The 230,013-nt window shown below is 56.7% G+C and overlaps 78 protein-coding genes and 1 non-coding gene across 79 annotated transcripts; 38 read left to right on the top strand and 41 right to left on the bottom strand.

Annotated features, from left to right (window-relative positions):
* The first annotated feature begins 4,234 nt into the window (after window positions 1-4,234).
* On the top strand, window positions 4,235-5,745 carry P884DRAFT_323880 (uncharacterized protein). The gene is made up of 3 exons (XM_069445454.1): window positions 4,235-5,153; window positions 5,234-5,491; window positions 5,560-5,745. The coding sequence occupies exons 1-3, from the start codon at window positions 4,334-4,336 to the stop codon at window positions 5,643-5,645; spliced, it is 1,164 nt and encodes a 387-aa protein (XP_069298020.1). The 5' UTR covers window positions 4,235-4,333; the 3' UTR covers window positions 5,646-5,745.
* Window positions 5,746-5,748: 3 nt separating this feature from the next.
* Window positions 5,749-6,599, bottom strand: P884DRAFT_258592 (uncharacterized protein). The gene has a single exon (XM_069441254.1). The coding sequence runs from the start codon at window positions 6,296-6,298 to the stop codon at window positions 5,846-5,848; it is 453 nt and encodes a 150-aa protein (XP_069298021.1). The 5' UTR covers window positions 6,299-6,599; the 3' UTR covers window positions 5,749-5,845.
* A 4,493-nt stretch (window positions 6,600-11,092) lies between these two features.
* P884DRAFT_258593 (uncharacterized protein) lies at window positions 11,093-12,389 on the top strand. The gene has a single exon (XM_069441255.1). The coding sequence runs from the start codon at window positions 11,577-11,579 to the stop codon at window positions 11,808-11,810; it is 234 nt and encodes a 77-aa protein (XP_069298022.1). The 5' UTR covers window positions 11,093-11,576; the 3' UTR covers window positions 11,811-12,389.
* A 901-nt stretch (window positions 12,390-13,290) lies between these two features.
* P884DRAFT_329121 (uncharacterized protein) lies at window positions 13,291-14,628 on the bottom strand. The gene is made up of 5 exons (XM_069445621.1): window positions 14,442-14,628; window positions 14,315-14,367; window positions 14,157-14,230; window positions 13,758-14,092; window positions 13,291-13,693 (listed from the first exon to the last, which is right to left on the bottom strand). Exons 1-5 carry the CDS (start codon window positions 14,491-14,493, stop codon window positions 13,683-13,685), a joined length of 525 nt encoding a protein of 174 aa, XP_069298023.1. The 5' UTR covers window positions 14,494-14,628; the 3' UTR covers window positions 13,291-13,682.
* A 670-nt stretch (window positions 14,629-15,298) lies between these two features.
* On the top strand, window positions 15,299-18,216 carry P884DRAFT_291542 (EPL1-like protein). Its single transcript, XM_069444106.1, has 4 exons — window positions 15,299-15,624; window positions 15,736-16,506; window positions 16,563-17,385; window positions 17,711-18,216. The coding sequence occupies exons 1-4, from the start codon at window positions 15,478-15,480 to the stop codon at window positions 17,776-17,778; spliced, it is 1,809 nt and encodes a 602-aa protein (XP_069298024.1). The 5' UTR covers window positions 15,299-15,477; the 3' UTR covers window positions 17,779-18,216.
* A 1,001-nt stretch (window positions 18,217-19,217) lies between these two features.
* Window positions 19,218-20,558, top strand: P884DRAFT_284462 (glycoprotease family-domain-containing protein; the record flags this gene model as incomplete). The annotated part of the gene is made up of 1 exon (XM_069443714.1): window positions 19,218-20,558. Exon 1 carries the CDS (start codon window positions 19,476-19,478, stop codon window positions 20,556-20,558), a length of 1,083 nt encoding a protein of 360 aa, XP_069298025.1. The 5' UTR covers window positions 19,218-19,475.
* Window positions 20,552-22,679, bottom strand: P884DRAFT_241808 (carbohydrate-binding module family 48 protein). The gene is made up of 3 exons (XM_069440241.1): window positions 21,632-22,679; window positions 20,966-21,545; window positions 20,552-20,845 (listed from the first exon to the last, which is right to left on the bottom strand). The coding sequence occupies exons 1-3, from the start codon at window positions 22,402-22,404 to the stop codon at window positions 20,804-20,806; spliced, it is 1,395 nt and encodes a 464-aa protein (XP_069298026.1). The 5' UTR covers window positions 22,405-22,679; the 3' UTR covers window positions 20,552-20,803.
* Window positions 22,680-23,170: 491 nt separating this feature from the next.
* Window positions 23,171-23,752, top strand: P884DRAFT_198742 (Spt4/RpoE2 zinc finger-domain-containing protein; the record flags this gene model as incomplete). Its single annotated transcript, XM_069438171.1, has 3 exons — window positions 23,171-23,251; window positions 23,344-23,597; window positions 23,722-23,752. The coding sequence occupies 3 exons, from the start codon at window positions 23,171-23,173 to the stop codon at window positions 23,750-23,752; spliced, it is 366 nt and encodes a 121-aa protein (XP_069298027.1).
* A 275-nt stretch (window positions 23,753-24,027) lies between these two features.
* Window positions 24,028-25,258, bottom strand: P884DRAFT_258603 (domain of Kin17 curved DNA-binding protein-domain-containing protein). The gene has a single exon (XM_069441256.1). The coding sequence runs from the start codon at window positions 25,096-25,098 to the stop codon at window positions 24,037-24,039; it is 1,062 nt and encodes a 353-aa protein (XP_069298028.1). The 5' UTR covers window positions 25,099-25,258; the 3' UTR covers window positions 24,028-24,036.
* A 616-nt stretch (window positions 25,259-25,874) lies between these two features.
* P884DRAFT_277006 (Aspartate/glutamate/uridylate kinase) lies at window positions 25,875-27,821 on the bottom strand (the record flags this gene model as incomplete). The annotated part of the gene is made up of 5 exons (XM_069443029.1): window positions 25,875-25,972; window positions 26,058-26,982; window positions 27,048-27,372; window positions 27,554-27,634; window positions 27,712-27,821. The coding sequence occupies 5 exons, from the start codon at window positions 27,819-27,821 to the stop codon at window positions 25,875-25,877; spliced, it is 1,539 nt and encodes a 512-aa protein (XP_069298029.1).
* Window positions 27,822-30,848: 3,027 nt separating this feature from the next.
* Window positions 30,849-33,047, bottom strand: P884DRAFT_277007 (P-loop containing nucleoside triphosphate hydrolase protein; the record flags this gene model as incomplete). Its single annotated transcript, XM_069443030.1, has 1 exon — window positions 30,849-33,047. One exon carries the CDS (start codon window positions 33,045-33,047, stop codon window positions 30,849-30,851), a length of 2,199 nt encoding a protein of 732 aa, XP_069298030.1.
* Window positions 33,048-34,108: 1,061 nt separating this feature from the next.
* Window positions 34,109-35,529, bottom strand: P884DRAFT_198935 (RNA polymerase II-binding domain-containing protein; the record flags this gene model as incomplete). The annotated part of the gene is made up of 4 exons (XM_069438196.1): window positions 34,109-34,950; window positions 35,015-35,215; window positions 35,270-35,361; window positions 35,432-35,529. 4 exons carry the CDS (start codon window positions 35,527-35,529, stop codon window positions 34,109-34,111), a joined length of 1,233 nt encoding a protein of 410 aa, XP_069298031.1.
* A 632-nt stretch (window positions 35,530-36,161) lies between these two features.
* On the top strand, window positions 36,162-37,322 carry P884DRAFT_222250 (clathrin light chain). Its single transcript, XM_069439516.1, has 3 exons — window positions 36,162-36,315; window positions 36,372-36,595; window positions 36,655-37,322. The coding sequence occupies exons 1-3, from the start codon at window positions 36,273-36,275 to the stop codon at window positions 37,105-37,107; spliced, it is 720 nt and encodes a 239-aa protein (XP_069298032.1). The 5' UTR covers window positions 36,162-36,272; the 3' UTR covers window positions 37,108-37,322.
* A 1-nt stretch (window position 37,323) lies between these two features.
* P884DRAFT_258609 (uncharacterized protein) lies at window positions 37,324-38,298 on the bottom strand. Its single transcript, XM_069441257.1, has 4 exons — window positions 38,064-38,298; window positions 37,821-37,905; window positions 37,600-37,660; window positions 37,324-37,524 (listed from the first exon to the last, which is right to left on the bottom strand). Exons 1-4 carry the CDS (start codon window positions 38,222-38,224, stop codon window positions 37,466-37,468), a joined length of 366 nt encoding a protein of 121 aa, XP_069298033.1. The 5' UTR covers window positions 38,225-38,298; the 3' UTR covers window positions 37,324-37,465.
* A 293-nt stretch (window positions 38,299-38,591) lies between these two features.
* On the bottom strand, window positions 38,592-40,158 carry P884DRAFT_241830 (t-SNARE). The gene is made up of 3 exons (XM_069440242.1): window positions 39,956-40,158; window positions 39,333-39,892; window positions 38,592-39,272 (listed from the first exon to the last, which is right to left on the bottom strand). Exons 1-3 carry the CDS (start codon window positions 39,976-39,978, stop codon window positions 38,791-38,793), a joined length of 1,065 nt encoding a protein of 354 aa, XP_069298034.1. The 5' UTR covers window positions 39,979-40,158; the 3' UTR covers window positions 38,592-38,790.
* Window positions 40,159-40,520: 362 nt separating this feature from the next.
* P884DRAFT_258612 (calmodulin) lies at window positions 40,521-41,624 on the top strand. The gene is made up of 7 exons (XM_069441258.1): window positions 40,521-40,616; window positions 40,729-40,785; window positions 40,858-40,873; window positions 41,001-41,126; window positions 41,191-41,261; window positions 41,314-41,455; window positions 41,509-41,624. The coding sequence occupies exons 1-7, from the start codon at window positions 40,614-40,616 to the stop codon at window positions 41,541-41,543; spliced, it is 450 nt and encodes a 149-aa protein (XP_069298035.1). The 5' UTR covers window positions 40,521-40,613; the 3' UTR covers window positions 41,544-41,624.
* A 601-nt stretch (window positions 41,625-42,225) lies between these two features.
* Window positions 42,226-45,838, top strand: P884DRAFT_222260 (adaptin N terminal region-domain-containing protein). Its single transcript, XM_069439517.1, has 5 exons — window positions 42,226-42,646; window positions 42,738-42,861; window positions 42,928-43,116; window positions 43,190-45,299; window positions 45,366-45,838. Exons 1-5 carry the CDS (start codon window positions 42,637-42,639, stop codon window positions 45,450-45,452), a joined length of 2,520 nt encoding a protein of 839 aa, XP_069298036.1. The 5' UTR covers window positions 42,226-42,636; the 3' UTR covers window positions 45,453-45,838.
* Window positions 45,839-45,929: 91 nt separating this feature from the next.
* P884DRAFT_241839 (uncharacterized protein) lies at window positions 45,930-47,449 on the top strand. The gene is made up of 2 exons (XM_069440243.1): window positions 45,930-46,411; window positions 46,468-47,449. The coding sequence occupies exons 1-2, from the start codon at window positions 46,211-46,213 to the stop codon at window positions 47,284-47,286; spliced, it is 1,020 nt and encodes a 339-aa protein (XP_069298037.1). The 5' UTR covers window positions 45,930-46,210; the 3' UTR covers window positions 47,287-47,449.
* Window positions 47,450-47,474: 25 nt separating this feature from the next.
* On the bottom strand, window positions 47,475-50,218 carry P884DRAFT_258616 (ABC1 family-domain-containing protein). Its single transcript, XM_069441259.1, has one exon. The coding sequence runs from the start codon at window positions 50,013-50,015 to the stop codon at window positions 47,556-47,558; it is 2,460 nt and encodes an 819-aa protein (XP_069298038.1). The 5' UTR covers window positions 50,016-50,218; the 3' UTR covers window positions 47,475-47,555.
* A 326-nt stretch (window positions 50,219-50,544) lies between these two features.
* P884DRAFT_284475 (nuclear protein DGCR14) lies at window positions 50,545-52,692 on the bottom strand (the record flags this gene model as incomplete). The annotated part of the gene is made up of 2 exons (XM_069443715.1): window positions 50,545-52,119; window positions 52,639-52,692. 2 exons carry the CDS (start codon window positions 52,690-52,692, stop codon window positions 50,686-50,688), a joined length of 1,488 nt encoding a protein of 495 aa, XP_069298039.1. The 3' UTR covers window positions 50,545-50,685.
* A 1,021-nt stretch (window positions 52,693-53,713) lies between these two features.
* Window positions 53,714-56,429, top strand: P884DRAFT_291555 (Hus1-like protein-domain-containing protein; the record flags this gene model as incomplete). The annotated part of the gene is made up of 4 exons (XM_069444107.1): window positions 53,714-54,583; window positions 54,808-54,893; window positions 55,100-55,182; window positions 55,257-56,429. The coding sequence occupies 4 exons, from the start codon at window positions 53,714-53,716 to the stop codon at window positions 56,327-56,329; spliced, it is 2,112 nt and encodes a 703-aa protein (XP_069298040.1). The 3' UTR covers window positions 56,330-56,429.
* A 204-nt stretch (window positions 56,430-56,633) lies between these two features.
* Window positions 56,634-63,535, bottom strand: P884DRAFT_222271 (Sec23-binding domain of Sec16-domain-containing protein). The gene is made up of 3 exons (XM_069439518.1): window positions 63,419-63,535; window positions 57,803-63,251; window positions 56,634-57,736 (listed from the first exon to the last, which is right to left on the bottom strand). The coding sequence occupies exons 2-3, from the start codon at window positions 63,165-63,167 to the stop codon at window positions 57,120-57,122; spliced, it is 5,982 nt and encodes a 1,993-aa protein (XP_069298041.1). The 5' UTR covers window positions 63,168-63,251; window positions 63,419-63,535; the 3' UTR covers window positions 56,634-57,119.
* Window positions 63,536-64,111: 576 nt separating this feature from the next.
* On the top strand, window positions 64,112-68,912 carry P884DRAFT_241848 (uncharacterized protein). Its single transcript, XM_069440244.1, has 3 exons — window positions 64,112-67,892; window positions 68,022-68,431; window positions 68,529-68,912. Exons 1-3 carry the CDS (start codon window positions 64,404-64,406, stop codon window positions 68,644-68,646), a joined length of 4,017 nt encoding a protein of 1,338 aa, XP_069298042.1. The 5' UTR covers window positions 64,112-64,403; the 3' UTR covers window positions 68,647-68,912.
* On the bottom strand, window positions 68,913-70,022 carry P884DRAFT_258626 (uncharacterized protein). The gene has a single exon (XM_069441260.1). It carries the CDS (start codon window positions 69,886-69,888, stop codon window positions 68,962-68,964), a length of 927 nt encoding a protein of 308 aa, XP_069298043.1. The 5' UTR covers window positions 69,889-70,022; the 3' UTR covers window positions 68,913-68,961.
* A 1,069-nt stretch (window positions 70,023-71,091) lies between these two features.
* Window positions 71,092-72,290, bottom strand: P884DRAFT_277021 (Sucrase/ferredoxin-like-domain-containing protein; the record flags this gene model as incomplete). Its single annotated transcript, XM_069443031.1, has 2 exons — window positions 71,092-71,787; window positions 71,937-72,290. 2 exons carry the CDS (start codon window positions 72,288-72,290, stop codon window positions 71,092-71,094), a joined length of 1,050 nt encoding a protein of 349 aa, XP_069298044.1.
* Window positions 72,291-72,755: 465 nt separating this feature from the next.
* On the top strand, window positions 72,756-74,363 carry P884DRAFT_241854 (S-adenosyl-L-methionine-dependent methyltransferase; the record flags this gene model as incomplete). Its single annotated transcript, XM_069440245.1, has 3 exons — window positions 72,756-72,814; window positions 72,915-73,203; window positions 73,376-74,363. Exons 2-3 carry the CDS (start codon window positions 72,923-72,925, stop codon window positions 74,361-74,363), a joined length of 1,269 nt encoding a protein of 422 aa, XP_069298045.1. The 5' UTR covers window positions 72,756-72,814; window positions 72,915-72,922.
* Window positions 74,364-74,560: 197 nt separating this feature from the next.
* Window positions 74,561-77,512, bottom strand: P884DRAFT_199023 (uncharacterized protein; the record flags this gene model as incomplete). The annotated part of the gene is made up of 1 exon (XM_069438206.1): window positions 74,561-77,512. One exon carries the CDS (start codon window positions 77,510-77,512, stop codon window positions 74,561-74,563), a length of 2,952 nt encoding a protein of 983 aa, XP_069298046.1.
* A 1,086-nt stretch (window positions 77,513-78,598) lies between these two features.
* P884DRAFT_258631 (uncharacterized protein) lies at window positions 78,599-79,208 on the bottom strand. The gene has a single exon (XM_069441261.1). The coding sequence runs from the start codon at window positions 78,963-78,965 to the stop codon at window positions 78,657-78,659; it is 309 nt and encodes a 102-aa protein (XP_069298048.1). The 5' UTR covers window positions 78,966-79,208; the 3' UTR covers window positions 78,599-78,656.
* On the top strand, window positions 78,599-81,103 carry P884DRAFT_241858 (amino acid permease-domain-containing protein; the record flags this gene model as incomplete). Its single annotated transcript, XM_069440246.1, has 2 exons — window positions 78,599-80,119; window positions 80,240-81,103. Exons 1-2 carry the CDS (start codon window positions 78,983-78,985, stop codon window positions 81,101-81,103), a joined length of 2,001 nt encoding a protein of 666 aa, XP_069298047.1. The 5' UTR covers window positions 78,599-78,982.
* Window positions 81,104-81,515: 412 nt separating this feature from the next.
* Window positions 81,516-83,997, bottom strand: P884DRAFT_258634 (formate dehydrogenase). The gene is made up of 4 exons (XM_069441262.1): window positions 83,790-83,997; window positions 83,538-83,585; window positions 82,863-83,017; window positions 81,516-82,709 (listed from the first exon to the last, which is right to left on the bottom strand). Exons 1-4 carry the CDS (start codon window positions 83,790-83,792, stop codon window positions 81,812-81,814), a joined length of 1,104 nt encoding a protein of 367 aa, XP_069298049.1. The 5' UTR covers window positions 83,793-83,997; the 3' UTR covers window positions 81,516-81,811.
* A 1,799-nt stretch (window positions 83,998-85,796) lies between these two features.
* P884DRAFT_284485 (uncharacterized protein) lies at window positions 85,797-91,205 on the bottom strand (the record flags this gene model as incomplete). Its single annotated transcript, XM_069443716.1, has 2 exons — window positions 85,797-85,977; window positions 86,071-91,205. 2 exons carry the CDS (start codon window positions 91,203-91,205, stop codon window positions 85,797-85,799), a joined length of 5,316 nt encoding a protein of 1,771 aa, XP_069298050.1.
* Window positions 91,194-91,491, top strand: P884DRAFT_258636 (uncharacterized protein). Its single transcript, XM_069441263.1, has one exon. It carries the CDS (start codon window positions 91,204-91,206, stop codon window positions 91,396-91,398), a length of 195 nt encoding a protein of 64 aa, XP_069298051.1. The 5' UTR covers window positions 91,194-91,203; the 3' UTR covers window positions 91,399-91,491.
* A 275-nt stretch (window positions 91,492-91,766) lies between these two features.
* On the bottom strand, window positions 91,767-92,835 carry P884DRAFT_258637 (kinase phosphorylation protein-domain-containing protein). Its single transcript, XM_069441264.1, has one exon. It carries the CDS (start codon window positions 92,729-92,731, stop codon window positions 91,970-91,972), a length of 762 nt encoding a protein of 253 aa, XP_069298052.1. The 5' UTR covers window positions 92,732-92,835; the 3' UTR covers window positions 91,767-91,969.
* Window positions 92,836-93,075: 240 nt separating this feature from the next.
* On the top strand, window positions 93,076-94,364 carry P884DRAFT_222293 (MED6 mediator subfamily complex component-domain-containing protein). The gene is made up of 2 exons (XM_069439519.1): window positions 93,076-93,592; window positions 93,666-94,364. Exons 1-2 carry the CDS (start codon window positions 93,158-93,160, stop codon window positions 94,182-94,184), a joined length of 954 nt encoding a protein of 317 aa, XP_069298053.1. The 5' UTR covers window positions 93,076-93,157; the 3' UTR covers window positions 94,185-94,364.
* Window positions 94,365-94,366: 2 nt separating this feature from the next.
* Window positions 94,367-98,752, bottom strand: P884DRAFT_329150 (P-loop containing nucleoside triphosphate hydrolase protein). The gene is made up of 3 exons (XM_069445622.1): window positions 94,923-98,752; window positions 94,735-94,844; window positions 94,367-94,487 (listed from the first exon to the last, which is right to left on the bottom strand). The coding sequence occupies exons 1-2, from the start codon at window positions 98,504-98,506 to the stop codon at window positions 94,781-94,783; spliced, it is 3,648 nt and encodes a 1,215-aa protein (XP_069298054.1). The 5' UTR covers window positions 98,507-98,752; the 3' UTR covers window positions 94,367-94,487; window positions 94,735-94,780.
* Window positions 98,753-99,010: 258 nt separating this feature from the next.
* Window positions 99,011-99,671, top strand: P884DRAFT_241872 (uncharacterized protein). The gene is made up of 2 exons (XM_069440247.1): window positions 99,011-99,203; window positions 99,264-99,671. Exons 1-2 carry the CDS (start codon window positions 99,048-99,050, stop codon window positions 99,552-99,554), a joined length of 447 nt encoding a protein of 148 aa, XP_069298055.1. The 5' UTR covers window positions 99,011-99,047; the 3' UTR covers window positions 99,555-99,671.
* A 314-nt stretch (window positions 99,672-99,985) lies between these two features.
* Window positions 99,986-100,923, top strand: P884DRAFT_269155 (60S ribosomal protein uL15; the record flags this gene model as incomplete). Its single annotated transcript, XM_069442252.1, has 8 exons — window positions 99,986-99,988; window positions 100,042-100,080; window positions 100,144-100,160; window positions 100,217-100,271; window positions 100,325-100,352; window positions 100,485-100,520; window positions 100,582-100,749; window positions 100,820-100,923. The coding sequence occupies 8 exons, from the start codon at window positions 99,986-99,988 to the stop codon at window positions 100,921-100,923; spliced, it is 450 nt and encodes a 149-aa protein (XP_069298056.1).
* Window positions 100,924-102,187: 1,264 nt separating this feature from the next.
* P884DRAFT_199171 (Metallo-dependent phosphatase-like protein) lies at window positions 102,188-104,038 on the bottom strand (the record flags this gene model as incomplete). The annotated part of the gene is made up of 3 exons (XM_069438215.1): window positions 102,188-103,114; window positions 103,178-103,767; window positions 103,861-104,038. The coding sequence occupies 3 exons, from the start codon at window positions 104,036-104,038 to the stop codon at window positions 102,188-102,190; spliced, it is 1,695 nt and encodes a 564-aa protein (XP_069298057.1).
* Window positions 104,039-106,210: 2,172 nt separating this feature from the next.
* On the bottom strand, window positions 106,211-107,336 carry P884DRAFT_198483 (uncharacterized protein; the record flags this gene model as incomplete). The annotated part of the gene is made up of 3 exons (XM_069438143.1): window positions 106,211-106,325; window positions 106,460-106,985; window positions 107,087-107,336. 3 exons carry the CDS (start codon window positions 107,334-107,336, stop codon window positions 106,211-106,213), a joined length of 891 nt encoding a protein of 296 aa, XP_069298058.1.
* A 964-nt stretch (window positions 107,337-108,300) lies between these two features.
* Window positions 108,301-113,250, bottom strand: P884DRAFT_198920 (PhoD-like phosphatase-domain-containing protein; the record flags this gene model as incomplete). Its single annotated transcript, XM_069438194.1, has 8 exons — window positions 108,301-108,380; window positions 108,489-108,560; window positions 108,693-109,296; window positions 109,359-109,542; window positions 111,103-111,279; window positions 111,444-113,044; window positions 113,098-113,109; window positions 113,173-113,250. 8 exons carry the CDS (start codon window positions 113,248-113,250, stop codon window positions 108,301-108,303), a joined length of 2,808 nt encoding a protein of 935 aa, XP_069298059.1.
* A 1,546-nt stretch (window positions 113,251-114,796) lies between these two features.
* P884DRAFT_241886 (emp24/gp25L/p24 family/GOLD-domain-containing protein) lies at window positions 114,797-115,943 on the top strand. Its single transcript, XM_069440248.1, has 3 exons — window positions 114,797-115,029; window positions 115,112-115,300; window positions 115,373-115,943. The coding sequence occupies exons 1-3, from the start codon at window positions 114,877-114,879 to the stop codon at window positions 115,661-115,663; spliced, it is 633 nt and encodes a 210-aa protein (XP_069298060.1). The 5' UTR covers window positions 114,797-114,876; the 3' UTR covers window positions 115,664-115,943.
* A 392-nt stretch (window positions 115,944-116,335) lies between these two features.
* P884DRAFT_277035 (SKIP/SNW domain-containing protein) lies at window positions 116,336-118,313 on the top strand (the record flags this gene model as incomplete). The annotated part of the gene is made up of 5 exons (XM_069443032.1): window positions 116,336-116,476; window positions 116,540-117,044; window positions 117,107-117,174; window positions 117,241-117,298; window positions 117,367-118,313. 5 exons carry the CDS (start codon window positions 116,336-116,338, stop codon window positions 118,311-118,313), a joined length of 1,719 nt encoding a protein of 572 aa, XP_069298061.1.
* A 1,690-nt stretch (window positions 118,314-120,003) lies between these two features.
* Window positions 120,004-121,777, top strand: P884DRAFT_199150 (glycoside hydrolase family 16 protein; the record flags this gene model as incomplete). The annotated part of the gene is made up of 6 exons (XM_069438213.1): window positions 120,004-120,244; window positions 120,350-120,403; window positions 120,483-120,529; window positions 120,637-120,836; window positions 121,044-121,564; window positions 121,680-121,777. 6 exons carry the CDS (start codon window positions 120,004-120,006, stop codon window positions 121,775-121,777), a joined length of 1,161 nt encoding a protein of 386 aa, XP_069298062.1.
* Window positions 121,778-122,221: 444 nt separating this feature from the next.
* Window positions 122,222-123,175, bottom strand: P884DRAFT_198863 (Tim17/Tim22/Tim23/Pmp24 family-domain-containing protein; the record flags this gene model as incomplete). The annotated part of the gene is made up of 3 exons (XM_069438186.1): window positions 122,222-122,608; window positions 122,759-122,854; window positions 123,014-123,175. The coding sequence occupies 3 exons, from the start codon at window positions 123,173-123,175 to the stop codon at window positions 122,222-122,224; spliced, it is 645 nt and encodes a 214-aa protein (XP_069298063.1).
* Window positions 123,176-124,282: 1,107 nt separating this feature from the next.
* Window positions 124,283-128,715, bottom strand: P884DRAFT_258655 (uncharacterized protein). Its single transcript, XM_069441265.1, has 9 exons — window positions 128,391-128,715; window positions 128,017-128,173; window positions 127,812-127,959; window positions 127,294-127,756; window positions 126,296-127,238; window positions 125,587-126,236; window positions 125,368-125,525; window positions 124,884-125,310; window positions 124,283-124,827 (listed from the first exon to the last, which is right to left on the bottom strand). Exons 1-9 carry the CDS (start codon window positions 128,391-128,393, stop codon window positions 124,333-124,335), a joined length of 3,444 nt encoding a protein of 1,147 aa, XP_069298064.1. The 5' UTR covers window positions 128,394-128,715; the 3' UTR covers window positions 124,283-124,332.
* Window positions 128,716-129,936: 1,221 nt separating this feature from the next.
* On the top strand, window positions 129,937-131,464 carry P884DRAFT_277039 (branched-chain alpha-ketoacid dehydrogenase kinase; the record flags this gene model as incomplete). The annotated part of the gene is made up of 4 exons (XM_069443033.1): window positions 129,937-129,995; window positions 130,077-130,196; window positions 130,261-130,543; window positions 130,610-131,464. 4 exons carry the CDS (start codon window positions 129,937-129,939, stop codon window positions 131,462-131,464), a joined length of 1,317 nt encoding a protein of 438 aa, XP_069298065.1.
* A 167-nt stretch (window positions 131,465-131,631) lies between these two features.
* Window positions 131,632-133,406, bottom strand: P884DRAFT_241904 (Septin-domain-containing protein; the record flags this gene model as incomplete). Its single annotated transcript, XM_069440249.1, has 4 exons — window positions 131,632-132,629; window positions 132,691-133,001; window positions 133,075-133,237; window positions 133,302-133,406. The coding sequence occupies 4 exons, from the start codon at window positions 133,404-133,406 to the stop codon at window positions 132,051-132,053; spliced, it is 1,158 nt and encodes a 385-aa protein (XP_069298066.1). The 3' UTR covers window positions 131,632-132,050.
* Window positions 133,407-133,942: 536 nt separating this feature from the next.
* Window positions 133,943-136,715, top strand: P884DRAFT_198542 (WD40-repeat-containing domain protein; the record flags this gene model as incomplete). The annotated part of the gene is made up of 2 exons (XM_069438153.1): window positions 133,943-134,073; window positions 134,144-136,715. The coding sequence occupies 2 exons, from the start codon at window positions 133,943-133,945 to the stop codon at window positions 136,713-136,715; spliced, it is 2,703 nt and encodes a 900-aa protein (XP_069298067.1).
* Window positions 136,679-139,347, bottom strand: P884DRAFT_329164 (uncharacterized protein). The gene is made up of 7 exons (XM_069445624.1): window positions 139,019-139,347; window positions 138,675-138,953; window positions 138,524-138,565; window positions 137,671-138,446; window positions 137,276-137,475; window positions 136,968-137,197; window positions 136,679-136,888 (listed from the first exon to the last, which is right to left on the bottom strand). Exons 2-7 carry the CDS (start codon window positions 138,885-138,887, stop codon window positions 136,871-136,873), a joined length of 1,479 nt encoding a protein of 492 aa, XP_069298068.1. The 5' UTR covers window positions 138,888-138,953; window positions 139,019-139,347; the 3' UTR covers window positions 136,679-136,870.
* Window positions 139,348-140,062: 715 nt separating this feature from the next.
* Window positions 140,063-143,989, bottom strand: P884DRAFT_128463 (Endonuclease/exonuclease/phosphatase). Its single transcript, XM_069437190.1, has 2 exons — window positions 143,849-143,989; window positions 140,063-143,736 (listed from the first exon to the last, which is right to left on the bottom strand). Exons 1-2 carry the CDS (start codon window positions 143,888-143,890, stop codon window positions 140,248-140,250), a joined length of 3,531 nt encoding a protein of 1,176 aa, XP_069298069.1. The 5' UTR covers window positions 143,891-143,989; the 3' UTR covers window positions 140,063-140,247.
* Window positions 143,990-145,233: 1,244 nt separating this feature from the next.
* On the top strand, window positions 145,234-145,859 carry P884DRAFT_299157 (uncharacterized protein; the record flags this gene model as incomplete). The annotated part of the gene is made up of 4 exons (XM_069444671.1): window positions 145,234-145,242; window positions 145,318-145,331; window positions 145,397-145,422; window positions 145,513-145,859. The coding sequence occupies 4 exons, from the start codon at window positions 145,234-145,236 to the stop codon at window positions 145,857-145,859; spliced, it is 396 nt and encodes a 131-aa protein (XP_069298070.1).
* A 706-nt stretch (window positions 145,860-146,565) lies between these two features.
* P884DRAFT_269169 (uncharacterized protein) lies at window positions 146,566-147,980 on the top strand (the record flags this gene model as incomplete). Its single annotated transcript, XM_069442253.1, has 3 exons — window positions 146,566-146,715; window positions 146,785-147,669; window positions 147,822-147,980. The coding sequence occupies 3 exons, from the start codon at window positions 146,566-146,568 to the stop codon at window positions 147,978-147,980; spliced, it is 1,194 nt and encodes a 397-aa protein (XP_069298071.1).
* Window positions 147,981-149,556: 1,576 nt separating this feature from the next.
* On the bottom strand, window positions 149,557-151,859 carry P884DRAFT_199063 (phosphatase 2A regulatory B subunit-domain-containing protein; the record flags this gene model as incomplete). The annotated part of the gene is made up of 5 exons (XM_069438209.1): window positions 149,557-149,953; window positions 150,012-150,310; window positions 150,400-151,356; window positions 151,418-151,774; window positions 151,836-151,859. 5 exons carry the CDS (start codon window positions 151,857-151,859, stop codon window positions 149,557-149,559), a joined length of 2,034 nt encoding a protein of 677 aa, XP_069298072.1.
* Window positions 151,860-153,663: 1,804 nt separating this feature from the next.
* Window positions 153,664-156,377, top strand: P884DRAFT_222348 (RNA polymerase III transcription factor IIIC subunit-domain-containing protein). The gene is made up of 3 exons (XM_069439520.1): window positions 153,664-154,049; window positions 154,110-154,452; window positions 154,508-156,377. Exons 1-3 carry the CDS (start codon window positions 153,900-153,902, stop codon window positions 156,355-156,357), a joined length of 2,343 nt encoding a protein of 780 aa, XP_069298073.1. The 5' UTR covers window positions 153,664-153,899; the 3' UTR covers window positions 156,358-156,377.
* A 745-nt stretch (window positions 156,378-157,122) lies between these two features.
* P884DRAFT_198810 (BCS1 N terminal-domain-containing protein) lies at window positions 157,123-159,339 on the bottom strand (the record flags this gene model as incomplete). The annotated part of the gene is made up of 1 exon (XM_069438179.1): window positions 157,123-159,339. The coding sequence occupies one exon, from the start codon at window positions 159,337-159,339 to the stop codon at window positions 157,123-157,125; it is 2,217 nt and encodes a 738-aa protein (XP_069298074.1).
* A 2,363-nt stretch (window positions 159,340-161,702) lies between these two features.
* On the bottom strand, window positions 161,703-163,910 carry P884DRAFT_198633 (asparaginase-domain-containing protein; the record flags this gene model as incomplete). Its single annotated transcript, XM_069438162.1, has 3 exons — window positions 161,703-162,319; window positions 162,506-163,543; window positions 163,721-163,910. The coding sequence occupies 3 exons, from the start codon at window positions 163,908-163,910 to the stop codon at window positions 161,703-161,705; spliced, it is 1,845 nt and encodes a 614-aa protein (XP_069298075.1).
* Window positions 163,911-165,587: 1,677 nt separating this feature from the next.
* On the top strand, window positions 165,588-167,107 carry P884DRAFT_241932 (nucleosome assembly protein). The gene is made up of 3 exons (XM_069440250.1): window positions 165,588-165,684; window positions 165,756-166,538; window positions 166,605-167,107. The coding sequence occupies exons 1-3, from the start codon at window positions 165,597-165,599 to the stop codon at window positions 166,733-166,735; spliced, it is 1,002 nt and encodes a 333-aa protein (XP_069298076.1). The 5' UTR covers window positions 165,588-165,596; the 3' UTR covers window positions 166,736-167,107.
* Window positions 167,108-168,027: 920 nt separating this feature from the next.
* On the top strand, window positions 168,028-169,556 carry P884DRAFT_198504 (glycoside hydrolase family 76 protein; the record flags this gene model as incomplete). Its single annotated transcript, XM_069438146.1, has 3 exons — window positions 168,028-168,109; window positions 168,173-168,219; window positions 168,291-169,556. The coding sequence occupies 3 exons, from the start codon at window positions 168,028-168,030 to the stop codon at window positions 169,554-169,556; spliced, it is 1,395 nt and encodes a 464-aa protein (XP_069298077.1).
* Window positions 169,557-170,360: 804 nt separating this feature from the next.
* Window positions 170,361-172,992, top strand: P884DRAFT_222362 (Dak1 domain-containing protein). The gene is made up of 2 exons (XM_069439521.1): window positions 170,361-172,159; window positions 172,235-172,992. Exons 1-2 carry the CDS (start codon window positions 170,830-170,832, stop codon window positions 172,732-172,734), a joined length of 1,830 nt encoding a protein of 609 aa, XP_069298078.1. The 5' UTR covers window positions 170,361-170,829; the 3' UTR covers window positions 172,735-172,992.
* Window positions 172,993-173,371: 379 nt separating this feature from the next.
* On the top strand, window positions 173,372-174,960 carry P884DRAFT_199032 (mitochondrial 37S ribosomal protein mS47; the record flags this gene model as incomplete). Its single annotated transcript, XM_069438208.1, has 2 exons — window positions 173,372-173,422; window positions 173,581-174,960. The coding sequence occupies 2 exons, from the start codon at window positions 173,372-173,374 to the stop codon at window positions 174,958-174,960; spliced, it is 1,431 nt and encodes a 476-aa protein (XP_069298079.1).
* Window positions 174,961-175,541: 581 nt separating this feature from the next.
* On the bottom strand, window positions 175,542-178,609 carry P884DRAFT_284511 (uncharacterized protein). The gene is made up of 2 exons (XM_069443717.1): window positions 177,852-178,609; window positions 175,542-177,795 (listed from the first exon to the last, which is right to left on the bottom strand). Exons 1-2 carry the CDS (start codon window positions 178,423-178,425, stop codon window positions 175,598-175,600), a joined length of 2,772 nt encoding a protein of 923 aa, XP_069298080.1. The 5' UTR covers window positions 178,426-178,609; the 3' UTR covers window positions 175,542-175,597.
* Window positions 178,610-179,309: 700 nt separating this feature from the next.
* On the top strand, window positions 179,310-180,866 carry P884DRAFT_291590 (uncharacterized protein; the record flags this gene model as incomplete). The annotated part of the gene is made up of 6 exons (XM_069444108.1): window positions 179,310-179,654; window positions 179,810-179,902; window positions 179,943-180,237; window positions 180,355-180,446; window positions 180,517-180,618; window positions 180,801-180,866. The coding sequence occupies exons 1-6, from the start codon at window positions 179,523-179,525 to the stop codon at window positions 180,864-180,866; spliced, it is 780 nt and encodes a 259-aa protein (XP_069298081.1). The 5' UTR covers window positions 179,310-179,522.
* Window positions 180,867-183,409: 2,543 nt separating this feature from the next.
* Window positions 183,410-184,689, top strand: P884DRAFT_269179 (uncharacterized protein; the record flags this gene model as incomplete). Its single annotated transcript, XM_069442254.1, has 3 exons — window positions 183,410-183,923; window positions 183,954-184,166; window positions 184,409-184,689. 3 exons carry the CDS (start codon window positions 183,410-183,412, stop codon window positions 184,687-184,689), a joined length of 1,008 nt encoding a protein of 335 aa, XP_069298082.1.
* Window positions 184,690-185,251: 562 nt separating this feature from the next.
* On the bottom strand, window positions 185,252-186,932 carry P884DRAFT_291592 (uncharacterized protein). The gene is made up of 4 exons (XM_069444109.1): window positions 186,483-186,932; window positions 186,302-186,392; window positions 185,767-186,181; window positions 185,252-185,648 (listed from the first exon to the last, which is right to left on the bottom strand). Exons 1-4 carry the CDS (start codon window positions 186,511-186,513, stop codon window positions 185,514-185,516), a joined length of 672 nt encoding a protein of 223 aa, XP_069298083.1. The 5' UTR covers window positions 186,514-186,932; the 3' UTR covers window positions 185,252-185,513.
* A 33-nt stretch (window positions 186,933-186,965) lies between these two features.
* Window positions 186,966-187,354, bottom strand: P884DRAFT_269181 (uncharacterized protein; the record flags this gene model as incomplete). The annotated part of the gene is made up of 2 exons (XM_069442255.1): window positions 186,966-187,159; window positions 187,222-187,354. 2 exons carry the CDS (start codon window positions 187,352-187,354, stop codon window positions 186,966-186,968), a joined length of 327 nt encoding a protein of 108 aa, XP_069298084.1.
* Window positions 187,355-188,221: 867 nt separating this feature from the next.
* On the top strand, window positions 188,222-189,403 carry P884DRAFT_299172 (CobW/HypB/UreG, nucleotide-binding domain-containing protein; the record flags this gene model as incomplete). Its single annotated transcript, XM_069444672.1, has 1 exon — window positions 188,222-189,403. One exon carries the CDS (start codon window positions 188,222-188,224, stop codon window positions 189,401-189,403), a length of 1,182 nt encoding a protein of 393 aa, XP_069298085.1.
* Window positions 189,404-192,089: 2,686 nt separating this feature from the next.
* Window positions 192,090-195,923, bottom strand: P884DRAFT_198560 (amino acid permease-domain-containing protein; the record flags this gene model as incomplete). The annotated part of the gene is made up of 4 exons (XM_069438156.1): window positions 192,090-193,624; window positions 193,676-194,684; window positions 194,738-195,723; window positions 195,779-195,923. The coding sequence occupies 4 exons, from the start codon at window positions 195,921-195,923 to the stop codon at window positions 192,090-192,092; spliced, it is 3,675 nt and encodes a 1,224-aa protein (XP_069298086.1).
* Window positions 195,924-197,478: 1,555 nt separating this feature from the next.
* Window positions 197,479-199,812, top strand: P884DRAFT_199290 (transmembrane amino acid transporter protein-domain-containing protein; the record flags this gene model as incomplete). The annotated part of the gene is made up of 2 exons (XM_069438221.1): window positions 197,479-199,539; window positions 199,636-199,812. The coding sequence occupies 2 exons, from the start codon at window positions 197,479-197,481 to the stop codon at window positions 199,810-199,812; spliced, it is 2,238 nt and encodes a 745-aa protein (XP_069298087.1).
* A 1,074-nt stretch (window positions 199,813-200,886) lies between these two features.
* P884DRAFT_258694 (DNA-directed RNA polymerase) lies at window positions 200,887-202,309 on the top strand. Its single transcript, XM_069441266.1, has 4 exons — window positions 200,887-201,045; window positions 201,707-201,765; window positions 201,827-201,937; window positions 202,033-202,309. The coding sequence occupies exons 1-4, from the start codon at window positions 201,029-201,031 to the stop codon at window positions 202,272-202,274; spliced, it is 429 nt and encodes a 142-aa protein (XP_069298088.1). The 5' UTR covers window positions 200,887-201,028; the 3' UTR covers window positions 202,275-202,309.
* A 398-nt stretch (window positions 202,310-202,707) lies between these two features.
* On the bottom strand, window positions 202,708-203,529 carry P884DRAFT_329185 (uncharacterized protein; the record flags this gene model as incomplete). Its single annotated transcript, XM_069445625.1, has 6 exons — window positions 202,708-202,952; window positions 203,014-203,077; window positions 203,155-203,182; window positions 203,255-203,293; window positions 203,377-203,433; window positions 203,505-203,529. 6 exons carry the CDS (start codon window positions 203,527-203,529, stop codon window positions 202,908-202,910), a joined length of 258 nt encoding a protein of 85 aa, XP_069298089.1. The 3' UTR covers window positions 202,708-202,907.
* A 684-nt stretch (window positions 203,530-204,213) lies between these two features.
* P884DRAFT_198979 (ribonuclease H-like domain-containing protein) lies at window positions 204,214-205,829 on the top strand (the record flags this gene model as incomplete). Its single annotated transcript, XM_069438200.1, has 2 exons — window positions 204,214-205,285; window positions 205,339-205,829. 2 exons carry the CDS (start codon window positions 204,214-204,216, stop codon window positions 205,827-205,829), a joined length of 1,563 nt encoding a protein of 520 aa, XP_069298090.1.
* A 1,061-nt stretch (window positions 205,830-206,890) lies between these two features.
* Window positions 206,891-208,263, bottom strand: P884DRAFT_258700 (WD40-repeat-containing domain protein). Its single transcript, XM_069441267.1, has one exon. It carries the CDS (start codon window positions 208,210-208,212, stop codon window positions 206,908-206,910), a length of 1,305 nt encoding a protein of 434 aa, XP_069298091.1. The 5' UTR covers window positions 208,213-208,263; the 3' UTR covers window positions 206,891-206,907.
* Window positions 208,264-208,786: 523 nt separating this feature from the next.
* P884DRAFT_t77 lies at window positions 208,787-208,858 on the bottom strand. The gene has a single exon. It is a non-coding gene; the product is annotated as a tRNA-Thr (tRNA).
* Window positions 208,859-209,074: 216 nt separating this feature from the next.
* P884DRAFT_198800 (DNA polymerase alpha/epsilon subunit B-domain-containing protein) lies at window positions 209,075-210,783 on the top strand (the record flags this gene model as incomplete). Its single annotated transcript, XM_069438178.1, has 4 exons — window positions 209,075-209,124; window positions 209,183-209,492; window positions 209,555-210,482; window positions 210,566-210,783. The coding sequence occupies 4 exons, from the start codon at window positions 209,075-209,077 to the stop codon at window positions 210,781-210,783; spliced, it is 1,506 nt and encodes a 501-aa protein (XP_069298092.1).
* A 611-nt stretch (window positions 210,784-211,394) lies between these two features.
* On the bottom strand, window positions 211,395-213,251 carry P884DRAFT_277060 (uncharacterized protein; the record flags this gene model as incomplete). The annotated part of the gene is made up of 1 exon (XM_069443034.1): window positions 211,395-213,251. One exon carries the CDS (start codon window positions 213,249-213,251, stop codon window positions 211,395-211,397), a length of 1,857 nt encoding a protein of 618 aa, XP_069298093.1.
* A 1,500-nt stretch (window positions 213,252-214,751) lies between these two features.
* P884DRAFT_128863 (uncharacterized protein) lies at window positions 214,752-215,477 on the top strand. Its single transcript, XM_069437192.1, has 3 exons — window positions 214,752-214,784; window positions 214,846-215,384; window positions 215,471-215,477. Exon 2 carries the CDS (start codon window positions 214,860-214,862, stop codon window positions 215,160-215,162), a length of 303 nt encoding a protein of 100 aa, XP_069298094.1. The 5' UTR covers window positions 214,752-214,784; window positions 214,846-214,859; the 3' UTR covers window positions 215,163-215,384; window positions 215,471-215,477.
* Window positions 215,478-215,673: 196 nt separating this feature from the next.
* P884DRAFT_198839 (tryptophan synthase beta subunit-like PLP-dependent enzyme) lies at window positions 215,674-217,013 on the top strand (the record flags this gene model as incomplete). The annotated part of the gene is made up of 3 exons (XM_069438183.1): window positions 215,674-215,813; window positions 215,867-215,988; window positions 216,196-217,013. The coding sequence occupies 3 exons, from the start codon at window positions 215,674-215,676 to the stop codon at window positions 217,011-217,013; spliced, it is 1,080 nt and encodes a 359-aa protein (XP_069298095.1).
* Window positions 217,014-217,062: 49 nt separating this feature from the next.
* Window positions 217,063-218,353, bottom strand: P884DRAFT_128850 (GNAT domain-containing protein). The gene is made up of 3 exons (XM_069437191.1): window positions 217,995-218,353; window positions 217,851-217,930; window positions 217,063-217,741 (listed from the first exon to the last, which is right to left on the bottom strand). Exons 1-3 carry the CDS (start codon window positions 218,128-218,130, stop codon window positions 217,112-217,114), a joined length of 846 nt encoding a protein of 281 aa, XP_069298096.1. The 5' UTR covers window positions 218,131-218,353; the 3' UTR covers window positions 217,063-217,111.
* Window positions 218,354-218,357: 4 nt separating this feature from the next.
* P884DRAFT_299183 (tRNA synthetases class I (M)-domain-containing protein) lies at window positions 218,358-220,357 on the bottom strand (the record flags this gene model as incomplete). The annotated part of the gene is made up of 3 exons (XM_069444673.1): window positions 218,358-218,747; window positions 218,809-220,088; window positions 220,156-220,357. The coding sequence occupies 3 exons, from the start codon at window positions 220,355-220,357 to the stop codon at window positions 218,358-218,360; spliced, it is 1,872 nt and encodes a 623-aa protein (XP_069298097.1).
* Window positions 220,358-230,013: the final 9,656 nt, after the last annotated feature.

Genomic DNA, 230,013 nt, shown 5'->3' on the forward strand with positions numbered 1-230,013 from the left:
AAGAGGTCCCGGCTGCCTTGTAGTCACATCCCCAGATGTTGCTTGCTGTCGTTTACTGCACCGCCGGTCGCTCTTCGCGGCCGAAATAAGTCGCAGTCCCTGAAAAAGGCATATGTACTGTGCCTAGGGAGTAACGTAGATCAGGTACCTTACGTTCGGAATACAGTACAACCGGTACAAGTAGGTGCGCACCCGAACCGGTAAGACAGTCACACATTTTGCAGGGTGTGAACGGGAGTGTTGCAGCTGCGGCTCGATCCTTCGGTGTTTTGTCGTGCAGTCCAAGACCGCCCTGTCCTAGCAGGTCCGCGCGCACCGCCACGCCCAAGCGGCCGGCAAGACCGTGCTGCCCTTTCTCCGGGCGACGGCTCCGACGGAGCTAGACCATGCTAACCTGCAGTCCAAGCAGCCAGCCGAATAAACGAGACGTAAGCCGATGGCAAGCGCATGTTGAGGTCATCCCCAGATGGTAAGCGGGCGGGTTGCGATGCGGAATGCACAGTTCTTGTAGTAAGTACATTCCAGGCTCGCCCTGCCTGTTTAGCGTTATCTCTGTTCGGGACGCAGGCGGATGGGGAGGGTCGGATAGCTATTAACTAGTAGAAAATGGTCAAGGGGCATAGCTATCCGCACCGTACCAGTGAATGGAGGGCGATGATGGCTGATGTCCAACGTCCAACCTACCCCACACGCTCACAGCCGGCTAATATCATCCTCATCAACTCGGCAAGTTGTTCCAGAAACTGCGTTCAGTTGCTCTCTGATTCGCGGGCATCGGGGCTATTGAAACCGGGTCTTGATCCTGGTCGTGGCGACGCAGCCCACTTGGTGCACGGACGGCGATCGACGTGCAGCATTGGACATCTTCGACGATGCGCCTCCACGCGTCAACTACCCTGGCTGACCCCCTGGCTCGAGCTTGGCAGGCTCAACCTCTCAACGACCAGGATCCGGGATGTTGAGACGGCCCTCCTTCATCGAACCAAGACGTGTCGACCAAGGCGCTGCGGCGCTTTGTATGTACCTGCAGTGTACATCCGTACTCGTCCTTGCGTCGGCGGTCAATCAAGCAAACAAGGTCGGTCTCCCCTGCCCGCACCGAAGCCGTCCATGAAACACTCTCCAGCAACCCTTTCCCATGGGTGACTGGCGAGTCATTTGCAACTCATGCTCTCCAGTCCGAACCAGAGGCATCAATCCTTCCATGTCAGCATTGGGTAATTAGCCTTGAGGAGCAGCTAACGAGAGGGAAGCAATGATTTTGACCGAAAAAACTGCACCTACCTGCCGTTGATCATCCGACCCACTTCCCAGCAAACCGTTCCCGTCTTCGAGTGCTCTGCCACCAACGAACCAGCAGGCATGGCGAATGGAGACGTCAGAATGCAGTACGAATCCGTGGAAAGTGCAACAACCAGGGTTTAAATATAAAAAAAAATCCAAGAGATGCGTAAGCTACCTTAGGAACAGCAATCGACATGAGGAAGCCCAGGTTCGCCCGCGCGTTCCAGCCCCCTTCCGGACCCAAGGTTCGCTGGGGCCCAATGGTTAGTTAAGTACCTTTCCTACCTCGAGCCGACCAAGGTTGCATGGAGATGGTGCGCAGAGCTCTGGTCTGTGTGCGAGGTTTGAATGACGTTCGAGCCCACCATTACGGGCAAACAGAGGATTCAAAACAGGAAAGAGCACCATTTCGCCCACGCGTTGCTTCTCGCCAATGCGCGTCCAAAACGATACCCGGCATGTCAAAAAAAACCGGAAGCCGATGAGACAACCTACTCGTACTGTGAGTAGGCGCTCTCCTCTACCGTTTCGCCGTCAGTCAATCTGGGGTTTTTGAGACTCATCTAGGTACCTGCCAAAAATACCTCCTGCCTTAGGTTATTTTTGCTCTCGGCCTCCTTCCGAGTTCATAGCAGTCACTTCCTGGGGAGGGTGGCGCATTATGCGCCATGTGCTCCTTCCTCGCTTGTGGACTCGAGCTCTCCAATCCGTTCAAGCCAGAAGAAGCGCTAGCTCGCCTCGTGCACCTTTGAGTACTTTGAGGTGGATGGAAGTCTCGGCGAAGCCCGGCCCTTGGCGCCTTACCCTTGTCTCCATTCAACCTTTTTGCTCTCAGTCACACATCATTCTCTCGCGCCACGAGACCTCGCCCGATCGGGCGGGCCTGCAACCAACCGCACATTCATGGCCGAACACATGGGGGGGGGGGCAAGTCGAGACAGGTCCAGTGTTTTCCAAGACAACACTGCGGAGAAGAGCGGCCAAGCCACTGAAGCTTTAGCATGCTGAAAGTCACAACGCCGTAATCTGGAAGATACCCGCCACGCTCACCTGGCTTGATTGCTCGGTTTTGATTGATCCGTGGGGCTCGGTGCGGCCCAGGCCAGAGTACCACACAGAGAACGTTGGGGACAGAGACAAGCTACCCGGACCGTTTACGGAAGTGTCTCGCGACAGCTCTTCCCCCCCTTCAAAGGCCTGGTTCGCATGCCGTCAGCTCCCATGGCCATTCATTCGCCGTTCTTTCGGTTTCTGTCCTCCAAGGCAAAGGTGCGGAGCCCAGAAGGTGTCTAAGGAGCGAAAGCTTTGCTTTCCAGCAGCGTGCATGTACATACATGTGTGTGCATCCATGTACGGATTACAGTACATACACGCCCGGCGGGAAATCTATACACGGCATCTCGGCCTCTCGTGCCAGATTATCTAGATCGCCAAACGCTCCCCGATCTCGACACAGGCGCGCCGCAGACACACATCAACAATTCTGCAGGCCTGCCGGCCGCAGATCCACCCGCCCCTCGCGTCAGTCAGCGATCCGGTCCTGTGGGCGCATGGCGTCGCCCTTGTGTGGGGAGGGGGGCGTCGCCGTAGATCTCTCGACCCTGCTTGCGTTCAACGCACCCCTAGGGCCACACACACTCCCATGTCTGAGCCAAGCAGCAGCCACACTGGTCAGGTACATGCACGTAACTCCGACAACTAAATGCTCGGTCCTGTGGAGTAGTACCCAATGTTCCTCCGGCATCGACCTTAAAGACTAATTGGAGGAATACCGTTTCCCATTGGTAGTCTTCATGTACACTACCGGCCGCTGGTGGGCTGCATCCATCTTCTCCCACGATCGTCAACTTGCTTTCGTCCTGCACTGGCATTTCAGCCATTGTCCAGGATAGCTGGCCAACAAGCGCATCTCGCCTGGGGGGCTCAGAGCCCTCAAGCCGTTGGCCCTACGCTAACCTGGAGCCTTACGCTGTCGTGCGCACGAGACCACCTGGTTGTGGACAGAGTTGTCATCGAGATCCGCATCGCGTTGGCGACCTGAGAGCGAGGGCTCTTACTCTGCACCAACTCGCCAGAAGATCTTGGGGTATAAGTGAGCAAACCGGTGCCCGGCCCGCTCTCAAGACGGCGGTCCCCTGTCTTCGACATTTCCGTCGCCCCAAAAACTCTTCCATTGCCAGCCCCCGAGCAGACAAACGCCACAAGCATCTCACTGCCCGATTTCGTATAGGGATTTGGGCGCGCCGGCAAAGTGTCTGGTTATGCGCCGGCGTGTAGACCGAATCATATCTGCCACCGCTTCTCCTGGTCTTCCGAGCTTCCTGAAGCCTCTACATACCGGTCGGACAGGGCCGCAGATTTGTCTGAGCGCAAAGGCCTTCCGGCTGCTTTGGGCTCTGGCTATAGGATCGCCGCTAGCCTGTCTCGGTGTTGCTGCTGAGCGAGTCGTTCATCTTGGCCTCCGCACACAACCCTAATCGAACGACCGCGATCAAGTCCCTCTAGATCTTGGTTGGCTTTCGTCATCCCCACTTTTGAGTCCCAAGGCCAGATCTCCTAGCAGGCGGGATCCTTGCGAAAGCGACCTTCGAAGCTCGGAAGACCCCGTTTGTCACTTCTGCGCCAGTCATCGACGTTGGAGAAAAAGCACGCACGAGGCGACAACGAACGCTGGAAGACGAACAGCGACGCTGCAGCGCGACCACTCCTGCAGAAACCGCGTGCATTTCTCCCCGTTAAAACGCCCGACGTGTGTGCTGGAGGTTCTGTGTCGGAACGTTTGGCCTCTGCGTAGCGCCGGCTGCCTTTTCGCCTCCCAACAGTTCGGTGCGGTCCGGGAGGCCCAAGCATCGCCGCATTCCGATAACTGCTCGACCCGCCGGGCCTGTCCGCGAAGTCATCGACGACGCAAGCCTTTCAGGAGGTGTCCGTTCCCTTCTTAGACTGCCAACGGGCCCGAGGTTCTCGCGTCGCAGTTCTGCTCCATACCAGGTGGATTGGGCGTCTCCGGTTGCAGGGCGGTCATTTTTCTTTCGAAACCTGAGGGGGGATGGACGACAACAGAGGCCAGAGGAGGCAGATTGAACCGCCCATCTACTCCGCTTCTGGTGGCTCATCACGGCATCACCCATCGCTGCACGAGCAGCCACAGCAGCAAAGACGGCCCTTCCCGGGCGCTCAGGGGGAGAGGTTTAGGCCAGCGCCCATCAACACATCACCATCGGGTGCGGCGCGGGGGATAGGCGGTTCAGCTGGGTACAGCGGGTACTATCAGGATGCGTCGGGTACAAGCTTTCCGGCGACGGCGATGCCCCAAGGAGCGATGGGTTACCACCACTCCAACGCCGAATACGGGCAGCCGGACTCGCGGCAGACCCAGAGCTTCGGCGGCACGTACCCCCCGGCAATGATGTACCACGTACAGCAAACGGGAGGGCCACAGAGCGCCACCGTGTACGATGCGAGTCAACAGTTTTCATCCCGGCAGCCTGCAGGCTTGCCGATGATGGCGACCGATGTCGCGGGTCCTTACTTCTCAAGCGAGCCAACCACCGCGGCTGCCACGTCTAACCTGCAGGGCCAGTCGGGCTCTTCCAGTGCACCTCAAGTATATCAGCAGTCGGGAATGCACGGCTATTCGACCGGAGGCATGGGCGCCATCGGAGGGATGGCTGCGCAAACGACTCCCGCCACTGACGTGAGAATGGAGGAAGAGTACCCCGCCGGCACCGGCCTCGACGATGCTTACCTCAGCTACCAAACGGCGCTGAAGGAAATCTTCCAAAACATTCGGAACGGCGTGCTCGCGACTGCCAGCGAGTCGCTCCTTAACATATCCGATTGGCTGCTTTCGCATGTTGTGGAGTTGGGTAAGTTTGCAGCAAGGCATGCCTCCACAAGAAGGTTGGAGTATCTTCTTACTAACACGACCATTTGTGTCATGTTTCAGGCCTCACTTCCGACGATCAGAGTCTGCATAGCGGGCGGATCAAGTTGTGGAACGATTTCAATCACGCCTGGCTGGCCATGTTTCAGCGACAGAAAGAGATGATGGAATCCGGGCAGCAAATACAGCGCCCACAGAGCCTCATCTCACGAGAAGGACTCCAGAAGATGGGCAAGGATCTGGTCAGGCTCTGTGACAGCGTGGAGAGGCACGGCCTGGTTGATTACCAGTACGGGGTATGGGAAGAACAGATTATCGACAGTAGGTTCCTCTGCCATGGTTATCGCCATACCGGCGTGGCGTCTTGTTGCTAACGAATGTTGTGACAGTACTCGAGGAGTGTTTGGACCTCTACGAGGCTTCTAACGCACCGGGCGGCCCCAGCGAGGGGAGCTCCACCAATCGTCGTCGCTGAGACGCAATATATATCACGGAATTATCCTGACCGACCGGCCTCTTGCCTTGGCTGGCTTTTTCGTAGCGGGACGAGGACACCATTGACGGCCACCCGCTTGTGTCTTGTCCATTATCGTTATACTTTGTTTTATTTCGCCTTCCCCCCCCTTTTTTTTTTCCCTTCTTCTTTTTCCTTCTTCCCTCCTCGACCATTCTTCGCTACGTCTCGAACCAACTTGCCCCAGCAAGGACCTGGAAGGCTCGGATGTTTGGGGAATCAACAGAGGTTTCGCTCATGCGGCCTTTTCCTTTCTGCATGAGGCTTTCCCTACTCTGGACTCGAGTGGATGGCAAAGGGCGACTGGAAGGTTTAACGGCGTCCCGGGCATAAAGGGGCAGCAGGGTTTTCGGGCAACTGCCCCGCCCTAGACGGCGAAAAGGGGATTCCATTTTGCTGGTTCTGGCGTTTTCGGTGTACCAGCTTGTTTTTTTCACTCGAAAAGGAAGGGGAAAGCAAGGGATGTGCTGAACATACGCTGAAATGTCACCACTCCCGTGTAGGGCCCTCATTCCACGGTGAGGAGAGGAAGATCGGCATGAGGCCAGAGGACATATCCGATTGGCGACTGCCAGAGAGCCCAGCGGGGCTGTGGACATGAGAGAGACGAGCATGACCGGACCACGTTGTACATGAAGAGGTAGGCATGGGGTCACAAAGACTGGTTATAGGATGGCTACACGGCACGGGTTGGGTTCGGAAAAGCAAAAGGAGAGCAAGAAAAATTGGCTGGCCTGACTGTTTCGCTTCACTGGATGCGCTTGTACTGTACAGTACCATTTCATGTACATGTACATAGTCCTTTTTCTCTCTCCCATAGACTGTAAGGTAACTCGCCGGTTTTCCGGCAGTGTGCTCACGCACACACAGGTTGCCAGTAGGGAGGCACAGAGAGGCAATATACATACTTACTCCGTATCTAATGCAAGCATCTGCGAGGAGGCGGAGGTGAGTCAGGGGTCACAGAATCGAGGGTCGTACAGGAGCGGGATGCGATGCAGGTCGCGGCAGTACCCGATTCCTGCACTTAGTGTAGGTAGGGTAATTACCTGATGTAGGTATGGATTACATACAGTCCAAAGCTCGTACACTGCTATACGATAATATTACACCCGGTATATACGTACATACAATTCCAGGATGCGCTGGTTGGATCCCAACGGCTGAAGAGACCCTGGCCTGGCTGAATGCCATTGTGTTCTTCCGGAACAAATAAGTGTCGATTGGACACTCCAAAAAGGCAATGAATACAGCGGAAGCGGCTCTTGATAGGGGTCGGTGGCCACCGGCAAGACGTCGGCAGCTGAAAGGAAAAAGAGAAGAAACGGGAAGCAGAGGCAAAATTGGCTGTTCCGGGGGCGCACTCGGCGTTATCTCCGCCAGCTGATGAATCCGCGCATGTGTCGCGACTGTATGTCCACCACTCTACAACTTCCACATCGAGGTCGGCCGATGTCAGATGCCGAATGCAGGTGCAAGTTTTTTTGTTTTCTGGTTTTTTTTTTTTTTTTTTTTTTTTTTTTTTGGGGGGGGGGGGGGAGCGCCTTTCGATTTACCAACTGCGGCCGGCCAATCAGGAGCTATAAGACCGCCAAGTCGACCTCGCTAACCACTCTATTGGGAGCCAATGAGGCCGCACGTTTACCCTTTTATTCTTTTTCTTTCCTTGATGTTCCCCTTGCTCTCCCGGTTACCATCGTAGCACACCACCACCTTTTCAAAAAGTACCAAGTAGTGCACATACAGTGTAGTGCAACTGAGGCATACGCTCGTCTCGAGCAGTACTGGTACTCCGTGATATGCATGTATGTGAGGTCACAGAGAGAGAATATGGGAAAGAAACGTTGGTCGTGATCTCCGCTTCTAAGACATGCTACGTTCATGGTATGTAACCTATTATAAGAAATGCACACTCCTTATTACTACGTAGTACATTGTTACGCGGGCTCCACGATCTCGCCGTTCACCGGTCGCACTACATCCACTCCTTCTACACTACCAAGTACACTCCTCTACTATCCGCTAGAACTCCCCTCTCCTCTTCCCTCCGGCTCACCTTAGACAAGAATCAGATGCGGTGCGAACGAACGAAAGGTCGCCGTCATGTTGATGTGCGGGACCTTCCCGGTTTGGAAACCCTTGCATGGAGGATCGAGGGTGACCAACCATGTGCTGTGAGACACAGCCAGGTGCCATGGTCTGTGACGTGTATGATATACAGAATACATCGGTGTGCGTATTTGTGTAAGTTGCTTGTAATCCGTATGTACTCTGTAGGTGCAATGTAACGCGCAGATCGTCTCTTCTCTCGGCCGTGTGGTGGGGAATGACAGCGTGTCACGACCGAGAAGACCCTCTGCCGCCTCCGTACCTAAGGTATCTATCTCCGTGTGTGGTGGGATTGCACGTTTCCGGGATGCAACAAAGGCAAGAAGGCCGAGGGGGACACAAAGGCCAAAAGCTGGGATTTTTTATGGTGTCACCCTTGGTCGGGCCTGCCATGGAGCGAGATCAGAACGCCTGGGGAGGGAAGTAACTACCCAACTTGGGGCGAATATCCGGCGTATTCTGAAGAGAATTTAACCCGAGCCTTTCGCTTCTCGAACTCGCAACTACCTATGTACAGTACACTGCACTTACATACCAAAGTTAGAGTCTACAGCCATCCTGGTAGAGTGCCTTTAATGTAACTACTCCGTGCTCAAGTGCACTACAAAGTACTTGTACACCAAAAGAGAGCAAAACGGCGGGGAGGGCCGGCGCCGTGGATCATGCGTCCCCACTCCGCCTTTCCCCGATTCGCGATAACGTAATCCATACCCTGCTCGCGCGGCTACCCTGCTCGCGCACCAATACCAGGGACATCCAAGACTTCAATTTCCACTAATTTCCACCAATTTGAACAGCAATTCGAACAGCAATTCGAATAGCAATTTGATCAGCAATTTGCAGCCACTTTAATAGCCTTTCAGCTAGCAATTCGAATAGTAGTATTTTCCATCAAACTACCGGTTTATCGTCTTTAAATACTATAGCAATTATTGCTGACCGACAGATAGAACGCGTAAAACGCGAGGCATCTATTGCCCTGGCTATTAACGCCCTAAACGCCAAAAAAGTCTATAGTATTCGATAAGCCGCAAAGCTCTTTAACGTTCCTGCTTCCACCTTACATGATCACTTTACCAGCAAGAGAAAGAAAAACAAGGTCTCTAAATAACATCTTTAACGCCTTATACTAGCCGAAGAGAAGGCCGTTGTTAAGGTAGTCTACTAGCTTGATACTTAGGGCTAGCCGATGACTATCTCTGCCCTCGAGAGCCTGGCTATCTAGTTCCTTACTAGAAAAGGCGATAATGAGCCTCTTGGCAAGTGCTAGTACTATAACTTTATAGTATGATACCTAGAGTTAAAGGTATGACGAAGCTATAACCTTGACTAAGCCTAGAAGGATACGCTTAATAATAAGGTTCTAGTAGAGTGGTTTGACCTATTCTAGAATATCTGATTAAAGTATACTATAGCCGATAACGATATCTATAATATAGATAAGAAGAGGTGTATAAAGGGGATTAGTAATACCTATAAGGTTATCCTCCTATATAAAGAACTCGAAGCCTTTTCTATCTAGCCTAGTAACTATAAATAGGTCTTGATCATTAAGTATATCTTAGCTAATAGATATTCTCTCCTATCGTTTATTATCTTTAAAGGTATATAGATTTAATACTTATAGGTTAATGACAAAGTTAACAAGGATATCACTATCTATATATCTCTAAATAGGTAGATAGATTATAAGATTACCCTTAAATAGATCAAGTACTTTAATACCTATATAATACCTTATATATATAGTAAATATTACCTATTTCTTCTTAATAGCTATAATAGTTATATCTTAATAGAGTTTATGGAATACTATATTACCTATAATATTATTACCCTCTACTTACTACTATATATAATATATATCTTATAACCTCTTGACATTAGCATCTTTAGCCTACTTATAAAGATATATTATATAGCTGTTAATAAGGGTACTTTTTTTAATACTAGTTACATCGATAACCTCTAGTTCCTTTATATATATTAGTAAATACAAAAGACGATTCTAAAGAATATCCCTAGTATATAGTATAGGGCTAGCTTAATTCCTTTCTACCTAGAGAAAATCCTTGGCTACTACCATCTAAAGACTCCCCCGTTTATAAGCTTTACTAATAAGAATAGGCAATCTATTAAGGTTATAGTTTTAGGGGACCTAGCTACTAAAGTTAACGACCTTATTAAATAAATCTCTTAGCTTTACGACACTCCTCTAAAACGCCAGGTTACTACTTTAAAGGAGGACTTCCTAGCCTTACATACTAACAATATCACTCTAGCTATACTTAACCAGGAGCTTGTTAATAAAAGCAAAGATAGACGGACGAAGAAGACCAAGAAGTACTTTAGCTAGGCTAGGGTACTAACGGTATAGGAGATTTAGGAACAGAAGTAGGAAAGGGAGGAAAAGGAAGCTATTAAATAGAAGGAAAAGGAACGGCGTATAGTACTATGTAGAGTTATAAACTTTGTCAAGTTGGTCTAGAAGGAATATAAGATAGATAAGAGCTTATTTAAGTAATTAGGACTTGTTCAAGTTGATAGATAGACGTAACACCAAGGAAATCATCACCAGATTGAATTAAACTATACTGCCTGGCTGTTTGGCTATTGGAATTGTTATTGCCTAGATATTTCTCCTGTTTAGGGGTAAATTGGGTGGCGGTTTGGGTGGAGATTTGGCTGTGCGAGCAGGGTAGCCGCGCGAGCAGGGTATGGATTACATTACGCTCTCTCCAATCAAACGGTACGTCCTTCTGGCCTTGCTACCAATAGTTATACATACTAACCTTACGCACAAGTGTTGTACAATACGGTACGAACACGCAGCCCCGATCGCATTGTCACGCGGTTGCGGCTGAAGCCCGTCATGTCACACACGCCAACCCCGGCACGCGAACCCCGGCAACACGCACCCTGCTCCGCTGGGCTGAGTCTTCGGGTCAGGCGGGAGCTCGGGGCTGTGAGATGAGATGGGCCGCGAAAGGGATTCGCCGATCGGGCTTTTCCACGTGTGGTCATGAATACTACGCTAGGTGCGTGTCTAGAGGGTTCCTGGCATCTCGTGCATTTCCGTGCCTTCTTTTTCTTTCGGTTTCTCGATGCGGCTTGTTCCATGCACCTCGTACCATCCAAGCACCTTAACCCAGTTACTTGCATGTAGTTATTACTTATTAGCTATGTACTTATGTATGCTAGTCTAGACTTGGAGCCCTCACCGACCAAGAGGCGCCTTCCCCTCTTCCCCCCCGGTAGATTGGGCACCGGTAAGGTAGTAAGTAGCCGGTTCGAGGCACTTGCAGCTTGACCGAGTCCCCTTCGTGCGTGTTTGGGGACGGAAAAGGCAGGAGCACTCCGCTCTTCACCGCTGGTCTTCTGACCATCGACCGCTCCTGCCCGCTTGCGAGAGACCCGGGTACCTCTGTCCTACCGACTCTTTCTTTAATACAAGAAAAAAAAACCGAGTCCCTGCTCTCCCTCATTCAATCGCAATGTCGAAGCACCGAGTGTGGTGTGTGATCATAGACAGCAAGAGAGGAATACCTGGGAGGGATACACCACATACCGTAGCCTCCTGCTGTTGCATCCCCAGCTCTACAGCGGCAAATAAGTGATCAAAATCGAAGGCGACACACATCCCGCAAGGTCCGCGCTTTCTTTTCTATTTCCTACAGTGCTATCCCTTCCTTTCTTTGTTTTCAGTTCTCCCAGAATGAAGCTAAGGCGAGACTTCGTTTCTATACACTATGATTGTATGTATATGAGCTAGGACATTCTGCCATGGCCCCAAGTATTTGTTACATCTCTCTTCCTCAGTGTATCTCCCTTTTTTTCTTTCTTTCATATTCTTCTGCGTTGGCTGTGGAACTGAGTAGGAAAAGTTGGCACTATGATCACCCCGTCCATGACCAATTCATGAGGATGTCGCAGCCAAAGTCCGACCAGCATCGTTCCAGACTAGACCTTGGGCTTGTCTCAACCCCTGAGCGAGTTTCCCTCCGTCAACGACAATAACAGGAAGACCTTGCTACAGCTCGATGGCTGCAAATGACTACAGCTCGGACAGGCTGCAAGATACGACACCACAGCGGTATTCGCGCCATGGGCGGCACTCCTGGACCTACTGGTACGGGTCTGCAGAAGTGGTGATATGATGCGTTGTTTCTTCCAAGTGCCGGAGTCACTTGGGGATGCTGTCTAAATACATGTCGACCCCTGGCTCATCACCCCTGTTGGTGGGCCAGTCGAATCTGACCCACTCACTGACAGCTAGATGCTGTAACAGAACTGGTGAAGATATCCTGATCCGAGACTCAATACAGAAACTCAAGGGAGAGATAATTATCGAGCAAGGAAATGACCACTCAGGCTCTGTAGAGGCAGAAAATGGATGTACTATCTAAATATAATGGAAAACAAAAGTCATTGATATTGTGGGCGAAAGGAACGGACAGCCACAAATCTGCTCAGCCAGTGACATGAGTCTGATCCACGAGAACGAGAAATATATATATATATATATATATATTGAAATTGTGGGGTGGCTCTGGATAAACCTGAAACTCGGGGGAGACTTGGGCGTTTCCAAATGAAGGGCTAAGGAGGGAGGGGGTGAGGGAACAAAAAGGAGTTGGTTCGACTTTGTAGGACGACGATCAGAACCTACACAGGACCCTCAGTTGATTCTAGATAGGGTGTATCGGAAGGCGAGCTCCTTGTTGAAGTGCTATAGAGCATTTAAACTAGTGTGTTATTAACCATAACATTCATCGGTATAAACTACCAAGAGTATCCCAAGACTTAATGAGACGGCATGCTCTCGACTGAAAACAGCAAACTTCGTGCACTACCATGCCACACATGTTACGACCACCTTCAGACCATCCCATACATTCAGGTCTGTGAGTCAGCTCGGTCTACAAGGCCAGCGTCTGGTTGCGCCCCGTTCGAGATGGTTGCCGATGGCTGAGCACCGTGCGGAGGGGCAAACAAACGCTTGCGGGACCACGGAACGGACTTCTCGAAGCGCTTTATGCTCAAGGTGAACCAGAGCTCTCAGGGCCATAATATGGATGAGAGACGAGCACAGGCAACGGCAAGCCAAAGTCCCCGAATATTTAGGTATTGTCACCGAACCAACCCCGTTGACTCGTAGTAGCTGCTGCAGCGGTCGTTGCGAAGGCAATCAAGAGAGAATTGTTTGTATGGCTGTGGTCGTCTCATCGAGGGCAGAAAGCAGAGAAATGAAGGGGGAAGAAAAGAGGAACAGTAGCGAGCTCCCACAGCTCCTGTCTATATCCTCCTCCTCGTGCCGGTCCCCCGTTGGAACTTGGCTCAAGTGTAAACACAAACATATCATTTGAAACCAACCAGGCCCTGGTAAGACTCAGGCACGGGTTAAGCGGCAGAAGAGAACTCGGATCCGTCAAAGTACTAGGCACGAACCGGCAAAAAAAAAAAAAAAAAAAAGATTGTATGGGCCAACATGGGCCCGCGCTCTGAGCAACATATTGACAGAAAGACAGGTAGTGCCCCCCAGGCTGCACGGCGAGCCTGTGAGGCGAATGGGACAGAACCAACCGAGCATGTTCCAGGCGATTTTGCGCAACCTGAGAAAACTCGACCATAGAGGACATTGAGCGGATCACTCTACGCTAAATCAACCACGCGGGGTGAGTGAGGTTGGAAAAAGGTGGCACGAGGGAGCCGGGAGAGCTTGTGCAAAAAGAGCAGCCAGAAGACCGGTATCTTTAAGTCGTCGAACACCCAGCTTCCGAGGCGTATCTCATTAGACGAGGTTCTATGGTTATTCTCCCGACATATACATCTTGACAACGTGGAAAAGGGAGGGTCATCATGCTCGTATTCATCTCGTTGCTCATCGCCCTAGAATTGATCTTTGCCAGACAGTTAGCGACCCAGGTCATGCAATAGAGACATGCTTCGAGAATTAGAACCCACCCAGAGTCATGCTCATGCTGACATCGGTCGCTTCCACCACGGCGGCAAACTCCTCGAAGCTAATCTTGCCGTCATTGTCCTTGTCCGCCTCCATGATGGTCTTGTCGACAATCTGCTGCAGCTGCTGGTCTTTGAGGTTGTTGCCCACCATCATCTTGAGCACGATGAAGAGCTCCCCGTTGCTGATGTAGCCGTCGCGGTCGATATCGTACACCTTGAACGCGAACCGCAGCTTCTGCTCCTTGTTGCCCTTGCTGCTGAAGGCGCTCAGCCCGGACACAAACTCCTGGAAATCGACGTCTCCACCGCCGTCCTCGTCAAAGATGGCTATCATTCTGGGAGGCCCATGTCAGCCCACGGCTCTGAGGGCACCGCAGTGCGTCACTGGAGATATGGTACCTCGTTGCCAGCGGGTTCGAGGATATTTGCGGCAGGCTGAGGAACTCTTCGCGCTCGATCGTGCCCGAGTTGTCCTGGGGCCGAAGTGTCAGCACCAAGTCGCCCCTCCCTGCCTCCCTATCCCTCACGAGGGCTCCCGGGGTTCAAATATATCACACCTTATCCAGCTTCATGAACCTCTTCCGTAGTCTGTCAACCTCCTCCCTGTCGACTGCCCTTCCAGAAAACACAACCGGTCAGCCAAACCGAAGCGTCATGCCGACAGCGTAACCAAGAGAATCGCACAGTTCGACCCTTGGACAATGTTGTCCAGCACCGCGCTCGTTGTGTTCCCCATCTTCTCGACTCTTGTGCGTCAATCGATTCCGTGCTCCGGTTTCTAAGCTGGGCGTGTTGGACTCGTTCGGGAAGCGGAGGTAAGTGCAAGCTTCGCAGGCGAAAGGCGTCTTGGGCGGATAATGTCAAATGCGGTGCTTGCAAGAGAGAAAAAAAAACTGCACGTGGTTTCGCTTGGTCCTCTGACTATACTGTTCAGGCGTCGCCAAGAGTCGCGATACCAGAACGGCGACTATTGGGCAAGGCTGCGGCGGAGGCGGTAGCGGAGTCGGCTTTTAGTCTCGCGGTTGCAGCCAACAGCGGGGTGTTTGGCGGGGAAAGGAATGGGTGTCGCACAGTGAAGGTCTCCGCCGCAGTTCTGGACCTCCACCAGCCACGTTCTTCTCCCTCCATGTGGCTAGTGCACACAGGGCCGATATGAGAACGAAGTTGTTGACGGGTTGCTGCACACAAGGTAGTTACTGACTTGGCGCTCCATGCACACGGTTTGCACATTGACTTGGGCATCAAAATAGTAGCGCATAACAATTTTTGACATGTGCAGCAGTCCCATAATTGTGGTAATGGTCCGGGCTTCCAGTCGCGATCGAAGCAGGAAAACCATCTGCCTACGGAGCACTGCGCCTCGAGACTTGCTTGTCTGTCTTGGTGCGGCATGAGAGGCGGGAGTGAGTTGCTGGGCGCTGTTTGCGTATCGGGCAGGCCAGATTGTGTGGGGCGCGCCCCCCTTTAGGGGAGAGAAAGGGGACCAATCGCTCGAAACAGCGTCGCTGGAACCTGCCGGGAAACGCAAACTCTGCAGAGGCACCGCAACAACGTCAGTTCATCAAGAGACGGGACTTTGGCCATCAAAACCTCAACCACAACGCCCGTTTTGCATCAAAAAACTCGACAGATCGATCTTGCATGGCATCTTGCATGACATAAGGATTTTATTTTTGGGGTTTCCCCAGGCTATTCGCCAAACTTACCTCACCAAGCAGCCATGGCGACCCGCAAGGTCCGATACAAGAAACTGAGCGTGAAAACGCCCCTGGCCGTGCTCAGAGAGGACCAAATCGACCCGGCCGAGTACGAGTCACTCACAAATGAAGCTCAAATCGCGACAGGAGTCGAGCAAGCCGAGGAAAATGTGAGTTGATATGTGGCATCACCGCGTCGAGTCACGTGCATGTGCACGTGACTTTGTCTTCGACAGCACAACAAGATCCAGGAAGGGTTGATACTGACCTTGATCTCTTAGGAATACCATCTCCAGGCTGTCCTCAAGAGCGAAGGGGTCGCCGCCGATAAGGAGATTCCCGTACCACCTCCTCAGGAGAGTACTTTGAACTATGATGAGCTCTATACTCGCCCCTTCTCCAAGACGTCGTCATACATCCGCTTCTCCCAGACTGTGGAGGAATCCATAGGATGTACGTATGATATGACGGAGGAGGATGATGAATTCCTCAAGTTATACAACCAGAAGCGACCACCTTCGGCTCAGCTCTCTGAAGATGACTTTGAGAGGATCATGGAGGTGTATGAGGACACCTCCTATATCAAGGCTCCCTTCGCTTCGATAGACCAGACCATAGTTCCGTACGAGGAGATGCTCCAGGGCTTGCAGGATCTTGACAAGGCAAAGATCATGCCTCACGCCAAGGAGATCTATGAGTATTGGAAATCCCGGCGGCTAGCGCTGAACAATCAGCCCCTTCACCCGACGCTCAAGTTTGAGAGGCATCAGGAAAGCGATGACACTGATCCGTATGTCTGCTTCCGGCGTCGTGAGGTCCGCCAGACGCGGAAAACGCGAGCTCGGGACGTTCAGAGTGCGGATAAGCTCAAGCGCTTGCGGAAGGAACTTGAGGAGGGCCGGCAATTGGTCTTGGCCGCGCACAACCGCGAGCTTCTCAAAGCCGAGATGCTCAAGGCAGATCGCGCCATTTTTGAGGTCCGAGGCCGACTCAAGGAGCTCAAAGTCCGGTTGGGCATCAAGACCGACGACGAGGACCTCATCAACCAGAAGGTCAGGACCCCGGATTTTGCCCGCCCCCATGTCGCGATTGTGCTGACGCCTCGCAGCCGCAAAAGAGGAAGGCCCCCGAAGCCCCTGCAGTGCAACGGCCACCGCCGCCAACACAGCTCCGTATCGCTGCCAGGGCGGATGGCCGATCTGCCGAGGGCGATCTCTCGCTCCTTGCTGATCGCTTGGCTGAGAAGGAGAATGAGCTCCGTGCCGATATCGAGAAGAAGGTGCAGAGTCATAATGAATGGAATCGCAACCATCTCGACCTCACACGAGGCCCGCTCTCGCCGGTCCATGGGCCAAGACAGGCCCCAAGCTTTAGGCCAGCTAAGACGCAGTATCTGATGACGCCACCAGCGTCTGCGTCGTCTGATTCACTGGAGGATCCCACACCCATGTCTCTGGATAAGCCACAGAACCCCCCGGCGCCCTTTAATTTCCGTGGCATAGCCCGGGATGAGGAGTCGAGGAAAAACCCTCCGGCGTATCGCCGTCGGATCGGCCGGCTCAACCGGCTATGGATCGACCGTCGCGGGATGGCCAGTCCACCGCGCGATGTCAGTGAGGAGGTGCTGGACCGGTGGAAGTATGATCAGTCGTCGGATGACGAGGAATATCCGCCAACCTATGAGGTTGATCCTTTTGACATCAATGCGCTCAGATTCCGCGCTTCAATCCCTCTCCCTCCGTGGATGATGGCTAGGGCGGCGGTCCCGAGCACCCGAATACCATTGCCACCACCTCAACAACCACACCCGCCGCAACAGCTGCAGCAAGCACAGCAAGTGCAGCAAGCGCAGCCGCAAGTGCAGCAACCACCCCCACAGCCACAACCAACCGTATCGCAGCCGCAGCCACAACCGCCGGCTCAAGCCCAGAGTACGTCATAAAGATGGGACTGAAACGGCCGGCCGTTTATGCTTTCCCCCCTGGTTGTAGTCCGCTGCCGAAGTGCGGCCGGACATTGGCAAGAAGAAAACGAAATTCTTGTCCTGTATACCATCAACACCCCGATGACTGCATTTTAGCGATAGGATTCCGGTAGAAGAAGGATCGGGCCCGGCGAGGCGTTTTGGTGGAGGGGTTTCGTGTCGATGATTATGTCAGGCGAAGAAAGCCATGTATATATGATTGCTGATCGTCGGGCAGTGCGCCGTGAGCACCAGCGGCAGCGCTTCTCGGGCTGTGAAAATTTGAGCAACAGCTCTTTGGACGCATTTCTCGCTCTCCGTTGAGTTGCTCAATGTCGGGGAAGAGGTTGCCGTCGCATAGCAAGCTGTCCCTCGCGGAAGCGGCGCCATTTTGGCGGTGCTAGAAGCCGTGTTGATTGCCACAGAATGTTGTCGGAGAACAACCTAGCCCGGCATATTCGACGCGGCCGGTACACGGCAAGAGAGGGGGAAGTGGCGGTTCTCGGGCGTAACCGGTAAGGCAGGAGTGCGGTGCAGACCTCGTGCATCTCCGACTTCATGCCGGTGACGATATGATCAGGTAGCTGAAGACGTATGCCCCTGGCGGTGTGCTGCCAGTGTTCGGTCTTCATGTGCTTCATGCGCGGGAAGAAGTTCCCGAAAGTAAAAGTGGGTCTTCCGATCGAATGGTAGCTGCGCTGAGGTGAAGCACAAAAGAGCAGCGGGAAGCGCAGGAAGGCTCACGACGCATGTGCCGGACAAGAGAGAAGTCGGGGAGCCGAGAATCTCCGCATTGCCTTCATCGCCGAAAGCGTAGAGATAATGTGGTTATCCCCATACCACGGCTGACCCCCCCCCCCCCTGGCGCGCGCGGCGGTGCCGCCGAGTCACCCTGAGACAGGGGATAGACCTGGGCCTCCGTAGCATCCGTTATCACAACTGGCCCTCTGCTGATTCCTGTGTTCGGGGGCGAGGACAGCCGCCTCCATCACCGGAGTAGACGTCACGCGCTGCCTGTGCCAGGTGCAAGACAGACTTTGCATGTGCGCCGGCTGTCCGTGACGACAGGACGGCTTGCCAGGGTCCTAACGGCCGTATGCCTCATGTCCCTTTTGTCAACAGAATTCGACAATCGACGACGCGAGTGGTGATTCCAATTGATTTTTGGTTGGGCCAATGCGGCGTTCCCTGAGAAGACGACACTGAATTAGTCTCTCGAAGCCGAGCACCGGAAGCCCTCCGCCCTGATCGGACGTCGCTTCGGGGCACATGTTCAGCCAACGGAGCAAGAACGCATAACATACATTGACGGCGTTTAAAGGCAAGACTGCGAGTTTCCGATGCTAGTCTTCTCCCGGATCCATGGGTTGCGGGAAGGGCTGGCGTCGGTAGGTACTGGCATTGGACCCCGATGGCTGGCAGCATGAATGTGCCGCTTCTTGAGGGAATATTTCCGAGGGGTTGGTCTCGAGCTCGCAGAAAAAGAGGATTCGGAGCCCAGAGCTCGACCAGGAGCTCTATCCAGACGGGGTCTATGGTAGGAGGAAGAGATTGACGCAGAGACGAAGGGGAGGAATTGTGTACGGTATTGCTCGTTGAGTGGGGGTGTCTGAAGGAAGAATACCTACCTTAGCCCCAAAAGACCGTGCCGCTCCACGATGCGGCTTGGTGGAGCCGAGGCGCCAATCACCGAAGGCAAGTCGGGTGACCTGTGCACGGGTCAGCTTAGTTAACTCCTGAACCCTGGATTTTTAGCAAATCGACCCCTCCCCGTCCCGATGGGAATGCATGCCCCGCTGACGAAATCAGTGGGCAAGACGACCGAACCTTACCCCCTGAGCCAGCAAATCGATATCAGATCATCGCGAACGACGCAGGACGCGACGACGCCGCACTCAATTCACATACCCAGACTCGCGTTCGAAACCAACATCGTCGTTACGACCTCACCAATAACCCGAAAGGAGCAACCCCGTCGACGACCGTTTGTTCAACCCCTCATTCTCACACACTTATACGCACACAACACACACACACACACACACACACACACACAATATGGCTAGCGACATCGCGAGAAAGAAGCGGCGTATAGCCCTCGGCTGCGAGGGGTCCGCCAACAAGCTCGGCATCGGCGTGATCCTGCACGAGGGCGACCTGGCGTCGCCCAAGTCGACGGTGCTGTCCAACGTGCGGCACACCTTCGTCTCCCCGCCGGGGACGGGGTTCCTGCCCAAGGACACGGCGCGGCACCACCGCGCCTTCTTCGTGCGCGTCGCGAAGCAGGCCCTGGCCGACGCGGGCGTCGGCCCCGACGAGATCGACTGCGTCTGCTACACGCGGGGGCCGGGGATGGGGGCGCCGCTGACGTCGGTCGCGGCGGCGGCGCGCACGCTCGCGCTGCTCTGGGGCAAGCCGCTGGTGGGCGTCAACCACTGCGTCGGCCACATCGAGATGGGGCGGGCCATCACGGGCGCCGACCACCCCGTGGTGCTGTACGTCTCCGGCGGCAACACGCAGGTGATCGCGTACGCGGAGCAGCGCTACCGCATCTTTGGCGAGACGCTCGACATCGCCGTGGGCAACTGCCTCGACCGTTTCGCGCGCGCGCTCGCCATCAGCAACGACCCGGCCCCGGGGTACAACATCGAGCAGCTGGCCAAGCGAGGGGGCAGGGTGTTGCTGGACCTGCCGTACGCGGTGAAGGGGATGGACTGCTCCTTCAGCGGCATCCTGACGCGCGCGGAGGAGCTGGCGGCGCAGATGAAGGCCGGCGTGGGCAAGGGTCCCGACGGGGAGCCGTTCACGGCGGCAGACCTCTGTTTCAGTCTGCAGGAGACCGTGTTCGCGATGCTGGTGGAGATCACAGAGCGGGCCATGGCGCACGTGGGGAGTAACCAGGTGCTCATCGTGGGCGGCGTGGGGTGCAATGAGCGGCTCCAGGAGATGATGGGTCTCATGGCGGCCGACCGTGGCGGGAGCGTCTATGCGACGGACGAGCGTTTCTGTATAGACAATGGTATCATGATAGCGCATGCCGGCTTGCTGGCGTACGAGACGGGGTTCAGCACCCCGGTCGAGGATAGCACGTGTACACAGCGCTTTAGGACAGACGAGGTGCTCGTCAAATGGAGGAAGTAATATGCTTTCTCATTGAACATCTAACGTAATCGTGACATTGCGCGAGGGACTCTTTAAGTCTCCCGCAGCACTTGCTCCATAATAACTCCTAAAAGCCAGGCGTAGCCATGTCGCCGTTGTAAAATCATGCGCTCGTCAAAACCAAAGATACCACCAATCCCGGGATAGGCATCACCCGTGTGCTCACAATACTTCTCTGCGTCACTCTAGACCGTGACTTCTCGAAGGCCACTGAAGCTCCAGGTTCATTCTGTCGCTGTGGGCTTGTACAAGATCGTCGTAACGTACTGCCCGTTTCGTCAGCCTCGGCATGTGACAATTGGCGAAAGCCATAAAAAAAAAGAGAAAGAAAAAGAAGAAAAAAAAAGAGGGAGGGAGGGAGGGCGGGAGCCACTATGAGGACTTACTTTGCTCTTGTATCTCGTCGTTGCCGAAACCGCCAGTACGTTGTTCTTGATACTGCTTGTGGCAAGGTGGTTCAGAACCGTGTGGTTCGGTTGGGTCAGGACGCTATTATCGTCCTTTCTCTGCGTGGCCGCATTCAAAATGGGTTTGCTCAGGAACCCCGGAAGACCAGGCGGGCTCGGCAACTTCTCGGTGGCGAGAACCGCATGGTGATACTGGGGGGAATCCTCGGGCTGGTCCAAGTCGAGGAGGTATTTGGGAATCTTTTGCTGGAACTGATCGGCCGGGGGAACTTTCCTGAGCCGCGATGCGGGTACCTGACCGTCTTTCCCGGCCGGGGCCTCTTCTTCTTGTGCCCGTTGCGGCGGCGCAGTCTTGTCTCTGGTTGCCGCATCCTTGGCCGCCGGGGCGGGCCGCACATCGTCGGGACTGACCTCGATGTAGTTGACCAAGTTGTTACCAAAATCAACCGTGGTGGGGTAATCCGGTGCCGTTTGCATCTGGCCATCGACGAGAAATCGGATGTGGTGCGTTCCGGGGAGGATGTTGATCGTGGCCGCAAAGACGCCCGGTTGGCCCTCCCTGCGGTAGACATCTCCGCGTCAGCAACCCAGGGCTCGCCGGGTGTGTTGCCTTATCGTCTGGCAGACCAACGCCGCGATACTTACACTGGATGCAACCTGGTCTTGCGGTTCCACTGAAAGATGGTACCCGTGACGTAGACCTTGTCGCCGCCGTGGCGCCATTCCAGCCTCGTCGGAACGGTGGGCCTCGTTTTGTCGACCAGCAGCTCCTCGGCGTCGTCCTCCTCCGGCGCCGAAGTGTCGCTCAGGCTGGACGTGGGGTGGCCGAGTGCGGCATTGTTGAGGCCTTCAACATCGTCGATCGGCTCGGTGACGTCTGTGGGCGCGAGGATGGGCGATCCCGGGGTGTGGACCTCCTCTTCGATGGGGAGCGGCAGACGTGGGGGGCGCGTCAGGTACGACACGTCCTGCAAGCTGCTATGCGGCATCGCTGCGGTTTCGTAGCCGCCGTCTTCGGAGCGCGGGGATCGCGGGGATGAGGACTGGATGTTCGAGTTGGGAACGGCTACGGGCTTGGCAGGCGCATGGCAGGGGTCGGCCTTCCCCTGCTTGACCTCGACGGGTTTCGCGGAGCTCGCGGAGCTGGCGGCGGTGGTGGACGAGGAAGCGGTCGAAGAGCCGATGGCTAGGGGCTGCAGCGGCTTTGGCCGGCTGGCCACGCTGCTGTTGCTGCTCGACGGCGGTTGGACAGCGCCCTGAGCCTGGGTGAGCGAGGGTTCTGGCGGGGCAGCAACACGGAGGCCCTGCACCGGAATGGGGTTTTTGTTTTCGCGCCTCACCGGCCGGTCATGCTGCGAGTGCGTCTGTGACGATGATGACTGGCTCGCGGGTTTAGACGTCGAGGGGCTGTTGCCCATTTTTCAATTCACTTGGGCGTTCGTCTGATGGGATCTCTCATACACTCCGCGCGGACAGGACAAAATGGAAACAGTGTGCTGAAATGCGAGTGGGGGAGGGGAAAGGGGGATGGTCTCTGTGTGTTTTCTTAGTTCATGGTCTAGATGGTTTGTATGTAAATTGATGGGTGGAAGACTAGGACTTTGGCCAGAGGGATAGCCAGGCGCATTTGCAGAGAGCCTGTCTTCAATTCAGGACAGCTGTTTGGTAAGAGGGAAAGAATTGCACGGAGTCCCAGGATGTTTCTGATGAACACGGGGGAAAGCCTGTCCTTCTCTCTCTTTCCTTCTCTCGATCCGTCAGACGGAATCCCGCCCCCACTCCGAGTTTCTGTGCTCCGTGCCATCCCTGGTACCAAACGCGTTCACTGCAGCTCTTGGCTTTTTGGCTCTCGGCTCGGTTCGCATCAGCCTCACCTCAATACAGGTTAACTAAAGGTAACTAGTTACAAGTTATCGTTCATATCTTACCTAGTACACCCACATACAAGTACGGACGTACGTCCGTATACTTCAGAACCAGCCGCCGCCCCCTGTCTCACTGAAAGCCAAATCATTCAAAAGGCAAGCCAAATTTGGTCGACAACGAAGCCGGTTCTTTGCGCCCATCCTTCTTGCGCTCTCCTTTGGGCTCCCTGGTTCTCTGACAAGTCGCCAAAAGAAAAAGAAAAAAAAAAATTACGAGATACGCTCTTTTTGCCACAAGACACGGCACTGTACATAGACAATGTCGGAGAACTACGTCGCGCCAGCGCAACAGCGTTACCTGCGCGCCTGCATGGTCTGCTCGATAGTCATGACCTACGCTGTAAGTCCGCCTGCCTCCCCTCCCTCCTTCCCTCCCTCCATACCCAGATCGGGGGGGCTCTTTCAAGAGACTGACAAAGAGGTTTTCGGCAGCGCTTTCGCGACGAAGGCTGCCCGAACTGCGAGGAGTTCCTCCACCTGCAAGGGTCGCCGGACCAGATCGAGAGCTGCACGTCGCAGGTGTTTGAGGGGCTCATCTCGCTTGCCGACCCGAGCAAGTCGTGGGTGGCAAAGTGGCAGCGGCTAGACAAGTACGTGCGCGGCGTGTACGCGACCAAGGTGTCGGGCCAGCTGCCCGATGACGTGCGGACCACCCTCGAGGAAGAGTACCGCATCACGTATATTCTGTAGGTTAACCCCTTCCTTCCTCCCCCCCTTCCTCTCTCTCTCTCTCCATTGCGCGTTTCGTCTCGTCCTTCTTTCGAGAGGGGCAAAAAGGTCGGGCAGGGTTTCGCTGACAGTTCCCGCTAGACGCGACGGCAGCGCGACGGAGGCGGACTAGGCATCAGTTCGGCAGGCTGTCCCGAGGAGCGAGCTGGCATTGCGCGACGGAGTTTGGGAGTTGGGGTTCACAAAGGGAAGAGAAAAAATTTGGGTTTTTGGTAATTCCCAACTAGCATGTTTTATCAACGTTGAAATGCATGATGCTCTCAGAGCTCTGGTATCATAACAAACCCTCCCAAGATACAGTTGAGCCTTCCCCCGTCCAAACGCCAAAGAATGCTTGCTATACAACCATCCCGACCCCCCCCCCCCCCCCCCCCCCCAAAAAAAAAAATCCAAGTATTAGAACCTAGGCCTCTTGTTCGGAGGTCCGCTGCCGGCCTCGCGCGCTCGTTTTTCTTTGCGTTCGAGCTCCTCCTTCATGATCCTCTCCGCCTCGCTCATCTTCTTTGGTTGAGGGGCGATGACCTTCTTGGGCGCGCCGGCAAGGGCATTCTTGAATACGTTCTTGGGTTGCGGCTTGGCCCCGAGCTTCAAGGACACCGGTTTTGCAGCGGCGTTCGTCTCGGCCGGCTTGGCATCCTCTCCCACCCCCTTGTCCGCCGCGGGCGCCGGCGCCGGCGCCTCCTCCGCATTGCCGGGCCCGTCTGTGGCTTTCGCATCGTCCCCTCCCGGATCCTTCGCGCCCGGCGCGGGGGCAGCGCCCCCATTCTCCGATGGCGCCGTGCTCTTCCCCGGCGGCTTCGCCCCGGCGAAGCTCAGCTTGATCTTCTCTCCCTCCTCCCGCTTCAGCTCCTTTCCCTCGCCCTCGTCCGCCCCTGCCCCGTCCGGGCCGAGCAACCCCCTCGCCTCGGCATCCTTGCGGGCCCGCCGGATCTGCTCCCTCAGCATCATCTGCTCCCGCTCCTCGTCGCCCTTGTCCTGCATCTCCTTCCTCCTGACGGCCTCCCTCCGCCGCATGGCCTCGGGCGAGTCGTCGATCCACGCGATGAAGATGCCGTCCTCCTTCTCCTCGGCGCGGACGATGCCCTCGCGCGCAATGTACTTGACAAAGTCGGTCAGCGAGTGCCAGCGGGTGGCGTTGAGGTGGACGTGGTCGCGCCGCGCGATGATCTCCTGGTAGAACTTGTTGGCGTGGATGCTCTTCTCGCCGTGCGCCGTCTTGAGCTGTCTGATGAACTCGTTCAGGAACTGCCGGCTGTACTCGTCCTGAACCGCCTTGAAGTTCTGCCCGGCCTCGAGCGCCCGCCGCATGTGGCTCTCGGACTGGCAGTGCATCTTGAACGCGTTCTCGTCGCGGCACGCCTTCTCGCAGATCTGGCAGTACCAGCGCAGGCGCGTCAGGCCCTTTTGTTTCATCTTGTTGGAGATGTATTTGGTCGAGCCCGGCTCGGCTTTGCCCATGGTGGATTAATTGAAGTGGCTCGCTGCGCGGAGCCGAGCGAACAACACGATCGGTTTCTGGATGATTTTGTTGACAAAGGAGGGGGGGGGGGTGAGGTTGCGACGGGGCAGTCGGCAGAGAAAAGAAACGAGCCGTGGTGATAGACGGGCAGCTGTCACGATGCGGCTGCGAAAAGGGAAGTGCAAGGTACCAAGTAGGACGAAGTAGTAGTCGACAATAACCAGTGGGTCGCTGATCAGAAACTTGGGGGCCTGCTGATGTTATCAATTAACTTAGCCGCCACCGTGATTGGCAGCAATTCAACCCTAACCCTGCGTTGAGAGAGTGGTCTGGGCCCCATCCCTAGAGTAAGATACTCTGAGAATCCGTCCTCTTTCTCCGGTTGCAGGCACGTGTAATGTGTTGCTGCTATGATAAGGGTCTCGTCTATTCAGAAAATCCGGAATGAGAGAATCTACCTATATACAATTCGAAATGTATGCAGCATGCCATGCGGTGAGTACTTCGAGCCCCCGCTCTCTAGATTCCGCCTTCTTTCCATATCACGCCCGCTGAAAAAAAGAAGAAATGCCCTTTTCCCGCCGCAATTGGATCCCCCAATGTCCTTGCTGTAAGAATTCTATGCCAACTCAGGAAAAAAAATCCCTTCCTGCAACGACCGACGTGGAATGGAGCAATATCTCCTTCCGTGAAAGCCGTTTGGCGGCGACCCAAGCAGGGCGACCGCAAAGCCTGCCTCATCTATTCCAGGTTTTCTTTCTTGTTCTTTTACTTTTTACTCGAGGAAGGTAAAGAGATTCGTGTGCAGGATGTTCATAGCCCTCTCTGCATCACGAGCGTCGATGACGCACGAGATATTGATCTCACTGGCGCCTAAACACATAGAGGAAAAAAAAAAAAAGGAGTTAGCATGTCACCCCAGGTGCTGGGCATCTGTAGCAGTGCAACTACAACGTACCTTGGGAGATCATCTCCAAGTTAATCTGGTGCTGGCCCAGCGTCGAGAACATCTTGCCGGCAATGCCGACCATGTTCTTCATCTCGGCGCCGACCAGGCTGAGGATGGTCATGTCGTGCAGCACGCTGACCTCGCCGCACTCGGCGCGGAGCTGCTCGACCGCCTTGTCGAAGTTTCCAAACTCAGAAGTGGCGGTATGGACGGCGATCGAGACGTGCACCTCGCTGGTGGAGATGAGGTCGACCGAGATGCGCTGCTGGCTGAGGATGGAGAAGACGCGGGCCAGGAACATATGCGCTATAGCCCGCTTATTGGAGTGGATGTTGATGATGGAGATCTTGTCCTTGACGGTGACGGCGGTCGGCCGCTTCGGCTTCTTCCGCAATGCTGGGTCCGACGGCTGTCGGGCCCGCTGGATGCGCTGGTCTGCGGCCAGCAGGGGATCCGGCTTCACGATGGTGCCCTCGCCCCGGGGGTTCTTGACGTTCTTGATGCGGATCGGGATCGGAGGGACCGCCTTGATGACCTGGTCCATGGTCAGGTGGTGAATCACCTCGGAACCGTAAAAGGTCAGCTCTGAAGCCTCGGCAGGCGTGATGGACGGGATGAGCCTGGCTGTCGGGACCTTGGTAGGGTCGGCGGTGAAGATGCCGTCCACTTCCTTCCAGATCTGCAGCTCCTCGGCCTTCAAGCCCACCGCCACCAGAGACGCACACAGATCTGTATAACCGCGGCCAATGTCACCGTCCAATAGGCTCCCGGGGACGTTGCCAAAGAAGCCGGTCACTACGGGCACCCTGTCCTCGCAGGCGATGACCTTCTTGCAAATGATCTCGGAGACGTGCTTGTAAAAGCTGGCATCCAGACGGCCCGGGCTGTCGTTGTGGATGATATCGGCCAAGTCAATGTATTGAGCGTCCACCCCCTATTGATTTTGGCGCCCGGAAGTTAGCATCATGACTAGGCGAAAGGTTTTGGAAAACAACGCACCCTGTCTTTTAGGAGACATGTCATGAACCTGCAACTCAGCTTCTCGCCGAAACTGACGACCCTGTCCTTGGCCCGGGAGTTGATCTCGAGGTTGAATCTTCTGGCGGCCTCGAGGTAGTCAACCAAGAGATGGCATTCCATCTCAGTGTCCGCCTTGAGGAGGGAGCTCAACTGCGGGTCCCGGATGAAGGAGTCGGCGGCAGCAACGTGGTCGAGGCGGATCTCGTGCACAATGTGCTTGGCCTCTCCCAACAATTCATCCTGAGCATCGTGATCACTAGCAGCGGCCGTGATTGCTCGCAGCTTGTTATACACCTCGAGGAGCCTGCAGAAACCGGTCACGCAGTCAGTCACCCGACAGTTGGCGGAATTGATCTTCAGAGAGAAGAGAAAGGGGGAGGCGGTTTGGGAGTCGTGGGAATGGCAAGGCTTGGTTGCCCCCTGTGGTACGTTGAGGGGTGGTTGGAAAGGCGGGACGGGAGGTGAAGCACAAGGGAATGACTCACCTGCTCGTGGTGCCCGTCGCCTTTTTGCCGGTGCTCCGCGCCGAACACACGACTACCACCCTGTGATTCTCGACATAATTCCTGCACGCCCTGGGGTCAGCTCGTTCTTGTTGGAGTCCCCTCAGCCGGGGAATCAACAAAGGACAAAATGTTGGTACCTGACGATATCCTCCGCGATCTTGTCGGGGAATTTTCCCACGCTTGTGCCTCCGAACTTCTGGACAACCCAACCGCGGTCGCTGCGGTTCTTCAACGGCGGGCAGGCCATCTCCGGGTTATTCACAGACAACGGTGGACTCATTGGCTCGGATGGGTGAAAGGCCGTTGGTTTGGACGGAGTACGGGGGGAAAGGGTAAGGAGGAAGGGATATGAAAAGTGGCCGATGTGATGCGGCGGGTAGCGGTTCGTATAGGAGAGAGCAGAATGAGATAGGATGAGAGGGTCCAATGCCTCCTATGTTCCCTCCCGCAAGAGAACAATGGCCTGCCGTCGGATGATGTCGATAGTCGAGGTCGCAATGGGTTCGGTTGGACGGCGAAGCAAACTAGACAAACCGGGGCAGGGTGCTCCCCTTTTCAAGAGGGCAGTTGCAGACCGAGACAGGGCCAATTCCTCGGAATCAAGGGGCCCGACTGCCCACGCAAGCACTCCGAACAAGGCTCGGTCTGGCAACGACGGTGTTTCCCTCTTTGAGACGAGACGCAGGTCGTGGCAGCGGGATGTTGCTCAAGAAGAGAGTGAATTTCGCGAGTGTGTTCGTGGGGGAGCGAGTCGGCGGGCGGCCGTCTCAAGCCACTGACAAGCCAGAATGGAGGGGTACCGAGGGTGTTGCGTGGGGAAAGAAGAGGCGCGCAAAGCAACGAAACAGCCGCAGTGTAGGGAGGGCCTGGAAAAAGAGAGCAAGACTACCAGGCGTGTGTCTGGTGTCTGTTGAAGGCACCAAGACCCCAATATACTAACCCACCCGAGCCCGCGCGCCTTGTTCGAGTCACCCAATGCCCAAATCGCCTAAACCGGAGGCAAGGTTTTCCACTCAGTCTTGCTCATCGCCAGATCCCTGTCTGTGTTGCAACGGTGGGGCAGGGTGCGGTGGTGGGGTTCGACCTCGGACTTGCACGCCACTGTGGAGTGCATGACACGGGTGGTGGTACTGTAATCCGTACCTACCTTACTATGTATGTGCGGATTACTACTTGGACTCTACTATGTATAATTTGCACATACGTACCAGCGTAAGGAAGGTACTGTACCTACCTGTTAGCTCCTGTCGGGTCTTCCGTACACTACTACACTGGTTTGCACGCTACAGAGTACCCTACCCTTCGTAGGGACGGACCACACCCGGGCGCCGCGGCCCGTCACTTTGCAGCAGTAACTGCTGCTCACGTATGCTAGCAGACTCGGAAGCAACGGTAGACGCGGAGCCTCCATCACTTTCCACCATGACCGCTTAACCCACGTGTCATGCTTCTTTTTAAGAGAAAGCATTGGTACGCCTCGTAAGGAAAGTTGGTCCCCATTTGGTGAGACCCTGCAGTGACTCAAGCTCAAACGGCCTCGAAGTCCCCTGGCCTGTGCGACCCTGGCGGGATGGATCTGAAGTCGGGGGCGGGTAGTGTAGCAACCCGCAGCCCCGACTAACTCGCGCTTCTTCCGAGAAACGTGCTTCTGACGATATTAGTGTGCTCCGTAGTAGTGTACCTTGAAAAATACCGAACTATCCGTATAGCCGACGGATCGCGAATTACAGCACTTGATCCTGTAAGCAGTATGTATGTACAGCACAGTTCCTGTTCTTTTTCGACGGCCGCTCAACGACCTCGACAGAAGCGCGCTCATTTAAAAGTTAGAAAAAGAATTTGATTCAGTTATGAAATGGCAAGAAAAAAAAAGGAGAAAACAAAACTGCCAAGCGTCACTACTTGGTAAAGCGCAGCCCATGCTCACCGAACCTCCCTTTCCCCGCCCCTCTTTCCGTTTTTTTCCAAACCGGTCCTTGACCTTTGCACTCCCGCTGCATCACCGAGCCACGCACGCACACACACACAGAGAGAGAACGCGGGATGTTCTTCGCGTGCGCCCTGCCTCCGCGCGGGTAGACAACCCCGCCAAGCCACACCGCCCCAGCCCGGTGCTCCCCCAGAGGTGGGAGATGCTCCGTTCCCACATGGCAGTGGGACAACCTACTCGTACACATTTACCTTGCGATGCCGACCGGGGAAGCTGAATCCCGCCCGCTCTCCCCCTATTCCGATCATGCCTACGTAGCGAGGTCGGGAGGTCGCGAGGTCGCGAGGTCGCGTGCCCCAAGCAGGAAAGGAGTGAGTATACGGAGTAGTGTAATCTGCAAGCACCGGCTTGAAACCACATAACCAAGCTGGATGCTCGCCCTCTCCGCGCTCCCCGGGATTTGTCCCGTCATCACGGCCCCGCAGGCACATTAATTAGGTAACCCCCTCTCTTGGATCTGTCTTGGAGCTTGATCCCACGCATTCATATAACTTGGCGTTTTGCTTTTTTTTTTTTTTTTTTGGTTTTTTTGGGGAGGGGGATTACGAGGTGGTGGCTGGATTGAAATTGACAAGCCGGACATGGCGAGGTGTTGGGAACTCAGCTACCTATACAAATAGTATGCTGGGGCGGACGCGCAGACATTTATGTCTGATTGCATATGCATTACATACATGTACAGTACAGTAGGGGTCGATAAGTGACCCTGCAATGGCGTGCCCGAATGTTGTGTTTCTGTAAGATGGTTGTGTATGTGACTTGGCCATTTATTCTCCTCCCAAAGCCCCAGGGGTAGGGCAGCCAGCCTTCCAAGGACAAGAGCCCAAAAAAAAAAAAAAAAAAAAAAAAAAACTCTCTGGTTGCTTCTCCAACGCCATATTCCTCCGTTTTCCCTGTTCGAGTGGGGATTCTTCACCCTCGAAGGAGATGAGACTCTATATGTACAACACATACCGACGAAATGACAAAGTCACCTCACCCCGCCATGCGCCCATGTGTACAGCTCTAGACTGCCCAGGTGCCCAGAGAGAGAAACAAGCCGCCAAAACGGCGAGTAGATGGGCAAGCTCGGTAACGGGAATGAAAATTCCACGACGTCGAGATCGAGACAAACCCTCCTCCCTCCCTCAACCCCCCCAGTCGTACTATACTTTTTTTTTCTTCCTCTTCTTCCCACCGAGATGACGGGGCACTGCTAACCCACCCGCCCTCAAGGGCAACAACACCAGGCGGCTGAAGATCCGGGCTTGAATCACAAAAGACCGTTACGCTTCCTCAAGCCCTCTATTCTTCCCGCTTCGCTTCCTCCTCCTCCTCCTTCTTCTTCTTCTCTTTTTCTTCGGCCGTCTCCCTCTCACTCCGCTCTTCCTCCTCTTCCTCCTCCCGATATTCCTCCTCCTCCTCCTCCTCCTCCTCCTCGCGGCGGCGCAACTCTTCCTCGATCTCCTCCCTCTCCAAGATCCTGCCCCCGGCACTCGGAGGCCTGTGTTCCGGCGGGGCGTCGCCGCCGCTCAGCTGCCACTCCATCAGCTTGCTGAAGGCGCTGTTCTTGTCCGCGCTGAGCTCCGCGTAGCTGCCGACCTCGGCGACGGTGCCCTCGCTGGAGAGCACGATGATGCGGTCGGAGCGCTTGATGGTCGAGAGGCGGTGGGCGATGGAGATGGTGGTGCGGCGGCGGCCCTGGAGGAGCGCGGCGAGCGCCGCGTTGACGAGCGTCTCGGACTCGGCGTCGAGCGCCGACGTCGCCTCGTCCAGCAGCAGGATGTCCGGGTCCTTGAGGAGCGCCCGCGCGATCGCGATGCGCTGCTTCTGCCCGCCCGACAGCTGCGCCCCGCGCGGCCCGACCTGCGTCTCGAGCCCGTCGGGGAAGTCGCTGATGAAGCCGCAGTTGGCCTTCTTGGCCGCCGCCACGATCTCGGCCCGGCTGGCCTCGGGCTTGCCGTAGGCAATGTTCTCGGCGATGGTGCCCGAGAAGAGGACGGGCTCCTGCGCCACCATGCCGATGCGCCGCCGGAGCGACTTGACGTTCATCTTGGAGATGTCGACGCCGTCGATGGTGATGGTCCCGCTGGTCGGGTTGTAGAAGCGCAGGAGCAGCGAGGCCACGGTCGACTTGCCGCCGCCCGAGGGCCCCACGATGCAGACGTTGGCCCCCGACGGGATCTCGAAGTCGAGGTCGTTGAAGATGGTCACCGCCGGCCGCGTCGGGTAGGCGAAGCTGACGTTGGAGAACTTGATGGGGCCCTGGGCCGAGGCTACCTTCATGCCCGTGGTCTGGTGGATCGTCGGCTTGCGGTCCTGGAGCTCGAACAGACGGCTGGCGGCGCCCACCCCCTTCATAAGTTCCGAGTAGAACCCGCTGAGCCCGAAGAGGCTGGAGCCCGCAAAGACGGTGTACATCATGAACGAGGTCAGGTCGCCGACGGACATGGACCCGGACCGGACGAGGTTGCCTCCCACGATCAGCATGGCCAGGACGGTCATGTTGCCGCCCCAGCTGGTCGAGGCGAAGAAGGTGCCCGAGATGAAGGCCTCCTTCCGGCCGAGCGAGAAGACCTTCCTGACCTGGTTGCTGTACCGGTGGATCTCCTGGACCTCGCCGGCGAAGGCCTGGCTCGTCTTGACGTTGCCCAGGCGCTCTTCGGCGATCTTGCTCATGGTGCCGAGGTTCTTCTGGATCTGCCTGCTCAGCTGCCGGATGCTGCGCCCGTACAGGAACGCGCCGATGGCCATCGGCGGCACCATGACGAAGATGACGGACGTCAGCTTCGGGCTCAGCCAGGCCATCATGACGAAGCCGGCCGCACCGCTGACCAGCGCCCGCAGGCCGTCAGACAGGTTCTGCGTGATGCTCTTGCCGACGACGACCGTGTCCGAGCTCAGGCGCGAGATCAGGTCGCCGACCCTATTGGCGTCGAAGAACTCGGCGTCCTGCACGTACGTGCGGCGGTACAGCTGGGTGCGCAGCCGCGCCACGACGCGCTCGCCCACGATGCGGAGCAGTATTATGCGCCCAAAGTTGGCCGACGCGCCGATGGTCAGGACCGCAGCTAGGCCGTAGAAGAACTGCCGAAGGGTGACTCCGAAGATCTTGGCTTCGTCGATCGAGCCCTGGGTGGAGATATCCATGATCCTGCCCACGGAGAAGGGGATCGACATGGTGACGGCCGAGGAGATGAGGAGCAGCACAAAGGCGGCACTCAACCACTTGATCTCGGGCCGGGCGATCTTGATGAGCCTCCAGACTTCGGACAAGCCGGGCTTGCCCCGCGCGCCAACGCCTTCCTTAGAGAGCCGCGCGCTCATGTTGATCTGGGCGGCCTTGGCCGCCTTCTCGCTCCTGTGGAAGTCGCGGGCTTCGAGAGGCTCGGCGTCAACCTCCTCCTCTTTCGGATCCGTCGTAGCTGGCGCATTTTTATTGCCGGCTGTGACTCCCACCCCCCTCAAGCCCCCTTTCTCCTGCTGGAGAGTCGAGCGCGTCATCGAGAGGTATCGAAGCGCGCTGGCCGGCGACGCCCATCTGGGCTGTCCCTGCCATTGCCGGGGCCCGGCAGGCAGACGCGACGTAGTGCTTACGGGGGCGGTGGACGGCGGCGTCCGGGGTATCGAAGGGGTCTTCCGGGCCCCGAAGCCGGAAGAGAAGGTGCGGGTGGTCGGTCGGCATGTGATGGCGAGGGTCGTGGCGGGGAGAGGAACAGCAGCGGCTACGGCGGCCGCTGGTATGCTCGCATGGCCGAGGCCGCGTTGCGGGAGCAGCGTGGCGCGGCGCATCGCCACAGCTGCCGCTCCCGAGACCATGACGATCTATATCGCTGCTTGTCGCACTGTCGCAGACTCGGGTTATATTTTTCTTTTGGCGAGCTATTTCGGGATGCGGAATGCTCGGAGGGTTGTCATGTCGCTGTTGCACAGGTCAATGCATAAATTGTCCGGAAACCCATGCCAGCGCCGTGGCGTGTGCTCGTCGCCGGAAAGCAATGGAAAAGAGTGAGTGTGAAACGCGCGCAGAGAGAAAAATCGCCGGTCCGAGCCATGAAGGTCCGCCGGAGCTTCGGCCAAGGCACTGATCTCTGGACCCGCCTTGTTCTGGGCGAATCGGGAACCCTTTCAGGTGCAAATCGCCGAGCCTCCGTCACCTGCGGCCGATCCAGCCGCTTGCGGTTTGGGGACGTGCTTTTTTTTTTGCCCTCGTGGTCCACAGCGCTCAGTAAGTAGAACCCGGCTTGGCGACACAGGACAGCTGCGAACCCCTGCATATCAGCACTCCCAGCCAACGAGCCAACACCAAAAAAAGGGGAATCGAGTTCTGATCCAGCACAGTTTGTCCTCCTGAACAGCTAAACACCCGAAGAATATAATCAGCTCACGGAGTGAGCTTAGGCACAACCATAGTCCATCTGAATGCTTCGTTCACAACTCGAATCGTGAAAATAGAGAGAGCTGAGCCACGGCGGCACGCTCACCACCTCACCACAAAGTTCAACAAACAGGCCCATCATGCAAGCGATTAAACCCTTTTCACAATTTCCATACCAAGCCACTGGTCAATGACTTTCCTTCCTCAGCATCTCCTTAACGTCTGCATCGATCCCATCATCACCGCCCAAGTCTGGAAACTCGTCCGATGGTGCCTCGATTTTGCGTTTTTTATTTCCATTCAGAGGCACGGCCTGGTATTGAGAAGCGACGTTTGAAAGCATCTCCAGGTCTGGAGCAGAGGTAGAGAACGCAGGCTGTGTATTCCCGGAGGCCGGTGCACTGTGGAAGGGTACAGACTGGTGCTGACCATTTGCTGCCTCATGACCAGCGGACGAAGAAGTCCCGTAGAAATCGTCGCCATGGTCCTGCACGTGGGGAGGCGTGAGCGCCTCGACCTGTGGGCGGTCAGGCTCTGGGACGGGACTGTTGCCTCGGGTCGACTGCTCCTCGCCGGCCGAGGAGAGACCACCGATAATAGCCATTTCCACTGCCTGCTTCTTCTGCTCGACCTCAGTCCGTCTCCCGCTCAGCTGCATCATCTGCTTCTCATCGGCGTCAAGGGCTTCGCGGTTCGTTGCAAGGATCTTTTCAAGCTCCTTGATCAAATCCTTGCGCGCCCGAATGCATTGTGTGACAGCCCCTTCGGCACTGGCTAGTGTCTTCAATAGGCCACTAAGTCGCGCCGCCTGAACTGGGAGGGCTGCCACGGTAGTGCTGGGATCGGCCAGCTTCTCGTAGTCGGAATTGGCCGTGTTGAGCGCGCTTTTCATGGGCGGGATGGCTTTAGCGATAGCCTGCTGCGGTGCAACCAGAGGAGTGAGCTCTGAGGGGATCGGCGGTCCCGCGGAACTGAATGCATGACCGCCGAAGCCACCAACGTTAGCTCCCGGGCGCGTCTTGTCGATCTCTGTAGCATGGATGTTGGTATGAGCAGCGCAACAGACTCCGCTCTGAACGTTCGAAGGACTCACCGGCCAATTTGTTTTCCAAATCCTGCAGGATGTCTCTGTCGAAGATGCTGCGCTCTTTCCACACCTCCACAACCCTGCGCAGCTTCCCTTGGACATCGGCTGGCGCACCCTTGTATGCCACCGCCGTGGCGTCAGCAATGAAGGGGGAAAAAGCGTTAAGGAAGTCATCCTTATGCCGAGCCTTGGATTGCTGCGTAACCTCTGGTGAGGGGTCAGTAATGGCACAGTTATGGCCATGATAAAAGAAACACGAACCGTTGGCAAGATATATCATGTTAAGCCTCTTGGAGCTTGGTAGATCCTTCAGCTTCGTCAGCCACAGATGCACCGTCTGGGATGCATGTCGTCTATAATAGCATCAGACATGGTTAGCTGCAAACGAACATCTTAGCGACTCGCGAACATGTGAGTTCTTACCGATGGAACATGATCCATTGCGCTGTGGTGGCAATGCTCTCGTGGCTCTCGTTCAGCGCCGAGAGCTTGGAGAGCACGGCATCATCCGTGTAGGCCATGCTCGGCGGCTGAGGCGAAGGCCCAGCACAATGCTAAATGTGCAATTGGATGGTTGGACTCGAGCTGGCAAACCGGACAAGCTCCGGGTCGATGGCTGATTGGGTTGACAATGATGAATCTGGCAGCGATGGTGGGAATGGTCGCGATGCTTGTTTATGTGCAGAAGCTCACTAAAATTACGATCGCAGATTGTTTGTCCAGTGTTGACAGTAATGGACAGCTGTAGGAGCCTTTGTCGGCTTTTTGCAATTTTAAACTCGCAAACTGGATGCCACAGCTTGGACCAAGCAGGTCAAATACAATGTTGTCTTAGGAAATCCTCCCGCCTCTAGTTGCCCTGTTCAGTGCGGAGACCGAGCAGATGCAGTGAAGCGATGCGTGGTCATTTCAAGTTTGTTTGGCAAAAGTGGAAGGCGGGAAGTTGAAAGGTAAGAAGCTGCTGGATTGGGAGCTTGTCAAGTTGCAGCGGGCGCTGTTTAAGCTCCAGCTGGCTCGGATAGGTGCATGTCTCACTTCATATCCCTTCGATATTGCGATAACTTGTATCTTACCCTTCAGCGTTGCACCACCTCATCTCAAGTGGCCAAGGGGCCCGCGCATGGAGCCCAGCACCCTGGCGCGATTCAAGGCACCCTTCGGATTTCCTTGATCCCCCCCCCCATTCAACACCTGCACGAACCTCACAATATTATTTCGGGACCACATATTCTCGTGCAGAAATATCGAGTCCTCGACAATCAAAATGGCTGACCGATTCCCTTCGTTGGAGGATTTCGACTCTGGTGGTAAGTCGAGGGCATTCCGTCGCCGCTGAGTGGCAGGCTCTAAACCTTGCGGGCAGCCCAGACCGACATCAAGGACACATCAGACGCACCGTCTGCGGCCAATTTCCTCGAACGAGAGAAAGCGATTCTCGGTGACGACGCCAACCAGTTCGCGACAGTTGAGGATGCCGGTTTCGACGACGGCGACAACGACCTTCTAGGCGGCGGCGGCGGCGTCAGCTCGCCCGGCAACAACGCCGCGTTCGAGTCCCAGTTCCCGGACATTACCAGCTCCAACGAGGTATGCGACCTGTGCCGATCGCTCGTAATGGGCCTGGTTCTAATCGCGCCGTCTTCCAGGGAGTTGCACCCGGCGGCACCATTACAGGGGGCCCGTCAGTTAGCTATAACTCGGGCTACAAGACCTCCGCCGATGAGGAGGAGGAGCCTGAGGTGATCAGGCAGTGGCGCGAGAAGCGGGACGCCCAGATTGCCAAGCGAGCCGAACAATTCGCCCGTCAGCGGGAGGAGACGATTCGGGAAGCCCAGCGTAACATTGACGACTTCTACGAAAACTACAACAACAAAAAGGAAAAGATGATTGCGCAGACCCGCAAGGAGGCCGAGCAGTTCCTGGCTAACCGCGAGGACACTACGTCGGGCGGCACCAGCTGGGAGCGCATTGCCAAGCTGGTCGACGTGAGCGGGAAGGGCGCAAAGGGCGGTGCGGCTGGCTCGGGCAAGGAGCGGTTCCGGGAGCTGCTCATCAGCCTGCGGAAGGACGAGAGGGCACCCGGCGCAACGGGGTATTAGATACCAGGCAGAGAATGACCGGCGAGATGAGATACACGGCGACGGTGTCTTCGAACCAAGCCATCGCCGCTACAATCATGACAATGACCATCATCAGAATCACTCTTAATGTACTTTTAGACGGTGGCCTTTCGATTCGTAAGCAGGGCTTCGGATACTTGACAGTGCGGGCGTCAGAGGGGCCATAGTTTGCACGCAGAGTGCACAAAGGGAACACCGGTGAGGCGGACGTTAAATTCTTTCAAGTCCCATAAACAAACCACAACGTTCTGTGGCTGCTTCTATATCTCAGCTTCACCCTACATGTACAAGCCACCGCTACATCTATCTCCCTTGCTTGCTTAGGAACCGCCGAGGCTTAGTCGCTGAACCAGGTGTTCTTGCCGAAAATCCTGCGGCCCATGGCGTACATGGTGGCTGCAAATCCAGCAACGGTCAGCAGTATGCTCCTCGAGACGATGGATGAGATCGGTTTGTGTGGCGAAATCATACCGGCAGTGGTTCCCCAAAGGAGGATGTTGTAGGGCGTCAGAAACAAGCTGCTGCGAGGGTTCTGTGTGCCGTCCGTCAGCCAAACGCTCCGAGTCCGTCCCCTAATTTGCCGCCACAATCTGGATGTGATATTCGCATCTGATCGCACCCTTCCCTATCCACTCTCCTCCCCGCTACGACAGTCCGAGGCACCAGCGGGGGGCGGGGGGGGGACAACTCACAATCCTCCAAATGCGCGTATGCGCCTTGTACGCCTGCTGGTAGAACTTCTGCTGCTCATGCACCTTGTTGGGGGCGTTGATGAGACTATTGGACGAAGCAAGAACCTCCAGTTAGCATCCGGTCGAAGATGATCGTACGATATGCGCGGTAAATCAAGGCCTCCCGATGAACGGGCTGACTGCGTTCAATGGCCCAGGGGCTGGAGCTCTGGGATATATAGTGCTCAGAAAATCGCTTCTTACCCCATTTTGAATGTGTGGAGCGGAGATGCAGTCGGCGTGGTCTGGTCGTTGGTGTTGGGAAAGGACAGAGGTAGTGGTGATGATGCCGGTTGTGTTTGCTTGTGAGGTGAGCGTTGGCCCGAGCCGGGCGAGTTCGTCACTTCAGATTGGCCAATGCTCATAATGACTAAGCAGGCATTTTCGTGGTGCGATGCCAAGCAGTTTTGGAGCTGCAACCCTGGTGAGGCCCACTTCACAAAGCAGGCCAGAGAGCCAAGCTTGAGGGTTGACGGAGGAAACTGTACTACGGAGACATGGGGTAGAGAGCACTTGAGAATTGTAGGAGGGCCAGGCAATGGAGTAGAAGCCAAGTTACAACTGTAACTATATGTGGAAAGAAACGACACATCTCTCGCATCTCGGCTTAGGTGATCCTCGAATCACCCGTTAGAATGCTCAGAACCGGCGTGACACAGTCCCTCTCCTGTCTCTTTTTGGGAGCCTCATTGCTACCAAGATCTAGATGGTATGTATGTAGTGTACAGGGTTAAAAAAAATAAGAATCTCGAACCGTAAAACCTCACCATTCTCCCGTAGAGTTCCTCTACCCCGCTGTGCGAGTTCCACATACACCACGCTCTCGTACACGCTCCAAGATCCACAAGCTCTGCATGATGTGGCCATGCTCTTGGTGGCCGATTTCAAACAATTAACTCGTCTGCCTCGCTCCACCCCAGGTGAGAGATTGTCACCTGTCCTCGACCGCTGTGGCCCCGTGTTTCTTCGGTTTGATAACCAGCAATATAATCATCGCGGCAATTATCAGCAGCAGGAGGAAAATGATCTTCCTCTTAGTCGTCTTCTTCTGGTACCCCTCCGCGGTTTTAATCTCTTTCTCGGCTTCCTTCACATCGCTGGCCATACGCTCCACATTATAGTCAATTCGGTCTAGCATAGTGCCCTGGTCAATAACCATGGTCTGCAACTCGCGAAAAAGATCGGAGAGTTCAATGATGCCCTGCGCAATCTCCTCGATCTGTCTCTCGCGCTGCGATATGACGGCGTCATTCGAATGAAGCAGTTGTTGGTGAGCCGGTGCCTGGAGTGCTGACTGCGAATAGCTTCTGTCTGCGTCGGATTCGAGAATTGACGGGTCGGCATAGCTACCCCCAGCCAGTGGGGTGGTAGAACGTTCAATGGGGTTTGCCAATCCTGCCATACTCCTGAGTTCTGCGCGATTAGAACGTTAGCGCTCTGCTTAGTCAAAACAATCGTATAGTGTCCCCTTACTCTTAAGGTATGCGCTCTGCTTTTTGCGAAACCCAGCGCTCGCCTCCTGAACCCTGGTCGCTAGGTTGACCTTGATGTTCTTCGCCATGGTCTCTTCAGCGCGGGTCATCTGGCCACTTGCCTTGCCTTCGCGCACCATCTGCCCAATCCGCTGGATGCATCTGTTGCATTCGTGGAAGCCGCGCGTGATGTCCTGCGTCAGCCGCTCAATCTCGCCCTCCTCAGCCTTCTTGGTTTCTTCGTCGTTGAACCCGGGGAGGACATGCTTTTGATGCAGCCTCTCCAGCTTCTGGCTTTTGCTCGCGATGTCCGCAAGTAACTCTGTCACCTCGTCCGACACGTCGGCCCAGCGGGGAGGGAGCCGATCCATCTCGATGACTGCATCGCCATCATCCACGTCGTAGGCGCCTGAGGATAAGAGTCCTCGCCGGTCATCGTCTGCCGAAAATAGGACCCACGTGCTCGCGCCGCTGCCGCCGAAGCGGTCGCCCGCGCTGGATGGTCCATACCGGTTGCGCTGAGTTGGGTGGTGGGCGTAGGACTGCCGGTACGAGATATAGCTAACGCGGGGAAAGTCAGCTGCACTGTGGAGAGAAAATGTCTTCCGAGATGGAGGGTCCTACAGGTTCGTGCGGTCTCGCCACATGGCGGACGCCGGAAGGGGGGAGAGATCCCCTCAGTCCGCTCCGGAAGCAGGTGAAGGAGAGGTCGAGTCGTGTGCTTTCTGCCGGAGGCTGGTACAGAACGGCATCACATTGTAATTGTTACCGCTATGCGCCAGCTGTATGGGTGGCTCCAGTCGCGGCGGACAACGCGGGCACTGTACTTGTGGGCGGCCGATGGCGAGAGCGATGATGAAGGAACAAGCGTTAGTTACAAAGTTACTTAGTACATGCCAGGTACTCCGTCGGCACGGCCTCTCACACGTCGCGAGGGACCAGACAGCTGCAGACAGCTGTGGGGTGCAACTCCTAATTGTGGACCCAATGGGATGCCTTGGGCTTGGCTGGAACCTCTGATGCGAGAAAACAACCAGTCAGTGCCAAGGATGAGAGACCCTGCAACAGCAGCCTCCTCCTCCTCCCCACCCCCCGGCCCTGTTCTGGGTCTGGGACTAATGCCCCGCATCCCCTTGAAATCTCCAGGCTGTGCCTTCAAACGTCACAACCCAGTTCAGCGACACCGCTACCCAAGCCATCACCACAAGTTTTTCTGCCAAGATCTGCAGCAGGCCCGCGATCGAATCCTCTCTCTTACTCAACCCTACGCGTAACAATCATCATGGTCAGTTAAAGCGAAGCTCACGATGTTATCGCGAGGGAGTCCCACGACCGATGGGGTGATTAGGTTACGGTAATGTCAGGACGTGGCGAGCTGACGGCGTCTTTGATCACAGGCGGACTCTCTTACCGAAGAGCAGGTCTCTGAGTTTAAGGAGGCTTTCTCCCTCTTTGTAAGTTGATGCTCGCCCGTTCTTATTAGCTTGTTCTCTGTGGCGCCCCGATGCTGACTGGCCCCGGTGTAGGACAAAGACGGTGATGGTGAGTGTGCCCGCCTTTTCCGAACGCCCGCCCACCCGCCGCATGCTCGTTTGCATACGACAACGACTCCCAAGACAAGCAGCGGTGGCACTTGACGCCATACGGGAGGGTTGCTAAAGGTGCACAGGACAAATCACAACCAAGGAACTGGGCACTGTCATGCGCTCGCTTGGTCAGAACCCTTCCGAGTCAGAGCTGCAGGACATGATCAACGAGGTGGACGCCGACAACAATGGCACGATTGACTTCCCCGGTATGCACCACCTCCTCTCACACCCTCCCCCCCCATCGCGATACAAGTGGCTGACGGCTACTAGAGTTCCTCACCATGATGGCAAGGAAGATGAAGGACACCGACTCTGAAGAGGAGATCCGCGAAGCTTTCAAGGTGCGATGGTCAGGCATTGAGTCCCTGAGTCTTGCCTAACCGTTGCCTGCAGGTGTTTGATCGCGACAACAACGGCTTCATCTCGGCGGCCGAGTTGCGCCACGTCATGACCTCCATCGGTGAGAAGCTGACTGACGATGAGGTCGACGAGATGATTCGCGAGGCCGACCAGGACGGCGACGGCCGTATTGATTGTGCGTACCATGCTTCCAACAAAGGTTGTGAGCGCCTGCTGATACCATTCCAGACAACGAGTTTGTGCAACTCATGATGCAGAAGTAAATGGCGCATCCGGGCCATCACACAAACCGTCAACCCCATGCAGATCAACAACTCTCCCTTCCAGTTTGCGTTTTTTTTTTTTCGTTCTGGATCCAACCTAGGTAGCTCAAAGCAGCGTTCTGCGGAGGGTTTTGTTAAAAGCGCACTGCTTTCTCGCTCTCATCGAGCTGGCTATCCAGCGCGTACGTAATTGACTAGCAGTCGCTGGAAGCCGTGCTTCTCGACAGCGAGTTGACAAAGTATTCGCCCGTTGCATTCAATGTGTTGCCAACTGTAACATGAACCTGTGTCCGAGCACCCCAGTTCCAGCGGCAAAGGTTGTTCTGCCAGATCCTCCCGCCCGACCGTTCAAAATTGTAGCGTCAACCCTCTCGTGTATGCAGGTGGATTGTGGCAGTGCTGAAACTAGTGGTAGTGTGTGTGCACCTGCACAACACACTAGTTGCTGACCTCTCTCCTTCCGCCTTTATGATTTTGATTTTCATGCAGCCCTACAGGGATGGCGCTGCTGCTTGGCTGCAGGGGGTTTTGGCCAACTTGCGTAGGGCTGAGCTGTATCGCAGCGAGAAATAAGGAGACCCGGTCAAAATAAACAGCACCGCAATCAAGATATCTCGCGCTTTTGCCTAAATAACTTGATATGCCGCAAAAGAGGATGGAGGGAACAGTTGATAAAGACGTAGGGTCATTGGGAGTATCCAAGGGAAGCGATAGCGGCGACGTCAAATAAAACAGTGAACCTTCAAGAGTCGGATATCCAGGTTGCATCTCGCAATTGACCACCGGCAGTCGAGAAGTCGATGGGCTTTGTGACCTGGAAACCGAGCAACGGGCGCGGGGAGCTCCGTCAAAGTGAAGGGTTAGGGTTAGTCTTTTCTGCCTCAGGCCTCAATGCTGCCGAAGCTTGGGCGGTCTCAGCGCCGTTCAGGAGCGACCACGGTGCCACCTCGCAGCCATAGTTTCAGGGTCAATGATGCGGGCAGAGGTCGACGGTTGATTTAACTCGCCCACAGCTCCTCCCCCGACAACCGGCCTCGAATCTCAGGTCATAACCTGTCCCTTCGCCCCGCAGAGGGCCTTGACGCATTCCATCATGACCTCCCGTGAGTTCTTTCGCTTCTCGATTGTCGATCGACCCGTCGGGACAGACGAATCGCGGCGACGGCAATAGCTGACCACCCCGCTACCCCACAGTCAAGCAGTTCATTCGCAATGTGCGTGCCGCAAAGACGATTGCCGACGAGAGGGCTGTTATTCAAAAGGAGAGCGCGGCCATTCGGGCGAGCTTCAGGGAAGAGAGCGCAGACCATGGCGTGAGGTACTCGCGAAGCGACAGAGGAAGCCCCGTGAAGGCATGCAGGTGCTGACCGCCTCCTTTTTGCAGGCGCAACAATGTGGCCAAGCTCCTCTACCTTTTTACCCTCGGCGAGCGAACACACTTTGGCCAGATCGAGTGCCTGAAGCTCTTGGCCTCGCCTCGCTTCGCCGACAAGCGGCTAGGACATCTCGCGACGAGCTTGCTGCTCGATGAGAACCAAGAGGTCCTGACTTTGGTCACCAACTCTCTGAAAAAGTGCGACACTGTTGGAAGGGCAGCTGGGGCGTATGTGTCTCGGGGAATTGCTTACTGACTCGGGGGGCGTTAGTGACCTGTCTCATTCGAACCAATACGTCGTCGGCCTCGCGCTCTGTACCCTAGGTAACATCGCCTCGGTCGAAATGTCGAGAGACCTGTTCAGCGAGATCGAGAGCCTCATATCCACGGCGAATCCCTACATTCGACGGAAAGCCGCTCTCTGTGCCATGCGGATATGCAGAAAGGTCCCGGACTTACAGGAGCACTTCATCGAGAAGGCGGCGGCGCTGCTCTCGGACCGCAATCACGGCGTGCTGCTTTGCGGTATTACCCTGGTCACCAGCCTTTGCGAAGCCGACGAGGACGAGGGCGGGGAGCTAGGCGTCGTCGACAAGTTCAAGCAATTCGTACCTGTGCTCGTGAGGACGCTGAAGGGCTTGGCCTCCTCGGGCTACGCGCCGGAGCATGATGTCACCGGGATTACCGACCCCTTCTTGCAGGTCAAGATTCTGCGTCTTCTCAGGGTGCTGGCCCGCGGGGATGCCCAGGTTACGGAGCAGATCAACGACATCCTGGCGCAAGTTGCGACCAACACAGATTCGTCCAAGAACGTCGGAAACTCGATCCTCTACGAAGCTGTGCGGACCATTCTAGACATTGAGGCAGACGCGGGGCTTCGGGTTCTTGGTGTCAACATCCTCGGCAAGTTCCTGACCAACAAAGACAACAACATCCGCTACGTCGCCCTGAACACGCTTGTCAAGGTGGTGGCTATTGACACCAATGCCGTGCAACGGCACCGCAACACAATCCTGGAGTGCCTGAGGGACCCGGATATCAGCATCAGGAGGAGGGCTCTGGATCTCAGCTTCACGCTGATCAACGAGAGCAACGTCAGGGTGCTGATCCGCGAGCTGTTGGCGTTCCTGGAGGTGGCTGATAACGAGTTCAAGCCGACCATGACCAGCCAGATCGGTATTGCCGCTGACCGCTATGCGCCCAACAAGCGGTGGCACTTTGACACGATGCTCCGCGTGGTGACTCTAGCGGGCAACTACGTCAAGGAACCTATCCTCTCATCTTTCGTCCGCCTCATTGCCACCACCCCCGAACTACAGACATATGCGGTGCAGAAGTTGTATGCCAACCTCAAGAAGGACATCACCCAAGAGAGCTTGACACAAGCCGGTGCCTGGTGCATAGGCGAGTACGGTGAAGCTCTGCTGCGGGGTGGCCGGTATGAGGAAGAAGAACTGGTGCAGGAGGTCAAAGAGCACGAGATTGTCGACCTGTTTTCGACAATTCTCAACAGCAGCTATGCCTCGCAAGTCACTACCGAGTACATTATCACGGCGCTAGTCAAGCTTACGACGCGACTATCGGATGCGGCCCAGATCGAGAGGATACGGCGCATCCTGCAGAATCACCAGACCAGTCTGGATGTCGAGGTTCAGCAACGCGCCGTGGAGTTTGGCAACCTCTTTTCGTACGACCAGATTCGCCGAGGCGTGTTGGAGAAGATGCCGCCGCCGCAGATCAAGGAGGAGTCCCGCGTGCTGGGCGAGGCGGCTAAGAAGACAAACAAGGCGGCGAACCGGAAGTCCAAGGTCATCAAACCAAAGGAGGAGGATCTCCTCTTCGACCTAATGGGCGAGAGCAGCGGCCCCGCGCCGCCGCCGGTCAACGGCACCGGCAATGCCGACTTGCTCGCAGACATCCTCGGTGGAACCAGCTCACCGCCTCCCGCTACCACATCGCCTCCCCCAGGTCAGTCAAACGTGGCGTCCATCATGGATCTCTTTTCGCAAGGCCCCGCCTCCACGCCTTCCCCAGCGCAGAGTGCCGCCGCGCATGCCCCTCCCAGCGCCGACCTCTTCTCGGCAACTGCATCGCCGCCTCCCCAACCTGGCCCTGCTGCTGCGGTCGCCACAGCCCCCGGATATCCCTGCTATGACAGTAACGGCTTGGTCGTGACCATCCAGACACAAAGAAACGCCGAGGGCATCATTCAGGCCACTGCCCGGTTCCGAAACTCGTCTGCCGCGGGGCAGCTGTCGAACGTTGGACTTCAGGCGGCCGTACCAAAGTCGCAGAAGCTGCAGCTGCTGAGCATCTCATCCTCAGAGCTTGCGGTTGGGGCCGAGGCGACGCAGTTGATGAGGGTTGCGGGATGCAAAGGAGTAAGTGTTGACAGTGATCTGATTAGTGTGGGTATCGATGTGCTGACTCGATTGTGCTACGCGCAGCCCCTGCGTCTTCGTTTGAGGATAGGGTATTCCCACCCTACGGCAGGACAGGTCATGGACGTTGTCAACTGGACGGAGCCGTCGTAATGCCCTTGAGCGTGCTACGTGGGGGACGATCGGATAAGCTGGATGGTATGTTTTTTGGAGCATCGTGGGTCAAAAGCCGGCTTGTCTAGGTATACCGCTTTAAAAAGTTTCATGGTGCGGCGCCTCTGGTGAGCACTCGGCTGAGCAGTGAGCCTTCAGACGTTGGTTGGTATGAATCCGTTTCAAGCTGAATGAGCCGCAGCTTGTCACGGTCTACGCTGTTCTGTTCCATGGCGATAAATAATGGACGACGCGAGTAGAGTGCTTCTCTGTTCCTGTCTAAGATAACATTAGTGGTGGTTTTGTGCCTGCGCTTGACACCTGACAGTCAGTTAGTTTTAACGTGCATTTCAGGATATGTACGCAGTGCATACAACGTACGGTACGTATAACTACATAGTATACGTCCGTAGATGAGTGGTTGTGTTAATTACTCCATAGTGGAAGACATGCAAGCAGAAGTGGGGCCGTTGCTCACTGACAATTTGTTCCCCAAAATTCATAGCACTTTTGTTACTGCTGAACTGCGCTTCCCTACTGCGTAGCTCCCGCGGCAAGCTCCGGGATTTTCCAATTCAGAGATTGACAAGCAGAGTTCTTGGAGAGTCGAGATCACCACACAACAACACTCGAAGCCTCCAGATTCAAATATTTTTTTTCTTTTTTTTATCTGCATCCGTTGACATCCAGCCAATTTTCTAGCTGGCTCCTTTCACCATTGCCAGGTCTAACGACGCAGGTCTATCACACATTTCACAATGTCTGCAGTCAAACGGAAGATGCCGCCCGCCAGTCTGCTCCAGCGGAGAGTGAGGCCAAGATATGAGCCAGAGCCCGATTCTGATCTCGAAGACAATGCTATCGAATATTCCAGCGAGGACGGCGCAGGTTCTTCCGGATCGGATGGGGAGCACGACGAGGACCTCAGTGACGACGGTTCCAGGAGTGGCAGCGATGAGGTGAGCCTGGGCATGCTCGTTCTCTGGTATCGGTGCGCCTAACTGATTTTGTCTAGCGGAGTTCAAGTTCCGAGTCTGGATCTGAAGGCAGTGAAGAGGACGAGGAAGGGGAGGAAGGGGAGGAAGAGGAAGAGGACCCGCAGATTGACGCGTCGCAGTTGTCGTTTGGTGCCCTCGCCAAGGCGCAGGCTGCCTTGGATTCTGCGTCGAAACGACAGCGCGAGGCAGGGGCGGAGAAGGACAAGGAGGACGAGGGATACGGGCATCCGTCTAAGTCGGGCTCTATCAAGAAGCCCGAGAAGCGATCCAGCAAGCACGCGCCCGTCGAGATGTCGAGCAAAAAGCCCGTCTCTCGCAAGCGCGACTTCCTCACGGTCACGGCAGAGATCAAGAAGCCGCAGCCGCGCGACCCGCGGTTCATGCCCCTCGGGCCCTCGGCAGCCCCGGGCCGCCGCAACAGCAGCACGATCGACGAGATCAAGGCGCGCAAGGCGTACGCGTTCCTGGACGAGTACCGCGAGTCGGAGATGCAGCAGCTGCGGGAGGCCATCAAGAAGACCAAGGACGCGGCGCAGAGGGAGAAGCTGGAGCGGGCGCTCATGTCGATGGAGAGCCGCAAGAAGGCGCAGGAGCGCAAGGACCTCGAGCGGGCCGTCCTCGAGGAGCATCGCAAGCGGGAGAAGGAGCTGGTCAAGCAGGGCAAGAAGCCCTTCTACCTGAAGCGGTCGGAGCAGAAGAAGCGCGCGCTGGTGCAGCAGTTCCGGGGCATGAAGAAGAAACAGGTGGACAAGGTGATTGAGCGGCGGCGGAAGAAGCTTGCCAGCAAGGAGAAGAAGCTTCTGCCGACGACGAGGAGAACTGCCGAAGACAGGTAATGCAGCCAAGGCAGGTGTGTGCTGCTGCTGCTGCGTCAAAAATCTTCCATCGCAACATATAAGCGGTCCCCGTGAATCCCTCTTACTGCGTAATGGTACATAACCATGTTTCCGTCTATTTTGACAGTTACAACTCTACAGCAGGGCGGTGGGTTCGATATATATATATATATATATATATATATGTACACGGTATTATTCACATTGCAATTACAAATAACTCAAAAACAGATAGGGCGGTTCCCTCCCCTCCTCCCTAATTAACCCCGTCATATCTGGATATACCCGGTCTTGGCCAGGGCCTCCTCGAACAGCTCCCTACACCTGACCCGGCTGCCCAGACGGGCGCACAAGAGGAACGCCCCGCTCAGCTTCCGGTGCAGGCTATAGGTCTCCTCGGGGGGCGGCGCCAGGCGCTCGCGGATCATGACGGGGATCTGGGCCTTGACGCGCTCGGTGATGGTCTGGTCGCGGAAGTCGTAGACGTCCGGGGCGTCGCGCAGGAAGGGCTCGGCCAGGGTCAGCACGCTAGTGACGTGGGCGTCGAGCATGGCCCTGCTCTCGTGGCCCGTCAGGTAGCCGAGCTGCTCGCTCAGGTCCTTGACGGCGGCGCGGTCGGCGCGCGACGCGGCCTCGAGCAGGCGGACGTAGAGGGTGACGAAGCGCTCCGGGTACTCGCGCGAGGCGCCGAAGTCGAGCAGCTCCAGCTTGCCGGTCCCCGCGTTGTATAGGAAGTTGGTCCAGTTGGGGTCCGTCTGCATGAAGCGGAACTCGGTGATCTCGCGCAGGCAGAGGCGCAGGATCTGCGTGCCGATCCAGTCGCGCTGCGCCTGCGTGAAGGAGGCGATCCGCGTCACGGCGGTGCCGTCCATGAACTCCATGGTCAGCACGTGCGGGCCGCTGGCCTCGCGGTAGACGCGCGGGACCGAGAAGACGGATTCCTCTTTCGAAGGCGAGGAAGAAGAAGACGAAGAAGAGGGGCGGGTGAGGAGGAGGTCACGGTAGCGTTCGGCGCACTCGGCCTCGCGGGTGTAGTCGCACTCCCAGGCCAGCTCCGTCCGGGCGTTGTCGATGGTCTTGTCGAGGTACAGGCCCTTGGGCAGGAGCTTGGTGGCGGCGAGAAGGATGGCGAGGTTGTCGAGGTCCGAGTTGATCGAGTCGGCCACGCCGGGGAACTGGATCTTGACGGCGACGCGGGCCCCGCTGGACTTGAGGGTCGCGCGGTGGACCTGGCCGATGGAGGCCGCGGCGATCGGCTTGTCCTCGAACTCGCGAAAGAGGTCGCGCCAGTTCTCGCCCAGGTTGGCCGCCAGGACGCGGTCCCGCTGCCAGCCGGGCATGTAGTCGGCGCGGTCTTGGACTCGCTGCAGGACCTCCTGGATGGGAGCCGGGAGCATCTTGGCGTCCTGGAAGCTCATCATCTGCCCGAGCTTGAGGGCGGCGCCGCGCATCCGGGAGAGCTTGGCTACCAGCCGCTCCATATTGGCCGCGTTGAGCATCACCGGGCCCGAGCCACCGCCGCCGATGGCCCGGCTGAGGCCCTCTCCTATCGCGCCCGCAAACATGCCTGCCGCGAGGCCGCCGTAGTTCCAGAGCCGGCCGATCCGGGTGGAGGGAACGGCCGACTCGCGGAGCTGGTAGGCGGCAGCAGCGCCCGAGGAGAGAGGGTTTGGCTTGGCCAGGTCCGAGATGATGCTCGCGTCTTCTTGGGAAGGTGGTTTCTTTTCGGCGGCTTCAGGGGCCCAGCTTGCCGGAGCTTCCTCTGCTGATCTTGCTCCATGCCCCGTTGTCTCGGCTTGACTTTTTGCAGGGTCAACTTGGAACGGTGACTCGGGTGCCTTCCCGTTTTCCTCCGGTACCTCGTCTATTGTCGCAGGATTGCCTGCGGCTTGTTCTGGCGCCGGGGGAGACACCCGTTCCGGATGTGGTGTTGGCGGCGCGGTCACTTCCTGCTCTCTTCTTCCCTCGTGATCCTCGGTCCCTCTAGCGTTCTCCGCGAGAGATCCGCTAGTTGCATCGACAGACGCGGCCGGCTTTCGAACTTCATCCTCCTCTTTTTCCTCCATCTCCTTCAAAACTTCCAGGATCTGCGATCCTTCTTTAGTCCGGAAATGGCTAAGATCGATCCCGGGTATGCCCACCGCGGGCTTCTTCAACAGTTGTGGAGGCCGCTTCGGAGGCACAAAGCCCTGCTTTAAAAGCGCGATGCCACCGTCCGCCCACGGGGCAGGCTTAAACTCGGAGCTCCCTCCGCTTGCCTGCCGCGCTTCACCTCTCCGGCCCTCCGCCGCTTGCCCAATTCCACCCTCTTGGCCGCGAGTCTCAACCTTACCCTCTGACCCCGTAGCCGACACAGAACTCGTCTCGGCGTCCGGCCTTGCAACGGGCGTCTCGTCAACCCGCAGCCCCGGCCCCCCCGCGGCCCGCTCTCCTTCCGCCCCTTGACCGCTCCCTGCCCCGGCTTCGGCTTCCTGTCGTGGCTGCTGCTGCTGCTGTTGCTGCTCCGCCGTTGCCGCTGGTTCCGGACTCTGGGCCTGCTGCTGACCCTCCCGGGCACGTGCCGGTTCCCGGCCTTGCGTTTGCCTCCTCCCCAGGACGGCCCCGACAACGTCGGACCCGCGGCTGTACCTCTCCACCTGTCTGGCTCTCAGCGCCACGTGCTTGCTCGCCACGGCACGCGACGCGCTCGCGACGGCGGCGAGGTCGACGAGCAGGTGCGCGAAGCCCATGCCGAATACCTTTTATTTTTCTCTCTCTCTCTCTTTTTTTTTTCTTTTCCTACCCCTGACGTGACACAAATGGTCGGGATGCTGAGTTCCTATTTGTTACGCCGTGGAGGATTCCATCCCGCGGTGAACTAATGGAAACGATTGACGAGGTATTTGGAAAGTCAGGCGCGGCGAGTTGCAATACTGTGCAGGTAACTACCGGGCTGAGCCGGGTGGATGCGGTCCCGTTGCTTGCCGTGGCGCGCAGGTCGCAGCCGAGGGAGCAAACCGCAAATTTTTGGGAGCAGGGGCCCCTGCTAGCGCCGGGAGCGACCCGAGCTGGCGGGATGGGATAGGGCTGATCTTGGTGGGGGGCCAGTCCGCAATGTAATGTACACTACTATGTACACTAATTAGGCACACTACCAATCCCTTCACTAGCGTAGCCTGCTTTGTCGTTTGTGTGGGTTCCAAAGTCCCTGACGCCCAGGAAAACCTTGGGAGATATGTCAAAAAGGGAGACGTCAGGGTGCTGATTCGAAGCAAAAATCCAATTTTTTTTTGCTCTCGACTACAACGTTGCTTTCCACTGTCTACAGATTCCGGGTATCATGATAATATGTGTATGTGTAAAACAAAACAGCCGCTCTAGCTTTCCTCGCGCCTGGGTGACACCAGGACTCCCTACTCCCTACTTTGCCCCGCCTCTCAATCGTGAGCTCTTTGCTCGAGGTGTTGTTGCCTTTGGCGTGAAGCTCACGGAATTTCCAAACGGGGACTCCGCATTTCTCCTTTCTGATCCGCCAATCTTGCCCCATAACCTCTGCGCCGCCGGCGTCAACCCTCCAGACACTCTCGGACTGCTCGGAAACTTGGGTACCGGCGCGCGCTCCACGTTCCCCGTGAACCCCAGCCGTGCCGACGTCCGCTTCGACTGCGAGATCTTGTCGACCATGCGGTGATGCAGCAGCTCCCGCTTCCTCCACTCCTGGAGCTTGAACGGATTCGGCGTCGTGTCCCCGGCGCTGAGCTCGATCAGCGGCTGCTGCTTGTCCCGCCGCCGCTCCGGCTCCGGCTCGGGCTCCTCGTCGTCCACGAACGCGTACCCGTTCACCCTGGGCGTCTCTCCGCCACCGGCCCCGGCCACGCTCGACTCTGCATCGCACGGCCGCCTGTTGCCCGCGATGGCGCTGCGGATCTCCGACAGCGAGGGCGACGCGGCCCTCGACCGGTCCTCGCCCCCGCCACCCTCGTCCGAGGCGGCGGCGGCGGCGGGCCCCCCGGGCCGCGGCGCCCGCGTGTTCTCGTACACGATCTGCTTCGGCGGGGCCCTGCTCTCGGCCTGGGCGCGCTCCGCGACCGTCTGCAGCCGGCGGCCGCGCCAGCCGTCCTCCACCCCGTCCGGCACAAACATCAGCTCGTTGTGGGGCTTGGCGCCGTTCCAGTGGTCCGGCACCGCGGGCCGCTCGGCGGCGTCCTTGTCCGCGATGGCGAGCCGGTCGCGGGCGAAGCCGTCGTCGCGCAGCGCGCCGGCCCCGCGCCGGGCGAGCAGCTTGGCCTCGACTTCCTTCTGCTTGAGCTGCTGCTTGGACGGGAGCTTGTTCCCCGTCCAGAGCCAGGCGTACTTCTGGACCCGTTTCTGGTTCTGCTTGTCGAGCAGTCTGTAGAAGGACTCGTTGTCTTCGGAGGTGTACTTGGATTGGAACGTCGCTAGGGAGACGTTTATGTCTATCGCCGGTTTTGTGGAGGAGGTCCCCGCGGTGGCGGCGGAAGCGGCCGAGGCTGGCGTCTCGCCGACAAAGTTGACCGGCGTGCGACCTGCTGCGGTCGTTGCCTGACGGAGCGGCGTCCCGAGCGTTCGTCGTCGTCCCGGCGCCATGACTTGCCGGAGACGCCGGCTAGCGCTTTCGATCCATTCTTCGTCTTTTGATTCGAGTGCATCGAGGTATTCCTTCTGTATCTCGCTCTCGAGAAGGCCTGGGAAGAAGTCGCGGGCGATGATGTGGGAGAGGGCCTCGGTGTAGGTCTCTTCGTCGAGCACGCGCTTCGGCCGTTGGATGCGTTTCGCTGGTGGCGGCGGTGGCATCAGCTCCGTGTCGGTCCGTTTGCGGACGAGCGCCGTCGTCTGATCGTTCGTGGAATCCATGGCCCCTGTTGGGTGTTGAATCCGGGGAGGGCGGAATGTTTGGTGAGGTCGAGAGTCGTTCCAACTAGGAACTTGGTTAGTTTGGGGGCGATTGTCGCCTTGCTCGGCAAGGTTGTAATGTATCTGTAATCTGTACGGAGTACACAAGTACGGATTACTTGCGTACATACAGTACGAGTCCGTGCGGATTACTGTCCGCTAAATCTGAGAGAGCGCTAACATTCGGGATTAACTACGGATTAGTTACTCTGCACGGAGAGTGTAGTGTGAGTGTGGGGCCCGGCCAGTGCTTCAAGTTAACGATACCTCCCGTGATTCCTTATCTTCCTTTCCTCAGTTCTTGCCTCTTGTTTCGTTCTTATTTTGCGTATGAAATCTGGCCAGGCGGGTCGCGAGACAAACGTTCTCTCCTGAAAGCTTATTCTGACCAGACTCTTGTCTTCACGGCCGGGTGTGTTCAACATCACTGCGTGCGTGACCACGAAAATGGGTGGGCACATTTGTTGGCGGCCCCAGTCTAGGCAGGGCAGCTTCCACATGCGGCCCAGTCATGTTTGCTTACCTCTCGGCATCTCTGAGTGCGGTCACGCAATAACTACACAACAAGGACCGGAGATGCGACTTCCTGTACCCAAGAATGGATTTCGGCAAAATCGTTGCGATGAGGTGGCTGCCAATGCAATCTTGCTTTCAGCCGTGCTGGGAGGCATCCATCCGATAAGTGTCCACCGCAAATCCCGTCCTCAATAAATGTTAGCCAAACTGTGGAATGTGTTCAGATACCGGGGCTATGTCCCCATGTTCTCAGGTTTGAGTCACTGCACAGTAGGCATAACATCAACAGCACGCTCACCCCGGCCGTCTATCCCCGCACGGAGGCCTGGCCGAACGGCCATGGCGTGGTCAGCCTCCCTGGCTTCCTGAAGCACCTGCCCGGAGCGATTGGACAAGATATGGCCTCTTGCTTTGGAAACGATTTGGCTTCGCTACGTGCACACCCAACCCAGCTCTTGCATGACTGATTGGGGAAGATCCCCGGCAGCCACTTGCAGCCTAGAATAGCCCTTATCGTAAAGCTGCCTCCTCTTCGGCGGAAGCTTTGGCGCGGGGTCCAAAGGCTCTTTTGTTTGCAACATTCCGAACTTTATTTCCCTCTGCGTCCCAGTGCTGCAGTTAGTTTTACCTCTTAGCTATCGGCTCCTTCCACTCACTCTCCCAGCTCAACCCTCACCCCCTCGAAGCTCGCTCACCTCGTCCACCACTTTACGCTCCGCATCTCTACTGTCTTCTTGTTCGTCAGGTCTCCTGAGCACACCAATACCCCTCCTCTGCCCTCCCGTTCCCTTCCTCACCAGCCACCTCCTTCCCCCCCCCCCCCCAAAAAAAAAAAAAAACAAGAAACGGTTTTCTTTCTCTCCCTCCCCTCCCACTCCCGGCGCCGTAAAACGGGCCAGCCAGCTGCCCTCCTAAACTCTGGATCACCGGATATCTTGCGAAACAGCGCAGCTAAAGCTGCCACGGACACAGCGACTTGTATTCACCCACCCTCTTGTCGTCCGCTCAGGTCAGGTCCATGTCCGACACCAGCGGCCCGCTATTTCAGCGGCCCAGTCTCTCGATTGTCCACCACCTCTTTCGAGTCCCCCTTCTCCCCGCCATCGCGGCAAAGCACGTTGTCACCTTTGCGCTTACCACCCTTGTCGCCTTCGCTATGGGTCGGACAGTACGAGGCCGATCCGACGTCAAACGACACCTAAACCCCTCGACATCGGAGAAGCAACACTCGGCCATCCAGATCGAGGATCGAATATGTCTCATCTGCCAGGAAATCGTTGGCACCCGCAACGTCGAGGGCATCAAGGAGGGATTCAGCATGCTGCCTTGCGGCCACCGCTTCGGCAGCTACTGTATCAAGCGCTACCTCGGCCTGACCGCTGACGAGGAGCCGCTGTGCCCCATCTGCCGGCATGTCGCGTACCACGACGCCTGCGGCCATCCCGTTCTCCCGTTTCTCCTCAAGTCCGACGGCACGCACCCCGACCTCATCACGGACGAATCGGGCAAGGTACGCCCGCCAAATAGCAGCGCCGAGGCGTTAGCGGCGCCCTGCGAGTACTGCCGGCTACCACAAGAGCAAGCGGAGCGGACGGTTGGGAAGTTGGCCGCCCGCCTGTCCTCGATCAGGAAGCCGCTGCGCTGGCTCCGCGACATGGTGCCATTTGCACCCAAATGGAGACTCCGACTCCTCCTTGCCGGTAGCGAGGACTCGAGCGAGGCGGAGGAACGCCCATCCAGCACCGGGGAGCGACCATTGACACGCCAGGAGATACGCTCCAGGAGAAGAACCCCCGTCAACAACGGAGTTTGGGAAGGGCCATGGGTCGACGTTCAGACCCGGGACGTGGAGTGGGAGAAGTGGTGGATGGCTCAGTCCCCTCGCGGGGTCTGAGTTCCGTCGCTATCGAGCCAAATCTTTCCGGCATCTCATTCTCGGTATCACACATCCTCTAATTGAGCATGATATGGATGACATCTACACTAGATTTTTTTTCTTTTTCTTTTCTCGCAACGGGCATGGGCAGCCAATACCACGGATGGTGGAGGATGTTTGGGGCCGCAGATCGGTGGGGGCTCCCACTTCACTACACTACACCACACTACTATGAGTACTGGGAGGGTGGGGTCGCGGGACAGTCGTGCCACGAGTGCCCGAGCAAGGTTCCCCGCATTGGCGCGGGGATTGCCGGTGGAAGGTACGAAACCTGTTTCCTCGTGGTAATTTACGCAGCAAGGTACAGAAATGCAGGCTGGAGTCTTGTGTAATTTTCGGCCAGTTACGGTACATTACATACATACACGAAGGTTTCTGCAGCTCAACCGCATCTGGTGGATGCGGTGGGGGGCGGGGTTGCACTTTACGCGAGCAACGCGACTCGACACGCTTAACGGCAAAGGCAAGAATATCTCATCGACATGATCGAAGGCTGCAAATCAACAAGATGCGCTTCAAGACCGATCTCAAGAATGTGAGGACGTTTTCAAGTAAGCTACTTTACTGCGTCACGTAACGAACCTCGTCTAATTTTTCACCTTCTTTTTTTTTCCTCCGCCCTCAGAGCTCACGGCAGCCCTGAACTCGCTCGAGAAGATCGCATGGGTTCGCCTCGATGATGACACGGTCCGCTTCACCGTGATTCCCGACACGGGATCCCAAGTGTGGGCGTCCCTCTCGGTGGACTTGATATTCGATAACTACCACATCCAATCCGCCGAGGTCAACAACACCATCAACCTTGAACTGCCCCTCGGGCCCCTGCAACGGGCCCTCAAATCCGCCATCGGCAGCAGCTATGCCAACTTGCGCCTCACAAAACGGGACGGCATCCCGATGCTGTCCATGACTATCCACACCATGACCAAAGACAGCGTCCATGACGCCCGCGGTTTCGGCGGCGGCATACCCGGCGCTGCAGCAGCAGGAGCAGGAGCAGGAGCAGGAGCAGGAGGAGGGCGGCACCAGGATGGCGACCCGTTCGCCGACCCGGACGTGTTCGCGCAAGAGTCCCTCGAGCTCACCATGAAGCGCGAGCGCGAAAAGATCATCACCCAGGACATACCCGTGCGGGTCCTGCACCCGGACACGGTGGAGACCATCATGCAGCCCAAGGTGCGCGAGCCGGACGTGCACATCCAGCTCCCGCCCCTACTCCAGCTGAAGGCCATCTCGGACCGCTTCACCAAGCTCGCCCTGACCGCCTCCTCCTCCTCCTCCTCCTCGCACGGCACGGCCACCCGCGGCGGCGGCGGCGCCGCCGCCTCGAATCCGAAACTGACCCTCTCGGCCAACATGCACGGCTCCCTCCGGCTGCGCCTGGCCACCGACACGCTCGACATCACCTCGGTCTGGAACGGGCTCGAGAACCCGGAGCTGGACCCGGCGCAGCTGGCCGTGCCGCTCGAGGAGCACCCGTCCACCCGCTTCCGCGAGGCCGGCCCGGACAAGTGGGCCACCGTCCGCGTCGACGGCCGCGACTGGAGCCGCGTGCTCAGCGTCGGCCGCCTCGAGGGCCGCGTCATCGCCTGCTTCGCCGACGACCACGCCCTGATCCTCTACGTGTACGTGCCCCATGCCGACGACATCGGGGCCGAAGACGTCGTGACCTATTATGTTTCGAGTTATAGTGCTTGAAATTTGCATTGGGAAAGGTGGGGGGCCGCCTAAGCCGTCGTTGGGCTCTTTTCATTCTCTGCTGCTCTTGTGTTAGGCTGGAGGACTTGGAAGAGAGAAGGGGGGTTGGGGGGGGGGGGGGGGGGGGGGAGCTGGTCTGGCGTTCATCTGGTTGGCTTCAGAGGAGAGAGGCATCTCGATTGGGGTCATGTGCTTGGGCGGGAGCCATTCGACATGGCGCAAATCTAACCTATTTTGCTCAGACCAGGCAGGGCTTTGAGACGGCACAGTCCGCGAAATCGATACTGTTTACAGCTCTTTTTTTCTTCTTCTTCTTCTTCTGCGTTCCGTCGTTGGTGTTTGTGTGATGGTTAACTCTCCTCCTTCTTCCCAAGATCGAGCTGTCCACCTCGCAAGAGATCGTGCACAGTCCGGAGAGAACGTTGATTGAATTTGATCGAACCCCTTAGCTTTATATGCTCATCGACGTGTTGCGGCGTCGATGAAAAAACAAGGCCACCGCGCCTCATCATGTTGAGATTCATCCGTTCGCTAAATGCTCGAGACAGAGTCTTCCACCGTTGCCAAGGAGAAACGAAAAAAAGAAAAAAAAAATTAAACCAGGTAAGCCATCATCTGCCTCAAGACGACAGCGCCCTGGCATGAGGGCATCAGTAATTACGTATACATCGTAAGTTATACAGTATCATCGTCTTGCCTCGACCCCTTCTCCCCAACCCCCCCAATCCTTTCAAACTCCCGATAGCGTGCACAGTCATATCTCTCTCCCTCTGGTCTCCTCGTTCTTCCTTTACGACTTCCCCATGACATCCACATATCTCGCCCCCTTCCTCGCCTTCTTCGCGGCCCCCGGCTTCCTCGGTCCCGCAGCACCCAGCAGGTCATCGATGCTGTTGGAGTTGCTCAGGCTGGTCGGCGGCCTCGACGGCGGGGCGCCCTGACCCAGCGGCGGGGCACTAGCCGTGCTGCTGCTGGACGCCGACCGTAGCATGGCCGCCGGTCCCGGCGGCGGGGGGCCGGCAGGGGCACCATTGCCGGTTGGCCCGCGGCTCGCGGCGCGCGGCGGACCCGTGGGCGGGGAAGGGGCGCTCGCGCGGCCGGCTGCTTCTGTTGACGAGGAGGGAGGAGACGCCGGGCTGGCGCTAACGGAGCGCTGGGCGGTTCCTGGTGCTGCCCTGGGCGGCGGGGGTGTCGCCTTCTTGGCCGCGTCTTCGGGCCCGGCGTTCTTGTTGACCCAGCGCTTGAGCTCGGGGTCGTAGTAGAACGAGTTGGCCTCGCCGAGCTTGGCGCGGATGGGCTTGTTGGGGCTGGAGCTCTGTCCGGCCGCGTCCTTCTTCGCGCCGACACCGAACCAGGAGGTGAAGCCCCACCCCTTTTTGGTCTGTTTGGCTGCTTCGGCCCGTTTGGCTTGGGTCGGGGGGTCAGTACGGTCCGAGATTGCGCTCCGGCACGACGTTATATATATAGACTTACCATCTTCTTCGGCAACCTTGCGGATCAACTCTTCGTTCTCACGGTCCTTTTCCTCCTTTGTCTTCTCGGCAGGCCGCGGAATGGGGAAGTCATCCTCGTCGTCGTACATGATGCCCTTCTTCTTGGGCTTCGGCTTCGACTCCTCGTCAGACCCGGCATCCTCGTTTGAGGGTTCCGGGTCGGGCTCGTACGAAGGCGGTTCGTAGCTATACGGCTGGTACGAGGGCGGCTCGTAGGTGCTGCTGTTGCCATTGGCAGCTTCTTCGGATGTGCCGCTCTTGTCCTCGGCGGGCGCCTCGTAGGGAGTAAGCGACGGGGGCTCGTACCCATACGAAGGGGCCGGATATCCCGATGATTCGGGAGATTGGGCAGACGCATCGTCGGGTTCCTTGTCAGGCGATTCGCCGTTGACAGCGGCGCCCGGATAACCAATAGGCTGCGGCGGCGCCGGTTGAGAGGCCGGGCTGTACGGCGACTGTTGCGGGGGACTACTAGACCCGGCGACACCTTGAGGTGTGTACATGGCAGCTGGCGAGCCGCTCCGGACCGGACTGTAACTGCCCGTGCGCCCGGACTGCAGTTCCAAAGACCGCCTGGGCACCTCGAACGAGCTTCTGTTGAGCTCGCTCGACGTCCGCTCCATGGAGGACCGGGGCGCATACGCCGAAGTGGAAGGTCTGCTGTTAGAGGCCGGACACTGCGGCGCGCCGGGTGCATATCGAGACGCAGCCCTGGTTGGTGGCGCGGAAGCCGGCACTGGCCCGTTAGGAAGAGCTGCCGGGATGCCGTAACTCGGAACCACGGCGCCAAACGTCTCCAGATTGTTCGTCGAAGGCGACCGACTGATGGCTGGCGTACCCCCGGCGACACGCGCGAACGGACCGGGTTCGGCCTCTCCGGACGTCCCCTGGCCAGAGGTGTCATCCTCCCCGGAGACGAACTTGTTAAACTTGCTCCACACCGTGTCGGACACCTTGTTCATGGTTGGCTTGGGGATCCAGGAACCGGAATCCTCCTTTGGAGCCTGCTTGAGGCGCCTCATGAGGTCCTCGACTGCATTCTCCAGGATGGGATGGTGATACGGAGACCTCTTTGTCTGAGCGGTAATCGCGGCAGCGATCGCATCACAGTACTGCAACGCCTTGTCCCGGAACCCATACTCGGCCAGAGCCAGGGCGTGCTCGAGCTTGTAAGCTGCCAGGTGCGGGTTCGTGACGGGCACGGGCGAGCCGCCTGCCAGGCTTTGGCCGTACTCGTAGACCTCGCTCAGCAGCAGGGGCTCGATCTCTTTGGTGAACTGCTCAGCCTGCTTCTTATGATCGGAGCCGACGAGGACGAAGTGAGATGCCGGATCATCGAGACCGCCAAAGACGGTGAAGCTGCGCGCAAACATGAAGCAGATGTGGGCGGCCTCTGCCCTCCCATAGCCGGAGAGGAGGATGCCGAGGGAGTGGATTGCGCGGACGTCGTTGAGGCTCCTGTTGCTGAGGATGAGGCTGAGGGTCTCCCGCCACTTGTCCAGGCCTTCCAGAGCATCCTTTGAGGGGCCGGATGCCGGATTGGTGGCCATGAGCTGAAGCCCGGCGCGTGCGTGGCTCGGGACGAGCTCGTCTACGCTCTCCTCGTGGTTTCCGGAAAGAACTCCGTACAAGGCAGCGAGCGATTCGTTGTTGTGTCCCGGGATATTAACCTCTTTCTTCACAAACTCCTGAGCGACCTGCCTGTACAGGTTCGGCGCGAGCGCGTTCGAGATGAGGAGGGCATGGCCCCATAAGCGCTGGTCAGCCGCAGCCCAGACGGCCTTCTCGTGTTCGCCAACCAGAAGATGACGGCGGATCTGCTCGAGCGTCGAGGAGCCGACCCCCTCGGCTTGCACCTCGGACGGAGCGGAACCGGCAGCCAGGCCAAAGGCGGCGCCACCGCTTGCGAACGGCGTCGCGCTGTTTTCTGGGCCCTCGAGTCCGGGGGTTAGGATGTCACGGACGGCTTTATCGACCGCAGGATTTCCTTCGAGCACACCATCGTGCTCAACAAAAACACGGAGGATCTTCCAGAGCAGCACCCGCTCGACCGCGCGCTTCTGATCGTGGGACAGATTCGTCTGGAAGGAGAAACTGGTGGGCAGGCTTCGTTCCAAGCTCTCAATGCCGGCCGTCAGCCAAGCGATGGTCTCCTTCTTTTTCGACTTGCCCTTGAGAGGCCCGGGGAACTTTGCGAGCCGTTCCTCTAGGGGTAGGATATCCTTGATGTTCTGGACTTTGACATCACCGGGGCTACGGACAACGGCAGGAATGCTCTGGTTCATACCGTACCGAGGCACCTCCTTGGGGAACATGGTCACAAAGGTGCCACCGACGCCCCAGGAGATGATGGGCGCCCCGCGCCACCGCTGAAGCGGGTCATGCTCACGACCATCCGTCGGGGGGATCACGTTCAAATTCATTGATGCACCCCTAGGGCGACGATAGGTCGTGTTGGCGGTTGTGGCTGGGGCAGCCGCTGGGGCGGCCGCCGGGGCAACGGGAGCAAAGGCTTGCGGCGGCGTCGCGGCAGATTGCGCAACTTCACGCGGCGAGGTCGGGTCGTTCACGGAAGACGGTCGAGGAATCGGCTCGCCAGACTTCGCACCTCGGTTGCCATACAGGGATCCGGGGCTCTGGGTCTGGGAGCGAGGAGGCGGGACAAATTCATACGGTGGCGCCAGAGGGCTGTAGGCCGAGGCGGCGCGTTTGGGAGGTGACAGCACGGCTTGTCCGGAGGGACCTGGAGGCGGAGGCGTCTGCCTGGCTCCTTGGGGCGGCGGCGCGTATCTGGAAACGGGCGGCGATGCTGGATAGGGCGGCGCCCGGTTCTCGAGCGCCCCTTGGGCCTCCTTAGGGGCTTCCTCTTCCTCGACCTCCCTCGTAGGGGGCAGGGACGGCACTCTTTGGAGCCGATACTCGTGCAAGGAACTGCTGCTCCGTCTCTCACCCAGGTTGCCCTCGGGCTGGCTGACTGGTGCATGAGACCTCGACCTCTCATGCGTAATCTCGAACTGGGCAAGCGGACTCGATGTACGAGGTTGATGAGGCAACATCACTGGTCCTGGAGTCGCGGGGGCTGGTGCATACCCGGCGGTCGGCGGCCGTGAGGCTGGCGGGGCTGGGGAATATCGGTTGGTCGCAGGAGCTGGAACGGGACCGTTAGGGTGTGGCGCTCCAGGAGGCGCCGGGGAATAACGGGTCGACGCTACCGGAGGTGCCGCGGGAACGGGGGCAGGGCTCGAGCTCAAGGGAGCATATGGGTTTACGCGGGGCGGCGCAACCAGCTCCGGAATGCCCGGCCCAGAGCCGCCGGGAGCCGACGACCCACGAGGAGGAGGAGGAGGAGGCATTGGATGAGAAGTGACTGACGGGGGAGCGGACGGCAGCGGGACGCCGTAGGAACTTGGCTGCGTCGGTGACGGCGTACTCTTTTGGCTTTGCCGGGATGCGGGACGTGGCTTGGTGGTTATGGGAAGATCCTCAAAGAAGCTCTCGCTCTCGGTCTTACGCCCACTTGGGGGTCCTCGCGACGAGTGGCTCGATGCCGGGCGTGCCATGCCGGGCGGCGGGCCACCACTTGGGGGGGGCGGCGGCGTGGAAGAGTGCATGCTTGCGCTCCTGGGGGGCGGCGGAATGGGCGCGGGCGAGCCAGGTGCCGACGTATTGCGCTGAAGGGGCTGAGCACTGGTACGTCTCTTCGGGACTTTGACAACCTCCATTGGGAGGTCATAGGGCGACGTATAACCGCCTTTGGACTTGTCCACAAAGCTTTGCGCTTTCTTTTCTGTGGGCAAGGGAGGTGGTGCAGCGCCATAGCCAGACTGCATCGGGGTCGGCGGAGCGGTTGACGGGGCGATATAGGATGCCGGCGCAGGAGGCTGGACTGCTGGTGCTTGCGCCGCCGGGACGTAGGGGTTCGCTGGCGTCAGGGGCGAAGCCGCAGGCAGGTAAGGATTCGGCGGCGGGGCGGTTACCGCCGGAGTCTGAGACTGAGGCAGATACCGGTTGTTGACCGCCTGCGTGCCACCATAGCTAGGAGTTGTTGGCACCTTCGCCGAGGAGGTTGTGGCTGGCTGGCTTTGATCCGGCTGCTCAGTTTCCGAGTCTTCGAGTAAACCCTCATCGTCGCTGCCGAGGAAAGCTGACGCATCCACCTCGTTAGGCCCGGCGCCGTCGTCCGGCAGAAAGCCCTCCTCGTCATCATCGCCAAACATAGCCCTCCATTTCTCGTCAAGGTTCTCCTCCTCCTCCTGCGCCTCTGGTTCGTCTCGCGGTTTCTCTGGGCTCTGCGCTGGTAACTCCTCGTTGGACTCTTTCGGCTGAGGAGGGCTGTCGTTTTCGGTTTGTGATTCCTCGGCGGTCTCATCCAGGTGCGTAAAGCTCGTGCCGGCGGATTCCACGTCGACGGATTTCAGTACATCCATCGTGGATTTCCGCTGTACTGGAGCAGGCTGCGAGTCGTCGTCGCCGCCGCCGCCGCCTTGAGTGGCCCCCTCAGCGCGGACATTGCTGAAGAAGTCGTCCTTTTCGTCATCCGCTTCTTGCGCAAACAGGTCGTGCCCCGCCGCGCCCGGGCTCTGCGGTGCCCCATCCTGCTGGGCAGACGAGACCAATGGTATCCCCTCCTCAAAGCGGGCCTCCTCTTCAGATGGGGCAGCGGTGCTCTCCCCAAGATGCTGGCGTTCGGCAGTACCGCCTCCGGTCTCTTGTGCCCCAGCATCACCCTGCGATGTCCCGGTTGTGGCATCAGGGAGCGGCTCGTCCTCGCGAGTCTCTTCCTTGACCTCGCGGATCAGGTCCTCGGCAGAAGAGAAGGAGATGGGTTGTCCTAGCTCGCGCGGGGTCTCGGTCTGTCGGCTCTCTGGAGGAGACACAGGCGGGAAGGAATTTGTGCGATTGCTCTCGGGCATGAACTTGAAAGGATCGCTGTCGGTCCGGGAGAGGGTCCATTCGGCGTCGTCATCGTCGTTCCAATTCACCTCGTGCGCCACAGTCCGGGTGAAGGACATTGTGCTGAAGTGCTTGGAAGCCGTGCTCGACTCGTCTGGGAGAGCATCGTCGGCGGATTCGGTCGGGGTTGCTTGTTCAGTCTGTTCTGGGGTCTCGGCGCTCGCGGCCGGCGCTTTCGTGGTGTCAGCTAACCAGTCGTCGCCGGCCCCATCATCCTGAAACCAATCCTGAGATGCTTCGCCGGTCGCATCTGGCTGTGCCGTGTTCTCCGCATTACTCGGTTCCTGCGCAGGGCTAGACGCGGTTTCTTCGGCTCGACTCTGAGGCAAGTCGGCGGTCGAGTTCGGCATCATCGCGGGATGCCATGTCGGGTTCGGCGCATCGGACACCATCGTGTCCCGATTGAAGGGTCGCGCAGGTGGAAAATCAGGTGTGCCGCTGCGCTCTCAGACGAACAGAGAGAAGAAAAAAAGGAACTAAAAACAAGAGATAAGAGGGCGACAAAAGTTTAACGATCAGCAGCCATTTCCTTCTGACCAGGGGTTCGAAGATCAAGACCCGGGGCGGGTGCGAGATCACATCGACTGACCCCTGTCACGGTTCCCAACATGGAAAAGGGGCGAAAAAAAAAATGTGGACGTACATAGTAATACAAACACGGACGAGCAGGCGAACAAGAAATGTCTAATGACGAGGCATCTTGAATCGGGGCCGGAAATATGCAGTACTCGAACAATGGGTTCCCGGAGCAGTCGCAAAGTTGCAAGTTGCAAGTTGGCAACTTGAGTGTGGTCGATGACGGGATCGCCCAGAAGGGGTAGTTACTACCGAAGCGGCGCTGCACATGGCACAGCCGAAAGGGCAACAACGTACTGTAATCCGTACCTGTGTATGTAATGCTGCAGGGAGCTGCATTGACAGAGCTAATCTTAGCGTGGCGGATGCTGTTAGGGCGGTAGCCAGAAATCAGTCGTAACGAGCGCAAAGAGTACGTGATATCACGCCGCTAAACTAACAGATAAGGGACCGCCGAGGCCCCGACACAGCTCCATCTGTTAGTGAATAACTACATGCACTACTACTCCGTACCAGATTATGTAGTTAAAGGTACGAAGTACCTCCGTAGCGGCTCCATCGAACCTGGGCCCTTGTCATCCCGCCTGCGACCTGCGACCTTCAACCGGCACCCAGCAACCGGCAACCAAAGGACGCGCATGCAGGCTTGGTCAAGACCTCTCCGCTTGCGACAGACACGACAGCTGGGCTGTCTTTGAGCGCTCGGGCATGCAGCTGTATCTCTCGCCAGCAGCCAAGAACTAGGCTCGAGAACCAAAGGAAAAAAAAAAAAGAAAGAGAAAAAAAGAAAAAAAAAAGAGAGAGAGAGAGAGAGAAGAAACAGAAATTATCAAGGAACCGGTTTCGCATCCTCTTCTTGCACGGTACCTCATCGACGGCCAAGCGCACGCGGCGACTTTGCTCGCATGCCATGTGCACACCGTGATTCCAGACGCTCACACGAGACAGGGTAACGGGAAGGAAAGGATTAGGGAGCGACAGCGACGCACATTCAACAACGCTTGGTTGCATCATCATCCTGAGAGAGGGCCCTTTCTGGCCGCCGATGCGGGATGCGTTCCTCGACGACCCATCCCCCAGCGAAGCCGCCAGACTCGCCGGCCGACGACTCCGACACCGATCTTGAGCTCGATCTCGAAGAGCTCGACCCCCAGACCGTCTCCGGATCCGACCAGCCGAGGAGGAGAGGTCTCTTGGGCCAGCCGCGCCAGCTCCCCGAAGAGCGAGCACCCAGGATCGCCCTGCGCACGCTGCGGATGGGCGGGCTACGACGCGGCGCCAGACGCAACGGGTACGGCGAGCTAGGCCGCAGCCATGCCGGGGGCGCGGGGGGCGCCGAGGACGCCCAGGAGCTGCTTCGGGACGGGTACGGAGGCGATCGGCGGTATTCCGACGCCAGCGCCGCCGGAGGGGACGATGCGCCGCTGCTGAGCGAGCCCGGCCGGAGCTCCAGCAAGCGGCGGGGCTCCTTCGCCGGCGACAGGCTACGCCGAGTCGGCCTGCGGCTGCCCAGTTTCCTGTCCGGCAAGCCCGCGAACCACGACAACCCGGACGAGGAGCTCGACAAGGAGGAAGACGACCCGTCATCGTCGAGGCTAGTTGCCGTCGGCTCGTCCCAATCGACGCGCTTCCCGCCAAACATCATCTCCAATGCCAAATACACGGCCTGGAGCTTCCTGCCCGTTACGCTCTACAACGAGTTCTCTTTCTTCTTCAACATGTACTTCCTCCTGGTGGCCCTGTCCCAGGCCATTCCGGCATTGCGCATCGGCTACCTCTCGACCTACGTTGCGCCGCTGGCATTCGTCTTGGTTATCACACTCGGCAAGGAGGCGTACGACGATATCGAGAGGCGGAGGAGGGACAACGAGGCGAATTCTGAGGAATATACAGTGTTGCAGTTCGAGGAACCCGGGAGGGCGGCTGTGGCGGGTGCGGGTGCGGGTGCGGGTGCGGGTGCGGGTGCCCGCCTCCGGACAAGGAAATCGACGCTGACGTCCGCGCGGAGAGGGCCCAAGCGCAATGGGGCGGACGCAGGCAGGCTCTCGGATATCCAAGAAGAGGAGGAGCAGACCGAGGGAGACGGGCCTCGGAAGCCGCGGGGATGCGTCGTGTCCGAAGTCAGCAAGAAGTCGCGAGATCTCCGAGTGGGCGACGTTCTCAAGCTCAGCAGAGGCGACCGCGTGCCTTCTGATGTGATCATTCTGAAATGCCTGTCGAACGACCCGGCTGCGCAGAAAGCCGAGGAGGGGCCGGTCCCTCAGGAAGAACCGCTGCTGCTCGACCATGCAGCTGAAACCGCGAGAGGCGGTGCAGCGACCGGGACGGTTGATGAGGAGAATTCCGGGGCTGCCGAGGGGGGCTCAAACGGGGAGACGTTCATCAGGACAGACCAGCTCGACGGCGAAACGGACTGGAAGCTGCGGCTGGCGTCTCCGCTCTCCCAGAACCTCGCGACCGAGGAGTTCGTCCGTCTCCGCGTCACTGGCGGCAAGCCCGATAAGAAAGTGAACGAATTCATCGGTTCTCTAGAACTACTCCCCTCGCGACAAGACGCCATGAGCACCGCCACCTTCTCCCCGACCGACGACGACGAGGGCGTCAAGGCGGTGTCTCTGTCCATCGACAACACGGCGTGGGCAAATACCGTCATCGCATCACATGCCACGACCCTGGCGGTCATCGTCTACACGGGGCCGCAGACCCGTTCTGCGCTGTCCACGGCGCCATCCCGTTCCAAGACGGGCCTCTTGGAGTACGAGATCAACTCGCTCACAAAGATCCTCTGCTTCCTCACCCTGGCCCTGTCCGTCATCCTCGTCGCCCTCGAAGGGTTCAGCAACACCGAGGGCAACGTCTGGTACGTCAAGATCACGAGGTTTCTGGTCCTGTTTTCGACCATTGTCCCCATCAGCCTGCGGGTGAACCTCGACATGGGCAAGAGCGTCTACTCCTGGCTCATCCAGAGAGACCCGGGCATCCCCGGCGCCGTCGTCAGGACGAGCACCATCCCGGAGGACCTCGGGCGGATAGAGTACCTCCTCAGCGACAAGACGGGTACGTTGACCCAGAACGAGATGGAGATGAAAAAGATCCACGTCGGCACCGTGTCGTACGCCAACGACGCCATGGACGAAGTCTCGGCCTACGTGAGGCAGGGCCTCCACCTCCCCCCCCACTCGGCCGATGGCCGGGCGCTGGTGACGCCCTCGACGTCTCTGACCTCGGGCGCGAACGTGGGCGCGACGAGGACGCGCCGCGAGATCGGGTCTCGGGTCCGCGATGTGGTTCTCGCCCTCGCGCTGTGCCACAACGTGACGCCCGCCACCGAGGCGGACGACGCGGGCCGGCTGGTGAACTCGTACCAGGCCAGCTCGCCAGACGAGATCGCCATTGTCCGCTGGACGGAGTCGGTCGGCCTGCGGCTGGCCTCGCGCGACCGCAAGAGCATGGTCCTCGAGTCTACCGAGGCGGGCCGGCCCGTGGTCAAGGTCCGCATCTTGGACATCTTCCCGTTCACGTCCGAGGGCAAGCGCATGGGCATCATCGTGCAGTTCTACGAGAGGCTGGATGAGCCCGGCGTCCCGGGCCCGACCTCGGGCGAGATCTGGTTCTATCAGAAGGGCGCCGACACCGTCATGAGCTCCATCGTCGCGGCGAACGACTGGCTGGACGAGGAGACGGCGAACATGGCGCGCGAGGGCCTCCGGACGCTCGTCGTGGGGAGGAAGCGGCTGTCGGCGGCCGAGTACCGGGAGTTCTCGGCCAGGTACCACGAGGCGTCCCTGGCGATCAGCGGCCGCGAGGCCGGCATGCAGGCGGTCGTGTCCCGGTACCTCGAGCGCGACCTGGAGCTCCTCGGCGTCACCGGCGTCGAGGACAAGCTGCAGAAGGACGTCAAGCCGTCCCTGGAGCTGCTCCGCAACGCCGGCATCAAGATCTGGATGCTGACCGGAGACAAGGTGGAGACGGCGCGCTGCGTGGCCGTCAGCTCCAAGCTGGTGGCCCGGGGCCAGTACATCCACACGGTGGCCAAGCTGCGGCGCAAGGACGCGGCGCAGGAGAACCTCGACCTCCTGCGCAGCAAGACCGACTCGTGCCTGCTCATCGACGGCGAGAGCCTGGGCATGTACCTGACCCACTACCGGACCGAGTTCGTCTCGGTCGCGGTCCAGCTCCCGACCGTGGTGGCGTGCCGGTGCTCGCCGACGCAGAAGGCCGAGGTGGCCCGGCTCATCCGGGAGCACACCAAGAAGCGGGTGTGCTGCATCGGCGACGGCGGCAACGACGTGTCCATGATCCAGGCCGCCGACGTCGGCGTCGGCATCGTCGGCAAGGAGGGCCGCCAGGCCAGCCTCGCCGCCGACTTCTCCATCGAGCAGTTCTTCCACCTGACCAAGCTGCTCGTCTGGCACGGCCGCAACAGCTACAAGCGCAGCGCCAAGCTGGCCCAGTTTGTCATCCACCGCGGCCTCATCATCGCCGTGTGCCAGACCATGTACAGCATCGCGCTGAACTTTGAGCCCGAGGGCCTCTACAAGGTTAGTTTATAATCTCTTTTATATTATTCTTTTTTCTCTTCTTTTTTTTTCTTATATCCCACGTCCTTTGACCCTCCCCTCCCCTTCCTTTTTCATATCTTAGAATTGTCTGACGTGCCACGATCCCAGGATTGGCTCATGGTGGGCTACGCGACGGTGTATACGGCCATGCCGGTCCTCTCGCTGGTGCTCGACAAGGACGTGGACGAGAACCTGGCCAACCTGTACCCGGAGCTGTACAAGGAGCTGACGTCGGGCCGGTCGCTGTCGTACCGCACCTTCTTCGTCTGGGTGTTCGTCTCGGTCTACCAGGGCTGCCTCATCCAGGGCCTGTCGCAGCTGCTGACCGAGGTGGACGGCCCCCGCATGGTGGCCGTCAGCTACACGGCCCTGGTGCTCAACGAGCTGCTGATGGTGGCCATCGAGATCACGACGTGGCACTGGGTCATGGTGGCGTCCATCGTGGGGACTTTCTTGCTCTTTGTCGGGTCGGTCCCGTTCCTGGGCGGCTATTTCGACCTGGCTTTCTTGTCGGCCCTGTAAGTGGTGTCTTCCTCCCTTGCCCAGAGAGCGAGAGCCGGCGGCGAGTGTTGTTTGCTGGACCTGGTTGCGCTAACTCACCGTGATATCTAATAGGGGCTTCTATTGGCGGGTAGCTGCCATCTTGGCCATGTCCCTGATTCCCACGTACGCGGCCAAGGTGATACAGCGGACCATGAAGCCGCCCTCGTACCGGAAGGTTCAGGGGATTTGAGCCTTGGGGGAGGGACGGGGAAAGCATGAAATGGCGTTTTTCTTTTCTTTTTTTTCCCGGGGTGTTTCGTATGCAAAACTACGTCTATCTAGCATTAACCTGGATTTCTTCTTGTTTGGACCTCCCGCCGTCCCTGCTCGCGACGATCATGTACGCTCCGGGGCTGGCTGTGACTTTGGCAGGCCGCGACAAGATCCAGTTGGAGCCAAGATGCCGCCCATTGGCCCTTTGGTTGGTTTGTATGTGTATGTGCATGATTATTCTCTCGTGTCATTCATTGTGTACATATATAAACGGGGTATTATATTCTATGCTTTACATCTTCAAAACGAGCCAATCGTCTCCCAGGCTCGGGTATTTCTTGGTCAGATCGTTAAAGAGGCCTGTAACCGGGCCTTGACGCTGACGCCCATCGTGCCACACCTTGACGCCCGCGAGGTGCGCGATGAAACCGTCCGGTCCAGAGATCATCAAGAGGTTCTTACCGCCCTGGACGGGATTGCCGTCGGCGTCCTTGCACCGGCACGACTGGCCGCCGGTGCCAACGAGAGGATCCCGCTCGTCTGACGAGACTAATCTCCTGGCCGAATGGTAGGCGCAGGCATCGGAGACGGCGGCGGCGGCGGCGGCGGCGGCGGCGGCGGCAGCGCCATCCTTGTTGGGGCTTACACCCCTGCCGGCTGACCACAACCCTCCCCAAGCAGGGGTGCGAGCCAGTCCGGAGGGCCGCGTTGACGCTCCCGTCGCGCGGGCGACGGTGCCGGCGTTGATGAAGGACCCTTCCTCGTCGACGGTGCACGAGTACCGGAACCGGTGCTCGCCGTACCTCCTCCGGAACGCCTCGAGCAGTTCGAGCACGGGGCCCTGCGGGCCCTGCGGGCTCTCGGCGCCGCACCCGACGCAATCCTCCCTCCGCCGGTTCGCCCACACGACCTCCATCTCGACGCGGGGGTCGTCCAGCACGGCGCTGGCGGCCTGCAGCGCGGGCGCGATCCCGGTCCCGCCGGCCAAGAACACCACCTTCTTCTTCTCCTCCTCCTTCTTCTTATTCTTCTGCTCCTCCTCCTCTTTCGTCTTCCTCTCCGCCCCGTCGCCGCCCGGCCCGTCCCCGTCCTCGTCGCCACCACCCGCAGCCAGCCCCAGCCGCGCGCGGAGGTCGAAGGCGAGGCGGGGACCCCTCAGCTCGATCTCGTCGCCGACGCGCAGCCGCGCCAGGTACCCGGACACCTCGCCGCCGGGCATGCGGCGGACGTAGAAGCGCAGCTCGGCCGGGTCCCGCTCGCCGTGGTCGGAAGCCGGGCCGTCGGATGCTGCTGCTGCTGCTGCTTCTGGAGGAGGAGGAGGAGGAGGAGGAGGAGGAGGAGGAGGGAGCGGGGTGTACTCGCGCGCGACCATGCACTCGGGCTGCTTGACCTCGACGGCCCAGAGGCCGTGGCGCCAGGCGTCGGCGACGACCTGCCGGGCGCGGGCGGGGTCGCTGGGCCGGACGGTCAGGACGAAGGCGGTCGGGGAGACCTGCTCGCGGGCGGTGATGGTGAAGGGGGTGAAGGTGGTCGGGTTGAGGCAGGCGGGCTTGCCGCTGTCGTCGCCGTCGCCGGCGATGGCGCTACCCTCGACGATTTTGATGGCCGGGGTGAAGACGGCGAGGAGGGCGAGGGTGATGAGGATCTCGGTCCTCCAGTTGATCCTGCTCTTGAACCGCTGAAATCTCTCGCGGAAGGTCCCGCGGGGTGGACTGGGGGGTGGACTCCCGCGAGGCGGGACTGTATTGTTGGAAACGGGAGGTCCCTGTTTGGGGGCCTCCTTGTGGTTTGGTTGAGGAGACTGGGACTTTGGCGGTGGTGTTGGCGGGGTGGGTTTGGATTTGGCGATCCTGATCGGCGGAGGAGACCGGCGGTGGTGAGGCAGGGTGATGTGGAAGGACCGGTGTTGAATGCGCCGAGTGGTGAGAGTTGACCCGCTCGACGAGGACCGACCGAGACCAAAATCCCCCGCGGCCATGGACGGCGGCCGCGCCCGAAGACGGACCATTGTTTGGCTCATTGGGACTCGTCTTCGACGGTGGCGTTGCGCCGACCTTTGTTTGAATGCTTGCACTCACGACACCTTTTTTTTTTGTTTATTTATTTTTTGGTACGGATCCGTGATGAGCGAGGGATCCGTATGTATTCACGAATGAATCTAGTTATGAATTACTGGCGAATCAATCAACGGAGATTTTTGGTTGGCTGAATCCGAAATCATTGGGCAGTGTGAATCGGGATGCAATTAAGCAATATCTTGTTCCGCGCGCCCCGTCAATGGCAAGCCAAGACTCCGTCCCTGTAAGTTAGCTAGTTAAGCCTGGACTCTCCCTCTCCGAGATGATGATCGCGTTTTCCATTCTATGTTGTCTTTGTTTTATTTTTTTCTTTCTTTTCCTGGTGCACAAGTATGCGCTGCCGTCTATAGCCTCAAGATCTGCCCGTCCTGCCGGATACCCCCCCGGAAGAGCTCCTCAATCACCGTCCCCTTCAAGATGGTCTCCGTCACGATGCCCTCGACGTGCGCCGGCTCAACTCGGCCGTACCATATCCCGTGGCCGGCCAGAGGGTGCGGTCGCCCGTCCTCAGTCGTCAAGGTCGGCGGTAGATACACGATCACATTCCCCGCATACTTGTGACCGCCGATGTGGCTGATCAACCCGACGCGGGCCGCGCGCTCCCTCCCCGATGCCTCCCCTTCGACATCCAGGGCCCCCTTCAGTACCTCGACCCCCTTCTCGGGCAGCCTCTTCTCGAACTCGCCCCTCAACAGGGGCCCGTAGATGCCGCAGCGCCGGTCCCGGCCGCCGTGCCCGCAGATCAGGACCACGACCTCGCGCACGTCACGCACCCCCCACAGCAGGCTCTGGTAGGCGGGCTTGCGCAGCAGCCTGTCGCGGTGGATGGGCGACAGGCCGTCGTGCATCGGGTGCAGCGCCTCGGGTTGCAGGTAGCCGCGCACGAGGGCCTCGACGCTGTCGAACGAGACGCGCGGCAGGAAGGGCACGTACTTGAACTGCGGGAGGATGTAGACGGAGCTGGTCTGCAGCTCGGGCCGCTGCTTCGGGGCCGGCGAGGAGGGGAAGGACGAGGCGAGGATCGAGATGTTGTGGAAGGGCTGGCGGTGTGGCAGGGGTCAGCCGAGCACGACAACGACAGGGGAGAAGGAGGAGGGTAGGAGGAAGAGGTGACGAAGAAAGATAATAAAAAATAAAAAATAAAAAATAAAAAATAAAATAAAAAGAGGAGCGTGGAGCCGCTACGTACATCATTGAACTTTCCTCTGGGCCCGACCAGCTCGCGCAAGTCAGCCACCAGGTTATCCCCCGCGTCGTCTTCCTCGATGCGAGACGGCCAGTCGTCCTTGCCTGTGCAAACCAGCACGTGCTGGGCATAGTTGGATATCGAGCCGTTGAGGGGTGCATCACGGTCAATGGCGAAGCCCTCCGGGAGCGCCGGGGGCGGGGCGCATGCGCATGTCGGCGCGGGGCAGGTCGGCGTGGTCGGGAAGGGCGGAGGAGAGGTCTTGGTTGCGAGTGCCCTCGGGCTCTGCGGGCGCCGCCGCGCGGTGGCCGATGTGGATCGAATGCATGCTCGCGCGAAGAGCCTATGGACTATCATGGCGGACGAGGATGCGGGGAACGCCTCGAATGGCAGCTAGGCCAGAGGGTGTGGATAGAGTTCATGGCGTCGGCGACAGGGAGCAGATCCTATTATTGTAGGTCCCGCGCTCGAAAGTCGATTGGACCAGGTCGGCGATTCGCACCGTGATGGTTTTTAAGTCCGAGCAGCCGACGTGCACTAAAAGGATTTGCAGGAGTTAGAACGCTCCTCGGTAGATGAATATAACTACTCCTTACGGATACTCCGTATTGCTTCTTCTCTTGCTCTTTTTGGCTGGACCCGCACGTAGTTAGTTAACTGCAACTTACACATCGCTGAACTTTGGAGACGGTAAGTTCTGAAGTCGCATCACTTTTTTATTTCTTCATATGTTTTCTATACATTCGAAATAATCTTCAGAATTAATATTTTCAATGTGGATTTTTTTTATCCAGGATTGGTTTCAACAAACCTAGATCATACTTTTTTTCCCCCCTCGGACCTTTGATGTTCACCCACTTCTTGACTGGTTAATATTGTTGGTAAGCTAGCCAGCCCTGTTGGAGGTAGCTTGGCTATCTACAGATTTAAGTGTATACATGAACATACAATCAACCTTGACACGCGCTAATTCCGCCACAGGTCCTGGAATGCCTCGAATCCTGCCATCTCTCTTCTGGCAGGCCAGGAAGGAGATATCACCTCTCGCCGCGCAGCTGCTCCCAGCATGCCGCGACCTCGAGTCGGCGGCCCACGAGCTGCGCTGGATTCGGGAGCACGTGCGAGACACCAAGTCGCCCATCCCTAACAAGCTGCGCATGTGGAAGTTGGTCGAGAAGCGGGCAAGTGGCGTCCCGCTGCAGTACGTCCTCGGGACCCAGCCGTTTGGCGATCTCGAGATCAAGTGCCGGCCAGGGGTGCTCATCCCAAGGTGCGTCTTCTCTTGAAGTATAGGGAAAAAAGAAGAAGAAGAAGAAAAGAAGAAGAAGAGAAGAAGAAGAAGAGAAGAAGGAGAAGAAGAAGAAGGGAAAAGAAAAGAATAAGAATAAAAAAAAAGTAAACTTGGATTACCTACCACACGTGCTCACACAACTCCCCGTCAGACCCGAAACGGAGGCCTACACCCTACACCTGGCCTCCCTCCTCTCCCACTCCCAACACCCCCCGCCCAAATCCCTCTCCATCCTCGACCTCTGCACCGGCACGGGCTGCATCCCCCTCCTCCTCCTGCACTCCCTCCTCGCGGCCCCTTCCACAAGAAACATCCCGATCGACATCCACGGGGTCGACATCTCCCCGCGCGCCGTCCGCCTCGCCCGCGAGAACCAGGCCCACAACACCGCCGTCCTCCGCCTCCTCCCGCGACCGGCCTCATCATCGCCCTCGCCCTCGTCCTCGTCACCGTCGGGCGCCGGCCCCCGCTACACCCTCGACTTCGCCCGCCACGACATCTTCTCCCCCGCCCTCGTCCCCGCCGTCCGCCAGAGACTGCGACTGCGACTGCGAGACCGGGACCGGGAAGGGGAAGGGGAAGGGGAGCAAGGCGGCGACGAGCAGCCAGGAGGAGGGGCGCTCGACCTGCTCGTCTCCAACCCGCCGTACATCTCCCCCTCCGACTTTGCCGCCTCCACCGCCCGCGCCGTGCGCAACCACGAGCCGCGCCCGGCCCTCGTTCCCGACTTCCACCATCACCACCACCACCTCCTCCTCCTCCACCGGCAGTCCCCGGAGGCCGGCGACCGGCGTCCGTATCCGTATCCGTATCCGTATCGGTGCCGGCCCGAGGACGTCTTCTACGCGCGGCTGCGCGAGATCGCGGCCGCCCTGCGGCCCCGGAGGGTGCTGATGGAGGTGGGCGGGTGGGACCAGGCCCGGAGGGTCGTCGGGCTCCTCTTTACCAGCGGCGACGCCGGTGCTGAGACCGCCGAGACGGGGGATCCCGAGGGCGGCGGCGGCCTGGAGGGATACGAGGTCGAGATCTGGCGGGACGAGCCGGCCGCCGGCGATCGGGGGGAAAGGGTCCAGCTCGCGGGGAGAGAGGTCGTCGTGAGGGGCGTGGGGAACGGGAGGGCGGTGTATCTGTATCGTTGATTATTAAGTCAAGTCGAATGCGTATGAGCGTCACTGGTCGGTACCGGGATATATACGACACGGGACACACGGGAAAGCAGTCCCAAGGATATACGTAGATGTATCTGTATAGATGTACATACATACAATTCTTGGTCTACATGGGATCTATCGACACTACACGGAGTTGTTGTTTGTACAGAGGGTAAACCTGGTAGTTATAATACAAAGTTCACAAGCTTGCCGTTCTTGATGACAATCACCTTCTTAGCCCGCGAGACGTCGGTGCCCCTGTTGACCAGCCGAGCCTGGCCCTCCTTCGTCTTCAATATCTCCCCCACGATCCACTCCTTCAGCTCCTCCCCGGCCAGCCCGCTCGGCGGCGTCGGAATGTCCACGCTAACCCGCACCTTGCCGTTCACCTGCACCGCGCAGGCCTGCTTCCTCGGCCGCATCGCCTCCAGCTCCAGCGTGCCGTCCACGACGGGGAAGCTCGCCTTGCCCGGCCCGCGGAACATGGACCCGCCGCCGCCGCCGTTCCCCTCGGGCCGCTGCAGCCCCAGCAGGCTCCAGCACTCCTCGGCGAAGGCGGGCGTGATGGGGGCCATCATGCGCACCAGGGCTGACAGGGCCTGCCTCTGGATCCCCTCGCTCATCGCCCCGGCCCTGTCCTGGATCGTGTTGGTCAGGCTCATGAGGTCCGAGACGACCGTGTTGAGCGCGTACACCTTCTCGTACGACGCCGTGACGGACGCGATCGTCCGCTGCACCTCCCGCCACACGGCCACGTCGGCGTCCCACTGCGCCTGCGCCTGCGCGCCCATGCCGTCCGGCCGGCCGGCCGTCTCCTCAAAGTAACTCCTCGGCGTGGGGAGGGCGGCGCCGCCCGGCGGGGCCGGTCCCAGTCGGACCACCAGGTCGTGGACGCGGCCCAGCCAGCGGGTTACGCCGACGATCTTGTCGCCGTCCCATTCGAGGATCTCGCTGACGGGCGCCTGGAAGAGCATGTGCGCACGCGTCGCGTCCGCCCCGTGCTGGGCGATGACGTTGGTCGGGTCGACGCCGTTGTGTTTCGACTTGGACATCTTCTCGAACGTGACCGTGGCCGTCTCGCCGGTGGCGGCCACCTTTGGCCGGAGCGGGTCGCTCAGGTCGACCTCGTCTGGTTTCAGGAACCTGCCGGTTGCCGGGTCGATGTACGTCTTGCCGTGTACCATGCCCTGCGTGATGAGTCTTTGAAACGGCTCGTGCACCTTGTCCGCGGCCTCCGCCTCCGCCTCCCCCCACGACACGAGGGACGAAGTCATGAGGAACTTGTAAACGAACCGGGCGTAGAGCAGGTGCAGGATTGCGTGCTCGATGCCTCCGATGTAGAGGTCGACCGGCAACATGGCCTTGGCCTTCTCGGCCGAGAACGGCGCGTCCTTGTTGTGTGGGTCGATGAAACGCATGTAGTACCAGCTCGAGTCCACAAACGTGTCCATCGTGTCCGTGTCCCGCTTGGCCGGGCCGCTGCACCGGGGACAGGTCGTATTGACCCAATCCTCGAGCGCCTCGAGCGGGTTCCCCGTCTTCTTGCCGGCCCAGTGCTCGTCGACCTCGGGGAGCATGACCGGCAGTTGTTCGTCCGGCACGGGCACGGCTCCGCACGAGTCACAGTGCACGATGGGGATGGGGGTCCCCCAGTACCGCTGACGGCTGATCAGCCAGTCCCGGAGCCGCCACTTCTCGACCGGCTCTGCCAGGCCGGCCTGCTGGAGCATGGACACCAGCATCTCGCCGGTTTCCCTGGACGACTTCCCCTTGTACGGGCCGCTGTGCTCGGTCATGATGCCGTGGTCGATGCACGGCTCGTTCCTCATGGCCGTCGTCGACTCATCCTCGGAAGACGCGAGCACGTACCGAACGGGCTCGTCCGCGTGATGCGTCGTCCAGAACGCATGGTCGCGGACGTCATGGCCCGGCACGCCCATGACGGCTCCTTCGCCGTAGTCGCCGATGACGTAGGGCGCCACGTACACCGGGATGGACTTCTTGGTCGCCTCGGGGGTCTCGTCATGATAGGCCAGCGGGTTGATGGCCCGAATGTGAGGCAGCAGGTACCCGACCTTGGAGTCCGGGGGCAGCCCCGGAAGAGTATCCAGGAAGGCCTGGAGCTCGGGGTCGCGCTCGGCGAGCTTGGTCACGACCGGGTGGGTGGACGCGAGGGCCAGATACTGCACCCCAAAGAGCGTGTCCGGGCGGCTGGTAAAGACCTCGATGGCGGCGTGCATGTCGTGATTGAAGGCCATGATGGGGAACTTGATGGTGGCGCCGGTGGACTTGCCCAGCCAGTTCTTCTGCATGGTCAGCACCCTCTCGGGCCACGCGTCGTTCTTGGCCAGGACCTCGAGATCGCGGAGCAGCGGTTCCCGGAAGTCGGAGATGCGGAGGAACCACTGCTTCAGCTTCCTCTTCTCGACCTTGGCACCAGACCGCCAGGAGCACCCATTGGCGTCCACCTGCTCGTTGGCAAGCACCGTCTTGTCGACGGGGTCGTAGTTGACCTCGGCCTCGGCCTGGTATGCGAGTCCTCGCTCATGCAGGAGGAGGAAGATCTTTTGGGTGTGCTTGTAGAAGCTGGGGTCGCAGGTGGACAGCTCGCAGGACCAGTCCCACGAGCCGTTCATCAGGCCCAATTGCTCCTTCATCTTGGCGATGTTTGCTCGAGTCCACGTGGCCGGGTTGATGCCCCGTTCGATGGCCGCGTTCTCGGCGGGCAGCCCGAAGGCGTCCCAGCCCATGGGCAGCAGGACGTTGCTGCCCCGGAGCGAATGAAACCTGGCGACTACATCGGCGATAGTGTAGACGCGGAGATGGCCCAAGTGCAGGTATCCCGACGGATAGGGGAACATGGGAAGAACATATTTTCTCTGGGCGCCGTCCTTGGTCTCGCGGGCCGAGTCCGGTAGTGAAGCCCACTTCTCGCGCCACTTAGAGTCTAGAGCAGGGAGGTCCAGCTTGGCCTGAGCGAGTATGCGAGCAGTGGCGCCGAACGCTCGAGAAGGAACCCGCGGTCGCCAACATGGTGTTGATGAAGCGACGAGACCGTGAGCTAGCGCTGGTCTGAGATGGAGAGCGCCCAATTGGGGCAGGCAGCGGCCGATCGACCTCGTATGGATTAGCGGCATGGTAAATTTACATTGTTGAATTACTGCCGAGTGAAGCTGTATCCCGTCAAGCCATCACGGCCGAGTCCGTCATGCTGTAAGTGACACACGCCTTGTGTTCGAGTATGTAGCGAGGTGGGCCGATCTGCTCCAAACTCGAGAGCTTCCGAGCTTTCAATGGATGCTGGGGTTCAATGGCCAAGCTTCAGTGGGTCGAAATGGTACGGTAGTGTACGGAGTAATGGTACATACATACACTGTAATCCGTATTGAGGTAATTTCGGCCAAGATGATGGATCTTTCAGGAGAAGGGTCTCTCGGCTGAATCCGAGATCTCGCCCACATTTGGGAATACCCCCTCCACGTACCGCCTCGTCGTGTCGATGTCACTGAACGCGGTTTATTAGTTGTTGCAACCAAGGGAAGTTGATGGTTCGCCGAGCACATGGATGGGCGAGCAGCATGATGCGATCTCAGCTGGGGCTCAAGAGCACAGCACTGGTTACAGAAGAGTAGATGATGCTCCTGCAACCGTCGGGTTATTTACGTACCAGGCACTCTCTTCTCCATGATAATCCCTTTTGATTGCCAACACTAGTGCACAAAGCACGGAGTAGTGGGTGTTGGCCTATGGAGCATTGCCAGGTGACGTTCGGAGGAGGAAAGTGCGGTCGGAAGCATGGAAGGTTAAACTCAATTTAGCTTGTGCCCTTGGTAACCGAAGTTAGGTTGGGAACTGCCGATTGAAGGCGCAGGGTGCACTTGAAAACAAAGCTTTCCGTGGATGTACGGATTGTATTCCGTATTCAGCCCTTCAAGCCACCCACGCACCTTGACAGTTTCCATACGTTTTCTTGAGGCGCCGACGGAGTACAGATTATGTATCACTAGTATCAGGTCTGTAATGACCATCAAGAGCGTCTCGCTTGCCGGGGTGCTGTGGGTCTCGCAGAACCAAGGCCTCAGTGCCTGCCAAGGTTCACGGCCGTCCCAAATCGAGAATCAACACACTCCTTTCCTCGCTTTTTCTTCGACCCGGCCGCACGGTTTCAATCTTTATACAATCAGGCCGTCGGCGGCTCTAGTTTTGAATTGAGAAACCACAGATTTTTTTTTTTTTAATTAGCATACGGGACGTCGGCGCGGTCTCGTCTCGGTCTAGAAATCAAATACATCGAAACAGCGAATCGTCGACGCCAAACCCCCGTCTCGATCTCGACCAACCGCATCCCCACCGAATCTGCGCCGCCCAGGGATAGGATTCGTAACCACGGGAACTGGCATGATTTACACCTTCTCGGAACGTTAGGCCCATAGTATTCGGTGGCGGCTCAACATTCCATTTTACATTCGGGATCCTTCCCCAGGAACCCCCTTTTATCCTCTTTCCCTCTCCTTTCCCGCGCCCAGCGGCCGAGAGAGAGGGAAAGAAACAAAGAGTGAGAGACAAGGGTGGGGGGAGAAAGAGAGACATAGAGACAAAAGAAAGCAATGCCAACGCTATACTCCAACCTCCCGCCTGCAGGCCGCGATTCCCTCGAGCTCGCCTCGCTCGCCAGCTCCGACCAGGGTTCCACCGCCAGCGACGGCGACGTCTCCTCGCGGCCGAGCATATCCTCCTCGCGGCGCGCCTCCCTCGAGCGCGACGATCCCCTCGACGCCGACAACCCCGCCGCCGCCTACGGCCCCGACGACCATGACGGCGACGCGGCGACCCACGGCCGCGGCCGGCCCGCGCACCACCCCCGCTCCTTCTCCGTCTCGTCCACCTTCGACTTTGCCGCCAACCTCTTCCCGCTCTCGAGCACCGCCGGCATTGCGGGGGCCGGCGGGTACGCCCCGCTCGGCCCTTCCGGACCCTCTGGGGCGGGGGGCTACTATGCCGGGGCGCTGGGCGGCACCAGGGGCCTTGGGGTTGGTGCCGGGGCCGGGGGCGCCGGCGGTCTCGGCGGGTCGCTGGAGAAGCACAAGACGCTGACGTACCTGAACGGGCTGTCGCTGATTGTGGGGCTGATCATCGGGTCCGGCATCTTCTCGTCGCCGAGCCAGGTCAACTCGCACGCCGGGTCGCCCGGCGCTGCCCTGATCGTCTGGCTAGTGGCGGGCATCCTGGCCTGGACGGGGGCGGCGAGCTACGCGGAGCTCGGCGGCGCGATCCCGCTCAACGGCGGGCCGCAGGTGTACCTGTCCAAGATCTTTGGCGAGCTGGCAGGGTTCCTGTTCACCTGGGTAGCCGCGCTGGTGCTCAAGCCCGGCAGCGCCGCCATCATCGCCATCATCATGGGCGAGTACCTGGTGCGGGCCGTGATCGGGGCCGAGGCGGAGACGGTAAACGTCTGGGTCAACAAGTCGGTCGCCCTGGTCGGCTTGGCGCTGGTCACCTTTCTGAACTGCGTCTCGACGCGGCTGGGGACGCGCCTGAACGACATGCTCATGTTTCTAAAGTTTGTTGCATTGCTCGGCGTTACGGTTATCGGGATTGTGGTGGCTGCGACCGGCTTCTCGTCCTCGGGGCAGGCGAACAGGGATTGGAAGGACCACCCGTGGTTCGAGGGCACCAAGATGGATGCGTCGGCGTGGGCCGTGGCGTTGTATGCGGGTCTGTGGGCGTTTGACGGGTGGGATAACGTGAGTTTGTACACCCTTCCCCCCCCCTCCCCCCTCTTTTCACATACACACTCTCTCCAAGCCACTATCACGTCTCGTGTTCAAAACGAAAACTAACGAGATTGGACTGAATAATAAAAGACAAATTACGTAGTAGGCGAGTTCCGCAACCCTAGCCGGGACCTGCCGCGGGTCATCCACACGGCCATGCCGCTCGTGATCACGAGCTATCTCCTGGCCAACATCGCCTACTTCCTCGTCCTCCCGCTCGACACCATCAACTCGACCAACACGGTGGCCGTCATGTTCGGGGCCAAGGTGTTCGGCCCCGCCGGCGCGCTGATCCTCGCCCTGATCGTGTCCGCCTCGTGCCTGGGCGCGCTCAACAGCTCCACCTTCACCAGCAGCCGGCTCGTCTACGTCGCCGGCAAGGAGGGCTACATCCCGTCCCTCTTCGGCCGCCTCGGCGCCGGCACGGGCGTCCCCGCCGGTCCGGAGCTCTCGGCCGGCCCGCGGACGGCGCGGTCCCGGCTCGCCAGCAGGCTGGTCGCCCTCGTCGGGGACGAGGACACGGGCCTGTTCTTCACGCCGATCCCGGCGCTGATCCTCAACGCGCTGCTCACGACCGCCTACATCGCCGTGGGCGAGTTCGGCACGCTCGTCACCTTCTACGGCGTGGCCGGGTACACGTTCTACTTCTTGACCGTCCTGGGCCTGATCGTGCTGCGCGTCCGCGAGCCCAACCTGGAGCGCCCCTACCGCACCTGGATCACCACCCCCATCATCTTCTGCTGCGTCAGCCTGTTCCTGCTGAGCAGGGCCGTCTTCTCACAGCCCCTGCAGACCCTGATCGTGGTGGGGTTCGTCGTCGCCGGCGTGCCCGTGTATTACTGGAGGGTACGGGACCGAGGGCGGGGCCGAGGGCGGGGGCGAGTGGGGAAGAGGGAGCTCGGCGGGAGGGAAGAAGGGAGGAGGCCGTGGTGGAAGTTTTGGCAAAGAAGGTAGTAGCCGGACGCCCGGCGGCGGCGGGCAGCTCTGAATCTTGTTTCAGTCCACGGTCTTGGGCATCGGGCTCATCGGGATGAGAAAGGGCCTTTGCTTCGATATCCATACCCATATATATACACACATAATGGCTCATGTTGGTCCTCTCGCGGGTTTGGCGTGGGAGACAGGATAAAAAGGGTGGGAAACACCAGGGGGGCAAGTATACTGTGCATCTTTCCCGTGCGACTCCGTTTCGGACGCATGGTTATAAACACACAGATGCGGCGCGACACGATACGGCGTCGACATATACCAAAGCTAACTAATAATATTCATGGCCCGCGACCGCGAGCGGGTTGAGCATGACATTTGAATTGTTGGGTATGAAACTTTCAGTTCAGATCAGGCACGTGGGAATCGACGAAGAATCATGAGCCTTCCCAGAGTTGAAGGACCTGTAAAAGCAATGAGAAGAGAATAAGAAAAAAATAAAATTTATGACATTCATGACGCATCAGTACTATGATAGACATAACCCAGTTCTTTTTTCCGGCCATCTCAGAGGAGAAAAGGGTGGACCAACACGCCAATATATCTCCGGACTTGTTGGCTTCGTAGCTTGCCCTCGTGGCCAACCGTTAACCTTCTCTCCCCCCTTTCGTCCGCCAGAGTCGTACTGCAGTTTGTTTGTTTTCTTTGAGACTGAGTTCCATTCTGGCATTATATCTAAGAAGTACTGACTTCCCGCTGGCCGTACGACCTGGTGGCGTACTGGCCATTGTGGACGATGAGGTCCTCCGGGCGGTAGTCGAACCTGCCCGAGAGGTAGCTCTCCAAGATGCGCTTGACGCCGTCGGCGTAGCGCTTCTGGGCGTCAAGGGAAGTGCCGGACATGTGGGGCACCATGGCGTTGCCGCCGCCGAAGGGGTTCTTCGCGGTGCGGAGGGGGTGGTCCGCCGGGGCGGGCTGGGGGAACCAGACGTCGCCGCCGTAGCCGCGCAGGTGGCCGGTGCGGAGGGCCTCGGCGACGTCCTCCTTGACGACGATGGCGCCGCGGGCCGTGTTGACGAGCCAGGAGCCGGGCTTCATCTTGGCGATCAGGTCCTTGTTGAAGAGGCCGCGCGTCTTCTCGTGCAGGGGGCAGTTGATGGTGACGATATCGCACTGGCCCAGCATCTCCTCGAGGTCGAGCACGCGGCGGCAGCCGATCTCCTTCTCTTTCTCGGGCGAGAGGGGCTGGTAGTCGTAGTAGAGCAGCTCCTTGCAGTCAAAGGCCTTGAGGCGGCGCAGGACGCGCTCGCCGATGCGGCCGACGGCGACGGTGCCGACCACCTTGCCCTCGAGGTCGAACTCGTTCTTGGCCGCCTCGGCGACGTCCCAGCGGCCGGCCTCGATCTGCTCATGGGCAGGCACAAAGTTGCGGACCAACACCAGGATGGTCATGACGACGTGCTCGGCCACCGACACCACGTTGGAGCCCGTCACCTCGGCGACCGTGATGCCGCCGTTGGTCTTGTTGGCCGCGTCGAGGTCGACATGGTCCGAGCCGATGCCGGCCGTGACTGCGAGCTTGAGCTTCTTGGCCTTGGCCAGACGCTCGGCGGTGAGGTAGCCGGGATGGAAACTACAGAGAGAAAGCTGTCAGCCTTTTGTTTCTTTTTCATTTTCCTTTCCTTTTTTTTTCAACATTTTTTCCTCTTCTGTTCTTTATCATAATAAATGAAAGAAACAAAAGGAAAAAGCAAAGTAAAATAAAAAGTCAAGCAGGAGGACTCACGGTGTGGTGATGATAATCTCGGCATCAACCAGCTCGCGGTCAAAGGTCGAGTTCTCGCCGTCCTTGTCGGAGGTGGTCACGAGGGTGTGGCCCTGGTCCTCGAGCCACTTGCGGAGGCCGAGCTCATTCTCGGTCGTCCCCAGGAGGCCCGGCACCTGTTGATTGTCGACAGGTTAGCCAACTTCTTCCCTGTCTCTGTTGTCGGCTTTTCTTTGCAGAGCCTCCTCGGCCCTGCCCGCTCGTTATTCCCGTCGGGGTCCGGATGCCGTGCGGGAAGGGGTACCGGTGCGGAATTGCCGCGTTCCGCCCGTCCCCTTCACTCCCTGCCCAACACTACGGGCCGAAGAAGCTGCCAAGACGGATGCTTATCCCGACGCGAACGATGCGAACGATGCGAACGGAATGTTACAACGCAAACAGACGTCCCCACTTTCCCGAACACTCTCCGAGCCGCCCCAGTCTTGGTTCAGTTTGTGACGCAAAACAACCACTCTCTCGCTCCTCGTCTTCCTTTTACTCTCTTTCCCTCTTTCCATACACGGTACCCCGCACTTTCCCAAACGACGACACGGCACTCCGGTATTGACCAGTGCAGTGGCGAATGTGGCAACCCCAACGGGAAAACAGAGCGGTGCGCGGGCCTAGGAAGGAAAGGACATGGGGGGGGGCTCTTACCTGTTGGGCGTGCTTGCCGCCGTCGTAGAGAACAGCCAGAACTTTGACCTTTTCGCGTTGTGTGGTTAGCAAGCGTCTCGTCAGGTGCGTGCCGCCCAGGCCCGCCCGATTTGGCAAGACGCCTGGTGTGCGGGGCACACGGAGGTGTTGATGATGGAGAGCAGGCCGCCAGGGACCCGGGCGTGACAAGGACGGGAGAAGGGAAGAGGTGCGGGAAGAGAACAAGCGGGACGCGGGGCGAGCTGTAAGTACCATTGTGACCGATAGAAGTTATGCTTCTTGGGTTGTGGATTCCCCTGGGAAGTTCTTGGAGTAGCTTGCGGTGAGAGAGCGTTTCTTTGGCCGGACGGGAAAGGTCGTCTCTTTTATAGCACCACTTCCTGTCTATGAGGCGGGGCTGAAGGGGCGCGACGATGCAGCTTGAGAGTTCGGATGACGTGTGGTTTTTCCACAGCGGTGGGGAGCAAATGTCTTGTAAGAAAGCTCAAGATGATATCAAACACGGATGGAGCCGAAGACGACGGGAGCATTCTCGGGGATATTTATGTGTTCCTGTTGCTCTGCCCACTCCTCCTCCCTCCCCGCCTGCGGACGCGGATACTCGTGCCCGGCGATCCCTCGATCCGAACCAGCCTTGGGACAGGAGGTAGCTCGGAGAGTGCAACAAAGCCGAAGCCGTTGAATGCCGTCTACGGTCAAGGGCCTCGAGGGATGGATGCAAAGGTCCAAGTTTGCTGGGGGAGCCGTGCATGTACTGTACAAGTGTACGAAAATGGAAAGACTTGCTTACAGTTGGCAGGGAAGCTCGATTCGTGCAATCATTCTCGGCAATCACATCCCAGCCTAACATTGGCCAATGGCTCGTCCCATTGGCGACCGCATGTCCACTCCCTGCGGGTTGCCATGTGTATGGATTACTGCGTGTGAACGGGGAAGTAAGGTATGTTGCACACATCCTTTACGTCGATTGATGACATGTCCAAGTTGGTTAGGGAGAGGGGATGGAGCAGGAGGAGGAGGAGGAGAGGAGGAGAAGAGGAGGGGACGAGGAGGGTAAGACGCGTGATGAAATTGCAGCTCGACTCTCCAATGGCCGTCCTTGGGCGGATGTGGAGGTTGCTTCGCAGATTGTAGGGCGGCGTTTTGGAGGGGAGGGTTTTCGCCGGTGACGAGACCCCCAGCATTGGAACGGTCCAAGAATGGCGGCTCGACAGCCTGTTGCGTTCGCCACCGAGAAACGCGTTGATGGCAAACATCCGAGCAATCCAACAACGATTCGTGCGGCATCTCGGACTTGTGGCACCTATTGATCGGCCTCGCCCCTCTCCTATCCCTCTTCCCCCCCTCCTCATCACACCACTAGAATTTGTTGGTCCTTTCGGTAATTGTACGATGCAGCCCTGGGTGCTTTGTTCCAATGGTCTCTGGTCTACTCGTACTCGGGAGGACCACAAATGGTTGCACCGGCATCTCGGTGATGGCTCGGCATATGCACCGAGAACCTCGAGGACTCCGCAGTGTGGGTTCGCGCCCTGGTTCAAAGATCTGGAGCGGGGTAATGGTGCCTCTTGAAGTGCAGGAGCATGGCCCATACAAATCAGGCAATAATTGAGCCTCTGGGCAAAATGTCTGGAAAGGGGGGGGGGGGGGTGCTGCTGTTCCGGATCCCAGATCGCGGTGAAGTCTCGGCAGCTACTCGACCGTTGTGTGAAACCGAACGAAGGCCAAAACCATCGTAGCCATCGTAGGCGTTAAGCCCACAACAGACAACAGACGTGAATCAGCAACTGCTCCATCTCTCCGAAACTCTCCATCAACTTGGTCCACTATCATCAACATCCCGAGGAAGCCCGAATCCGAAAACCCGCCCTACCGCATAAGAGTAGCGTAAGCTCCCGTTGACACGTGGGCGCATGCAAACAACGTCTCGGTCCACGGTAGCAGTCTCAAAGCAGACAAGAAGAGGAGAAAAGAGGAAAGCAAAAGAAAAGGCATGCTCCCATCTCCGAATGTATATGCGTTCTCTCTAATGCGATGCAATGCGTCTCCCCGGTCTCAACTGCGCAGTACAATCGAACCAACACCAGATAGACCGACTTCGAAAAAGAGAGGGCGAAGTGGGCATGGCAGGTCGTGTATGAATCGAACAAAAAATCAAGATGTTCCCATGTCATCTAGTGGCCCTTAGGCACCATCCCTCTACACCGCCGCAACCCCCAAACGGACGCGGCCCCTCTAGTTCCAAATCTGCCCAGCTAGTCAAAAGCCAAAGGGCGAGTAAGGCGGCGGCGACTCCGGCACGTCGGGACTTGCCCCATCCGTAGCCGCAGACGGCGGAGCAGTGGCGGCGGCGGCGGCGACCGCGGGACCAGCCGCGCCCGCCATCCAGCCTGCCGCCTTGGCCATCATCTTGGGAAAGTACTGCTGCACAAACGACTCCCTAGCATCAAAACCAATGTTAGCTTACTAGCCTCGCAAATAAATAAACAACCAGAACATCCGGCCGCCGCGGCCGCGGCCGCGGCTAACTCACGTGTAATAGCTGTGCTCCGACCCGTGGACGGACACGAGGTTGTGCGCCAGCTCGTGCGCCACCACGACCCACCACCACGTCGTAGCTTCGACCCTGCCCTGCCCGCTCTGCATCCCCTCCCTGCTGTGCAGCTGCTCCCAGAACCGCAGGTTGCAAAACACGCTCCCGTTGCTGTTGAACGCGATCGTCTTGCCCCTCTCGTCGTAAAAGATGTGCAGCGCCCGGTCGCTCAGCCCGTACACGGCCGCCACGTCCCGCAGCAGCGCCTCGAACCGCGCGATCCCGTCCACGTGCGCCGCCACAAACTGGCCCGAGCCGCCCGGGTGGTCTTTGGACAGGAACACGCGCATGCCGCGCGGTGCTTCCGCGGCGAAGGCGATGTTCTGGGCCGGCGTACTGTCGCAGTACGTCGTCTGTTCCTGCACCACGGTCTGGTGAGGCGGCGCAAAGAGCGTCGACGAATCGTGCGCCCGTGTGGCCTTGATCGCATTGAGGAGGTTTTGCTGGATGGTTGCGGGCGAGGTGACACGGTTGCCGTCATCCGTCGGCTTGGTGCCGCTACCGCCACCCCCGGTCGAGCCAGGCGGTGGAGGAGGGAGGAACTTGTCGAGCTCCGAGTGGGTGGGTGACGGGGGAGTGTCATCAGACGTATCGAACCCCAAGCGGCGGCTAAGGTTTGTGAATAGGCTGCCGCCTTTCTTCGGCCGCTGCTGCTGTGGCGGCGGAAGGCCGGCGCTCGTCGAAGGTTCCGGGGAATCGTCGAAGCTGCCTGGCATGCGGTCGCGCGCTCGCTGGGGGGTCACGGCATCCCGGGGCGGGTCCTCAGCCGCCCATTCCTTCTCGCGCTCCTGGATCCTCCTCTGCTCTGCCTCGAGCGCCCTGCGCCGTTCTTCCTCCACCAGCCGAGCTTCGGCGGCTTTGGCGCGCAGGATCCGGTCGACGTTGTACCCGCGCGCTCGCAGCTCCAGCAAGCCAAGCTTCAGGAAAGGCTCGAAGAAGAAGTAAGCGTGCTGATTAGGGCGCTTCAGCAGGAGTTGACAGATGGCGTGGCCGACTTGGTACATATCTGGCTTCTTCTCCTCGGCGGCGACGTACAGCATCCATCCATTCGCCGTCTGGGAACTGGCCGCTGACCGTTTCTCCTGGTGGGTCTTGGCGTGACCCTTCAGCGACCGCCGCAGGGCGAGCGACGAGACCGTCGTCACTTGCAGGTTCTTTTCCAGCCACTGAGTGTCGTGTTTGATGGCGTCACGCTTGTCCTTTGAGTACTCGTGCAAGAAGAGCTTCGAGCGCTCGAGCACGTGCTTCCGGAGCCACTCGGCGCCACTCTGATCTCGCGTCCGCTGTCCTACCGACAGTTCTTCCCGGACTCTACTGCCCAGTGACTCGGAGCCGAGGGCCATGTAAAAGGCCTCCAAGAGATCATCCTCCGGGGCGCAGAGCAGCGCTTCCTTGAACAGCCGGTAGCTAATGTAATCGTCGAGAATGACAATGCTATCGGCTGTAGCGAGCTGGTAGTGCTTGATCGGAGCATCCTCCTCTTCCGCTGCCTCGGGTTCCTTGTTCTTCCCTGACGACAGTTCCCGGGAGCCGAGCAGCCATGGCGATGCCCGCATTTTCCTGAAAAGCTCTTTGTCCCTCTTGAGAGTCGACATGTCCTCCGCGATCGACCTGAGAAGGTTGAGGTACTTCTCAGGGCTCTGCAGGACACTCAGCAACCGCGCGGGCTCAGTGCAAGCCAGCTGTGCAATCTCATGCTTTGTTGGCTCGATCTTGGCACCGCACTTGAACAAGAAGGCATTTGCGTCACCCCCAAAATCGACAAAGTCAAAGATGTCCTTGTATGTTGATGAACTTCCCAGGTAACACTGAGTAGGCCGGATGTAGACCAGTTTTGACCTGGGCTTGTCGTCGGACCCTTCTCGGCTATCCTGTTGCCTCATCACTGGGATGATAGCAGCATCCCTCAACTTCACCAGGCTATTGTGGCCTAGATCTCCCAGCCGGGTAGCAAAGTACTCAAACAGCTTGATGGCCAGGGTCCGGTCCTGGGGCGGCTTCGCGATAAGTCGCTCCACACAACCTGTAATCGGAGGATCGCGTGCAACGCCAAATTTCGGGGCGTGTTGGTGCAAATCTCGCCTGAGAATGTCATACCCAAGAACAGCCGCCCTCTCATTCGTGTAGCAGGCAGATGGCTGAACCAACTGTTTCTCCTTGCCTTCGACCGGAAGGAAGCACTTCTCTGAGCTGGACAAGTCAAACCCGGTGTATCCATTGAGATGATGATTCCCGACAAAGTAGGCCATGGCGTTCGCTCGAAGCTTGTCATCTGACGACGACATCATGTCCACAAGCTCCGGGACGGTCGGGAACGGACGTAATCCGAGAGCATACAAGAACCGCGCCTCCGGGCTGGTATTCCTGAAACTGCCTGGAGGGCCCGGCCAGTGTAGGATGGGCAGTCCAAGAGACCGTAACGAGTCTTTGGGCTCGTAGAGCTCCGATACCTTGTATAGCCGGCTGGTGCCCTTTGTGGGCTCCATTCCCGGGGGCCCAGCTTCAGCTGGACACAACGGCGATTCTCGGAGCTTCTTCATATCGGCCAGAGGAATGTCATCCTTGACGGAAGCGAGATACTTGATCAGCTGCATATGGCTCCATCTCGCATGCGCGCCATCGCCAGTCGCCGGCGAGGGGCTCAATAATCGTGTGAAGATTGTGTCGAGATCGACAGTCTTTCGCACGCCCAGCGCTGTCAGAAATTTTTCCTTGAGATTCCCGCAGCCCTCGAGCGTCGGGAGGTCGTCAAAGAGCTTCACGGATGGGAAGAACGAGTCCGCAGGCTTCTTCAAGCCCGCCTTGGTGGGCATGATGGTGATATGCTGCACCGCAGAGACGACAGACGCTTTGGAGCTCGAGCTCAAGTTGTCCCAATTCTTCGAAAGAACCGTCAAGACTTGAAGAGCGAACTTGGCCGACTTGGTCAGGTTCTGCTCGTCGGGGCTCCTAGGGGCAGATTCGATCAGGAACCTCAGCCAAGGGACCACGCCCAGAGGTTCCCAGCCTAGAGCTTGGAGCTTGTTTTCCGGAATGTTCGCGGTAAAGGCGATGGGGAGTGTAGTAGGCGGCAATGGCAGACTCGCCGGAATTCTGCCGTTGGGATAGTTCTTGATTGTGCCGAGGGCAATGATATCGCCGGAATCACCACTGTCGGTGATGGTGGCGACGGCGACGTCCAGCAGCCGCTGGACACTGGGAGGGTCAATGTCTCCGTTGTAAGCGCCCTTGGTGATCCACTGGAGGAAGTGGTTGAGCTGGACCTTGTTCAGCGGTTGGGTATTGAGTTCCTGACAGATATCATCGACGGTGATTTCCTTGATGAGTCCGAAATCGATCAGGCGCAAAATGAATGGGTCGTCCTTCATCTCCTTGAGCACAACCGGAATCCCGCCGACGAATTTGGCAATTTCATCAGATGATGTGCGAACCTTCGCCGCCGGGAGCACTCCGCGGGAAGAGAAGACATCAGCGCTAAAAGCCTTAGATGCTACCCAGAAGGCCTCTTCGATGGTCTGAGAGACCAGTGCACTTGGCGTTGAATCCCGGAAAGTGTACGTCTTCAGGATGTGCAGGGCTTCGGGGATGCACTTTTGCACAAGATCCGAGGATATGGCCGCTCCCTTCTTTCCGCTGGCCTCGCACATGTTCCTGAGCTTCTTATCCAGGCACGACATCTCGTCGGTATACGCAAGCCTAGACACGATGCCTGCTGCCCGCAGCATCTCCATGTTCCAGGACCGTACCCAGCGGGCGTTCAGATCTATGGCTTCGCGCTCGACTGTGGGTATGACAGATGGCGCCGATATGTGCATCCCGGCACCGGTTGTCTGCGTAGTCGGGAAACCGATGAAAATACGCCCGCCCGGCTTTTTGCTGGGGAGAACAGAGACAAATACATCAGCGATCTTAGACGCCTGGGTCGACGAGGCCTCCTCGGAGGCGACAGTCTCATCATACGATGAAGTCAAAATGGAGATCTTGGTCTTCTTCGGAGGAGGCTTCTTGGTCGCCCGCTCCAGTTCTGCAGCAAAAGAGGAGGAGATGCGGGTGGCTATCTGGGCCGAGACTACGCGAAGAAAAATGACCGACGTCGACTTGGCCGTAAGATCCTCTGCTATTGCGTCCTGAATCGCCTTTTCTTCCTTGGCGGCTTTGGTTCGAGATGAGGAATAAGACGAGCCTGAAGTAAGCCTAGAAAAGAAGTTCTTCAATGAAGGCAATTCAGTATAGGACTCGTTAGATTTCGTCGCTGATGCCGCGAGCTGCGGCTTCCAGCCAATGACACTCATGAACGTAGCGTCAATCTGTACACTGGTTTGGTCTGCCGAGACGAGTTCCATGAGTCCTTCTTTGGTCCTGGTCTCCAAGTCTCGCGGAATGCTCAAATTCACAGACGGAGACAGCTTCTTGTGCAGCTCCAGAAGCTTCCAGTCGTCGATCCAAAACTCGATGTTTTGCAACGCCACAAATGTCAAGCTGGTCGCGAGGAACTGGCTGACGGAGAGCAAGTTTGGAAGCGGCGTGGTAGTATTCCTGTAGTCGAGCACAAAGGTAGTGTCCGGGCTTCCCTCGCCGGGCGGGAGAGTGACCTTCCTCGTAAATAATGCGTTCCCTTTCCAGTAGAAAGCCATGGCCTCGTCCCCAGAACTGACGAACGGCTCCTCGCAGTCGGCAAAGACACTGTAGAAGCCAACGCCGAACGCGCCGATCTTGGTTTCGTCGGGATTGCCCTCGGCAATCTTCTTCAGCCTCCTCCAGTCCGTCTGGGAAAATGGTTGCCCGTTATTCTGGACGACAAGCCGCCGCAGGGTGTGGTGCGAGATGACATGCTTAACAAGCTCGGACTGGTTGGTTGTTGTTGGGAGCGGAACCTGTGTCGACGGAATCGTTTCCCACTTAATCTTGACCGTTGTAGCCTGCGCATCGGCAGCATTCTGAATGAGCTCTCTAAGGGTTGTCCATTCTCCCGAGTATCGTGCGAGAACCTTGTCGATGAGCGCTCGGGTGTCGACCGTAACCGCCTCTTCGTCCTCACCGCTCAGGGCGGCAGCGCGAAGGCGCGCATAATCCATGGCGATGCCCTGTCCTCCACCAAGGCTACAAATCGATGCGGCACACGATGTTGCGGGAGGTTCGAATGGAAATCCGGAGCGAGAAACGGACCTAGCACTCGAATGCGAGGGAGTCCGGGTTATCGCGTGTTGTGGAGGGGGTGGGGTCCAAATAACTGATGCGGTCAGTGACGGTGGTGAATGTAGAATGTAGAGGAGCTATCCGAATCACCGACAATCCCGTCTCCAAGTTGGCACGTTTCTTTAGCGACAAAATTATATAGAAAGTGCCTTGGATTTAGGAGAATCGTCCTCGAACCTTGACGGTTCCAGGCCGCAGTTGTCAATGCACGCGTTCTTGTACGGATAGGAGGATGGATATGTAACTTCAGTTTGCACGGATTCACGGGTTACAGCGGCCCGCGCTACAGCTTCGTCATCCCTGTCAGCCTTACCAGTGATTTAAGTCACGTTCGGCCAATCATTTGTTACGAATGGCTCAGGAGGAAAGACGCCGTGCGGCACAGGTACAGTACCTGAGGTATGTATGTAAGTACATACATACATACAATACATGCATACGGAGTATACCAGAAGCCTTAAATTACAACAAACAACACTGCATATACACGTGCAGTCAACCGACAACTTCCCCCATAGCCTTGTATTGTTTACGTTGTCAAAATGAAGTCCATGATAATTAACTTGTCGCCTCGACGTAAATAAGCTTGAGTTTGAAATGCATGACTCCTTGCTCCGGAGTACGTTTGCCACCTGCCAACGTCTCAGTCTTGATATCTAGTTCTGCTTCGCCGTCGATCATGGTGTCGGGATCTTTCTGCTCTATCCCAGCTCCTACTCCGACTGTGGCTTCTGCTGTCCCTCCGCCTGTGGTGTCGGTCGCGGCTGCGACTACGGCTACGGTGTCGTCGTTCCTCCCGGTGGCGACCGTACTCCGGACTGCGGCTCCTCCGTCGGGGATAACTGTCCTTTTCATCTCTGTCTAGGCTGTCACGTCTCCTATGCCTACTCCGGCTGCGATCCCTGTGTCTGTCATGGTCGCGCTCTCTGCTTCGATGCCGTCTTCTATGCCGGCGGTCTGAGTCTCTGTGTCGATCTGAGTCTTTTGACCTATCTGTCCGCGGATCTGGCCCTTGGGTTGCCTTCGGGTCTTTGCCGTCCACATTGCCGCGGTTCGGCACCCTTGACCCTTCTACTTCCACGGCATTGGCCCCCGTTGCGTCGCGCGGCTTGATAGGTAACCCCAAGGCTCGTGATATCGCATCCTCTTCGGCTTCCTTGATCTTGCGAATCTCCTCACGGCGCTCACGGGCCGCCTTCTCCTCTTCCGTCTCGTTTGAATTCGCCGCAGTTGGGTCTGCCTTGGCGTACCAGTTCAGGTCGCGCCCTTTAGCCCAGCGCCCAACCGGCGCTTTGAGGCTGTGGCCGAGGTAATTCTCGCGATACTGAGATGTTGCGACATCGTCCCAACTGAAGTTGACGCCGCCGCGGGAACCTGATTTCCGGACGGTCGACAGAAGATCCATGGCCGCCCACTTGTATACGTCGGCACCAGAAGCATAGGAGTGTCGGGTCTCTGATAATCAAGCAAGGCTGTGAAAAAAAAATGTTGGTGTCGCGAAGCGAAGATAAGATCGGATGGTGTTGAGTTTAGAGAAGAGTGCGCGAACAGACTGCAGAGGATCTGGGCGGCGAGTTATTGCCAAGGCGGCTCGCCCCACCCGGCCCCCCCCCACCCCGCTATCGCCCTGTATGGGTGCTGTATCACGCTGCGGTTACTAACAAGCAGAACCCGGACCAGGACTCTCTGGTGGGACCTCTTGTTAAACTCGCTTGGAGCTTCAGCTAGCGATCCGCATCCATTCTTCGATTGAACACACAGCGCTCTCAGACCTGCCAACCTAGGAACGGAGGACCGACTCATAACTCTCTGCGCCTTTTTGACATCACGCATGGCCCTTGATCCAGCACCATATACCGGCCCGCCGCTGGACGAGATCCAATGGCGGGCGCCTCCCGAATTTGAGATGGGCATACACAGCAACAGTGTGCTCTTTTACTTCGCGCAGTCGCCCTTCTACGACAGGACATCGAACAATGAGGTTCTATTCCAGCAAGGCCTCAACAATCCCAATGTTACGCCATATTTGGCCACCCGCGAGCTCTTCGAAGGCCGTCTTAAAACCATGTCTGGGCTCGAGTTTGTCGTTGCCCAGGAGCCAGCCGAAACAGGCCCTGGAGCCGGGACGGGCGTGTGGGTGATCAACAAGCAGACCCGGCGTAAGCAAACGCCCCAGGATGAGATCATTGTACACGGGACATATTTCGTAGTTGGGGAAAACATCTACATGGCGGCAAGTTTCGCGGACATCCTGAGCTCGAGAATTGTAGGCTTCAATTGCCCCTTCCGTATCCCTCTTGTCCCACGCACACACAGACCCCTAACCAAATCGAATACAGGCAGCGATATCGTCTTCGGTTGAAAAAGTCCTGCCTGTCGCCTCCAGCGCGCAATCCTGGTCCCCAGCTCAGGGCCGCGTTTATCCAGCCCCCGGCACCGGCGCGGCCGCCGCAACTACCAAGCAGCGCGAGGCGACTCCCCTCCCAGACACCAACAAAGCCACCACCGATTCGGGCATCAGCCTCCCAAGCTCCCAGCTGATCGAAGAAGCCTTGCTTATCCACGAGCAACACGGCGATCACTACCTAGACGAGAACCCCATCACTGGCAGACCCGGCGATTTCCAGCTGGCCTCCACCGGCCGCAAGCCAGTGAACCTGTCTACCGCGGCGGCCCTTAATTCCAAGAAGGCGGCGGCTCAGATGAGCCTACCAACGCTCAATACCAAGCTGGGTGGCGAGAACCCGCTGACGGCCAAGCCGACCGGGAAGGAGACCAAGAGCCCCAAAACGCCTGGCGGCGGGGGCCTACAGAAGAAGAAGAGGAAGGGAAGCAAGGCGGCGGCGACGCCGCAGTAGGAAAAAAAAACTAGGGGGTATGTCTTGGGTGTTTGAAGTTGGGAATATGGTGTGCTATGGCCGATATTGATGAATTTACAAAGGTTGGGCGTTACGGAGGTATCGGTTTTTGTGTTTATGATACCCTGTGTTCCTTTATGGGACGTTGCGATAATTAAAATCACGTCTCAGAGCGATGACGCGCAGATGGTTGACAGCGTGTTTCCCTTTCGTGACAGTTTCACGACCTATGTGATCATTCGTCTCGAAACGAGTCTTGTTCTTGACCCAGGTCCTCCGAGTCGAGAACGCTACGCCGTATGCCTAGACGCCTGTCAGTCGCCATCACATGAAGAGCTAGAGAGAAGAAAAGCAAACATGGAGAACGAAAGGAAGGTTTGCTTTGGCGGCCTGCTCAGAAAAAAAGAACAATGTAGGTGATAGTTTTGTAATCATGAGTGATTCATAAACAGCCTCTTGAGAGAATTCATCATAACAGACGCCAACTAAGCAGAAGAGATGCAAACAAGGGTTGAACATCCTTCAAGAAGAGAGTAACGCCACAACATACCTTGTACAAGATTGAAGTGGGCAGTCGCCAGGCACCCCCTATGGTTTTACTCAGCCACCCACCCCTTTCCTAACACCCTCTTCTGCTTGATCTTTCGCATAGGCAGGGGCCTAAGTAAACAGTGTCAGCCACATGCCTTTCCGGAAGAGAAAGAATGTGAAAGAAGAACGGAAAAGAACACCACGTACCATCCCAATCCGCCGCCCGTCTCCGCCCTCAAATACGGCACGACCCACACGTCTCTCATCTTCCCGTCATCAGACCCTTGTACTTCTTTGACCGGCTTGCTGTATGTGATCAGCGGCGTGCCCTTAGCGACGTTGGCCAGCTGCGCGCCCGTCAAGTCCGTAAGAGCATGCATCCTCGTCTTGGGTTTCTTTCCGCTGCCGTCGTCCAAGACATTCCCTGCGCGCTGGAGATGTGCATACACGACGTACTCCGGGCACTCCTCTACGCTCAGGTGCGCCAGAGGCGATGACGGGTGGATATACACCAGCTTGTCAGCCGGATCGATTGCTCCCGGATCGCCGGAATCGAGAGGTATGAGCGGGATATACGGCACGTCGATGGCGCGCTGAGGCTTTCGATACATCTCCGGTGGGTTGGGTGCCTTGTCGGCGCGAATCGCCACCTGGTCGACAAAGCCCGCGGCTACCATCTGCTTGAGGGCTTGGATTTGTTGCTGAGTTGGTCGAGGGAGCTTCTCCGGAAGCTTGAAATTCGCAAAGGCGGGCAAGTTTGTCTTGACGAGGTTGGCGAGTTGGGTTTGGAGCTGCATAATTTCCTTGAGGACCTTGTATCGAACAAAGTGACTCTCACACCATTCCTCAGTGGGCTCGTGGGCGAACTCGCCGACTACCTGGAGGATTTTCATGGCATCGGATTTGTCGTCAAGCGAGCAGAAATTTCTGTGCACTGAGTTGAAAGCCTTTCGTATCCTTGCCCGCTTGTCCTCGGCGATAACTTCCTCGTTGGTGCGGAACTCTTCGGTTTGCTCGACAGCGGCCGGGATGGCTTGGTTCTCAGGCACGAAGATCTCGCCCGCAGACAGTCCGGCTATCATGGCGATGGTATATGGAAGGCAATCGTGGAGATGCCCAACCAGTAATATCCGGGCAAAGCGCGGCGCTAAAGGAAAGATAGACATGCTGGCGCCAACTGGCGTGATTTGCCCACTCGGTGAGATCGCCGACAGGTAAGTGAGAAGCCGCTCGGCTTTAACAATACTCTGCCGGTCAGGCGGGGTCGGGAAGGGAAAGTTGACCACGTGTTGGAGGTTCATGGACTTGAGCTGTAGCACGACGCCTTCAATAGGCATACGAAGAAGCTCAGGAGGTGAGAATTCGGGGAAATCCCTCTCGTAGACCGCTGAGGAATATAGCCTCCAGCAGTGACCTGGGCCCGTACGGCCAGCACGGCCGGCTCTTTGCTTTGCGCTTGCCTTGCTGATCCAGTCGATCTCAAAGCTCTGGACGCCGCTCACCGGGTCGTACTTCCGCTCCTTCGACCTTCCGCAGTCGAAGACGTATCGGATGCCCGGAATGGTCAAACTGGTCTCAGCCACGTTAGTAGCCAGAATGACCAGACGGGAGCCTTCAGGAGGTGGTTCGAAGACTTTCATCTGCTCTTTCGTCGGAAGAAGCGAATAGAGCGGCAAGATATGCATCCGCCGTGGGCCCGTCCCGGATTCCTCGTCCTCAAGCTCGAATTCCTTCTCTTCCTCCTCATCGTTATCCGAGCCGGATTCCATCTCGTCGTACTCGTCATGAGCATTCCGGTCCTCCGCCTCGCCAAAGTCGATATCTTCTACTTCAATAGGAGCCTCATTCCCGGAGATACGGACTTTTGGTCCCTCTGCGGTGGTCATCCCACCAAATGCGGCCTTCAGACGCTTGCTCAATCGCGAGATCTCTCCCTGTCCGGTTAGAAAAACAAGCATGCCACCCGGAGGCAGCTTTCGATGCCCTTTGCTGATCTTTCGGAAAGCATCCTCGACATAGTCATGCCGTGTTTTCTTTGCAAAGTGAATTGTAACTTCGTGCTGGCGACCCTCGACCTCAATGACGCGTGGGGGCGTCTTGAACAGCCTTGTATTGTTTGTGAATTCTTCAACCCGGAGTGTCGCGGACATGATAATAATCTTCAAGGGCTTGATTGAAGGGTCTTCCTTCTCCAATTCCGCCCTGAGTTTGACCACTCTGCTGAGGATCGCAATCAGAATGTCGGTGTTCACGCTCCGTTCGTGAGCTTCATCAATGATGATGGCCGAATACTTCCGAAGCGCAAAGTCCTGCGCCACCTCTCGAAGGAGAACACCATCTGTCATGAACTTTATGGCGGTCTTGGGATCCACCGTGCCCTCGAAGCGAATCTGGTAGCCAACAACGTGGGAATAATTTCCTAATTCCTGAGCCACGCGCTTCGACATACTGACGGCTGCCACTCGCCTCGGCTGGGTTACGCCTATCATCCCTGGGGTCGGGCCATCCGGTGCTCCGTATCCCGCCTCGAAGAGAAACTGTGGCACTTGAGTGGTTTTGCCGGAACCTGTAGCGCCACAAATGACAACAACGTCGTTGTTATGAATGGCCTCCATGATCTTCTGCTCTTCTGCAACCACTGGCAAGTTGTAGCGAGCTTCTTGGATCTCAGGATCCCTCGTGACTCCCACAGCGTAGGCCTTTCTGGTGACGTTTGTCGTAGGCTGCAGTTCTATGGGCAGGGGATCTTCCTCGACTGGCCTCGGCGTGAAATTTGCGGGTTTGGGGATATCTATAACCATCGAAGTCGAGTCAATGGGATTGTAGCCCAGCGCTTCATTGCGTTGCTGGTGAGCCCAAGCCTTGAAAGCGGACGACCTCTGTTTGCGGATCTCCTTGGCTGCTTCTTCGTCGTCAGAACCCATGTCGCCCTCCGAGCTCTCCGCGTCGCCATCCGAGCTGCTGTCGTCCGACTCCTCGTCTTCACTGCCGTCGCTTCCTTTGGCACTGGATTCGCCGCTATCCGAGTCTTCATTTGACGCTTCCGAAGGTCCTTCGCTGAAACCATTCCACTCCTCCGAACCTGACTCCTCGTATACCGCGGGTGCTTCGATCGAGAATTTTGTTTTGACTCCTCCACGCTTTTGCCGTTTCGCAAGGATGGGCCGGCCCGATTCGTCGACCTCGAGCGGACGTTTCAAACCAGACCCTAACGTTGCGGGGCCTGGCTGTGTCGGTGCCGGTGGCTGAGAGCTTTCTTCCGGGGCCGATTGTTTTTGGTTCACTTCCGCGTCTTCCTCATCATCACTCTCTGAGTCACTTGACTCTCCCTCTTCCGACCCCTCTCCTTCACTGAGCCTCCGGCGCTGGTAGAGAAGACTCGCCGCTGACTTGTCCAAAGGCAGCCCGGCGTTCTGTTCCCGAAGTGTGCGCCTCAGCGCCTCCCTCTTGGTCTCTTTCGTCTGACCAAGGGACTTGCTGCTGGCGAATAGGCTGGTATCAATCTTGTTTGCAGCAAGTTTGGCAAGCAGTTCCCTGTTTTCATCCTTCTTCAATTTGTTCTCGATGTACTTCTCGAGACGCTTCGCCTTTTTGCTGCTGACCTTGACACCCTGAGGCCTCAACTCCTCACGGAGGCGAGCTTTCTTCTGTTCGGCCTCGAGCTGTTGCGCTGGTGTGATTTCCAAGATATTGGTGTCTGGATTGACATCGTGAGTAGCTCTCTCTTGCGCTCTCTTCCGTTCCAGAACCTTGCGCTTGCGCTCTCGTCGAACGAACTTCTTTGGTGGCATCTTGACTCTCAAAACTCAGACCTCCGCTATCACGAAGCTATCCAGAAGTTGACCGAAAGGATGGATAGGGTATTAACTGTCGATATTCTCAGGAGGAATGGCGTCCGCAGGAGAAGTAGAGTGGTCCAGCATCAACCTCCGCGGTTGACTTTTCTCGATCAGGTTGCGAACACGCCAAGTAACCTTCCAAAGATCAACGACGGACTGGAAATCACCAGGGGGCCATGGTGAAAACTGCCTACGACCTCAACTGTATTCCTGCGGCATGAGGAATTGAAATCTTGTCCGCCCGGCAGAATTATGGCGCTAGTTAAAAGGACTCGGACTGGTAGCGCTAGTTAGTGGCTAGTGGGGCTGAGAGTCCGGTATTGCATACAGTGTTTCTCACAGTGTGCATCTCCAAAGAAGCAGCGGCACCTAGAAGTTGTGATGGAGTACGTCCTTCACCTTCTCACGACCATCAATTAATGACGGGTTCTGTATTGATTGCCCTGACTGTGTGTAGCAGCCACGCTCTCCGACTTCCAAGCTCAGTTTCCGCATGATGGATGAGGACTCTATCCGTGCCGAGCCCTTTCCGGCTCCGTCGAGAAGAATAACAGGAACCGTTAACGGCGTCCCGACAGAAGTCGGGTCACTTATGTTCTCAGACAAGATCATGCTCACCGTTTCCCAAGGTGGACGTCTTGCCCAATGGGTGAGTTCACCATACACTACAGCCAGAAGCTTCCGAGGTCCGACACTAATTTACCAAAAGATTCAGGTGCCACTTTCTGCGCCTTCACCAGCCTCCGTTGACATGGCCCTACCTGGGGCTGGATTGAGTGCGCTTCCTTCGACCCATCTCACTCCCAAGACACTGGTTGGGGTCGGCGGGGAGGGTCGCGAAACTCTCGGTCATCTCTATGCTAGTCAGATTGCCAGCCATCTGACTCTGCGTGACCCCAATGAAAAGAGAACCTTGCTTCTCGGACTAGGCTTAGATAAAGTCGAAAGCGACGGAGAAGCGTTCTATGACTTGCTTGGCTTAGTACTGCAAGTTCTTTAATACTGAAAGACGAGTTTGAGTTCGCTGGTTACGACTGCATCAAATGTAGTAATGTGGGTTGAGGCAGACCTCGGGTTTCTCCCTGAAGACTACTCCGTACGCAGTAGTGATTCCATGATGGCCAACCTGAACCACGCCGGTTCTGGTTGTTGAGGGATGGAATCGACTTGGCGCCGACTAACTGGGGGTGGGGGGTTTTTCTTGCAAGCGAATGAGAGCTTGAGAAGCACTTGACCCTAACCCCGGTAACGAGGTCCGTGCTCTCTCACCCACTGGTTGCGGCTAATTCTCGGATTACCTAAGCTTGACTTTCTGTGCCCACCAAAAATTACCCAGCCCTAAAATCAACGCGGCGGGACCCCGAAAAAGCAGACTTGCGAGCATCACCGTCGAGGAATTCGAGGCTTCATCGACACTAACCAACAGCCACCATGGTATGCCAATTGCTGCCCTTCGATGCGTCAGCAATGCTGACTGACTCTCACAGCCTACCAGGTTCTCTAAGACAAGGAAGCACCGCGGCCATGTATGTTCTTGCCCGTCTCGTTTGCGCTCTTGACGAAAATGCTGACCTACGTTCTTCCCCCAGGTGTCCGCCGGTAAGGGGTATGTCGCGAAGAACCGAACGATCGCATCGAGTTTATATTGACGCAGTGTTTCAGTCGTGTCGGCAAGCACAGGAAGCATCCCGGTGGTCGCGGTATGGCCGGTGGTCAGGTACGGTTGGCAATGACGGATTGTCGATGGGCCAGGGCTAACTCGACGAATAGCACCACCACCGCACCAACCTCGATAAGTGTACGAGACCAGCGCCCTGAAGAAGCAGCTTTGACGTGTTGGTTGGGGGTTACGATGAATTTCGGGCTTCCGCGACATGGTTCTAAGCTTCTACGATGAGACTCGAGCACTCTGGCTAACAACATCGACCAGACCACCCCGGTTACTTCGGCAAGGTTGGCATGAGGCGTACGTACCCAGGCGACTTGAAAATGCTTCAGCAGGGATTTGGGGTTAACTTGTCGGCTAGACTTCCACCTCCTCCGTAACCACTACTGGGCCCCCACCATCAACATCGACAAGCTGTGGTCGCTCGTCCCTGCCGAGACTCGGGAACAGTACCTCAGCGGTGCCAAGACCGATACCGCCCCCGTTATCGACCTCCTGTCCCACGGCTATGCCAAGCTCCTCGGCAAGGGTAAGACCTGAACCCGCATGAGGGGGCGAGCTCGAGGCAGGAGGCATGATTGGACTGACAAGTATTGCAGGCCGTCTCCCCCAGATTCCCTTCGTTGTCCGGACGCGGTACGTCAGCGCGGAGGCGGAGCGCAAGGTGACTGAGGCTGGTGGCGTTGTCGAGCTCGTTGCTTAAGTCGGACACGGTTTCGGTTAAATCAAAGGCTAGCGATTGGCATTTTTCGGTTACGAGGGAAAACCGAATAGAGAACCCAATGACAACGGATCCGACGGTCAGAACGACGTCAGCTATGGATGCTAGGTCCCGGAGTCTGGATTGGTTCCTTGGGGCGGCGGAAAGCACGCCTCGCATTGCAGCATTAGGGAATGGGATGTTTATTCGCATCATCCGGGGGGTTCTGGCCGTCTTGTGTTCCATATCCATCTTGAGGTTCGAGCAACTGAGATCATGGTTCGAAACAAGGACCGGTGAAAGAGGAATCGTCTGCTTCATGGATCCAAGCAAATCAGACCGTGACAATTCTTGTTCGTTTGATGAGGTGCCCTTTGCAACCGACACTCGTTCATACCTCAGATAAAGGGGCTGTGTCGACCCTGACATAAATCACTCTAGATGGACAAAGTTACTGTCCTCAAGTCTTCGAAAAGATTTCTCCCTACCCAGTCAGATTGCGCGCCGTTTTGAGTTCTAGAGACGCTGTGGGTAGCTCTGCATTTGCGCGGCGGAAGTAACAGCCTACGCAGCAGGCAGACTCGAGTTGCGAGAAACTGCAAATGATCAGACGAGTAGGATAATCAGGGAGTCCGGCGCGGTTCTCGTCAGTCAAGTGCATCGTCATAGCGCGTTGATATAGTCCTCGTCACATCAACCATCTTAGGATGTCCGTACCCACCGACGTGATGGTTAACGCTCATGTAATATTCTCCTTCCATAAAAAGAAAAGAAAATAAAGAGGGAAAGTCTACGTTGCCAAGAACGACCGCTCGTTTCAGCAACGCTAGAATCAGCCGTACCAGGTCTGCTCAGAAAGATGGCCCAGTATGGTCACGTCACAGTCATAGACAAGTCATTAACAACAGGATAGGACAAGTCACGGCTGTGTCGAACTCATCCCATTGTTCTCCTCGCTCGCCCGCAAGTGCCCAAGACTGATACGTCTGTCTTGCTACTTATTCAAATCATGGCAAAACCAAGGAGGTATAGGTATCCTCTTTGCTTCATCACCCTGTCCCATATAAAACGCAGGTGAACCAAGCAGCTGCCAATCATCATGTCCCTTCCAAGCATCCCGTGTCTGATTCCTCATCAGTACCCAGCCTCCGGAGACGCAGGCCAGGCGATGTGTTTCCACTACCGTTTACGGTCGCTTGAGTCGTCTGCGCGTCAGCAGGTGCCCAGCAAACGGTTCGGTTCGACATGAGAATGTGAGAAGGGAAACTCACGTGCTCAGCCTCCGCGAAAGCGTCTGCAACTTCTTGTCCTGCTCTGCCTCTCTCGCGGCCCTCTCGAGGGCCTGGGCGCGCTCCTCGTCGTGCTGCTTCTGCACCTCCTCGGAGCTCGGCGGCAGCCGCTCGTTCTGGAGGTCGACCTTGCGGGCGTCCTCGAAGCTGCTGATGGCGTTCTTGATGCCCTCGGCGCCGAGCATGAGGGTGCCGGCGGGCAGGCGGCCGCCCGACACCGTCTTGAGCTCGGTGACGCGCTCCGACTCCTCGCGCAGTACCTGGAACACGCGCGAGAGGCGCCCGATGGCGAGGATCTTGTTCTTGATGGCCCGCCGCTTGAACTCGATGGATTCGGGGTCCTGACCGCTAGCGCTGGAGGCCGAGGGCAAGGACGGAGAGATCGGGCCCGGCGAGGTGGCCGACGAGTCCTCCCTCAGCTCCTCCTCGGAGCACGTGCTGAGGATGGCGATGAGCATGTCGGTGATCTTCTCGCCGACGAAGGGCAGCGACCATGTGAAGACGTCCATGAAGTTGGGGAGCCAGTATGGGTGCGGCGTGCAGTTGAACTGCCGGATGTTCATGACGTTGTTCTCGTACTTGAGCACGGCAGCCTTGTTGTTGTAGACGTCGAGGTAGTTGGGCGCCGAGAAGATGGTCATGACGCTCGGGAAGCCCGTTGTACGCGTCTTACGATACATGCGGTATCCGGCGTCCTGCGCCTCGTGAGCGCGGATGATGGACAGCAGGTTGTTCTTCTCCAGGAAGTGGCAGGCCGCCGGGTAAGAGAAGAAGTACGAGCACCCGCGCACGTGGTTGTGCACGAAGTACTCGGTAGTCTTCTCCTGGCCAAAGTCCTCCAAGGGGTCGGCCCAGAGAATGTCGCACATTAGCCCCTGAGTGGGAGGCTCTCTAAACCGGTCGATCTACGCAGGGGTTAGTTAGCCCAGGCATGGCAAAAAGTGAGTGAAAGTGAAGAGGCCACAAACATTTCTCAGATCATCGAGCGTGTGCAGCTCCGGGCTGAGCCCGCCATGGATGCACAAGAACTGCTTGTTCATGATCGCCGCTAGCGGCAGGCAGCAGAACGACTCCATGCAAGCCTCGTAGACGGCTTCGGAGTACTTGTGCTTGCACTCGAGCTTGAAGGTGAAGTAGTCGGTCAAGTGGCGACATTCATGATTCCCGCGCAGCAGCCAGAGCGTCTTGGGATAGTGGATCTTGAGCGCCCACAGGTACAGCACGCACTCGATACTGAAGTATCCACGGTCGACGTAGTCGCCGAGGAAGAGGTACCTCGTATCGGCCGGGTCGCCGCCAACCTCGAACAGCTTCATAAGGTCGTAGTACTGACCGTGAACGTCGCCACAAACGGTGATGGGGGCGTCCATCTCTAGCAAGTTAGGCTCGGCGCGCAGGAGCTCGGTGCCCTTCCGGATGATCCATAGTGCCTGCTCCTCGGTCAGGCGGCCCTCTCGGTAGAAGTGCTGTTTGAGGAACTGGATATTGGGCTTTTGGTGCGTCTCGTCCTCGAAAAACTGCTCGTTGGTCGGCTTGTACATGGCAGGCGCTTGCACATCTAGAGACGGGGGCGCACAAGCATGGTTAGTTAGCTGGTTGCGTTGAAACCCAACCGCGGGGCGCTCGCGCGCTGGTGTGTAGGCGGCCTTACCTTTGCACACCCGCTCCAATGTGCTGACCTGGGTCCCGTCCTCCATGGTGTGGATGGTGAAGTCGATCTCAGGCAACGGCTTCTTGTGCTGGATCGCGCGGATAGCATTGTCGACCTGCTGCTCCCTTGCGAGGCGCTCGTCGTGCGAGGCCATCGCGTTGCCGGCCTCGTTGTCCATGTCGGCGTTGGGTCTCTTTTTATTTCCCAAGTGAGTTGTGCGGGAGAAGGAGACCAAATCCTTTTGGCGGGCGGCGAGACGTCGTCGGCAGGCTTGGTTGGTTGTTTGGTTGGCGCTTCGTTGATTTTTACTAGGAACGAACGGCTGTCTCGCTGTGTCCCGCAGCGACGAAATTTAGTGCTCGAAGGCCCAACTGCGTCCCAGGCCTTGTCTCAAAGATGACGGTGTCGCCAGATGACCGGATCCCTTGTGTAGGTTAGACACGGGTGCCAGGGCCGTGGCAGGATCGAAGAGCAGGTAGGGCTGAGGGTTGGGGCAGCCGAGCGTCGGGAGGCAATCTTTGGATGTCGGGGACTGAGCTCCAGAACCCGGAGAGCTGCCCTGGGTGGGATGAGCGGGGAGGGGTACTCTTGACGTTTCACCGGCTTGTACGGAGGTACTTCACGCGGTAACTATGACCTTGAAATTTCGCACTACAGGGTCCGTGGGTCATGAAATGGCCTAGTCGAAGATACGAAAAGTTCAGGTCAAGCATGATGAATATCCCCTTTGAAAAGGTGCAAGGTCCTTAGAGCCGGTCTTCGATGCACAAACTTTTTCTCCAGTGCAATAATAAGAGCTAAGGATGAGATACGGGAAAGATTCAGGTGTTGGTCAGATTTTGAAAGAACCGGGGGCAACACAATCTTACCGAAAAATACCATGATGTATGTGTGTTACAAATGGGAGGTGTGTGCTCCTGTACAGTAGTTAACTCGAGGAGGCGGGGCTGAAGAGTCGCATCTTGGTTGACCTGCGAAGACTTCGCTCCAATTGTTGTTTTCCAATCGAAATGAGGAGTTCCCCTCCAGGGTCCTGTCCACCAAATCTTTTTAGCGAGTCTAGACCTCGCAACGCAGTATTTGGTTCTCGATTAGTTACCGTACAGCGGAGGTGTAATCCGTACTGCGGCAGGCCTTCGGGTTTTGACAAACCTTGCGCAAAAGCATGCTGCAACCTCTTCCGTATCCTTTACCCAAACGTATATTTATCTTGCATGTAGCCAAATGTATTCCAAATGCTCCCTATTATTGCGCACTTTTCGTCGGTGACCAGGGTGAACAAAGAAGGGTGCGGCGCATCGTCGGGCAGCCTGCGCCCCGAAGTTGTGTTGTATTGGTGGCAAGGCTTGCCCCTAGGTTAGCTCCATAAGGTATCAATGAGAAAGAATACAGATCCGTAAACTTAGCTTGTAACACAGCGAAATGTTCGATAAACACTCACAACGCTGGCGGCAATTGATTAGTCGGCAGAGCTGACACCAGATTATGCGATCCTGAAAAATCGCCGAGTACTACATGATTTTTTGTCACCGATTTCCATCGCGATGAGGGCAAGAGATGGTCGCATAGCTAAGGTAACTACTCGCAGCACATACCGAGTGTACGGGATCCATACGAGCTACCAAGAATGGCAGTCTTGACCGCCATTTGGAAGGCCGCTAACAACCTAACTTCAAGACGCACTGGTTCATGTTGGGTGGTGGGAATCTGGGAAGCGGGCCGACTCCGGTTGGCAAGGGTCGCGGATGACAGGTATCATATGTTCCGTACAGCCAGCTTGCAGGCTTGAGCAGGCGGCGCAAGCCCAAGGTCCGGTTCAAACATCCAGATGAGAAGTAGGAGCCAGGATGATGCAACAAACTCGGCGGCGCAGTCCGGGAACCAAGCTAGCTGATCGACTACTACGCCAGCATCGGCGTGGCAGTCCCCGAGCGGGCGAACCCGGCCGACTTCTTGCTCGAGCTGGTAGACACCGACTTTCTTCAGCACCTAGAAGAAGAAGAAGCCCCAACCGCCGCTGCTGCTGCCGCCGCTGCCAAGCGCGAGCGCGTGGCGGAACTGGCGAGTCGCTGGGGAGAATCCAGCCACCGGCGGCAGCTCCGCGAAGAGATCGAGTCTGTCGCGGGCCGCGGGTATGCGCCCGCGCCGGGTTTGACGCTGGGCGGCGGCAGTTGCAACCATGCACACTTCGACAAGCATACAATGCTTTGGCTTCCCGGCACAAATGGCGTTTTCCTCTGGTGTGGTCTATCAATCGATCTATGCTTCTCGCAAAAATAAAAGTCCCTCCCTCCATCCAAGACAAGTTGACTCCACAGTCAACTCCGACCTCCTCGGCAACTAGACGCATTTATGGGGCGCAGTATCCACCGTCGACCTTGATGTCCGTCCCCGTCGTGTACGAAGACGCGTCTGATGCCAGGTACAGGTATGCCCCCTTGAGCTCGTTCACATGACCCTCGCGACTACATAACACGCGCACATCGATTGTCAGCAACAGGGGGATGATGAATCCAAAGAAAGGAGGGAGGAAGAGTGGCAGATAGCGAGGAGGAAAAAAAAAAGAGAGAGAGAAAGAGAGAGAGAGAGAGAGACTCACCCCATGGGAATCTTGTCCTTCCAGGCCCTCTTGGTGTCCTCGTTGCAAAAATCGGAGATGCTGGTGACGATGTAACCGGGGCTGACGGAGTTGGCGCGCGCGAAGCCGGCCCACTCGACCGCGAGGCTCCGGCAGAGGTGGATGACGGCGGCCTTGCTGGCGTTGTACGAGGCCTGCAGCTGCGGCACGTTGACGATGTGGCCGCTCATGCTGGCCGTCGCGATGAAGCTGCCCGACGTGAAGGGCGGGTCCAGCGGCCGGGCGTCGTCCCCGAAGGTGGTGCCCTCCCGCTTCTGCCGCCGGAAGTGCTGCCCCGCCGCCCGCGCGCAAAAGTAGGTGCCGTCCACGTTCGTCCTGACCACGGCCGAGTACATGTCGACCGGGCCGTCCAGCATCGGGCCCTCGGTCCACGCGATGCCCGAGTTGGCGACGAAGATGTCCAGCCGGCCGTTGAACTCGCGCACATTAGCGTCGACGGCCGCGGCTACCGTGTCGTACGAGGTGACGTCTACTTGGTACGCTCTGCCTGTAAGGAAAAGGGGGGGGGGGTTAAGAGGTGGGAAAGTAAGCTAGTGTGTTCTTTGCCCGAGCTTGGCGAGGAGAGTCAACAGGTTTGGGCTTGCTTACACTTGACACCGTACTCCTTCTCAATCTCTGCCGCGGCCTGCTCGGCCGGTCCCTTCCTCTTGTTGTACCATATGGCCACGTTGGCGCCGGCCTCGGCGAGGGCCTGGACCACGCCCAGCCCAATGTTGCCCACGCTGGCGCCCGTGACGATGGCGGTCTTGCCCTTGAGAGAGAAGAGGTCGAAGACGCTGTTCGAGGTGGGAGGCGTCGTCGCGTCGTGGACGAACTTTCCGTCTTTCATGTCGGCCATGGTTGTTCGGTAGGTGTCGAGGAAACGAAACGGATGTGGTGCAGAACACGGGGGAGATTGAATTTTGAGACCCCAAGAAATTGGGACGAAGTAAGCGAGGTATCACTGCAGACGATGCTCAATGGAGGGAAGACGGATCACACACGAGCAAGAGCAAAGTACGAGAGGTACATGGCCCTGGACATAAAGGAAGAAGAGAAAAACTTGAAACGGAAAAAACGAAGCCAGAGTTAGAATTACAGAGGGATCAAGTAGGGAAGGGGCATGGGCATGGCCGTGTGAGGCCGACCCAAAGGCGGAGTGTCCCAATATGGACGGGAACCCCTCGCCCCTCCTCTCCCCTCCATCGGCAAGATGATGACATCAGTGGGGCCAGACGTGGGGCTTGCGGGTTTAACTGTCGAAACACCAATCCACCAAGCAATAATGCTATAGTAGTGTAGTGCAGAACGTTTTTCCACGGTTGCATATGTTATCGGCGCCGTAAAGCCGAGAGAGGGATGAGCCTAAGAGGAGAGGTCCGAAAAGGTTGAGTTGGATGTATAGTTGAGGGTAGTCTGAAAAAAATACGGTGAGAGCCCAAAGGGTTGTCAAGTCGCGTTGCGTCTGCACACGAATATCACTCACTCGAACGGGCCTGGTGTAACTGTTACCGCTCCGAGCGCGCGCGCGCGCGAGAGAGAGAGAGAGAGAGACCCAGGCACCCAGAGTTGGCGGGGTAACACTGCGGGGTGCGGTGGATTGTTCGGTGGGGAGACCCTGAAGTTCCAGGTGCAAGAGGGTCGAATCAGCCAAACCGGCCAGGAACCTGCCCCGGAGCGCATTGAAAAGGCGGATTTTCTGCAGTCAAGCTTTCAAGGGCAACCCAGGAGTGCCGAACCGGCCGAACTTTTTGTTGCCCTACCTACCGTACTGCTGCAAGCAAACCACCACGTGTAGTAGCCAGCCGCGTCGAAACAATGCCCTACCCAATTACTCTGTAGAGATTCTCCCGCTCGCTGAGGTTGAGGTTTCCCCATCGGGAGACCCAATCGTCCCTGTTGACTGCGGAGGGAGTTGAAAGTCAGTAAATGCGCGCGGATACACACAGACGCACGCAAAACAAACGGAAATTAAGATCGGTGTTGTTGTTAGGGGTGGGAATGTACTCACTATATGCTCCGCAGATCCTCCTGATACCCTTGAACGCGTTTCGGCCATGGAGGACACGCCAATTGTCAAAGACTATGCATAGTTGAACAGTGTCAGCCCCGCCCGTAGCCGCCTTCACCCTGCAGCCGGGGCCCCCCTCCCCCCCGCCCCCCCCCCTTTGCTGAAAACCAAAACGGTAGGTATAATGGGGTCAGAGAGGCTTACTGACTACCGTGCCGGGGTTCAGCTGGAACCAATACTGCAGCCGCGGCCGGTTGATGATCTCGTTCCATTTGGCGGCCGCCCTGTACCACACCTCGGGCCGGACCTTGTCAAAGGGGACCACTCCTCTGTCATCGTTGTTCCACCGGATCCGATACAGTCCCAAGGACGAGTGCGTCTCGATCACCGGGTAGTTGACGTCGGGCCGGATGGTGATGCCCTTGTTGCCGCTCGCGTGCCACGGCAGCCTGACCTTCCTCAGGACATTGTACGCTTCCCGATCTTCGTCATGGAGGACCCGCGCTGCCTTGAACCCGTCCACCAACACCGACGCGCCGCCGTAGGGCCTCTCGCCATCCGGGCCGCGCTCGTGCGAGAGCATGTGGAAGGCCTGCAGCCCTGCGGGGTCGGTAAAGTAGGTGGTATCGGTGTGCGGCGGCAGTGCCTGATTGGTGTAGGCCGTGTCGGCCATGGCGAGGTCGGGTTTGAAGTCGTAGAAGCCGCCGTAGTGTGTCTGCCGGATGAAGGCGATGCGCTCGAGCAGCTTCCGGGTGTCGTCCGGGTCCTCGTAAGGAACGTGTTTGACGAAACAGAAGCCGTATGTCCTCTGTGACGACAGGTCAGTTGGATCCTGGCCGAGAGGAAACTCTGACCAGGGGAGGAGGGGACACTTGCGATCTTATCGGTCAAGAGGGCGACGCCATGGTCGTTATTATCATCATCCATGACCACGTCATAATCAACCTCCGGAGGCCTCATCTGGATTTCGTCTCCCCAGTATTCCCGCATGGGCTTGTCGGCGCGGTAATCGTAATACATGTAGTGCCGGAGGAAGTCCCAACGATAGACGCTCCTGTGGCCGTCAGACCCTACAGCGCCGTCAGCTCACGCTCATGTCCGTCCTTCCTGAGAGTAAACCGACATTCCAGCCAGACATGGGTGTAATCCGCTTTGACTCTGGTGATATGGATGTCTGGCGGGATCTAGAGCCCAGTCAGCACAAAACGCCAGGTCAACACGACGGTTCGATTCCTTGGGGTACCTTGAAAGTGTCAAAGTTGCGTTGCTTCGTGTCTTGATTGACGCAGTCGGTGCAGCGGCAGTTGTCTCTGCGCGGTGTAGCGACGGTCAGAGACGCGTTTCGCGAGCCTTCTTACTTTCTGCTGCTGCCGCTGCCGCAGGGCCCGTTTGAACTCACCGAAGCCAGATGTTTGGACTGGGCGTGCTCAGTTAGTTTCTGTCGGCCGAAACCGAAATCGCTCCCGGACTCCAACTCACAAGTTGTTGCGACGAACGTTCTGGCCGGAAAACTCCAGGTACGGAGGGAGTTCTATCCAGAGCCCAAAGCGGTTGACCTCGATGGCTCTCTTCCAGTCGGTGGGCTCCCTGTACTCAGCTCCGCTATTGTATCGTTTTGGGAGAACCACCGGGCTGCGGACCACGGGCTGGCCGAGCAGTTGTCTTTGGTCGTCCGTCAGCGTTCCCAATTCCTTTGTTCGGTCCTGTTCAATTCACCCACACGCACAAACACACACAGAGAGAGAATGCGAGTTTGATCTCATGCCCACCAAATGCAGACTCACCTTGTCACGGCCCCGCGTCGAGCGAGAACTGGCCGCACTGCTTGCAGGAGTCTCATTTTTGCACAACGCGTCTAATTACAGTTCCAGCCTTGGGATGGTGAATACGGCAATTATCGCAAAAAAGGCATCATCTGTTGGTCGTAAGTTTTGCGTCGAACGATGACCTGATGAACAATAATACTCGAGACGAGTGCAGGCGGGCGCCCGAGAGATCCACAGCAGCGCAAACGCCAAGACCTGGGGAAACCGCGCGTGGGCCCAGATGACCTCGGTAGAACGGGGTTGTCAGGTGAGGTGCGGTGCGGTTGTAGAGTTAGGTACTCCGTATATTCTGCGCTAAAGAAGAGCCGCAGCGTTGAGGGACGGCTAAAAGAGGAAGTGCGCGTGGGCTTATAACACCGTTGATTGGGTTAGAGGTTCTCAAGTGAAAGGCGGCAGGAAAGGTTTTGACTGATCCATTGAAGATAGGTAGGGTTAGGGTTCGTATCGCCGACAGACAAGACAATCGACAAACAACTGCATCCGTAAGGAACACGAAGACCTCCGCCCGGACGGGACAAACGTTGACGAAAACAGTGTCCCCGGTGGCGCATATTGTGGATGATAACAAGTGTCTTTTGAGTAAAAAAAAAAAAAAGTCGAACACCATGGCTCCAAAAGTTACAACGAGCCTTGGCTAGGGCCTAGGTCATTCTCTGCCCCACATGTGTAGATGTAATCCGTACTTACAAATTGTATATCACTGCCTATTTCCCCCCCCTGACAGTCGGATTCTCTTCATTCCATCCCACTAGCCCACCGGTCAGCAGGCTCATGCACCAATCTTGAACCGGCCCCAAAATGAGCCAGTAGACCTGTCAACCTTGGCCGGGGGCGGAGACAGAACGACCGTGTTCCACACCTCCTCGCCGTCGATGAATAGCCGGTACTTGAGGCTGCTTTGGTCGCTACCTTCCATATTCTCGATCGTTATCGCCCCAAACTTGGAGTTGCCCTTGTAGATGTACCTGCACATACGACAACCGGATCAGCACCAGGAGCAACCACAAGAGGACCAAAAAAAAGGGGGGGGGGGAAGAAAAGATAAAAAAAAGGGAAGGGCAGAGGAAATTGAAAAGGAGGAAAGCAAGGAAGAGAAAGAAAGGAAAAAGGAAGATGTGAGAGCACATACTTGACCATGACATCATCACGGTCCGTCTGGCGGTAGGTCGGGAAGGGGGAGTAGAACTGGTTCAGCGGGCTGGCCGAGAACTCCCAGACGGTGGCGGTCTCGGGCCAGCGGGGGTCGCCCTCGGGGGGCGGGAACTTGGTGGCGGCGAACTCGTGGCGGTCGCCCGAGAGGACGACGACGCCGAGGCCGCGGCTGGCGGCGTCCCACATGGCCTCGAGCACGACGGCGCGCTCGGCGAGGAAGCCGCCCCAGGTGTCGCGCGTGTTGACCGGCCAGTTCTTGGTGAAGGGCACGGACGAGGCCACGATCTTCCACTTGACCCCGCGCGGCTCCGGGCGGCGCAGCCACGCGAGCAGGTCGGCCAGCTGGTCGGGCCCGAGCATCGTCTTGTTGGTCGCCGTGGCCGGGAGCAGCGTGTTGCTCGACCGGAACGAGCGCGTGTCGAGGAGGAAGAAGCTGGCCGGCCCCTGCGTGAACTCGAAGTAGGTCGCGTTCGGCGCGCGCGCGGCGAAGGCCGAGGCCCGCCGGGCGCGCGGCGGGTTGGCGGCCGCGTGGTAGTGGTGGAAGGGGTCGATGGCCGACGTGTAGACGCCCGTCAGGTTCGCGGACCAGTCGTTGAAGATCTCGTGGTCGTCGAGCGCGTGGATCCAGCTGAGGTTCTGCCCGACCGCCGGCCAGTCCGGGGAGGCGTAGACCTGGCGGTACTTCTGGCGGTAGTAGCCCACCGACTTGTCCCAGTAACGCGGCACGTCGGCGTAGATGAAGTCGCCGAGGAAGAGCATGAACTGGGCGTCGAGGGTGGGCAGGACCCTGGCGAGGTGCCGGAGACCCGGGATAGAGAGCGGGTGGTCCAGGGGGTTGTACGGGAAGCGCGGGATGATGCACGAGGTCGACAGGAAGGTGAAGGGGCCGTAGTTGGTCTCCTCCGCGTGTCCGATCGGGGGAGGGGCGGTGAACTCGCCCGAGTGGTTGTTGGAGGTGCGCCACTCGTAGGTCCGCTTCTTGGAGTGCCGCAGCGGGATGGACACGACCGCGGTGTAGTCGGTCTCTTCGGCGGTCCACCTCACGCCGCCGGCGTTCTGCCACAGCGGGTTGTCGAACGGAGGCTGGGGGTCCTTGATGTGCACTTCGACCGTGATGGGCATCTTGGACTGGTCGGGCTCTCGGATCAGCAGCTTCGCCTCGTTCTCCGAGACGTATCCGACTCGCACGAAAGACAAGTCGTCGACGGTATAGGAGCGTTCCCGGAACAGGCGGTCGACGACCAGACCGACACAGAGCCCGTTGAGGAGAAGCGTGGCGAGGGACAAGGCCAGGCTGCGCGGGTTCGGAGCTCCGGTGAGCAGCGTCTTCCAGGGGCTCAGCGGCCTGTCCTCGACCGAAATCGTCTCCTTGACACTGACATCCTCGGCCACAACCTCCCTGCCGCCATGGTTCCGTCTGCCGTCTCCGTCGTTCGGCGTACCTTTGCCTTCCACCGTCGTCTCGGTGACAACCACGTCTACTCTGTCCACAAGCGCGTACTTGGGCTCTTTCCGGTAGCCCAAGACAAAGGCAGGCAGATAGAGTGCAAAAAGGGTAAAGACGATGACAGGGAGGACCTTTTGGCCGTGAGCGAGCAATTCTTTTTGTTCTTTACCGGTGTATAACTCACTGGTACCAACGACTATACATCTGAAATCAGCACCTTATCGGTGTCTTTGGAGTTCGCAGAAGCACGGAGACTCACCCATCTCAGGAAAACGTAAGATAAGGCCCGCAGCCCGATCGAGGCCGCAACCGCGGCCTTGGTCTGCGATGTCGCCATCCGGGCGACGATCCTGGTTTTGCCACAACACAAAAAGCGGGGCAGAGTACGGATTACAATGTCGGATATCGTCTGTGGTGGCCGTTGGGTGGTGTTTACTGTCTGATGGAACTAAGCGGTCTTTCACCGTAGGTAGGTACTGCTAAAAACCAATTCGGATGAAGCAATTGGGAATGAAATGTAGGCTGCAATGGAACCGGCAAATGGCGATCACAATGAGGCGATCAATTTCCCGGAAACGAGAAAACGTGTTTGCGATGCAATGCAGCAGCAGCCTTCGACTCGGTGTGCTCGATTCCTCGCATGACAGGTACTGACGCAACCTGCGACGGCTGCGAAGGCGCTGATGTCACAACCTGGAAACACCCCCGGTTTGTTTCGCCCTGCCCTACGGATACCTAAACAGCATTGCGTTGGGGACAGCAGCGTACGTAAGATACGTAAGGTACGTCACATGTCTGGGCATTACGTGAACATAGGTACCTCCGTACATCTATATATATTTGGTGGGCTCTGATTAAACGCAGATATAAAACTATATGCTGGGTTCATTTCTACCTTGATGAAGGAGCAGAGACCTCCTCGTCGCTATTGACGATATCGGCAGGGTTGACAGAAATGGCGGCCTTGCCAGCGCACCTATGGGTTCCACCTTACCAGTGGTCTGAGTTTATGCGTAGTGCCAACTGGCGTTTCAGCGGGCAACGCTTTAGCTAGGTTGCTGATTGTTTACCGTCAATAATCATTCGCCGTTGATGGAAAGCGGCTTGACGAGACTAGTAATTGGCCTGTTGTAAGCGGATGCCCAGGCTGGGGCTCGGTTTTACCTAAGGGGGTTGCGTTGTCGCTTGCAATTGCCTCACGAACTCCCCGATGCTGAGGTCCCTCGCGCCCCGACCCCTTAACGTGTCCAACCCAGGAGAGATACCTTGCAGAAGATAGCTGCGCGGATGTGCCGTTGCATGGCCCATACTTTCCCAGATCGGACGATTTTCGAGCTGCCCTTCAATACGTCAACCGCCGGGATACCGAGGGGCTGCGATATTGGTCGTCCGTTCTTGATCGATGCGACGCCCTCATAATCTTTCCGGCTGATGATGGCGGCCGCGAAGCGTTTGCGCTGGGCTGTGTGATGGCCATATCTATCCCAGAGTCAAAAGGGTCATTTAAGCAGCAGGCTCAGCCATTACTTCGTCAGCTTCGCATAACGTGGGCAAAAATACGGAGTACGCAGTAGAAGCTCGAGAGTTATCGTATGTACTTCGGTTCTTGATTCGTGTTGGGCTTGCACTTTGTAGAGAACGAACTACGTGATTACGGATTCCATATAGCAATCCGCACAACTGCAGAACCCAGAATACATGTATACGGAATATAGTCAGTGGAGCTACTGGACCAATCGAAAAGGGGCCTGTAATAATCCGTACAGTACCGTACAGGGAATTCAGGGGCCCTTGGCCGGCTTGCACGTGACGAGGCCTAGAGCCGTCCAATCGTGAGCTAGCAGCTCTGAATCCGTGTCTTTTGGACGCCGACGCCGCGACGACTGGTGAGCTGTCCTGAAGCACTGAAGTGCCCTTCCAAACTCCCGCCTTCCCCGACCGCAACTCCGTACCGGTTCGCACGATGCAACTACCGCTCTTCTCGTGCGGCCTCTGGGCCCTTCTGGCCGTACAGGCGACGGCGACGGCCTTGACATACAAGATCGGCGCCAACGAAGAAGCCTGCTTTTACTCTGCAACCCAAAACAAGGACGCGAAGATCGCGTTCTATTTTGCCGTATGTCCGCCGAGCCCCGTGACCGACTCATCTTGCGTCCAGTCAGTCCTTGGTGCAGTTCAGTGCTTACACACCTTTGTAGGTGCAATCAGGCGGCTCGTTCGACATCAACTATAAGGTAACGGGGCCGAACGGGAAGCCCATCATGGAAGGCGAGAAGGAACGGCAGGGCGACTTTGTGTTCACGGCGAAGGATGTCGGTGAATACAAGTTCTGCTTCAACAACGAGATGAGCACCTACACGGAGAAGTTTGTCGATTTCGAGATTTCGGTAGGCACACCCCGATCGCTTTCGCCCGGCAGTCCGTCGCATGCTGATCGCCCAACTTATCTCTTTCTCCAGGTCGAGAACGAGGCCCGCGTGAGCCTGCCGGCGAAGCCAGGTGCCTCCCCAGAGCAGACCAGCTCCCTCGAGGAGTCGCTCTTCAAGATTTCGGGCCAGCTGTCGACCATCACCCGCAACCAGAAGTACTTCCGGACCCGCGAGAACCGCAACTTCAGCACCGTTCGGAGCACGGAAAGGAGGATAATCAACTTCAGCTTGATCCAGATCGCGTTGATTGTTTGCATGGGCGCTCTGCAAGTCTTCATCGTTCGGTTCTTCTTCCAGGGCGCAAGGAAGGGCTATGTATAAAGCGGCAGTTCTGGATGTTATGATATGGGCTCATCGGTTTGGCTGGGCGTAATTCTGCGAGCTGGGCATGTCTTGCATGAAGAGTCGATGTATCATTTCGAATGGCTCACGGTATTACGAGGGATGGCCGGGTAATGTGCTCTTTTCTTTCCGGCGTGAGGACTGGTTCCGAAAACGGGCGCTAGACTTGATGAAAATGCTTTCCGGCGACAACGAATGGCTTCGCAGTGATAATGTCCTACTAGTGCAAATCCTAAAAGGAGCAGCGGCTTCTCCCCATACGTAAGGTACCTTCATACCTTGTGTCGGAGCTCAGGGAGCTCCCCGGGGTGTTTTTTTTTGGGGGGGGGGGGGGGGGTTGGCAGCCCACGGCTCGTTTTAAGTGGGTCATTTCTCGCACTAGCTACGGAGTAGTTATCCGTACGGAGTACTACATAATAGATTGAATTCCGTACGGTTAGTTACATACTTGGTATCTCACGTATGTTACATAACGACCCGATAAGCTTACTGCATTCAGAGCTTTCGAGGCTGTCGCGCCACGATCCAGCCACTGTCGTGACGCCTGCAACTTTTCCAGTTCCAGGCCAAAGATCCCACCTGCAGCCCGTCAACCTGCTGTACACGATCTCCCAACCTCCAACAGCTCCCTGCGAAGACCAACTGCCGGCCATGACTTCGATAGCGACGGGCCTCGCGCGGGCTCTTCCCAAGCCGAAACACAGTTCCGAAAATGAAGAACCGCGGGTTCAGCAGCGCGGCCCGCGGATCGTTGCCGCTGATCAGATCGACGAGACGCAGATTGTCGTGAAGGTTTGTAAACCTGCGCTTTCCGCTCTGCGAGGCAGCGAATTGACCCGTGTCGCCTTCTGCCAGAGAGCCGGCCCACCGCCGTATCCCAACCGATCAGGCTGGCGGCCGCGCGTCCCCGAAGACTTTGGCGATGGCGGCGCGTTCCCCGAGATCCCGGTCGCCCAATACCCGTGGGGGAAGAACGACGGCTCCTCCAAGTCCAACGCGCTGGTCGTGCAGGTGGACGGCGAGGGCAAGGTCGATTACAGCGCCATTGCTCGGCAAGGCCATAGCGCCGACCGGATCATCCACACGTCCTTCAAAGACCTGATTCCCTTGCGACAGCGGGCCGAGGCGGGCGATCTCGACCTGTCGCGACCCAGCCAGCAGGAGGTTACCGAGACGGCCGAGCGCACGAAGAAAGCTCTGGAAGCGCTAGTCAACGGCGCGCTGGCGGCGCAGAAGCCCAAGAATGTGAACGTGGGCGGGAGGAGAGAGCCGACATTTGTGAAGTACACGCCGTCGGCGCAGATGGGGGACAGTTCGAAGAAGCAGGAGAGAATCATAAAGATTGTGGAGAGGCAAAAAGGTATGCAATGCCCCCCCGTGCTCCGAGGCTTGAGGCTGCCGTGCCCAGCTGACTTGCTGCAGATCCCATGGAGCCACCCAAGTTCAAGCACAAGAAGATCCCGAGAGGACCGCCGACTCCTCCCCCACCGGTATGTTGTTCCTCCACACCTCCTCGCGTTTCTGGCCGAACTGTGGATACTGATCTCGGCTCCCAGGTGATGCACTCCCCGCCAAGGAAACTTACCGCAGAGGATCAGGAGGCGTGGCGCATTCGTAAGTTGGATTACGATGTTGACAGGACGGTTCAAATGGGCGCATTGTACGCTAATACTACCGCACAGCACCACCCGTGTCGATGTGGAAGAACCCCAAGGGCTTCACGATCCCGCTCGACAAGAGAATGGCGGCGGACGGCCGTGCTCTGCAAGACGTCCAGATCAACGACAAGTTCGCCCAGTTCTCCGAGGCGCTCTTCATGGCCGACAGGCACGCCAGAGAAGAGGTGCGGCAGCGAGCAATCATGCAGCAGAGGCTAGCAGAGAAGGAGCGGGCCCAGAAGGAGGAGCACCTCCGTCAGCTGGCTCAACAAGCACGAGCCGAGAGGGCCGCCGGTGGGGGTGGCGGGCGGCGTTCACGGTCCGGCTCGTACGGCGGTTCCGATTCCGGTTCGGAAACGGACGAATCGGAGCGCGAGCGGCGCGCGGCGCGCAGGGAGAAGCTGCGGGAGGAAGAGCGCAAGCTGCGGCAGTCGCGCATGGGCGCCGAGCGGCGCGCCCAGGTGCTGGCGCGCGAGATGGACCGCGACATATCCGAGAAGATTGCGCTCGGCTTGGCCAAGCCGACGCAGTCGGCGGAGAGCATGTACGACTCGCGCCTGTTCAACCAGTCGAGCGGCTTCGGCAGCGGGTTCAACGAGGACAACCCGTACGACAAGCCGCTGTTCGCGGCCCAGGAGGCCATCAGCAGCATCTACCGGCCGCGGGCGAACGTGGATGACGACGACGAGGCGGCCGGGGACCAGGAGATGGCGCGCATTCAGAAGGGCAACCGGTTCGGCGAGGCGCTCGGAAGGGGAACCTTCAAGGGCACGGAGGAGGCCGAGGTCAGGGAGGGCCCGGTGCAGTTCGAGAAGGACACGACGGATCCGTTCAATGTGGACAAGTTCTTGTCCGAGGTACAGCAGGAGACGGCGGCGGCGGGGACCTCGTCGTCGAAGCGCGGGTATGGGCTGCAGGAGGAGAGCTCGAGGCAGGCCAAGCGAAGTCGAGTCGACGACGATGATGAATGATGGGACAAGGGAGTGAGAGGGGAAGTGGGAGAAAAGGGGGTCTTGTCCTTTTAAATCTCCAGGCTTCTTACAACATGCGGTTCGGGCACAAGTTGCCCCCGATGGCGGGAACCAGATACAAGAAACGGAATGCACACTTGAACTTGTCGTCAAGAGGTCCAGCGCGACTCTAATAGGAATCAAATTGACTCCTTCCTAATGTCTCAACCACGGAATCCCCGCGCTTGTAGAGTCGAGAATCTCCGGGCTTTGGGTGTGATTTGATGTGGCGTTCTCAGAACTGGCGTTCGCATCACGGATCCCAATGGCGATGGAGACCTCATGTACTGCAAAGTACTCTGTAATGCCGCCAAAACAGAATGGTGCCTCAAACCGCCAAGACTACGAGGTTGGTAGGAAGGTAGGTAGGTAGGTAGCTCTTGCATCGATCTGGTTGCCTCCTCTCCCGGTCTAAAGTTCTGCGGAAGGGGGCGTTGACGACTTTCTACAGCGCCTCATATCTCGGGCGAATCACAACATGCTCTCCTGCTGCGTAGTTACATCAATTTTTTTCAATCATCGTATCATGATTCTGGAGCGTTAAGACGAGTCGTATCATGTAAACCTTTTTTTTTTTTTAAAAAAAAAAAAACTGGAAAAAAAACTCACTTCCCTATAAGGTGTGTTTTTAAAGGACACACAAAGTCAGCAGTCGGTTTGCGATCGAAACTCCCAGCTAGGGCACCAGAGCTGGGCGCCGATAGAGCATCAACCAAGGCTTTTTTAGCAAACATGTGGTGTCATCAGCATATATATATACTGCAAACACTGGCGTTTTCCGCGTCGCTCCGGGTGGGTGGGCCGAGATTCCACTGCACAGCATCGTTCCATTCACATGGCGCACTTGGCCCCCATCGACCATTGCCGGCTTGGCCAGGGAAGGAAGGGCAAAAAAGGAAAGAAAAAAAGAAAGGAATGAAAAAAGGTCAAAAGAAGCACATGCGGATATCCCGGGCTCCATCTACTACCAGTTGAGGAGTTGAGGATTTCGTGGGCATGCAGGGACCTTGTGCCCGAGCCGTGGGAGCCCGGAACTGATACTAATAGAGCACGTCACCATGGGACCCAAACTCCTCCGTCCCCATCACGCATGAGCTTCATCAGCCTGATAACGCCAGTTGTGGCGCAGCTCTGCAGCACTGATTCGTCGACCGTCCCAAGGGAGGTACATCCCGCGTCGTCGGCTCTGATTTCCAGTCTGCATCGTCTTTGTGTGCTCTGTGGGATTCATATTTTGTAAGTGTTGGTGCAGGGGGGAAAAAAAAAAGGGGGGGGGGGGGGGAGGACCGCCCGGAAGATAAGAGATGAGGAGAGATGAGGAGATATGTGGGTACGGCGACAGTGAGACTGTACCCTACCTTACTTGACTACAGAGGATACGAGTCGGCATCAGCGGGCAGGCAGCCCTTGGCCTGGGCCCGTCTTGATGTTGCTGACATGGACCTGCATCGGTGTGCGATGTAATATATAGTATAAGCGCTGCGACCGCCGCATATCGTATCCCGGCCAAGGTTCCCATCGTTTTGGCCTCTCCTGTGCCGAACCCGTAGCAGTGTCAGGAGCTCCAAGTCGGGCTCCCCGCAGCCAATCTCACCATCATCCTGCTCGGGGGGGTTTCGAATCGCCCTTCTGAGCTCCCGAGCGGCCCGAGATGAGGCCGACCAGTCCGGCCATCTCGGCATACGAGATGGCGGGTTACTCATCGTCCCCGTCGCGGTGGAAGCCGGCCAGCTGGACGAGAAGGATATGGCTGATCGTCGGCACGGTCGTCGTGCTAATCGTGGTCGTGGTCGTTGGCGCCGTCGTGGGCGTGAAGGCGACGAGGAACAATGGCGGCGGAAACTCGAGCTATCCCGACTACTTCAAGCTGAACTACACCCTGATTGATACCTGTGAGTCTCGCGTGCGTGTATTGCATGCATGCACACTTTCATGTCGTGGTTGAGATTATCTCAGGGGTTCGTTCAAGAAGAACAAGAGGCTGACAATGTCGGCAGATTCGGGGACTACCTTCTTCGACAAGTTCAACTACTTCCACACTTGGGACCCTGGTACGGTTCCCACAACTCACTTGCAGTTCGAGTAGTAGTAGTAGTACTCGAGAGCTCTAACAACTCTTCTCTTCCACAGCCGGGGGATTTGTCCATTACGTCGATCCGGACTATGCCGGCACATATGTAATCGCTACCCCCTTTTTCTTCTTCCTTTCTCTCTCGTCTTCCCTCCCTTAACCCCTACCCCTACCCCTATCCCTACCCCTACCCGGGACTAAACCTCGGGGCAGAACCTCACCTGGGCAACGTCTTCCACCGCCCTGATCCGCGTCGACACCACTGTCGGACCGGGTTCCGAGCCGGACGCCTCCACCGGCCGCTTCTCCGTCCGTCTCGAGTCCAAGACGCAGTACGGCCCGGGACTGTTCCTCTTCGACGTCAAGCACACCCCGTACGGGTGTGCTACATGGCCAGCCCTCTGGCTCGCCGAGTACGCTCTCTCACTCCTCCTCTTCCCCCTCCCCAACCCCTACTATCATTTCCATTCCCAAAATATTATCATGCGGAGAGCCGAAGGAAATCAAGAAGCAATTCAGAAAAACACAAAAGAAGAAGAAGAAGAAGAAGAAGAAGAAGAAGAAGAAGAAGAAGAAGAAGAAGAAGAAGAAGAAACTGACACTTCTACCCCTAAATCCAGCCCCAACAACTGGCCCGACAACGGCGAGATCGACGTGATGGAGGCCGTCAACCAAGCCGCGACGGGCAACCTCGTCGCCCTGCACACCACCGCCGGCTGCACCATGGCCGACGTCCGGCGCGACATGGCCGGCGCCGCAGCCGCGGAGCAGGCGGACTGCCACAACGCCACCGACTCCAACGCCGGCTGCGCCGTCCGGGGCGCCCCCGCCACCTACGGCCGCGAGTTCAACGAGGCCGGCGGCGGCATCGTCGCGCTCGAGTGGCGCGCCGAGGGCATCCGCGTCTGGGTGTTCCCGAGAGGCGGAAGCGGAAGCGGAAGCGGCGGCGAGAGAGGGCCGGCGGCGCTGCCGGCCGCCGAGGCCGGGGACACCCCGGATCCGAGCGCCTGGGCCCCGCCGCTGGCCGACTTCCCGGCGACCAGCTGCGATGTGGGGAGCCACTTCCGGAACCAGAGCATCATTATCAATATCGACCTGTGTGGCTATCTGACCGAGGCGGTATGGGAGGAGTCTGGGTGTAGTGAGTGACCGAGCCCCTTGTTCTTCCCCTCCCCCCTCCCCCCTCCCCCCCTTTTTTTTTTTTCTTCTTGCCTTCTTGTTGTTGTTATTGACCAACATGCGCTGACGCTGGATAGGTCGTCTGAAGTGCGTCGATTTCGTCGCCAACAACCCTTCGGCGTTCACCAACGCGTATTGGGAGTTTGGCGCCTTTCAAGTCTATAAGGCGCAATGAGAGAGAGAGAGATGGAATAGGAGGCCTCACGTCTTACCCTATGCGTCATGACCGAAAATCTGTAGATGCCCCTGAACCGAGCAAAATAATTGACTCCGTGCCGAATTTCCGTCTTGCCCATCTCGTCATAATCCTCGGCATGCATGGCCCCTGTCCCCTTTCGATACCTTCTATCGTGCCTCGAGAGCTTAAGCGGAGTTGTTTCGCGCCGAACCAATGTCTGCCAGACCGTCTCTATGTGACCCGCTGAACAGCCCACGCTCCAACGTCTAACCAAGCAAACGACTTGCCCAAAAAAACGCCAACGCCATCAAACAAGACAAAAGTGCCGTCCCTCCTAGCAACCAAGATAGCCGGAGAACAACAGGAAAGGCCGCCAAACATATAGTAGCAGTAGTACAGCACCTTCTATCTTCACACCTTCCCCGGATGAAAAAAACGGCTTCAGTCCTCGTCCTTGGGCATCCTCATCCACGCATCGATGGCCGCGCTGAACGCCGCGAAACCGGCGCACCCGACCGCCGCCGCCTGCGGGCCGCCGTTCCGCGCCAAGATGGCGCCCGTCAGACAGCCGGCCGCAACGCCGTTGCCCATGTCGTTCTTGGCCCGGAGCCCCTCGATGCCGCACTCGATGCCGCTGAACAGCGCGCCGACCGCGCCAAAGTTCTTGGCCGTGCTCCACGACCGCGCCCCCATGTCCTTGAACCCGTGCGCCAGCTGTTTCCGCAGGGGCAGCGACGAGATCGTGGTCGCCGCCGACGACCCGGGGACCCCGGGGACGCCCGGCGCCCCCGGCGCTCCCGGCGTGTGGAAGGGGGTATCGTAAGCCATCTGTTGCTCGCAGGACGGACAGAAAGTTAGTTAAAACACGAGAGTCACTCACTCACTCCCACGAGACAGACAAAGGAGGGAAAAGGGGTAACGGGAAAGATGGGAAAGATGGGGAAGAGAAGGAGGGGGGGGGGAGGGGGAGAAACCGACCGAAGCCATGAACATGCCAAACAACCCGCCCAGCGCAAACCCCGCAACACCGCTCATGGCTGTCTTCGCGTAGCACGACTCCATGGCATTCGTGAGCTGTTGCCAAGAGTTTCGAGAAAAAAAAAAACACATCTCGTTAGCAAACCGGGCTCAAGATCAACAAAACAAACAACAACCCCAGCCATTCACACCTCAGGGAGAGCGCCTATAGAGAGAGAGAGAGAGATAGAGAGAGAGAGAGGGTGAGCACCGTACCCATTTGACGTTGGGGTCGTTCGGATCGAACCCCGGCGACGCGGGCGCCCCGGTCCTCCCGCCGACGGACGGGATTCCGGGGACACCGGCGGCACCACCAGCAGAGCCACCCAGACCGCCGAGGCCGCCGCCGAGGCCGCCGCCGCTGCCGGGGAAGTTCATGGTCGTCACGAGACCGTCCGATGTCCCTTGTGTCCTCCTCTCTTCCCTCGCTTGCGAACCGAGAATCGGCAGGAGGAATCCGGCGGCTGGCGTCGTGTCCGCGCTCGGATGGTTTCTATCTCGTTAAGGTAAAAGGACCGGCGAAAAAAAAAAAGGGAGTATCGTTGTTGCTTGTCGGCTCTGCAGAGAGCCGAGTGCTGCGTCTGCAGGGATCGGATGATGGCGATAGATTTGGATGCGGGCGAGGTTATCGGAGACCCGCGCGACCGAGCGAAAAGTTCCTTATCGGCCGCAGACGGCGTTGTTTTTGCCAATTGCCACCGCCTACTCCGTAAGTGAGGTACGTTACCCAGGTGGTAATGTAATATGTGTAATCCGTAATCCGTACGGAATACTTTCGTAAGTGATAATTTGAAAGTGAGCAGAGCTACTCCGTAGTTATCGGTAGTTAGTGTGTATTGACAAGCGCCCCTGTCCAGCATGGATGGATAAAAACGTCTATAACGACTGCTTGCTGGTATGTACATGCATTTAATTCGGCATGACACCCGATAGTGACGGGCACGAACCATGTCCTCTAGTAGCTCGCCAAACTATGCAGGACCTTCTCCCATGTCCATCACAGGCTGTGCTCGTGCATCACCAGGACCTCATTCTCCCCCATACCACACTGAGCGTCTACATACCTCCTGTATCCCTTCAGTTCCAACCTATACCGTACGTCGAAGTTATCCAGGCATAACATAACCCGGAAGAGCAGTAAAGCCCTTCTTGACTCTCTTTCTCTCCTATCCCCTTGAAACCGGAAAAAGAACCAGAGACAAGAGGAACTAACCAGCACATGTAATATCTGAATCCCAACGCTACCACTTTTTTTTTCTTTTTTTTTTTCTTTTTTTTTTTTTGGGGGGGGGGGGGGGGTCAATGATCAACCCGCCTGCCGGGCGCCACGGACATAAGGATACACATGCGGGAAGTTGGAACACTGCCGAAACGAATGCATACCCCGTATATATAAAGCCGATCCGTCTAGCCCTTGAGAAACAGGTCCCCGGCGCCGTTCCGCACCGCCCGTGTCCGGTCGGGATGGTCCAAGCCAAGGGAGTCATCCGGGTTCGCGGCCACCTCCCAGAGGCAGTCGTCTGCGGCGATTTGAGTTAGTGTCGCGTTGCCAACAGCCCGGGAATCGGAAAAGGTTGCTCACCATCGTTCAAGTATTGCGGCCTGGAGAATTGCGCCCTGCGGACCACAGCGAATTTGATCTTCTCGAAGCTCTTGCCTTTGAGTCCCGTCCGCTTTTCGAGCCGCTTCTTGGTCTCCGAAAACACCTCGCCCTCCTTGAGAAGGAACCGGAACGGGATGCCGTGCGCCTTGCTGGGTTCGCCATGGAACTGGAACACCGAGATGAAGTCCCTTGGGTCCTCGGCCTCGACTTCCTCGGGCGGTATCCGCTCCGCTATCACCGTCGTGTAGTCATTGATACTGATGACGGGATAGGTCCGCTCCAGCTCTCGGAAGAACTTGTGGTTGCTGACCTCGTAGACGCGAATCGGGCCCCCCTCTTCCTCGCTAGGGATCTTCGCCTTTGCAGTCAAACAGCCGATAAGGTCTTTCACTTGACCGTTCTTGGGCACCAAGACGTCGAATTGCTCCTGAAGCCAATTTTAGCAGGATCCCTCAGGCCGAGCCATCAATGCCGCCAACTTACCTCCTTCGTGATTCCCTCGCTGAGGAGGGTGATTCTGATGCTTTTCTTGGTGTCTAGCTCGGCGAGGCTCATCTCCAGCACCTCGAAGAACAAGGCGTCGTTGCGCTGATTCATGTTTAATTGCCCATAGCCGGCCGGGACAAGAATGTTCTGGAGTGTTTGGTTCTGGCCTCTCTTAACCGCCGCCCTAGGGTTCCCGGAGCTGGCATTCACCGTGTAAAATCGAAGATGCGTGGGTTCAACTCCCAACTTCTCGCCAACCTTCTCTGACAGCTTGTCGTAGCTTATCTTGGAGTTCAGAACCATTTCAAAATCCTTGTAAGTCTCGGCATCGCATTTCTGAGGATGGGCGCGGAACCAGACGACCCGCCTATGGAGGAGGAAGTCGTAGTACTCTCGGGCATCCTCAGAACGGTCCAACGATTTTCTACGCAAGACGTCAGCTGCCGCATCCTCGAGTCAGAACCTGTATTGCGCGACTTACACCTCCTCGGATGATTGCTTGTCGTTCTTGTCGCCCAGACTCAGCTTTGGCTTCCGCTCATGAATCCGCTGGAAGCAGATGATGTCTCCGTCCTGGAGCTCTGCCGCCTTGAGAGACTGCTTCCCTCTGAGGCCCTCAATCATATTAGGTTTGATCTCCTGGGATAATTTTAGCGATTGCTCCGCGAGTGTGAAAGTGGGCGGTTTCGTCAATCTTTACCTCCCAGAGTTGGATTTTCTCGTCACTTGACAGCTTGTCCCAGCCCATCTTCTTCATGATGACTGGGATCAGCTCCTCAACCTTCTTCTCCTTGCTCATGTAAACATGGCCAACACCCCTCAACTCCTGGGCGTCCGCGTCGAATCGTTTGAGGAAGAGCAGGATGAGGTCGTTCTTCACGACGGCCCCGTTCGCCAGCCCAGGGGCATATGTCGGCCACACAGCCGTGCCGTCGGCATCAAATTCCTCAGCAACTTCGACCCACACGCGAAGTGCTTGGTCCCTATGCGCCGCTGCTCGGTTGTACGTCTCCTCGACAGTCGGTCGGAGATCCATGACGGGCTGATCCGGCCGAACGGTTTTATTCTGACGGTTGACCATGATCCAAAGCCTAACATGTTTCGGATCCTGGCCGATATCCGCCGCGATCTGGTTGACCAGCTCCTGCATCGGCGCCGTGCGAAGCAGGCGGTAAAACCTTGGCGCTGCCGGATCTGTATCTGGCGTCGCATCAAAGTTGGTGAGGTCAGTACTGCCATGTTGCTGGAACGTGGCCTGGGTGATGGCCTTCACCCCGAGATACAAGTGCTGCTCTTCCCTCTCCTTGCGCCGCGCCTCCCGGAGAGCGTACTCCTCCGCGAACCTCCTCCCTGTCCAAGAGTGTCAGCGTGCAAGAGGCCTGTGGACTCGTGAAATCTTTTACACTTACGAAGATGCTCCGGCGTGTCCTCTTCGGTGACCGGACAGAGGACCTTGTCGAGCCTGGACTTGCGAATGTACACCAGCATGTATGCGCTGTTGGGCCTCATGATGGGGCCTTTCTTGTTGCCAAGGGGGCGCATTTGGCCGTTGGGCAACTTGAACGGGCCGCCGAAGTTTTCTTCGAGCACTTCCCGTTTCGTCGCCTTGGTGACTTTATCATCGTCGTATTTGTACCACCAGCCTTCCTTGTTCGGCTTTATAAAGGCATAGTAATGGCCGGCGTTGAGGTCGCCGCTGTGCACCAAGACGCCGTGCAGCTGGTACTCCCAAGGCTCCGACCTGTCCGCGTCTTTGTCCAGGTAGAGCGATGCGTCAAACTCCTCGGGGAATTCGTAGCGGTCGTTGATCTTCATCATGGCGTCGCGCTGTATATCGTACTGGAAGCGCTTGAGCTGCAGATGCAAGACGTCCGGGAAAGATTGGAAGATGACGCCCTTGTTCGCATCCTGCAGCTTGTATTGGTCGCCGGCGAAGTACTGGTTCTCCCCATCAAGCTTCTCCACCTGAATGTAGTCCTGGAAGCTCTCCAGGAGGTTCTCGTTCCCGCTCACGTTGAGCTGGACGTCCCAGAAATCTTCGATTCGGCTAGACTCGTAGGGCACGTTGATGCAAGAGATGTACGTCTTGATCTTGCCGCTAAACAATTGTGGAAGCGCCTTCTCGAATTCGGTACCCTTCATCTTCTCTTCCATGCGCTCCATGAGCTTCCTGGAGAGCTCTTGCACGTCTTGCTGCTCAAAGATGTGGCGTGTTTCCCAGCCAAAGGACTTGGTGAGCTCGTTGGTTCCCACAGCCGTGTTGGAAGTTTGCAGTTGGTAGAAGAGTCTCTGCAGCGTGTACGCGCTGTTTTGCATGCTTTCGTCCTCCTGCGTGGGGATCCGGTAGATAGCCTACGAGAACGTTAGCCGGGTTGGGAGGTCTTTGGAGGGGGCTGCGGTGAAGCACCTTGCGGAAGGCATTTGTGAAGTATAATGACTGCAGGAGAGAGTTCAGGTAGCAGGTGGCACCCTGGTTCTTGAGGCCAACATAACCAGTCTCCTTTTTCGAGTCGTAGTTGTTGAAGTTGTGCCACAAGACGCCAGTCTCGTCCTCAACGACCCGGACGTATGCGCTGATGTTGGCACACTCGTTCTCGATAAGCGGCCGGTCCGCATTCTCCCAGACGGGATTGAACATCTTGCGGGTCTCGAGAAACCTCGTGAAACCCCAATCGCTCTCCTCCTTTGTGAAGCGATGGTGGGCGGAATGTTGGAAGAAGATATGCGGGTGGTTCTTGTTCCACAACACGAGCGCAAACTGCACGCAGCAGCTCCAGTCCTCCGGGACGTTGTTCGCTTCGAAGCCGTGCTCGAGATAGATGGAGCATTGGTCAAGGACGTTGTTACCGAACGGGAAGAGGAGGATTCGCCTACATTGTCGTTAGACCTCCGCTGGAAACCCATAGGCAAATCGATGCAGCGTACCATGGGTAACCGCCGGCGTAAAATATCGGGCCATGCTCCTTCTTGAGTAGTGACCGCCATCCCTCGACCGTCCATGTGTGAACCTGATCGTCCAAGATTCTGGGTTCTTCTGGCAGCGGCGGCAGCACATGCTGTTTCATCGCCTCATCTGGGGCGGGTCAGCGAGAGGAAGGGTCGGGTAGCAGAGACGGGGGCCCTGACGTACAGTCGCTTGCGAGGAGGGGTGCGTCTGTGTCCATGCTGTCGGGGTTGATGATGGCGACGTCCTCGGGTTCGGTGCCATTCGTGTGGACGACATGCTCCTCCGGCGCGTCGACCATCATGACATTGGGCGACGCGGCACCGGGGGTCTGGTTGTCGTCCTGGAGGCTCAGGTTAGCGAGGTCGCCGGTTGGCGGGGCAGCGCCGTCCATGTTGGCGATTGGGGGAGATGTCGGCGAGGGGAATCTCTGGCGCCAATGGTAAACGGAGACCAGGCGCAGCGCAGAAACTGGCCGAAGAGCAAGCGGGGAAGAGAAGCAGGTTGTGGAAAGCGTGGCAGGTCGAATCTCTGAGGTGTCCGCTGACGGGAAGACTCACCATCTTGAAGGGGTCACGGTGTTAGAAGGAAGGCAGGAAGCCGGCGATGGCGGGTCACGTCAGGAGCTCCTCCCTTCTGCACGCGGAACCGGGAGCCAGGGCCACTGTTGGGCGACCCGGGAGAAGGCTTCTTAAGAGGGGCAAATAATGGAGTGAAGATATGCTGGTGAATGAAAATGGATGCCGCGGCCCTGCAAAACGGCAAACTGCTGCAGCAGTAACAAGGGGTGAAAAACGAACCTGTACTTTACAGGCAGGAACTCCAGCAAGCAACTTTCAGGGTGGTAAGATGGAGGGTGGATGGGAACTCAACTACGGAGTACAGGGACCGCTTGGGTTCCTGGTGCTGTCGTTGGCAAGAAGGCGCAGCACACGGCTTTTAGCCTTCGGCAAACTGCGCATGACACGTGGGGTACCTCAAGGCTTGGTATGTCAGCAGGTACATTGAAGCTCGCATAAATCGGACTCCATTCGCAAGGAAGCATCGTACTGGTCTAACGTAGAATCTCCCGAGAAACATCTGCCGCAACATCCGCCCCTCCAATGACGTGGGGTGCCGAGTGAGGTTGTCACCCTTAGAGTTAGCAACTGAAGACGAAGCAACAAGGCTCAAAATCAAGACGTCTGCCTTTAGCATTCAAAAAAGACCTTTATTCAGCAACCATGTTTCCCAGAATTAACGCGAATGCGGAACGTCTTGTACCAGCACAACATATGATTGAAGTTTGGCATTTACTCGGCGAGTTTTCATGAGACGGACGTGCTCTTGCTTTGAAACAAGAGCAGGGGTGGACAGGACGGGCAGGGCATTCAGTGAGAAAATGCTATGCACAGGGGACATTGCAGATTGAAGAATCATGCTTCATTGGGTTCGGACAGGCAGATCAAGAATGACTTTGAAAGGTGGACTTGAAGGTATCCTCGAAACAAGTTCTGGGATCCCCAAGAGCCCTCCGTTCCTACCTAGGCTTCAACCTGTGGCACAGTGTGCTGGGAGGCTTATGGCTAGTGTCTGCACTGTGACACCCCGCCCCACATGTGAGTAACATGGCGGGAACCTTCCTGTGATGTGGGGTAGTTAACTAGCACTGCAAACTTCAGGGCCCGATACGGAGGTACCGAGGTACGTTCTTGATAACCTGGAAAGCCCCGTCGGGTGCGATATCGCAGCATTATGCCATGCAACTTCCGGAGTCTTTTAGGACGATGGCTCCTCCGGTGGTTTTTGCGGCAAGCTTGTAGCAGCCTGTAGCAGACTTGAAGCTGCCATCTGAGTCACACAGCCTTGCTATGTGACCACCTTTACCTCTTTCCGTGCATAGTTAGTCTTGGCCAACGTGATTTCCATCGTCGCGCATCCGCGTCATTCCACATCAACGCAACTTGAACTAGTCCAAGTGCTGCTGTCCTCACGCCGCATGGCAGGGACGGTATGCCGCGCTTTTCGGTGCACCATGCCACGGCAACCGCCCGGCTAATGAGGATTGCTGGGCCGCCGGGCATCGCAGCGCGAGCGCGGTTCTGCGATCGAGTTACAACAACACCAATGGCGCGGTATTCTCATGCTCCGAGCCCCAAATGGCGCCCGGTGTCTGTCCTAGATGAGTACGTGTTGCTGCGCACATTACCTACTTATCATGGCCGCCTCTAGTTCTACTCATACGACATGCTAACATCCCGTCCCAGATGGGTTGCACGGGAAGCCCGTCCTATTAGTCTACGGCAGCTCATGGTGTTCGGCCGCTCCTTGACCGAGTCGAGGCTACTCAGCTCAGCCAACTATGTCCGGACTGAGCTGCCCACGAGGCAAGTTTGAACTCGAAGATCTGCACTAGAGTTCTTCTGTTTCTGACCAGGAATCGGCTCTCAGAATCGCCCACAGAATTCGCGACATGCAACAGCTGCCCTACGTCGTCGTCACAAACCCGCATATGAATGAAGTCTATGACTTGTACTATACGGCTTTCGACACATTCCGGAAAGTGAGGGAGATTAAAACACTTGATGACAATGACCGCTTCTGCAAAACAATACGGTCCATGCTGAGGGCCCATTTGACGGTTATTCCCAAGCTGGCAATGGGCATCCTCGAGTGCAATGGGCTCATGGACGCAGCCGAGTTGGACAAGTTCATGAACACCATCCTCCGATCCGTTAGTCACCCAGAACCAGCATCCTCTACATCCATAACGAAACCCGCTAACTGCCCAACCCTCTAGCGTATCTCCCGCCGCGTCATCGCTGAGCAGCACCTCGCCCTAACCGAAACCTTCCACGCGCCGTGGTTCTTCCCGGGCGCCAAGCTCTCGGAGACGGAATTCATCGGCGAAGTGTTCCTCAAGTGCATCGCCAAGGACGTGGTCTCGCGCTGCGGCAAAGCCGTCCGCGAGATCCTGCAGCGGGCGTACGGGCCGGACGTGCAGCTGCCCGAGATCCGCATCGACGGCCACCTCGACGCCAACTTCCCGTACATCCTCAGCCACCTCGAGTACATCATCGGCGAGCTTCTGCGGAACTCGGTCCAGGCCGTCGCCGAGCGGCACCAGCGCCGCAAGGACAAGGACCCCGACCCGTCCAGGCCCCCGCCGCCGATCGAGGTGACCATCTGCGAGAGCCAGCAGCACGTCATCATCCGCATCTCGGACCAGGGCGGCGGCATCCCGCGCGAGGTCATGCCCTACCTGTGGTCGTTCAGCAAGGGCCCCGCGACCGGCAAGATCCTGGCCAACCTCGGCAAGGTGCCCAAGATGGCAGCGACGATGCAGGAGCTGCAGCTGGAGCAGCACGGTCAGGGCCATGACGACCACAAGGACCATGAGAACCGCGGTACTTCGATCGAGGGCGGCGAGATTAGCAGAGACATCAACAGCTCCCTGGCATCGCTGTCCAGTCGGCCGCCGAATTTGCGCCTGGGCATGGGATTGCCGCTGAGCAGGGTATACGCCGAGTACTGGGCGGGAAGCCTTGCTCTGCATAGCCTAGAGGGCTACGGGGTCGATGCGTTTTTGCAGATATCCAAGCTCGGTAACAAGAACGAGCAACTGACGACGCGGGCGACTATGGACGCTGTCTAGGAGAAGCGAAAAGAGAGCGGTACTGGTGGCCTTTGGGTCGGTTTATCATGCCTTGCTGAGCGGGCATTCCTGTACGTTTTGTCTCTGTTGTTTGGGAATAATTAGGTGGTTCGGATCAATGACCCGAAGGTTCAGCGCCGGGAGTTCCAGTTGTTTCAAGACAAGGCAGCCTTTCTCATTATCTGGTATCATGAAAGGGGCGGCTAAATTACATCAATCCTAAGGTCCAAATTAAGTGAGGACTTCCAGAAAGTAATTGGCGAGAAGGCCGAGTCCGTCAAGGATGGCGACTCGGAGTCCCTGGCACTAGTCCCAAGTTCCTCTGTCCTTCGATCAAGGATCTACGCAGCTTTCCCCGTGTACTATTGAATAACTAACTTGGGGAGTATAGAGCAAGAAAAAAAAAAGCACAAGAAAGGAGGTAGGAAAGAAAGGTTGGGCCAGGCCGCGATGAGCCGATGTCCAACAGGCTGTCCAGTTCACGAGCCTATCACGACCCGGCTGACCAGAGCTGAGAAGGCCGTGAACCGCATGTCGACACGATTCAGGGGGCGGCAGGCCAGTACCTGGGAGCCGCGGTCGTTCCCTAGCGACGTCCGTGGCTGCGGACGGCGTTGCCCTGCAGCTGTTCCAGCTCGGCCTCGAGCTGCTTGATCTGGGCATGCGTCTGCTCGAGGTCCTTGTTGAGGCGGTCGCGCTCGGCAATGAGCTTCTGCTCCCATTGCCGGAAGCGCTGCTCCTCGATCTTGACCTGCTCGGTGAAGCGCTTGCGCAGCGCGTCCTCCTCCTCCTTGAACTTGGGGTTGTCGAGCTTTCTCGGACGCGCCTCCCCGAACTTGCGCGTCTCCATCTGCTGGGCGCGGTACGCCTCGTAGTGGAGCTCCTCGGTCGTGTGGATGAGGTCCAGCATGTGGGTGCGGATCAGGATCGAGCGCAGCTTCTTGAAGTCGCAGTGGTCCTCGTTCTCAACCTCGGCCACGCCCCACGAGTACTGGCGGCCCTTGACAATGCGCCCGTCGTTCGTCTTGACGTCCTTCTCGGAGCCAATGACGGCGAAGGGCATCGCAGCCATCAAGCTGCGCGCGTGCTGGGCGGCCGCCTCGTCGTCCTCCTCAACCGGCGGCTGGTAGATCTTGATATTCTGGGCCTCAATGACGGCGCGAATCTGTAGACAATCAATCAGCATTGGTGGTCGTAGCACCAGCGCAGAGGCACTTCATGCTCACCCTCTGCTTGAACTTGGCCAGGTCTGCCGGGCTGAGGGTGTCAGCCTTGGCAATGACTGGGATAAGGTTGACGCGCGTGCACAGCCTCTTCATGACCTCGATATCAAGCGGCTTAAGGGTGTGGCCGGTGGGACGGATAAAGTACAGGCAAGCGTGCACGCGGAGGTCGATCTTGTCCTGGCGGCGCGGCTGCTGCTCCTGGAGCATGTACGACTCATGCTGGTCGTCGAGGAACTCAATGATGGGCATCCACGAGTCCCGGTTGTTGACATAGTCGCCAAAGCCCGGGGTGTCGATGACAGTCAGGCGGACTGGCTGCCGGTTAGCGTCTCGTGCTCATGGGCCTACAAAGTGTGGTATGTGTGGGGCCCTGGTGGTGCATACCCTTGAAGAACTTCTCCTCCAGCTCAGCCTTGGTAATCTCGATCTCGACCGTCTTGTCGATCTGCTTCTGGTGCCGGCGCTTATGGTCGGCGTAGTTCTTGATGGTGGTGGAGAAGAGCGTGTTAATGAAGGTCGTCTTGCCCAGCCCGGACTCGCCAGCAACCTAGCAGCGGGTTAGAAGAAAAAGTGGCAACCCAAGAGAAAAAAAAACAATTTTTTCTCCTGACCATGATGGTGAATGCGGCACCCCTCTTCGCGACAATCTTGTGCCGCTGGTTGGGCAGATTGGCAATGCCAATCGGCGACGCGCTCTCGGCAGCGGCAGGAGCCATCTCGAGCTAAGTATTCACGAAAGGAGATAAAACGGTGGAGTGTATCAAAGAGCTCTACTGCCACAACAGCGGGCAAGCCGGATTGGGTTCTGGCGTTGCGGAAGCGGGCGAGGCGGTGGGTTGGAGTTCACCGGTACGAGGAGAATGGGGTCGAAGCTCGGGTTGGGTGTTCGTGCTTCAGGGGAATTTGGCCGTCAAATTTCCAGACCCAGCGAAGCTGGCGTGCACGGATCAGCCAACTTTACGAAAGACAGCAGCAGCATGAGCAGCGCTCGAAGCTGAGTGGGCCGTTCCCGTGCTCCCTCCTCCCCTTTTCCACTTTCCCCAGAAGGCAGCAAAGGCGTCCCTGCCAAGCATGGTCCGGGGCTCGTCGGAGGTTAGGAGAAAGAATTCGCCGGACCCGCTAAAAAGTTACCAATTTTTTGGGCGGCGAGCAAGGGCAAGATCCCGCGATTGGCGACCCGAGGCTACACTACGCTAAGTTTGCACTGCAGGTCGATCTCATCCATCGGCTGGGAGATGGACCAGACACAACCATGAAGACAGATTTCAAGTTCTCCAACTTGCTGGGAACAGTCTACTGCCGGGGCAACCTCCTGTTCAGCCCAGACGGCACCCATCTGTTCTCGCCCGTCGGTAACCGAGTTACCGTCTTCAACCTCGTCGAGTATGTTCCCACTGCGCCGTTGATATGAGGGCGGGGCGGGTCGAGGTCGAGCTTGGCTAACCGGGTCCAGCAATAAGTCGTACACCCTCCCGTTTGCCCACCGGAAGAACATCGCGAGGATAGGCCTTACCCCGCAAGGCAACCTGCTCCTCTCGATCGACGAAGATGGCCAGGCAATCTTGACCCACGTCCCGCGTCGTGTGGTCTTGTACCACTTTTCCTTTCGGTCGCATGTCACCGCGCTGGCTTTCTCGCCATCCGGACGCTATTTCGTGGTTGGGCTGGGGAGGAAGATCGAGGTCTGGCACGTCCCCTCGACACCCGACACGAACGCCGAAGGCGACCTCGAGTTTGCGCCGTTCGTCCGCCACCACACCCACACACAACACTTTGACGATGTCCGGCATCTCGAATGGTCGAGCGATTCTCGGTTCTTCTTGAGCGCGTCGAAGGATCTGACGGCGAGGATATGGAGCTTAAACCCGGAGGCAGGGTTCACGCCCACGGTCCTGTCGGGTCACAGGCAGGGAGTCGTCGGTGCTTGGTTCTCCAAAGACCAGGAGACAATCTGGACGGTGAGCAAGGATGGAGCCTTGTTCGAATGGCAGTACACGACAAAGCCGGGCCGGGACGAGGATGAGATGGTGGACGAGTCGGACATGCAGTGGAGGATCGTCAACAGGCATTACTTTATGCAGAACGCCGCAACCCTCCGGTGCGCTGCCTTTCACCCCGAATCGAACCTGCTCGTCGCCGGCTTCTCGAACGGTATCTTCGGGCTCTACGAATTGCCCGATTTCAACATGATCCACACGCTCAGCATCTCGCAGAACGAGATCGACTTTGTGACGATCAACAAGAGCGGAGAGTGGCTGGCCTTTGGGGCGTCGAAGCTGGGCCAGCTGTTGGTGTGGGAGTGGCAGTCCGAGTCGTACATCCTGAAACAGCAGGGCCACTTCGACTCCTTGAACGCGCTCGTTTACTCGCCGGACGGCCAGCGCATCGTGACGACGGCGGATGACGGCAAGATCAAGGTCTGGGACATTGAGTCCGGTTTCTGCATAGTGACCTTCACCGAGCACACCAGCGGTGTCACGGCTTGCGAGTTTGCCAAGAAGGGCAATGTCCTTTTCACTGCTAGCTTGGACGGGTCCGTCCGGGCGTGGGACCTCATCAGGTACAGGAATTTCAGGACGTTTACCGCGCCCGAGAGGCTCTCTTTCACCTGCATGGCGGTCGATCCCAGCGGTGAGGTGGTTGCTGCAGGGTCCATCGACTCCTTTGACATTCACATCTGGTCCGTCCAGACCGGCCAGCTGCTTGACCGGCTAGCCGGCCATGAAGGGCCCGTGTCGTCTCTCGCGTTTGCCCCGAACGGCGGTCTCTTGGTCAGCGGCAGCTGGGACCGGACAGCCAGGATCTGGTCCATCTTCAGCCGAACGCAGACGAGCGAGCCGCTTCAGCTGCAGTCGGACGTTCTAGACATCGCGTTCCGGCCGGATTCGCTACAGATCGCCATTTCGACGCTTGACGGGCAGTTATCATTCTGGTCCGTGTCGGAAGCCCAGCAGGTCTCGGGCGTTGACGGGCGCCGCGACGTTTCAGGAGGGCGCAGAATCACCGATCGCAGGGCGGCTGCGAACGTGGCGGGTACCAAGAGCTTCAACACTATCCGTTACAGCATGGACGGATCTTGCCTCCTGGCGGGCGGAAACAGCAAATATATCTGCCTATACTCCGTCACAACCATGGTGCTCCTCAAAAAGTTCACCGTGAGCGTCAACCTGTCGCTCTCGGGCACCCAAGAGTTCCTCAACAGCAAGCTGCTCACAGAAGCAGGGCCTGCCGAGCTCCTCGACGACCAAGGCGAGGCATCGGACCTGGAGGACCGGATTGACAGGTCGCTGCCCGGCTCCAAACGGGGTGACCCTTCGGCCAGAAAGAAGAGGCCAGAAGTGAGGGTGACCGGCGTGGCGTTCTCGCCAAGCGGCTCGTCCTTCTGTGCCGCGTCAACAGAAGGTCTCTTGATCTACAGCCTCGACAGCACCGTGCAGTTCGACCCGTTCGACCTGAACATGGAGATCACGCCTGCTTCCACCCTCGCCGTGCTGGAGAAGGAGAGGGATTACCTAAAGGCGCTGGTCATGGCCTTCCGCCTGAACGAGGCCGGCCTCATCCAACGGGTGTTCCAAGCGATCCCGTACACGGAGATTGGTCTGGTCGTCGAGAAGTTCCCTACCGTGTACGTGGCACGGCTGCTGCGCTATATCGCCGCCCAGACAGAGCAGTCGCCGCATGTCGAGTTCTGCCTGCTCTGGATCAAGGCGCTGGTGGACAAGCACGGCGCGTGGCTGACAGCCAACCGGGGCAAGGTCGACGTGGAACTGCGCGTGGTTGCGAGGGCGGTGGCCAAGATGAAAGACGAGATCAGGCGACTGGCCGATGAGAACGCTTACATGGTGGATTACCTCCTTGGACAAGCCAGGGACAGCAAGCCGGCCGGTGGCGAGCCCGGCGGGTTTGAGGATCTCGGGATGAAGGCATTGCCTTCGACAACGAAGCAGGTCACGCTAAACGATGTCATGCAGGAAGACGTGAGTGAGGAGAAGGAGGAGGAGGAGGAGTGGATTGGGCTAGACTAGGTATGAATAGGACGGCGTTGTGGGAATACAGATTGATACCAATGGCTAGGTGTGTACTGTACAGTCTCTTTTTTTTTCCTTGGTGGCCGTCTAACGCCTTTTTGAATCAGGCTTGAACATGGATACCCGTCTTGTTCAGCAGCTTTTCCATAAGCTTAGATGTTCGGGATTTCCTGTGCCGGTCAGTCAGCCCGGGTTCTCTCCCTCTCTCTCTGGGTCCGTGAGATGTCCTCGAGTAGGATGCCAACATACCTCCCAGGCTTCGTCGAAGCCGCAGCTCCGGACCCATCTCGGGCCAGGTGCCTCAAGCGAGTCAACAATCAGATGGCACACCTTGTTCCAAAGCTCGTCTCCTGTCAACTTCAACCAGCCCTTGCCCTCCTGCTCGTACTTCTTGCAGATGTTGTGGCAAATGACTGCGGCCCGGCCGAGCTTGATGCCGTGGCCGTCGTCCTGAAATGTGTGCAGGCGGGCAATGATATCTGTTTACCCTCCGTCAGCATGTCTTTCACCTCCTGTTTCCGGACGAACACTACACAGTCAAGAAATGTTATACTCACCGGCCAGCGAGCCCCCGGCCTCGGGCTTCCGCGGCTGGTACGCCGCCAGCTTCTCGGCCAACAGCTCTGGCGCGCCGCGAGCGACGTACTGGAGCAGGTCCATCCGGATCTTCCACTCCAACATGCGCGCCTTGATCTCGACGGGGACCCAGTCCTGAGCGTTGAGCGTGACGAAGAAGGGGCTGGAGGTGACATGGTGCCTATTTGTCGTTTGGTAGTGTTGTTGTTAGCGCCTGCATCTTCTCCGAAGACCTTTACTAAGTTTCGCCCTCTTCACTTTTGCTTTCTCCCCCTTTCAAAAGACCCTGCCAGGACGCAAAAAGAAAAGAAAAAGAAGAAAGAAAGAGAGAGAGAGAGAGAGAGAGAGAGAGAGAGAGAGAGAAAAGAGAACTCACATCAAAAAGAAGTCAAACTTGGGCTGCTTTCCGTCCTTGACCATGGCGGCGGCGGCGGCGACGAAGAGCGCGGCGTCAAACATCTCGGCCGTCTTCTCCTCGACCTCCTTCTGGTCCGGCCGGACCCGGACCCTGGCCGCGATGGCCAGCATCTCGTCCCTGGCGCGCGCGAGCACGCCGTCCCGGATCTTGTTGGCGTCCCCGTGCCGGGCCGCGCCCGCCAGCTTGGGATTCGCCCGCACCGCCGCGATCAGCTCCATCACCCCTTCTCCCGCCTCCTTCCCCTTCCCCTCCCCGCCTCCCTGCCGCGCCAGCCGCTCGGCCTCGAGCAGGTACTCGCCCACCCAGCCCTCGTGCACGGCGGCCTGCGCCAGGGCCTCGGCCACGATGGCCTCCTGGCCCCACTCGACGCCGTACATGAGCTGGATGAGCGGGTGCAGGACGCCGGCGAACATGCGGAGCAGCAGGTCGTCGCTGCCGCTGTCGAAGAGGTACTTGCGGACCACGGGCTGCCATGAAGAAGAAGAAGATGATGAGGAGGCGGCGGAGGCGGCGGCGGCGGGCATCTCGGACTGGAAGAAGCGCAGAAAGTCCGGGTAGTAGGTCTCGTCGCCGAGGTAGCGGGCGGCGGCGGACGGCCAGGGGCGCAGGTTGACGGGCTCGTCTGTGTGCGGGGAAAGGGCGGGGCGTTGGTACGTTGTGTTGTTGACGTAGGCGGTCTGGAGCGAGGACGGAGGGGCGCCGGTGCCGTAGAGGGCCAGGAGGTGGTGGGGGATCTGTCAAAGGGAAAGAAAGAAGAAGCAGACGGCATTAGGTTAGGAAGAGAGACAGAGTGAAGAGAGGGGGGGCGTACGTGGTTGTGGTAGTGGAGTTGGTTGAAGAAAACGTGGTGTTTCTAAGGAGATGAAAACAGAAGCGGTTGGTTAGCAGGAGGAGAGGACGGTCGGGGGCCGTGAAGCCAAAGGAACGGGGGGGAGAGACGCAGGGCAGAGATGCAAACTGACTTCCATGTCCTCCTGCAAGAGCTCCGAGACCTTCTTGGCCGCCTCGTCCGTCTGCCTGATGTGCCAGAGCCCGGTATTGTCCGGGGTGACGTGCATGTTGTAGGGGAGGTCGGCGGTGGAAGCCATGTTGGTAGAGTGAGCAAGTCGAGATAGCCTAGTCGCGGCAGTCAGGGTCTTCAGACTTGGTGAGACCGGTCGTGTCAATGCCCGCATTCAGTGAGTCGGGTATAAGTAGGTTGGTGTAGGCAGAGGCTCGAGTAGTTCCTCGTAGTCTCGTCACTGCCAACTATTTGTTAATCATGAACTCTGTCGCGCATCGACATCACAATCCTCGTCACTCGCACCGTGTAAGTGTTATATATATATTATAGTCGGTCGACTGCGGCTGGTGTTGATCTTATGCGGAGGAATTGAATCTTAAGGCCGTACTCCGTATATTCTTCATCGACAGCCGTCCTTGTTCAACCGGAAACTCCGGAATCTGAAGTGTTAGATGCGCATTCGGCTTGGCCTCGCAAGTACGACGTAGCTCGGCGCCGTCAAGCGTTGACCAAATGGCGATGAAGGGCAAGCGGGATAGGACGAAGTTGGACGAAGTTAGTTATTGTGTTGGACAGTGCTGTACATGTACATAGGTGCTGTGGTTCAGGAAACCCCAACGACGCAAATGACATCACGACTTGCTACACGGCCCAATGACTCTCCGACCATGTCATCGTGAGAGTTGGACTGGTCGGGGCTACCAAGCAAGGAACTCCCTACCTTTTTGGCCCTTTCCTACTTGGGAACTAACCTGAGGCATCGCGCTATCCTTGCCGCGGCCAAGGCCCTCCTTTGTGACCAGTTTGATGCATAGTTAGAGGTACTTCATTTCCATTGGCTATAGTATTCTAAACAACAAAAGGGTAGAAAACCAAAGAGAGAAGAAAAAAAAAAAAAAAAAAACCAAAACACAATCGGGGCCCTTGTGCCGCGATTCAACTAGATGATCCATTGCAGCCAACCGGTCATCTATATCATTCGCTTCCGGCCCAGCAACTCCGTCGACGGGGGATGTGGAGGGTATGGTATGTATGCATCTTCTAACCTGTATTTTGCCTGCCACTTCAGGCGTCCCAAAACAGACACCCAAAAAATGCCGCCGGTCCACCCCTCCTCCCCTTTCTCTTTTACTCTTTTACTAACTCCTTCATTCATTCATTAGCCGCGTCCCATTATTAGCGGTGTCCCTTTCCGCCCCGGTTCCCCAAGTTCCAGGTACCGTCCTAAAGGAGAGACCGGGCAAAGACCATGCCAGACAACGAGGAAGCCCAGCCTGCCATAAATCAATTAATTCCCCCCCCATGTCTGCTGGGACTTCGATGGACTCTCCTCGAAGCCCGCTCATTGATCAAACGCTGGGCCGTCGCCTTGTCGTAGCCGATTACCTTGGTCAAGTAGTACATCCTATATATTCGCGGTAGACGGTTAGTAGTCAGTCACCATTCGGACGAAGGAATGGAAGACGAAATGAAGGAATCGAAAACAAAAGGAAGACCAGAAAGACCAAAAAGACCAAATATATATATATAACTCACTTCTCTTCCTGCCCTTCTCTCCCCCTGCGGTCCTCCCAGCGCTGCTGGCACTCCATCCAGGCGACCGCCCGCCGCTTGGGGTCGATCCGCTTGACCTCGAACCGGAAGCGGCCGCTGACGGGCCGGTGGTCCGAGACGCGCACCTCGTGGCGGCGGTAGTCGAGCTGCTCGATGCGGCCGCGCCCCCCGCCGCAGCGGTACAGCAGCCGGTCGCACCAGGCCGGGCTGCGGCGCTTCTCGCTCGTGTCGTAGTTGTCGGTCCCGACGTCGTACTTGTACGTCGGCGCGAACTCGATCGGCCGCTCCTCGAAGGCGCGCAGCCGGAAGCCCGGGTTGCGCCGCCGCGCCACCAGCAGCTGGTCGCGCTCCAGCAGCTTGGCCAGGTTGCCCGCCTTGACCGCCGCCACCACCGTGTCGCGGCTCATGGTGTCGATGCGGTAGTTGAGGTCCCCGTTGAGCAGGCAGAGCTCGTGGTCCAGGATCATGGACCCGTCGCCGCCCCCGACGAAGCTGTCGATCCGCACGCCCGGGTCCCGCTGCGGCGGCAGCAGCTGCGCCTCCAGGATCGCCGCGATGTCGTTGTGCCGCGCGTTGGCCGCCCCCTGGCCCGCCGCCAGGTGGCAGTTGACGAAGCAGAGCGACGTGTGGTCCACCATGAAGCGCACCACGATGGCCCCCTTGTTGCCGTGCAGCCCGCCCATGCCCCGCTTGACCTCGGCGCTGCTCAGGTTGCTGATGCGCTCCCGGAGGTCGGCCTTGACGAAGATGCACGTGAAGAGGCCGACCAGCGGCGCCGTGTGCAGGATCTGGTAGAGCACGTCGCCCGACATGTAGTCGTCCAGGCTCTGCGCCAGGAAGTTGCGCCAGTCGCGGTACTGGTGGCTCATCCGCTCCTGGTCCGAGCCCTCCTTCTTCTTGGGCTTGAGGAACCGCTTCGCCGTCGCCGTCTTGTCCTCCAGGTCCACCAGCTCCTGGAACCCGAAGACGAGGATGTCGGGCGAGCCGCTGCTCTGCAGCAGGTCCCGGATGAAGGTCGCGTCCGCCTCCGAGTAGCGCAGGCTGTGCGGCGTCGACGCGCCCGCGTTCCACGTGAGCACCAGCACCCCGATCTTCTCAAACGTGCAGTACTCGACGTCCTTGAGCTTCATCTCGCTCTCGAGCCAGTCTTCCTGCAGGAGCCCGTCCCAGGTGCGCAGCACGTTGTCGGCGCCCAGCGACACCACCTGCGAGAGGTCGAGCTTGTAGAAGCTCGACCGGTCGGCCACGATCCCGACGACGGGGTTCTTGTGGGCCTGCCAGTCCTTCTTGAGGAGCCACGGCGTCTGCTCCATGTCGAACACCATCATCCTGCCCGTGTTGAACCCGGCCCACAAGTACCGGCCCACGCCGACCAGCGAGTTGATCTTGTACTGGCTGACGTTCATCACCCCGAGGCAAGAGTAGTCGCTCCTCGAGTAGATGCTCACCTTCCCGTCGCTGTGCCCAAAGTAGACCCTGTCCGCGTCGGTCGTGAGGATCGTTCCGGACGTCACCTCGCCGGCGCTGTCCTGGACGAGCGCCCGGATCAGCACTTGGAACTGCGTCCTCCCGTCGGGGGTCGGCAGGAAAACCCGTATCTCCTTGCCCGTCGCGTGCCACAGTTCGTCTCCCACGACCATCGAAAACGTGTGCCCCCTTGGCACGCGGAACGATTGCGTGGGGCCCACGGACAGGTTCGGAACGCCCCGCTCGTCGGGGGCCCAGACGTGCAGCGTCCCGCTCTCGTCTAGCGTCCACAGCTCGTTGTAGTGCCTGTAGATCTTGATGATCTCGTAGCGGCCGTGGGCGTTAGGCCTCTGGTTCAGGATGGCTTGCGTCTGGACGTCGGCCTCCAGGAGCTCGCCGTGATTGTTGCCGACCCAGATGCGCTTCCCTTCCTCGTCCACGTTTTCGCCCGGCTTGAAGATGACGGCCGTCCCTTTCATGCCTTCGCCCATGGCCAGGCTCATCAGAAGCTCGCCGTCCTGAACGTTCCAGGCCCTGGTATAGGTGCCCGTGGTGCAGACCACCGGGCCGCAGACGTCGAAGACCCGACTATCGTAGTTGGTGGCGATCTCGTGCACCCCCTTGCTCAGGTAAGGCTTGCTCCGATTCGTCCTGGACGTGTCTGGGTAGGCCGTCGTGATGGGCGCAGGGGCATCACTCCTGGTGGAGCCTGCCGCTTGCGCGTCCAGAGACCGGTGGTGCTCGACGGGAGTAGACGGCGTGGTCGGCGCGCGCAGGTCGTTGGCGATCCTGCTCGGCATACGATCCGTGCCCATGTTGAGGGACCTACCGTTAAGCCTGGGAATCGTGGGCGAGGCGTACGTAGTAGGCGTCGACCCGGCCAGCTTCTGCGCGACCCCGCCAACCGCGCCGATCTCGTGAGGGTAGCTGGTGTTCAGCACTGGCCTGGGTGGCCGCGGTGGCGGCGCCGAAGTCGCGTGTGCGGGCCGTGAAGAGTCGATAAAGCTCTGGGGTCTCGCCGGGAGCTTCGGCGGTTGCTCGCCGGTGGGCTGCGGCGTGAGAGGGCCACCTGCCTTGCCGTTGGCGCTCTCTCTGTCCAGCCTCCTAGCGACTGCCGTAGGGTGAAGGGGTGGTGGGTCGAACGGGTCGCTGGCTGTGTGGACCGCGGCAGGACGCTGCGGCCTTTCCGGGTTCGCCCTCGGCCGCGAGGGCAACGCGGGAGGTGTGTCTTCTTCGGCGGTCCCATTACTGCTCGGGGGACTGCTGAAGGGCGAAACCTTGTCGCTCGGGCGACTGGGGGTCGGGGCGGGCTGGCTGGGTTGCGCGAAGAGGGAGAAGCGAGCTGCTCCCATGGCCGGTTTCTCTGCCCGGTTGACCGGGGGTGGAACAACCGACCTGGCGGCATCTCTGTTCTCCCGCTCCCGCTTGAGTTCCGCGGACCGTCGAGGAGGCGGGGGGGACGGGGGCTGCGCAGGCGCGAGGCGAGGTGATACGCGGGGTTCGGAGACGGGTGTACGGGGACGGCTAGGTATCTTGAATTGCTTGGTCGCGGCCGCGGGCGATGAAGACGACGACGACGACGACGACGACTGTATCAGCGAGTCGGCGTTGACGAAGGCAGGGCGGTCGCCTGTTGGCAATCCCGCGCCTCTCTTTGGCGGCGAATGTGGCGGTTCGACCGTGAGCGACGGAGGGTGCGCGGGGCGGGGAGCGATCGGCGGCGGGAGAGGGCGCGAGGGGGACGTGGAGAGGCCGGTAGCGGCGGTCGTTTGGTTGACGTTGGAGGCGTTCAGCCGGTCATGTGGGCGGCTCGGGGGGACGGGCGGTGGTTCGCGAGTCGCCGACGGACTCGCATCCCGCTCGCGCAGTCGTGAGGGTTTCGTTGCTGGAGCGGGCGCCGGTACGGGGGATACTGTTCGCGAGCTCGCCCCGGCTGGCGGCGGATTGGCATCGGGCTTGTTCAGGTTCTCGAACTTGGCCAGCAGCGAAGACACGGGCCTCTGGCACAGCAGTCAAAATTCACCTCGGTCAGCCATGACCCAAGAGACAAAACCATTTTTGAATCTTCGCGAACGGGGGGGTTTAAGCTAAGCATTAGGGGGAGTGGCTTACAAGGGACGAGCCGTCGGGCCCATCGTTTGGCGGAGAATCCATGGCCGCTGCAGGTCGGATCGGGAGCAGCAGCAGTTCGGTCAGCGGATGACTAGTCCGTACTCAAGGGCCCATCAACCCTCGGCCAGGGAAGCTCCTCTGTCACGAGCCGTCGCACATCCGGAACCAAGTCGATGCCAGCACAGCTTTCTGCCAGGGGAAAGGAAAACGAGTGTCTTGAGCGTCGCAGAATGCGGGAACGATGCATTGGCCGGCCGCGGGGCAGTGGTGGTGGTGGGCACGGCAAAAATTAAGGTACAACTCGCTTTGTCTCGAGGGTTGCCGCAGACTTGCGCTCCAGCAAGACGGGACGGGGCTGTGCGGCGCGCGCCGATGGCAGGTTCCGGGATGTTCGTGGCACCCGTGTTGGTGTTGCGCACCGCTGCGGCAGATGACGGTCAGAAAGTGGATGCGCCGTGGCTCTGCCTGGGCAAATGACGATTGGATGCCCTTTTCTTCCCCTTTGGTAAGGTACGCTTAGGTGCTTATGGTATAGCGCAGCCCGCAGTGCCTTGCACCTAACCCACCCCCTATTACCCAGAGGACCAACAACACTCCCGACAGTGCCCCACAAACAAGCATCTGCCGAAAACAACAACCAACTTGCAGAACCAACCGAGACCCGAGACTTCGTAAAATTCGAAACCTGGCGTAATGCGCTCTGTTACTGGACGCTCCTTCTGCCAAGCTCATACATACAAATAATAAGGTAATGTACGGGGCACGGAGTATGTGGTGTCAAGCATTCGCTTGCTGCAACGACGAAGATTCTAGGACAGTGTTGCCTGTGAACTGTCATTTTCAAGGCGCGCTGCATTACTTCTATTCCCGCTCTGCGTACGAGGTACTTCGTGATAATGTGTTGTCGATGTCTATGTAGAAACAGCTCAGGCCATTTTATTTTGTTTTTATTTTTTTATTCTAAATTTATTATGCGCTCGCAGACTGGCAGTGCAGAATACAAAACTAGTCAGCAGACATATTACAGCGTTCACCACTGCACTACATTACTACAACGCTGCGGATTAATTACTCTTGAGATGTTCATAACTCCTGGAAGCGTCCGAATTGCCGCAGTGGGCTTGCTCCACGGAGTTGTGTAACTACACTACGTATTCCGTACATAGCTGCAGTATGCTCCACTCTTTTTTTGGTTCCAACAATCTTTTACGGATAACGTACGACTTTTGCTAGACCCCTGTCACCGTTTTGCGAGCTCGGCTCTTGTCAATTGCATCAACCCGTTGTGACCCGAGAGATTTTGGCGAAGACAAAACGCCTCAACATTGAGAAGCGCGCATTCAGAACTTGGGTCTCGAATCCAGTGGCAGATTTCCACAAGCACCATGAACACCGTAAGTGATTCCATTTGTTCATGCTACTACACTGGTTGGCGCACTCTGGTGCTAAAGCAGTTCTGTGCTCTGCAGGTCAAGTCTTTTTGGTAAGATCGCATCCGCGCCACTATGCCCGACCTGACGCTCGAGACTGATGAAGAGTCCCACATAGGATGGGCTGGGGCTCGCTCTGTGTCGGTATGCAAACATCTCCCTGCGTCGAAAAGAACGTGGAAGTGGGATAAATAGCAATCTTTGGGCGGCTGACTGGTTTGACGCTCCTCACAGCCGGCGGCGCGGCATACTATTTTGCGAAGAAGAACATCAATGCGGACCGTCAGAGTCGACTCGAGGAGCAGCGGAGGAAGAAGGCCATGATTGAATCACTCGAGCACTCCGAGAACGTGCCGAACCGGCCCCTTTCGTCGGCCGCGACCGTGGGTGGGTCGAACGGCAGTCCGGCGAACGGCGGCCCCGCGAGAACGGACACGGCAGGCTCCCCGAGCCAGGAGTCCAGCAGCGACCCTGCTCCGACGAGACATGCGCCGGCTACCGAAAGCCAGAGAGTTTTAGAGAAGAGCAAGTACGAGGCAAGCGTTCCATTCAGGAGTCCCAAGGGCGATCGGTTCTCGTAGGCCGCTGGCTGGGTGCGATTGGGGCGAAAACCAATAGGGATTTCAATAGCGGCAACAAAGCGGCGGGAATCGCCTCTCCTTGAGTTTATTTTTGGTGCGATAACACGACGACAGCCTGAAGTTGAGGAGGCACTATCGCGATCGAGACAACATCGCAAGACACCTTCGGGCAGCACGCCGATGACGCACTCATCATCGCAATACATCCTCCGTGTACTCTAGTTACCGTTTGCGCAAACCTATTCTTAGTTGCAGAGCTTCTAGGGCTCTTGTTCTGAACACAGATGGACTAAGGAGGGGGGGGGGCTCTTGGACTATGGCGGGCTAGCTATGCGTACATTGCGGATCGACATCTGCTTGTCCATGAATCAACTTTTATGAGTCGCGAATGGAGTAGCGACGGATCCGTACTTAGTCCGTAGTGTACACCATCATCTGTGTTGATCCGGACCAACCCGAAACTTCGATAGTTGCATGTCCGGCTGCCGGGATCGTGGTGGGTCTCCCGGTGCGCAAATCCCACGCTGCAGGGCAGAAAGCCTTGGGCGGCTTGGCACCGTTGCCGAAAACCAACCATCGTCAGCGCGGCCCTAGTGTAAACTCAAGGCGAGCGTTAGTCGACGATACATCGAAGCTGCGCGCCTGTTTGCGACAAGGCCGAGAGCAGCGCTCCTCCGTCGCCATTCTCTGGTCAGCGTCACTCACAATGGCGTCTGCAGAGCTTATTGTCGCCAAGACGGCACTGTCGGGAGCCCTCTTCCGTGCAGACCCGCGGCCGTGTTCGCGCGACGACATTGAGTCGATGCTCGCCCTCGTCAACTCGACCATCACCGAATGCTCGCCCTCCAATGTCCAGGTTTGATAACACGCTTCATCCGTGTCGCTTTATACCCGTTGTGGACCCATGGGCTAAGCCGCGCGCCAGAGATGCAAACAATGGGCTCTCGGCAATCTGGTTCCCTCATCATCCCGCATCGCCCCGTTCTGCAAGTATCTGGTTGCTTTGTCCAAGTCGTTCGAAGGGCCTAGCCATGTCCCGGCTGGAGATCCAAAAAGCGGCCGCATACCCTCTGCCAAGCGCCGCCGCCTTCATGTGCTCTACATCCTGAGCGACATTCTCTACCACGTCTATCATCGGGATCGAGACAAGGAATTCGCCCAGAAGCTGGAACCGACCCTCCCTGCTTTGGTTCGGAGCGCTGCAGCCTTCAACAACTGTCCGAAGCATATTCGGAAAATCCACGATCTGATTGGGCTCTGGGAGGAAAACGGATATTTTGCTCCCGGTTTTATTCAGCAACTGCAAGCTGCAGTCGACGAAGGCCCATCTTCCAGTGACGAGGGCAAGAATGACAAGGACGCCGACACCTCGACCGATCCCGTAGCCAAGGCGGCGAAGACGGCACCATGGGTCATGCCAGCAATGCACGGCGACCCCTCGACACCGTGGTACGATCTTCCTGCAGGGAACTGGCTTCCTGCTCTGGAGCCGAACTCGACCCGACCGATGAACCCTTCGATGATCAAGCCCCTTGTTCTCTCGCAGGGCCCAGCCGACAAGAGTCTCGTCGAGGCTGTCAAGAAGTTGCTCGCAGATATCGACAAGATTTACTCTCCGGAGGCGAACCACGATGAATCACCGCCTTGCATTGGCCCTCTAGGCGAGCGTATCGAAATCGACGAGATAACCGGAGAGATCATTGGCGGAGATACGTACTACGGCTGGTCGCGTGCGTTTTGCGAGAAGATGAAGCGCCGAAGACGTGGCGGTAGTGGACAGGACGATGGCCGCGATGGCGAGCGCGGCAGGGTGCGCTCGCCACGGTCATACAGCCGTTCGCATAGTCGATCCCGAAGCCGCTATGGGGGCCGCAGCGAGATATCCAGCCGGAGTCCCAGTCGGCCTGCCTTTAAGCGGCCAAGATTGTCAGCATCTCCGCAGAGGAGGCGCCACTCCCGTAGCCGAAGCCGAAGCCGAAGCTGGGGACGGGCCCGGAGCCGGAGCCGGAGCCGGTCCCGGTCCCGGTCCAGCTCAGATCGACGCAGGAGCCGCAGCTATCGGCGATCGCGAAGCAGGTCCCGCTCGCGGTCCCGTCGGCGGCGGTCACTGTCCGCATCTAGGCCTCGCGACGGGAAGTACGCTGGTGACAATCGAGACGGGAGGTACCATCCACGGAGTCCGGACTTCTCTCCCGCGCGCTCCAGAAGCCGATCTAGGAGCCGGCCTCGATCCTCACCCTATTCTCATGAAGAACCCCCTCAACCGCCAAGCAACGGGTTCGTTCCTCCGAACCGGCCTCCTCCTGGCAGCTGGAATCAAGCACAGCCTCCGCCGCCGCCTCCTCCACCACCCCCGCCAGCACTAATGCCCTTTTCCGTGCCGCCTGCGGTACCGCCACTCCAGCCCGGCTTCGGCATGGGCTTCCCAGCCCCCCCGCCTCCGCCGCCAAACTACCAAGGCTCGTGGCCTCCCGTTCCGCCGCCGCCACCGCCGAATCTCATGTTCCCCGGCGGTGGAACCGGGGTACCACCCCCCCCTTTCCCGGGAGGGTGGCCTCCTCCACCCCCGCCGCCGCCACCAGAGACACCGGCTGCGAGTAATCAAAATGGGTTCCATCAGCACGGACAGGGAAGAGGAGGCTACCAAGGGGTTGGAGGTTATGGCCCGAGTGGCTGGCGCTAGCGGAACGATACGGGTAGCTTGCTCTGTCTTGAAAAAAAAAAAAATGGGTGCTACTTCCCTGCCTTCGTCATCAACCGAGCAGGGTGATGAGATCAGACGGCCGTGAGAGCCGTCTTTCGCGTGGAGCCAAATGATAGCAAAATAATACCGCCGTCTATTATTCAGTACCCAAACTATCATGAGCCACTTCCGCACACCTGAGAGATTCCGTACCAACCCCCATCCAAGAAATTTGCTTATTTACCGAGGATACTGATGCCAAGATGTCCCGCCTCAAGGGCACACGCCTCCTTCCCACTCATCCCTACGAACAAAACGGGGGACAAAAGCCGATCCGTACTCATCCACTCTTTAGCCCAGCCAGCAGCTATTGCTTCAGCTTGGATGTAGGGTAATAAGGACAGCAAGGGGGTGGACTATCCTAGTAGTAGACCACGCACGGAATAGCCATCTCATTTGTTAAAAGGGCCCACTATAGAAAGAAGAGACTTTGACTCGACGAAGCAGAAGACATGGAAAAATGGAAAAGTAAAGTAAGAAAAGCGGGGGGAAACATGGAGAAAAGCTGAATCACTGGGGAAGGAGAGATAAGTTGGTAGAAAATAAGCCGAACAAAAAATGAAGGGCCGGGAATGGAAAGATGGGCCAAAGGGGGAAAGGAGGGGTTTGGTTTCGCCGCGTGTGTTTCTCACTCGCGGGCGTGTCATCCAGTCCAATCCAGTCCGATCCTGTCTTCCACGACTTCATCTCCCTTTGTTCCTGTTTTTCCTTCTCTTTGCAGGTGAGGAGGCCCACTCCACTCGACGAACAGAGGGACCATGTCCTGACCGTGCACCCTTGGTGAAGCCCGTTGGTCCCCTGCTCGACTTGTATGTATTATCTCCAACCAGCACCGATGACCCGACTCGTGACAAAACACCGGCATCAGAACTTGTGTTTCGATATTATAGGGTGGTAGATGCCCGGTTCGTTCCCACGGCTTACGGGATTGGAAGGAGCGAGGACGGTCTCTAATCACCGCTGACTTCGCGCCGAGCCAATTGAGTTTTGTCTGTCGTGCATCTCCGGCCGGCGATCCCTCCGGTCACCATCTTGCAGCTTCAGCGAGTTCAGTCTCTTCTGATTATCATCGGCCGTGTCCACCTCGTCGACGCGCGGCAGCGTCGGCACAGCCTTCTGTCGCGGCGGCGGCCCGGACTTGTCACTTGAACCGTTGGCGGCATTGGCGGCCATGGCGGCTTTCCTGCGGTTGGCTTGTTCCTGGATGGCTGCCCATTTCCTCTGGCGGAGAGCCTCCCTGGCCGCAGCGTTGTTCTGCTGCTCCGTGTACTCGTGCGAGCAATCGTCAAAGAGCTGGGGGTTGATCTCCATGAACAGCTTCATGGCGTTGTAGACCATGCCATGGATCGTCCTGATCGGGAAGTTAGCCTCGACGGTCCGGCCAAACCGACGATGATCTAGATACAAACCTGTTCCAGTGTCCCTTGGAGTTTTCGTAGAGCGGCGCAAACATGATTGGCAAAATGATCTCGACGTTGTCGCTGACCAAGTTGCAGAAATACTCATTGTTCCAGAAGTAGAGGGCACGCTCAGCGACCTGGAAATGGGGGCTCGCCACGGATTTGGCGAGTTGGTGGAACAGAGGCTCTTGGACCTTGGCGAACTCGGCCGGATCCATAACCTCGAAAATGTCTTCGACCTCGTTGAGGAACATAACCTCTTTGGTACTGTTGACCTTGGGCCAGAACCGTAAAAGGCCAAGCACGACCTGCGTTCCCAGTTAGTATGCGGATGCCCTCTTTGGTGCTTTTCTTCCTTGCTTCTTTTCTCTCAATGTGCAAAGCGGGAATGACATACGTCTTCTGTTAGCGAAGCATCCTTCTCGAGGAACTGCACGATACAATAGGCCAGCTGAGGATGGTACATGCTCAAGCTCTTCACTTTGTGAAGAGGGAGGAGCACCCTCGTCAGGAAGAGTTTGTGTTCCTCTTTGAGGGGAAGGGCGAAGCCGTTGATGATAGAGCCCAGAATCTCCAGCAGCTCGGCAATGCCGTTGAATCGCTCGGTCTCGTAGGTGAACTGAAAGAAGACGTTGTTGATGGAGCGGCGGATGAAGGATCTCAGGTTGAGGAATTTGCCGTATATGCGGTGCAGAGTAGTCTTCAAGAAGTCTCTCTCCCGAGGATCCTCAGAGTCAAACAGCTCGAGCAGCTGGAGGACGAAGCTATGATCAATGTACGCCTTTGCGATGTTCGTATTGAAGTCCTGGCTCTCGATGAAGCGGAGGAAGAACTCGTACACGACCTGTATATGCGGCCAGGCGACTTCCAGCACGGGCTCGTCTTCTTCTGGGTCGAAAGCCTCTCCCTGCGGGTTCACGGGAGGCGGGATCGGGCGAAACAGGTTCTTTGCAAACATCCCGACAACGACCGGGTACATGGGCTCCGTGATAACCTGCCGGTTGTTGGCGACGTAATCCAGGAGCTCGTGGAGCGCCAATCGCTTGATTTCCTTCGACTTCATATCGGCGCTAGCGTCGTTGAAATCGAAGATGACGTTGCACTGTTCGATCTTCTTCATGAAGAGATCCTCACGTCGTGCGGGGGGCACCTCGTGGAAACCGGGCAGCTTCTCTAGCTCGCGATGGGCGGAGATGTCGAAGCGGGACGAGTGCTGCCGCCTCGGGGTCTTGGGACCGTCAAGAACATCCTTGGGGGTCTGCTGTAAGCGATCGTACATCAGGGACTTCTGGCCCGCCTTGGGTGGGGCGAGATCATGAGGCATGGTCTCGGGGGCGCCGGGCGGCGGAACATGCTACGTAGCAGGCGTCAGTACTCCTCGTAGACTGATCGGTACGAAGTTCCCGGGGCCTTACCGGTGCACTCGGGCTAATGATGACGGTCGGAGGTAGGGCCCCATGCCTAGCAGGTGTCCCGGCGCCGTTTGCGCCCTGCCCAGGTACGCCGGTCCCGAACCTCTCGGGGCCAGGAGGGTTCGCCCCAGTGTTGCCAAGCTGAGCCTGAGCAGCCAGCGAGGCGTGATCGGCGTGCGCAGCGGCAGTGTTCGGGGGCAGCGGCTTGTTGCGGACGTCGTTCAGCGTCGAGGTGGAGGACGACGGGGTCAAAACGGGCGACTGGTTGGAATCCCTAGCAGCAGCATTTGGCGATGCTGTTCCGTCCTTCGAATCTTTGTTCTTCTTCGAGGACTTGCTCGAGTCCTTGCCTCGCGAGAGCTGCAGCAGTTGATCACGTCAACACCGTGCATAAGGCTTTGATGGCGCACCGACAACTTACGACTCTGGCGCCGAAACGCTTCATCTTTGAAGACAACAGCTTCTCTTCTGTGGGGCGACTAGAGGCGCCCAGCTCGACCCTTCTGCGAACCGAAACAGCCTATTGAAGAGAGGGTGGTCCAGTTGCGGAGAGGGATTAAGATCTCGGCTCGGCCTTCGTCCTCATGCAATGCGATCCACCGGGGCGGTCCCCGTCGATCGAACCGCCGTGTTGACAAGCAGATTGGATGTTTCGAAGCGGGTCGGGATCAGCCCCAGACGCAGCAACGGAGAATCCTCGCTGCGTGTTTTGAGGCGTAGTCGTGCCGCTTGCACCGGTCAGAGCGGCGGCGCAGTCAAGAGGGCGGCGTGGTGTTGCCCCAAGTCGGTTTCTTGCCGGTGGAGGGCTGGTCAAGAACGGCGGGTCTTTGGAGAGAGAGGGAAAGCGAGGCGGCAATTGATGTCGAATGCAACGCAACGAATTTGGCGCTGTTGGTCCGAATGTCTGGGAGAGGGTTCGACTGCTGTGGGATAGTTTGAGGGCGCTCGCCTGGATTGTTGTGTTATTAAGAGAACGCACTGTGGATTGCTGTGCTGGCAGTGCCAGGCGTTTAGGAGATGGAGACGGCCAGTACTTGGAGCTGATGTCCCAGTGCTAAGGTGTATTTGCGGGGCTCCAGGAGTCGCGGGTCCTGTCCGTCGGATGGGGTCTTGATTTGCCGGGACCAGGGTCAAGCACAACTCGCAATGGTCGGCAGCGAGGGTAGATAGAGCGTGCCGTTGATCTAGTCGTGCGCACAAGTCCCTCGTGGCTTCATGCATCAACACGAATAGGCGCTTTTGCTGCAGCCGTTTTCATGCTTTGACAGGGTTGGAAGCTGTGTTCTGACAGGCAGCGAGCCAACTAAGGTTGGTAGGTAGTGTAGGTATGTACGGATTACAGGGAGATGCGTTGCAGAAGCGCTCGGGGAGTCGGACGCGCTGGAATCGGAGACGTGAGTGCGCTCGCGCACTGGGTGCTCTTGCGAGGGGCAACTGGGATCGCCGATTGTGGTGGACTGTGGGAAGAAAACACTAGAAACCGGGTATCGGAAAGACAAGATCCACCGTCTATCCCAGCCTCATAGCACGGTGAGTGGTGAGCAAGAAGTGGCTCAAGTTTGGAGCTGGGCTCAGGAACGCGAGGGTGAGTCGCAGTAAAATTAGCACTGTTAGCATCAAGCACAGCGTCGCGGCCTGGAGCTTAACAAGCCAAGTTGTACTACAATCGAAGTTGCCAAGATCAGAGATCCGTGCGCGTGCACGGTGGAACTCCCTACAGTGGTCCACACAAGTACGGTAAATACAGTTCAGATGGGCTTGCTTGTTAGTGCGGTACGGATGATGTATTCAGTGGTTCCTTTGCTACAAGAAAGAGACGGAACAATAGGAAAGAAGGGGTAAAAAAGAGAAAATAGAACAGGAGCGGAGAGCAAGAAATCCGACAGAAGTTGGGAGGAATAAGATAGTGAGCAGGAATCCTGCACTTTGGCCCGAATTGAAGAGCAATGCCATTTGCCTACATCCGTATAATCTTTTCCATCTTTCTCCTTTTCAAGAGTGGTTTGCCACTAACGAATTACCCAGTTAAAGGCAGTGCGAAGCATGTAAGGTACATACATACATGGATGAAATAGGTGGACATGCCTGACCTTACCAGCGCCTGGTGGTACCTTCCAAATCGTTGTTCGGAGGAGGTTTGTTACAGTAATTCCTACGGGGCCTTGGCACGCAGTGTAAGATATGAATTTGAGTTGCCACAACGAAACTTTAACCCCATATCGGGTCTGGAGCTGTTTCTCTTGTTAAATCAGTGCTTCCATCATTGTAGTAAAATGTTTAATTCAGGTGCAGATATGCTACATGGGAATTGATCTTCAATTTGCAGTTCCACTCTTAATCTTCGGTTTTGGTAGGGCTTCGGCTTCAACCGACGAAATCTGCCAAAATCATCATCTCTGTCATCCCGAAGCAGAAGTCGCATCGCTTCTGACAAAGAGAAACGCGAGAACCCATCGGGGGGTCACAGAGCCACGTGCCGGTTACCATGGCATCGTCTTGCCATGGGAGAGATGGCGACACAGCGCCGATATACACAATCCCCCCTCGGCGACTCGGGGCATTGGAACATCCAATGATCATTAAGAACCTCGACAAAGGAATCAAGACCTTCGGCCAGAATAATGCCTTTCGGGCGGTACGTTCCAACGCGGTCATTGCTCCGTCAGGAGAAGAGCATCAAGCTGATTCTCTGTAGATTCTCGACTCGGCCAGTCCCCAGATATCAGTCCCCTTGTACTTGCGCTACGATAATCCAACCGCCAGGCCGCTGACTTCACATAATGCCCTGACGCACAATGTCGTCTTGAAGGTCACGGTGCCAAAGCGGACCGGAAGGAAGCGCAAGCGGGGCACCAACGGCCCCTGGGAATGGGAAGTTGAGCAACCCAGTGCCGAGGATCCTGCCCTTGTCTCCCCAGAAGTTCTCTCACGGGACAGGCTCGATACTCCACGAGTTATCCGGCGCAAACTCCAGGACAATGTAGGCAAATACACGGTCGAACCGGTCGGTGTTGTCAACAACACCCACCGGTACAGAGGTCGGTCGTCTCTCGCCCGACTTCCCCTCCGGAGCCCAGACTAATGGTTTCCCAGGCCTGGCCGACTTTCAGTATTCGCTAGGAGAGTCCAGATTCATGAAGCATTTCGTCGAGAAAGTTCTACCCGGCGACGTTTCCAAGTTGAAGGAGTTCTCCCTTCAACCCGGGATCGAATCCGGGACCAACATCGACCTCATCCCGCCTCCGTACTTCACCCCTATCACCCTCCCTTTCAGCTATAACTACGCTCAGAATCCCCACACCAAGGAGATCAGTCTTGGTCCCTCCGACGCCACGGGCGACCTGTCTGAGGACCAAGAATACGGACGTGTTGTCAACATCACGTCGCGCGCCCCCGCCGCCGGCTACTTCATCGCGCACGACGAGTACCCGGTCCCGAGCGGCCCGCGCCGGGAGCCCGACATGTCCGACCCGCAGGTGGCCGCCATCATCACCGAGATGCGGCAGGCCATGGAGGAGCGTCCCATCTGGACGCGCCGCAGTATGTGGAACCGGCTGGGGGCCAAGTTCGCCGAGCTGCCCAAGAACGGCGGCCTCGTCCGCCACTGCCTGCAGTACGCCGGCTACCAATTCAAGGGCGGTCCCTGGCGCGACGCCCTCGTCAAGTACGGCCTCGACCCGCGCTCTGATCCCAAGTACCGCATCTATCAGACACTCATCTTCAAGCTGCACAAGACGCGCGTCGGCAGCGTCGGCCGCTCCTGGCAGGCGCTGCGGCGCAAGGAGCTTGGCGTCTCCAATTTCGGCAAAGCGTGGAAGGACATGGGCGCTGGAGACGACGCGATGCTCAACACGCACATCTTCAACGGCGAGTCGTTCAGCACGGACGGCAAGGTCTGGCAGGTCTGCGACATCACTGATCCGCTTCTGGCCAGGTTGTTTGCCGAGGCCGAGGTGCGCCCCGAGTGCGACGTCGAGATCAGCGGTTTCTACCACCGCGCGCTCTGGTCCGTGGCCAAGGCCATCATGAAGTGCAAAATGGTCGCTATCCGGTTCAATCGCACGCTGACGGACAGCGACTTCAGCGCCGCGCTCGAGGCCGTCAAGAACGTGCCGCAAGATGGCGGCGGCGGCGGCGGCGGGGGTAGTGGATCCGGAAGTAGCATGGGTATCAGCCTGCCCGACCTCCAGTTGACGGCAGCAGAGTATGAGCAGCTTCGCGGGGGGAAGTTCCGCCCGCGGCCCGGCATCAAGTCCTCTGGACGCGAGGTCGTGGACGGGGTAGGACGCCGGCGAAGAACGCATTATCGCGTGCGGATCCCGCTTAAGGAGACAGAGGAGCGCGAGGCGGTCAAAATGATCAAGCTACTTACACATAACACGCAGGGCAAGGAGGCCGCGGGTGAAACAAGTGCCGCGGCCACCGAGGCGGAAGGATCGACCCCGGGCGAGGAGGTGTTACGTGAGACGCCAGCTGGAGCAACAGATCAAGACGTCAGGCCCGCCAGGACAGGGGAAGAAGAGCAAGATGAGAAGGACGAAGGCGAGGAGGAGCAAAGAGAGGGACGTGCGTTCCAAGAAGTCTTGGAAGACATGGACGAAGAGGACAGTGAGGAGGAAGACGAGGAGGAGGGTGACGAGAGCGAAGAGGATGAGGAAGGCGTGGAGATGGTATCCCAGAAGAAGTATCCCTTCCACCAGGAGAATGAATCAGAAGACGACTTGGACCAGGAGGAGGAGTACGAGGAGGGTGTATATTCGGACGAAGACGACCAGGAGGATGTGGAGGACGAGGACGAGGACGAGGACGAAGATGAAGAGGAGTACGCCGGGGGAGATGATGACGAGGAGGAGGAATTAGGAGAAAAGGGCGAGGGATTTTCCCAAACATGGGAAGACGACGATGGTGATGGTGGAGAGGATGGCCAGGGATACTACGAGTAGGATTGGCCGTCATGAGCCTGTCTATATATATATATATATATATATATATACATGCAAAGCCGGACTTGGCTCCCTACTTGCCGGTGTTTTGGGGCTGTGATTTGTTTTTAACGACGATTCATTGCAACAACGTACTATTCATGCGGGCGCAAATAATAAAGGCAAAAAGGGGAAAGAGGGCAAAGAGCTTCGTATTACGCTATGTCCACCCAAACGCACACTCCCGCCTCCAAACCCGTATTAAGCTCTGTCGTCTCAAATGGAAGAAGAAGAAGGGAGAAAAAAAGAAAGAAGAAAGAAAAGAGAGAGAGAGAGAAAGAGAAAGAGAAAATAGAGAAGAAAAAAAAAAGGAATTTCACCAACGCCCCTTTTACCATTGCACCCGCGCCCATCCGATCCTTGTCAAAGCCAGCCTACTCCGCCCATACCCCATCCAGAGTGTCAGTCATATGCAATCTGAACAATTTCATGATAGCTCAATCCAAAACTGCCGTTAGGAGAAGAGGAAAGAGAGAAAAAAAGTGAAAGGACGAAAAAATAGCCTGTGATCCCAGACCAACCCAAACCCCTATACTCCATCTGCAGCCCACCACGTGTCCACCAGGCCAGTCGTCCTCTCGCCTCCTCTCCGACCGACAAGGGGTAAAGGAAATTTGCACCATCATACTCACATGACTGATTGAAAAGCACCTCGAAAGCAGCAGTGAGAGAAAAAAGAAGAAAAAAAAAGGGGGGAAGGCTGAGCTCCCTCTGCCCTCGGTCCCCTCACTGCACAGACAGGCTCAGGGCCCGCGTCTTGCCGGCCTTTTGCGCGAGCACGCTGGCCACCCAGGCGTCGACCTCCTCGAGCGCCCGGCGCGGCGTCTTCTTGCGCTTGAGCAGGAAGCCCTGCAGCTCGGCGGGCGAGAACTGGCCCGGCGGGATGCGGGCGGCGAACTGCGCCGCCAGGTGGGCGAGCTCGGCCGAGTGGATGGTTGTCGTCGTCGTCGTCGCCGCCGCCGTCGCCGCCGTCGCCGCCGTCGTCGTCTGCTCTTCGTGGCGGCGCTGGTTGGGGCGGTGGTGGTGTCCCCGCTGGTGCTGCTGCTGCTGCTGCTGCTCCAGGGGGAACCGCCCAGTCGGGATGGCGTCCCTCTTGGCGGCGGCAGTGTCGGTGAGGTCGAGAGGCGCCGGAGCGGGTATCTTGCCGTCCGGGGCGGCGTCGTCGTCGCCGATTTCGGTGATGCCGGACACGTCGGTCATGCTGCCGTCCTTGTCAGAAGAGAGCGAGAGCGGCGTCGGAGGGGGTTCGGAGAGAAGGGTGAGGGGCGTCAGCGGGGAGGAGAGGTGGTCGGAGGCGGAGATTGGGAAGGAGCTGGAGTCTCCCTTGGTGTTCTCGGGCTCGTACATGCGCACAAACAGCTCCCTGGCTTGCTCCTGGCTGGCGTTGGTGAAAGCGATCTGCAGGTCGACCCTGCCCGGGCGTATGAGCGCCTCGTCGAGGGCCTCGGGCTTGTTGGTTGTCATGATGAGCACGCGGCCCTCGTGGGAGGCGACGCCGTCGATGGCGTTGAGCAGGCCCGAGAGGGAGATGCCCTTCTTCTCGCCCGAGTCGCCGTTGTTGCCGGCCCGCTTGAGTTCGCGGGCGAGGTCCGAGACCTTCCAGTCCCTCTTGTTGTGATTCTTGGACTTCTTTGGGGACTTCTTCTCTTTGCTGTCGTCGTCCTGCCGGCCTTCGGGCTCCTTGTCGTCGTCGTCGTCGTCGTCGGAGGAGGAGGAGGAGGAGGAGGAGGAGGAGGATGAAGGCGAAGAGGACGAGGACGAGGCCGGGTCATCGGCTCGTTTGAGGCCGGCCGTGTCGATATCCTCGAGCAGGACCACGCAGCGCCGCGGAAGCGAGGTGAAGAGGCCGAGCAGATCTTCCTCGGTCAAGGTCGGGTCCAGGAGGGAGATGACGTAGATGTCCAGGCCAAAGACACCGGCGAGGGCGAACGATAGCGATGTTTTGCCCGTCCCTGGCGGGCCGTGGAACAGATAACCGCGGCGAAGGGGAATGCCGCGGTTGGCGTACCAGCGCGGGGTGGCCGGGTGCAGATACTCGTTCATGTCGGAGAGGACACGGATCTTCTGCTCCTCGTCGAGGACCACGGTCTGCATCGGCCGGACGGGACGGTTGGCGACCTGCTGCCACGAGTGTCGATGGCCGTAGCGGCGCAAGGCTTGGGGCGCCGGGCGCCTGACAATGGTCTTGGCCTGGTGGTCGCGGTAGTACTGCTCCTTGGCGTGCTGCAGCAGCAGCTTGATCGGCTTGGGGGAGCGGCCGAAGCAGGAGAGCACGAGGCTCTCCTTGTCCTTGAACTGAAGCATGCCGTTGCCCCCGACCGAAGGATTGAACAGGGGCTCCTGCTTTCTGTGCAGCTGGAAGTATCGGCCCCTGAACCAGAAGCAGTGCAGGCCCAGGGCTGGCGTGAAGCGGGGGGGTGCCTTGGCTTCCTGGTTGGAGAAGTTGAGGAAGACGCCAGAACCGCTGGCGGACACCAGGCTAGACGTGAGCTCTGACTCGTCCTCCTCCTCCCAGGCGCCCTTGGACGCCGTCTCGGCAGTGAGGGAGCGAGAGTTGACCATCTTGGGCTGAGACGCAAGCCATTTCATCATGTGGAAGTAAATGTCATCCGAATTGCTGACCTCGATGCTGGCCATGAAATGCTGCCGAGCCAGGCCGTAGAGTGCCACGTACAGCTGCGTCAGGACCTTGTTCGCGGCCCAGAACAAACCGGCCACGGTCAGTACGTAAGTCGGGTCGATGCCAAGGCGGTTGCCGACGAGATTGTACAAGATAATGAACAACTTCACCAACGGGTTGAACTGAAACCCAAAGAGCGGCGAGAGGGTGTCGAAGAAGAGGCCGTCTGGGAGCCCCTTCTCGGCCGAAGTGTTAGTGCCATGAGTGCTGCTGTTAGTTACGAGGGTTGGCAGAGCCCCTCGGATGATGCTGCTAAAGTCCATCGTGGCCGAGAGCCACTGGAACAGGGCGACGATGGTGGGCAGCCAAAGGCGGTCGCACGAAGGTATGGAGGCGGCGGTGGTCCCTGCTCCTTCGGTCAACCGGGGAATGGCTACGGCGCCTTGGAAAGGAAGAGGAAGCGTTACCGGTGGCTATGGGAGGAAGTGAGGGGTGGGGAGGGAACTTTTATACTCCTCCGATGGACCACAAATGAGAAGATTTGCGTCTGAGCTACAACAAGTGCCAAATGTGATATAAGGCGGCCTCCTTGTACATGTTAGCCCCTGGACGATCCGGCCGCCTTTGGCAACCGTCGTGGCAAAAAAAGAAAGCAGCTGTGAAACACAAGGTGAGATACAGCATAGGAGTTCGCGTTGCTCAGCGTCCTAGGAAAGAAGTGAGACAGAATACACGCATCTTCCCCCCAGACGTGCGAATTATCTGCTCGGGCGCACGAGCTCTTAGGGAACGGCAAGCAGATCCCGGCTGCACATATCCGAAATGCTTGGCCCAGCCGATGCTAGCACGAAGCGTTCAAATGTCGGGTCGGGCTGCGGACAAAGGCGTTCTCCCCGCCGTCTGTCATCATCACAGGACTGATGTGACAAAATAAAACAGAACACGATGACGCGCCCCAACGGATGCGTCTAAACGCGTGTTTCCCTATAGAAGCCGTTCTAAGACGCGGCTAGGGCGGTGAGGTCCAGGGAACGGCACCAAGGACCCCCTTACTCCCTCAGACCCGGCGGCCCTTGAACATGTGGCCCGCATGGTAGACTTGTTGGTCGGAGCTGGTGGCCCTATATGCAAAGTGGATGGGTAGCTTGTGGCCGGCTTAATGGCCTCTCCCACCAATGACTGCAATCCCGCGCAGGATCGTCGACGAGCCACGGCGGCCGTCCCAACCCAAGAAGCCTGCAGAGTCGGTACACGTCTCCGTCTTGTTGCTGGAGGTATTCTGTCCCAAGGTTGCTCCAAAAAGAAAGATATGATTAACCAACCTGCCTGGCGGCCCAGCGAGACGGTGTTATAGGCGTTACCGGTTGCTTGGTGACGAGTCGGATAAAGCCAACAGTGAGTCAATACATAGCCCTATTCTTTGGCACCTGAGAGAGACCGGATTGGTCCATTACCCGCTTTTGGCAGGATAAAGAAAGAGAGAGAAGAACACGAAGATTCTGTAACAGGTTGAGGGGCAACAGCCGAGGAGCGGGTGACAAAAATGACTAGGTTGCGTCTCGAAATGAGCGTGGTCGTGGCTGTGCGTGTCCTAACCGGGTCTGTACAGTCGGTCGCGATGCGGCCTTTTGAAGTTCTCGAGCTGATGAGACTGAAGGTTTGGGAAGCTGAGATTCGCATTGGGCGAGTTGGTGCGTGGGGTTATTGCCAGGGTCGGCTTGGGGGGAGCACCTCGCATGTTAGCAGACATCAGTGGCGGAGCCAGAGTGCATCAGTTAGCTGTCAAGGTACCTCGGGGCTCACACCTTCCTTGGGAGAATGCAGGTCATCCTGCTTCGCAGTCGCAGAGCTGGTGCCAACCAGGGCTTCGGATTCGATGCCTGATTCTGAAACACAAAGATCGGAGCCATGCCCTGCGCACTCCTCATTCAACCTTCCCAAAGAGTCGGTTGACAGTTCAGCGGGGCTGAAGTCGGGGCCGAAAATCGAGGCCAAAAGACCAGAACATCGGCCGCTGGCGGCCTCGAATTTCGGCCGGAATAGATTATGCCTTCGAGTTTGTGTGGAAGCAGACGTTCGGGGCTGAATTACACGACGGAAAACGGTAACGACGACGACGACGATGATCACCACCACCACCACCACCACCACCACCACCATCACAACAACAACAACAGTAACAATAACAATAACAACAGCCCGCACGAGACACTAGCATCGACAAATCGAGGCATGCAGAGGGCTCATGGAAGCAACCACATAAAACGGGCATACACGGCGCAATCACGGCGTGGGCATGTCTGAGCGCCAACCGCCCGGCGTTGTTGGGCTTCTGGCAGAGAGACAACTCAGACAGTCCGTCCCGGGACGGTGGAACACAATCACAAGATCGCCATCCACAGCAATGCTGGCGCGGCGCAGAGAGCTCTCATTGGGTGTACCCGGAGCCGTCTCTCCCACCGGCTAACCGGTTCTTTTTTATTGCTGCGGGAGGAGCACGACAATGTCCTGCCAGCCAGCCGAGATCCGAAGCCAGTGGGGCCACGCGAGATTGATAAGCCCGGATTCTCGATGATGATGATGATGCAGCCTCTTCGCAAGTGTGGGATGCGAGCCTAGCCCCAACTGCGCACACCATACGTACATGTGACTCCCCAACCGCGACTCCTCCACCCTCCCGCGTAATTCAGCCAACAATCTTGCCCGTGTCCCCCGTTAGCGGTACCCTAGCCGGCTCGGCCTGGGCAGCCAATCCATCAAGCTCTTCCGCACCAACATGCCCATCCCTCCCCGCATCATCCCCTTTGCCAACCACAGCCTCAACCTCCCCGCTGCCACCCTCCGCCGTCCCTTTGGGATCAACAGCAGCGGGGGCAGCACCAGTAGCAGCACTAGGGGGAGCAGCGCCAGCAGCACCACGACCGCCACCACGGTCCGGGGAGACAGCCCGGCTCGCCCCGCGGCTCGGCATCCGGCTGCCCTCCCCCTTGAGCTCGTTGTCGAGCCACAGGTGGGCCCCGGCCTCCTTGAGCAGGCGCACGCACTCGGCGTTGCCCGCCTTCTCGGCGAGGTACAGCGGGGTGTTGCCGGCGCGGTTGCGGGAGTGCACGCCGGCGCCGCGCGTGAGCAGCTCGCGCAGGACGAGCGGCTCCGGCCCGACGGCGGCCAGGTGCACCACCGTGTTGCCCGCGTAGTCGGCCCGCTTGAGCAGCTGGTGGTTGAACTCGTCCCCCTCGAGGATCTCGCGCACCGTGCGCAGCTCGCCGTTGCGGATCGCGTAGCCGAGCGCCGTGAAGGCCGTTTCTGCCCGATTAGGTTAGCCCAAGTAGCCAGTAGCCGACTCGACTCGGAAGAAAGAAGGCAAGCAGAAAGTAGCTGCGTTTTTCTCCCCCCCCCTTTTTTTTCCCCTTCTTTTTTTCTGCCTTTCTGTCGTTGTTTGGGGGTGGCGTGGAGGAAAAGTTTGGGAGAAAGTAGGGAGTGTCAACGTACCGGCCGCAGTAAGTCTGTTCACGGCCGTATCCAGAGTGCCCGCCGGGTGAGAGAAGGACGGAAGGGTCATCTCGGTCATCTCGCCGCGCAGCGACTGCGCCATCTTGGCCGTCACGTCTTCGTACGTCAAGCCCGGTAGTGCCAGAAGGTACGACAACTTGGTCAGGGCTGCCTCGGTAGTGAGGTCGTGCCCAAACACCACGCCGGCCCTGCCGAGCGCGGTCGCGGGAGCGTAGACCGGCGACACGAAGCCGTTGGTGCACTGGCTGACATTGACGACGACGATGCCGCGCTCGACGGCGGCGCGGATGACCTTGGTCAGGCTGCCGTCGACGCCGCCGGGGGCGTTGCCCATGCCGAACGTCTCGAGGATCAGGCCGCGCAGGTCCGGTACCCTAAGCACGGAATCCACCATCTCGGGCTTGATCCCCGGGAAGATGCGCAGGCAGGCCACGTGCGCCGTGTCCAGGTACTTGGTCACCTGAAACCCGGCGATGCTAGTGGGCCGCCGGACCAGGCCCCAGTTGACGTCGACGCCGAGCGAGGTGACCTTGGCGAGCGGCGCGCAGTTGGGGCTGTCGAAGGCCTCAAAGGAGGAGGCCGAGACTTTGGTCGTGCGGTTACCGCGGAAGAGGGTGTGGTGGAAGAAGAGACAGACCTCCGGGATGACAAAGGTGCCGGCGATGATGAGGGAACCCAGCAGGTTGTCGACGGCGTCGGATTGCAGGGCAAAGATGGAGGCCTGGGAGCCGGTCAAGATCACCGGCTTGCCGAGGTCTGACATCATGAAGGACAGCGCCGACGCCGTGTAAGCGAGCGAGTCGGTGCCGTGCAGGATGACGAAACCGTCGAAAATGTGGTAGTTCTCCTTTATGGTCATGGCAATCTCGGTCCAGCCCGTGGACGAGATGGAGCTCGAGTCGAGTAGGGGCTGAAACTCGAGGACGCCATACCGAATGTGGCGCGAATAGGCGCTCGGGGGGGTTCGGAGGCTGTCGAGGGTCAGCTTGACGCCGTTTTTGTAGGCGTGGATTTTGACTACCGCAGTCAGCGAGATTAGGTCTATTATCGCAGGAGTAGGTAGTCTGGGAGGCTGATTCTCAAATTCTCCGACATGCTGTCGTTCTTGCGCATCCTCCGACGCTATCTCCTCACCCAACTAACGTACAGCATGCCCAAGCTTCCCGGGGTAAGTGTTGTGTTTTTTTGACTTACCTGAAGGGTCCGAGTTATCGTTGAATGACGGCCGAGGAGCCATGGCCTTTTCGAGAAAACCCGTCATGGGAACCAAGCCATCGGCTGAAGGCTGCATGCAGATCGTACCGCCCGTCATGATGATGAGCACCCGGGACTCCGGGTAGTTGGCCTCTGATTTCATCCCCTCCAAGACGAACGGCACCCCCATCGTGTCTAATTGATTATGGAATATGGACGTGTGCTGGGACCTGACCTCGCCCGAGTGCCGAATGAAGGCGCCTGCTGTGTTTTTAAGATCCTTTCAAAACCCGGATTCGAATCCCAACCTTCCAATGTTGTTGTGCAAGGTGATCCTCCTCTTTATATCGCATTCAAGCAAGGCAGAATTGGTGTGGGTCAGCGGCTCCGCGAATTCATCCAAGGTTTGACTGAATTGTTCGATCTGAAGCTGCTCGAGAATCCCTAAACGTGCCTCCCTTCAACAAATCGCAATGTAAGCTTGGAATGCCCGATAAAGCAAGACCGATAATGGCAAACCGATTCTAGACCGACGATGAGACAAGAATAAACTACTGGAGAAGGCGGCGTCACGCGCTCCAGGCTCTCTCAGGTCTCTTAGCTAACAGAAAGTCCCTTGTTGGATCTCGGACAGGGTCGGGCCTGAAAGAGCCGTTGGCAACCGCAGTGGAAATTTTCTAAGAGAGGAAACAAACCCGACTTCGGGCTTCACGTCCTGCAAAAGAAATGCAGCGGTGCATCGTCATTTTTGTAGCGGATAACGACTTTGGCAGTGCTCGGCAGTTCCGACAAGCCCAGGCGTCCACTCGGTGAGGATCTGATTGATAGGAGATGGTAATCCGTACCGGGAACTTCCTCGTGCGCTCGTATGTGTATCGAGGACCACCTACCTATATCGGGGAAAGTCGGTCTAGGCCGAGTCGACGTGACCGTCATTTGAGTTACATGGTCGGAAGCTGGGAGAATGGGACGCACGCGAAGTAGTCGGCATGAAGTGTATCATTGCCACATAACGCCAAACTCTATTAGGTTCGGCCGGAGTTTTGATGTGGCTTCCAGCTTTTTAACTGAATATTTGGCAAAAGTTGCTGTGCTCTGAAACTGATGTATGTACGGATTACTCCGTATATACATACCGTACTTAGTTATATGTCTATTGTATTCAAGATATCGGTACGGATGAGAGTTCGGATTTCCCCTATAGATGCGTTTTTTGTATCCTTACACATTACTCCGAAAATGAAAGAAGAAGAAAAAAAAACTTCTGGTACCTCCAGCAAGTCATCGGTACCTTACCTTATTAAGGTGCTTGGTAAGAATTGAATTGCGTACGATAACTTGGTGTACGGATGTCGCTACCAAAAGAAGTGGCTCACCGCCAAATTTGACCGGCAGAATGAAGCCGTTAAAAGCAATATAAAGTACAGTGGGGCAAAGCACTATAGCCACTAAAGCCTAGGCACTGTGGCCGATTGTTAGTGAAGATACCTTCTAAAACTTTAGTGACCTTGTATGGTCCGTGCAGCAAGGCGGTGAGCCAGTTCTTTTGGTAGCGACATCCGTACAGTTGAAAAATCCAAGCATTCAAGGGAGACCCCGCCTTCCTTGGCAGGGTCTGTTGATGCAGCCCCGCGAAAGAAGCAATTTGCGAAGCGCCAAGCCCTCTGCCGCATAATTTCCCAATAAGGCGGGGACCACAGCCGTGTGTTAGTCGCGGGTCAAGTGGGCGATCAGAAGAATTTTCCTACCATCCTACCCTATATTACCCAGTCGTCGTCGCCATTGCGGTCCCGGAACTCTCTCCCGTTCATTTTTTCCACCAAGAAATCATCATATCCGCTCGAGTCATTCCAAAAGGAGGGATAAGAAAAAAACAATGGCCGCCGCTCTTGAAGAAGCCCAGGTCAGCTACGAGGAGCTCTCGGACCTCGAGCAGGAGTTTGACGACGTCGAGACCGAGATCAGTGGGTTTTACGGCTCCCCGGGTCTTGTTTATCAAAAAGGGATGCCCATACTGACGCCTTCACCCCAATAGTCCGCCAGCAGTATGCCCTCTCCAAGCCGCTGTACGCGCGCCGCGCCGAGCTGGTCGCCAAGATCCCCAACTTCTGGCCGCTGGTGCTGGAGCAGGCGCCGATGGACATTGACGAGTACATCCAGCCGTCCGACTCGGCCATCCTGCTGTCGTCGCTCAAGAGCCTCTCGGTGAGCCGGTTCGAGCTGGACGAGGATGAGAAGAACGGCGACCCGCGCAGCATCGCCATCCGCTTCGAGTTCGCCGAGAACGAGCACTTTGAGGACACGGTGCTGGAGAAGAAGTTCTGGTGGCGCCAGAGCAAGGACGGCTACGCCGGCCTCGTCAGCGAGCCCGTCCCGATCAAGTGGAAGCCCGGCAAGGACCTGACCGAGGGGCTGCTGGACCTGGCCAAGGCCGTGTACGACGAGCAGGTGGCCCAGCCGAAGCAGGCCAAGAAGGACAAGAAGGACAAGGTGCCCCTGACCGAGAAGCAGAAGGCCCTCAAGGAGAAGATGGACCAGACCGGCATGGGCGGCGTCAGCTTCTTCGCCTGGTTTGGCTACATCGGCGAGTACATCTCTGCCGAGGAGAGCAAGCAGGCCATCGAGGAGGAGCGGGAGAAGCGGAGAAAGCGGAAGGCCGGTGAGCCCGTGCCCAAGAAGGATGACGAGGATGAGGAGATGGAGGACGACGACGACGACGACGACGAGCTCGAGGAGGACCTTGACATCTTCCCCACGGGCGATGCTGTTGCCATGGCCATCGCTGACGATCTGTGGCCCGGTGCCCTCAAATACTTCAGTGAGTTTACCACGGTAATTCCTTCTCGAGTGTCCGAACCCATTTCACTGACCAAAAAAAAATCAGTCCAAGCTCAGGAGCAGGACGGGGCTAGCGAGCTCGACTTCGAGACTGATGAAGAAGACGAGGAGGAGGACGGGGAGGACGAGGAGGCAGCGTCGAGGCCGCAGAAGAAGCACAAGGGCTCCAAGAACTGAGTTGGGCTTGGCAAGTTTCTGGAATCAGGTCCACGATACCCCTACATTCTCATGATTTGAACCTACGAAGATTGCGATGTGATGATGGATAGAGAAAAGCACCTTTGTTTTCTTCCCCCCTTCATACTTCCCTAGGATGGAAAAAAGTCCTCAAGATCTGCACTGAGGATTTCATTGGCTCACATTCGTTGCCGTTCGTTGCCGGGGTCGAGCGAGCATGGTGATGCTGAGTAGGTCCAGATGCCCTTGGCGCCTACGTCAATCCAGGGGTTCGAGGGCAGTGCAGGGTGGGGAATTTGGCGTCTCAGAGTTCCTTTCCGTCGACAACACAGCCCTCGAAACACAAATACGCAGCATTTATAAGAAGAAGAGAATATCAGAAATCGCCAATTATTGAAGTGTTTATCTCCTCTTTTGTCCTATATTAGAGTCTTTCTCCTTTTCATTTTACTCTTTTTTTCTTTTCATTTTTTATTCATTTTTTTGCATTTTTCGAGATCCTCAGATCTACAATCATGCTTGGCGTTTCCCGCCCGCGGCCCTTGCAGTGATTCGCGACCGCAAAAAGGGGTTCCACCCGCGATCTCGAACTTGGAGTGTTTCAGTCCTCTTGTTCCCCAGAGCTCCCGAACAACGGTACCTGGATGCTCCGAGCGCGTCGAGAAATTGCAGGCCGCCCTTGGCATAGGGTAATCAAGGGCTTTAATGTTTCTTTCGTTCTCTTATTCTTCCTTTTTGTCTTGTTTTACGTACTTACGTATCCGTACCTGGGCCAGGAAGTTCCCGTGCCAGCTACCCCGAGTGATCCGTTCGTCTCTTTCGATCCCTCTTCTCCTTCGTTCAGACTCCGTTCTCGAACGTCTCTCTCTCTCTTTTGGGACGTTAACGTTGGTCTGGAACCAATGGCCAACAGTCGCTAGGCTTTCTTCTCCTTCTCTTTATCATTCTCTTTGTATTCTATTCGACACGCGCGCTCTGGACGCTGCCTTATCTTGTCCGCTTTGTTTCCAAGAGCCGAGCTGTTGGTTGTTTTTTTTTCCTCGGGAGGATAACCTTCATACCGAAGCTCCAGACCAAATCCACGGAAGGGAACAACGGCCAGGGGTTGTCGTTCGACCGTAACCAGAAAAAAAAAAGAAAAAAAGACATCTATCGTTGGTACTCTTTGACGGAGCTGGGCTCCCCCACCTTCGTCTCGCTACTCGCTTGCTATGAGCCTACTCGTCCCCCCCTCGCTCTGAGTCTTTTGCCGTATCTCCTCACTCGTTGATTTTGCAGGCGGAACCGGGAATATGAGGATATCTGGGATCTTGGCCTCGCTCTGTGTGCTGGCCCGGTGCGGGACGGCAATCGACTTGGTACTTGGGGATGAGGGTAAGGACAGCTGGTTTCGATCTTGGAGTGACAAAAGCAGCGCAGCGGCTAATGGATTTCCAGACTCGGTTAAATCCGCAGCCAGCACAATAGCCTTTGGTCTGGTCAAGGTAAGGAGGATGCATCACGTGTGCTGAGTGTGCGATCTCTCTCGAACGGTTCCGCTGACATGTGTCTCCAGTATTACACGGGCAATAACACGGGCGACACTCCGGGAAACCTGCCGGACCCATACTTCTGGTGGGAAGCGGGCGCCATGTTCGGGACTCTGGTCGACTACTGGGCGCTCACCGGAGACGACTCGTACAACGCCATCACCACCCAGGCGATCCTGCACCAAGCGACCGAGAAGGGCGACTTCATGCCGCCCAACCAGACGCGCACGCTCGGCAACGACGACCAGGGGTTCTGGGGCATGGCAGCCATGTCAGCGGCCGAGAACAACTTCCCCAACCCGCCCGAGGACCAGCCGCAGTGGCTGGCCCTGGCCCAGTCCCTCTTCAACCAGTACGCCTCCCGCTGGGAGGAGGCCACGTGCGGCGGCGGACTCCGCTGGCAGATCTTCACCTTTAACAACGGCTTCAACTACAAGAACTCCATCTCCAACGGGTGCTTCTTCAACATCGCCGCCCGCCTGGCCCGCTACACGGGCAACGAGACCTACGCCGAGTGGGCCGAAAAGATCTTTGCCTGGGAGGAGTCGGTGGGACTCATTGACGCCAACCTGACGGTGCGGGACGGCGTGCACGTCAGCCTCGAGGACGGCAGCTGCAACAGCAGGGACGAGAACCAGTGGACCTACAACGCGGGCATCTTCCTGCACGGCGCGGCCGTCATGTACAACCACACCAACGCCTCGGCCATCTGGCGGGAGCGCGTCGACGGCCTGCTGGCCTCCACCACGGCCACCTTCGTCGACCCGGCCACGGGCGTGCTGGTCGAGCAGCTGTGCGAGCCCAGCGGCTTCTGCAACACGGACCAGCGCTCCTTCAAGGGCTACCTGACCCGCTGGCTGGCCGGGACCGCGCAGATGGCGCCGCACACCCTCGACGCCGTCCGTCCGCTGCTCGAGGCCGACGCCGCCGCCGCCGCCCGTGCCTGCACCGGCGACCCCGCGCCTCCCGTGTTCCGCGGCCACCCGGGCACCGCGTGCGGGTTCCGCTGGACCACCGGCGCCTTCGACGGCTCCGCCGGCGTCGGCGAGCAGATGAACGCCCTCTCGGCCGTCATGTACCCCCTCGTCGTCCGGGGAGCCGCCGCCGCGCCCCTGACCGCCGACACGGGCGGTACCTCGAAGGGCAACCCCGGCGGCGGCGCAGCGCCCGCGCACGAGGAGGTCGGCATCGGGTACGCGGAGATCACGCTCAAGGACCGGGTCGCCGCCGGGTTCGTCACATCGGCCCTCGCGCTCGGCGTCGTCGCCGGGTCCGCGTTTGTCATCCTCTAAGGTTTGGCATTAGGCAAGCCGCGTTCCTCCCCATTCTGGTGGCTTGTCAACGTGCGGGTTTTATTTTTTGTGTTGATTTCTTGGGGACCTATTTTCGAACATCCGGGTTTCAATCGGACAAAATAATGACTGGGGCATTCATTCTCTGAGCGTGAACTTTTTTTTCTGGCATTATTTTTTGGATACCGGAGTGTCGGGTTTGGGGGGACTCTGGTTCCGTATACGGCTGTGTCGTGAGATCTTGCTCGTATAGCAGATCAATCATACGAAGCCGTGCTCTCGTCTTGCCTGTTGTAGCGTGAGCATTGATTCGAAAATAACGACGAACGGTATTTTGGGTGAAATAGCAGCTTTTTCCTGTTCTTGGGGGTGAGCACTCGGAAGATCTACCTGGTTCCTCAGTTGACTGGGACTGACTTTTCTAATCTCTGGTTCTGGACTCTAATAATCATCAATTAACTTTTTTTTTTTTTTTTGGTCTTTAATTCTTTAGCAAGGAATATCTCATCGGGCCCAAGGACACTCGTGGAAGGAATGCCGACCTCTTGGGGGATCCTCGGGCCGGCCGCAGAGCTAAGGTCCCCACCCGTAGCCGTAGTGACAATCGGGAGTCAAGAGTGAGGTCAGCTGCGAGTAGCACGAGCGAGCACAGCAGGAACACCTACACCGAGCCGCCCCGCACCCGCTTCCTCCCAACCCCACCTTGGATAACCAGTGCCGCTGCTCGTCCTCGGACAAGGACTCCCGAGAACGGCTTGAAACTGCTGGCTCTTGAACGGACTTTCTTTGAAGAAACCAGAAAAGAAACAATTGCAGACTGAGGGCCGTCTCATTGATTTGTCCGCCCGTAGGTAGCGTAAGCACCTCCAGGAGCAACGCGCACTTTCTTTTATAGCTGCCTTGATCCCCAGGTTTAAAGGTACTGCGTAGGTACGGCCTGACGGCAGAATTCCGTCTAATAAGGGCAAGAGCGAGAACTTACACGCGTGCAACCCCACCTCGTCATCAATCCGGGGCGTGCCAAGGTTGGCCTTCCAACTAACCTACCTACCTTTGGTGGCTTCCTTTTGGGCTCCCTTCCCATTCTCTATCCTACAAGTCAAAAAAAAAAAAAGCCAGATCGAAGCGATCCAATTCGGATCATATCCTTGTTACTGAGGTCACAGCACCACCACCATAGGACAAGGCCAGAAGGAGAGGAAGAGGAAGAGAAACAAGAAGAAAGGAGAGGAGAGGAACGAACGAGAGAGTCCAAGGAAAGAGGCAAACCAAAATGTCCACCAAACACTTCGTCCCCTCTCCGACCCACCTCGTGCCCGCGGCGCTGCACTCCCTGACGCTGACGAACCCGGGCCTTGCCGTGGACGTGCCCAACAAGGTCGTCTACCGCCGCCCGGGCTACGGCCCGCGGTCGCAGCGCGTGCACATCGTCTCGGGCGGCGGGTCCGGGCACGAGCCCTCCTTCGCCGGCATGGTCGGCCCGGGCCTTCTGAGCGTCGCCGTCGCCGGCACCATCTTTGCCAGCCCCAGCGCCGAGCAGGTGCGCGCCGCCATCATGAGCCGGGTCGACCACTCTTCCCGGGAGCAAGGGGGAGGAGGGGGAACAGGAGGGGGTGACGGTGGCGGCGTGTTGGTGACGGTGATGAACTACACCGGGGACGTGCTCAACTTCGGCATGGGGGTGGAGAAGGCGAGGGCAGCCGGGGTGAACGTGGAGATGGTGGTGGTGGGCGACGACGTGGGCGTCGGCAGGGCCAAGGCCGGCAAGGTCGGGCGGAGGGGGATCGCGGGGACGGTGCTGGTGCACAAGATCAGCGGCGCGTTGGCGGCGCAGGGCGCCAGCCTGGAGCAGGTCGCCAAGGTGGCCAGGCTGGTGGCGGACAACCTGGTGAGCGTCGGGGCAAGCCTGGAGCACGTCCACGTGCCGGGCCGGGCCAAGCCGGACGTCAACTCGCCCGAGTATCTCAAGGACGGCGAGGTGGAGATCGGGATGGGAATCCACAACGAGCAGGGCTCGAGCAGGGAGGTGGTCGAGCTTCCGGAGCTGGTGGCCAAGATGCTGGCGCAGCTGCTGGACCCCAACGATAAGGACAGGGCGTTTGTCAACGTCAACTCCAACGAGGTGGTGCTGCTCGTGAACAACCTGGGAGGAGTCAGCGTCCTGGAGATGGGCGGCATCATGACCGAGGTGGCGACGCAGCTCGAGAAGAGCTACAATATCCGGCCGGTGCGCATCCTCAGCGGGACGTTCATGACGAGCCTGAACGGACTGGGCTTCAGCATCACGCTGCTCAACGTGGTCAACACCGACATTGGCGGGCCGAGCATGATCGAGCTGCTCGACTACCCCTGCGAGGCCACCGGCTGGTCTGCCCCGATCTCGAAACGGACGTGGGAAGAGAGGAACATGGCAACCAGGGAAGAGGATGCGTCGATAGGAGGCGAGACCCGGCCAAGCGGTCTGAAGATGGACGGCACTACGGCACAGCAGGCGCTCACTCGGGCTCTGGAGGCGGTAGTTGCCGCGGAACCCGAAGTGACGCGATACGACACGGTGGTGGGAGACGGCGATTGCGGGATCGGCTTGAAGAGGGGCGCCGAAGGTGAGTGGCCGGATCGTTATCTGCATCGGGGTACTGGGCCTGGTCGGGCATTGCTAACGTTACGTATGTCTAAAGCCATCTTGAACTACCTGCGATCCCATCCCATGTCCGGAGACGCGGTCGTGGATTTGGCCAACATTGTGCCCATCGTCGAGAAGGAGATGGACGGCACCTCGGGTGCGATCCACGCCATCTTTCTCAACGCCCTCTTGGCCGCGCTGAAGAGCCACGGCCCGGGTGAAGCATCCCCCCAAGTGTGGGCGAAGGCGCTGAGGCGGAGCTGCGATGCCCTCTCGAGGTACACGCCAGCCCGGCCCGGAGACCGCACGCTTGTAGACGCCCTCTACCCGTTCGTCGAGGCGATGGAGAAGACGGGCGACGTCAAACAGGCCGCCGAGGCGGCGCAGAAGGCGGCAGAAGGCACCAAGGGCATGAAACCCAGTCTCGGCAGGACCGTGTACATCGGCGGGTCCGGTTTCGAGCAGGTCCCCGACCCGGGAGCCTGGGGTCTCGCCAGCTTCTTCCTGGGCCTGGCGGGGGTCAAAAGGGTTGATGACGGGTGGGAGAAGCTGTGAGTTAATGAGCGAGCGAGCGAGCAGAGGCGAGTGGTGGGTCTAATGAGCGAGACGATTTCCCGGTTCCAGAGCAAAATTCACAAACACTGGTACCCAGCTTTCCAATATTTGTAAGTAACAGACAGAAATAACTGACTGAGCTTGACGGGAGACTTGTTTGCAAGGTGAAGATACGGGGCAGGCGAGTCCTTGTAATGTTACAGATTACCAACTTTCTGTCGGCCTCGGCCCTTTGAATCCGGAATCTGAAAGATCGAGAGGAAAACCGGACTCTCGGGCCATCCCAGCCGTTGGCAGCTGCCAGACTACTAAAGAGCCGCTGCCGGTTGGGGACCCCTGCGGGAAAGCCGACGATTTGCGCGGTCACCTTCGGCCCAGTTTAGTTAAAAGCTGCAAATCGCCAATTGTAGAAAAGGCGGCGGCGGCAGCAAGAAGTGTCTCGGGCCTCGGTGCACACTAGAGCTCAATGGTCCACTGCCCGAGGGGGGATATCGCTACACACTCACACTCCTCATAAATGTTCGCCCGCACGATCGTCAGCCGAGCGGTGCCGGCAGCAGCACCAACAGGAGGAGTCTGTTGCGCCTGCACTCGACCAAGCGCACGCTCTTCTCTTCCGCTGCTGTCCCCCAGAGCCATGCCTCTCCGAGCCAAGCTGTTGTCACAGCAGCCGGCGTCACAACGGCTGGTATGCTCCCAACCCCCTCCGCCCTTCGTTCGCCCTTCCGCACGCCCGCCATCGCCGGCTTGTTCGATCAAGCATCGCCATCATCAGCATCATCCATTATTATTATTATTATTACCATCATCAGGATTGTTTGCTGACCAGCTGCTGTCCGGCCCCAGATGTCGACGCAACAAGCATACGAGCTCTTCAAGCCCCGCGACGGTGACGAGCCCGAGGATGTCATCTTCAACAGTCTATACGGCCTCCGGTCGATCGAGCTCAACCGGCCAAAGAAGCTCAACGCCCTCAATGGCTCCATGATCCGCAAGATCGCCCCGCGCCTGCTCGAGTGGGCCAAGTCGGACATGGCCAACGTCATCGTCATGAAGGGCGCTGGCGACAAGGCCTTCTGCGCCGGCGGCGACGTCGCCCAGCTGGCCAAGTGGAACAAGTCCGGCCCCGAGGGCCAGGAGCTGTCCAAGGAGTACTTCGCCCAGGAGTACCAGCTCGACCACTTGATCGCCACCTACAACAAGCCCTACATCGCCTTCATGGACGGCATCACCATGGGCGGCGGCGTCGGCCTCAGCATCCACGCCCCCTTCCGTATCGCCACCGAGCGCACCGTCTTCGCCATGCCCGAGACCACCATCGGCTTCTTCCCCGACGTCGGCGCCTCCTTCTTCCTGCCCCGCATGCCCGGCTACGTCGGCACCTACCTCGCCCTGACCAGCTCCCGCCTGACGGGCGCCAACGTCTTCTACGCCGGCGTCGCCACCCACTACCTCCACTCCACCTCGCTCCCCCAGCTCGAGTCCCGCCTGGCCGAGCTGCGCTTCTCCGACTTTGACAGCCTGCGGACCCGCCTGGCCGCCATCAACGCCACCATCGAGGAGTTCGTCACCGGCCTCCCCCACGACGAGCCCATCCTCCTCGGCGGCGAGCTGCGCCGCGCCATCGACCGCTGCTTCAGCCACGACAGCGTCGACGCCATCCTGCGCGCCCTCGAGAAGGAGAAGGGCGCCACCCGCCAGTGGGCCCAGGAGACCCTCGAGACCCTGCACAAGCGCTCTCCGACCGCCGTGCACGTCGCCCTCCGCCAGATGCGCATCGGCGCCAAGTGGAGCATCCGCGACACCTTCATCCGCGAGCACGCCATCGCCTCCAAGTTCATGGCCTCGCACGACTTCACCGAGGGCGTCACCGCCCTGCTCATCGACAAGCGGACCGCCCGCTGGGAGCCCGCCTCGCTCGAGGACATCCCCCCAGAGGAGAGCGCCAAGCTGACCGAGGACTTCTTCCTCATGCCCCGCAACCAGCCCAACCTGCAGCTTCTTACCGAAGCCAACTACGACGAGTACCCCTACAGCGAGTTCGGCGTCCCCACCGAGGAGCAGGTCGAGAAGAAGGTCATGCTGGGCACCATGACGCGCGCCCAGATCGTCGACGCCTTCGTCAAGGAGAGGAACCACAAGCAGGGCGTCAAGGAGGTCGTCGAGGAGATCCTGGCCCGCAAGACCACCGGCGGACCCAAGGCGGTCGCCAAGTGGGTGTACTAAGATGCGGCTGGGTTTGTGTAATAGATATACAGGGTGTGTGTATTACGCATTGGTTTACTTGGCATACGAGGAAATACAGACTTGTAACGATTCGCGACGAAGGGCCCTGTTTTCGAGTGCTCCTTATCTCTTCTGATTCTCAGTGTCGAATCCCCGTCCTCGTGATCGTCAGGCCGTGACACACTCTTATATCGACGTACCATTATTACTCGCTGTGAGCCAAAGCCTCGGTCGTCGAAAGAGGAAACCTCCTCCGTTTACAAGAGAAATTTACCTATTTTCTCCGTCAACTCGGCGTGCGGCCCTCTCTGTATAAGAGGAAGTGGTGACAGTGTGAAATGAGGTCTTGGGAAGGTTGAGTCGCGGGGTGAAGGGCCAGGACGTTACGAACAAATGAAAGGCACAATGAGGGTCAAGCTTGGGAGGGAAAAAAAAGGAGGAGACGGATGAGAAGGGTGCTGCTCCCTAGTATCCACTGAATGAATAATATGACATCGGACCTCGATTCTCGAGATGGAACAGCTGTAGAGAGAAAGACATGTTACCGACGAGGCGCAAGCAAGTAAGGAGATACTAGGGGCCGGGCGTCTAATTAATTAGTCTATCGTTATCTAACTCAACTTATCCAAGACATGCTTCATAACCCCAAACTCTTGACGCAACCCCAGAGCACCACCGGCACAATCACGTTATCGTTCCCGCCCGTCAGAACTGCCTCGGTCATCGAGGCCAGCGAGGCGCACACGGCCGTCTTGGGTACCTCCGCCCTCAGCCACGGCCACAGCCTGGCCGGGTCCAGCACGCTCACGAGGCTATCTAGTCCCGAGCCGGTGGTTCCAGACTCGCGGATCCCCCCGACGACACCGGGGGACGGCGTGACCGGCCAACCGCCGACCCTCAGCCACAGCGCGGCGCTCATCAGCCCGCCAAAGACAGCTAGCGCGAACGCCGCGCTCCCCTCCAGGCTCTTGCCGCCGCCCCAGAGCCACCTCCGATGCCCCCAGCGCCTGCCCACGAGGGACGCCGCCGCATCGCCGAGCCCGACACAGACCACGCCGGCGACCATTCCCACGTCCCGGGTCGGCACCTCCCAGCCTGCAGGAGCCCCGTCTCCCTCGGCCGAACGGGGGATCGCCGCCAGGCTCAGCCAGAGCGGGATCGCGCACCCGATCAACAGGAACATGTGACTCACGACGACGGGTCCCCGCAGGTCCCGCCCGTCCACGTAGGGCGTCAAGAACTTGGCGATCGGCCGGGACAGAGGCGGCAGCTGGCTGGCTCGCACGAGATCCAGTACCAAGAAGATGGCCAGCATGAGGGCCAGCGCCAGCGCGACGTAGCACGGGTCGACGTAGGTCGTGGGCAGGAACATGGCAACCATCATGAAGTGGAAGACCTTGCGGCGGGTGTCGACTTCGCAGACCGGGGAGAGGCGGAAGACGACAGCAAGGCCGGTGAGGATGACGAAGAGCCAGTAGGCGGACAGGAAGAGACGGGTCGTGGGGCCGCCGAGGGTGAGCAGGCGGGTGCGGTCGACCCAGCCGTTTTTACGGCACGATGCGCCGGCGGCGGTATGGAGCAGGGGGGGGAGAGGGATCCAGCGCTCGAGGCCGGTGTTGACGACTTGGAAGCGGAATTGGGGAATGTCGCCGAAGAGGTAGGCCAGCGCCCAACCGAGGGGCTCTTGGCCGGAGAGGGCGTACTTCTGCACGTAAAGGCGAATGCCGACGAGGATGACGAGGAGGATGCAGAGGTAGAGGTAGCCGGCGTAGAGCCACTTGCGCGCGGTCGCTTGGGCTTGGGTGAGGGAGAAGAAGGCGCGGACGCTGGACGAGGTAGCACGTTTCCGGCGGCCTGAAGGGGTAGTTGACTTGGCCCGAGCGATCGGCTTGCCCGTTGCGGGAACGGTGTGTCTTCGAGACGGGCTCTGCTGTGATGGTTCTGTGGTATTATTAGGATGAACAGTGGTCCAGCTCGTGAAACCGCCCGTCGTGAGCTCGACGTCGCTCACGCTATCCGACCGTGTGGTTTTTTTCAGAGGCGGAGAGGCTTGGCCATCAAGATACTCCTCCACCGAGCGGTCCGTGTCTGACAGGGCGCCATCGCGGTGGGCCGCCGAGCCAGAGCGAGCGCGCTGGAGAGGCAAAATGTCCCATAGAAATCGACATAGGGACTTATTCCAGGCGGGAGACCTGTCTTGCTTGAAACGCCACTTCGGCACACGAGCCAGAGAGATTCCCCATTGGATCACCTGGCCACAGGAAACAGCAAGGCCGAGGCCGCCTCCCCAGAGTAGTGCTTTCAGTATGACAGCTTGGGGAGATCTAGCCAGAAGAAGGAGGCTGATGAGAGCGGCTGAAAGCAACTGGAGCTCGGAGACCAGGAGACTGGTGGTTGTGAGTTGGTGTAAGACGAGGCAGAGGGTCTGATGCAAGGGATAAAGCAACACCAAAACCTCCCGCGAGATCCCGTCACTCAAGAGCGCTTCCCTTGTCGGCGCGAGAAATCCCAACGTGAAGGGGAGACATGATAGCAGCCAGTGGCCGCCGCTGTAGTACTCGGCGTCTCGCGCACCAGGGACAAGCGGGCGCGGCAGTGTACATATGCTGAGAACCAAACTCGGTAGCACAGCGCCATTGACGTTCTCGGCGATGAGTAGCGACACGATGACAGGCACCAATGGGGGGTAGATGACGGGTGAGGGGTCGAATGTCGCGGGAATGCGTAGTGGGACAGGGCTCCGAGGCTTCTTCCCCTGGCGATACGCCCAAGCAACCAGTCTCAAGGGGTAGGCCACAGCCAGGCCGCAGAACAGCCCGCCTACGGCTATGAATTCTACGGTAACCATTAGCTTGAAGCCGTGTACTTCAAAGCAGCAGACATTTACCTACCTCTCTGGTACAGGCGGAGAAAGGGCCAGACCTTGGTGCTGGAAGCAACCATTGCCCCTTGGCCCACGACCAGGAGCACTTCGGTGGCCCTTCGAATCAGCTCCTTGCGCCGGCAAGCCCTCTCCGCAGCACCCCTCTTGACACGTCCGTAACCTCCATGATGTGAACTCGCATGCAGTTCGCGACCCTCCTCTTCCAGCACCGCCGGGGAGAGCAATGGCGTGGAACCTGCCGACGCCTGCTCACTTCTGCCCCTCAGTCCCTTATGCGGCCGTGTCTTTGGAGCGGGCAGCCCCTTCAGAAAGTGCTCGTCGTCAGCTTCGGTGCCGCTCTCGCTGATGGGCGAGTCTCGCGCAAAGGCAGGGAACGGGTGTGCGGATGTGGCGCTTGAATAATGGGCGGTAGTGATCGGTTGGGACGTGGGGTGGTCGGACGCGTCGAAGAGCTCCGAGTTCAGCCTGTGATAAGGGTGCGGCGAGCGGGAGAGAAGTCTCCATGTATCATGGTCGCGGTCGGGGCGGTCGGGGCGGTCGGGGCCGATTGGGGCTGTGGGCGGTTGCAATTGCTCAGGCATCGCCGGTCAAGGACTCGATAAGGACGACGTCGATCTGGCGCGACATGGGCCGAAAGCTCCCGGGGAGGAATCCTCGCCGTTTTGTCTCAATAGAAAATATCACAGATGCAAAATCGTCGCCAGAGTATATCGATTGGATGTTTCGTGGCGTAATCCCGCATTGTGGATGTGCTCGGGAAAGATGAGCTCGCTTGGCTGATCCGGTGCTGTTTCAAGCTTCAGATCATCACATGAAAGCGTGTGCCAGCTTCTTGGTCAGCCCAGAACGCACACACCAAAGACCACGTTAACCTTGCCAAGCCCGGCTAGGAACGTTTGCGCCACAAACGGTGGGTTACAATTCGACGCAGCACGCAATTCTAAAGATACCGACCAGGGGAACGAACCTACACTAGTTAGCGCCTCATATTGTACGGATTACATCCGTACTTGTACAGTTATGTAAGTACCGTGTAGGCCGTACCTTGATCTCAAGAACAAAAGAGGAAGGAGAAGCGATGCGTGATTGGGTACTACGGAGGCCTTGGTCTTTACGGATGTACACTTATTCCACTTAGCGCACGGGAGCTTTCAATACCCTAGCAGTTGGGAACCCTCTAGTGAAGCATCACCTCGTCCTATCAAGCAGTTGGTCGTCGTTTTATCTTCCTGAGTCCACCTCTACCGTCGCCTTTCTTGTAAACAAGAACGCCTTGCTCGGGCGCCGCCTCGCGCGGGAGCGGCACAGCTACTCCTGCCGAGGCTCCCCGACCAGCGGCTGCCAATACCAGCAGTACAACAATATGCGGACTTCGTCGTCGAACATTCTACTGCGTCCTCTTTGCGGCAGCCGTCCTCCTCATCGGTGCCATCGCAGGGCTAGCCGCAGGCCTGGTGGTCCAGTGAAATCGCGGCAACTCCGATGAGCCCGATGCGAAAGCTCCGGATTCCGAGTCGGGCGATGGTCCCTCGGCCACAGCTCCCCCTCTGGATCCAGTTCCTCGACCCCCGCTCCGGCGTCATCGATTCTCGACAAGTCCCGGCTCGCCACCACGAAATGGGTCAACGAGACAGGACTCGCGACCTACGTGGTCTATCAAGACCCCGCCGGCTCCCTCATGTTCGCGAACTGGCACAGCGCCAATGCGACGTGGAAGCCAGTCAACATCTCGGACCGCATGCTGACTTCACAGAGCCCGATTTTCCCCAAGCTGGGCACGCCTCTGGCCTGCCTCACTTGGGATAACTCCGTAGGTACCTACATACAGAGAGCCGTTGGCGCCTCTGGTGGGATTCTCCGATTCGTGCCGCCGGCAACCCGCGTTTCTGCCGCCGTTGACGGCCATTGACGGTAAAAGCGAGCCATGATTGACAACGTTAGCTAACAACTAGGGTGTTTGTATAGATGCCGTTGTGGTTTTTCATCGATGAAAACAATACGGTTTGCGCGGTGCACACGGGGCGACGGAGACTATATGGCCTGGAAACACTCGGCGCTGTATGGCCCGGGCGAGTTGTCGATTCCTGCGTCCCCGCAGTCTAGCCTGGCGGGTTACTGGTTCTACTGCTGGGTGAGGCGCCAAGACAGCGAAGAGGGTCAGAACAAGGTGCAAGTATTCGTCGAGGGCGAGCCGGGTGGGAAGCTTCAGCTCTGGGTCGATAAAACGTTGGACACGGACTTCTCAGTCACAGGACGGGCCGGGTCGGGGCTGGCGACCACGGCCTCTCTCGCAACCTCTGGCGAGATGAGGATGCTCCTCTTCTTTGACGCGGGAGACAAGCTGGGTATGATGCACAGGAACAGTGCCAACGACTCGACTTGGGTGCTCGACGGTGAGTTCTGCGTTCAGAGTCCGGCGTCTACACCAGTTAGGATCCAGATCTGTTAATCATGAGACCATCACCCCAATAGAGAGGCCTTCTCGGGAGCAACACACCCGACGTTCCCAGGACAGCAGATTACTGCCACGTCATTCCCCATCCACTACGAGGACGGGACGACTCCGCCGGGATGGGCGATTCTCGCCGTGCAGCTGGAGAAAGTACGGCAGCCTTACGGCCACGTATTGGGATCCGAGGACTCAAGAATGGATCTTTGGCAGACCTGTAGAGCTCGTGGGAGGGCCGGAGCCGCCGCCGGCCTTCACGGCGATTGGCATAAACCTCGATCTAAGGTTCAACGGGATCGCTGACGGGGCCATTCTGGAGTACCGCGTGAGTGCCGCGTCGACAAGGCCTCCTTCACGAGCTTCTATTTCACATTGACGCCGGTCATGCCTGAAGCGGACAGGCCGTGGCGCATCCCGAAATAGTACCTAGCTAAGCCTTCTGGTTATTGTCCAGGAGAGTTGGCACTGTACTGCGGTAACGTTATGTACCTGCACCTTGACTTTGAGCAAGAGCTACGGTCGCCCACCTTCGGAACTCTGAAGAACCTCTCGGCCTTTGGGAACGAAGCATAGATAACTAGAGTAAGACTTACTACTTCGTCTCACCGTTTCTCGTTCCTACTCTGTATTCAACCTCGTCCCCAATCAAACGAAAGCCCGTTTCAAACCGAGACAAATGTGCTCCGCGAATAGCTACAGCCGCTGGTTGCGAAGTGAGCCACTTGTCGCCGGGCTTTTGTCCTGCCGAACCATGACGCGGCCTGATCACCGCAAACGCGCCTTGTTGCACAACACCTGGACAGAAACGCAGGAGATCGGGTTGAGCAAGTGTCAATGTTGATCGCAGAATGTCTGAGGCTCAGACGGTGCGCACGAGCCATGGACGTGCTCGCTGGCCTTCGTCGCATAAAGCTGCGGCCGTACGGAGTAATCCGTACACTCCACAGTACGGAGTACACTACACCTCCTCCAGGATAACAAATCCTAGCGCGGTACACGCCCCGCTTTTCTGCAACCTTTTTGCAAGCCACTTACATAATTGTCACACTAGGTAACTCTACTAGTATTTTTATATGGAAAGTACTTCTGAGCAGAATTCCCACCCCAGTAGCCAAAATAGTAGAGACTTTGCGCATATGCCCTCCACCCATAAAGACACGTTTCTATACAATACAGCCAGTTTAATGTAGTCAAATTTAATCGCATTCAAGCCAGTATTCGAGCCAGTATTCGAGCCAGTATTCGAGCCAGTATTCGAGCCAGTATTCGTCAGCACTAGGAATCGAGGTCCTTCAATGGCCGGCTCGAAGCCCAGATTTGAGCCCTATTGAGAATGTATGGCACTGGATGAAGGATTGGCTCGAACGGCACTATAACCTCCAGTCTCTAAGCCTTGCGCAGCTTTGACTAGCTGTTCAGGAGGCGTGGGATGCGGTGCCCCCTGAGTTTCTTCAACAGTTGGCCCACTCAATGCCCCGACGGCTAGCGAAGGTCACGAAAACGAAGGACGGGAAACTGGGTATTGATACTTCTATACTATAGAGAATTGTATAGGCTTGGCTGTACCTTGACTTCTTGGCTGTTTCACTTTTTTTAGTTAGTTGTGGGGCATGTACCGCGCTAGGATTTGTTATCCTGGAGGAGGTGTACTAGCGCGGGCAACTCGTGTTGGGATCGTGGCCCCGGTAAGCGAACATTCCGATCACGAAGCCGCTGCGAGGGATCTTCCCAACTCCCATGACATCTGCAAATACGAGCGCTCCACCGATCGCAAGAGCACTCTGATCGTGGGCCACCGTTTGAAAGAGAGCCCAGCCATATAACGAACCAAAAAAAAAAAAAAAAAACGCCCCATTGGGCGATTCTTGGCAGCAACCCACGCTTGTGGTAATCGGTGTTTGATAGTTAACCCATTGGGCGTTTGGAATGTGGCAGGTTTACGGATACGGTAGCTGCTGCTATTCTCGATTGAGCCTTCTATGCGATTCGAGGTGGCGCCAAGGCCGCTCAACCCGTTGCGTTCTGTCGGCTCGGTGGGGCCCCTGCCTGGCATGCCCCCACACACCACGCTGCCCAAAGTACTAGCGAGACATTGAAAAAGGCAATGGCCGGCGGCTGTGCAGGATCCAGACTCCAATCGCTGCTGCCTCTAGAATCTGTGCTCCGACGGCTCTGAATCGGGAGAGTGCCGGGCATCTTTTGCATGTCAGAAGAATGATTGCACGTGGACGACACTGGCGCTCGACAGGGAGAACTACTGGGCGGAGCCATAATTCTATTGACTCGTTCTCACGCAGCCCCATGTTTCGACGGCAGTTCGTGCCAACCAGCCAATGTGTAACTAACTGACTGCATCGCCGCCGGGGATCCGGCCCAGTGCACTGTTAGCGTCGCCGCCGCCGGGCTTGGCAGCCATGTTGCTCGCGAAACCCCTGCCTCTGCAGCGTCATCTCAGCTGAGACGATCTGCAACTGTCCCGCCCGCGGACCGGGATCGCAGCGCCTCAACAAGGGACCCTGTCACCGTACACGACACGAGGACGTCAAGGACGGCAGCTTTATCTTCCGGCGGTGCTCCTCCCATGGCAACGGGAGACCTCGTTTCGGCCAAGCCCCCGAAGCTCGAAAGCAAAAAGCAGAGTTTCTACGACGGGTGGCCTACCACCGTGCACATACACTATACACATCCCGACTTCTGACTGTAGGTTTTTGTTCAGAATAGTTAACTATCTCGAGGTCGATCTCTCAAAGGCACGTGGTGGACGCGAGAAGTGCGGCGGCATCGTCTGGTAAGACTAACTATTTTCTCGTTTGCGTGTCTTTGTGTCCACCGTGTGCTTCGCTGCTTCCAGAACGTACCTCATTGCACCACTCGTTGGACCCTGTGTGGACACCCGGCATCCGGCTCCTTAGCCTGTTTTCTTAAATTCTTTCTTAATCCACGACTGTCCAGCCGCTGTAACTCTAATCCACTGACCATAACACAGCGGGACCACTCAAAGAGGGTGAAATCGGCGGCGACTTTTGCTCCCGCATATCAAGGCGGCAACGTCTTTCAGGCTACCGGGAGATTAATACATCATCCACCTTTTCCAGTTTTGGCCCGGCTCTTCCGTCATGGACTTCCTCAAAGGCCGGCAATCGCCTTCCCCCGAGACCCTTCTTCCCGTTGACGCCCGGGAGAAGACCGTTGAAGGGAACACCACAGTCGATAATCGACCGAGCCCAACTCCGGTCAGCAAGATGACATACGCTCGGAGAACCATCGCCGTCTTGCTCGTCTCCCTCCTGGTGCTCAACGGGGTCGCCTCGGCGAGCTCATGGACGCCATGCCACAAGAGGGCGACGGACCAGCAGACGTCGAAGTCGGCTTCCTTTCCGGCCAAGCTAAAGGAGGCATCGCCAGAATCGCTTCATGGTCTTCTTGACCGATTCCTGCCTGATAAACTCCGCGATGGCGCGTTCGAATCGGAACACAGGGCTGCGGCGGCGGCTCACCGAGCCGATCCGGTGAAGACCACTACTACCAATACCATCTTCGAAGTGAGAAAGCGCGACGACAGCAATGCGACCGACACGAGCTCCAGCACAACCCCGCCAGAGTCGTCAACCTCGGACACTTCACCGGAGAGTGAGACGTCTGAACCCCCTGAAGAAACAGAAACTTCTTCTTCTGAACCCCCGACCGAAACCAAGACCACGACCACGACGACTTCCCAAACGGAGTCTCCTGTTCCTCCCAGCAGCAGCTCAACGACCCCTCCGCCACCAACCAGCAGTAGCGAAGCGCCGCCCCCTGCTACCAGCAGCACCGAGGACTCCACCCCAACATCCACTCCTTCCACTTCCTCTCCCTCTTCCTCTTCACCGTCTGGTACGTCTTCCAGTCTAAGTAAACCCACTTCTTCTTCGACTTCTACTGGGCCCGGGACATCGTCGTCCACGTCTTCACCTCAAACGCTCCCGTCCTCCTCGCTTCCCGGAGGTAGGTGGGCCTGGTCATGTTTGTTTTCGGGTTTTTTTTGGGGTCCCTGGCCCTACTTCAGCTCTTTTTTACCTCCAACATCATCTACCAATGCGATCGTTCAGAGTCTCTAACTAACCGAACCAAAACAGAGACAACCCTGACGACTACTACCAAACCGCCTTCGACGACAACCCGGCCGCCGCCGAGCTCCCGGGCGACCACCGAGACGTTTACCTCGACGTCACCCGACGGCGTGGTCGTCGTCGTTACTCGGACCAACTTTGTGCCCGCCGAGGGCACCGAGACGCCAGCGCCTTCCTCGACTGGCGTGTCACCGTCCCTTCAGAACTCGGCCGTGCGCTGTCTCGGCGTCGGCTCGATTCTGGCGGCAGGCATGGCGGGCGTCGCCATGCTGTTGGTGGCGATGTAAACCAGCCAACTACCAGCTCTAGCATGACGAGACGGGAAGAGGTGGGCCCGAGAGGTCTCTCATTCGGACATGGAGAGATCGAGCCTCATCACCTCATGCGTTTTATTCCGTATTGCTGTCTGTTCCTTTGGTGGAGGGGGACAATCTGCATTGCACGAGAGGTTCGGGATGATTGTTTGCTTTTTTCCCCCTCTTTAATCACATCGCATCTTTCGGCATTCGTTACAGAGTCATTCGAGATTTGGCGTCACTCTCTTTTTAATGCATGCATCACGCCGCGGAGTACGGCACAATGTACAACATGTAATAGCGGCATCGGGCTTGGGACGTTGGCCACGACTGGTATCACGTTCGTTTCATCATTCGGGGGGGATAAAGGCAAAATTAGGATAGAATGTCGGATGGTCACTTGGCCGGCAACGCACACGCGAGGATATATAGGTAGTAGATAAAAGGGTAATGCCACACGCATTTGGTCGGTTCAATCAGCGGTTAATTAATCGACTGAATTCAACGAATGCCTTGACTGCAGCGTTCTTGGTTGCATCAGTTTAAATTGGGTATCGGTCAAAGTAACATATATACACAATAAAACACACGCTCTTGGTTGGTTGGGTTAGCCGTTACCTGCATCCAGCAACTCGCCGGGTTGTTGTTGGAGGGAATGATGCAAACATCACTCCCTTTCCATTGGCTTCCCTCCACGGAGTTTTGATTTTTTTTTTTTCCGGAAGGTTGGCTTCTCCTTTCCTCCCGATCCCGAATGACATCGCCAAAGCACCTTCGATTAGCAACAGTACCGCACCATGAGTCGTAGTATCTTATTAGCCTGGCCCAATCTTGGGCATGTCGTGGTGCTCGCTCAGTCGCGCAAGGTGCGCGTTCAGCTCCTCGACGCGCTGCTTGTGCGTCTTGAGCAGCTCGGGTCGGATGCGCTTCGACTCCGCGAGCTCTTTTAACTGTGTGTCCCTGTCAGCTTTCTCATTGCCCTTTTTATTGGTTCTTCCCCGGTCCGCTCTTGACAGGTTGCGGAGAAGAAGGGAGAGCGACAAGAGAGAAAGGGGAAAAAAAACGTACCCTCTTCCGCTTAATTTCGGCGAACCTCCGCTCCGCCTCCGTCTTGTAATCGTCCTCCACCGCCGACGCCGGCGGCCCGTCCTCTTTCTGCAGCTCGCCGCCCCGAGCCTCCGGCGGCGTCCCTTCTCCTCCTCCTCCTCCCTTGTCCGCCCCCGTCCCCGGGGTCCCTTCCTTTTCTGTCGGCACTAGGGCCCTCTCGCTGCTGTCCCTGCTGCCGTCCCCGCCGCCCGTGGAGAGGTTCTTCTCGAGGTCGGTCGTCTTGCCCTTGTCCTTCTTCTTCTTCTTCTTCGTCACGCCCGCGCCGCCTTTGAGCTTGAGCGGCCCGCGGCCTACCGTGGTGTACTCGTTGGAAGGCATGATCCGAGCGGGGCAGCCAGCTTGTTCGTTGGCCGATCGCTTGTCGTTGGCGAAAGGTCTGGGGAAGGGTAAGAAGCGGCTCTGAAAGCGGCTGGATACGATGGTACGCAGTCAAGGCGCGAGGCGCTCGAAGGTGATGATTACATAATACGATGGAAGTCTACGGAGTACTACGTACTTATCGATAAAGGATCTCGGCTGATTGGTAGCCCCACCATCGGTCCGCCCGGCCAGGTATAATTCTGCGGCTTCGCCGAAATTTTCTTGATCTTTTCTTTTCTTTTCCTTCCTCAGATCAAAAAGTATTCACGAAGTTGCCACGACCGCCACTAGTATCCCACGGTGTCAGGTTGCCTGACCTCTCTTGAGGTCAACTTCGGAGATGGACATCCTTGATAGGAAGTTTCTCACCCTGTAACCATGTGGGTGCGAAATGCTGAAAGATTGGAGACATTTCTGCGCGATTCGTCGCGGGTTTGGGGTGAACGCCCGCTCCTCCAGCGCGTTTGCTTGAAAGATTGTCCCCCGTGTTCTTCCGTCTCGGTTTCTGATCCGGACCTGGCGAGACAGGTTCTGGCTTGTCGTTCGTCTTCACTGTAGTTCTCAGGCCTGACTGCTCTCATTCTCCGTGCTGTGCTGTTGGCTGCCTTTCCAATCCGGCGGGTCATGGAGATGTTCTAGGACGGGTTGCACCACGCTTGCGGCCACTCCGTGCCCGATTGCTCTCAGTATCAGCCACTGTCATTCCCTCAATTCGACGGGCATCCCAAGGGGGGCTCACGTTCTCATTTTGGGTATTAACAATTGCCTTGCTTTATTATCGGTCTCGTTCTACGCCTGCGTCATGCCTGTGTTTGCTCGTCCAACCCAATTATCTTCTTGCTACCATGCTGGTCCTTCAGAAACTCCTCGATCTGCGTGTCATGTTCGGGCCGTTTCGGCGGTCCCGGTGCGGTCTCTGCTGTTGATGGCTCACCACCGGGATCCTTCTGCTGGCCCCTGAGCATTGCCCCCAGTGCCGGGACGTATTGGGACACTGTTGCCGATTCATTAGCGTAAGCTCAGAAGGAGCCATCAAGGTGACGTCGGATTCGATACCCTTAGCTACGATGCCCGGACTCTGTTCTTCCTGAGGTTGTTTCTTCACTCGATCCGCAGCCTCGTCCAGCTTGGCCTTGTAGTCGAGGCCACCAGAATCGTTCCCTTTCTTTTCCAGGACTGGCTCGGGCATAGCGCAGATTCAACCGCAATATAATGACGGAGTAGGGAATACTGCCTGTACGTACAATACAATCAAGCTTGGTGGTGAATGACCGACTCGGATCTTCTGGGGGATGCTTTAAGGGAACCCCGAGTCGCCATGACGTCACCCAAGAGTTACAGAGGGTGCCCCTGTGGCATTCGAGTTCGCATCACACTTTCTTCGTTTACACTACGGATTACTGCTTTCCAATTGCAAAGCCGGGCTCCGATTCCAAGACATGCCATCCAACTGCTCGGTTTGGATCGCACCGAGTTATCATCAATTAGAGACTCCTGCCATTGAGACATACCGCCCGCTGCGCACCCGGGCAGTCTCTCTTCTGTCATCTCACTTCCTTTGAAGACCGATGTCCGGTACCTCCTCAGCAGGTCGCCCTGGGCTCGTGAATTTAGACGCGGGGAACTTGGCAAGGTAAAAGTTTGAGAAAGAATGTTCGGGTAACCACTATAACCACTAGGCCCGCTCTGCTCTCTGCGGGCTACAGCGAGTTGCTTTGACCCGTCGGTCCCAGTCATGCACGGTGGACCACTCGGGGATTTTGTACTTTTCCAGAGCCCCAACTCTTTCTCGACTCCCCTGCCAAGGCTATTATTGCCCCTCCAAAACACCCCACGAACGACGCCCCGCGGTTCGTAGTCAATCTGAGCGTTTTCCCTTCGTCCAGTTTCAAGACCTAACCTATAGCAGAAATCAAAGAACAACCCTCTAACCACAGGCATATTCACTCGACACCGTAGAGTTGGGGACATAAGAAAGAAAGAATAAGAAGGGGAGAGAAACCCAAAAAAAAAAAAAAAAAAAAAAAAAAAAAAAAAAAAAAAAAAACCGCCCAGCATGACCCAATCCGATCCGCCAACCGCTCGAAGACCGATCCCCATCACCATCGTGACCGGCTTCCTCGGCGCGGGCAAGACGACGCTGATCCTCAATCTCATCCCGCAGCTGCGCGCCCTCAATCCAAACTACAAACTTGCCCTGCTCAAGAACGAGTTCGGCGACGTGGCGATCGACTCGCAGCTGGCCTCGTCCTCGGCCATCGCCGGCGTGACCGAGCTGCTCAACGGCTGTATCTGCTGCAACCTGGTCGGGCAGCTGGGCCCGGCGCTGGCCGAGCTGCGCACGGGCGCCGCCGCCGCCGCCGCCTCCCCGGACCGCGTCGTCATTGAGACCAGCGGCAGCGCCTTCCCCGCCACCCTCGCGCTCGAGGTCAACCGGCTGGCGCGGGAGACGGGCGGCGAGTACGTCCTGGACGGCGTGGTCAGCGTCATCGACGTCGAGAACTGGAAGGGCTACGAGGACACGAGCTACACGGCGCGGCTGCAGGCGCGGTACACGGACCTGGTCGTGTTCAACAAGTGGGAGGGCTGCGGGGAGAGGCGGTTCGACGAGGTCCTCGACCGCCTCGGCGACCTCGAGGTGGACGTCGCCTGGGTCAAGAGCGACAAGGGCTGGGTCGACGCCGGGGTCGTGTTCGGGATAGACGGCGGACTCGCCAGGGGGTTGGCAGACGACGAGGTCAACGACAAGAACCATACGGCGGATGTGGATGGGACTGGGCATGATAAGCATGACCATGAGAAGGAGCATCACCAGTCCGAGGTGGAGGTGCTGTCAATCGAGCTGAAGGGCGGCGGCGAGGAGCAAGGGGCGGCCGTGGACGCGGAGAAGCTGATGGACTTCCTGAAAAGCTCGCCCAAGGACGAGGTGTACCGCATCAAGGCCGTGTTGTCGACTTCGGGTACGGTCAAGAACTCGGAGGAGAGCGTGTCGGTGTCGGCATCGACACCTTCTACCACCAACAGGTACATACTAAACTGGGCCTTTGGCAGGTGGACTTTCACCCCGGTGGCGGATGGCGTAGCCGAACATGCGTCAAGCAGCAACGCCGTCTTGAGGATGACCATGATCTTGGCGAGGTACTCGAGCACCAAGTGGAAGAAGAAGCTCGAGGCGGGCGGGCTGTTAGAACTAGACGGCACAGACAAGGGTGTGTTGACGGTCACGAAGGTCAGCTAAAACAGACTATACGGGGGTCATAGACGTCGACGATTAGAGTTTATGAGAAGGTTATGAAGAAGAATCTATCCCAAGCCAGCAAGGTCGCACAGGTTATACATATATACCAGACGATACACCGCTCTCATCACTTATGATTGGCACCCAATCTAGGACTCCACTTATATATATATATATATATATTACATGGCACGTATTGGTGGACCCATTCGGCTTTTCATCTCCCTGCTCACCCAGAGAAACTAAAAACTAAACAGAATGGAAGGAACGGGAAGGTGTCTCATCGCAGCAAGCAAGCTCAGATCCACCCCCGATCCCGCCGTTTCCCCCCTTTCCCATCCAGATGTCTGCCCTCCTCTTCCTCTCCTCCTCCTCCTCCTCTTCCTGATAGATTTTGACAATCTCCATGATCAGTTCCGCGTTCTCTGCCCCGCCATCATCGCACTCCTTCGTCTCAGGTCTCGCGTGCTTTCCCGGCTCCTTCCTTTTCGGAAGATCGAGACCTTTCAGATTGCCAGACACATGGGTTCCTCTTCTTCTTTCCATTCTTGACAAGATCTGTCGGGGGGCTGCAGCCTCCTGTGGTTGATGATGATCTTGTCGGCCATCCTTTTGTTGTTGGCGTCGGGGCGCCCTGAGGGACATGGACGCCGCTGTGCTGCCTCTATTAGGCGGCGATGGCGATGGCGCGGGAGACGGCCCTTTCTGTTTTGTAGCTTGCGGGTGGGTGGTGGTGGTGGTGGTGGAAGTGTGGTTGTTGTTATTACTGCCGTTGTTGCTACTGGCGGTGCTGCTGATGCTCGATAGTGAGACCGGGGGAGGGAAGGATGCACATATTGCGGTAGAGGATGGCGAGGGAAGAGGAGTCCGCATTTGTGAGGCTATATGGGGTTGGTAATGGCGTTGCTTGTAGAGCTGTTGGTGGCGCTCTGCAATGGAGGAGGAGAGTGCGGTGGGCTGTTGCCGGGCTGAGGGAGGTGATGCCGGATTCCCTCGTCTTTCTGGGCGCGAAGGTGGCGTTAGAGGTGATGGGAGGGGCTTCTCCAAATCCACGAACCGCTTGGGCGTGGACGAGGGAGGCTTGATCTCATCCGCCTCGTTGTCTCCCAGGGATGATGGCCGGATCATGCGACTGGTGCTGGGTGGGGATGGGGACTGAGTCCGCGGTCGAGACCCAGGGGGAGAAGGGGAGGCAGCACGGGGCCTCGCTGGTTGCCGTTGCTCGTCAGTAGGAGTGGGAGCCTCGACTGTGAGTTGGGGAATGCTTCGCCAGCGGCTGAGCTCTCGACTTGCCTCCCCGACCACGACCCCGTCGTTGGAGACAGAAGTGGTGTCAAGAAACCCTCTTTGCGCGAGCCTGGGAGGCGCTCTCGGCGCATCGCTCCGGTTGGGGCACTTCCGACAGAGTCGTAGGTCTGCTTTGCAGCCTATGTATGGACAGTTCAGCGGTAAAGAGTCGTGGTCGAACATCCTGCGGCAAAAGGGGCAGAACCCACGGTGGTATATCTCCATGCGCACTACGTGCTCCATGTCAACACCATCTTCATCTTCTTCTTCCTCGCCTGGAAATGCTTACCTCCGGTATATCGTGGTCCTGGGTTGAATTTCTCCCCTAGAACGGCGGCTGGAGTCTGGCTGATGCTCGGAGGTTCGCTCGTCGATGGCAGTGACTGAGCCGTGCTGAAGAATAAAGGGGCTGGGGTGGGCGATATAGTTGCTCCAGCATGATTTGTCCTGAAAACGCTACGTGATGACATCGGTGCCAGTTGGGAAGTCTGCTGTGTCATGATCTCTGTTCCGGCGGCCCCGGCCTCTCTCTGGCTGCTGGGTCCCAGGGGCCGGCTTCGTTGCGCTATTACATTCTGGCAGTTGCCTCCCCGTCCCATCTCGCTACCAAGCAGCGGTCTTATGGCATGCTGGCGCTGGCCGTATCCGCCAATGTCTTTGCTTCGGACCACCCCGGCTGTTCTATCCTGAAGAGGTTCAGGTTTGTCAGATCCAGGTCTTGCACGCCGTACCCCGCTGGTGGCTTCCATATCACGTCCTTCAGTCTCCCAGGGGGGTGTCACGGTGAATGCTGGCCTACCATCTCGGTTCTTCCGTAGCAGTCCGTTTCGGAACAGTAGTTACGGCCCTTGGCCAAAGCACGCTGCCACCTCGCAATCTCCTTGCCGCACTCTTCTTCAGTGGGAGCCTCGATGGGCGTAATGAGCCGCGTCGGCCGATCCGGAGTGTGAATGATTTCATATTCTTCCTTCATTATTTCGTTGCTCCTGCGCCTGAGCCGACCAATATTGCGAAGTTTTCTTGAAAGCCCCTTGCTCGGACGGTTCACGGTGAGTGGCGGTGTCGCCATCGCCTAATTGGAAATCCTGTCGATGGAATATGCTCATAGAGGAGTGAGTGGTGATGCCATGGTGCGCTGAGGAATGTTGGGTATCAGTGTGCTTCTATTAAGAATAAAGAAGAACATGCTAGCCTGCCGCTTTGTACCGAGGCATTCTATCACCGTAACCCTTCAACCAAGAAGCAGCCTGATCACACCTAGATTTCATTGTTGACAACATGGCTGTTTCTTTGTTTCCAAGCACTTCGAGTTTGTCACCCGAGAATTCGAGAATTGACGTGGGGACGGGGGCGGCGGCATCTGATGCCACACGAACCTCTCAGTCCCTAACTGCCAGCCTCAAATACTTACAGTGACAGTTATGTGGTTACTCAAGACTAGCAAAACAGGAGGCAGCCCATTACAAAGCACCTCGACGTCAGACAAGTACGCCAGGCTCTCCTCCTCGCTCTGGCACGTGTTCTCCTGTGGAATGGGTAGCGTGGTCAGCATCACGGCCGTGTCGCTGCTGTACTGACGCATGAGCTCGTTGAGAATCAGATGCTGAGCCCGGCCAGGAAGGTCGTTGAAGGATAACGACAGGTCTTGGGTCGAATAGTTCGAGCCCGTCTTGTTGTCGTCGCCCGCCGACAGTTGTTGGTAGGAAGCTAGAAGCCCGGGAATGTCGACCGAGGCATCCCCGCCGCTGTCGGACCCTCGTGAAATCGAGCTACGTCGTGACCTCGCCGGGGACTTGGTGCCTGACGTTGTTTCGGCAAATGAGACCTTCTTGTCGACAGGAGTCGTTGCGCCGGAGCTTCTTTCTGTGCCCCCACTCCGTCCATATGACGACTGCCGAGAGAGAGTTGGCCGTTCCGTGCGAGTTTCCGCCTCGGCAAACATGATCCTTGGTCCGGCACCATCTTCGTTTGTGATGGTCGTCTGGGGAACCAAGTTGCTAGAGAACCTTGGAGCCGAAGAACTATGCCTTGACAGAGCCGGCCGTTCTGATTTGAGAATTCCTCGGGGCGTCTGCCAAGCCAGCGGTCCGCCTATTCGCTGTCTTGATCCTTCCGATCCTTCGTCACTACCAGTAGGCTGATCAGAGATAGTGCCATAAGGTCCTTTAACTGGCGATCGTGCTCGTTTCAGTTTACGCTCCTTCCTACTGCTCTTTGCACGAGCAAGCACATCAGCGAAGCTCCTCCGCCGGCGAAGTCTGGCCAAAAGCGGCTGCCTGTCCGCATCACCTGCCCTGGGAATGCTTTCAACATCGGTGAAGTGCGCATCAGTGTCGGAAGAGTCGCTGTCTGTGTCGCTGTCGTCATCAAGGTCCGAGTCTGAACTGTCGAGAACGCTGAAGGGTAAATTTTGGGTATGGATGCCCATGTTCACGCCCCATTTGACCAGCTGGGACATTGACGGTTTCCTCGGCAAATCGGAAAGCTGCGCCAGACTATGGCGCCTCTCTCGCGATTCTAAAGGGACACTGTGCGTAGTGCACAGACTTGTCCTGCCGGATGCTGTTCCCATGACCTGAGCTATTGAGGCGAATTCCGTATTCTCGCTGGCAGTCACCGAGCGGCTGCCACGATACACCTGAAGGTCATTCCACCACGCTTCTCTCTTTAAACAAGTATTCACAAGGTTGTCTGTCTCCGGATTCGTAAAGCGTCCGTGGATGATAGTTTCGTAAGTCGTGAGGTTCCCGGAGGCTAGGTAAAACACCAAAATCTCGGCGTCAATCCTTAGCTTCTCTAGCAATGCCTTGACTCGGCCTCGTTCTTCTTCGACTTCGCTCTCGTACTCGACAAACACAATAACTCGTAACCTGTAGGCTTTCTTCCACGTAGGAACAGTATGAAGGATGTATCCCAACTGAAGGATCAATGTGTCTGCTCATGGTCAGCCATGGACAAGACACTCGCCGCCCAACGAGGACTCACATGTATCAAAATTCGTAGTGAGTACGCTCTTCCCTTCAGCCGTGATTGCTGCAGACATTTGAATAGGCCAGAGATCGATGTATTTTTTCGTGTTGCTACCGTCACGACGCGGCGTTTCCAAAGACTCAAAGCCCTTGCCGATAGCGACGTTCAAGCGGTATCGCAGGGCCAGGTCTTCAAGAATCGTCATGTAGCTGGTTACCGACATCATTTCTTCGTTTCTGATAGCGTCGGTAGGCAATGCCCCTTCTAGGATGCGGGAGGAGGTGTCGCCTCTGCGTCTCCTCCTGACTTTCGGTTCCGCATTGGACGCTCCCTGTTGAGACGAGACAGGTGGAACTGGTGCTTCGGGAATCTGCGATGATGGCCGAGAGCGGCGCAGCTCGTCCATGTTGTAAAAGCCCATGACGGCGATGTTAGGGCGCATGCCCCCCAGGCCGGCCGAGAGGACAAGGCTCCTCACTCCCCATGTTATGGTAGGGGACATGGTCAGCTGGACAAACGCCTTGATCCTCGAGTACTCGGAGATGTAGTTGGTCCAAGCGGCTTGCTGTAACTTCGCCTCGGCAACGCCCGCCGCGAAATCGTCGGTGACAATGACGTGTCCCAGAATATACAGGGCACCCTTCTTCAGGGAGTTGCAGAACTGTATAAGCCGGGTTTGTCTCCTGGGGTTATTGATGAGGAGGATAATTTGTGGCCTCCAAAACTTGATGTGCTCCGGCTTCAGGCGCAAGAGGTACTTCCTCACTTGGTGGTAAATTAGGTTTTGGGACACATCGCCCCAATGCTTTGGCGGACTCAGGTAGTGGATGAGGAGAAAGAGGAAGACCAAGAGGCAGACAGCAGTCGTGGCGTACGTCTCGTCGATGAAGAACATTGCGGCAGCTGAGAGCAGGCTGCCAATGAGAGCTGTCTGCCAGCTGAAGAACTTGAACCCGGGGCGAAAGTTGGGAGCGGATCCAATCTTGAGCAGGAAACAAGCAAGGTTCATAACGAAGAAAGTCATCTCATGACTGTCAGTACATGGGTGTCCGCCAAAGGGCCTGCCGAGACTCTTACCTGGTATCCCATCGATATCAGCGTGGCAATTTGATTCAGATTAGCGAACATAGCCATTTGTGCAGCAATGTAGGTGAGAAAGATGGCGAGAATCGGCTCATCCGCCTTCTTTGTGCCCTTTCCAAGGGCTGACAGGCCTGGAAAGAGTTTGTCCCGAGCGAGAGCCTGCATGAGCTTGGCGGACCCGATGACACCCATGAGGGCAGAAAAGAAAGTCGTGGCGACTTCTCCGGCGAAGATGACCGGAGGCCATATGTTTGTGTCCTGTATGATGTTTGCGTTGAGGAGAAACGAAGCATGGGCTGTGCTAGACGCCAAGGCAAGAATGACGAGCAAGTAGACAATAAGGGTTGAGAGCATGGCCCAAAGTGTGCCAACCGGGATGGCTTTGCTTGGGTTCCGCAGGTCTCCCGACATGGACGCACCGGCAAAGATGCCCGACGTTGCGGGGAACAAAATGCCAAAGAGGTCTCGGAAGGTCTCGAACCCCCTGTACTCGGTGCCGCCCGAGTGAGGCAGCAGGTTGGATCTTAGCGTCGCCAGGCTAGCTCCCGTAAACTCAACCCCCTTGTCTGGGTCACTGAATGGCGGCCGCACCAGTGCCGAGAGCGGTATGCTGAGAGTAGAGACGGTCAAGACAACTAGCAGAGCGTTGCTTGCCTTCGAAAAGATGGCGCTCCCGGCAAGACAAAGGCCAGTGCACACCATCAGAGCCAGCGTGCCGAAGAGGTAATCCCACCAATACCCTTCAGGCATAGCATCGCCGAGATTGAGCTTGAAGCAGTCTATCAAACCCACGACATTGAGCGCTGTGTTCAGGACCTGTGCCAGGTAGAACAGGATGCCAATGGAACCTCCGAACTCAGGACCCAAGGACCTTGAAATCAAGTAATAAGCCCCGCCTCCTTTCACTTCTCCGTTTGAGGCGATGGCCGAGAGCGAGAGGGTCGTGACAAAGTCAACAGTGTATGCGATGAGCATGAGAGCTAGCAAAGGGAGGTCAGTGACGGTCTAGGGACTGACGGAGCTAGAAGAGCTTACCCAGCATGCCAAGCAGCCCGACCTGGCCGAGGATCAAGCCGAATCTCAAGAACATGAGAATGCTGAGGATGTTGAGACATACGGGGATGTAAACACCGGACACCATCCCCAGCTTGTGTCTCTTGCCGTGAGATTCGTGCTCCATGTTGGCGGCTCGCTATCGCGCCTTGGGATCCGAAACGAGTCCCGAGCGAAGAGCGTTTCGACTGGTCGCTATAAACAAACCATAAGGAAGATGGACAGCTGCATCACAATTCTATAAACAAAAAAGGACCAAAAAAATAAAAATAAAGAATATGAGAGAGAAGAGTGTGTGAAACCGCGATGGGCCTCTTCTCTTGCCCTCCGCAGATCGTGTTGTGACCGCTCTTCAGCGCCTCGGATTTCAGCGTCAAAGGCGGCACCAAGACCTCTTCCATGCAACTGCTCCACTGTAGCTACCTTAGTATATATAACCTTTGGGAAGACTTTAGCGTAGATCGCCCACCCCACAAAGAGGGGAAGCCTAGTGTGATGCAGCAGAGGGTTTGCTAAGAAGCATGCAAAATGGCAAGGCCGTGAGTGGTCTTCATGTTGTTGGCCACAGTTGGTTGGCCAGTAAAACACAGGGGTCCGAACGGAGGTATCCGCTCCTCGAAACAGACAAGGGCCTCGCTATTTTGCACAGTTGACAACCTGAGACGACAAAAGACGAGAGGCGAAATTTGAATTTTCTCGCGTCGTCTGAAGTCGCTCTTTCATGGTATGTGCCAGTGTTTGATGGGTGGCAGTCGACGTCATTTGGCAGGATCCCGTTGATTCTCCAGGCAGGCAAACCTAGTGTTGCCAGGCCGCTAGCGGCAGGCACGATCTCCATTCGGCTGCGGAAGGTTGGGCTTCTTTCTGGGTCTTGGCAACTGGCCGAGGTACCTGTATGTATGTACTCGTACAGTACAGTAACTAAATACGTGCGGGATGCTCCGGAGACCTTGAAGTAAAAGCAAAAAACAGCTATACAAGGATCTCGAGCAAGGCAAGGTTCTGAGATCTGACGATTTGCAGAATGTTTTGAGCTTATCAAAGATAAAACTATTGATATTTTGCTTGTTGACTGACTGGGGCGTTCCCGATCTCCAAAGTCGTTCTGCTGTGGTCTCCAATTCGTCAGGGTCCTCCCCGGGAGTGCCTGTGGGGGTGTGTATCAACCTTTCGGTGTGCGGGGCCCGGCCCCCCCTTAGCCCCAACGCAGTCATCTGCTGTGTCAGCAGGCCACCCAACCACTTGGATGCGTTTTCCCAACCGGTCGGCCCCCCCAATCCGCCCCGATCCTGCCTCGCGCACGCTGTCTTGCAGCAGGCCAGTCACGCGCAAACTAAAAAGTTGGGTGTTCGCGCCGACAGCAATAACAGCCTTTTTCCTTCCTTTAGCCTCTCTGTTGCTCAGTATTCGGCCGCCCTCAATTGCACTTCGTACAGCACCCATAAAAGCCACCTTGGGAGTCATTTCCTTTTGCTCTTCGCTCCCTTGCCCTCCCATACCCCAACCTTGAATTGCCTTATCGGTGCGACCGCCGCTATCTGACCCACTCGGAGTTGTGGTGTCGGGTCCGTTCTCAGCCCTGGGCCCCCGACCACTACTCCGTACTCCGTACGTGTCGACGTCAACGCCGGATTGTCGCGGGTAGAGGCACACCAGAGCGGTTATAGACCACCCCAGCAATCATGCCAGACTCTATCAAGAACTCGCAACGACCCACACAGCAGCTGGGCACGTCGCCCGGCTCCTTTCGCGGTCGGTCCTACGATCGCGCCGAGTCCATCGCTCGCCTCGCTTCCCCGGTCGCCCTTGGGTCATCCCCCGGCTCGCGCCCACAACGCCCAGCTAGCGACGAGACCAGCCCCGGCGACTTGACCCCTCTTCCCGGTCCCGGCTCCCACGTCGCTGGCCCCGGGGTGTCAGCCCTCGCCGCTGCCTTGTCAAACTCCATTGGCACATCACCACCGCGGTTTGGCACGCCGCCCGTCCGGTCAGCTTCCCCCGCTCTGGCAGCCGTCAATGCTCCAGCCTCGAGGACCCCGACAAATTACGGTTCGTTTGATGGGAGGAGACAATGGAATGGCCCGTACGAGGACCCGGAGATCATCAAGAGGCACCTGGTCCAGCCAGGCGACGGGGCATCGGAAGGAGGGTCGAAGAGAACCAGCGATGGGTCCAAGGGAAAGAACCTTGCCGGTGTGTCGCATTCCGGCCTCGATGACGACGAGTTCTCAAGTCTGAAACTGCAAGGCGGCGACATCACGAGACCGATCTACAAGTGGACAGAAGAGGTGGTCCAGCGGAACAGGTTGCAGCGCAGCAAGAGCTTTAGCCATACGAGGCCGGAACCGGAAACCGAGGAGCTGGATATCAACAACATCAAGGTCCCAGGAGGCTTCCGCCGCAATTTCATCCGCAGGGCCGCCAGGGATCCGGACGAGGCTGAGCATGGTTCGGGAAGTAGCCGCCCCCAGAACCCTCCACAGCTATTCACGAACAGCTTCCTCGAGTTCTTGAGCCTGTACGGCCATTTTGCCGGCGAAGAGCTTGAGGAAGACGACGAGGTCCTGAACCCCGGCGAGTATTTCACGTCTGGAAGCGAGAGTGATAGCTTCGACGAAGGGTCGGATGAGGAGCCCATGGAAGAAAGCGCGCTGCTGACGCCGTCGCGGCGCAAGAGGAGGAGGAAACACCGTGGGGGCAGTGGCCAGAACAGCCCCATGAACGCGGCCTTGCTCTTGCTCAAGTCCTTTGTCGGAACCGGCGTCTTGTTCCTGCCCCGCGCATACCTCAACGGCGGCATGCTGTTTAGCAACCTGGTGCTGCTCTTCGTGGCGGCGCTGAGTTACTACTGCTTCGTCCTGCTCGTCACGACGAGACTAAAGATCGAGGGCTCGTTCGGCGACATCGGCGGCATCCTGTACGGCAAGTGGATGAGGAACCTGATTCTGGGGTCCATCGTCATCAGCCAGCTCGGCTTCGTGGCCGCCTACATCGTCTTCACCTCGGAGAACCTGCGGGCCTTTATCCTCGCAGTGACCGATTGCAAGACGCTGGTTCCCATCACCTGGCTCATCATCATGCAGATGGTGGTGTTCTTGCCCTTCTCGCTCCTCCGCGACATCGGAAAGCTGGGCTTCACCGCCCTGGTCGCCGACGCCTTCATCGTCATCGGCCTCGCCTATCTGTTTTACTACGACGTCCTCACGCTCAACACGCAGGGGCTCGCGGACATCATCCTGTTCAACCAGAAGGATTGGACCCTCTTCATCGGCACGGCCATCTTCACCTTTGAGGGCATCGGCCTGATCATTCCGATCCAAGAGTCGATGCGGCAGCCGCAAAAGTTCCCCAAGGTCATGTTCGCCGTCATGGTCATCATCACGACGCTCTTCACCGTCATGGGCGCCGTCTCGTACGCGGCTTACGGCTCCAAGACTGAGACTGTCGTGCTGCTCAACCTGCCCCAGGACGACAAGCTCGTCAACGGCGTCCAGTTCCTCTACTCGCTCGCCATCCTGCTGTCGACCCCGCTGCAGATCTTCCCGGCCATCCGCATCACGGAGAACGCTCTCTTCACCAAGAGCGGCAAGTATAACCCCTACATCAAGTGGCAGAAGAACGTCTTCCGCTTCTTTGTGGTGGCGCTGTGTGCGCTGATCGCCTGGGGCGGCGCGGATAACCTGGACAAGTTTGTGGCGCTCGTCGGCAACTTTGCCTGCATCCCGCTGGTGTACATCTATCCGGTGAGTTAGCATACTTCTCTGCTGCTGCACATCTCTTCTTCAAGAAGATGCTTCCTGCCGGGGGTGGGCCCGTACTGACCTGTGTTGTCGATACAGCCGATGCTGCACTACAAGGCGGTGGCCAAGACGGCTCTCCGACGGTGGTCCGACATCCTCCTGTGCATCTTTGGCTTCGTCGCCATGGCATACACCACCAGCTTGACGGTAATGAGCTGGGCAAGCGACTCGGGCGGCGGTGGGCTGCCCAGCCACTGTGACACCAGGGGATTGTGAAGGGGATGATGCGCGGTGGTGGTAGGACACTGCGCACACACCCACATGGTTGGGTTCCCTACTTTCTCTTTTTTTTTTTTCTTCTTTCTCTTCCCCCCCTTCTCTTTCTCCTTGTGTGTTATTACGACTAAGAGAGAGGGAGTCATTTTGAGCATGGCACTTACTGGCGTTCGTTGCATTGGCAGTTGTGGTCTTGAGGCTAGCCTTGGCTGGTGGACTTACTTGTCAGGGACGAGATTTTCTTTTCCTTTGTAGATGTGATGGCTAGAGTGACATGGCTATGATGGACAGGGACTGAGCGGTAGAGCGAGGACACAGACAGACAGACAGACAGACAGACGGACGGACGGACCAGATCGACGAGAGCAGACGAGGCACTTGCCAGGGATGGCAGCGGTAGATTCACAGACAAGAAATACAGTGGGGGAGCGGGGCGTCATTGTTATGTCGCCTATCTCCTGACAAGGCATGCTAGCTCCGCCTGGTACAGTTGCTTGCCGCTCAGGCGATGAGCCAGGTGACGAAGACATACCCGCGCCGGCCCGCAGCGGCAATCCATATAGAATGATTACAGCACCAACTCCCGGCTCCTCTCTTCCTCTGTCCACGCCCTTTGCTTTCTGTAGCGTACTGGGTGGGTGCGGGGATACTCAATGCGGGAAGCTCCCGTGCAAGAGCTGGAGGTTGAAAACTTTTGGCGTACATGAGGAGTCCGCTTATTGAACGTTTTTTATGTTTACTTTTCTTGCTGTGAGTGCTTGGCTCTAGCCGAGTCCTTGTCGCTGTTCTTTTCGTTATCTCTTCTCCTTTCGTTCACATAGCATTGTCAGTGCATATATTTTTCTTTTATTTTTCTACTCTATTGCTTAAACTCTAATGCTTCGTTGCTCTGTCATTCCAAACTCACATGGTCGCTAGGTAACTGCGTACCTCAGTTAGGGGCTGTTCCCCCCCCATTCAATCAATCCATCGCCACTGCTAATGCCGTGCACGGACCACTTCAGCTTCTCAACCTCTGCTCTGGGGCCTTGCAGCGCATCTGTGAACTTTCTCAACGCATCCTAGTCCCGCCTTGTATCGCTTTGCCTATCGGCCTTGCCCAACCGTGCTCAGTCTTTTGCATCGCGTGTTCTCAATTTGCTACCTCTTTACATACATTCCCAGGTATTAATATTTTGGATAACTTTTTTTTCTTTCTTGGTCACAAGTGGTCACCATGAACGCTCCGGATAGGTGGGTCACTTTTCTGTTTCTGTTTCCTGTCTCTCCTGGTGTTCCCTAGGCTAGTCAATCGCGAATGTGAAGGAGACTGAATGATTGGGAAAGAGGGGGTTGGTTTATGAAGGTGGTCCGGTATCCAAAGTTCATAGAAACCTCGGCATTGCCGAATTCTCTGTGACAGACGTCCGGCATGCTTTCAAGTGAGAGGAGGTGGACGAGGATGAAGGAAGAGACTTGGGTTTGTTCGGCCATCGTTCTGTGGGATTTTCCCGGGCAGAGCACAAGATGCCCAGAAGTTTGCATCTTTCAAAACGCGAGTCAACCCCGGGGGCACGAGATGCGGCTCATGCTGCTCATGCTGGCCGGGTTGTTGCCTCGTGGTTGTTCTTGCAAGCCGCCATCCCCGGAATGCCCACCAAAGGTTGGCCGGCAACTGATGGGTTCCCTTTCCTACTTCTCGTCAAACTTGGGCTTCCGACCTTTTCTTTGGCAAACACCGAGAAGATTTACAGCCCTGAACTACTGCCCTCCACTACAAGAAGAGAACTGGACACATCATCAAAATGGCTTCCGTCAACTTTCGACACGAGGATAACGTCCAGCATGGGTTGGATTCTTCACTGCAGCATGTTTCATGCAACAAGGCTAGATTCTGACTGGGAATCCGTCGCAGATTCGAGCTGTTCGTCCTCCAGGAAGGCGAAAAGAAAATCACCGAGAAGGTAGTGACTGGTAGGTTTTAGCACCCGTTCGGTTCCTAGCATTGCCGTCGCCATCTGACCGTGTGCGCTAGGAATGTCCAACTGCTCCGACTTCATCTTGCTCAAGGAGGACCATACCCTGGGCAACCTGCTCAGCGCCTACCTCAAGATGGCACCCCACGTCATGATGGCGGGCTACAAGAGTAAGTCACTATTTCTCGGAAGCTTTCCTATCCAAGAAGAAAGGAAGAAGGAAAACACATTATTCTCCCTGCTGACCACGGACAACCCAACCCAGTCGGCCACCCCAACGTGCCCGAGGTCCTCATACGCGTACAGACGGATGGCACCATCACGCCTCGTGAGGCCCTCGTGACCGTGTGCAAGCAGCTGGTCGCCATGTACGGCCAGCTCGGTCGCGAGTTCCAGAAGGAACTTGCGCTCCGCCAGTACGCAGACCAGGGCGAGAACGGCGCTGGCGGCGGCCCTTCGTTCGGCGGGCCCTCAGGTGTCGGAGGCGCGGGTCAGAATGGGTTCTAGTTAAGATGAGTAGAAGGAGAAAGGGAGAAAAAGGGGGGGGGGGGGGGAAGTGGGGGCCGGGGCGGGGAAAGACGCATAACGGTCTGATTCCTTCTTTTTCGTCTCTACGGAAAATCTTGGAAGATCTCGCCTGTGGGAGGCGTTTGGGAAACGGCGTTGGGTGGTTTCTGGGGCGTTCTCGGGATAGCTACCTTTTTTTGCTTTCTGGGACGGGATTTCTTCAAAATGCCTGCTCAGCAACTGCTGTTTTACACTTGCAGAGCCATGTTTCCCGGGGCATAATGGTGTGGTAGGATTTCTTGCTCGGATGGCTGTGAGCGCGTGTCCTGCCCGGACGGACTGCTGCATGGGAGGCTTTACAGGCGCACTTTCATAGGCGATAGCGAGGATGGTGGGAAGGGAAGAGGAACTTCATCCAGCGCTTTCGCACACACCTTAGTTCATGGAGGTAAATTGATATCGTACCTCATCTCGGTGACCCAGGCTGACGTGGGTTTCGGGTATGTTTTCTTCCCAATTAAACCGGATTCGATCGGCTACGTCCGTGGTTAACCCCCCCCTCTCTAGCTCTTAGGTGGTCTCATCAATTTCAGACCCATACACCCACCCATCCGTACATCCATCCCTCCCTCCTCATGACGCGGCTATACCCGTCGGCCCTTCACCTCCTGGGATCAACTACCGTCCCGTAAGCTTCCTCACATTTCTCCCTTCTGCCCTTCACGTTATTTTAACTCACCATGCAAATGTTGTTCCCGTTCAGCAAGATCTTTTTCAGCTTCGTGTGGTTGCCCGAGTAGTCACTGGTGAAAGTTAGCAGCCCGGCCGGGAAGCGAAAAGAAAGCCAAAGCGTCGAGAGGTTGTTTTCGGGGCAACTTACAACTCGGTGACGTCTTCCAGGACCATGTCTGATGAGGCGTCAGAAGGTCTGCATGGGTTCCGAGGGCGTACTCAAGAAAGGGAGGAGGGGTTAAACATACTGACGTAGTCGTCAAAGCCTACCAGTGTGCCGGCAAACTCTAAAAGCGGACGGAAAGGTCAGCATGGTCTCTCGGGGCCGTTCCGAGGGGCGGTTCCGAGGGGCACGCCTGGGCTCGCTCACCTTTGTCACCCTTCATGATGACCCAGATGCGGGACCCGACGCATTTGTCGATGAGTTCTGGCTAGCGTATTAGCTGCTGAAAAATGCGTCTCAGCAGAGTAAATTTCTTGAGACCCATTGCCACAAACCTAGAGGGAGCAGCTGAGAAGCCATGGTTGTCGGATGGGCGTTGCGTTCCTGTTCAGCGGCTCCTGGTGAATTTCACGGGCCTGTTCCGGAGCTCTGGCTGAGCAGTACTCCGTAAGCTGCAAGTGCGTCCAGTGGGGGGGGGGGAGAGGTCTCCAATGTTTCGCGGGCACAGATGGTGTAGGAAAGATATCGTAATTACCATACACGCCGATACGTGGCGCTTGCTAACCTCTGCGAATGTCGCGATATGTGCATACCATAGCTGGGCAATTACAGTACAATACTAGCATATTCGTACAAGTCCTCTTTTGCCGTTACGCAGCCACAAGCAGGAACAACCTGAGGCACGTTTCTGCACCAAGTGGGCCAACGCGACAAGGTAAGTGCCATCTCGCGCCCGTAAACGCGTCTGCCTGCGCTCTGCAGCTCGTTGCCTCCCAATCCGGTTGGGCTCTCGGTTGAATACCTTGTTTTCCGCGCCATGACATTGCGCAGTCATGGCGCCGCCCGCTCGTTCAGCAGTGTGACTGTTCGGTCATCGTTTTACAGGATCAGGCTTGGGTGTTGGCGCTCTCGCCGTCGATATTTGTCCTCGATATCACGAAACCTGCTGCAAGTGTCCCTCCGACCCGACCATGGGTACCTCGTCATAGTGTAACTTCCACTCGTTGCTAACACACCCTGTACAGGCACCGTTCATTTGTGAAGATGGCTTCTCGGAAGGCTGTGCACCAGGTGTGGCACGTCAGCCGTGGCATTGTTTTCTCTGGTGGCAGCGATGTGGTGTACCCCCGCTTGCATTCGCTGAGGTATTGCAGTGCTACGGCAGCTGTTGCCTCGGAGGGAGACCCGGTTTCTGTGCCATCTGCACCCGCCATGGCAGACATGACCGGAGGACCCTCTACTAGCCAAGGACCCGAGGACTTGCTGAGCGATGCGGTAACCACATCATTATCGACGACGACGACGACGACAACAACCACCCGTACCATCACTACTTCTGCCGCCACCGCCAACGTCACAGCAACGGCGGACGGAGCGGCGGTCGTGAAGGACCAAAGTGTAGTGACCGATACGGTGGAGAAGCCCAAGCCCAAGCCCAAGCATTCTTCCACTCCAGACGCGGTGCCTTTCACCCCCCTGGATTTCAAGATACCCGAGAAAGCCTTTCAGGCGGCAAGACGGGCCCCCAAAGGAAGTCCTGAGTCGTTTTGGAACTACAGCCTCTACCGGGGCCCAGGCGCCGACGGCTCGCGTGATGTTAAAGTCAAGATCCACTACTGCACCAGCATGCTGACCACCGAGCGGGTCGTCAAGCAGTATTTTATGAATGAGAAGGTCGTCGGCTTCGACCTCGAATGGATGAGCAACGCGCAGAGGTCTTCAGGCCCCCGGAAGAACGTCTCCCTCATCCAGCTCGCCTCTCCTAGTCGCATTGGACTCTTCCACATCGCCTCTTACCCTTCCAAGGATAAACTGGTCGCTCCGGCCTTAAAGAAGTTGATGGAGGATCCCTCTATTACCAAAGTGGGCGTCTGGATTAAGGGAGACTGCACGCGTCTAGCCGACTACCTGGGTATCAAGACCCAGGGTCAGTTCGAGCTTAGCCACCTTTACAAGCTGGTCAAGTATTCCGCCAGTGGTGACTATGACTCCATCAATAAGAAGTTGGTTTCTCTGGCCACCCAAGTCAAGGAGTACCTTGGGCTGCCCGTTTTCAAGGGTGACGACGTCCGTACAAGCAACTGGACCAGACGTCTGAACATGGATCAAATCATGTGTAAGCCGCCTCTCCGTGATTTATCGGCTCGGGTGGTCGCTAACATTCGGCAGACTCGTCGTCTGATGCCTACGCGGCCGTTCAGCTCTTCGCCGTTCTCAACTATCAACGGCAGAAGCTCGACCCTGTTCCCGATCTCCCACATCATGCCGAACTCAACCTTCCTATCCCGGTGGCCAGGCCGGTCGCCCCTGCAGTGATCCAAGAGGAGGATGGCGGCGACCCTAATTCGATCAGCGAGCAAGATGCCGCTCGAAGGCAAGATGTGGCCAAGACGCAAGACGCCAATGGTGATACAGGTGGGTGCAACCCCGTTCTTCAGAATCAGCCTGCAGTCGGCGCCTGCGCCGGCGAACACCTCGAGAACATGCGCCTCGCCGAGCCACCCGGCAACGGCCTTGCGTCAAGAGAAGAGCCCAGCAGATGGAAGACCCCTGTTACTCAATCGAAAATGGATGCTGAACAAGGAGCTCCGCTCAATTTTCCGCCACTAGCCATCTTGAACCAGCAAGACGACCAGTCGAAACAAGCCACCACGAGCTAAGCCCACGAGCCGGCGTCAACCCGACGGCCGAGCATATACCGGCAACATTACTGAGGGCATTCGAGTCTTCCCGCTCCAACACGCGCGATACCCACCAAACAATAAAAGGCCCGGGTGTTGTAGTCGATAAGAACAAGCTCTCAGTCGGCCTTGCCCCTTTTTTTCGCAGCCTCCGAGACTCAGTCGATGGATGCCTAACGAGGCTCTAAGTCTACCGACCTTAGCACACAACACAGACGGTCACTCATACCGCCGCTCAGCAGTAGCTCCAGTCCTCCGTGTCTCTCCTCTTACTCACGTTGCGCGTCCTCAGCCCGACGGCCCAGCTTGCACACCAGTTCCAAAGACCACCACGCCCTCGTCCCCTACCAGCTTAGTTTGCCTCCGCAACGTGGGGCGAAGTCTCAACGAGACAGTAGTATTTCCGAAGGTAACCTCCTGCACATGTCGCGTCTCAGCCTGTGTCTTATATCAAGACGCCGCGACGTAACATGTGTCTCGAAACGAAGCTAGGAGATGAGGGATCTCGCGGATATCAGACTGGGGAAGAAGATTTGCTTGGGAGATGCTTCGGGCTCGGTTTTGACACTGCAAAGCAACGTTAAACTACGTTTCGGCTGGGGGATAACCAAGGGATGATTGCCTGGCATCCCGAACCACACCATTACCGGCGTAGGGTTTGGGGAAAGAGACCTGGGAAAGAAAGCTTTGCAGCCAGCCTTCTCCGGCCCCCCGGGAGGACAGAAGGAGGACAGTCTTGTAGTTGTGATAAACTGTGGGGAGCACATTCCTGATTCAACCATACGTGCAATGTCACGGAGGTACGATTCGACGGCAACATCAGAAGGTCGAGGACGAAATAACGGCTTCGGCGAGCCTGACAGTGCTCTCTCTCTCTCTCTCTCTCTCTTACTGGCCGTACGTAGCAAGGACAGCCTGAGTGTAGCCATTCACTCCTACATACTGTCTGGCCGGGTATAAATAAACAATATATAAACCTCCCCCCTTTCTCCTCTAATCCATCTACGGACGCCCTCCGGACCCCGCTTCCACACCCCCAACCCCCCTGCATTCTAGTCTACTGGGCGACCAAATGCTTGCCCGAGTTCACCTGCACCCTCTTGTCCTCCCCGGCACTGAAGATGCCCAGGGACGCGTCCCAGACCACAGCAAACACCTTGCAGCCCTCCCCAGCGACTGGCTTCTTCCTTCCGCTCCGCTTGACGCTCTCGCGCTCGATGACGTAGACGGGCTCGCTGACGCTGCCCATGCCGCCCTCGTCCTTGGTGGCGGGCCGGACGCTGCGCAGGTCCCAGATGCGGCAGGTGCCGTCGTGGGCGCCCGACACGAGCGAGTAGTCGTTCTGCGACGACGGGCAGAGCGAGACGACCTTGTTGGTGTGCCCGCGCAGCGTCATGACGGACGTCGTCGACGTGCTGACGCGCGGGTCCACGAGCGTGACGTGCCGCGCCGCGGTGCCGGCGGCGAGCAAGGGGGAGGCGGAGCCGGCGCGGGAGAGGGTGCAGAGGGAGAGTAGCGGGTGGGTGGTGGCGAGGGTGCTGACGACGTTGCTGGTCGTCAGGTCGATGGTGCGCACGGTGTGGTCCTGCGAGACCGAGTAGGCGACGGTGCGGTCGCGCGGGTCGAAGACGGCGGCGCTGGCCGGGGCCGAGTGGATCTGCATCAGGGACAGCGGCCCGCGCTGGGCGGCGCTGACGGAGCTGGTGACCTTGCGGCGCTTGGAGGCGTGCGCGCCCGGGAGGAGCGAGGCGTCGGCTTCCGGGGCGGAGGCCTTGGATGCGCTCCAGAACCCGATCGAACCGTCGGCCGAGGCGGTCAGGATGCGCTTGGACGCCCCGTCGACCTCGAGGGAGTCGACGGAGCCCTTGTGGCCGTAGAGCTCGAGCGTCGGCTTGAGCTCGCCCGAGAACTGGTCCGTCTCGGTGTACTTCCATACCCGCACCGTCCGGTCCATGCCGGCGGAGGCGAGCTGGGAATCGGTGAGGAACCTGGCTGCTTTTATGCTGGCCGTGTGCCCGCCGTGGCTGCCGGGCGGGGAGGTGGCGACCACCTGCCCGGAGGCGTTCCATATCCTCAGCAAGCCATCGTACGAGGCCGAGAGGATCCGGTCTTGACCGCGCTGGAAGCCGTCGCCGGACCAGCGGCCGGATGGCGAGGACTCGGAGAGCACGTCGACGGCGCTGACCCAGTCGTCGTGTTCAAAGCTCGCTTCGTAAACGGGCGGTATTAGGCTGCGAACATATTGTAGTGTGAGGTTGGTTTCGAGCGAGAGGCCGTTGCTGGTGAGATAGTCTTCGAGACTGGTGCGCAAGAAGCTCCCGTTGACGAGGAAGTCGAAGGGGATTGAGCCCGTGTCGAGCATCGACTCGGAGTTGAGAATCCGGGACAAACCATAGCGGCGAATATCGGCGGGTACGAGGAGCTGCCGCTTGCTCTCGGGAAGCTGGAGATCGGCTTCGGTGGTCGTGAAGGTCACCTTGACCTGCGCTCCAGGAGCGTCCGCCATTGGCTCGTCCATTGAGCTGTTTGGTTGTGTATGTCTTGTGCCGGTGAATTACTGGATGTCGAGATATGTGACTGAGATCCGTCCGAGAGACCGGCGAAGAAGACTACCTCGAGTTTGACGTGTAATTTGTTGCTGTCCTCGGGCTTGCTCTGATCTTCTCTGATATTTTTTTGGTCCTTGCAGCAAAAAGTCCAGACCCGATAAGGTACCCCACGATCTTATCTTATCGCTCTGGACCACTGGACCCTGGTCAGAGGGGCATGCGCTTGACAGTACCCACGGTAACTTGTTGTGTTACATTACGTACCATACAAACAGCCTCAGTTGGCGGCAATACTCGGGCGCCTCACTTTCGACGAATCTTCGTTGCTACCCTATGATAAATAATAACAAGGTAAAAAATGTGACTCGCTCACAGTGGAACACCTCTTGCCTACACTAGGAGTCGAACCTAGGATCTTTTGGTTACGAGCCAAACGCTTTACCACTAAGCCATGTAGGCTGCTGTTGCTTACATAATACAAAGTTCCCGTGAATTCTTTGAGAAACCGGAAGCCGCTCCGGTAAGATACGCGTTACCCAGGGTCGGGTATCTCGTAACTACTGTATGACCCGGAATTGTTCGTAGGTAAGAAGATCGCGTCAAGCCTCGCCGAGCGCGTCTCGAAGTGCGATTCATGTAACGACACCAGACATCAGCATCCGCCCAACCGTAACAATGGTGACTTTGAACGACATTGCGGGCTTAGGCCTGCTCCAAAATCCTTCGTAGGCATTAATGCGCCTCTTGAGCAGCAGAGAAGTCACTAATTCTACTCAAATGCAGCGAAGCAGCGACGACTGCTCTTGAGCGGAGCGAATCAAACTACAAGTCCCTCGATAACTTTTCCCTGCCAAAAGACCGCCAATACCAACAGCAGTTTGCCGACATTTACTTTCTCCGTCTTGCGAAAATCAAGCCCGCCGTCGAGGAGGTAGCCAGCGCAGCATGGGAGGGAACCGAGCTCGGCGGCGAGACTGCGACAAAGGTGGATCGAGTGCTGGATGTGCGGCAGGGCCAGTTGTGCTGGGTTGCCGGTACGATCTACATGGACATGCCACTTAAACCCAGCGTCCTGGAGGATGTTGCCAAAGACGTAAGCGCCATAGTTGCGGCTGGAGGGTCCGAGGAACCGGGGTGTTGTCTGACGAGAAGCAGCGCTGGATCTCGGCCCCTACGACGGCAGACCACTACTATTCCGAAGCGGGCGGCGAGTCCATCATGCTCGAGGATGACTCAGGCCGCATCCGCCTTGTTGGGGACGTGCTCAAGAGCTACTTCCTCGTCACGGGCTGCATCATCGCTGTGATGGGCACCGAGAATGTTAACGGCGAGTTCGAAGTCATCGATCTGAAGTTCGCCGACCTTCCCCCACAGCCCGACCGCTGGGCTCTCTCCAAACCCGCTGGGAGCGCCAGCAGAAAGACCAAGGCCAAAGACGAAGACGTCGAGATGGCCGACTCCCAACCCTCCAAAAAGATCGCCATCGTCTCGGGTCTCGAATTCTCCGGCACCGACACCTCCTACGCAATGGAACTTGACCTCCTCCTCGAGTTCCTCCTCGGCGAGGCCCTCGACCCGGCCGCCCAGTCCGAGCTCGCCCACATCTCCCGGCTCATCATCGCCGGCAACTCGATTGCGAAGCCCTCCGAACACGACGCGGCCGACAAAGACAAGAAGGGTCACAAGAAGTACGGCTACGACGCCTCCTCCTACAACCCCGTCCCCTCCCAGCTCCTCGACACCTTCCTCTCCACGCTCCTCCCCACCATCCCCGTCACCCTGCTCCCGGGCGCGCACGACCCAGCCAACGCGAGCTACCCGCAGCAGCCGATCCACTCGGCCATGCTCCCCACCGCGCGCACCTACACCTCTCCGCCGGGGCAGTCGAAAGAGGAGCAACCCGGCTGGCTCGACCCGGTCACCAACCCCTGGGAGGGCGAGATCGAGGGGTGGCGGGTGCTGGGCACGAGCGGGCAGAACCTCGACGACATCTGCAAGTACGTCGACAACAGCGACCGGCTGGGCATGATGGAGGCCATGTGCCGGTGGCGGTGCAGCGCCCCGACGGCACCGGACACGCTGTGTACGCATAGTTTCTCTCTCTCTCTCTCTCTCTCTCTCTCTCTCTCTACCAAGCACGTGCGTGCGCTAACAGGTCGACAACAGGGGCCTACCCCTTCCAAGAGGACGAGCCCTTCGTCATGAAGGAGTGTCCACACCTCTACTTTGTGGGCTGCCAGCCCGAGTTCGGCACCAAGGTCATCGAGGGCCCTCAGGGGCAGATGGTCCGGCTGGTCTTGGTACCCTCATTCGCGGCCACGAAAGAGATAGTGCTGATAGACACGGAGACGCTCGACGTGTCAAAGGTGAAAATCACGATTTGATCTTGTGGCTAGCTAAGAATGCAGGCGCGAAATTGATTTGCAGGGGCTCCGCCACCAACCACCCGAAGCAAGAGTGTCGCCTTGCTAAATGCCACCGATATATGTCCTCCCAAGCAAGATTACCGCGAATGTGTGTCCATGATATCTCGTCGAATATCTCCCGTGCCCAATTATCGCCCCCCCTCAACACCTTCGACGGCAGAATGCTACCGCGAATGCCAGAATGCGTCTCTCCGGTGAACCTCACCATCGGCGGCCGCGACCGCACACGTCTCCGATCGACTCCCGGATTCCAGCGACCTCTTTCTGGTCTTGTCGTCCGTCTCCACCAGTGACTCAGCAAGCCACCGAAGCAACTCCCTTTCCTAGGGACGATAAACCCGCAGCTCATCGCCCACCCGATCAATCGAAATGATCAACGACTTCATCGGCTTGGCAACCCTCCCAGCAGCATGGTCGTCGTCCTCACTATCATCATCATCATCATCATCATCATCATCATCATCACTACTCTCGCCCCTCGCCTCGTCATACGCATCCGCCTTGAACCACCTCGCCTCCTGTCTCTCCCGCTCCTCTCTGCGCCTCTGCTCCGCGGTTGCATGGTCCTCCTAGATCCCGCGCAACGCCAGGTCCGGCTTCAGACACGCATCTTCCAGGTGTCGGCGCAGGCCCGCCAATGTATTCCCCGCCTCTTCGCCCTTCCGCCGGCGCTGCTCCTGCATCAGCACGTCACTCGCCCAGAGCTGGCCGAGAGGCCCGGGCTCTTGCCTGAGGGCCTCCAGACGGCGGGGCAGGCACCGTAGGTCAATGGTGGTCTCTAGATGGAGTCTCCTGGATTGTCGGCGGGCCCCGGCGGCGGATGAGGAGCCGTCTAAGTTGTCATCATCCATGTCATCATCACTGGAGGAGGACTCATCTCCGGTCTCGGCTCCGACCGAGCGGCCATTCTTGATGTCCGAGTTGACGTGCACGTTGATGCGAAGGAAGTCGGTGTTGAGGCGCTGCAGGGCTTTCAAGACAGGAGAGCCCCTGTTGAAGAAGCTCACCGTGCTGAGGAAACGTCCCTCGTGGCTGACGACGTCTTGATTGTCCGGACCGGAGGAGCGCGCCGTGCGGTGACTAGACTGTAGCAGCGGCGAGATGGTGATGGTCAGGATGTGCAGGTGGATAGGGCTGCAGACCGGACGGGGAGGGGACGGAAGCGACTCTGCGGTCGCAGGCGCTAAGGTCTCGAGAGCGGCGCTCATGAGCTTTTCGTATGATTTCTCCGTGCGATTTGGCTCCAGCTCGATGGCCATGTGCCGGATAAGGTGACCGTACCTGGCGAGGTTGATGCTGGGGCCGTTCTGTTCCCGCTGGCTCCGGCCAGCAATCCGCTGACTTCGGCGCCCGCCATTTGAACACATTACAACTTCGGGGTCTCGTAAAAGATAGAAGAATGTGTTTTCTGAGTAGAGTACCCGCGTTCCTTCCAAAGCAGTGCGGCGACACACGGCCAGGATCTTGGTGTCTATAGTGCTTGCCTGAATGTCCTCGCCCTGGCGGCCACGACGAGTCGAGCGGCGAGCCGGCTCGGTCCATAGATGCCGGACATGTATGGGTTTCGGCGAGACCAGCAAGTGGCGATATATCTTGTCCCGAATCTCCGTCGCCAGAGAGAAGAAGTGGGTCACCGACGCGATGCTCTGCACCAGCTCCGTGGTTTCGGCTGCGTCTGCCTCCGGTGCGCTTGGCTCATCTGGTGCCGCTCGAGCATGGGGTTGCGGTGTCTGGTTGGCTGCGGGTACTGCTGTCACGGGCGCGTGTCTCGGTCGTTTCTGTGGTCGGCCGTCCGAGCGTGTTTGGTTTCCAAGCGCGAGTTGCCGCAGCTCCCGGCGCCTCTCAGCGGGCGATGCCACGACTAGAACATCCTCGTCCCAGTTGCCGAGAAAGGACGTTGTACGATCGGAGTGACGGCTCACCCTCAGGTCAATGAGTGGTGTCGGACGAGGGCGACGCTCCTGAATGCTTCGAGGTGGCTGGACGACAATGACTTCCTCCACTTTGTCGTCCAAGTCGGGCGCTATACGCTTCCGTCCCCTGGATGAGAGATGGATGGACGACGGAGGCGTATATAACACTGGCTTGGTGGCCCTTGCCCCAGCTGTATAAGCATGACTAGCCTGGCTGGGCTGCTGCCTCTGCGTTGTCAACTGTTCATCGCTGTCCGAGATGATTATTGGGTTGTTTCTGCTGGATTTTGAGCGTCTCGGCCGATTCAGGTTGGCGAAATGATCATCACCAACACGTCCATCCTGGTCAGCGAGCCATCGTGAAACTTTTGTGAAGCTGTTGGGGCGTTTAACCTGTTGCGTCTGGAACGCCTCGGGCCCAATGCGACCAAAGGCGGCTGCTTCGATTTCGGCCAGAGTGGGAAGTTTGCCGTTGCCCAAGGAAGCAAGAAATGGGTTCGTGTGAGTGGCCATTTCGAGCAGCTAATGTGACAAGAAGAGTGTTACTGCAGAATAGCTTCATATGCCACTCGTACCACAAAACTGTAAGTTTGCTAGGTCATTGCGTCGGCTGCGGTGATGTTACAGCTGCTCTTTAGAGGAAAAAAAAATGGAAAGCTCTGTCTGGGATGGAGAAGTGTGTCAAAGGCATTTCCAGAACTGAACATGTCATGCATGGCCCATCTGCATGGCCAATGGCTGCTCACGACGGCAAGGGGAGTCAAGGGAAGACAGATGTCTGCTTACCTTCTGGAAAGGCCTATGTGTGGAAGGAATAATGTGGTTTATTGCATGGAAATAGGAACTCGGGGTGCGGGATCCAGGCAGCTCGCCCGGAACGGTGCTGAAAATGATGGGGAAACGAGCAGAAGATGAGCTTTACCTGTGTACCATTGGACGACTTTTGTGAAATGGATATGAAGATTAAGGGACTAAGCCAAGTTGCCTTAGTCTAATGGAAGAATTGACCTCGTGGTGCGTTCTAGGAAAGTGCGGGAGAGGGCTCTCTGCTGGCTTTACCGACACCTGAGCTGCAAACTCGAGATTTTTGAGATGGTGAGAGTTCCTAGGAGATGACAGCTTGGAAGTCTGGAGCAATTTTTGAATGACTGAGAATGGGGAAAGGGTAGTAGGGGGGGATGTTCCGCCTAAGGACTCGTTCACTCTTTGTGAAGTTCGTAAGCAACTGGGAGCAGAAAACCATGAACCCACACTTTGATACAGAGACCTCATTTTCACGGCATGTCCTACGTGTAAATTTCTTTCCAGTGTCGGGCAATTGGAAGCCTGGATTTTTTTGGGGAAACCTGAACATTGGGCAGTATATGAGTTGGTTTCCTCCTGCTCTTTCCTGCGGCTGCGTGTTGACTTTTGGCACGGGTGTGTGTGCCTTCCGGGTTTCAGACCGAAGAGCTGCCGTTGCAACGGGAACTTGCAAGACCCCAATCACTGGACCGACTTCTTTTTAAGTACTATGGTAGCTTCAAGCCGCCTATGGCTTAACTTCGTTCGTGGCCGCCTATGTCGAGCGCTCCTGTTGGCGCTGCGGCACCTCTTTGTTGAAAAGAGGGATCGCTTAGTTCCAGGTGCCTACTTTAGTCATCTCAACTATTCTTTATCCCGCATCCCATCATCTGGCTCAGAACGTATCTTTCTTACTGACTGAACCTGGAACAACATCACCAATCATTCGAAAGCTAGTGTACTTCAGCCACGGTTCAGAGCCCGCTACAATCAACGATATCTCCTCCAGTCTAAGGGTACTGAGCCAATGCCGAGGTATGTACAGAGAGTCATGAGTGAGAAAGAGCTGACTTCCTAGCCTAACGCTGACCGCCTTGACAACCTCGCTCTGCTCTCACTCTGCCTGGGTGGCTTGATGCCCGTGTGTGCCTCCCGCCATGTGCGGCAAGGGCTTTTTTGGCCATGGCACGTATCGGAAGGATATCAGTAGACGATGTCATCGTGCCTGAGGATTGCACAACTATTGCGAACCATGCCCCTGCGGTCCGATCCCAGAGCTCATTATCACTTAGTGTAGCGGGACGTGCCAGTTGACGTGGTCTAGACTTTCTCGCATCCATGTCCCGAGGCCACGTGCTCACGACGGAAGACGAAATGGAAGACAACGAGAGCTATCATCCGACAAACCTTGCCGGCCCAGTATCGGACGCGCGAACGAACCAGGAGGGCTTCCAAACCTCCTCCACAAATTCGACGAGTCCCAAACGTTGTAAGTCCGGTGTAGAGCAAGGGGTACGAATCCCGGTGTACCAATGGATATCTCCGGTTCTCGGCGGAGGGGATGTGCCGCGTTTATCATCGGCCTACGGACCCACCAAGGAGTCGTCACGCCCAACATGTTGCATGGGGACAGCGGACTGACCTTCCAGATGAAGCGCGACAAGATTGCATGGAAGTGTTCTCCGCCGGATCCCAATGCAAGGATACGAAGCCGGTGCTGCCCTCCAGCTGCCGCGTTGAGTGCGGAAGTCCGGGTTTCTTTCAAGTAATAGTCGGCATCAGCGGACCAACGCTCGAGTTTGCATGGTGTAATTTTTGGGTAACGGGCCTAACGTTTGTGGAAGGCGCCTAGAGGATCATCAGGTACGAATCCCGGGCCCATGTGGACGAAAGCCGGCAGCAGGCGGCAGGCAGCGGTAATAGCACTGATACAGAGGTGGCAATTGCAGGTCTAACGGCCCACCGGTTCCTGATCGCCCTTTCTCTTCGGCATTGAAATAATCCAGGCACGGCGTCAACGGAGATTCGAAGGGTGTTCTAGGCATTTCGCGGCTTACACAAGGTCTTGGCAAGCAATCGTCAACCGCCCATTGTTCTCATCAACACCTTCATACCTGTCACCAGTTACTAGTCCAGTTATCACCAGCAAAAAATGGGCTCCTGCTCCCCAGAGCCGCCCAAGCCATGGGTCGAGACGCCGCTCATCTTCTCCCCGACCCTATCACGCGCGGCAGGGTGCAACATCTTTCTCAAGCTCGAAAATGTCCAGCCCTCCGGCTCTTTCAAATCTCGGTACGTTTGGTTATCAGTCAGGCTGGATGCCTAGCAGTGCTTACTCTTCGCAGCGGCATCGGCAACATGATGCTTACCGCCCTTGCCAACACCAACCCTGATGAACGAGTCCACTTCTACTGTTCCTCAGGCGGCAATGCCGGCCTCGCCTGCGCCACCACAGCCATTGCACTCCGTAAGTCACGACAAACTCTGTTCCGCCGCTAGACTTTTCTCTCCTGGCCATCCCACAGCCCATCATGCCCTCACTGCCTTCTCTCCCCTCTCTCTCTTCAATCCCAAGATAGAAAACCTTTCACAATCCTAGGCCGTTCACAAGAGAAAGAAGCACGCCCTTCAGCACTAACATTGGCCCCCTCTCCCCCCCCCTTTTTTTTTCCAGGTCGCCCCGCAACGATTGTGGTCCCAACCTCGACCTCGGCCTTCATGGTTAGCAAGCTGCGCGAGTTGGGCGCCGAGGTGTTCCAGATGGGCGCCAGCTGGGCCGAAGCGGATGCTTTCCTCCGGGAGACATGCCTCGCACCGGAGGATGGCGTCAACAAGGTCTACGTGCCTCCCTTCGACCACCCGGACGTGTGGGCGGGCGCGGCGACGCTCGTTGACGAGATCGCGCTCGAGATGGGCGCGGTCGGTGGCCGGTACGCCGATAGGGGCGGACTGCACGCCATCGTCTGCAACGTAGGCGGCGGTGGGCTGCTGAACGGGGTCATGGAGGGGCTGGAGCGGAACGCCAAGAGGCTCTCGGCCGGCCGCGGTGCTGGCGTGAAGACACCACAGGTGCTGGCTGTCGAGACGGTAGGTGCCGAGAGCCTCTACGCCAGCGTGCAGGCCGGTGAGCTGGTGACGCTGCCCGCCATCACGTCGATCGCGACTAGCCTGGGTGCGAGGAGGGTAAGCGAAAAGACGTGGGAGTGGGCGAAGAAGGGCGGGAAGGACGGAAGCCTGATCTGCTCGACGGTGACGGACAAAGAGGCGGCGATGGCGTGCGTGCGGTTCCTGGACGACGCGAGGATACTGATCGAGGTTGCGTGCGGTGCGACGATCGCGACGGCATACAACGGGGACTTGAGGCGGTATTTGGGTAAGGACCTCACGGATGAGGAGTGGGCGGCGAGAAATGTGGTGTTGGTCGTCTGCGGCGGGTCGAATACCAGCTTGGAGATCCTCGAAAAGTACAAAGCGACGTACGGGGCCGAGTGACAACAAGGGGGGCTTCGTTTCTTTTTGTTTTTCCTTTTTTTTTTTTCCTCATGAAAGGCGGGCGTGTGACGGGGTTAGATTCATCAATGGAATACGGTTCATCGATTCGAGTCCTGACTATGGTCTCGGGAATAGACGAGCTCTGCGTATCCCTGCGGCGCCTCGGCTGCTAGCCTGCCCAAGTCCCGGAGCACAAGCTTCACCTCGCCAAAGTAGTCCACGGCCCCTTCTTGCTCAAAGCCGAGGCGCTCGAAGAGCGCGATGCTCGTCTTGTTGTTCTGGTTGATCTTGGCCTTGAGCAGCTTCAGCCGCGGCGGCGACGTCATGTCCTTGTCCTCGGCATACTCCCTCATGATGCCGTCCAGGTGCCGATGGACGTAGTACAGGAATGCCTGCACCACGGCGCGGCCGAGCCCCTTGCCGCGGTGCTGCCGGTCCGCGATCATGATGTCGACCTCACCCACGCAAAACTCGGGAACCGCGCCAGGCACCGCCGCGATGCTGCCCTCGTCCTCGTACGGATAGAGAAAGAGGTTGACGTCGCCTACCATCCTCTCGGGCGCGTCGGGTCCCCCGGCCTGGACGGTCCCGCCCTCCCCGCCCTCGACGGCCGCGAGAGGTTGGCAGACGATAAACGTCAGCTTGTCGTGGGAGGCCCGCCACGACTCCTGGTTCTCGTACTCCTCCTCGAGGGTGAGGGGTTCGGAAGCCGTGGCTTCCTGGATGGCCTGTTGTTGGAGTGTCAGTCTCGTGGGCAGAGGGTGTGTCCCCTCCCCCCCCGCGGGGAGCGTTCCTGGGGAAACGACAAGACAAGAGACAAGACAAGAGGGCGCGTACCGGATCCTCCATCCAGGCGTGGTAGGTGAGGACATGGCGGCGGTCGTAGGGCACCAGAAGCGCCCTTGCTGTCGAGACAGCTGCATTGGGAGAGAGATCTCAGTAAGTTTTGAGCTCAGCGAGTTTGGAGAGGGCTGAACATGCCAGTAAACTCATTTAATCTCATTTTCGATGTTTGCTTCGTGACCTGTGTACGGACGTACACTGCAACTGAAGGGCTCTCGTTGTGCTGAAAAGTCCCCATTTTCGAGGAGTTTTCGGCTGGGCGGAAGAATATCATATTCCCGGGGTTATGCTGCAATCGAGTACCGCGCCCTCTAACCAACCCTTGGTTCCAATCCAGTTGTCCAGTATTCTACACTATAGGTACAGGGCATCTCAAGCCTCTTAAGAGAGATCTTTCACGTGTACAGCACGTCTCCTAGTCGTACATTCGTTTCTCACAGGTCCAAAGCTCCGCGTCCCTGCACTCATGCTCCTAGAGGGCAGAGGGCAGAGGCATGCTGTTCATGGCTCCAAAGTGCCATAAGCAGGCGGCGGAGGCTGGTTCTTAGCCGTCTTCTTGTTCTTGCCAGATCCGCCAAATTTCACATCCGTGTCCTCGATCAGGGGAGGGAAAAGGCCATCGGCGCGGCCGCTTCCCGTCGGCGCCATGGGGACGCCGTATTTCGAATCACAGCGCAGGACGGCATGAGAGAAGGTTCGGGCGTCGTGACCCACGCCAAGGATGTCGAGCAGTCGCCACGCCTTGTCGGGAAGGAACGGTTGCAAGAGAATGCCCGAGATTCGCAGGCCCTCGGCGGCCAGGAACAGCACCTTCTCGGCAGCCGCCCTGTCTGCCGGGCTCTCTGACGTTACCAGGGACCAGGGTTGTGTTTGTGTCAAGAATTGGTTCAACTGCAGCCAGGTTAGCGTCTGACGATATCGGCCGGGGCTGAGGGGCCAGCGTTCAACTCACCGACGCGCCCATTTCCAGGACCTTGCGGATGGCACCCACAGGGTTGTGATCTTCCATCCTCTGTGCGACACTAGGCGCAAGATCCACCAAGGCGTCTTCCAAACTAGTAACGGCCGGCTGCAACGACTCGGGAATTTCGGGGCGTGATGCCATCTTGGTTTCGTCGAAGTTGTTCTTGACGATTTCGCTAAGATTCCACGCCTTCGACCTCGTGACCCGTCCGAGTAAGTTGCCGAATCCGGACTGGAGATACTTCTTATACTTGACAACGAGGGTGTCGTTGCTATAGTCGGCGTCATCTGATATGCCGCCTTCGGACAACAGATAGAATCGTGCCGTGTCGACGCCCCACCGGTTGATGGCGTATAGAGGGTTGACAACGTTTCCGATCGACTTGGACATCTTCTTCCTGTTCAAGGTCCAGTGCGAATGTACGAGCACCTTCCTGGGCAGGGGAAGGTCGAGGGCCATGAGCAGCGCGGGCCAGTAGACGCAATGGAACCGGAGGATGTCCTTCCCGATGATGTGGAGGTCGGCGGGCCAGCCACCCTTGTGCGCCTCGCCGGGGATCCAACTGGGATAGCCAGCAGCGGTGAGGTAGTTGATCAGGGCGTCAACCCATACGTAGATCGTCTGAGTCGGGTCGTCGGGAGTCCGGATGCCCCAGGTAAGGCGCTGGACGGGTCGCGAGATGGAGAGGTCCTCGAGATGGTTCTTGACCCAGTCGACGACCTCGTTCATTCGGTAGGCCGGCTCGATCCACCCGGGATTCTTCTCGTAGAAGTCCAGCAGCCTGTCCCTGAGCTCCGTCATGCGGAAACAGTAATTCTTCTCCTCGACCCACTCCACCTTGTTCTTGGTCTCGGCCGACGCCATGTAGACGGCACCCGTGAAAGGGTCCTGGTGCTTGACGACCTGCGACTCCGGGTAGAAGCACTCGTCGCTCACGCTGTACCAGCCCTCATGCTTCGCCTCGTAGACGAGCCCCCGCTCGCGGAGCAGGAACCAGAAGTGCTCGACGGCCTGGACGTGGTCGCGGTCGGTCGTGCGGATGAAGCGGTCGTAATCGACACGCGACAGCTGCGCCAGCTCCTCGAACTTCTTGGCGTTCTCATCGCAGAACTGCTTGGGGTCGACATCGGCCCGGGCGGCGGCCTGCTGCACCTTCATGCCGTGCTCGTCGGTGCCGGTGCACAGGAAAGTCTTGTTTCCGCGCAGCACATGCCACCGCTTGAACACGTCGGCCAGCACCATCGAGTACATGTGCCCGATATGCGGCGCTACGGAGAAAGGCGGGGTTCCGTCAGCGACACGGCGGCTCCGGGAGCGGACCAGGCCACCACGTACCGGCATTGACGTAGAAGATGGGGGTTGTGACATAGTATGGCTTATCAGCTGCTGCCGGAGGCGCTCCTGTCGAGAAACGGCGGGACGTGACGGCGAGTTTGCTTTGGCGTGAATGGCTCGTCCAGCTGTTTAGCCGCGTCAATGCCGGCTGCCATCGCAGCAGCCGGCGAGCACACGCTGCCCTCGCGATCTCGATTGCCATTGACGCGGCAGTCCTCTGCTGGAGGTTGCACCTGGAGCGATTGGGAGCTTGCAATTGATCGGTGCAGATGCGGCACTAGATAAAATTTGGTGGGTCCGAGCTAGGTACAGTACAGTACATACATACATACTGCGTACAGTACTCTACTATAGGGCGGTAATAAGACCCCGACGCGAAGCGAAAACCAGTGGATTTCCGTAGTAGGTAGTCCTGTACACTACAAATGGCCCACCCTGAAACGACCTGACACCGCGTGCTTCATAGTTACTGTGTACATAGTAGGCGGTCGGTACTGCATGTATGTACCACATGTAGTGTAGGTATGAACTGCACTTCGTATAGTCCGTAAGATACATACAGTTCCTGGTAAGGCCGGTAAGGGGGTTCGGGCTTTGTCAGTTGCGACCAAGCTCTTGCCGAACGAACATAACAAAGCACTACGTCTCGCTCTACGCGGTATGCAAAGTTGTTGGCATGACTATAGATCCAATTTACTTACTCCACCAGAGACATAGACCGCTGACGACCTGGAAGCTGAAAGCTGCTCTTGAAGGACCTTTAACGTTGTCAAACTTCTCTACTTCGATAGCACTACATTCATCAAAAGAGCATCAACCTAGTAGGCGACGACAGCCTGGATTGCTTTGAGGTGCCGAGGACAAGGGCAAGACTGAGAAAAATTTTGAATCAAGACTATATACAACTTGCTTTTCGACCTAATACATTATTATTGATCCTACACCGCTATACTAATAAGCATACCGGAGCCTCTCTAGTTATATACAAAGGAAACCGTACCTAATAGGCCGGATAAAAACCTCTATCCCTCCTTTAACGCCCGATCCGGAATACTAATGTACTATAAAGAAAAGGAGAAGTAGCTAGGACAGCCCTATAGAGGCCTTCCCTCCCGATCTAGCCTCCTCGCGAGGCGGTATTCCGGGAGCCTCCCTAGGTCTATTAGCTACTATAGAACCCTCCTTGCCAAACGATAATTATAGGTCCCTATGCCCTGTAAAACGAGGTCTAGGTCCCTTTATGACTATATTTCCTAGGATTCCTACATTTAGCTTCTTAGTAGGTTCGGGTACTAGATAACTAGGTGCTCTATAGTCTCCCTCCCTTGGCTATAGGTATAGTAAGGGGTACTAACCCCTAGGACTTAAACCCTAAAAAGGAAGTTATAGAGGCTAATAGCCCCTATATAGGCCTATACTAGTAGGGAGCTCTAGGCCTTTGTTAGGCCCTAGTACCTTTATAGGCCTTCCCCTGTAAAAACTAGGCATAGGGGGTCCTTGTCCGATACGTGCTATATCTTCCTACCAGCTTAGTTAGCCCTCTAACGGTTGCTCTAACTAGCTATTACGGCTAGTTCTATAGCCTATAGCCTTCTTTATAGGGTCTATAGGGGGGGTTAACCCCCTCTATAGCCCTCCTAAACCTACTACCAGACTATCAACCTTACTACCTCTAGGGCTATAGGCTTTAGCTCTTAGCCCCTTACCCTAGTCCTTCTCTTCTAGAACCTCTAGCTAAGCCTATTATAGGCTGTAACGAACCTAACTCAGACTTCTTCTAAAAGGGTTCAGACGAAGGTAAGTGATACGGTCAAGTATATAGGTCGTCTAAGGGATTTGGTAAAGCCAAAGGGTTTATAACAACAGAGTTATCTCTCATAGTAGTATAATGCTATTATAAGTACTATGATTATAAGTTACTATCACTAGTGAACTCTAGAGTCCACTAGAACAAGTAACTATCTATATATATATATAACCTTCCTAGATTACCTTGATTAGTCCTTGGTTAGTGATCCTAGTAAGCCGCTTATCGCGATCAGTGACTTTACACTAATCTTGGTGATCGTAAGCCAGCGTACGGTAGGGCTCGTAGTGCTTCCTATGTTATAATTGGTTCCTTCCGTCCTTTCGGCTTGATTGGCCTATCCGTGCCGGTAGCCTAGGCGGTATCTGTATACATATTTCCATAACACGATGCCCTCCCTCCGAGGCTTTCGACCCGAAAGCCTTCTTAGGCCGTTTTAAATAGCGCTAATACCCCCTTGTGACTTGCTCCTGTGAGTTCCCCCCCCCCTTGCTCCCTTCTGCCGTTTACTATAGCTAACCGTATAAAGAAACGCCATTATAATATAACGTGTGAATGTCGTATCTTAGTTACTACAATTGAGCGAGACGGTTCTAAAACTATACTATATTCTAACTATTGGTACGTAACGCCTAAGAAGTGTTATATTATATTAGGGAATTCTAAGAGGTATTTAAATTATATATGTAAAGGAAAGTCTTATAATAGGCTAAACGTAGTAGATTCCTATAAGTAATTTCTATTTATCTTCTTATTTCCGTTCTAACTTGTCGTAGTATTACGTAACTAGCGTAAGCAAGACAAGCTAGAGGAGGAAATTTTAGTGGTAGAGGATCTACTTTAATAAACTTTAAGCTACCTTATATATTTATATTATTAAAAACAAATGTTATGTAACTAGAGTAATAAGTTTGTTTGTCAAGGTATATAGGGTTTAGATAAGGAAGACAGGGTAGTAGCCCTAATGCTAGAAGAATAGGATTTGATAGGTTAGGTATAGGCGTTAGGCGCCTTTGGCATGATTGACTAGGAAGTAGTTAGCTTATCCCTAGGGTCGGCTCCTACTGGTACTTTTTCCTTCTTAGACGTTAGTTAGGTTCCTAAGTCGGCCCCTATAGTTAGTTAGGGTTCCTCTAGTAGAACTATTCTAGTTTCTTAGGGTAGTTTAGGTTCTTAACTAGTTCTTATAAGTTATCTTCTAGTCTAAAATCAAGCTATTTAACTAGATACTATAGTTCCCTATTAATGATACGTAAATCTAGGATTTCTTTGACGTCCTATTCTTCTTCTTTGTCCTTTACTTTAATGTTTATAGCGATCTTAGTGTTTTTTGGTACTAGTTTGAGAAGTAAAATATAAAAAATATCTATCTATAGTTATATAGATGACGGTAACGATAGTCGGTAGTTAGATATTGAAATTCGTTTTTTAATAATAAAGGGTCTGACCTTCTTAAAGTCTAGCTTTGTACTTGGTCGTTTGGTTTATAGATTTCGTATAATTAGATAGACTTTATCTCCCCTCTCTAGGTAAGGTCCCTTGAGCCTGTATTTGTTATAATAGTTCTTTATTCTAGTTCTAACAAACTCGAGTTCCTTTTTAAGCTTCTCGTATAGTATATATATCTATTCTACTTTAACTATTACTCTTGGTATTATAACCTCTAGTCCTTACCTAAGGTCTACTTTATATCTATAGTTTATAAAGAATAGTATAACTTTAGTCGTTTCTATTAGCGTTATATTGTAAGCGAGTTATACTATTAGTAATAGTATAACCTAGTTATCTTACTAGTAGTTAATGTAAGAATAGAGGTATTACTTGATAACTTAGTTTAGTTGCTCCGTTTATCTGTCGGTCTATAGGTAATATGCTATTAATAGTTTACTATTAACGCCTAATCGTTATATTAATACTTGCTAGAACTTTAATATAAACTTAGTATCTCTATTGGTAATCTATTCTTATAGCTAGGCATATACTAATATAACTTGCTAATAGATTATATCTACTATCTATTTAGCTATCTAAGACTCTTTATAGGGAAAGAAGTATACCTATTTAGTTAGGCGATCTACTATAGTAAGAATACTATTATAAATTACTCCTATAGCTATATCCTTAGATTCTAGTAACTTTGTAATAAAGTCTATTATAACTAAACTCTATAGTTTATTAGCTATTAGTAATAGCTAAAGTAGCCTATATAGCTTATATTATATTATCTTGCTTTAATTATAGATATCGTAGCTCTATACGACTTCTTTAACTTATACCGTTAGCTATAGGAAGTTATAGTATTTCTTAACTTGTATAATAGTCTTTATAACTCCTTTATATCCTTTAAGTTTCGACTTATAAAGTTCTTAGATCATTCGTAGCTATTAGTCTTTATTATAGATATATACTTTGCCTCGGTACTAGAGTTTCCTATCTTTTTCTTCTACTCCGTTAGGTACTACTAGTCTAGGTACTACTTAATACTATACCTTATTAGTCCTTTCTTCTCGAAAGATTACGTAATATTCTAGGAACGAGTTAAGTAGATCATCTTCTACGGGTGTCTACGTTTCGTGATATAGCGTTCCGTCTATTCGTTCCTTGAATAACGGTAGCATTGTTTCCGTTCGTCCTTCCGTATGATCTGTTTATTGGCTTAGAGCGTCTACTCGTACGTTCTCTTTGCCTTTCTTATAGTAGATCTCAAAGTTAAATTCCACGAGGAATTCTACCTATTATATTTGTCGTCCGTTAAGCTCCTTCGTCATCGTAAAGTACTATAAATTCTTATAATCTGTATATACTTATACTAGTTCGATTATACCACTAAGGTATAGTCACCATTCCTTAAAAGCTTCGACAATTGCAAGTAGTTCCTTATTATAGATTAGATAGTTAAGACGTAGTCCGTTAAGCTTTTTTGAAAAGAAGGCTATAGGATATAACTTCCCTTGTTTGTCTTGTTATCCTAACTATCCTCCGATAGCGTAGTCTAAAGCGTCCGTTTCTACCTTGAATAGCTTCTTAGGGTCTAGTAATACTAGTACTAGATCCTTAGTGATAGCGTCGCGAATCTATATAAATGTTTACTTATGTCGCTCTTCCTATTAGAATTTAGTATTCTTCTTAGTAAGTTTGTATAATAGTTATATAATTGCTCTAAAGTTCCTAATAAACATCTAGTAGAAGTTTGTAAACCCGATAAAGCTTTATACTTCCGTGACTAATGTTAGTTATAGCTAATTCTTGATAGCTTTAACCTTTAAGGGTTCTATCCGAATTTATCCTAGGGATATCTTATATCCTAAAAACACTATCTTCCTAATATAGAATTTACTCTTTTCCTTATTAACTAATAGCTTATATATATATAATATATCTAGCACTACTCTTATATACTTCTAGTATTTGTCTATCGTCTTAGAGAAGATAAGTATATTATCGAGATAATATACTATAAATTTGTTAAGAAAGGGGCGGATAGCTTAATTAATTAGGGCTTAGAACGTTACTAGCGTATTTATAAGTCCGAATAGTATAACGAGGTACTTGTAGTAGCTATAGGGTATCTTAAAGGCCGTTTTCTACTCGTTGCCTTCTTTAATCTATATATAGTTATAGGCTAATAGCAAGTCAAGACACGTAAAATATTAAGCTCCTACTAACTAATCTTAGAGCCATAAGATTAGTAGTAACGGGTATCGATTTTTTATAGTCTGTTTATTAAGTTACCGATAGTTAATATATAATTATAGCTTTCCGTCTTTCTTAAGTATAAACAAGATTAGGTAGCCTGCTAGTAATATCAATAGGCAGATATATCCTCTTCGAAGGTTCTCCTCTAGATATTACTTAAGTTCTTCGTTCTACGTCTAGCTTATATAGTAGATCTTAAAGAACTTTAGTCGTATTCCTCCCTTAAGCTTGATCTTATAATCCTATAGGCCGTGTTCTAGTAATCCTTCTAGATGTTTTAGTTCAAATGCTAGGTATCCTTCGTACTCCTTTAGTACTTCCCTAGTCTTGTCTCGTTTCTCAGTTTTCTAATAGTATACGAATTTGGTTCTGTCTATAGCGATACTAGCGATTTCTCCTATCTTAACCTACTACTCTAATTATAATGCTCCGTATTCGTTAACGGAGAGAATAGCTATCGGCGGTTTAGCTCGTTCCTCCTGTCGTAACGTCGGTATCGTTATACCGCTTCTTCTAGAGTCTGTAATGGTCTGTCTGCTACTGCTTGTCTCTTGCGGTAGATCTATAGGATATGCCTTTCCTTAAGCATCGTCTATTCGCGATCCTTGTGTACTCCTATCTCGCTAGTCGAATATAACTCCGTTTAGGGTTATAGGTAGCTACCATTCTTCTAGCTAATATCCGGGTTATAGTCTTTATACTATAGTAATCCTAATATTATATCTTTGTCATTACCTATATCTACGATACTAAATACGACTACTATAGTCTTTCTTACTATAGTAATGTCAATTAGTTCGGTCTCCCTACGTACCTATTATATTGGAAATAGCCCCTTGACTATACTATACTTCCGTTTTATTCTCTAGGGTATCTATAGCTAATTTACAAGTGTCGGCGAAATCAGGTTTATCTCTACTCTACTATCTACTAGTATAAGTATTTTATACTACTTCTATTATACTATTATCTATAGTTACTTATCTTGCTATCATCATCTAAAGATTATAGCGATTTCCTATATTTCTACCAGGAGGTCTCGATATAATAGTCTCTTATACTAGTTCTTCCTATACTACGTTACTACTTGCTACTATATAGGCGTTAATAGTTTTCGGGCCCCTCGAAGGGCCCTAACCTGTTTCCTAGGTTAGTATTAACCTCTTCGATTATTTAGCTAATAATAACTTCGTCGATTATACTCATTTCTATAAGCCATTAAGTACTTGTAACTTCCTACTATTAGGTCTATTCTACTTTCCATCGTATATACTATAGCTTTATCTAAAGCTCCCGAATTCGCGATTTCTTTTCGTCCTTATAATAAAGACAATCGTTACTCTAGTATAAGTCCTATATATCTTGTCCTGTTCTGTAGTGCCTAGGCTAGGCTTGTCTTAGAACTACTATAATGCCTTCTAGACTCTAGGTCTTGATCTTCTAAAGTAATTTGGCTACTCTATTTCCTATATTATAGACCTATTCTATAGGGCGTAAACTTCTATCCCCGTTTTCCTATTAAGTTGGCTAGTGATTATTTTCGAATTTGTCGTAGAAGTGGTATTAGTATTTGTATACTATATATTAGAACTAGGGCACTTATATATATGCCTTATATCAAGGGTATAGTTATATAGTATTACCTAGAAGATATTAAAATTCTTTTCTAAATCCTTCCTACTATATATAGACTATAGGTACCCTAATACTAAGGTAGGAATATTTCTTCTAGTAACTTTCCTATATACGTTTATCTTTTCTACGGTTCATATATATAAATTAGTACTCTAGGTTCTATATATTATAGCTAAGTTATTAATTGTCAAAATGCTTAGTATAACTATTAGGTCTATTATACGTCATAGGCTATTCCCCTTTAATAGTCTCTATAATACATTAGAGTTCCCTTATCTCATTCTTAAGCTCTTCGCTCTACTAAGTGAATCGAGTTAGGCGTTCATCCTATTCATATAACTCCGTATTAAGCCGGAAAACTTCGTTATAGTACCATTTAATCCATTCCTAAAGGAATAGGATATTTGGTCTAGGTTAGTTAACTCCTTAGGTGTCGGTTGTCTACAATCTATCCCGCCTCTATATAACTATAAAACCCTACTACCTTAAGGCTAGGAGAATCGAAATCGGTAGTATATACTCTCCTACTATATCCTATTCGGCAATGCCTATTTCTAGGTCTATAGTAACTAGTTCGGAGTATAGTATTTGTTTGTCTTTACCGTCGCCATCGCGTCCAAGACTATCTATATTATTATCCCTATCTTTATAGCTCGTAGCCGCTACTTTAATAACGTCCTTAGTTTTGTTAATAACTATAGTTTCCTTTCCTAGGACTAGTTTCTAATCTTTCTTTAGGCTTTAATATTCTCGCTTATAGTATCCTTTCTTTCTATAGTTATAATAGGTAGCATTAGATTTATCTTTAGCTATCTTCTTCTTATCCTACTTCTATATTATATCTATATCTATAACTCTAGGATATATCCTATATAAGGTATTAATATATACTTGCTTTTTCTTATTATTAGCCTTAACTATAGTTCCGTTTATTTAACCTCGTTTCTATTATTCCCTTATATAGAGCCGATCGTCAATTCTAATAGCCTATATAATATATTTATCTAGGGTTTTAGGCCGGTCGTACTTATATAGCTTATCTTTAACCTTTTCCTTTAGGCTATTATAAAATAATTATATTAACATCTCGTTATTAAGCTAAGATTTAAGTATATCCTATCTAAACTATATAATATAGGAGGCTACTAACTTAGTCTATCAGAGATTAGTAAGTCTTTCTTATATATAAATCTTCTCGTCTTTATCGCTAAAAACCTTCTAAAGCTCTTCTTTAAAACGGTCGTAAGATCAAAAGACTACCTATATAAATACGTCTTGGTCGTCCTCGTCTTCCTTAATAAGATAGTCATTCTATATAGGTTCGAACTATCTAAGTGCCTTACCCTCTAGTCTTATAGCTACGTAGAGGACTTTAGCTTTATTATCCGGAAACTTGTCGTTATTAAGCTAGAAGTAGGATCGGAGGTTGGTTAAAAACCCTATAAGGTCCTCCTTGGTTCCTCCGTACTTGCTAGGTAGTTCGATCTTGATACGGCTTACTTTAGCAGTCTCGAGCGCCTTGATTTTAGCGTAGGCCTCGTTGACCAGTTTCTACAAGTGCTTTTCGCCGTTCTTAGGTTCCTTAATTCGAGCTTAAGTAGCCTTGTCTCTCTAGTCCAACTCCTAGATTCGCTACTAGAGTTAACCAAGCTAGGCGAGTAGCTATTCGGCTATGACGCTAGTAGCTATATCGATATCGAGGTCGAAGTCACCTCCGTTCTGAACCATGATAGAACAAAGGGAGTAATAGTAACGTGTGACAAACCTAACTTAGACTTCTTCTAAAAGGGTTTAGACAAAGGTAAGTGATGTAGTCAAGTATATAGGTCGTCTAAGGGATTTGGTAAAGCTAAAGGGTTTATAATAATAGAGTTATCTCTTATAGTAGTGTAATGCTATTATAAGTACTGTGATTGTGAGTTACTATCACTAGTGAACTCTAGAGTCTATTAGAACGAGTGACTATCTATATATATATATAACCTTCCTAGATTACCTTGATTAGTCCTTGGTTAGTGATCCTGGTGAGCCGCTTATCGTGATTAGTGACTTTATACTGATCTTGGTAATCGTAAGCTAGCGTGCGGTGGGGCTTATAGTGCTTCCTATATTATAATTAGTTCCTTCCGTCCTTTTAGCTTGATTGGCCTATCTGTGTCGGTAGCCTAGGCGGTATCTGTATGTATATTTCCATAACACGGGCCTATTAGATAAGAGCCTTTATAGGGACCTAGGAGGCCCCTAGGCTTACTCTAGCCTATAGGAGTAGCTAGTCGAGTTTGGCTTCGAAGTTAGCTAGCCTCTTGTTAAGATAGAGGTCGAGGGGTAGTACCTAGGCTTCTATCTCGAGGTACTAGATAGGGGTAGCCCTATAGGCCCTAGTAACTACTTAAAGGGCCCTATATTAGGCCTTTAATAGTTCCCTAATAAGGCCTTCCGGCTTACCCCCTAGCTTAGTAGGCTTATAGAAGTTCGAGGCCCTATAAGCTAGGGCGCTATAGATATACTTAGTATAGACCTTATAGGCCTATAGTAGGCTAAGGCCCTAGGCCTTTATAGTAAGCCTAGTTAGGGCAAACTCCTAGGTTTCTAGCTTCTTGGCTACCTTTATATAATAGGGGCCCTTGTCACGGAAATATGCATGCAGATGCCGCCTGGGCCACCGGCACGGATAGGCCAATCAAGCCGAAAGGACGGGAAGAACCAATCATAACGTAGGG

Source organism: Thermothelomyces heterothallicus (assembly GCF_042370625.1).
Source record: "Thermothelomyces heterothallicus CBS 202.75 unplaced genomic scaffold P884_scaffold_9, whole genome shotgun sequence".
In the NCBI taxonomy this organism is placed as follows: domain Eukaryota; kingdom Fungi; phylum Ascomycota; class Sordariomycetes; order Sordariales; family Chaetomiaceae; genus Thermothelomyces; species Thermothelomyces heterothallicus.

Bases quoted from the DNA above. Each gene is read 5' to 3' on its own strand.
- P884DRAFT_128463 (XM_069437190.1), bottom strand. From the start codon at position 143,890: ATGGATTCTCCGCCAAACGATGGGCCCGACGGCTCGTCCCTT. The intron at 143,737-143,848 runs GTAAGCCACTCC...CTGCTGTGCCAG, and splicing joins GGCCCGACGGCTCGTCCCTT to AGGCCCGTGTCTTCGCTGCT.
- P884DRAFT_258612 (XM_069441258.1), top strand. The intron at 41,127-41,190 runs GTATGCACCACC...GACGGCTACTAG, and splicing joins TGGCACGATTGACTTCCCCG to AGTTCCTCACCATGATGGCA. The intron at 41,456-41,508 runs GTGCGTACCATG...ATACCATTCCAG, and splicing joins CGGCGACGGCCGTATTGATT to ACAACGAGTTTGTGCAACTC.
- P884DRAFT_241848 (XM_069440244.1), top strand. From the start codon at position 64,404: ATGCGTTCCTCGACGACCCATCCCCCAGCGAAGCCGCCAGACTCGCCG. The intron at 67,893-68,021 runs GTTAGTTTATAA...CCACGATCCCAG, and splicing joins AGCCCGAGGGCCTCTACAAG to GATTGGCTCATGGTGGGCTA. The intron at 68,432-68,528 runs GTAAGTGGTGTC...GATATCTAATAG, and splicing joins CTGGCTTTCTTGTCGGCCCT to GGGCTTCTATTGGCGGGTAG.
- P884DRAFT_323880 (XM_069445454.1), top strand. From the start codon at position 4,334: ATGGACGACAACAGAGGCCAGAGGAGGCAGATTGAACCGCCCATCTAC. The intron at 5,154-5,233 runs GTAAGTTTGCAG...GTCATGTTTCAG, and splicing joins TTCGCATGTTGTGGAGTTGG to GCCTCACTTCCGACGATCAG. The intron at 5,492-5,559 runs GTAGGTTCCTCT...ATGTTGTGACAG, and splicing joins GGAAGAACAGATTATCGACA to TACTCGAGGAGTGTTTGGAC.
- P884DRAFT_241932 (XM_069440250.1), top strand. From the start codon at position 165,597: ATGGCCGCCGCTCTTGAAGAAGCCCAGGTCAGCTACGAGGAGCTCTCG. The intron at 165,685-165,755 runs GTGGGTTTTACG...TCACCCCAATAG, and splicing joins CGACGTCGAGACCGAGATCA to TCCGCCAGCAGTATGCCCTC. The intron at 166,539-166,604 runs GTGAGTTTACCA...AAAAAAAATCAG, and splicing joins CGGTGCCCTCAAATACTTCA to TCCAAGCTCAGGAGCAGGAC.
- P884DRAFT_258655 (XM_069441265.1), bottom strand. The intron at 127,960-128,016 runs GTACGTCAGGGC...GACCCGCCCCAG, and splicing joins ACCCCTCCTCGCAAGCGACT to ATGAGGCGATGAAACAGCAT. The intron at 125,526-125,586 runs GTAAAGATTGAC...AAATTATCCCAG, and splicing joins AGAAAATCCAACTCTGGGAG to GAGATCAAACCTAATATGAT.
- P884DRAFT_258603 (XM_069441256.1), bottom strand. From the start codon at position 25,098: ATGGGCAAAGCCGAGCCGGGCTCGACCAAATACATCTCCAACAAGATG.
- P884DRAFT_258593 (XM_069441255.1), top strand. From the start codon at position 11,577: ATGGCCCCAAGTATTTGTTACATCTCTCTTCCTCAGTGTATCTCCCTT.
- P884DRAFT_222293 (XM_069439519.1), top strand. From the start codon at position 93,158: ATGGCCCTTGATCCAGCACCATATACCGGCCCGCCGCTGGACGAGATC. The intron at 93,593-93,665 runs GTAGGCTTCAAT...AATCGAATACAG, and splicing joins ACATCCTGAGCTCGAGAATT to GCAGCGATATCGTCTTCGGT.
- P884DRAFT_291542 (XM_069444106.1), top strand. From the start codon at position 15,478: ATGGCGACCCGCAAGGTCCGATACAAGAAACTGAGCGTGAAAACGCCC. The intron at 16,507-16,562 runs GTCAGGACCCCG...GACGCCTCGCAG, and splicing joins AGGACCTCATCAACCAGAAG to CCGCAAAAGAGGAAGGCCCC. The intron at 17,386-17,710 runs GTACGTCATAAA...TTTGAGCAACAG, and splicing joins ACCGCCGGCTCAAGCCCAGA to CTCTTTGGACGCATTTCTCG.
- P884DRAFT_128863 (XM_069437192.1), top strand. From the start codon at position 214,860: ATGTCCCGAGGCCACGTGCTCACGACGGAAGACGAAATGGAAGACAAC.
- P884DRAFT_222362 (XM_069439521.1), top strand. From the start codon at position 170,830: ATGTCCACCAAACACTTCGTCCCCTCTCCGACCCACCTCGTGCCCGCG. The intron at 172,160-172,234 runs GTGAGTGGCCGG...GTATGTCTAAAG, and splicing joins CTTGAAGAGGGGCGCCGAAG to CCATCTTGAACTACCTGCGA.
- P884DRAFT_241872 (XM_069440247.1), top strand. From the start codon at position 99,048: ATGATGGATGAGGACTCTATCCGTGCCGAGCCCTTTCCGGCTCCGTCG. The intron at 99,204-99,263 runs GTGAGTTCACCA...ATTTACCAAAAG, and splicing joins GTGGACGTCTTGCCCAATGG to ATTCAGGTGCCACTTTCTGC.
- P884DRAFT_329121 (XM_069445621.1), bottom strand. From the start codon at position 14,493: ATGGGGAACACAACGAGCGCGGTGCTGGACAACATTGTCCAAGGGTCG. The intron at 14,368-14,441 runs GTGCGATTCTCT...CTGGAAGGGCAG, and splicing joins CATTGTCCAAGGGTCGAACT to TCGACAGGGAGGAGGTTGAC. The intron at 14,231-14,314 runs GTGTGATATATT...CTTCGGCCCCAG, and splicing joins GGTTCATGAAGCTGGATAAG to GACAACTCGGGCACGATCGA.
- P884DRAFT_241830 (XM_069440242.1), bottom strand. From the start codon at position 39,978: ATGTGGCGAGACCGCACGAACCT. The intron at 39,893-39,955 runs GTAGGACCCTCC...TCCCCGCGTTAG, and splicing joins TGGCGAGACCGCACGAACCT to CTATATCTCGTACCGGCAGT. The intron at 39,273-39,332 runs GTAAGGGGACAC...CTAATCGCGCAG, and splicing joins GCAGAGCGCATACCTTAAGA to AACTCAGGAGTATGGCAGGA.
- P884DRAFT_284511 (XM_069443717.1), bottom strand. From the start codon at position 178,425: ATGCCTGAGCAATTGCAACCGCCCACAGCCCCAATCGGCCCCGACCGC. The intron at 177,796-177,851 runs GTAGGTAAATGT...TGGTTACCGTAG, and splicing joins TCTCCGCCTGTACCAGAGAG to AATTCATAGCCGTAGGCGGG.
- P884DRAFT_291592 (XM_069444109.1), bottom strand. From the start codon at position 186,513: ATGTCCATCTCCGAAGTTGACCTCAAGAGAG. The intron at 186,182-186,301 runs GTACGTAGTACT...ACCCTTCCCCAG, and splicing joins CCGAGATCCTTTATCGATAA to ACCTTTCGCCAACGACAAGC. The intron at 185,649-185,766 runs GTACGTTTTTTT...AGGGACACACAG, and splicing joins CCGAAATTAAGCGGAAGAGG to TTAAAAGAGCTCGCGGAGTC.
- P884DRAFT_329164 (XM_069445624.1), bottom strand. From the start codon at position 138,887: ATGCGGGCATTGACACGACCGGTCTCACCAAGTCTGAAGACCCTGACT. The intron at 138,447-138,523 runs GTACGCCCCCCC...TCCCTTTGACAG, and splicing joins AACTCCACTACCACAACCAC to ATCCCCCACCACCTCCTGGC. The intron at 137,476-137,670 runs GTGAGTTCTCTT...AACGACAAATAG, and splicing joins AAGTTTGACTTCTTTTTGAT to GCACCATGTCACCTCCAGCC.
- P884DRAFT_241886 (XM_069440248.1), top strand. From the start codon at position 114,877: ATGCAACTACCGCTCTTCTCGTGCGGCCTCTGGGCCCTTCTGGCCGTA. The intron at 115,030-115,111 runs GTATGTCCGCCG...ACACCTTTGTAG, and splicing joins AGATCGCGTTCTATTTTGCC to GTGCAATCAGGCGGCTCGTT. The intron at 115,301-115,372 runs GTAGGCACACCC...CTCTTTCTCCAG, and splicing joins TTGTCGATTTCGAGATTTCG to GTCGAGAACGAGGCCCGCGT.
- P884DRAFT_258616 (XM_069441259.1), bottom strand. From the start codon at position 50,015: ATGGGCTTCGCGCACCTGCTCGTCGACCTCGCCGCCGTCGCGAGCGCG.
- P884DRAFT_128850 (XM_069437191.1), bottom strand. From the start codon at position 218,130: ATGATATTCTTCCGCCCAGCCGAAAACTCCTCGAAAATGGGGACTTTT. The intron at 217,931-217,994 runs GCATGTTCAGCC...CTCCCAATGCAG, and splicing joins GAGATTAAATGAGTTTACTG to CTGTCTCGACAGCAAGGGCG. The intron at 217,742-217,850 runs GTACGCGCCCTC...CTCCAACAACAG, and splicing joins ACGCCTGGATGGAGGATCCG to GCCATCCAGGAAGCCACGGC.
- P884DRAFT_258626 (XM_069441260.1), bottom strand. From the start codon at position 69,888: ATGCCCGGCGGCGAGGTGTCCGGGTACCTGGCGCGGCTGCGCGTCGGC.
- P884DRAFT_241839 (XM_069440243.1), top strand. From the start codon at position 46,211: ATGTCTGCAGTCAAACGGAAGATGCCGCCCGCCAGTCTGCTCCAGCGG. The intron at 46,412-46,467 runs GTGAGCCTGGGC...GATTTTGTCTAG, and splicing joins CCAGGAGTGGCAGCGATGAG to CGGAGTTCAAGTTCCGAGTC.
- P884DRAFT_258637 (XM_069441264.1), bottom strand. From the start codon at position 92,731: ATGGATCTTCTGTCGACCGTCCGGAAATCAGGTTCCCGCGGCGGCGTC.
- P884DRAFT_258631 (XM_069441261.1), bottom strand. From the start codon at position 78,965: ATGTCTCTCTTTCTCCCCCCACCCTTGTCTCTCACTCTTTGTTTCTTT.
- P884DRAFT_222348 (XM_069439520.1), top strand. From the start codon at position 153,900: ATGGCATCGTCTTGCCATGGGAGAGATGGCGACACAGCGCCGATATAC. The intron at 154,050-154,109 runs GTACGTTCCAAC...GATTCTCTGTAG, and splicing joins AGAATAATGCCTTTCGGGCG to ATTCTCGACTCGGCCAGTCC. The intron at 154,453-154,507 runs GTCGGTCGTCTC...ATGGTTTCCCAG, and splicing joins CAACACCCACCGGTACAGAG to GCCTGGCCGACTTTCAGTAT.
- P884DRAFT_222271 (XM_069439518.1), bottom strand. From the start codon at position 63,167: ATGGTGTCCGATGCGCCGAACCCGACATGGCATCCCGCGATGATGCCG. The intron at 57,737-57,802 runs GTAAGTCTATAT...CCCCGACCCAAG, and splicing joins CAAGGTTGCCGAAGAAGATG to CCAAACGGGCCGAAGCAGCC.
- P884DRAFT_258694 (XM_069441266.1), top strand. The intron at 201,766-201,826 runs GTAGGTTTTAGC...CGTGTGCGCTAG, and splicing joins CACCGAGAAGGTAGTGACTG to GAATGTCCAACTGCTCCGAC. The intron at 201,938-202,032 runs GTAAGTCACTAT...AACCCAACCCAG, and splicing joins CATGATGGCGGGCTACAAGA to TCGGCCACCCCAACGTGCCC.
- P884DRAFT_258592 (XM_069441254.1), bottom strand. From the start codon at position 6,298: ATGCTCGTCTCTCTCATGTCCACAGCCCCGCTGGGCTCTCTGGCAGTC.
- P884DRAFT_329150 (XM_069445622.1), bottom strand. From the start codon at position 98,506: ATGCCACCAAAGAAGTTCGTTCGACGAGAGCGCAAGCGCAAGGTTCTG. The intron at 94,845-94,922 runs GTACGTGGTGTT...CTGTTTACTTAG, and splicing joins ACGGGCGGCGGATTGGGATG to GCCCCTGCCTATGCGAAAGA.
- P884DRAFT_241808 (XM_069440241.1), bottom strand. From the start codon at position 22,404: ATGGGCAACAGCCCCTCGACGTCTAAACCCGCGAGCCAGTCATCATCG. The intron at 21,546-21,631 runs GTAAGTATCGCG...TGTCTACCGCAG, and splicing joins AAGACCAGGTTGCATCCAGT to GGAGGGCCAACCGGGCGTCT. The intron at 20,846-20,965 runs GTAAGTCCTCAT...CGAAACGGGCAG, and splicing joins CGACGAGATACAAGAGCAAA to TACGTTACGACGATCTTGTA.
- P884DRAFT_258634 (XM_069441262.1), bottom strand. The intron at 83,018-83,537 runs GTAAGAGCCCCC...GACAATCAACAG, and splicing joins GCGGCAAGCACGCCCAACAG to GTGCCGGGCCTCCTGGGGAC. The intron at 82,710-82,862 runs GTGAGTCCTCCT...TTCTCTCTGTAG, and splicing joins GAGATTATCATCACCACACC to TTTCCATCCCGGCTACCTCA.
- P884DRAFT_222260 (XM_069439517.1), top strand. The intron at 43,117-43,189 runs GTGCGACACTGT...GGGGGGCGTTAG, and splicing joins GTCACCAACTCTCTGAAAAA to TGACCTGTCTCATTCGAACC. The intron at 45,300-45,365 runs GTAAGTGTTGAC...TGCTACGCGCAG, and splicing joins GGGTTGCGGGATGCAAAGGA to CCCCTGCGTCTTCGTTTGAG.
- P884DRAFT_258700 (XM_069441267.1), bottom strand. From the start codon at position 208,212: ATGCTCGACACGGGCTCAATCCCCTTCGACTTCCTCGTCAACGGGAGC.
- P884DRAFT_222250 (XM_069439516.1), top strand. From the start codon at position 36,273: ATGGCTGACCGATTCCCTTCGTTGGAGGATTTCGACTCTGGTG. The intron at 36,316-36,371 runs GTAAGTCGAGGG...CCTTGCGGGCAG, and splicing joins GGAGGATTTCGACTCTGGTG to CCCAGACCGACATCAAGGAC. The intron at 36,596-36,654 runs GTATGCGACCTG...GCCGTCTTCCAG, and splicing joins ACATTACCAGCTCCAACGAG to GGAGTTGCACCCGGCGGCAC.
- P884DRAFT_258609 (XM_069441257.1), bottom strand. From the start codon at position 38,224: ATGAGCATTGGCCAATCTGAAGTGACGAACTCGCCCGGCTCGGGCCAA. The intron at 37,661-37,820 runs GTGAGTTGTCCC...GACGGCACACAG, and splicing joins ATACGCGCATTTGGAGGATT to AACCCTCGCAGCAGCTTGTT. The intron at 37,525-37,599 runs GTATGATTTCGC...CTGGATTTGCAG, and splicing joins CCTTTGGGGAACCACTGCCG to CCACCATGTACGCCATGGGC.
- P884DRAFT_258636 (XM_069441263.1), top strand. From the start codon at position 91,204: ATGGCGATGCCCTGTCCTCCACCAAGGCTACAAATCGATGCGGCACAC.